General features: G+C 36.2%; 6 protein-coding genes and 1 non-coding gene across 20 annotated transcripts; 4 read left to right on the forward strand and 3 right to left on the reverse strand.

Annotated features, from left to right (window-relative positions):
• Window positions 1-3,430: 3,430 nt before the first annotated feature.
• On the forward strand, window positions 3,431-8,156 carry ASDURF (ASNSD1 upstream open reading frame). The gene is made up of 4 exons (XM_043577301.1): window positions 3,431-3,610; window positions 5,761-5,814; window positions 7,028-7,103; window positions 7,921-8,156. Exons 1-4 carry the CDS (start codon window positions 3,521-3,523, stop codon window positions 7,989-7,991), a joined length of 291 nt encoding a protein of 96 aa, XP_043433236.1. The 5' UTR covers window positions 3,431-3,520; the 3' UTR covers window positions 7,992-8,156.
• ASNSD1 (asparagine synthetase domain containing 1) lies at window positions 8,032-13,565 on the forward strand. The gene is made up of 3 exons (XM_043577292.1): window positions 8,032-9,510; window positions 10,340-10,521; window positions 13,208-13,565. The coding sequence occupies exons 1-3, from the start codon at window positions 8,032-8,034 to the stop codon at window positions 13,491-13,493; spliced, it is 1,947 nt and encodes a 648-aa protein (XP_043433227.1). The 3' UTR covers window positions 13,494-13,565.
• Window positions 13,566-15,236: 1,671 nt separating this feature from the next.
• On the forward strand, window positions 15,237-88,616 carry ANKAR (ankyrin and armadillo repeat containing). The gene is given in 26 exon segments (XM_043577302.1): window positions 15,237-17,086; window positions 18,918-19,054; window positions 19,057-19,560; window positions 28,278-28,715; window positions 30,115-30,278; window positions 31,185-31,288; window positions 35,281-35,423; window positions 35,426-35,460; window positions 36,629-36,848; window positions 38,328-38,363; window positions 45,067-45,268; window positions 47,965-48,173; window positions 50,318-50,422; window positions 52,560-52,801; window positions 57,370-57,538; window positions 63,634-63,875; window positions 64,045-64,198; window positions 64,283-64,444; window positions 69,972-70,078; window positions 72,203-72,325; window positions 79,073-79,231; window positions 79,914-80,031; window positions 82,656-82,765; window positions 84,271-84,467; window positions 87,024-87,070; window positions 88,351-88,616. Coding segments are annotated over 25 exon segments (4,332 nt in total). The 5' UTR covers window positions 15,237-17,086; window positions 18,918-18,960; the 3' UTR covers window positions 88,599-88,616.
• OSGEPL1 (O-sialoglycoprotein endopeptidase like 1) lies at window positions 69,543-99,731 on the reverse strand. 3 transcript variants are annotated; one of them, XM_043577294.1, is made up of 8 exons: window positions 99,511-99,731; window positions 94,914-95,301; window positions 93,919-94,123; window positions 93,694-93,842; window positions 92,754-92,884; window positions 92,559-92,630; window positions 91,030-91,135; window positions 69,543-69,793 (listed from the first exon to the last, which is right to left on the reverse strand). In XM_043577294.1, exons 1-7 carry the CDS (start codon window positions 99,729-99,731, stop codon window positions 91,057-91,059), a joined length of 1,245 nt encoding a protein of 414 aa, XP_043433229.1. In that variant the 3' UTR covers window positions 69,543-69,793; window positions 91,030-91,056. The 3 variants fall into 3 exon arrangements, with proteins under 3 accessions (XP_043433229.1, XP_043433228.1, XP_043433230.1); XM_043577293.1 differs by having other exon boundaries at window positions 69,543-69,796; XM_043577295.1 differs by having other exon boundaries at window positions 69,543-69,796; window positions 94,914-95,296; window positions 99,511-99,613.
• Window positions 99,648-121,772, reverse strand: ORMDL1 (ORMDL sphingolipid biosynthesis regulator 1). Of its 4 annotated transcripts, none has more exons than XM_043577300.1 (4): window positions 121,299-121,406; window positions 118,906-119,086; window positions 113,987-114,138; window positions 99,648-99,751 (listed from the first exon to the last, which is right to left on the reverse strand). In XM_043577300.1, exons 2-4 carry the CDS (start codon window positions 119,077-119,079, stop codon window positions 99,739-99,741), a joined length of 339 nt encoding a protein of 112 aa, XP_043433235.1. In that variant the 5' UTR covers window positions 119,080-119,086; window positions 121,299-121,406; the 3' UTR covers window positions 99,648-99,738. The 4 variants fall into 4 exon arrangements, with proteins under 4 accessions (XP_043433235.1, XP_043433233.1, XP_043433232.1 ...); XM_043577298.1 differs by lacking the exons at window positions 99,648-99,751; window positions 121,299-121,406 and adding exons at window positions 108,834-110,422; window positions 121,668-121,772; XM_043577297.1 differs by lacking the exon at window positions 99,648-99,751 and adding an exon at window positions 108,834-110,422 and having other exon boundaries at window positions 121,299-121,407.
• Window positions 121,523-221,598, forward strand: PMS1 (PMS1 homolog 1, mismatch repair system component). 9 transcript variants are annotated; one of them, XM_043577283.1, is made up of 15 exons: window positions 121,535-121,632; window positions 122,652-122,766; window positions 126,543-126,641; window positions 129,136-129,287; window positions 138,744-138,926; window positions 149,448-149,550; window positions 159,672-159,835; window positions 189,943-190,059; window positions 200,554-200,676; window positions 201,210-201,353; window positions 201,514-202,385; window positions 210,019-210,501; window positions 213,743-213,873; window positions 217,684-217,844; window positions 221,241-221,598. In XM_043577283.1, exons 4-15 carry the CDS (start codon window positions 129,156-129,158, stop codon window positions 221,403-221,405), a joined length of 2,778 nt encoding a protein of 925 aa, XP_043433218.1. In that variant the 5' UTR covers window positions 121,535-121,632; window positions 122,652-122,766; window positions 126,543-126,641; window positions 129,136-129,155; the 3' UTR covers window positions 221,406-221,598. The 9 variants fall into 9 exon arrangements, with proteins under 9 accessions (XP_043433217.1, XP_043433224.1, XP_043433222.1 ...); XM_043577282.1 differs by lacking the exon at window positions 122,652-122,766 and having other exon boundaries at window positions 121,523-121,632; XM_043577288.1 differs by lacking the exon at window positions 210,019-210,501.
• On the reverse strand, window positions 206,855-206,961 carry LOC122482221. Its single transcript, XR_006297028.1, has one exon. It is a non-coding gene; the product is annotated as a U6 spliceosomal RNA (small nuclear RNA).
• Window positions 221,599-288,358: the final 66,760 nt, after the last annotated feature.

The following is a 288,358-nucleotide window of genomic DNA, read 5'->3' on the forward strand; positions in this document are numbered from 1 at the left end:
CTCTGTGCTGACAGCTCAGAACCTGGAGCTTGCTTCTTATTCTGTGTCTCCCTCTCTCTCTGATCCTCCCCTGCTCATGCTCTGTCTCTTTCTCTCAAAAACAAGCAAACATTAAAAAATTTTAAAAACTATTATCTTGTGAATAACTTCCTCAAAACTTTTTTCCCCTTCCCCTATGTTAATCTGTTTCATTTCTTAAATTCCACATATGAGTGAAATCATATGGTATTTATATTTCTCTGACTGACTTATTTCACGTAGCATAATACACCCTACCTCCATCCATGTCATTGCAAATGGCAAGATTTCATTCTTTTTGATAGCTGAGTAATATTCCAGTGTGTGTGTGTGTGTGTGTGTGTGTGTGTGTGTGTACCATATCTCCTTTATGAATTCATTAGTCAATGGCCATTTAGGCTCTTTCCATAATGTGGCCATTGTTAATAATGCTGTTATAAATATCAGGGTGCATGTGCCTCTTCAAATCAAAATTTTTGTATCCTTTGGGTAAATACGTAGTAGTGAAATTGCTGAATCATAGGGTAGTTCTATTTTTCACTTTTTGAGGAACCTCCATACTGTTTTCCAGAGTGGCTGCACCAGTTTCTGTTCCCACCAACAATGCAAGAGGGTTCTCCTTTCTCCACATCCTCACCAACATCTGTTGTTTCCCATGTTGTTAATTTTAGCCGTTTTGACAGGTGTGAGGTGCTGTCTCCTCCTGGTTTTGATTTGTATTTCACTGATGATGAATTATGTTGACCATCTTTTCATGTGTCTGTTAGCCATTTGGATGTCTTCTTTGGAAAAGTGTTCATGCCTTCCACTCATTTCTTAACTGGATTATTTGTTTTTTGGGTGTTGAGTTTGATAAGTTCTTTATAGATTTTGGATACTAACCCTTTATCAGTTATATCATTTGCAAGTATCTTCTCCCATTCTGTAGGCTGCCTTTTAGTTTTGTTGACTGTTTCCTTTGCTGTGCAAAATTTTTTATCTTAATAAGGTCCTAATAGTTCATTTTTGCTTTGTTTTCCTTGCCTCCAGAAACATGTGTAATAAGAAGTCGCTACAGCCAAGGTCAAAGAGGTTGCTGCCTGTGTTCTCCTCTAGGATTTTGATGGTTTCCTGTCTCACATTTAGGTCTTTCACCTATTTTGAATTCACTTTTGTGTATGGTATATGAAAGTAATCCAGCTTCATTCTTTTGCATGTAGCTGTCTAGTTTTCCCAACACCATTTGTTGAAGAGACTGTATTTTTTCCACTGGATATTCTTTTCCTGCTTTGTCGAAGATTAGTTGACCATATAGTTGTGGGTCCATTTCTTGGTTTTCTAGCCTGTTCCATTGATCTATGTGTCTGTTTTTGTGCCAGTACCATACCATCTTGATAACTATAGCTTTATAATGTAGCTTGAAGTCTGAAATTTGATGTCTCCAGCTTTGCTTTGCTTTTTCAAGATTGCTTTGGCTATTGACTGAGATTCCACCAAAAAGTTGCTAAAACTGATACACAAATTCAGCAAAGTCACAGGATGCAAAATCAATTACAGAAATATATTGCATTTCTATATACACCAATAATGAAGGAGCAGAAAGAGAAATCACACCAAAATCCCTAAGATTTACAATTGTACCAAAAACTATAAAATACCTAGGAATAAACCTAACTTAAGAGGTAAACATTCTGTACCTTGTAAACTATAGAACACTTAGGAAAGAAATTGAAGAAGACACAAAAAAATGGAAAAACATTCCATGCCCATGGATTGGAAGAACAAATAGTGTTAAAATGTCTATACTACTCAAAGCAATCTACACATTTAATGCAATCTGTATCAAAATACCACCAGCATTTTTCATAGAGCTAGAACAAACAGTCCTAAAATTTGTATGGAACCAGAATTTCTTTAATATAAGAGACATTATAAAGGAATTTATTAATACTCTCCAGAAGTATGAAAACATTTTACACTCAGCAACATAGAAAGGCTATTCTGAAATATAGACACATGTACACATAGAAAGCTTATAGCTTCAGTTTTACATCTCAATCCCAGGTTGAAAGCAAAACAGAAATACAAACCTTCACCAGCCCAGATCTCAAAAAGCACACAAAGTTCTTAATTAATTTGAGCTCACAAAAGACAAAAAGACCATAAAACTGGATTCTCTTTCATCTCTCTTCTAATAGAGACTACATCTCCATCATGCAACAGGTACCTTCAAATGTTTATACCATAAAATCAAATTCCCAATCACTGCTGCTACCAATGTATAATAACTTATCAGACATGCATTAATTAGAAACAAAAACAAATTTTTAAAAATCAGTAAAAAGTAAAAGTAGACAGTTAACTTAGTTCTATAACCACTTTGAATTTACTCTAAGAGCCAATAAAAGATACGCCTGGGCCTAAATAACTCTGAGGTGCACTTCCTTAGCCATACAATTTCACTCCCTCAGTTGAGTACACATCAGTTGGCATCTCCATGGAAGCTTGAGAGTTCCTATGTTGAAGTATAATTTTCAAATATACAAAATCATGTCTCTCATGCAAGTATAATATGAACATATGTCATATTACTCAATTTTATTCATTTTATTCAATCCAATTAATGAAGGAACAGATGTCAAAACAACAGAGTTTATTAAAAATTAGGCATATATTAATAAATAAATCATTATTAACTGCAGAGTTAGATGTAAAACTGATTAATTTCTTACAGAACAATCAATCACAACCTGTGGCATTATCTGGTCCGCCAGATAGAAATTATTTGCATCTCTGCCACAAAATTGACAAGTTAACCTCTGCTCCTGCATAATTGTAAAATAGCCCAGTCAATAGAAAATAACGTTCAGAAAAGATATTAAAGAACACCTCTTAATCTCTTGCCTGTTTACAACGTTTGGATAATTTTTCTCATAGGAGATACTGTAAATATTGCATGCAACATACTTATACTAAAAATGTATTCATTTATCAGAAATTTATATTTAACTAGGCATCCTATATTTATCTTTTAACCCTAATAAGTAGTTAGCAAAAATTTTACCAAGTCTGTAGGGTTCCGTTGCCAAAAATGTTATCTATTAAATCTATGCCTAGTTTCATATCCTTCTTTGCCTAGATAATAAATAGGAAGTGGTATTTTTACCGCTCTTCTTTATATTTACCACTGGGGGGCGCATATAACTCACAATCCACTGGATTCCAGCTCGTGTGGCGACCACAGGAGCTTTTCCACGTCAGATCCGCTAGGGGACCGTTCAGATACCACTCACATTTCACGAACGTCCTAAGCAACTGTGCGCACGCGCACAACTGCTCCCAAGACAGAGCGGGTTTGCGCAGGCGCTCTAGCAAATGCGCAGCCGCTATCGGTAAGACTGATGGGAAAGTGAAAGGAAGGGGGTGGGGGGGCCGCTGGGAGCGCGCATGCGCTGAATTGGAGCCTGTTGGGTAGTGGGAGCTAGTGGGGTGCCGTATCCTGAGTTCACCGCGCTCTGTGGAGATGCCCAGCCGTGGGTCTCAACCCGAGGACGGCGCTGCGCTGTCCTCTGCAGATAACTCGACCCCGCACAAGGAGGATCTTAGCAGCAAGGTGAGTGTAGGACGAGTCGCGAAGCTTCGGACTGGGCTCTGCTTGACTCCAAAGAAGATCCACCGCGCCACATGGCCCGCCCTCGACTTTGCCCTGAGTCTTAGCACTTGGCAGCCACAGTTAAAGGGAGATCGTGAAATTTGCCCTAAGAGTAGACCCATTTGGCAGCGGGACAGAGGCTTGGTTGAGGTCTTTTCTCTCTACTCTTTGTAAACCATTAGAAATACGGCCCACCCCAGATCCGGATGCTACAGTATTTCCAATCTCAGAAAATGTCACCACTATCCATTCAGTTGTCCATGCCAATAACCTGGAAGCCATTCTTGACGCCCATCACCTACCAGTTCTACTTCTGAAGTTCATTTCAAATAGATCCCTTCATCACAGTGTACGCTCACCATCCTAAACGAGCCATCTTCATCCACCATCGGGAATCTTCCATAGGTTTCCTAACCACTCTCTCCGCATCCATCCTTACCTTCTTCCTATCTGTTCTCCACTGTAGCTAGAGCAATGATCCTGAAACGTGTATCTGATGGTCACTGTTCTACCCAAAAAGGTCGGGGCTGGGGGGGTGGGGGGAGGGCTAAGCAATATAAATTTTAACTGCCATAAACAAAAATATACTGGAGATGGGAATGGTTATAGCCATTCAGGTATTAGATGTCCTAGATTTTACTTTAGTTTTGTCCTAAACTAACAGTAACATCTCAGGCAAGTCACTCATCTCTCTATATCCGTTTCCTTGTTTGAAGTAAAATGAAATGTATAATGTACACCTGCCATTCCTAAAATGAATGGGGAAGCACTGTTCAAACGTAAGTCTGAAGGTTATACAAATTTGGTCTTGGAATTCAACTCAAATCTAGCCAGTTACTACACTGACTGGAGAAACAGAAGAGTACACACCCATAGGGAGTGAATTTTCTTTTCTTTTTTTTTAAATATATGAAATTTATTGTCAAATTGGTTTCCATACAACACCCAGTGCTCATCCCAAAAGATGCCCTCTTCAGTGCCTATCACCTACCCCCCCCCTCCCTCCCACCCCCCATCAACCCTCAGTTCTCAGTTTTTAAGAGTCTCTTATGCTTTGGCTCTCTCCCACTCTAACCTCTCTTTATTTTTTTTTTCTTCCCCTCCCCCATGGGTTCCTGTTAAGTTTCTCAGGATCCACATAAGAGTGAAAACATATGGTATCTGTCTTTCTCTGTATGGCTTATTTCACTTAGCATAACACTCTCCAGTTCCATCCATGTTGCTACAAAGGGCCATATTTCATTCTTTCTCATTGCCACATAGTAGGGAGTGAATTTTCAAACCACATACAACCTACTCCAATTACTACCATAGCAAGCCATTTATGCTGACGTGTGACAGATCTGTGAGGTGTGTGAGGCAGGACAGAGTTTATAAAACCTGCTTTTAGAGGCACTGATAACACAATGTAATCAGTCATGTTCACAGTATAACTGCCCTTGCTGAAAAGAGTTAGAAATTCACTTCCACTTAGTTGTGCCCTAGCCTACTAATAAAAAGTGAGGTCTAGTTCAGCAGTGCCAGCACTGTGCTAGTTTTTGAAATGTAAAGAGGAATAAAGCCAAGATGGAAAGTGATAACACCTTAACAGCCCCAGGTAGGTCATTTAGTACTACTTGTTTGTTCTGCATGTGTGGCTGCACTATTTATACATGAATCATGGAAACCATTGATATTTGAGAGGGAAGAAAAGTACCCTATTCCTTATGACATTTGCTATTTGTAAAAAATAATAATAATAAAAATAAAACATAACCTAAAAGAAGTCATTAAAAATACTCTTGGTGCTTATTGTCTATTTTAAATAAAAGGTGTAAACTTAGTTTAGTAACTCTGGTCCTTGCATGAATGCTGGTTACCAACACTAAACCCTCTGTCTGGGTTCAGTGGGCTTTCTGACACCTATCAAGTATAATCACTGTTTCCTTTTTCAACTTCCCCCCAGGCGCACCCTCACACACTGCTGTTGGAAAGAATCTATATGTTCACAGACTGCCCATCTGGATAGTCAGTAAATTATAATCCCATATCCCATCTCCAATTTTAAAAGGCCCTCAATTGAACATACTTGATAGCCTCTGATTTAAGAAGTTTTTCTTTTATTTCAATAGATTAAAGAACAAAAAATTGTTGTGGATGAACTTTCTAACCTGAAGAAGAACAGGGTGAGTTATTAGAGTAATTCTGAATTGTATGTGGGAGAGTCTGATTATATTAACTATATACTAAAGTTACAAGAATTATATCTAAGATTTATATTTACATTAAAATTTGCAAGATGTCAGCATTCTTTTTAGTTACATTGCAAAAGTGAAAAGTGTCCAAGATTTTATACACATACATACTTATGTTAATTATAGTTGATAATATTTTATTCCCATCATATACAATTCACATAACCTTTGAACTAAAAGGTACTAATTATACAATGTAATCACTAATGGTATTTATTTTATACTTGAATTTGGTGTTTTCTTTTGAAATAAATAACCTTAAAATATATTAAGGACACTATGTCTTTAAGTGAATGTGGATAGTTGTTGAAAAACAAAAAGGATAAATTGCTTCTCTCTTCCTCACATTTTTTACACAAATCTGCCAAATGTTTAACATGGTTATTTAATGACAATTCCATTAATGTATCTATAAACAAGCAAGCTACTGCTTTATGTGTAGTAACACTGTCAAAAATTACATTTTAAAGTTCAGGAAGAAATTATTTTGAGCCCTTTAAAATATTTGATACGACAGATTGGTTAGCCCTTTCTGATACTGTCACTTAAAGGAATTTTAGAACTTAAGTCACAACTGATACAAACTTTCTAGAGGGCAAGTTGGCAGAGTATATCAAAGCCTTAAAACTATGTAGCATTTTGACCCAGTAGTTCCCCTTATAGGAATTGATACTTATGAATCATGGGATTATACAAAGATTTAGTTACAAAGAAATTCATTACAACTTTGATTTCTAAAGTTGGTTATACCTTAAATGTTGAAAACATGAAGACTTAACCAAATAAACTGTAATGTTATACCCATACAATAATGTTGTAAAAGAATGTTTATTGATAACAGAAACTGTTCCCAATATGTTGTTCCTTGATAAAAGCAAGTAATAAATCTGTATTTATAATAAGAGACTTTTTTGTTCAAGAAAACTGATATGGTATATACAGAAAAAACATTTCACTTCAGTGTTAATGGTAGCAATTTCTAGATGGTAGAATAATGGGTGACTTTTGTTTACCTGTAATCTACTAAGGTATTGTTCTGAATATACGTTACTGAAGTTCAGGAATATATACTAAAAGGGTTCAGAGTTTCGACATAACACTTTTTAGATCAAATCATAATATTAGCCTAAATTATGTTTTGCAGAAAGTATATAGGCAGCAACAGAACAGCAACATATTCTTTCTTGCAGACCGAACAGAAATGCTTTCTGAAAGCAAAAGTAAGTTTATTTGGTATATTATATAGAAATGCATGGAAAGTCTTTTCTAGGCTTTCTGTAGAAAATAATAGTAGTGCCTAAATTATATTGTCTATCTGAATGTTTAAATCTATATCTGAAGATTGGATGGTGATAGAGATATAAGTAAGATTAATGCTGTGGTTTAGTTTTCTTCAAGTTAGCCTAAGAGTGTTAGAAAGCTATAATTATTAATGTGTGCTGTAGAATTTTAGATAGATCTAGGTATGAAAATTTTCTACAACTTTCTCCTTTTATGACTTTGAGTGAATTACTTTGGGACTCAAAAGTTTTGTGGGATTTAAACAAGAAAGGGAAAAGAGAACCCGGGTGACTCATTTTGATTAAGCATCCAACTGTGCCTCAGATCATGATCTCATGGCCCCTGAGTTCAAGCCTGCGTGGGGCTCTGTGCTGACATCTTGGAGCCTAGAGCCTGCTTTGGATTCTGTCTCCCTCTCTCTGTCTCTTTGTCCCTCTCCCTCACTCTCTTCCTGTCTCTCAAAAATAAATAATAAAAGTTAAAAAAAATTTTAATTAAAGAAATAAATAGGAAGGGATGTATAAAGTTCATAGTCCAGTGCCTAGGCAAAAGTAAGCATTTAATAAATGGAAATTATTTTCCTAAAAGTTAAACATTGTCATCAGAAGCCTGTTGTAAATGATTATTCACACCAACACAGTGCATATACTCAAGTGCTTTGATCTTGGTAAGTAGCCTGTGTTGCTCTATGAATTACTAGGTGAAGGTCCAAGAATTTTTATTTTACTTGACATATCTTCTCCCCTCCCCCCACAGATATATTGGATGAACTGAAAAAAGAATACCAAGAAATAGAAAACTCAGAGAAGACCAAAATCAAGAAATAATATTTTATTTTATCAAGAAATAACTTGATTTCACATAACAATGTGTGGCATTTGCTGTTCTGTAAGCTTTTCTGTTGAGCATTTCAGCAAAGATTTGAAAGGGGATTTACTGTATAATCTTAACCGACGGGGACCCAACAGTAGTAAACAGTTGTTAAAGTCTGATGTTAGCTACCAGTGTTTATTTTCTGGTCATGTCCTTCACTTAAGAGGTGTTTTGACTGCCCAGCCTGTGGAAGATGAAAGAGGCAATGTGTTCCTGTGGAATGGAGAAGTCTTTAGTGGCATAAAGGTTGAAGCTGAAGAAAATGATACCCAAGTAATGTTTAATTATCTTTCCTCTTGTAAGACTGAATCTGATATTTTGTCACTCTTCTCAGAAGTCCAGGGTCCTTGGTCTTTTATATATTACCAAGCATCTAGTCATCATTTATGGTTTGGTAGGGATTTTTTTGGTCGCCGTAGCTTGCTTTGGCATTTTAGTAATTTGGGCAGGAGTTTCTGCCTCTCTTCAGTTGGTGCCCAAACATCTGGAGTGGCCAACCAGTGGCAAGAAGTCCCAGCATCTGGAATTTTTAGAATTGATCTCAAGTCTCCTTCCATTTCCGAATCTGTGGTTTTAAAATTGTACCCTTGGAAATGTATTTCTAGGGAGAATGTTACCAAAGAATGTGTTAATAGCCTGACTCAAATTTCAGCAAACTTGCCAACATTTGTATCAGTGGTAGCAAATGAAGCCAAACTCTATCTTAAAGAACCTGTTGTTCCTTTAAATATGACGTTGCCACAAGCTCCATTTGAGATTTATTGCAGTAACATTGCTAGTGTCCCACCTACCAGGGAAACGCTTCAGGTCTTTCTTACTGATGGACACATGAAGGAAGTCGTTCAGCAGTTCATTGATGTCCTGAGTATCGCAGTGAAGAGACGTGTCTTATGTTTACCTAGGGGTGAAAACCTGACACAAAGTGAGGTTTTGAAAAGTTGTGATAGGAAAGCAAATGTTGCAATCCTGTTTTCTGGGGGTATTGATTCCATGGTTATTGCGGCCCTTGCTGACCATCATGTACCTTTAGATGAACCCATTGACCTTCTTAATGTGGCATTCATGACTAAAGAAAAGACCATACTAACTGGTTTTAACAAAAAGAGGAAAAAACAGAAAAATCATTGTGAAATGCCTTCTGAAGAACCCTCTAAAAATGCTGCTGCTGCTGCTGCTGCTGGTAACAATGATGATAGTTCTGATAAACAATTCAGTGTACCAGATCGTATCTCAGGAAGAGTGGGACTGAAGGAACTACAGGCTGCTAACCCTTCCCGGACTTGGAATTTTGTTGAAATTAATGTTTCTCTGGAAGAACTGCAAGAATTAAGAAGAACTCGAATATGCCACCTGGTTCAGCCCTTGGATACAGTGTTGGACGATAGCATTGGCTGTGCAGTCTGGTTTGCTTCTAGAGGAATTGGTTGGTTAGTGACCCAGGACGAAGCAAAATCATATCAGAGCAGCGCAAAGGTATGGCACAGAATGTCTACTCGAAGAATTTCTGAGACCTAATTTTTATCCTTTAAAGCTATTAGCATTTAGATTGCCAGAACATAGCGTATTTTAATTGCATTTATTTTTTTATTTTTTTTTTCAATATATGAAATTTATTGTCAAATTGGTTTCCATACAACACCCAGTGCTCATCCCAAAAGGTGCCCTCCTGTCACCCACCCTCCCCTCCCTCCCACCCCCCATCAACCCTCAGTTTGTCCTCAGTTTGTTCTCAGTTTTTAACAGTCTCTTATGCTTTGGCTGTCTCCCACTCTAACCTCTTTTTTTTTTTTTTCCTTCCCCTCCCCCATGGGTTCCTGTTAAGTTTCTAAGATCCACATAAGAGTGAAACCATATGGTATCTGTCTTTCTCTGTATGGCTTTAATTGCATTTAATCTACAATGCAACATAGAAGACTTTTTTATTTTTAAAAAAAAATTTTTTTTAACGTTTATTTATTTTTGAGACAGAGAGAGACAGAGCATGAACAGGGGAGGAGCAGAGAGAGAGGGAGACACAGAATCTGAAACAGGCTCCAGGCTCTGAGCTTTCAGCACAGAGCCCGACGCGGGGCTCGAACTCACGGACTGTGAGATCATGACCTGAGCCGAAGTCGGATGTTTAACCGACCAAGCCACCCAGGCGCCCCTAGAAGACTTTTTTAAATATTGGGCATATTTTTACTACTTTATGACTGCCGTGTGTTTTTTGTCTGAAGATGTTATTTTTGAGATTATAATTTTTTAAGCTTGGCTTTTGTCTTTATCATATATCATAAAAAGGGATTTCTGTAAACCGTTACAGGTGGTTCTTACTGGAATCGGTGCTGATGAGCAACTTGCAGGTTATTCTCGTCACCGTGTCCGCTTTCAGACCCATGGAATGGAAGGATTAAATAAGGAAATCGAGATGGAACTGGGTCGAATTTCCTCTAGAAATCTTGGTCGTGATGACAGAGTTATTGGTGATCATGGAAAAGAAGCAAGGTAATTCAGATTAAGTGTTGTGGCTAATTTTGTAAACAAACAAACAAACAAACAAAACATTAGCCTATGGAGAATTTTAGGTTCCTTTCTTTGGAGACCACTCAAATGAGTAACAGTAGCAACAATAATATGTTGGCTTTATATTACAAACACCGTCAGTCAGAGGGAGAGTGGGGTGGGCGGGGCAGCCAGAAGAGCACTTGTTGTCCAGAGCTCATTCTGTAAGGAATGTCTTGGCATGACTGTTATTAGTACCACAGCGAAAAAGACTATAAGACCGAGGTAGTGAAATGCTGAGAGAAAGTATTTAATGGGTTTGGTTTTGTTGTAAATGTTTACTTTCCTCCCAGCAAGAGCATAGGCCCTACCCCCACATTTTGCCCTCCAGTGTTAGAGAACCCAGCTTTGTCTCTAGGGACATATATGCATGCTCGATCCATGCTGATGTAAATGCTGGTTCCAGAACTGGATTCCCCTCTGCTATGTGTGTTTTGAACTCAGTTTGGTCATATGTTGCAGGTTATCTAAAACTTGCCAAGAGATCAAGGCATTTACATATGTATACTTTTTTTTTAAATTCAGGGGTTTATTTTTACCTAACAGTATATTTATGGTGGTAGTGAACAAGTGCTTGAGAATAACTTTTTAAATTATTAAGGATAAAGAAAAATGTATTATAGTTATAAAAAGCAGAAGTTTGGGGCGCCTGGGTGGCTCAGTCGGTTAAGCGTCCGACTTCGGCCCGGGTCACGATCTCTCGGTCTGTGAGTTCGAGCCCCGCTTCAGGCTCTGTGCTGACTGCTCAGAGCCTGGAGCCTGTTTCAGATTCTGTGTCTCCCTCTCTCTCTGCCCCTCCCCCGTTCATGCTCTGTCTCTCTCTGTCTCAAAAATAAATAAACGTTAAAAAAAAAATTAAAAAAAAAAAGCAGAAGTTTGTTCAAGTGGGTTAATTTATTAAGTGGTAGTTTATTAAAAGGGTACAGCATGCGAGAACAGGGAGTCCAAATCAGCTTTGTGAGAACATCATAATACACCTACTCTACCACTTCACCATTTCTTACCTCTATTTCAGTTTCTTATATATATTATATAATTTAAATATATACCACAGTATAAAAACTATAAAAATATTTTCCTTTTGAAGGGTGTGTATATTCGAGAGAGAGCGATATTCAGTCCTTTATTTCAGGTAGGTCAGAGAAAAGGGAATTTATTTTATTTAGTAGAACAGTTAATTCTAAAGGCCCCATATGATACCCTCAGGTAAAAGTGCATATGAGGAATGTTTAAACAGCTAATAGAGAATTGTGATTTAACAAATACCCTGATAGTGGGTGGATATAAATAATTTATTACTAAATTATTATACTTTTATTTATTATTTATTTATTTATTATTTATTATGCATTTGGCATGCTGTTAATTCAGCGATCAATTGATTAGATTATGCTATATACAGATTGCTTTTGCGATTAATTCATTTTTATAAAATATTTCATGTGATGAATGCCTTTTCCAGTCTCTCTACTGGAGCTAGGATAAGATTTAATAAAACAGAAACACTACTGTAACAGTATTGCATATTAAGGAATTGGCAGGAGAGTATTAAAGTATTTTAGGGATGCCTAGATGGCTCAGTAGGTTAACCATCTGACTTCAGCTCAGGTCATGATCTCAGTTCGTGAGTTCGAGCCCTGTGTCAGGCTCTGTGCTGACAGCTCAAAGTCTGGGGCCTGCTTCAGATTCTGTGTCTCCCTCTCTCTGTTCCCCTCTTCCACTCATGGTCTATCTTTCTCTGTCTTTCAAAAATGAATAAATGTTAAAAAAAATTTTTTTAGAAAAAAAAAGTAAACAAACAAAACAAAACAACACAGAATTTTCTAGGAAATCAGGGAAGCCAAAGGGCAGAAAGTTAGTTTTTTAAATCTAATACTTTATTCTGTTATACTGATTTGTCACCATTTAAATGGGTTGAATGTAATTAAATAATTTTGACACTGTAAGATTTTACCATAAGTAAACGTTTCACAATTTCAGGATTATAGAGTGCTTCTATATTGATCTCATATTCATTCTCTTTTTATATTATAAAGAACACAGATGGAATAATTGACCTAAGACCATACTTGTTTTCAAGGCACTGCTAAAGATTCCTTGTGAAACAACTTGAGATTATTTCTTACCATAGGCCTAATGTATTTATTTTTTCAGGCAAAATTTATTTTGTAGTATATGTATTAAAATTAGTCACATGAAACATTTGTCAGTGTGATTAAATTTTAGGTGTGAAATTGTGTAAATAACCAGAATATTTTTAATTGAGAAAAATAGTGCCATAAAAAATTAATTTGAGGGGCGCCTGGGTGGCGCAGTCGGTTAAGCGTCCGACTTTCAGCCAGGTCACGATCTCGCGGTCCATGAGTTCAAGCCCCACGTCAGGCTCTGGCTGATGCTCGGAGCCTGGAGCCTGTTTCCGATTCTGTGTCTCCCTCTCTCTCTGCCCCTCCCCCGTTCATGCTCTGTCTCTCTCTGTCCCAAAAATAAATAAACGTTGAAAAAAAAAAAAATGTTTAAAAAAAAATTAATTTGATGCTATAAATTTTAACATTGAATAAAATGCAAAAGAAATAATCATAACAAATTGGGTTTTTTTTATGTAGTGGTTATGTTTATCTATTTATTTTAGATTTCCTTTCCTGGATGAAAATGTCGTCTCCTTTCTAAATTCCCTGCCAGTTTGGGAGAAGGCAAACTTGACTTTGCCCCGTGGAATTGGTGAAAAACTAATTTTGCGTCTTGCAGCAGTGGAACTTGGCTTAACAACCTCTCCTCTTCTGCCGAAACGGGCCATGCAGTTTGGATCCAGAATTGCAAAAATGGAAAAGAATAACGAAAAGGCATCTGATAAATGTGAAAGGCTCCAGGTCATTTCCTTAGAAAACCTTTCTATTGAAAAGGAGATTAAAACATAATATTTCACAATGTAACAACATTTACTGAATGATGATTATGTAAAAATAAAACACTCAGCTGCTTTATTATTATATAATGTAATGGTTTTAAGGTTCATTACATGAATTTATATTTAACTATATAGCTTAATATAACCAAGTTAGTCAAATTGACGAGAAAAAGAGAATACTTTAAAGAATAGTTGGGATGTTTTAAACTGTGATATCAACATTGCTTTGAGCTCTTACATGGTAATGTCCCACCAGCAACAAAAGAAGGCAGCTTTTACTGACTCTTGTCATGGTAGCTACACCCAGAAATAACTCAATTTGTCATTGTCGTCAGGGGCCTGGCTTAAACAGGGCCTTCTTTGGCAGAAGAGAGAACTCAGGTTTACAGAAGCTAAGCAATTTGCTTGAGATTCACACTCCTGAGCAATACTTGGTACTTCTGTTACATCTCTTTAGGCAGCTCATTTTCTCAGTCAGAACTTGTGACTGTTTTAAGCATTCTCCTGTCCCGCACATCTGTGCCTTCCTCTCTTTGCCCCATTCTCAGCTCATGACCTGAGCTTTTCACAGATGAAAGTCATCAGGACAAGAAATGTGTCCATCCACCCATCAAAAAGCTGTGCCTCCACCTGCTTTCTGTATCCCAACCCTTGCCTGTCTCGTCAGCCCCTCTTTTATAGGATCCTTCCTATCAATGTTTAACCAACATTGATTGGTCTAACCAATGTAAAATGCACATACCTAGTTCTATATTTTCCTCTGCTTACCTCCTATCCATACTCCACCCTCTCCACCTTTTCAGCTCCACTCCAGCCTTACATCCGCCCACATTAGTTGTGACCACCATACCAGGGTCACTGGCATCTATCCCCAATTAGTGCTGACACCCTTTCTGGATCTGTTCAGAGTACTTCGATTCTTTTAATCTTAGTGGGAAGGCAGTTTCAGGATACTGACAAACAAGTCTGTCGGACACTTTCACATGCCCTGAATTTATCCCCTGGTAAATGCAATGTCTAAACCATATTTAAATACTACTTTAATGGCTTTCATCCCTTTACCTGAAGGCAGACAACTTCCAGTATCTATGTGGTCCTGAGCACCAAACTGACACTGCTCTTTATCAGAAGTAGATAAACTAAGAGGTTTGCCTAGCGGCCTAGATTTGAATATAATAACAATTTTTAATAGTAACAATATAGTTCAACACTAAAAACATCTATCTATATTGTGATGACTATGTAAGCAGGCACTACTTTATGACCTTTACATGTATTGATCCAGTTGAATCTGTAGGGAATTTCCAGGTCATCTCCAGCAGAATACTTGTGTGTAGGTGTTTTGTTTTGTTTATTCCTCAGAGGGCCTGATTTCTTTTTAGAACCTTCTTACTACTAAATTCCATAAACCTGGGATGAGGATCTGTGTTAGTCCTTAAACAATTTTTCCCAAGATTTGAAACAGTTGGAACAAACCATCTAGGTACCTGAGCAAAAAAACTTTTAAGTAGAAGAATTTACATACATTGTTCATAAGTGCAAACATGCAAATCTCTTAAAGAAGCAGTGATTTTTTTCACATCCCCTGCCCTGAACAGCAATCATAAATTTTTTTTCAACGTTTATTTATTTATTTTTTTTTTGGGGGGGGGGGGGGACAGAGAGAGACAGAGCATGAACGGGGGAGGGGCAGAGAGAGAGGGAGACACAGAATCGGACAGGCTCCAGGCTCAGAGCCATCAGCCCAGAGCCTGACACGGGGCTCGAACTCCCGGACCGCGAGATCGTGACCTGGCTGAAGTCGGATGCTTAACCGACTGCGCCACCCAGGTGCCCCAATCATAAATTTTTAATACTACCTCCATAGCAGCTGAAATAATGACATGGTTGGACTAAGAAATTCTGCCCCCAAATGTTATAAAACCACCTTGTTGGCAAACTCTGTGGAAAAGTTGAAGTTATCCCCCTCGAGGTAGCAGCAACAGCCAATGAAGTTGGGCATTCCCCTATTCACAAAACACTTCTCTTGGCTTCTGTGACTAATCTTGGTTTTCATGACAGCTGTCTCTGTGTTCTTTGGTAACTCCATCCTCTCCACCCAACCTTTAAATATTAAATTTCTCAGGTCTCCCATCCTAGGTTCTGAGCTTTTTTTCTCAGTTCTTTCCCTCAATGATTTCAGCCACCCCCTTGGCTTTTGTCACCGTAAGACTGCCCAAATGTATGCATCTACTGCAGGCTGCCATTCTAGCCCGAGTTGTATATCTACAGCACATATGGCATCTCTACTTGGGTTCTCTTACAAATATATCAAGGTCAGTATGTCCACAGCTGAACTCTTAATCTTGCCTTGATATCCCATTTCTCCTGACAAATTTGGGTGCCACCTGGACAACCACTCTCTTTTGAACACTCAACCCCCATTCAGTCTGTTGTCACTTCATTATTTCTCGAATCCATCCACAGCGCTGCATCTCCGCTGCCACCAAGCTAGTCTGTACCTAGCATCTACTGCCACCAACCCAGCCTAAACTTTTACAATGAAGCTCAGGATCATCAACTCAGCGACCCGGGTGATCTGGCCCTCATCTGCCTCTATGGCCAGTTTTGTGCCCATGTCTCTCTAGTTCTTTAACCAAGGTTTTGTTTGGTTTCTCAAAAAGTTCAACTTTCTTCTCAACTGGATTCTTCACCACCTGTTGTGCCCCGTATCTGGAAAGCTATTTCTCCAACTCCACTTGGATAGCTCTTTTTCATCTTCCAGGCTCAGCTTAAAATATCACTTCCTCTGGGCACCCCTTCTGAGCCGGTGGTTTTGGTTAGCCTTCCTTCATGTGCTATCATTACATCTCACATTATCACCCTGTTTCAAAACACTTGTATGATCATCTGTGTAACTGGAAGCACCTTGAGGTTTTGTGTCTGTCCTGCCCTCCAGCGGTCTCCAACTCCTGGCACAGTGCCTGGCTCATAATAAACGTTCCATAAATATTTGCTGACTGAAAGAATGGTGATGGAGGTAGGATTCCAACTCAGGACTCCTTCGGGGCCTGGAGCCTTCATCTCTGCCACTCTGGTTTTGTGTTTTCATAGAGACAAATTGTGAAAGGGAAAAGTAATGGGGAAGCACGGTGTCCAGAACACGCAGCGGGACTGAGTTTTAAAGGACGGAGGGGCCGGGACACCTGTACGGGAAATTTCAGGAGTGCCGTGTGACCGCCCAGCGGGGGAAGGCCCTACGCGCGGGCAGGCCCTACGCGTGGGCGGACACGGGCGCCCCCTTGCGGCGCGGCCGGGCTATCCTCGCGCCAGAACTACCGGCTTCCACACGCAGATCTCCCGCTAGAAGCAGACGACGCCCGGGAGGGTCGACAGAGTGCGCTGGGCAAGCAGCCCTCCGCAGGGAGTCTCTTCAGGGAGAGTGCCTTCAGATCCCACCCGCAGCGGTTCCCCCTGCTCTCGCCCACGCGGGGCTCCGGACGGTGGATTCTGGCCCAGGGAGAAGCCATTCGAGACGGCCACCGTCCCTGGCCTCCAGGAATATTCTAAGGACCAGTGTGGATGCAGTCTCCCTCTCCTGGACAAGAAAATAATCATTTCAAAGTAGGTTTCTTCCCTTCCCTTGTCCTTGCCTTTTTCTCGCGTCCATGTGGGCATAGGTCTTGGACAAACCTGGCTTGGCTCTAATTCCGAAGGTATGAAACCATAGGCACATTCTGTAAACTTCCTAGTCTCCATTTCTGCGTCTACCTAGTGGGGATACCAACGCCTATCTCAAAGAGCTGGGTTCTCCAAGTGTCCTGCCTGAATTAGCAGTATCGACATCATCTCTAATCTTTCAAAAATGCAGATTCGCTGGCTCACTCCAACCGACTGAATCAGAAATTCTACAGCAAGTTCCAACAACCTGTTTTAACAAGCCCTAGAGGTTTCAATACAGGCTAAATGTTGAGAATCACTATATAAGAAGGGCCAATTAAATGAAATAAATAAAATACTATGTAGAAAGAACTGGACAAATAGTAGATGCTCAAAAAATAGTGCTTATGATCATTATTTTTCCAGGAACAGAAAGGCATTTAGTTACATAGAAGCAGAAAGTTAAACAGGCTCTTCTTGTCTTTCCTTTTCTTTTAAGCAGGTCTTTATTTCTTGCTTTAAAAAAAAACTGAAAACAAAACAAATCTACAAAAAGCCTTCTCCAACAAAAAAGGAATAGATACGCAACAGTAGCTTCTCTATCAACATTTCTTTTTGACATACTTCTTAGTGTCTTTTGACTTCTTTTGAAAAGCACAATGTGATTAATGTTAATGGCATTTTCTTTTAATGTTTATTTGTTTTGAGAGAGAGAGAATGTGTGGGAAGGGGCAGAGAGATAATGGAGAGAAAATCCCAAGCAGGGTCTGCTCTGATAGCACAGAGCCCTACATGGGGCTCAATCTCCCAAACCATGAGATCATGACCTGAACAGAAATCAAAAGTAGGATGCTTAACTGAGCCACGCAGGTGCCTCAAGGTTAAAAGTTTTATTATTTTATTTTAACTCAAATTTCAACTTTCTTATGGTGCAATTAGCTTAAGATTGAAAATTGTAATAGAACTACCATATGACCCAGCAATTCCACCTCTGGGTATTTAACTGCAGAAAATTAAAACACTAACTCAAAATGATATATGCACCCCCATCTTCACTGTAGCATTATTTACAACAGTCCAGATATGGAGACAACGTAAGTGTCCATCAGTAGATGAATGGATAAAGAAAATGTGGGTAATGTGTACAACAGAATATTCAGCCATAAAAACGAATGAAATATTGCTATTTGCAACAACATGGGTGGACTTTTAGGGCATTATGCTAAATGAAATAAGACAGAAAGACAAATACTGTATGATCTCACTTATATGTAGAATTAAAACACACACACACACACACACACACACACACACACACAAGTTCGTAAATACAGGGAACAGATTGGTGGTTGCCAGAGGAGAGGGTTGGGGGGTAGGTGAAGTTTGAAGGGAGTCAAAAGTACAGACCTCCAGTTATAAAATAAATGAGTCATGGGGATGTAATGTACAGCATGACAACTACAGTTAATACTGCATTGCATATTTGAAAAGTTGAGATAGCAAATCTTAAAAGTAGGTATCACAAAAAACAATTTTGTTACTATGTATCGTGTTGACGTTAGCTAGACTTATTGTGATCATTTCAAAATATCTACAAATATTGAATCGTTGTGTTGTAGACCTCAAACTATTATAATATTGTATGACAACTGTACCTCAATTGTTAAAAATGTTATTAAAACAAGACTGAAAATGTAATGGTTGATCATGAAACAACCTAATAAAGGTGCAGATTTATTTCTTGAGAAATCTAGCTTCATTACCATGACAAATTTCATTGCCTTTTTCTTTTTAGTCATTGCAGAAACTTCAGAAAGGACACCTACAATTAATTAGAAATGTTAAGATTGCCCAAAAAAGGATTACCTAGATTTGATCAAATTCAAGATGAAGAAACCTACCTGGAAAACTTATCCGTACAGAGAAATGCTTCTGTTTTTTTGAAAAATATGATCGGAGTGAAGTACAAGAGTTGCTAACTACTGCCTTAGTCAGCTGGTTGTCTGCCAAAGATGATGTCCGCTCTCAGTTGGACATCCCATGTGGAATTATGAGTCAAATGAATAATGTCAGTTTCTCCACTGCAATCCTTCTGACTCCTGTGGACCCTGTTGCCCTCTTAGACTATAGAGAAGTTCATCAAATTATAAGGGAGTTGGCTGTTGGAATTTATTGCTTTAATCAAATTCCCTCAATCAGTTTAGAAGCTAATTATGATCAGAGTTCTTCTTGTCAATTACCACCAGCTTATTATGATACCAGAATTGGGCAAATTCTGATCAATATTGACTACATGCTGAAAGCACTGTGGCATGGAATATACATGCCCAAAGAAAAACGAGCCAGATTCTCTGAATTATGGCGTACTATCATGGACATTGATCCAGATGGGAAGCCTCAAACAAATAAAGATATTTTTGCAGAGTTTAGTGCAGCAGGTAAGAGAATTTAATATGTTTTATTAGAAGCCATCTTTTTAATTTAGTAATTTATCTTTGGCTCAGTTTTACGTATTTAGTCACATTTCTTAAAAGAGATATTTTGAACTCCAAAGAATCTTTTCAATAAACCTTTCATTTTTTTCAATGGCACCAAAATTATGTTTAAGTCTTGCGTCTTTCATCTTAACCTCCAACTTCTGCAGAACAGATCAGATTTCAAATACTTGATAAAGAGTTTTCAGTTTATACCTTTTCTTACACAGCCTAAGTAGGAAAATCAGTAATAGAGTCAAGAGTAGAATTGGAATGCAATGAGAAAAATCTCTGAACTTGAAAACAAAATGATTGCCAGTTTGGTTAGTCATCTATAATGCCATTTTTGTAAATCTCAAAAATGAATGATATGAAAGTTGAAGTTAAGGATCAATGTGCATCAATGATCTAAGCTTTGGTATTTTAGTAGCATTTGATTTAATAAGTATTTTTGGTTCGGCTAATTTTTAAATTCCTTCTTTTTTTTTTATTTTTTAAAATGTGTAGTTATTTTTGAGACCGAGAGAGGCGGGGGGAGGGGGAGAGAGACAGAACAAGAGGGAGACAGAGTCTGAAGTGGGATCCAGGTTCTGAGCTGTTAGCTCACGAACCTTGAGATCATGAGCTGAACGGAGGTAGGGTGCTTAATGGACTGAGCCACCCAGGCGCCCCTTAAATTCCTTCCTTCTTAGGGCCTGACTTCTCTAAAGCCTGTATATTCACAATAGGTACCACTAAATCCTGTGCATCTCCTCAGCATATGTAAATTTTTTATTCTTAAAAAAAAAAAAAATTCCTGTAAGTTCCTTTGTAGCAGGCCAAATGGAATGGAGAGTAAAATGGAAAATGTGTGCTCCAGACAGTATTCCCAACTACTTTCGCTGATTAAATATATCTAATCATTTTCTAAATAGATTTCCAGTTTGTGGGCACAGGCTTAAAGAGAAGTCTCAATTCAGTTAAAAATGTACTCGAATTTCACTTGACTGGAGGAGAGAGCACAGCAATAGATTTTATATAGATTTTAATCTCATTGGAAACTGGAAAAGGATGACAATTTGTCTTCAGGAATAAAATGTCACTCAGACGCTTCCTTTCTTGACTATTCTGAGAACAAATTTGTTGATTTGTGTATTGCATGTAATTGTTTGCACTTTATGGGGTTGATATTCAAAATATAAGATTTTCAATCTTTATTCAGTGTGTTTTTATACATAATCTTAATATGGCAATAAGTTTCTGCATAACCTTACTAAGGAAGAAAAGAATTAATATTCTCCCCTAATTAGCCAGATTTCCCTTGGCTAAATAGATCTAATAACAGAAGCTTTTAATGGTCAATTAGGTGGAAAAGAACCACTTTTTATCTGAATTGTACATGTAATTGAGGAGAAAATTACCTGAAAAAGACTTTAGTTTGTCAACATAAATCTGGTTACTAAAGCAAATGCCCTGAAAACAAAATTTATTGTTTCTTAGCGTATCAATAAAATGTGGAAGAATTGTGATCATTTGAATATTTAATACAGTTAATGGTAAGGTAGTTTCATGGAGTTTTCTTATTTTTCCTTCTGTCATTGATAGCTAAATAAAAAATTATACATACACATACAAAATATACATATATATGTTCATAAAGTACTCTAGTTTGATTTATTCGTTTTACAAATATTCACTCCGTTTTTATTTCTAGCTTAGACACAAAAGTAAGTCTGATGTCAAGAACAAGTAAACAGGAAGCTTACATACACATAAGCTCCATGAAAAAGAAGACCCTTACCTGTCTTACTTATCCCTACATGTTTTGTGCCTAAGATAGTTCCTGATACAAAGTAGGCATCAACAGGGGCGCCTGGGTGGCTCGGTCGGTTAAGCGTCCGACTTCGGCTCAGGTCATGATCTCAGTTCGTGAGTTCGAGCCCCGCATCAGGCTCTGTGCTGACAGCTCAGAGCCTGGAGCCTGTTTCAGATTCTGTGTCTCCTTCTCTCTCTGCCCCTCCCCTGTTCACGCTCTGTCTCTCTCTGTCTCAAAAATAAATAAATGTTACAAAAAATTTAAAAAAAAAAAAGTAGGCATCAACAGATATTTGTTAAATTGAATTAACTGAATTGAGTTGAATTGAATCAATGAAGAATTAAATGGGAACAGGGGTGTTACACAGCTTGAGGGGATTTCTACCATTACCAGTTGATCAGATTGGAAATTAAGTCTAGCATGGATGTCCCAGAGGGATTTAATAACTGAACTGAGGGAGCAAGTCCTCAGCAAGCATGTCACAGATAGATAGATCAGCTCAAAGTTTTGACTAAAGTGTCCAATCAGGATGATGTACAATGACTACAATTGGATGGTCATTCCCCAACCATCACATTCAGAACTATACACCACTGAATACTTCTGAATTTGGGCTAAGACTTAAACTACAGAAGTGTTTGTTTGCTACTTTTGCTATTAACTGTATCTACCACTGGACTGCTGTGAAGTTCAAGTGCCTGAGAATTAAGATTTGCTTGATGGCAGTGAGGCAGCCTGAGTCACCTGCTCTGGGTTGGGTTTTCAGAGATGTTTCAGGCTCTGTAGCCTTACTGTACTAGCAAGCAGTACAGTCTCTTGAAGATGGTATTTCTGTGTCTCAAAGGTAGTTTAGATAGCTAATAGCTCTCATTTCCATGCAGGGTAATCAACTTCTGTTGAGAGCAGTCTCCAAGAGTAGTGAGTATAAGGCAGAAATTCTCCTCCTGTGGGTGAGAATTATTCAATCTGTGGCGTTGGTGGAGTAAGGACTAATGGCCACCTGGCTTGGTGCAGAGTACCATAGGATTGGAGGGTCACTGGCTTCTAAAAGATTATAGCTATAACTGGAACTAACAAATCCCTTCTTGTTGTTCAAGTATTTGAAGTGAGAAGGCTGAAGCAATGAAAAATATTGCCAGTAATATCTAGTGAATTCCATTCATTTCTGCATTCCCTTGACAGTTCCCTCTTAAAGGACACTGACACTTTGGCATGACGTAGCTGCATTGTTGAAGAGAATATGACATGGTCAAAGTCTTAAAAACATATTTCAGTGTTTTCCTAGAAGTACTATCATTGCTGGTAGTTTACAATCTCCAAGGCTAGATCAGGTAATGTAAATAAAATGTAGCTAAATTAAGATGTCATTTTGGTAGTTGATGACACTTCTATCCTGGAAGTTGTCCACTAATCCATTTGCTAATCACTGGAAGACAGCAGGGAACATTGCACAAGCCAGATGATGTTTCTCTGTAATTGAATTGGCCAAGATGTGTCTGGGAAACTAAGTTGCATGGCTTGCCTTTCCTGATCAAGATGATGGCAAGAGCTTTATGAAGATTTGAGCTCTACAGATGTTAAGGATCAGCAGGAATTGATAGTGGTTTCCAATGATGTTTGAGACTTGACAATTCTGACAAAAAATTGGGTTTGCTTTTCTTCCCTTTTTACAAAGATTACTTGGAATCATCATTCCCACCTGGCATTTGTCAAGCAAGGCAAGGGCCAGAGCTGAGAGATTTGACTGGTAAAGAAACAACAAGCCCTTTTGAGAGTCACATATTTAGGTGGAAACTTTCATCATAGAAGTCAAATTCTGGAGAGTGATCTGGGTTAGAGGTACATACTAAGGAGTCATTCACATATGAAAGTCTGAAAAGCCTTTGGATCATTTGGTGAGAATATCGATAATAATAAGGGACAAGGCCATGATAGGAGGGAGCATACGTCCTACTGTGTAATTAAGAACAGAGGGCTTCTGGTTAGTGGATGACAAAATTGACTATATCATGTGACTTCATGGCCCACCATCTGGTCTCTTCAGCCCAACTATTATATCTGAGGCTACCCCAATAAGGATCCTCTCACAGTGATGCTCCTGGTTAACAGGATCAGAGACAGGTAGGAACGTTCTAATCAAGTTGTAGGGGGAGTGGGGGAGCACCCAGAGACTAACTGCCTACATTTTCAGGGATGATATTAAAAATACTTAACCACCAGTACAGCATGATCACTGAGCAGTAAGAACAGACATCAGCCATAATGTTGGAGTAGGATCTCAGAGACCTCTTGTTTGTCACAGGTAGCCTTTGCTGGATCATGAAGCTTTCCAGGAGATCCCAGGGGAGGGAGGTATTCAAACAGCTTGGGGCTATAGCAATTCAGTTTACCAAACAATAAGAAAGGGATCAATATTTTTACAACCGATGTGGCCATATTGATACATGTCAGCTAAATATCAGCTCCAGACAGTTCTACTTAATTCTCCTTTCCTGGCTGGGAACCCATGTCTAGACTAGTTGTGACTCTGATCCCTTTTTCACTGTATATGAGTGAAGCTGGAAATCTTTCCAAATTCAGTCACTCCACCACCATGTGCCCTTGGGGAAAGTGCTGTTACATTAAAGCACTTTGTAATATTGGCTGTCAGGCCATCAAAGATGAGCATCATACCAAGATGGAGATTTTTTTCTCCCTTACTATGCTTGGGAGTCTGCTGAAGCACCAGCAGCATCAGCATGCTTCAGGCACTGTAACAATGGTGTAGTGCAAACAATGGTATATGACCAAGCAGAATGCACACCAGACCTTTATGGGAACAGGAACAGGTACGGGCTCCCCATCATGCGCCACATTTGGAACATCGCTGTGAAATCTTGCACAGCCCAAGTGTCAGACGTGGGGAAAGGAACCCAGACTCTTAGATTGTGGGGCTTTTTATACTTCATGATCAGGGAAACAGCAGGTCAGAGGCCAGGTACAAAGGCAATGTGTATTCGCCTAGATTACCCCCAAATTAGAGCCTGAAATGGGGGCTTAAATCAGGGTAGATTATAGGAAATAACTCTAAGGAACAGAAGTGGGGGGCAGGAAAAGTGAATAGAAAAGGAGGAAACATCAATCCAAGGATGTGCTGCTGAGCTTTCATTAAGATCCATTTTGTAAGGACTCTGAGGAATCCCATAGAATACACTTCAGAATTGTGAGCCCAAGGGATGGAAGAGGGCAGTGTGTATCCCCTGACTCCCCCTCCTGGATTGGTCAAAGGTTGCTCCCTCACTCTCCAGAGTTGTTCTTGCATTGGAATGACTGGATGGGTTCCATCAGAAGTCTAACACAGCAGTGGTAGAGAAGTCCCAGGGTAAAAATAAGAGCCATGTGGTGCATCTGAAGCAAAGCACAGTTACATCTTTGTGAAGCTGGTTAGGGCAACAACAGCTAGAGTGAAAAATACAGTCTGGGAGGAAGTGAGGTAGAAGTGTCTGATAAACAGAGTGACTCATGGAACCTTGGCCCCAGCTCTATCCTCAGTGTTTGAGGTAGAGAGGGAATGCCACTCCTCCACTGACTTGACCAGGAAACTGGGGTCCAAGCCTTGTAGTTGTGGCTATACAAGGGCAAGCTAGCAGCAAGAATTTCTATATCATCATGCATATTTGGGGAAGTGGCACCTCCCCTCTTGGCATGACTGAGAGACTGGGCTCAAGTCTTGCAACTGCCCACGTCACTGCTCTCAGAAAACGATAGCAACAGCAATAGAGAAGGAGAATACCAAACTCCGGTCATATTATCTAGTTTTCTGTAGGGGATTTTAATTTCTTGATCTGAATAATTCTTGGATTCTTCAATGTATTACATAAGGTTTGTAGGATGAGAGGAAAGAAGGAAAAACGTATTTTTGTGATAGAAAAATGTGGGAGTGACTTTTAGTTAAGACACACACACACACACACACACACACACACACACACATACACACACAAAAGACCTTGTTTAATACAACTGGAAGTGAACTGGGTTTGTCTGGTTTTTGGTTTTGTTTGTTTTTTATGCCTCTGCTTATTCCCTGCCCTTTTATCTGTAATGCCCTCTTCCTGCCACTTTACCTCACCCTTCCCCATTCTTCCCCAGGTCATTGTTTCCCCCTTGTCAAGACTTGATTCAGACACAGCCTCCTCTGTCCTATGCACACTGTATCATTTTGCATTGAAATTACTGATTTCATCTCTGTCTCCTGTATTAGCCCTTAAGCTCCTCCTCAAGAGCACAGAAAAATGTCTTTTTTGTTTTTAAATTCTCAGCACCTTATAGCGTGCTTGCAGATAGTAAACTTTCAATACTTGTGGAAATTAAGTGGTTAATAACAATAGAATGTGAAAGAAAGAGGAGACTCTTGGGCTTCTAGTTTGAGGAACTGATAGATAAATAGAATCATTAACCGTGACAGAGAACGAAAAAAGCAGATTGGGGGGAGATGAAGGATGAATTTAGTTTGGGAGTGCTTCTGTGACGTTCAGATAAAGATAAGTACTAGGCATTGAAAAAGAATTGAGGTCAGGAGCAAAAAGCAGGGAAGGAGATAAGATTAAATTAGCATAGTATAGAGGTTAAAACAATGGAATCTTGTGTTTCCCCTCCGGTCCTCCAAATTCAGTTATATCCAATTTTTCTATTAAATCCTTTTTCATTTTCTACATTATTATGACTTTGTACATATCTGATTTGTAGAACATGCTGTGATCACACTTCCTCTAATAATTTTTTTTGTGTGTGACATGAACAACTGTGTCATTAAAACAAATTAGTTCAGTTTTCCGATTCAGCCCCAAACTTTTGAACCGCAATATCGAACTCCTCTCAGTACAGCGAAATATCAGGTAGCGCAGCAATTCCATTTTTTCCCTTAGCGATGTCTCAGTCCACACCTTCCTTCATTCTCCTATGTTCGCGTGAACTGACTGGTATCTTTTCCGGGCAATTTCTCTTCCGGTTCTCCAAAATCCTTTCTCCCATTCTCGACCCTCGCAGCCCTGCCGGCCCGCCCTCCCGCCTTTCCTCCTCCCCTCCCCCTTCCCGCTCCCAGTCCCGGTCTTTCACCTGAGAGGTTTTCCTCATCTGTGTGGAAACACTTGCAATTTGTTCTCATTTAGAAGTGGGGCAGGAACAGGGCTTGCTGACTGCTCCCACTGCACTGTAGTGATCGGGAAGAAACCCTGCCCCTTCACTGGGGAGCCTCTCCCCACAGGTTGTATTAGTAGGTCTTTTCTCTTTGATCCACCGGTTTCCCGCAGACTCCCGCCTGGAAGGAGGGCGAGACTGGGGCCAGAGGAGGGGGAGGGGCTGAAGATGTCCCCCTTTCAGCGCGCAGACTCACTTTGCTGGGTTTTCAGCTCAGCCTCTCCTCCCGGCCTTCAGCGGTGGGGCTCAAACCTTTTAGAGAGGAAGGGGAGGGGCTGTGCTGTCTGGGGAAGACGATCGGGGAGTTTAACTGCACCAATTCAGACTTCGAACCAATCTTTCTTTCTTTCTTTCTTTCTTTCTTTCTTTCTTTTTTTTTTTTCTGCTGCTGCTGTTGCTGTTGCTTCTGTTTCTGCTCCGGGGCCCCCCTCCCCCTCCCCGTAAATCTGACATGACGATCTGTTAGAGATTTCTACAGGCTTCCAATTTCTAAGCCTTCCTGACTTTCTGTGGGGAGAACTGACTTGCTGCCTGTTGGCCCCCAGCCACCTCAGGCTACAAAGTTTTAGGCGTGTCAACAATACTCTGGCTTATGTTTAGATTTTTTTTTAAGCTGTCAGAAATACTTTAATTTCTTTATAATTTCTTAAATTTTGCAAAAAGGAGGTGAATCATAGTGGTCATTTAAAAATCCAAGTGAGGGGTGCCTGGGTGGCTGAGTTGGTTAAGTGTCTGACTCTTGATTTTGGCTCCAGTCATGATCTCGCAGTTCGTGACTTCCAGCTCCGCATTGGGCTCCGCACTTTCGGATCTTCTGTCTCCCTCTGCCTCTCTCTCTGTCCCTCCCTGCGCTCTCTCGCTCTCGCTCTCTCGCTCTCTCGCGCTCTCTCTCTCTCTTTGAAAAATAAATAAATATTTTTAAAAAATAAAAATGTAAGTGTATTCTGCTTTTTTCTGGAGGGTTTTTTAAAATAGATTTGAGGAAGGAAAAAGAAAAAGGCAAATTGATGTCTCATTTACACGTCTAAAGCACGTATGTTAACAAACGCCACATTTTCTGTGAAGTCATTTTGTGATTCTAAGTTTTCTCAAGCTTCGATTAAGGGTAACATTCTAAGTGTAATTGTCTTTAAGAAGACAATCTGGCAGCAAGGAAGTCCTTAATTTCATCATAAATCGGAAGAAAATGTAACAGGAAATTTGTCATTGATAATAGAGAAAAATCGAGTTTTAATTCTTATTTATTTCATCACGATTAGTTAGCAGGAAAGTTCTTATTGTATATGTTTAGCTTCTGTTATCAGCAAAAACAAGAAATGTGTAATAATATAAGGCTTGGAAAAGAAAATTATACTTTTGGCCAAGTGAGAAACTGATGCCCTGTTTAAAGGGAAATCACATTTTCTTGTTCTTCCTTAGTTAACCCTGATTAAATATGGGACTTAGGTTGTTTCCATGGTATGGTGTTTCTTTCCTCCAAAGACAACGGAAATCTATTCTAATTCTACAAGCTTCCATCTTTCTTTACTCTGCTTAGTTAGCACCAATCAACCTGCTTTTCATCTTTAATAATTTTTTTGGCATCTCATCATCGCTTTGTCACTTTAGTAGGATTTCAAGATGAAACCCAGTGTTCAATACACTCTATTTATCCAGAAGCCACATATGATGTTTTCACTATCCAAAATTTTTCTTTTTTACTGTTAAGGTTTGGTTGATATTACAAAGGATCCGGACTTTAATGGAATCTATGATGAAGACATGAATGAAGATCCAACATATGATCCCAACAGCCCTGAAGAAAAAGCTGTTTTTATGAAATATGCTGAAAATATTATGCTAAAACTGACATTCAGTACCATACAAGTTCAACAGTGTGAAAATGTTTTTATATTTGAAACAGCCTATTGGCTTACTAATGCTATAAAATGTAATCAGGATTATCTTGATATTTGTACCTATCAGAGACTACAGCAAAGATTATATCTTCAGAAAAAGGTTATTCAAAAACACTTTGAGAAGAAAACAGACCTCAGAAAAGGGATAGGATACCTAAAGTTAATATGTTTTCTGACTCCATTTCTACTGAGTTTGAAAAAGAAGATGAAAGTTCCATATTTAGATAGTCTGCTTCCACTTTTTTCAGGTAAAAGTATCACCACAGATCAAATATAAAATAATTATATGTATATATATATATGTTAAATTTATATTTAAATTCAATTTTGTCTGTAGTATTTGAGTCCACTCATGTAACCTAGCTGTAGCCTGTTCGAAAGAAAAAACAAAATTTAATGTCTCCTAAGTAGTTAAAAATATTTGGTATATGTACATAGTACTTGGTATACATTTATACTAATTATAAGGGCTATTGGAAGACTTTAAACATGTTCTGAGAAAAATAGGGAAATAGGCCATGTTCATGATGGAACAATACTGTGAATGTATCATATCTGATTCAAATTACTCTATCAATTCAATGTACTTCTTTTCAAAATCCCTATTGTGTTTTTCACAAAAGTTTAGAAATTGATTCTGTAATTAATATGGAGCAGTACAGGATCATGAATGGTCTTACATTTCTGAAAAGGAGCTGAAAACATATTTTAAAACTTTACTAATGTGTCAGCACTATTATACACAAATAAACCAATGTAAGAGAAGAAAGCTGAAATAGGACCATACTTACATGGAATTTGACAGGACTGCAGGGCATACTGTTCCTCCCACCCAGATTAACATACAATTTATAGATTTTCATTGATGCCCAAACGTGTAGGTTTATTATGGCAGGAGAATTATGGGAGGATGTCAGCCATATCTGTAATGTTTTATTACTTAGATTATTGGAAGCAAATATGACTAAGTGTTAATAGTTAAATCTAGGAGGTGGTATTAGGGTGTTATATTATTCCTTGTACTTTTCTGTACTTTTTACCTTTCTCAAAATGCATTATATACTTTTCATTAATGAAACCATATTCTGCTAACAAGTCAAAATATTGAACAAATCTAATCCTTACTGGACTTTTAGAAAATTATTTTTTTAATAGATGTTATATGTGGATTTTATTACTTTCCAAAAAAGTGAGCTCGTTTGATTTTTTTTTTTTTTTTTTTTTTTTTTTTTTTTTTGTCAGTGAGAGATACCCACCTATTTCTCATTAGTGTCTCTTTTTGCCTAAACCAGCTCAGGTTAAGTTTTTATTTATTTAGCCAAAGATTCTCTGAGGCAGAGTTTCAAATCTTTTCTGACAATTGAAGGTAAGATACTAGTCTTAAGCTCACACATAGAATAATGTTTTAACTAGTCTCTTGAAATGTCTGTACAATGAAACTACAGAAAATGCCCAAAATGTATGATATATTTTCATGTTTAAAATATATACTAAGACTATGATTTTATAGACTGTAACTGCCAAGATTTTCAGTTAATATGGAGTTTTCTTCAGTTGGTTTATTTAAATGAGAATCCAGATCTCCAAAATATGATTGTTTATATGCTGTTTTCACTTTTTAAATAAAAGTTTCTTTTTATTTTGGAGATGACAAGGTCAAGACAGAGCGAGAACTGCCTCCATTTATTTACGGGCGAGATTTTAAATGCCAGCATTTTCACTACAAAGAGGATCAATATTTTCATGTTCATGGAGGAATTGAATTTGATATCAGCACACCTTCAGTTGAGAATGCTTTGGAAGACTTTAAGGTTTAAATTATTATTGTTCCTGAAATGGTTTGTCATTTCCCAGCGCTTTTATCTCATTCTCCATCCATAAAGAGTCTCTTGCTGGCACAGGCACTAGGCAGCTCTCCAAATGATTATCTTCCTAACTCACTAGTTTTTTCATACATTATGTAACACACATGAATTAAGTCCAACTACCCTAAGGTAGTATGTGAGGTGTCAGATAAGCTAGGTACAGCTATCTTCATAGAATTTATAGATCTCAAATGGACTATATTTGCCCTAAAATTGTTGATCAAAGAATACAGTAGAAATCCCTCAACATTCACTATACATTTTCCTTGAAGAAATCTTCCATTTTCCTTGAAGATTAGTATTAGAACAGAGATCCTCTAGAGTTTAAGAACAATAATTTCATCTAGAATTTAATATAAACATTATACATTTGAATTGTCATTGCTTTTCTACCTTATATTTATATTTATATAAATATATATATAATTATTTATATTTTCTTTTGTATTTTTTCCTCCCTCCTGAAGTAGGAACTGGATACATGCAAATATTATTAGGGTTTTATGGGATATTATATTAAAAATTTATCATTTACGTGTACAAAATTTCATCTTAAATAAGCCATAATTGATGGGGCACCTGGGTGGCTCAGTCAGTTGAGCACCTGACCCTTGATTTTTGGCTCAGGTCATAATCCCAGGGTCGTGGGATAGAGCTCATGTCAGGCCCCATGCTGGGTGTGGGGTCTGCTTAAGAGTCTCTCTCTCTCTCTCTCTCTCTCTCTCTCCCCCCCCCACCCCATCCCCAACTTGTGCATGCATGCATTCTCTCTATATCAAATTAAAAAGAAAAAGCTATAATTGTTTAGACTTATTTAAAGATATGTTTTTAATAATATAACTCATATTTTAGAATAATTTAGAAAAAATACGGGATTGTGCTGCTAATACATTTGTAGAAGATTTAGGATACAAAGAACATTACTCAATACCAGTCATGGAACTTAACGGAAAAAGGTAAGGAACTTTTCAGTAATTATTCACAGTAGTGACAACCTGTTGAAAGTTAGGAGAAAACAAGGAGAGTGTCAAAGTGCAAAGGCTAACTTAATACCTCAGCATGGAGATCCTAGCACAATAACGCCTGTGACTGAAATAGAGAGTCAACAAAATAAATAATATATCTATTACTTCATGCACTTTGGTACATTCTGTGTAATAATCTTTAGAGATAGTGATTAGTTCTTATAATTAACATCGTTATTAAATGGGAATGGAGGTGAGGATCAAATCCTATGAGCCTACTGAAAAGCAGCGGACTCAGCAAATACCCCTCTAGTTCCACAACAGATATGATTTAAAATCCTCTTCCTCTGCTGGGTCTTGTTACGCCTGCCAATTTTTGAAGCGGTGTGTTTTTCTTAGTATTGCTAGGATCTTTATGTCTTGTGTTCTTGGGTTTCCATGTCTTGGACAGTGAAGTTTATGGCAAGTAGAGTAGGGGCATTACTATTAGGAGGTAGAGACTTGAGATTTAAAAGCATATAGGAGAGGTTTTTTAGTTTTCTGTTTTTTTAACGCATGGAAGTGGTTTAGAGACCAGGACCAAGTCTGGAACTCTGGAGAATAGCAGCTTTTAAATAGGGAGATGCAAAAGAGAGAACAAAGGAGTTGAGAAGGAATGATATAAGGAGGAGGACCAAGAAAGTACGATAGCATGGAAGCCAAATGGGGAGGAATTTTTAAATATGGAAATAGATTAAAAGAATCAAATTCAACAGAGAAAAAGGCCAAGTCAACTTAAGACTGAAGACAGCACTCTAAATTCGGCAGTGACTTGGGAAGAGGATTAGTTCTGGCTTTAGGCTATGTTTAGTGAGCTGAAGGGTGAAGTTGGGGAGAGTTCATGTGATGTGAAGAAGACAAAGATTACACATTTCTCCAAGATGCATGGTCGTGAGGAAAATAAGAGAAAGGAGGCAAAGGGAGAATCAGGATAAACAATGAAAGGTGGGTCTTTTCATTGAATACTGTCTGGATGCACACATAGTACTCGAGGTGAAGTCAAAGACCATGTGGCTAATGACTTCCATGATTTTGGAGGGAATTAAGTAGTAGACCTCATGCCTCTAGAATGGACAGTTGGTGTGCAACTCCCTCGAGAAGGAATCCCTCATTCAGGGATCCAGCAACTGCTGACACATTCCATGTACAACACCTGCCAAAGTAAATAGTATTTCAGAAGCACCTCTGAATAACACTTTATCCCCCCAGGCTCCAGTGACTAGCTGGACACTAATGATCCTGAGGATGCAGGGAGGCAGCTGAGATAAAAGCTGTACTTGGTGAGAGGTTGTTATAGGTAAAGGAGTATGGTTGGCATAAGCCCACTGTCATTGAACAGTAAGAGATCCAGTCAAATTGTTTCAATGGGATACTATAGTAGAATGGTTCTCTAGTTTCTGACTAATGCACCACATTGGTCATCAATGTTGGTGAATTGCAGATAGATGGATTTGAATTTGCAGACTTGCAAAGGCAGCATGAGCTTGTTTCCCAGACCCAGGCAGCATGGAGTAAAAGTAAAAACCACAAGTGGAGTAATAATCAGTGTTTTCTTGGTTCCTGTAACAATTACTAGAGAATCTTCAGTTCCATAATATCCCCCCTACATAGTTATTTTAGGAATCTCATATGCCAATGGATCAGCTCTCAGGTACTGTGAGATATCTTCAGTTTTCCTCTTTCCTGTCTGAGGAATCTGTAATGATCCACTCCTGGGCCCCTGGAGCTCAACAGACCCTATGAAGGCAACTCAACATTAATGCCATTGTTGTCTCTGACATCATTTCTCCTGGTTGTGGATCTGGGGTCACTTCTGGAGCTGGCTTCTCCTGATGCCTGCTAAATAACTTGTATCAACTGTGAGGCATGTTGAAGCCAATCCAGTGAAGTAAGTATTTCTTTCCCAATTTTATTGGTTTCAAGGAAGTGCTACCTTGAACTCCTAATAATTTGATGCAAAAACAGCTCTTTTAGTCATTTTGCTAACAGTTCTTTTCTGTGATGTAGGGATCATTTGGTGAATGATTGAAAACATGCCATGTTAAAATCTCCCCTCTTTGATTTTAGGGGCATTGTTAGTGGACTGAGGTCTTGAGTCTTGATGTTCTCTTTCCTCAGAATGGTTTATCTCCTAGGAAACCCCTGGTCCATTATGAAAATAGGGTCAGTTCCACTGGCCCTCCAGGCATGCCTGAAAACATCTAAATCCTAGATTCATTTTGGTTCAGGTTCGGCCCTCCTACCATATCAGAATCAAAAAGTAGGGGCCACAGTCAGATACCCAGGATTTGGCCATTCCATTAAAGTACAAGAACTCATGAATTATTAAGGTGACAATGACTGGAGCAAAAAGATTAATTTATATCAGTACCAAAATGTCCTATTTTGGGGACAGTATACCAGCATCATGATGTTGCTGTGATTATTAGGAGGCAGGTCAGAAATCAACTTAATGTGACAATGGTGTATCAGGGAAATGTGGTCCTAGAAGCTCCTCAAAAACTGGGTGCAGATTCTCAGGTAGAAGAATCTGAAGGGAGCTGTTATAGTTCCTGCTATAACTAGAGCTAGGGAGCTAGCAGCTCCTCAAAATCTGCACTGGGTGCACATTCCCAGGTAGAAGAAGCTGAAGGGAACTGTTTTAAAAGTGAGGCCCCCTTATAGTTCCTGCTAATATCTACACATAGGTTTTGAGTAAGAGCAGTGATATGTCCCTATGCAGTACTTGAATGAATTCTCCCTCAAAGCACTGGCCATCTGGGCTTTCTATGCTTCCATAGAAAGGGGGCCAGTGCAGATAGTGTATCCAATCTTGGGGGGAAGGGGTCACAAAAGTCTGTGGCCAAAGACTTTCTCAGGGTATAGCCACCTTCACCACCTCTTGCTTCTCCAGTTTCTAGGGTAGGATAGCCCCCTGCTGGTTCTGGAAGCTTGATTTGTATTGGATAAGTAAATTGAATTTCTAGAAGAAATCAACCCACATTCCTTTGGTATTTGTTAAATTTATACATCTATTTCATTGCCTGAGCAGTGATCTAAGAGTACATCACTAAGTACCAGAGCCCCCAAAGGTAGTCAGCAGCTTCTGACCCCCTAGCAAGTTACCACAGCCAGAGGCAGCTCCCTGGAGAAGTACATGAAAAGATAGAGGTTGCTGGCACTGGGGCTCTATGATGTGGAGCTGGGCCACTGAGAGACCAAAGGACATCCTTAGTGTGATCTCCTGGGCCTGTATCCATGGAGGCAGTCTTATGAGACTTGGGGTATCTGTTTGTGGTGTCCACTCTTAGCAGCATGTGTGACACCAAGGGAAGGTGAGCTGTTTTCTTCTAGGTATTTAGTTTAGTCATCCAATGTGAATCAAGCATCCGGGTCTGATTCAGACAGCCCCTTAAGGTCCTAGAGCCTATCATTGCTGTGATGTGAAAGCCTTCAAATCTGAGTAAGATTCAGAATACCTGCTCCTCGATTTTAGAAGCAAGTCCCTAGTGATGAAGTTGGCACCTGTACAAGTTGAGGCCCATGGACAGTGACAAGTTCCACCACCTGGACTGGCGCTATCTCTCCAAGGTGTGGGTAAAGATGGCCTTTAGTTTATATTTTTATGGTCTAGTTTCTCTTGGGGCGAGAGGATGGTAGACAGGAAGAATGACAACCTCAGATAAATGCAAACAGGTCCTCAAACATGCCTTCATCCGTGCAGAAGTCTATATTATTCAGAAAACTGAAGTGGAAGTAAAGGTCAAGGAAGAGATGATATTAGCCTCTGACCAGTTCATAACATAGCATTTCCCTAAGACTTTCTTTTTCAATCAGTACAATTTAAACTACATTTTTGTACTTAATTATTATAGAAAAATAAAGTTTAGCTAGCATAGAAAAAAAGTAGCAAATTACTTCAAAGTCAGAAAGATTGATCTTTTTTCTTTATTTTTTTTTTATAGCTACTATGTGATCTGTTTTGAACTTGAAACTTTCTATCATCAACTATATAAGACAAAGTGGTGGGGAGCCATAAATGAAATCGTGAACAATCTGAAACCAAAAAGACTTCCACTAACAGATGCTCAATTACATGAGCAATTTAAGAAAAATTTGGCTTCAAAAAAGCTATGAAATGCAAGGTATTTCAGTAATCATTACATAATTTAGTATAGGAGGCTATTATAGATAATATGTTATTATAGGTAAGTATATGTCTCAAATTTTTATTTTAGGGATAACTATTGGGTTAAATGAAGTTTCCAATATGAAATAAAAATTCCACATTTTAGCAGCTTAGAAGCCATACAATTCTGGATAATAAATTTCTGGTAGGGTTGCAAAACAATCTGTTAATGAACCGGATTGTGACCAATCTTAATAAAGGTTAGTATTTATTAAGTGCTTATTTTATACTCCAGGCGCTTTATAAATCCTTTTAACAAACTTTTTCAAGGTACTAGTACTGCTGTTGTCATTCTGGTTTTACAAATGAGAAATTTGAGGTGCAGCCAGTTAAGGATCTTTCCCAAATTACACAGCTAGTAAATGGCAGAGTCTGGCTTCAGTCCTGGGAACCTAACCTGAGGAACAAAACCTGGCATTCTGAATCAAATCTCTGTATCTGTTTCAACAAACCTTGATGCACAGCTTCTGGAACTGATAAATGAAGTGGTGAGCTCACCAGTTTCAAAGGACACACTGGCATTTATTTACCATTTATTTGTTTCAATGTCCATACATTTAAGAATTGAATAAACTGTTCATTTAATTTTAAAATATTAAGTGGTCAGAATGTTTCAAAGAAGAGTGTAATATTTTTACCTCTCTATTCTGAGAACTAGAACAAAGAAGACAAATTGTATTTCTATAGCTATGTAATTTTAGCTTCTAGATTTCTAAATTAGATTGTTCTTAAATCAGAAAAGGAACCCAGGGATCTTCATTTGCTTAAGTATTTCAGGAAGCAAATTTTCCCGTTTTAAGCATCTACAAAGAAGGAGCTATAATTTCTCCCTAAAAAGTGGGGGGTGGGGAACTTCCCAAAAATATTTTTTAAACTTCTCAATGTTTCTTAATAGTTCTAACAACTTTAATCATTGCCCAGTGAGACACTTTCAAATGGAAAGTGAAAATTCTACTATGACTGAGCACCAATCATGTAATTATATCAATACATACTTATTAATTATATATTAGTATTATATTTATTATAAATATATTAATATATGTTTATCGTCCTTTTTTTCCTTAAACCAAAGTTTAGGTGTATTTTAAAGAAACTTATTCTGGTGCTCTTAATCCTTTTAGAGCATCCCATTTGGTATGAAGTCTGCTGTTGAAAGAGGATTATCTGCTGTTTTCCATACATTTAGCCGTAAAACCTCAAGCTTGACCATCAATATTTCAGATGAGGCAGGCTATGCCATTTTCCATCATGCTGCTTTACACAACAGAGTTTCTATTATATGTCAACTGTGCAATGCTAGCTTCAACGTCAACCAAAGACGCTTTGTCATGTCTAGCCAAGGTACCATAAAGTTTAAAACATCTAAACTGTTTTTCTTTTACCTGCTCCTACTCAGAGTTAAGAAGACATGTTGATTGTAGAGCAAGATAAAAATTTGGTATTGTATCTAGAGCATAGTTGAGGTTTGTGTTTCCCTTATTTCAGAGAGGCTCTTTTCTAAGTATCACTTATTGCTCTCTCATATAGTATTATTTATTTCTTTACTGTGTCTCCCTCACTTGAACATAAGCTCTGTAAAAGGCAATGGTTTGCTTTACTTTGTTTGCTATGGTATTTGAACGCCTAGAAGAAAGCCTGGCATTGTAGGTGCTCAGGAAGTAGTTGTTGGATGAATGCATGATTGGATGAACACAAGGCAGCATTTGATAATCACTGGCATAATTAAAACACAGTGGTGCACTATAGAAATTCACAGAAAAGGTAGATAAGTAGAGATCCCAGCAGAAGATCCTTTTTTATCCCAGAGTTCTCAAGCAGGGAATAACTTCTTCACAATATATAAACTTAAATAATATTTAATAACAAAAAATTCTTATAATAATAATTGTTTTTAATTAATGGCCCCTTTAAAGCTAACCCTAATTTTGACTTTTAAAAAGCCACTTTTTCCTGATTCTTAGGTAGGAATATATATATATATATATATATATATATATATATATAAATATAAATAAAATATATGTTTATATATATATTCCTATTCACTGGAATAAATTTAACCAGTATAAAAATAATAATGTTGAAAATGAAAGCAGAAGTTCTCTATAACTGAAAAGGGAAATACAGATTAAATATCAGGAATGGCCGATAAGAAAATTGTAATTTTATATTTTATCTTATATTTTATATCTTATATTGTATCTTACAATATTTTATATCTTAAAAACTGTGTTATATTTTCACACACCAAAACATGTTCTGCTTTAATCCTATTGGCTACTAATAAATTATGTACTCTTATCAGTATAATTAATATGTTTTCATATTAAGATGCTTCTATTACTTGATTAAAATAGCACAAATTCAGTTAAATTTAAATATAACAAGTAGCTTATTGTTTAAAGATACATAATATTTTAAGCCTTTCTTGGTGTGAAATAAATCTTTGGTAAATTAAAGTCTCTCATTCATCCTGTGACTGCTTGGATTTCCATTTGCTAAGAATTGGATAGATTTTGACATATGGAAAATGTATAACTCTACTGGCAACATCCACATATGATGACTTACCCAACACAAAACTGCACCAACTGTCAGTTTTGACCAGACTCTAGAGATGCAGCATTCCAGGTCTGCTCTGCCATGATGCCGGCTGTGTGCACCAAGCCCAGATGGCTTGACCAAAACCTCCACTTAATCCTGTCGTTGATATCTAAATATAGCAATTTTATTCTTATTCATATGAATCTATTTTGACTAATCTAGGGAACTCATATATGTTATTAATCGTACTTCTGTGTGTATTCCCCTTTAAAACAGAGTCATCAAAAATGGATGTGAAAAAAGAAAGAAATGGTAAGATATAAATAAAATATTTGGTGCATTTGAAAAGGATATTGCATGTATTAAAACTCTTCTATAGTATATAATCTCCAAAATGTTCTGTTACATGAAAATGTCACATAATGATATTTTCTATATATTTTGAAGTCTAAATTTTTTCTACCCATGGTTGTTTATTCATATTCCTCTTAAGTCTTGTTTTTTTTCTTTTTTCTGTTTTTTACTGTGGAATTTACAGTTACCTCTACTTATTTTTTAAAAATCAATCCCCAAAGTAGTTTTTATGCCAAAAAAAAAAAGCAGTTAATATTATTTAGATATGCTGCCACCTAGTGACAGTAACAATGTATGAGGACTGAGGAATGAGGCATTCTTGACTGAGGTGAGAGATTTTACCTAAGTAGTTTTTGTTAAATGTTAATTTATTTAGTGTGTGTGTGTGTGTGGGGGGGGGTCTGGTGCTGAGAGAGAGGGAGAGAGAAAGGATCCTAAGCAGGCTTCTCGCTTTCAGCACAGAGCTGGACACAGGGCTCCAACTCACAAACAGATCATGACTGGAGCAGAAATCAAGAGTCAGACACTTAACTGACAGAGTCACTCAGGTGCCCTTGACCTAAGTATTGAATATGGAAAATCAGAAAAAATTTTAAAGGCTGTGCCTTCCATATCTATATCTAAAAGACTATATACCTTCATACTCTATATAGGATAATTCAAGGAGGGTGTTTTTTTTTTTCTTTCAGGTTTTAGGCATGTTTAATAGATCAACGACAACCAACTTCAGCTTGATTTATCCCCAGAATATTCAGCTAGCAACACAATGAACCTGACATGAAAGTGGTGAATCCTATCATGATTTAGCCATTCTTCCATGTCAAGAGTTTAACATCTTTTTTAAAATTCCAGTATAATTAATGTACAGTGTTATATTAGTTTCAGGTGTACAATACAGTGATTCTACAGTTCTATACATTACTCAGTGCTCATCATGATAAGTGTACTCTTTAGTCTCCATCACCTATTTCACCCATTCTCCCCCCCCCCACATCCCCTCTGGTAACCACCAGTTTGTTCTGAATATATGAGTCTATCTTTTGTCTCTTTTTTCCTTTGTTTTGTTTCTTAAATTCCACGTATGAGTGAAGTCATATGGTATTTGTGTTTCTCTGATCTACTAATTTCACTTTGCATTATATCCTCTAAATCCGTCCATGTTGTTGCAAATGACAAGATTTCATTCCTTTTTCTGGCTGAATAGTATTCCATTGTGTATACAGTAAAACCTTGGTTTGCAAACATAATTTATTTTGGAACCATGCTTGTAATCCAAAGCAGTTGTATATAAAAGCAAATTTCCCCATAAGAAATAATGGAAACTCAGATGATTTTTCCACAACCCAAAAATATTCATACAAAAATGATTACAATACTGTACTATAATACAAAATAATAAAGAAAATATAAAATTAACCTGCACTTAGTTTGAAAACCATCGTGGCTGGTGTGAGCGAGATAAGAGAGAGGAAGGTTATTGTGTAGGACAAATTTTACCATCACTAATGGAATCACTGCTATCTATTGACTCAATGAAATCTTTTTCTTTCCATGCAACTTTAACAAGGAACCTATCCAATGACACTTGATTTTGCCTCCTTTGAGAATTTTGTGGAAATGTGACGTTACATTGTTGTTAAACAGATTCATCGCTGGTACTCTTACAGCCTTATTCAGGTGGTGCTTTTCTACATAATTTTGCACTGTTTCCAACACTTTACACATCTCCCTAATCTCATTTGAAGTGAGGGATTCCTCTGCCTTTTTCTCCTCCTCTTCACATGAGATGCAGGCATAGACTTCTTATAAAATCTTACAATTTTGGCCACTCACATACCTCATTCATACTTTTCGATGATTTCCTTCTTAACTTCCACCACAATCATCTCCTTCTTACCGCCTTTCTTTTCAACATTTTTCCGCACAGGGACCATTGTATATGCTTACACAGATGTTGAATATAGTACAGTATTAATAAACTTGTCATATACTGTATTTAATGTAACTGGCAATAAGGCAGCAGAGGAAAGTGTCTATATCTGCAGGCAGGCTGACCTAGAATGAAGCAAAGTATCCATAAGCTTACTATTGGATGGAAAAGCAAAGGACTGTCCATAGGTGCTTTGAAGTGACAAAAAAATACACCATTGGTGCCAGTTGTGGGCACCTTCCAACGTTCTGAAAAATCACTGATTTCTGCCAAACACTGCAGCCTGAGACTGAACATTCGAGCATGGGAGATGATCACCCACAGTCCCACAGAGGGAGAGAGAGAGAGAGAGAACCATTGGCTTAGTTGTGATCATGTGATATTTGACATCACATACTACTCGTATTGCAAGACATCACTTGTTTATCAAGTTAAAATTTACTAGAAACGTTTGCTTGTCTTGTGGAACACTCACGGAACAAGTTACTCCCAATCCAAGGTTTTACTGTATATGCATACCACATATTCTTTACCCATTCATCTATCAGTGGAGACTTGGGCTGCTTCCATATTTTGGCTATTGTATATAATGCTGCAATAAACATAGGGATGCATGCATATTTTTGAATTAGTGTTTTTGAATTCTTTGGGTAAATACCCTGTAGTGTGATAACTGTATTATATGGTAATTCTATTTTTAATTTTTTGAGGAATGTCCATTGTGGTTTTCATTTGCATTTCCCTCATAATTACTGATGTTGAGCATCTTTTCATGTGTCTTTTGGCCGTCTGTATGTCTTCTTTGGAGAAATATCTGTTCATGTCTTCTGCCCATTTTTAAATTGGATTATTTGTTTTTTTGGTATTGAGTTGTATATGTTCTTTATATATTCTATATATTAACCTCTAGATCAGAGTTTTCAACCAGACAATAGTTTCTTCAGACAACATAAGCCCCTCCAGAACTTCCCTAATTCTAGTATGTCTTAGGCCAGTGTTTCTCATCCTCAGCACTGTTGACATTGTGAGCTGGATAATTCTTTGTTGTTGGGGGCTTTCCTGTGTACTATCAAACGTTTTGTAGTATCCCTGACTTCTCTACCCACTAAATGCAGCAACCTCCACCCCAGGTCTTACAAACAAAAATGTCATCAGACATTGCAGATGTTGTGGGGAGGGCACTTCATCCTACTATTCTGGGATAAACTTTCAAGTACAAAGGAATCATCCAGGGATCTTGTTAAAATGAAGATTCTGTTTTAGCAGCCTGGGTGGATGCCAAGATTCAGAATTTCTATTAAACACAATTTCAAGTAGTAAGAGGGGGATATAGGATAGTACTCCTGCCCCTGGATTGTGCTGAAATATTTTTTGGAGGGAGGTGGAGAGGAGAAGGAGAGGGTGAGTGGGGAGACTTCTGTGTGTGTGTGTGTGTGTGTTTAAAAAAACAAAAAAAATGTTGAGGTCATTTTGATTTTTTTAATTTTATTTATTTATTTTGAGAGAGAGAGCGAGAGAACAGCAGGGGAGGGGCAGAGGGAAAGGGAGATAGAGAATCCAAGCAGGCTCTACACCTTCAGCACAGAGCCCTATGTGGGGCTCAAACCCACAAACCATGAGATCATGACCTGAGCTGAAACCAAGAGTCAGATATTTAACCAACTGCACCACCCAGGTGCCCCTTGGTGTTTCTCTTGCTGAGAGCAACCAACAGCCTTTCATTGACTGAAATAAACCAACATATTCTATAGTCCTATGATTAGGTCTCAGTCTTTTGTGAGAGCCTGTGCTCCTGGACTGTGAACTTCACATGTCTTTTTTAGTCCTCTCCCTGACCTTAGCTGTGTCAGGATGGATGAAGAGTGGCTAGAGTTGGGTATTTCCCTTCCCCTAGGTAGGTTAGGCTCTGATAAAACCCAGCAGGTTAGGCTCTGGTATAACAGTTTCTCCTGAGGCCAAGCCTTGTTAAGGAAAATGGAATGCTCTGCTATATCTCAAAATGGTTCCTTTTTCCCTCCCCCTGCTAGAAGCATGAGGGGATTTTTCTCCAATATCCATTGTGAGATCCTGGTCAAACTCCAGGAGTTAAAACTCACTAAAGCATGAGGGCCTCGTGGGACTGGGGCCCCCAGAGTTTTAAACTCTCAGACTTATCACAATGAGCTTCCAGCGATTCGTCAATTATAGTTCAGATTTCCCTACTGTTACTGAAACCCAAGTTCAGCTGCCTGCTGCTCGAAAAGCCAATACTTGAGGGGCACCTGGGTGGCTCAGTCGGTTAAGCATCTGACTCTTGGTTTTGGCTCTGTCATGATTTCAGGGCTTGTGAGTTCCAGCCACACATCGGGCTCCATGCTGACAGTATGGAGCCTGCTTGGAATTCTCTCTCTCTGTCTGTCTGTTTGTCTCTCTCTTTCTCTCTCTCTCTCTCTCAAAATAAGTAAATAAGCTTAAAGGGGAAAAAAAAAGCCAATACTCAGAGACACTTTTGATTGAAAAGGAATCTGAGCTTTATTCAGGAGGCCTGCCACTAAGAAAGCAGACTCTTGTCCCCCAAGGCCAACTCTGAGGTTTCTGCCTCACCCAGGGATTTTTTTTTAAGGAGTCTATGGCAGTTAATCAGTAAATCAACTACAATTGTCCATAAAAGTTCTTAATTACACACAGACACAATGGTGTCAGTGACAGATGTTATCTCAGTGCTTGAAGGTTGTGCAAGGTAGTTGTGCAAAGGGGTCTGGTTCCTTACTTCTCAGGGGTTGTACAGGAGGGTCTGATTTCTGTTTTGTGATGTGCAGAAGCCTCTGTTTTTTCTAAGAAAGAATGCATGATCTATAGATTACGAAGAAATGGCAATCACTCACATGGGCTAAGTAAGGGTGATTGCTAAAGCTTAAAGACTACTTGGTTGGCTGGAGGAGCCCAGGGGGCTTTACTACTCACTGGTTCTTGTGGAAGTTTCTTTTCAGTAAGTTTTGATTCTCTGTATCAGCCTGTCCATATCTTCATTTTTGGAGGCAGCGTTTTTGCCCTGAGACCTCACTTCTCTATCGGATCTAAGAAGCATTGTTGATTTTTCAGTTTGTTTAAACTTTTTACTTGCTCTTAGGACATAGTGATGATTTATGCACCTTCCATGCCTGACCAGAAACTGGAAGACTAAGCAGTGACTTTAGGTAGATAGATCAGAGCAAATACTGTAGATTACCAAAGGCTGTGATGTAAAGCTTAGATGAATAAGGCAGGCCAGAGGTCATTGGAAGTGTCTTGAGTTGGGAGAAAACCAGTGCTTCACTGAGGAATTACCATTTAGGCTGAGAAATAGGAGTTAGCTGGACCCTGGTCAGAAAAGCACGTGGGAGAAGGAAGCTCTCAGACAGTAGGAATAGCCCAAGGTGACTGGATCATTCATCATCCAAATAAGGGAGACTTGAAAATGGAAGAGGCACTGTTAATCATTATGCTCAGGCAACAGGCATAGATGAGTACTTTCCTGGGCAAGCTGGGTCGTGTGGCTGATTACCCCACATTTGAAGAGAAGAAGAAGGCCCAGATGAAGAGAACAAGTTGTGTATGTCATGGGTGTTTTGGGGTGAGGGAGGTAGCTGTTGGTTCAGGTGTATTGGAACCAGTGGATCCTTTTCCTGTATTCATGATCGATGATGTTTTGAAACCTCTGAAACGTTTTAAGCAAGGAGGTAAAAAGATCAGATTTATATTTTGAAATAATGGATTGGTGAAGGGCAAGAACAAGGTGGGGTACCAGTTGGGCGGCTTGGAGTGGGGAGGTGGTGGCAATAAAGATAAGTTCTAGAGATATTTAGTCTTGGCAATGGACTGGTTATGGAGATGAAATGAGAAGGAGACACTAAGGAGTCTTTCAGGTGTCTGATTTGTAGAACTGGCTGGATAGTGATATCCTTCACTGATTTAGGCAGCAGTGAAAGAGGACCAGGTTTGGAGGGGAGTTCAATTCAGAACATGTTAAGGTTGACGTGGTGTGTGGAGACACCTCATAAGAGGTTAGAGATAAAGATGTGGAGCTTGGAGAAGAAACAAATCTAGAGACATAATCCTGGGAGTCACCGACTTATAGGTGGTAAATGAAGTCACTGCGAAGATAAAAAGGCCAGAGACAGAGCCCTAAGGCTCATGTAGGCATCGGGATAATGAGAACGTCCCAAAGGAGACTCTAAAGGAGTAGCCAGAGAGGTAGGAGAAAAATAGGAGGTTATGGTATCACAAAAGCCAAGGGGGGGGGAAACATTTTAAAGAGGAAGAACCTTACTGTTGAGAGGTAAGATGGGAATTGAAAAACACCCACTGGATTTGGTGACATGGAGGGCTGTTGTGAACATATTTTTCTTTGAATTTCAAAGGATTTTACCTCTTACTACAAAACATTTAAGTAAAATGGAAAATAAACAAGAAATAGCTTATTTGATATCACAAAACTATTTTACACATTGACTGAATTTTTCAAATATTTAATATTTTCAATGTTATTTATTCTTCATTTATAAAGAAGTACTAATTTTTAATGGTCAGACATCCTGAATTAAAGAAATCTGGAATTGCCTAAAATTATACTTTTTAATGCTTATCTTATCTTTTATGATATAAAAGCTCCAGATAAGCACTAAAAAGCTCCACAGATGGATATCAAAAAGATATGTTTTTAGATGGACATTTTAGATCTTGACCGCCTAAATAATTGTCCATACATTTTAGGTCCAACACCTCTACACCTGGCTGCACAGGCTTGCTCACTGGAAACAACCATCTGTCTCCTCTGTTTCAAAGCTGATTACACACTTTCTGAAAAAAGAGGTTGGATGCCGATTCACTTTGCTGCTTTCTATGACAACATTGGCATCATCATTGCTCTCTGCAGGAAGGATCCTAGTTTGATAGAAGCAGAGGCGACAGCTGAGTAAGTTATTAAGCATTTGTAAAAACATAAATCTCTGCTCTCATGGCTTGCCCCAAACACTGACAGCAAAAGGAATGGTTGCTATGATCCATGTGAAAGGCTATGTAAGGCTTACCCTCTGGTCCCTATCTTCTTCATCCACCACTTACCTCTACAATGTATAAAGAGAGAACTGCCATTGACCTATCCATGCTATCTGAAAGAATAAGAAGTAAATCCTAGGAAGTTTTTGCTAAACTTTTCTTAGTGGTTTGGTTCCACAGACCAGTTTATCAGGTTAATTACTTAGTGCTCTGGAAGAAGCCTGAGACTAAGGAGGAGAAAAATTGCTCTAAATTGGAATCTACCCAACCAGGAAACAGCACAAGATTATCAAAGGCTGTAGATTACCAGATTATCCAGACCAATGTGGATAGGCCTCAGATAACAGGAGAAACATCTAATGGTATACAGAAGAGAAACACATTAAGAAGAAGAAAATAACTATGGGGGCACATGGCTGGCTCATTTGGTGGAGCATGTGACTCTTGATCTCGGGGTTGTGAGTTCTAGCTCCACATTGGGTGTAGAGATTACTTAAAAATAAAATCTTAAAAAACGTTTTTTTTAAGAAGAAAAAAATAACTTTGAAATAGAGAAACACCCCAAATACAATTTCACAATTTAGCTTCTATTTCACAATTCTCTTTCATAATTTAGCAGAGGACCAAACTTTAAGATGGAGGTGTAACTTCTCCTGAAGGGTACATTCTTGGTTATAATTGAAACACAAAGTTATCATTTTGAATCTGAACAGGATTTAGGCATAGTTTCATTCAGATATTTCTGGGTCTTCAGATAACCTGGCCATTATGATTAAGTGAAGAAATTAATCCTCCCTCTAGCTTGGGGCAAAGATGTATGTAAAGAAAGCTTTCAGGAAACAATGGTCTCTGGCTAATAGTTTCTCTAAAAGACTCTGGAAAGAGCCATGGACTATAGAGACCCGAATCAGCTCTGCTCAGTCATATTGTGACAATGTCTTTGAGTGGAGCGGCATAATGATTCGTGGGTTGTAAAAGCTCAAACAATTGGATATCAGAGGTGGAAGTAAGAAGCTATCTGTGAACATAAGGAAAAAGGAAAGGATTCATAGAGAGGACAATTACCAAGGTTGGGATCTGTGTGGAGCTAATGAAGAGTGCGACCACGCAGGTGTGTATGAATATGGAGCCCAAATGAAGGTATGACAAGGAACTGAGAGATCCAGATGGTAATTAGCATGGAGGTTAAAGTCACAATCTAAGGGGCATGTTGGTGAGGCAGTTCAGGAGCTAAGATGCTGGAAGAGCACCCAGCAGGGCAGGGGGAATGGCAATATGGAACTGAAAAGAGAAATACAATTTATTGGGTAGTATGCTTTTCATGAGGAAAATCAGAGTGATAGTGTTAAAGTAGAAGTAATCTTTATTCCTACCACTGAATAGGATAAATAAAGCCATAGAACAGTCTTATTAAAGAACAAAAGGGAGAAAGTAAAGAGATGTTTACTCATAAAAGACAAGAGTTTCTCTAGGACCCAGGGAAAATGAGATAGAGGAGAGAAAGAGTTTTGGGGCTAACTGGGCAAAGGTGAAAGAAAGTTCAAGGACAGGCAGCAAGAGAAAGAGGGCTTCACAAAGAGAGAGGCATGGGTATAAGGATAAAAAGTAGGCATGTGACAGTGAAAAGAGAATGAGAGGGAAACTATGTATCGAGACTGTGCTAAGCACCTTATTCATCCCTTACACTAACACTGTGAGCTGAGTGTTGTTATCCTCATTCCTCGACAGATGAAGACAATAACCCAATTTGCTTAAGGTCACACTGCTAGTGAGTAGATCTGTTAAGATACAATCAAAGCCACTGTGACAAACATATGCCAAAATATTGTAGTTTAAACAAGGTACACATGTAACCTTCCTCCTGTTGCTTCTTCACATGTGGCTTCCGTATCCTGATTCAAAATGCCTACCCTGCTTTCATCGTTATGCCTGTATTTTAGCCATGAAGAGAAACAGAAATGCAAAGTAGTGGCACATTCCTTTTCTCTTTAGGGAATTGCCCAGGTCACTTCTACTAACATCACATTGGCCAAACTTAGTCATTGGCCAATAGGTATCCATAAAGGAAGCTAGGATGTAATATTTGGCTGGACAGTCATGTGCCCAACCAAAGATCTTCAGTATCTAAGAAGTAGATAATGGGATTTTTGAGAAAATCTGTTAGTTTCTGCCACGATGAGGAAGCTGGGATTTGAGAACTGGACATGAAGAATAAAGAAGTGGCTTGGAACACTCCCTGGGCTCAGTTTCACTATGTGTACAATGGGCTGATGATACTTGCCTTGCTGTTTCCTTCGCTCATAGAGTTGTAAGGATTAGATGAGGTGGTGTATTCTAAGAACTTTGAACGTTATCAACTTCTAAACAAATTATAAGGTGTGATAATTAAGTTGGGAGGGAAAGTAGGGGCAGATACTAAGGACAGCCAAGGCAAGGGAGGCAAATCTATTTACATGTGGAATATATAGAATAATACCATGTACTGAAGAGAAGGTGATGATATAAATCAATATAAATCAGCCTTCCTCCAACAGCAATGTGAATGGCTTCGCAAGAAGTAAATTTGACACTATACGTGTGCTTAATTATCATAATATGTTCCTTGATTTTTAGGAATCAGTGTACTCCACTGTTGCTTGCTGCCACTTCAGGAGCACTGGACACTATTCAATACCTATTTTCTCTTGGTGCTAACTGGAGAAAAACAGATATTAAAGGAAACAATATAATTCATTTATCAGCGCTAACCTTTCATACAGAGGTTCTCAAGCATATAATAGAGTTAAATATTCCTGAACTTCCGGTTTGGAAAACTTTGGTAGGTGAGTGCACAACACATAATCTCTTTACAAATAAATGTTCTCATTATTATTCAGCTTAATCGTTGATACTCTGAAATAGAGCAAATAAAATAATACATGCATCATATTTTAAACAGTTAAAATCAAAAACTGTTTAGTTAAAAGCAGAAATACAAATAATACTGAACTATATTTTGTGTGTTCAAAAGTACTTTTATTTCTAAATTAAAATCAAAGAATAATAACTCACACTGTACTTTACACAATTATATTTATTTTTATTTTCCAACTTCCTCCAAAAGTCCATCTATCCTCCTTTCTGTCAAAAAAGAAAATTAAAAAAACAAAAAACAAGGAAAGAGGAAGAAAATTAATTAAAGTGAAGAAAACTCCCTCCGATTTATTCCTTCCTAATTTAAAAGACAGATTCAGGGGCGACTGGGTGGCTCAGTTGGTTAAGTGTCAGATCCTTGATTTTGGCTCAGGTCCTGATCTCAGGGTGATGAGATCAAGCCCTACATCAGGCTCCATGCTGAGTGTGGAGCCTGCTTAAGATTCTCTCTCTCCCTCTTTCTCTGCCCCACCCTGGCTTGCATACGTGTGTGTGCACGCTCTTAAATAAATAAATAAATAAATAAATAAATAAATAAATAAAACATAGATTCGGCAACATTTTCCCTCATATATTGATATATGTTTTATGAAAATTTTTGCTTGAGATGTTGCTCCAGATTTTTGTTTGGTCTAGCCTGAAATATTATAAGGATAAGGGTCTCTAAGCCAATTGAATGCACAAATCTGATTTTACTATCCCTCAAAACCCCACTAAAATTACACGGAGCTTAACTAATAACATTAGCAACAGTAGGAAATAAGCATTCAAGAGAAAACAGGAAAGGAAAAACTAGCAATAAAATGTTGGAAACAGGCAAGTCTTAGAATTTAGCAGACTGGACAAATCATCCCAAGCTGACAGTGGGAAATCTGAGGACCTCTCAGACTTACACCATAAATCCTCACTAGGCACTCTGAGAGCACCAGGCTAGGCCAGAAAGACCGAAAGATGCCAAGGCAGGAATTCTCCTCAACAAACAGGAAACTGGGAGTCTGCACCAAGAGAAAAGCAAAGGTGATTTCAAAGATGACAGCAAATGAAGTCCCCGAATGGAAACTGTGTACCCGGGCCAAAGGGATGTGGGAGGAATTACCGACAGGTACAAAGAAAACTAGGCAGATGGAATAAAATAATGTTCCCAAGAAAGACAAAAGTAAGAAAGGAGACAAAACTATAGTACGCTGCAATGCTTACCTGTGAATAATACCTGCATAGGCATTATATTATAAGTATGGAATATTCATTTAACTAAATACTATAAATGTGGGGAAGGGGAGGGAGAGGGATGGCAGCACAGTGGTGGAAGAGCTTACTTCTCATTTACCATAACATGAAGTCAGTCGATGATGTCCAAAATTGACAGAGCAAATGGTCATAGTGTATATAAGCATTTAGAAATATGGAGGTATATTGAAAGTCCAAAGTGGTTATATCTGGAGAGATGAACTCAGAAAAGCGGAGGGTAAAGAGAGACCAGTAAAGGATACTTCAGTGTGGTTTCTTCTTGTACGATAGACGTTGTTTAAAAGGATATATATTTATTTGCATTACCTCCACATGAATTTATAGTATAAATGCATTTAGGATTTTTTGAAGTTATCTTCTTCATACTCAGGAAATGTATAAAGCTGCCTATATGCTTTAATAGATATTACATTTTTATTGACAATAATGTAGTTTACTTTGCCATTCTTGAAAGCTTACGCTTAAATTTTATTGAACAACTGATTTCAGGCAAAAGAGAAGTGTACTGTTTCCCAAGTAAATTTGTACCATATGACCAGTCAATCCAAGTCATTCAGACCAAGTATTAAACATTTCAGAATTTTTCTACTAACTGTATAGATTATAAACCTCAGAGATTATGGGCATTTGCAACCTGTTCAGCACCCCTCAGAAGGCCGTGCACAGAGGGAATTTAATGAATGCATTTGGTGTAATAGTCGTTATCTCAACTCACAGCTTCACTTGGCCTGTACAGAAGCAGATCAATCATTCCATTCCCTCTTCTAAAATTACAATATGCATTTTTCTGTTGAATGCTTGCCAGAAATGTTGCAGTGTGAAAGCTATAAACGAAGGATGATGGCTGTGATGTCCTTGGAAGTAATTTGCTTAGCAAATGCTGGATACTGGAAATATATTTTGGATGCAGGTGACGTAAAATCCATCTACTGTCTTTTGCTTACACTATTTTATGTAGCTATAATTATATTCAATCGGTTTAAAATCTATTTTTAATTGTAGAGAAAACTTTTTAGTTGATTTTAAGTTTCTATTTTTCTTTTTTCTAAGGTTATTACCTTTACCTGACGATATATGTAAAATTTTTAATTCGAGTATAGTTGACACACAGTGTTACATTAGTTTCAGGTGTACAACATAGTGATTCAACAACTCTATACATTATGCTATACTTACCACAGGTGTAGCTACCGTCTGTCATTGTGCAATGCTATTACAATACCATTGACTATATTCCCTACGCTGTGGCTTTTATTCCTGTGACATATTCATTCCATAACCGGAAGTCTGTGTCACTCACTCACACCTTTACCCATTTTACCCATGTCTCCACCCCCTTCCCCTCTGGGAACCATCAGTTTGGCCTTGTATTTATAGGTCTGATTCTACTTTTTGTTTGTTTTGTTTTTTAGATTCTACATATAAGTGAGATCATATGGTATTTGTCTTTCTCTGACAACCTTATATTTTATTTCTCATGTGGAAACTGCACACAATCAAAAAACTATATAAATTCTACTTCTCTAAAACTTTGTAAACTTAAAAATGATACTAAATTACTGTACTACATTTTATATTTACTTTCAATTAGAAATTATCCTTATTCTGTATTTACACAATTTATTTTTTAAATTAAAATGGGGTAGCTGGGATGGCTCAGTCTGTTAAGCGTCCGACTTCAGCTCAGGTCATGATCCTGCGGTTTGTGAGTTCAAGCCCCGCGTCGGACTCTGTGCTGACAGCTCAGAGCCTGAATCCTGCTTTAGATTCTGTGTCTCCCCCTCTCTCTGTTCCTCCCCCAATGCAATCTGTCTCTGTCTCTGTCTCTCAAAGATAAATAAACATTTAAAAAAATAGCAGGGTTTTGTGTATGGGTGTGTGTGTGTGTGTGTGTGTGTGCGCTGAGCACCAGGTATTGTATGGAAGTGTTAAATCATTCACTATATTTACAACTGAAACTAACATTACACTGTATATTAACTAACTGGAATTCAGATAAAAACTTTAAAAAATAGCAGTTTTTGTGTCAACCCTGGGTTTGCCACTAGCTCTGCATTTAGAATTTAAGTTAATTGCTCGCCCTCTATAACCCTAATTTCCTTGTTAATCAAATGATTCCTACCTCATTTGGTTGTTTTGAGAATAGCACTTTCCAGTATAACTTTCTGAAATGATAGAAACGTTCTATCTTCATTGTCTAATATGGTATCCACTACTCTAATGTGGATATTGGGCATACATAAGATGCTCCATAAATATTTGTTGAATGAATAAATAAATGTATAAAAAAATTACAAGTAGTACCCTAAAACTAACCTTTAGTATTCCTAAAAACATGTACAAAAATCTGTGTCCAAAAGGGAAACCATAGATAAATAAGTCGTGAGGGAGGTATCATTTCAGGTAGATAAATAAATAAAGCCCTGATTATACGGTTATATTTTCCAACATTTCTTGTGTCTCCGGAGTGTGCTCTTTTCTTTCACAGTGAACTGATATAACAAACATCCGACTGAAGCCAATTTTCTTTTTTCACCATGCCCAGTGATTTCCATCCTTGAACCAATTATAATTAATGAAGCTAAGGTTGCTTTTTACTAGATTCAGCACTTTTTGTTTTTCAGTTGCTTGTAAAAACTATAGGTAAAATGTAATAAAATGCTCAAATAATTGTACAAATGCTGCCACACAAATTTAAAGAAATATCCAAAACTGAACTGTATCATATGGTGGCTCAAAGAATTTATTCATCTATCATTTGAAGCTGAAAATCCATGGTTCCAAGGTGGCTTAGCGTTACCAACATGAAATAATAGGCTTGTGTGCTGTGTGAAAATCAGACGTGTGAACATGAGAGCTGCTTGAATTATGGAAAAGAAAGACAGGTGAATTCATATGGTTTCAAATTATAATTTTATAAACATGTTATAGAATTATTTGCTAATTGTTCGTATGGCGATGACCACAGCCATTATTTAAATCTTATGATAAATTAACTATAAATGGTTACAAATAATTCATGCTTTTTCTTGATTTCTTTATTGCAGGTACCATTCCTGCCTTAATTAATCTATTAAAATGTTCCAAAATAAAATTACAGTGCAAAACAGTTGGGTTATTGAGTAATATCTCAACACATGCAAACATAGTGCATGCTATAGTAGAGGCGGGAGGCATTCCAGCTCTGATCAACCTACTGGTTTCTGATGAACCTGAACTACATTCTCGCTGTGCTGTCATTTTATATGACATTGCTCAACTTGAAAACAAGGATGTTATTGCCACATGTGTAAGTTCTTTTCATAGAATATAGTTTTGACTGACATTCCCTGGGTGTCTCAGTCGGTTAAGCATCTGACTTTGGCTCAGTTCATGATCTCATGGTTTGTGAGTTCCAGCCCTGTGTCGGGCTCTGTGCTGACAGCTCAGAGTCTGCAGCCTGCTTCTGTTCTGTGTCTCCTTCTCTCTCTGCTCCTTCCCTGCCTGTGCTCTGTCCCTCTGTCTCTCAAAAATAAACAAACATCAAAAAAATTAAAAAAAAAAAAAGAAGCTAGAAAGGTACATACCCATTTATTATGCAGTGGTGAAATTCCCAGGGAAGAAATCCAATCTCAAAGAAGATGGCAAAGAACAAACTTGCCACAATCCCATGAGTGCTAAAAGTAAACAAGAACAAGATAGTACCAGAGCAAGCCCAGCAAAGGACATGAGCTTCAGCAGAGGTATCCGGGTCCCCTCTCCCTTTCTCCCAAGCAACACAGTAGGCCCCAATGGATGCTATCCACACATTGGGTTTTTCATGTACCTGAACAACCTTGAGCCTGAGAAACCTATCACTTTGGTAGCAACCAGTAAGCAAACCTGTTGTTTGTCTAAAGGGAAATGTTATCACCACACCTTTCAAGGTTACCAGCTACATAAAAATCCTGAGGCTTGGCCTAGGTGAAAGAGCTGGCATAGTCTTGATACGCTCCAACATGGGTAGGAATGCAAGAGGCCCAGGGAGGACTGTTTCTCAACAGAAATGATCACCAGAGATAACACAGAAGGCAGGGCAAGGGCCTACTTAGCTCTAGGGTGTGGTTGCTTCTTTTTGTTTATGAGAGGGGATTACAAGAAATGCTACCACTTTGGCTATTTCTGTCCTGGCTGGAAAATGCAGTCCAACTGTACCAGAAAGTTATTTTTTGTGAACACCGAGCAATCTTTGCCATGCTGCATTTCCTCAAATGAAACCCACTATATTGTGTCTGCTTATGCTTGATTTAAGATCTTTTATGAGATATTTATAAGATTATTCTTATTGTTTTCTTTAGTAGATGCTTCTTTACCATGGATTGAATTATTTAGCATCATAGAATGTACCTTTTTTGTCGAGTGTAATACTTTTTCCCTGAACCCTATATTGTCCAGAATTATGTTTGTGATGTTTCCTTTGCACTCTCATGTTTAATTTGGCTCTGCCCATCCTTTTTAACTTTTCTGAGTCATTTCCTGTTGGTTGGTTTGTTATCTTTGGGAAATATATTGGAAATATAGACACCCAGACTCACCTCTAGAGTTAGTCTTTACTTATTTAGAATTTATAATCTCCGGTTAATCTAATAATTACCCAGAATTGAGATAAATGTGTCCCTTGAATCAGCATATTTAGGTTATGCTTTGCCACTCACTTTGTGTTGAGTGTATGTATTGAGCTCATTTATACTCATTGACATGACATGTTTAACCTTAGTTCTGTCATAGTTTGTTATTACTATCTTTTTAACTTTAATCTATTGTGTGGTCAGTGTTTTCCTTCTCTTTTTATCTTTAAAGTGCAGGATTTACATGTCAACATTCATTACCTGTATTTCCTGGGACTTGGTATAACTTTTCAACATGTATATTCATCTTCTTTTATTTTTAGAATGCTTTCCTGAATTCATATCTTTAAGTATTTTTTTTCTGTAATATTCTTTTAGTCCATTCACACGAGGACTTTTTGTAAGTTTATTAGATGGCAGATTCTATTCTAGATGTTGGGGTTATAACAGTGAACAAAACAAATAAAACCCCAGTTTCATGGAAATTGTATTCTACTTGGGAGTAGCAAGACCATGAGCAAAGCAAATAAAACAAACATATATGTTAGGTGAAAATAAGTGGTAAGGGGGGCAATAAAACAGAGAAAGGGGAGAGGGGAGCGTGGTGAAAAATACTTCAATAAGTATTTGCATTTGAGTGCAGACTTAAAGTAGATGAGAAAGTGTGTCATGTTTTTCTGCTGGAAAGAGTATTCTAGGCTGAGGAAACAAGTGCAAAGTTAATGGAAGTTGGAATGTGCCTGGTATGTTCAAGGAGCAACAAGAAACCAAAAGTAGCTGAGGGGAGAGATACAGGAGATGCTCAGCTGGGTTGGGTAATGGTGGGCCACATCACGGTTGTGGGGGCAACTGTCAGACACCTTGCTTTTGCTCTGAGTATGTTAAGCCATTGAATGATTTTGTTCTGGGAAGTTCCATGAAGAGATTTAGATCTACCCTCTATTGAAATAGGTGGGCAAGAGTGGATGTGTCAAGACTAATTCAAAGCTATTATTGTAATCCAGATGACAGATAAAGGTGTCTTGAACCAGGGTAATAATAGTGAAAATGGTGAGAAGTGATCACATTCTGTATTATATATTTTTTAATGTTTATTTATTTTTGAGAGAGAGAGAGAGACAGAGTGTGAGCAAGGGAGGGGCAGAGAGAGAGAGACACACACACAGAATCTGAAGCAGGCTCCAGGCTCTGGGCTGTCAGCACAGATCCCAATGCGGGGCTTGAACCCAAGAGCTGTGAAATCATGACTTGAGCCAAAGTCGGACGCCCAACCAACTGAGCCACCCAATTGCCCCTACATTCTGTATTATATTTTGAAAATTAAGTTCACCAGGATCTGTGGGAAAGTTGAAAGATATGGAGGGACCTCAAAGGAGACTAAGAAGGAATGGCCAACAAGGTAGGAGGAAACCTGAAGAATCTGTATCAGCCAAATGAAGAAAGTGTTTCAAAGAGGAAAGAATGATCAATAGTGTCAAAGCTACTGTAAGGTGAAAGTCAAATACTGACCATTGCATTTATTTGCCTGAATTAAACGACCAGCTCTCTTTGGGAACACTAATTATTTGCATATTACCTTTTCCTGCCTTACATAGCTATCATTTTTTCTCTCGTCCTTTTCCACTCATTGTTTCATTTTATTTCATTTTTTTCCTTAATCCTGTCCTTGTCCCTTGCTATGTTTTTAAGCATTGTTTAGTTTTGTGTGGATTACAATTTGGCTTTATATTTCTCCACATCTTTCCTGAGCTTTTCCAGCTCTCATTTCTTCTCCCCTATTTCAAAAATATCTTCCCTGAGCTCTGATGTATCTCCTGTGCACTCTTGTTTTATAGAAGTGATTGTTTCATTAATTTTTTTCATTGATAATAATGTACCACTTTAAGTTAAAATCTCATCTATTTTTGTGGAAATGTATTTTTGATGAACATTAACCATCTGTTGTAAAATTTTCTACTTTTGTTCTTAAATATATTTGGACAGATGCTGTTCTAGTTCTGTTTTGATCATTACTCATCTTTGAATTAGGTAAGTTCTTTCTCGTCCTGCTACTTGCAGGAAGTATATGTGGGAAAGGGTCCAGTTCTAGGCTAGCAAGCATATGACTTATGCCACAGAGTTGTACGCATGGGTTCTTTCAGTGTTACTTTTCCCTAAGCCAACAGAGACTGGTGCATAGTACCTCACAATGTAAGATTCTATTTCCTCCACAATGCGGAATCCATCTCTTCCTTTTTACCTCACCGAGAGTCTACTTCTTCCAAACATATCTTGTCAGTATGATTCCTTGTCAATCCTTGCCTTCCTTCATTTTTGAAACATTATGCCAAATTGACCCAGGAAAGAGCCTGCTTCCATCCTGTATATACCCATTCCTATTATTTCAGACAGGGAATTGTGTATTTCTTTTTCTGCCCCTCAAGGTAAAGGCACTCATTTTGGACAACTGTGGTCTGCCAGCATTTCCTATGGACAGTGGCCATGGGAGATCTCTCTAATTCTTGCTGGTAATTCACACAAACTTATTGTGGCTCAATATTACAGATGTCTCCTAACTTTATTGAAAATGAGGTTACATTTCTGTTTATCTTCCTTAGTATTCTTGCATTATTTCTGTTAGTAGAGAGAAATGCCACCTTTACTCCATTTAAAATTAGGAATTTATATTTAAAAATATTTTGTGTTGCACAAATATAATTACCAATTACCAGTACGGTGTTTGCAATGGCAAATATTTCCAAATTGGCCGTGTATTTAATTGATTTTACTCAATTGCTTTACTTTTTAGACATTTATTAAATGTTACAGTGAACTTGTAGCCTTAACTTATTTTGCTGTAAAGGAGACTATTTTATGCTCAGAGTTAACTGTCATTTAATGTGACATGCCAGTAGAGACATTTGTTTATGGGCAACCATTCTCTCCTATGTAAGCAGATATTTATAGCAAGAAAGATTATAGACTTACATTTAAAAAAAATTTTTTTTTCAACGTTTATTTATTTTTGGGACAGCGAGAGACAGAGCATGAACGGGGGAGGGGCAGAGAGAGAGGGAGACACAGAATCGGAAACAGGCTCCAGGCTCTGAGCCATCAGCCCAGAGCCTGACGCGGGGCTCCAACTCCCAGACCGCGAGATCGTGACCTGGCTGAAGTCGGACGCTTAACCGACTGCGCCACCCAGGCGCCCTTAGACTTACATTTTTAAATAAAGATTGCATAAATCTTAAATAATTCTATTGTAATTAATTTTTTATTTCCTTATCTTTAGAATGGAATCCCAGCTCTGATAAGTCTCTTGAAGTTAAACACAGAAAATGTGCTAGTAAATGTAATGAATTGTATACGGGTATTATGTATGGGAAATGAACAAAATCAAAGAGCAGTGAGAGACCATAAAGGCATCCAATATCTTATCACATTTCTGAGTTCAGATTCAGGTGAGCCTCGATTTCTATATTATTTTTAAGTGGCTGGATATACTGAGTGAAGCAAATACAGGTTGGACTTGCCTTATATGAAGACATGTCCTGTTATCTTAGAGTGCATCTAGACATATATAATATAAACTAAACATCTCAAACACTCAAATTCAAACACCAATTTATAAAAGGAATTGACTCTCAAAGGTATAGTTTTTATTAAAAAAAAAGTTTAACTGGATTTCTCTATAAATGGAAATACTGGCATAAATAATGAAAATCATGCAGTTAATATGCCCAGGGACTTGAGTAGATGACTCCTTGTATGAATAATACATATATTGATCATTGGAACGTTTTATAAGTTACAACAAAAACTTCAGGTTTTCTGTGAGATATTGGTATCAAAATTCAAAGTCATCACGTCTTTAAGCTAATTATCAGACTCTGAAGTACATATCAGTTCTAAGAACATCACAGGCTATGATGTACTGCAGGTACTCTTGCAGGTACTGCAAATGATCTCTTAGGTTCCATAAGTATTATCTCATCCCAGTGAGCATACACATAACAGGGTAAGCTTCAAATCCATGGTTTTCCCCAAATTTGAGGGGATAAAAATTGGGGAAAAGCTTGTCCTTTTTTTAAAAAAGGAAATAGAGCTTATTGGGGAGCCTGGGTGGCTTAGCTGGTTAAGCATCTGACTCTTGATCTCGGCTCAGGTCATAATCGCAGTGTGTGAGTTTGAGCCCCACATGGGGCTCTGTGCGGACAGTGCCGAGCCTGCTTGGGATTCTGTCTCTCCCTCTCTCTCTGCCACTTCCCCACTTGCTCTCTCTCTGTGTCTCTCTCTCTGTCTCTCTCAAAATAAATAAACTTTAAAAAGCTCTTTTAAAAAAAGTTTATTGAATACACCATAAAGGAGTGGCGGACAGGACAGCAAAGGAGAGACTGTCTGCCAAGCTTGCCCGTTTGTCTTCCTGCTTAGTTTATCATCTTTCTGGTCTAGTTCTCTAGGAGTAAATACAGAAAAAAAAATACATTGGTTGATATGTAATACAAGGTTATGGATAAAGGGGTTGTTGCAGAAGACTTTCTTTTACTTTAGAGCTTCAAAGTTAAGGAATTATCATCTTCTAAGAACCTCTCTCATATAGGGAAATCATTTGAAAGTCCTTTCCCTTCATCACAAATTCCTAAGGTCATCAGCTTGCCCTCCATCAGTAACTATGCTCTACTTTATCATTTTTAAGAATAGCATTAGAGATTATGCATAGAATCATCCAATCACTATGCACTATGTTGTACATCTGCAACTAATATAACATGGTATGTCAATTATACTTCAATTTAAAAAAGAATAGCATTAAAGAGAGCCAGCTTTTATGCATATTTTAGCCATAGAATTTCTACTTGTTTATAATTACTCTTTAGTTTATTCTTTGTTTTATCACCTAAAATTTAAATACAGGGACTACTTTTTCCCTATCCTTTTTCATCTTCCCAACCCCAGATGCTAGAACAAAGCACAAACTGTAGAGAGAATTTGAATGAATAATAAATACATTCATGAAAGAAACCTATAGAAATAAATTGTTGAAATTGTTTCTTTTGGTGCTCTTGCTTTATCTAAATGAAAGTAATTCATCCTACACTATAATCTATATTATCTCCTCATTCCAAGGAAGATAATTTTTGGGAAAAAAAAGGAAATTATTTTTTTCTCTTTGTTTATAAGTACTTCATTTATAATTTCAGTGTTTCAACAAGTAATTCTCCTGACTGTTAGCTGGTTTGGTAAGTTGTAGGAGATCACAGAGGAATTTTGTTAATTCCAATATCCTCTTAAACATTCTTAACCACTCTAAGATCTCATGCATTAAAGTAAAATGGCTGGGGCGCCTGGGTGGCGCAGTCGGTTAAGCGTCCGACTTCAGCCAGGTCACGATCTCGCGGTCCGGGAGTTCGAGCCCTGCATCAGGCTCTGGGCTGATGGCTCAGAGCCTGGAGCCTGTTTCAGTATCTGTGTCTCCCTCTCTCTCTGCCCCTCCCCCGTTCATGCTGTCTCTCTCTGTCCCCAAAATAAATAAATGTTGAAAAAAAAATTTATATAAAAAAAAAAAAGTAAAATGGCCCCAAAGCAGAGTCACATGCAGTTTCTTGAGACTATGGATTCATTAACATCTCCTTAGTCTTGACCCCTACCTCCAGGAGTTCCTCAACCTTTGCTGAGTTTGGTTTGTTTTAAGCCTTTGCTTCACCCATCTTTAGCTGCTTATTTCACACTCTTCCACATATGTGTGTGCCTGCATGCATATTCTCATTCCTACAATGTGTCAGATTTCATCTTTTCTGTGGCACACAGTTTTCCTGTTCTGTGTCATGAGGCCACCATGGCAATTGAAATATGTAACAGAAAGTATACAAAATACTTTTCAACTGCCAACTATCTGAGCAAAACTTAAAGAACACCTCATCCTTCTTAGAATGATTATTCACACATTTCACTGCAGAAATGTTTTCTCCAGACTCTCCCGGATGTTATGTAATACATAATATATGCACTCATTATCTTCTAAAATCTGAAAATTTCGGAATTCTGTTTGCAAGAGTTTTAGATAAAGATTGTCTCTACCATTAAGCTTCTTGCACCTCTTTTTTTTTTTAAACATTTTTAAAATGTTTACTTATTATTTTTGAGGGAGACAGAGCACGAGCGGGGGTGGGGGGGTGGGGCAGAGAGAGAGGGAGACAGAGAATCTGAAGCAGGCTCCAGGCTCCAAGCTGTCAGCACAGAGCCAGACGGGGGGCTTGAACCCACGAATTCATGAGATCATGACTTGAGCCAAAGTCGGACACTTAACGAGCCACCCAGGCACCTCTTCTTGCACCTAACTGTTAAAGTTGGGAGTTCCTTGGGCATCTGTTCTTGGTTTGCTGCTTTTCCTTTTCCTTTCCTTTTCTTTTTTCTTTTCTTTTTTCACACAGCACATTCTCTCAAGCAATTCTATTTACTCTTCAGAATTTTGTTATGGTTAGAATCTATTCTTTCTAGTCCTGTATCCAAATCCCTGACCTCTCTGAGCTTTAGAGCTAGTTTGGATTATTGAGGAGCTAAGACAGCCCTTCTTCCTTTAGAAGAATTGATAATAAACACAGGAATCAAATAGAGATCAAAACTTCAGCCTTATTGCTTGCTGAGAAAATAGCAAACAAATAAAAACAGTGCCCAAAAGAACCCAAGGTATGCATTTGCAATGACTCATTTTCCAAATTAAGAAATTATGTAACTCACTATTCCTTTTATGGGGGAAATGAGTAACATGCCTGAGTGGGATGTGAGAGAAGTAATTTCCACTTTTTGAACTGGCATAGCAGTAAGGGGTAAGAGAAAGAATGATCCCCCCACATTCTCTTAATTTTATTAACCTATTGGGCTTAACAACATTCCAAGTGTTACTAGAGTGATGTATGTAAAATGCAAATTGATCATATCTTTTCCCTCCTTTATTTTTTTAAAGTTTATTTATTTATTTTGAGAGACAGCATGAGTAGGGGAGGGGCAGAGAGAGAGAGGAACACAGAGAATCCTAAGCAGGCTCCACATCATCAGCACAGAGCCTGATATGGGGCTTGAACTCATGAAACTGTAAGATCATGAGCTGAGCTGAAACCAAGAGTCTGACACTTAACTGACTGACTGAGCCACCTGTCCCTCTTTACTTTCCTTTAAGTCATTCCCTAGCTCTTTGTCACCTAGGATAAAGTTCAACTTTCTATCATAGTCTATAAGTCCTTCTAACCTTCCAACTCCAAAGGGAAATGATCTTCCTATCACTCCCTTCCTGTCTTATTTTACTCTAAAGCAGTATGGAACCTATTGCTATTTCATACTTCTGGCTTTTGGCTTACTCCACAAGATCAAGAACTTTTGTCATGTTGGTTCATCACTGTTTCCCAGTGCCTGGCATATAGTAGCTCCTCAATAAAGTATTTGCTGAAAAAACAAATGACTGATGAATGAATGATGAAAATATTCATAGCAAAAAGTTAGTATATTTGATATAAGTGATATATATAAATTGATATGAACAATAAGGGCTTACTAGAGAGAGAAAACTAACCCAAATAGTCTATGAAAGAACAAATGCTGGATTGAGTCTGCCTGTTTGGATACAAAAATGACTTCTGTACATTTTTTGACTTTTTGAAACATATGTCTTACATATTAAAACACACACACACACACACACACACACACACACAGGATCTATAAGGCTACCAGGGGGAAACTAAAATTGAAACCAAACAGAATCAACTGTATTTCAAATGGATGACATAAAGATTTTAAAAGAAGAAAAAATGAATACAAGTGAATTTTGACATAGCACTTCACCATATAGCCTCAGTCTAGGGGAATAAAAAAAAAACTGCAAACATATCTTGAATTCTTCTTAGTGGATTTGTATTTCATAGTGATATGGATGAAACAGCTCTGAACTGTTAAAGTATTAAAAGTATTGTAGAAATGAACATGTGAATAAATATGTTGATAGTTTTGGGTTCTCACTGTGAAAAGAACTGTAAGAATGTAGGAAGGCAATAAAGAATCCTGTGAGGTTGGATTGGAATTGGAACGTTGGAAATACATACATTTTCCTAATCTTGTCTAGTAGGAGTCTAGAAGAAATGATACTTAAGTAGCAATGAACATATCTAGTACTCAAATCTTGATTTCTAAGTACCATTCCTAATTAAAAGGAACCAGAACTTCTTGGAAAAATGGTTTATTTCAGGGGTAGGGCAGAGCAGGAATCTGTGAGTCTGAAACATCATACTGTGACAGAAAGTAAAAAAAAAAGTTAAAAAAAATGATGGATGTCTATCAATTGTTGCTAAATCTTGAGAGAGTTCTCAGATTTATTCTTGAAACTTTCCTGTAAGTTTTAAAGAGAACAAGTACAACTGGTTAAAAAGCATATATGAAATTGTGTAGTCTCACCAGTAACCAAAAATATGAAATAGGAGATACACTTTTTTGCCTATCAAATTAGCTAAATTTATGTTATTTATTCTTAATGATAATATCTATATTTAAAAAGATACAGCAACATTGAAACACTCATACTCTGATTATGAAAGGCTAAGATGCAATGGTCAATTTTGGAAAGTAATTTAATGTGATATATTAAATTACTCCAGGAATTCCTGGGACACTATACTAAGGGAAGAAACAGGAAGGAAAAATACCTTATGTGCCAACATTTCTCCTAAACATTGTTTAAAACAGTGAAAAGTTGGAAACACCATGTATTTTTTTTTTTTTTTAATGTGAGGTTTTCCTACCACTCAGTGTGGCTCAGTCAGTTAGGTGTCCGGCTCTTGATTTTGGTTCATGGTTCATAAGACTGAGCCATGTGCTATCAGTCATGAGCCTGCTTGGGATTGTCTCTCTTCCTTTCCCTCTGCCCCTCTCCCATTCACACTTGTTCTCTCTCAAAATAAATAAATAAACTTAAAAAAATGTGAATGGCTAAGGAAATGTAATACATTCATTAATGAATATTTGGGAGACAATGATGTTCATAAAAAATGGGAAAATGTTTTACTTGTAAATTCAAATGCAGGGTATTGTGCTTATAGTACAACTATATAAAATACGTCCAGAAAATTATTTAAATATGTCTTTTCACTTAAAAAGTGAATGAGAATAGGGCACCTGGGTGGCTCAGTTGGTTAAGCGTCCAACTCTTGAACTCTGCTCAGGTCATGATCTCAGGGTTTGTGAGTTCGATCCCCATATCAGGCTCTGTGCTCTTAGCACAGAGCCTGCTTGGACTTTTCTCTCTCTCTGCCCCTCCCCTGCTCTCTCTCTCTCTCTCTCAGAACAAATAAGTAGGCTTTTTTAAAAAAAAATAAAAGTTAATGAGATAAACAAAATATTTGTGTTTGGGTGGTGAGAATCAGGGTGGTTTTATTTCTATTTTTCTTTATTTTCTAAATTTTTACACACTCTATAAGTTTGATTCTATAATATGAGAATCCAATGATAAGTTGCATTTTTAAAATATTTTTAAAAGATTTATTTAACTGTTCCTTGGATTGATTTGAAGATGTGTTGAAGGCTGTATCTTCTGCAACGATTGCTGAGGTGGCACGTGACAACAGGGAAGTTCAGAACGCTATGGCTTCAGAGGGAGCCATCCCTCCTCTGGTGGCCCTTTTTAAGCGGAAACACCTTAGTGTCCAAGTGAAGGGTGCAATGGCTGTGGAATCACTGGCGAGTTACAACCCATGTATACAGAGAGAATTTCTGGAAAAATCATTAAGTAAATATCTTTTAGAACTCCTCAAGGTAGGAATTTTTATGATTACTTGTCATTTTTCTTAGACAAAGTATTCAATATTGAATTTTGTGAAGTGAAAAGAAAACTAAAACCAATTCTAGAATAAACATTTTATAAAAAATTCCTACAGTGTTCAATCGATGCTCATTGAAAGAATGGAATATATTTTTTTAATAGGCATTTCAAATAGATGTTAAGGAACAAGGAGCTGTAGCCCTTTGGGCCTTGGCAGGACAAACCCTGAAACAACAGAAGTATATGGCAGAACAGATTGGATACAACTTTATAATAAATATGCTTTTGTCACCATCAGCTAAAATGCAGTATGTTGGTGAGTTCTTTTCTATGCATCCATTTGCACAATGTAAAGCAGCACACTGAAGTGTTGGACATGTTTCTTGCTTTTCTTTACCAGGAGGTGAAGCAGTCATAGCTCTAAGTAAGGACAGCAGGATGCATCAAAATCAAATATGTGAAGGAAATGGAATTGCACCATTGGTTCGCTTACTAAGGATCAATAAAATAGCTGAAGGCACACTTCTGAGTGTCATCAGAGCAGTGGGGTCCATTTGTATTGGTTTGTAATTATTTCCTCAATTTTTAAAATATCAATAAGATTCTTCCCTTCCTCTCTGTTCCCATTGATAGAGCCCTAAATCATATTTAATGTATTCAAGGATTACCATTTTTTTTATTTCTCCAAGACCTTAATGAGTAAAAGTGGTATAATTAATAATTTTATATCCATTTTTCCCTTTAACTCTGGTCATAAAGGGTAATGAGGACAATGATCCTTGGCTATTTTCAGTTAAAAGAATCTCATTTTTTTTTTTTTGAGTGTAAGAGAAAAATATTTCTTCTTTTGAATCTCAAGAACTGTATGTTTTATACGGATTTTTAACATTGGGGCACATTTTTCAATTCCAGTCTTTTTCCATAATGATTCTTTCTTTTTTTTTTTATTTTTTATTTTTTAAAAAAAAATTTTTTTTTTCAACATTTATTTATTTTTGGGACAGAGAGAGACAGAGCATGAACGGGGGAGGGGCAGAGAGAGAGGGAGACACAGAATCGGAAACAGGCTCCAGGCTCCGAGCCATCAGCCCAGAGCCTGACGCGGGGCTCGAACTCACCGACCGCGAGATCGTGACCTGGCTGAAGTCGGACGCTCAACCGACTGCGCCACCCACGCGCCCCTTATAATGATTCTTTCTTTATAAAGTGGCCAGTAGGTCTAGTTCCTTTCATTGCAAAGGAGTTAACCTTTTGGAATATTTGTAAAAGTGCTGTCAGTGGTTGATCAACCAAAAATAAAAAATTTGGGTTCTTTGCTGACCTTCATGAATGTGTGGGGCTGACTGTAGACTGTTTCTTATAGATAAGAAAAAAGCCCCCTTTTTTTTCTAGTTGATTATATTTCCTCAAAAAATAGTCTAGCTGAATGAAGAATGTAGGAATTGGTTCCAAAAAGATTTGTTTCTCCTCACTTGAAAAAACTACCTTGCAGAAATTCATTAAACTCCAAGGCAATCAGTCAGACAAAATAATGTGCCTTTTTTCAGTCCAAACCTCTGGTATACATTATAGATCTTTCTAAAATTTTAATAGATGATAACATATATACAAAGATACCTTGTGTGTGTGCGCGCATGTGCAATTGCTTCTCATTAGTTCACTTCAAAGCTGTCTACATTTGCCATAGACAAAGGATTCTCCAGTAGAACTACAGAAGAAAACTCATTTCAAATTTACTAGTTTAGACTGGTTATACACACACACACACCTTCTTTTTTCTTCCTTATCATGTTCATGTTTTCTTCTATGGTCTTGAACATATGTAATATATTTAAAATGGCTGTTTTAACTTCTCTGTAACTAGTTCTAGCATCTATATCATCTCTGGGTCTCTTTCTATTGGTTGATTTTTTTTCTTGATTATGGACCATATTTTCCTACTTCTAGAAAAATTTAAATGTGGGTGTTTAAATATTGACATAATTTACATACAATAAAATATTTAAATAAAATATATAATAGCATAAAATATAAAAATACATTCAACTGGGGGTGTCTGGGTGGCTCAGTTAGTTAAGCGTCTGACTCTTAATTTTGACTCAGGTCATGATCTCACAATTTGTGAGATTGAGTCCCACATCAGGCTCTGTGCTGTCAGCACAGAGACTGCTTAGGATTCTCTCTTTTTCCCTCTCTCTGCCCTTCCCCTGTGCATGCTCTCTGTCTCAAAATAAATAAATAAACTTTAAAAATACATTAAACTGTACAATTTGATGAATTTTGACATATGCTTTCAGCTGTATATCCATCACCACAATCAAATAAATGAACATAACCATCACCCCCAATGGTTTCATTGTGTGCCTTTGTAATCCCTCCCTCTTTATACTCCCATTCCCAGAGAACCACTGATCTGTTTTCTATCATTATAGATTAGTTTGTATTTTCTAGAATTTTATGTAGATGGATATACAGGTATACTTTTTTTCTTGCTTCTTTCACTCAACAGTTATTTTGATATTTATGCATATTATTTTGTATACCAATAGTTCACTTTTATAATGCTGAGTAGTATTCCATTGTATGGTATGATGGATAATTTTATGCCTTATGATATACATACTTATTACCTACCTACCTACCTACCTACATACATATCTTGTTGGTTCTATTTTTCTGGAAAATCCTGATTAATACAAATGGATATTCTGTGATTTGTTTATCCATGCAGCCTCTGATGGACATTTAGATTGTTTACAGTTTCTTGCTATTGTAAATAAAACTGCTATGAACATTTGTGTATAAGTTTTTGTACAGACACAAATATTTTCATTTTTGGGGGGTAAACACCTAAAAGTAGGATTGCTGGATCATATGGGAGGTGTTTGTTTAACTTTTAGAGAAACTGCCAGATGGTTTTTCAACATTGTGTTTTAACTTTGCATTCCTCCTAGCAGTGTGTGAGAATCCAGGAGCTTCACATACTCGCCATCACTTAGTATTAGAATTTTAGCCATTGTACTTAGTGGGTGTGCAGTAAATCTCATTGCGGTTTTAACTTGCATTTCCCTGATTAGTGATGCAGAACATCTTTTCATGTGCTCATTTGCCATTTGTATATCCTTTTTGGTAAAGTGTCTGTTCAGATATCTTGCCCATTTTAAAAATTGTGATGTCTTATTGAGTTGTAAGCATTCCTTATATATTCTAGATACAAATCCTCTGTTAGATGTAGGTTTAGCATATATTTTTCCCAGTCTGGGTGGGTCCTTCTATTTTTGGGACAGGGTCTTTTTATTTTTTTATTTTTTTTAATGTTTATTTTTGAGAGAGAGAGAGAAAGAGCATATGTGAGATGGGGGAAGGGCAGAGAGCAAGGGAGACAGAGGATCAGAAGCAGGCTCTGCACTGACAGCACTAACAGCAGAGAGCCTGAAGCAAGGGCTCAAACTCATGAACTGCGAGATCATTACCTGAGCTGAAATCAGACGCTTAACCAACTGAGTCACACAGGTGCCCCTGTAACAGGGTCCTTTGAAGAGCAAAAGTTTTTAATTTTGATTAAGTCCAGTTTATTGATATTTAAAATTTTTTAGTTCATAAGTTTTGTGTTCTAAGAAACCTCTGCCAAACTCAAGATCATAAAGGCTTTCTGTTTTCCTCTATGTTTAGATGTATGATCCGTATAAGTTAATTTTTGCATATGGCTGACATTTACTATTTTTTTTTTTGCATATGGCTATCCAATTGCTTTAGCCCATTTATTGAAAAGATTATCTTTTCCTCCACTGAATTTTTGTGGGTCTATTTCTGGACTTTTTATTCCATTCTATTTACATATTTGTCTATCTTTATGCTATACTCACTCACTGTCTTAATTATTGGAAGTTTACAGTAAATCTGGAAAGCAGGAAGTATAAGTCCTTCAACTTTGCTATTCTTTTTCAAAGTTGTTTCAAAGTCTCCCAATCCATAAACACAGCGTATCTCTCTACTTGCATAGGTCTTCTTTAATATATATCAGCAATGATTCCTAGTTTCCAATACACAGCTTTTGTACACATTTTATCTTAGGTATTATTTTTAAATCATGCATAATAAACTTTGATTGAATACTGGACATTGTGAGTTGTAAACTGATAGATGCTGGATTTTATGGTCTTCCTGTAAACAGTTAGGTTCTGTTCTGGCATGTGATTATCTTACTTGGGATCAGTTTGATCCTTTTTCAGCTAGCTTTCAAGCTTTGTTAGCACAAGTCTAGAGTAGCCTTTACTTTGGAACTAACTTAACTCCACCATTAGGATGATATAGTTCCAAGGACTCAATTCCTTGTATAATCCCTTGAGTTATGACGTATCTGAACTCTGGCCATAGAGCACAAACCATTCTTAGCCCTGTGTGAGCTGTGAGAATTGTTCAGCTTACTTCTTATAGTGGTTCTTTTCCCAACCTAATGGAGTTTCATCTCATTATTAACATGTGAAAATTCAAAGATTTGAGGGTATTCTTCTTTTCACACCACCATCATCTTATCATAATCATTATTATTAAAGCTATTCATTCTGAGGGGACCTACCTACAGCACCTTAACCCTGGGAAATCTCCCTGCTTACTCCTTTTCCACCTACTAGAAAGTGAGCAATCCCTTTCTTGATTCCAGTGTATTTTTCTATACCTCTGTTAAAGCACTTACCGCATATATATAGTTGCTTCCCCTATAAACTCCTTGGGGGCAGACATTCTAATTTCTCTTTTTAGTCCTAATTCCTACCTCAATTCCTGGTACATTAGGCATTCAATATCTGTCAGCTGAATCAAGAATATTCATGTGGGGCCCCTGGGTGGCTAAGTCAGTTAAGTGTCTGACTCTTGGTTTCGGCTCAGGTCATGATCTCAGGGTTATGTGATCAAGCCCTGCATCAGGCGCCATGCTGGGTGGGAAATCTGCTTAAGATTCTCTCTCTCTCTCACCCTCTTTCCCTCCCTCTACCTTCCCCCTACTCTGCTCACAAGTGGGCTCTGTCTCTCTAAAAGAAAGAAAGAAAGAGAGAGAGAGAGAGAGAGAGAGAGAGAGAGAGAGAAAGAAAGAAAGAAAGAAAGACAGACAGTGAGGGAGGGAGGGAGGGAGGGAGGGAGAGAGGGAGGAAGGAAGGAAGGAAGGAAGGAAGGAAGGAAGGAAGGAAGAATATTCATGTAATCAGTGTCTGTGTATATTCCTAGATGGTCAGTGGGGGACTAGGGACAAGGAAACAAACATGTTCTTTGCTCTTTCTATTACCTGCAGTTCCTTCAAACTTCCCCAGATGATATTAAGTAGGTGACTTCCTTCATTGTTCAGAGATAGGTCTGATCTTGTATTTATATTTAAGTATATAAACCCTCAGTGTATGTGTTGTGATTTTTGAAGGCAAAATAAAAGAATTACAATTATTTATACATGTTCACTAGACAGAGATGACTTTTAAATTGAAATTAGGCCTACAATTTAAAGTATTATGTTATAAAAGGAGACAGTAAGGTTATCTTTTTAGTATGTGTATTTAAGGAATCTAGAATTTTTAACCAGGTGATTTACTCCAGTCATTTTTATAAAAATAATTTTTTATGGAATACAATAGCACCTGTAAAGTACTTTGCAAATAAAAATCTTCAAAAAGTGATAGCTATTATACTCTTATTCCTTGATAGTCTAGCATTCTTATTTCTTTGTTTTGTGACTATTAGAAAAACATCCACACTTCTAATAGTAATTTTTCCATGTTTATTCATTCTGCCTTTTAAAAAATTAATTCAGGGGGCACCTGGGTGGCTCAGTCCATTAAGCATCCAACTCTTGATCTCAGCTCAGGTCTTGATCTCAGGGTTATAAGTCTGAGTCCCACATTGGGCTCCATGCAGGGTGTGGTGCCTACTTAAAAAAAAAAATTAATTCAGGTAAAATAGTGTTGACACAGCATTTCCTTTTGTAACTTATTAACCATATTATGCTAGAACACTTTATCAGCCAAATACACCAAGCTATTTTTGACTTTACCATTTCTAAGATAGAAAGAAATATTATCTTATTGACATGTATGTTCTTATAGGTGTTGCCCATACAAGTAATCCAATCAGTCAACAATTTGTTGTAGAGGAAAATGCCTTTCCAGTACTTATTCATTTACTGAGAAATCACCCTTCTCCTAACATTAAGGTATATAAATGTTTTTAATATTTTTTCTGATACAGTAAAAATTAACAGAAATATGACTTTCTGAGAATAAACTGTATCTTCATGCAAGTTCACAAGTATACCAGAAAAATGTAACCTATCCTAAAAGTTTAAAATAAAAGAGTTGCTTTATAAATATAGTAGTAAAGATAAATTTTATTAAAATATTAAATTTTCAAATAATTAAGTCTTGTGTCCTTACTCATCAAAATTTTATTCCTCAGATATTTGGTTATTCACAGAATTTCTTCCCTACTTCCTCAGATATTGATTGCTAAAACTGGGTGGGGATAATGAGGATATGTGATTTATGTAGCAAAAATTCTCAAATTTAAGTGATTCCTGTCAATGTCAACCATCAAAACAGCCCTACCTCTACCAACGTGGACATTACAAATATCTTACAAGTTTTTTAAGAGTCATTCACTCTTCGGGGCGCCTGGGTGGCGCAGTCGGTTAAGCGTCCGACTTCAGCCAGGTCACGATCTCGTGGTCCGTGAGTTCGAGCCCAGCGTCAGGCTCTGGGCTGATGGCTCAGAGCCTGGAGCCTGTTTCCGATTCTGTGTCTCCCTCTCTCTCTGCCCCTCCCCCGTTCATGCTCTGTCTCTCTCTGTCCCAAAAATAAATAAATGTTGAAAAAAAAAAATTAAAAAAAAAAAAAAAAGAGTCATTCACTCTTCTATTTACTTCTAGTGAACTGCCTTAAAAATTTTTTTTTTCAATGTTTATTTATTTTTGGGACAGAGAGAGACAGAGCATGAACGGGGGAGGGGCAGACAGAGAGGGAGACACAGAATTGGAAACAGGCTCCAGGCTCTGAGCCATCAGCCCAGAGCCTGAGGCAGGGCTCAAACTCACGGACCGCAAGATCGTGACCTGGCTGAAGTCTGACGCTTAACCGACTGCGCCACCCAGGTGCCCCTGAACTGCCTTTAATAAAATGACATTCGCATATATTCAAATCCTTTGGAGATTTATGACATCTAGAGTTGGCCAGGCAGGAAATTATAACAACAAAAAATACATTTTCTCTTCAAAATTAGGTATGAGTTCTGCTGGAAATGAGACAACAGAAATATGTAAGCAAATACAGAATTATTTCTTTTAAGGAATGTGTTATCAGAAAAGATGTTAGAAGTTATGCAGCTTTTCTGGTTATGAAAGAGATTATTCTATTATAGGAGTTGATTAGGGAAACAGAAGGAAGGAGCATATTCTTGCAATTTTTTGGCTTGAATTATATGAAAAACTACACTGACTTTCAAAGTACAAATAAATTTCATAAGACCATGGAATTTGCCACATAAAAATACATTTTTATTTTAAAACGTGCATTTTCATGTTTTAAACAGTTTACTTTTATTGTGTCCATCCATATTTCAGTATATGCTTTCAATGAGTTCTTCAACTTGTTAAAAACATAACATCAATACATTTCAATACTTTTCTTCAAATAAGATGCTATAGTAAACAAAATACTTTTGAAATAATAAGCATGCTGTTCAAATTCATAACATTTTTCATAGAAGTGCATACTGTAATCTTAAAAAACTTGAGTCCCGAAAATAAACAAAGTTCATTTACATCCTCCTAAAAGGCTTCAGAATGTGAATTAAATGACCCTGGAACTAAAGCAAAACTATTCTTCAGGACTACTTCCCAGTCTTGGGAATTTTTTCCTTAATTGATAGGCCTTCCATTGAAGCCTTAGAATTCAATGGTCAACAGCTAACAAGTAGTTCAAAACAGTTTTTTATTCCAGGCCAGGATTTAAAAAAAAAAAAAATTCTTTTTTAGATGTGGAAAGGATACAACTATGCACTTAAGATAATACCTCCTCACATTTCCTGCTGGCTCTGGTTGCTCCCCCCACCTCTCAAATGGAGTTTTGTGTTGGTGATGGCACACTTAGGAAGGATATTTTCCCAGCTGTTAAAAATTGCTAGGGACATTGCTTCGGACATTGTAAATGCCACTCTATTATTGGAGAATTGGAATCAATGAATTACACAGTTGAATTAGTATATCCCATATAAATGTTTGTATAATGAAATATGTCATTTGATAAACCATGAGTGAAAAATAAACTAATTTCTACATACTTAGGTTGAAGTGGCATTTTCCTTGGCATGCATTGTCCTAGGGAATGATCTGTTACAGAATGAATTACAAGAAAATGAAGGATTTAAGTATGCCGATGTCCTTCATCTTCTTCACTCACAAGATAAGGTAATGCCTTTACAAAATGTTAAAGCTCATGTAGAATGGTTTTTAGACCATATCCTCAAATTATGTCTTTTGCACAGCAATATTTAAATATATTACATAAGAAATGTAAAATCTCTTTGGTAGATCATTAGTTTGTAGTAATGAAATAATATCATTCCATATTTTTCATAGTTGACTTATTTCATCTTTGAAAGGTAGCAATTTTTTTCTATTTATTTATTTATTTATTTATTTATTTATATTTTATATTTTATTTTTAAAAATTTACATCCAAATTAGCATATAGTGCAACAATGATTTTCAGGAGTAGATTCCTTAGTGCCCCTTACCCATTTAGCCCATCTCCCCTCCCACAACCCCTCCTGTAACCCTCAGTTTGTTCTACATATTTATGAGTCTCTTATGTTTTGTACCCCTCCCTGTTTTTATGTTATTTTTGTTTCCCTTCCCTTATGTTCATCTGTTTTGTCTCTTAAAGACCTCATATGAGTGAAGTCATATGATTTTTGTCTTTCTCTGACTGACTAATTTCACTCAGCATAATACTCTCCAATTCCATCCAATTCCATTCCATTCAAATTTCTTCACCGGATTATTTGTTTTTTGGGTGTTGAGTTTGATACGTTCTTTATAGATTTTGGATACTAACCCTTTATCTGATATGTCATTTACAAATATCCTCTCCCATTCTGTCGGTTGCCTTTCAGTTTTGCTGATTGTTTCCTTGTTGTGCAGAAGCTTTTTATTTTGATGAGGTCATAGTAGTTCATTTTTGCTTTTGTTTCCCTTGCCTCTGGAGACATGTTGAGTAAGAAGTTGGTATGGCCAAGATCAAAAGGTTTTTGCCTGCTTTCTCCTCTAGGATTTTAATGGCTTCCTGTCTTATATTGAGGTTTTTCAATCACTTCGGGTTTATTTTTATGTATGGTGTAAGAAAGAGGTCCAGGTTCATTCTTCTGCATGTCGCTGTCCAGTTTTCCCAGTACCACTTGCTGAAGAGACTGTCTTTATTCCATTGGATATTATTTCCTGCTTTGTCAAAGATTAGTTGGCCATTCATTTGTTGGTCCATTTCTGGGTTCTCTATTCTGTTCCATTGATCTGAGTGTCTGTTCTTGTGCCAGTACCATACTGTCTTGATGATTGCAGCTTTGTAGTATAGCTTGAAGTCTGGGATTGTGATGCCTCCTGCTTTGGTTTTCTTTTTCAAGATTGCTTTGGCTATTCGGGGTCTTTTGTGGTTCCATACAAATTTTAGGATTATTTGTTCTAGCTCTGTGAAGAATGCTGGTGTTATTTTGATAGGCATTGCATTGAATATGTAGATTGCTTTGGGTAGTATTGACATTGTAACAATATTTGTTCTTCCTATCCAGGAGCATGGAATTTTTTTCCATTTTTTTTGTGTCTCCTTCAATTTCTTTCATAAGTTTTCTATAGTTTTCAGCATATAGATTTTGGTTAGATTTATTCCTAGGTATTTTATGGGTTTTTTTTGTGCAACTGTAAATGGGATTGATTCCTTGATTTCTCTGTCACTTCATTGTTAGTGTATAGGAATGCAACTGATTTCTGTGCGTTGATTTTATATCCTGCAACTTGGCTGAATTCATGAATCAGTTCTAGCAGTTTTTTGGTGTAATCTTTTGGGTTTTTCATATAGAGTATCATGTCATCTGCAAAGACTGAAAGTTTGACCTCCTCCTGGCCGATCTGGATGCCTTTTTATTTGTGTTGTCTGGTTGCAGAGGCTAAGACTTCCAATACTATGTTGAATAACAGTGATGAGAATGGACATCCCTTCCTGACCTTAGGGGGAAAGCTCTCAGTTTTTCCCCATTAAGGATATCAGCGTTGGGTCATTCATATATGGCATTTATGATCTCGAGGTATGTTCCTTCTATCCCTACTTTCTTGAGGGTTTTTATCAAGAAAGGCTGCTGTATTTTGTCAAATGCTTTTTCTGCATCTATTGAGAGGATCATATGGTTCTTGTCCTTTCTTTTATTGATGTGATGAATCACTTTAATTGTTTTGCAGATATTGAACGAGCCCTGCATCCCAGGTATAAATCCCACCTGGCTGTGGTGAATAATTTTGTTAATGTATTTTTGGAGTCGGTTGGCTAATATCTTGTTGAGGATTTTTCATCCATGTTCATCAGGGAAATGGGTCTATAGTTCTCCTTTTTAGTGGGGTCTCTGTCTGGTTTTGGAATCAAGGTAATGCTGGCTTCATAGAGTTTGGAAGTTTTCCTTCCATTTCTATTTTTTAGAACACCTTCAAGAGAATAGGTGTTAACTCTTCCTTAAATGTTTGGTAGAATTCCCCTGGAAAGCCATCTGGCCCTGGACTCTTGTTTTTTGTCAGATTTTTGATTACTAATTCGATTTGCTTACTGGTTATGGGTCTGTTCAAATTTTCTATTTCCTCCTGTTTCAGTTTTTGTAGTGTATATGTTTCTAGGAATTTGTCCATTTCTTCCAGATTACCCATTTTATTGGCATATAATTGCTTACAATATTCTTTTATTATTGTTTTTATTTCTGCTGTGTTGGTTGTGATCTCTCCTCTTTCATTCTTGATTTTATTCATTTGGGTCCTTTCTTTTTTCTTTTTGATCAAACTGGCTAATGGTTTATCAATTTTAATTCTTTTAAAGAACCAGCTTCTGATTTCATTGATCTGTTCTACTGGTTTTTTTGTTGTTGTTGTTTATTTGTTTCAATAGCATTAATTTCTGCTCTAATCTTTGTTATTTCCTGTCTTCTGCTGGTTTGGGGCTTTATTTGCTGTTCTTTTCCCAGCTCCTTAAGGTGTAAGGTTAGGTTGTGTATCAGAGATCTTTCTTCCTTCTTTAGTAGGGTCTGGATTGCTATATACTTTCCTCTTATGACCTTTGCTGCATCCCAGAGGTTTTAGGTTGTGGTGTTATCATTTTCATTGACTTCCATATACTTTCTAATTTCCTCTTTAACTGCTTGGTTAGCCCATTCATTCTTTAGTAGGATGCTCTTCAGTCTCCAAGTATTTGTTACCTTTCCAAATTTCTTCTTGTGGTTTATTTCGAGTTTCATAGGGGTGTGGTCTGAAAATATGCATGGTATGATCTCGATCTTTTTGTACTTACTTAGGGCTGATTTGTGTCCCAGTATATGGTCTATTCTGGAGAACGTTCCATGTGCACTGGAGAAGAATGTATATTCTGCTGCTTTAGGAGGAAATGTTCTGAATATATGTTAAGTCCTTCTGGTCCAGTGTGTCATTCAAAGCCATTGTTTCCTTGTTGATTTTTTGATTAGATATCTGTCCATTGCTGTGAGTGGGGTGTTGAAATCTCCTACTATTATGGTATTACTATTGATGAATTTCTTTGTGATTGTGATTAATTGATTTATATATTTGGGTGCTTCCACATTTGGTGGATAAATGTTTACAATTGTTAGGTCTTCTTAGTGGATAGACCCCTTGATTATGATATAATGCCCTGCTGCATCTCTTGATACAGGTGAAAGGTAGCAATTTTAACGCTTAGAGAGCCAATAAACAAATCTCTTCTGTCCTGGATACATCAAAATTTTTCTTTTTGAAATTTTATGAAATTTGAAATTTTATGACCTTTCAACTCTCAGTCACCCACTATTCTAGTGGTGCTTCTCAAACTTTGTGATAAAGGAAAGCCTTCCCCAGCAATCTCTAATGGGTAGGATAATTAAAACAACAAAAACTTTAAATTTTGCAATAACTTTAGGTTTTCCAAAATTTCGCAAAAATAGTAGAGTGTTCTAGCATATCCTTCATCCCGCTTTCCTGGATGTCAACCAGCAATTAACGTTGATACCATACTATTAAAGAATCTGCAAACTTTATTTAAATTTTGCCAATTTTCTCACCAGTGTCCTTTTTCTGTCCCAGAATGCAATCTAGGATCTCACATTACATCTATTTGTCATGTCCCTTTAGTTTCCTTCAATCTGTGAAACTCAGTCCTTTGTTTTTCATGATTTTACATGTCTTCCATGATTTTGACATTTTTGATGAGTCCACACCAGTTACTTTGTAGAATGCCCTTCAATTTGAGTTATCTGATGTTTTCTCATGATTAAATTGAGGTTATGCATTTTGGCAAGAGTACCATAGAAATGATGTGGTCTTCTTCATTCACCTGCCTAGTGCATCATTTCAGGAGGTACATGGTGCTGTTATGTCTTATAACTGGCAATGTTAACTTTGGGTACTTGGTTAAGGTAGTATCTGCCATATTTCTCCACTGTAAAGTCACTGTACTTCCCTTTTTTAATAAGTATCTTAAGGTGAGACATTTTGAGCCTATGAAAATATTCTGTTTTGCATGTACTTTTGCTCAACAATTTTAGCATCTACTGATGCAGCAATGATTACTATGGTATTTGGCTAACGACAATTTTTTTTAAAAGTTCTCCTTTTTTTTTTTTTTTTAATCAAATTTATACTTAAATTCCAGTTAGTTAACATGCAACTAATAGTGTACTATTAGTTTCAGGTGTACAATGTAGTGATTCATCACTTACATACAACACCGGTCCTCACTACAAGTGCCCTCCTTAATCCCCATCATCTACTCAACCCATCTCCCCACCCACTTCCCTTCTCGTCACGATCAGTTTGTTCTCTATAGTTGAGTCTGTTTCTTGGTTTCCCTCTCTCTTTTATTCCCCTCTATGTTTGTTTTACTTCTTAAATTCCACCTATGAGTGAAATCATATGGTATTTGCCTTTCTCTGACTGACTTATTTCGCTTAGCATACTACTTTCTAGCTCCATCCACATCCTTGCAAATGGCAAGATTCATTCTTTTTACAGCTGAGTAATATACCATTGTATATATACATATACACCACATCTTTATTCATTCATCAGGCAATGGACATTTGGGATCTTTACATAATTTGGCTATTGTTGATAATGCTGCCATAAACATCTTTCTAGATAAGTTGGTATTTAAGTATAAGGAAGAGCTGTTCCTTTTAAATTCGAATTCCCAGTTTTTGTAATCCTGATGTCAACCATTTTGTCGACTGTCATTGGTCCATGGGCCATACTTTGGATACCACTAACCCTAGAGAAATTTGAGAACTTTTGTTGTCTATAGTGCATTTAGCAATTAGGGAAGAAAACTGCCAACTGTCAGTTTTAGATTTGGGAGGAAGAAAAGAGGGTTATGGGGGAGAAATGAACTCAAAGCATTATTTATTAATATATAGATTTCCACTATACTGTGGTATATGAAAAAATGGAGATGTGCTGCTGTAATAATATGGGGAATATAGGGTGAGGAGACTGAATTTGTGTCTGACTGACTCTTTAAGCCACCTTTCTTCTTTCTCTGTTCATTCCACATTTTATTCTCATTGCTCATTCCTCAGGGACACCCTTCTCCTTTTTCTTCTACTACTCATTCTGCTCTTAATCATTCTCCTTTTCTTCTCAGCCTGTTCCCACCTGCTTCATTCACTGGACCCTGTTCTTTTGTGTATTCCTAATACTTTTCTTCTTGCTTATGGCCAGGTGACTACTTTGTGTGTACATAATTTTTATTATGGAAAATTTCAAACACATACAGAATAAAAGAGTAGCACAATGAACTTAAATATTCCTATGACCCAGTTTCAGCACTTATCAATTCATTCATGGCCAGTTTTATTTCATCTATATATCTACTTACTCTTCCTATATTATTTTTCAAGAAAATCTCAGGCATCATATAATTTTATTGGTAAATATTTTAGTATGCACATATAGCACTTTTATGTAATGATTAACACTGAAAGAAGAAAACTCGCTAAGATTAATGGTTCTCTCTGTACTATACTGTTCAAACAAAATATTAAAAATAAGATTTAGTGATAAAGTTCTATCTTTTGGGTCTTTCTGGAAGATCTACCATACTTGTTCATCTTTGGCAAGTGAACAGACTCTAAGAACTGGCTTTTGCTCTGTTTGCCAAGTCCCAGAAAATTAAAATGTGATTTTTAAATCATCTTTCTTTTGTTTCCCTCTTAGGATATAGTACAGAATTTTACAAATGAACTTATTTTGAGAGATGATAGAGACCATCCCACAATGCATAACATGTAATATATAGTATGCTATACAAGGAAGTTTTGACTTATCAAATTCTACTTTGAAATGTTGAAATGAAAATAAAAATATGTTAAAACAAAAAAGTTGAGGGTTAGTGAAATTATGGAATTTCCTATTTCTGTTTAGCTATTTATTTGCACAATTATTACCTAACATTCCCTCTGAATATGAATATTACTTCTCTCTTCTCCCTGAAGCCACAACTTACTTCTCTATTTAATCTGTTCAATGACATCCTGGGTTGACTCTATTACCTGTTTTCCCCAATGATGTCATGTTTCACTCCCAGAGATAAGAATTAATGTATTTAGATGGGCAGAATTACCTTGAGTAACATAATAAATGAACTAAGTTAAAGATAATGCATGTGGGGCACTTGGGTGGCTCAGTCAGTTAAGTGTCTGACTCTTGATTTCAGTTCAGGTCATTGTCTCACCGTTCGTGAATTTGAGCTCTGCATCAAGCTTTGTACTAACAGCACAGAGCTTACTTGGGATTCTCTCTCCCTCTCTTTCTGCTGGCTCTCTCTCTCTCTCTCTTAAAAATAAAAATAAATAAACCTAAAACCTGCCTTTCTGAGTTAAAAAAAGAAAAAAAGATAACGCATGTTTCTCCTATTTCTAGGATGTTTGTTTAAGAGCAGGCTATGCATTAACCCTTTTTGCTTTCAATAATCGCCTTCAACAATACTTAATATTGGAAAGTGGAATAATGACCATATCAATTTTTGAACCTTTTCTTGAATCAACAATTGAAACTGAGAAGGCAATGGCAGCATTTCAGGTACAAAACTGAAGTTAAAACTTCAAATCCATAAGTGTCTTTTTAGTCAAAAACTTGAAAATTAGAACAAATTTTAATCTGGAAAAGTGGTTACTGATTTGTAAAATTTGCAGTATTTTTCACACCAGCCCTTTCCACCTCATAAAATTCCTGTTATTTATGAGGATATCTTCATTTTACCAGCACTTTTTGCCTTTGTACCTTATCTGATGCTTATAAGAACCCTGTCAGGTTGATGGGCAGATAGTATTATTTTTATCATCCACATATTACAGGCAGAAAAACATGGTAGTATCCAAGACATGTTTTCTAACTGTAGATCTTTACCTGATCACACTGGTTCTTCAACCCATGACAACTAGATGTATATGGGTTCTTCTTATTCTCTCTCTTCTTTTTCTAGCCTATAACATTTAGGAGAAATATTTTCTATGAACCCATACTTCAAGAATGGAAAACCTGCAAATATTGTAGGAAGAATGCAATGGCCTACCATGTTCACTGCAGTAATCAGATAGGGACAAGCACTCTAACTCACACCCCTGCCACTTGCTTTTCTTCTACTGAATAATACCAAATTACCCCTCTAACCTTCCTGAGAAGTAGCCAAAAAACATTAAAGCTTAATTAGAGAAGCCAAATAGAAAACATTCAATGATTCTATGCTTCTTTTTGTTTTCAGATTATTATATTAGCTAAAGTCATTATAGACATGGACCATATTACTTTGTCTGCAAGAGGTGTCACTATTTTAGTTGACAGTCTGTATTCAGTTCATTCTACCACTATTGTCTTGACAGGTAAGAAATAACTGGAAGGTAGTTACATAAAACAACTACATAAAACTATTTTCAAAAATAATTTTTTGTAATCTGAGAAATAATAATAAGCCTGATACTATGTCACATGGTTTGAAGAATGAGCTGGTACAAATCTACATGAACTCCACAGTAAGCCTACATGGAACAATGGGAGTCTACTCTGCACCCCAAAAAGCAGCAGGGTAACTCTGAACATGGCCTTTTTGATTTCTTACTTTTTCAAACCTCTAATTATTTTTTCCAGAAAGAAAATGAGAATTAAACTATGAGCTACCAACAACAAAGTTTACACACTGATTTATGAAAGTAATGGCAGATTTATACTGCTATACTTCTGTCTGGTTTTCTTTTGGTCAATTGTTCACATTTTGCTAACATTTAGAGTTCCCTTTGTTGCTATGCAATATAGCAAAGCAAAATAGTCCAACAGAGTTCTTGGCACACTTAACGCTAGTTGTATAACTGTATCTCCTCCAGAGCTTTCAAAATTAATAATAAGCTAATTGACTTGATATATCACTTTTTTTTTTAAACGTTTATTTATTTTTGAGACAGAGAGAGACAGAGCATGAACAGGGGAGGGGCACAGAGAGAGGGAGACACAGAATCTGAAACAGGCTCCAGGCTCTGAGCTGTCAGCACAGAGCCCGACGCGGGGCTCGAACTTACGGACCGTGAGATCATGACCTGAGCCGAAGTCGGACGCTTAACCGACTGAGCCACCCAGGCGCCCTGATAGATCACTCTCAACACAACATGAAACAGTATCAGGATGACAACCATGTGGAGTGACTACTACCAAAAAATAAATTGTTTGTTTGTTTGTTTGTTTGTTTTAACTGAAATGGATCATAGAAGGTAGGAAAGGAAATCATACTTGCTGCCATGGAATTATATTTTTACTTGAGATGGAAGGAAAATTCATGCAAACAAAAACTTTCTGATGGAAACTAGGACAAAAACATGTTTAAAAGAAATTATTAAATACTTTTTATCTAAATAGCATTCTTAATTCAAGTCATAGTAATTCTATGGCTCTGAGAAACAACTGTAGTGGGTTTAGATTTTACTCCACAAACTCTTTTGTGCAAGAAATACCATATTATACTAGCTTTCACATATTGTCTCAGGCTGGTAGGAACTGAATCTCAAAAATTACTGGGCCTTTCTCTGCACTCCACCATCAGAGTCATATGCATCTCCAGAGTCTGGGGTATCTGAAGCAAAGCAGGATATTCAGGCTGCAGATATAATGTAAAATAAGTGTCGTGCTAACGGTCTAAGTCATGGTTCCCAGAAGAAGCTCCAAAGGCACAGAAGTTTTGCAAAGACTAGAATTTCTGTCGCCAACTGTCCAGTTTTCCTATGTGCACTACATAACCATTCTCCACTCAAAGCTCCTATTCCTATCATCTCCTTCTTAGTCTTAGAGTCTCTGACTGCCTCCATTTGTTCCCCATTTCTTACTCCTCATCTTCAGAGACACCTCTCTTCCTTTCTCCTTTTCACCTAAAATAATGCCTTCTATACACATAGATTTTAAAAATATATAAGCCTGAAAAAAAGGTTATCTTAAGACAATTTTTGCTCCAAGCCATACAACCCATCCCTCCCCATCCTGAAACAATAAATACAAAGGCCTTGGTTTATAAAGAAGGCCAGAAAAAAAAAAAAAATACAAGAACAAAAACCCAATGAATACCTCAATAAAGTATCCATTCATATTTATATGGGTGGATGCCTTTATATCTTAAAATTTGTGTTGCACTTTTTCCAACACAGTGACAATATTGTGAAAGAATATCACATGAATGCTTTAAAAATAAAACACATATTTGAATGAAACGGTTGTAAGCTGGTAGCTGCACATTTATTTTATTACTGAATTACCTTATTTTCAACCCCCAAACATTTGTTTTTATGGCAAAAACTTCAATGATTTTAAGTTTAAGTTAGTAATACATTGCTTGGTTTTAAAATACCATTAAGCTCTTAACTCAAAGCAATCTGGACTACAAAGAGGACATACTAACTTTTTATGGTAGTTCAATCATTATGTTCATAGTCATTAAAAAAGTGCTAAACCTCAGGGGTGCCTGGGTGGCTCAGTTGGTTAAGCTTTCAGCTCATGTCATGATCCCATGGTTCATGAGATTGAGCCCCACATCAGGCTCTGTGCTGACAGCAGAGAGCTCTGAACACAGAGCTACTTGGGATTCTCTCCCTCCCTCCCTCTCTGCCCCTCCCCTGCTCATATGTGCTCTCTCTGTCTCTTAAAATAAATAAACTTAAAAAAATGTAAAAATGCTAAAGCTCAAAACAAAATATATTCTGAAGCCATGGGGATAAAAACCTCTGATTTTCAAAATTCCCCACTCTTAGATAAAGCTAATTAATTTTTACTGTTTGTGACAGAAAACCAAATCACAATTTGGGGGGAAAATTTCCACATTTAATATATACATGCTTTTTCTCAGATCTTCTTCATTAACAGAGATGTCTTGTGACTCAATCCTTTTTAACAATATGTGCAAATGAACAAAAGTACAGTATATCAGTTTATATCATTTAAATAACACAAGCATTTTTTTTCTTATTTGTAGGAAATTTAATAGCTAGCCTGGCTCATTCTAGAGCTGGTATTCCAGAAGCATTTGCCACATTAGGGACAATCCAACGGCTCTGCTATCATTTGTATTCAGAAAAAGAAGAGGTAAAAACAAAAGTCTTTCTATAATTGAATATTCTAAAAATGTAAGCTGCCTCTCACTTTTGTGGGCTAATTTCTCCACGGGTTAAGTATGTTATATAATAGTCCATGTTACTAATACAAAATTAGAGGAGTTTTCTAGTACAGTATCTGCCATCCACAATTCTGTTCCTACAACATGTGCACATTTAACTTCAATAACTTAAGATTCAATCTACAGATAAGTACACTGATGATATAGAAGTTGGTAATTAAAATATTTATAAAATCTCTCACAAAAACTGGTTAGTTACTAACCAGTGATGTCACTAAGTCATTTCTATGATTATTTGGAATGCATGAAAATGGAATCCATTGGAGTTTTCCTTATCTGCCAAACAGGATTAGAGATGACAGTGTGAAGAAGGCTGGGCTGGCTGTAGTAGTGGTTTGCCTCTAAGTATTCCCCTGCACTTCCCCCCTCCAGGTCTAAGGTAGTGTTTCTCCAACTTCAGGGAATATAGGAATTACTTGGAAGACTTGTTACACCATAGATTGCTGGCCTCCATTCCCAGGGTTTCTGATTGAATATATCTGGTATAGGCCCTACAATGTGCATTTCTAACAAGTTCCTAGAAGCTGAAACTGATGGATAGGGACCATACACTGAGAACCACTGTTCAAGGTATGGAAGTTATATGGGCATATAAAGCAGTCAGATGCCAATGTAGAGACCAGTATATGAACCCTCTGTTACCCGGGATGTGTGTGGTTTTTGTTCATTCTATGACAGTTCTTAGGCCACCACTAACAGATTTTCTAAGAACTGTCCAGGAATATACTTTAATTAATCATATGAGTAACTTAATTACTTCAGGGTCACAGACTAAGGGTATTCCCTTTAAGAAAGGAAAGATCTACTTTTTCTGTTTTTGCCAGTGGAAAATTGAATTGCTTTCCTGAGTGTCTTATTTTAAACTTGTTTTTATCTTATCGTCTCTTATCTGGTTTCCTATTATAATCAACTGAGCTGTTTTGAAAAATTCCAGTGTCCAGACTGCACTCCAAAATAATTAAATCAGATCTTCTAGGGGTGGTAACTAGGCACGAGTAATTTTCATAACTATCAAGGGGATTCCAATGCACAATCAAGACTGAGACCCACTGTCCTACTTCAAACTCAATGGTTCTTACTCTGGCTGCATATTAGAATCACCTGTGGCACTTTTAAAAAACAATACAAATGCCCAGATTCTACCTCCAAGCAAGTCTGATTCAGTTGGTGGGTTTTTGTTGTTGTTTCTAACTTCTGGCGATTCTAAAATGCAGTCCGGACTGAGAACAACTACTAGTAATTAGTGGCAGTTGACATCTCTCTCTGAAAACATCGTTGTTATGCGTCCATGTATAGATTGCCATTGGTTGACACACGTTTGTTAAACATAGCTACAAAGACTTTCTTAGGAAATGTTTAATGAGAACATGTGTTAGATGTTTTAGCTCAATGGAGGAACTGTTTCTTCACTTAGGTTCGCACAGCTTGCTCCTGTGCTCTTGGCTACTTAACTTACAACGCAAGTGCTTTCCGCATCCTATTAAAGGAATGCAGAAATAAGCCTAATCAGTTCCTTCGATTAACAAATAATATCAGCAGAGATGCAAGCATTAACCCAGCATTTCTAAAGGAATTTCAGATGCAACAGCGAGTGGGACTTCCTGCATTAAGGTATTGTGTCTGTATTTGTGAAGTTGAAATTATCGATAAAGGAACTTGTAAGAAAGTTTAAGGAAGCTCAAACAAGGGGAACTATTTTTGTGCCTTGTATACCAAGAGATACACTTCATTCTAAATGTCCACTGCCAAAGCCTGTTTTAATTCTGATTTTGCAACAGAACTTCTTGTGCCGGCATGAACACAACCAGATCTTGGGGATCCTGTTTGGCCAAGATTATTCACATTTCAGAAAGCTTTTTGGGATTCTGGTTGCCTCCAAGTCTGATCCAAGAAGCCATTTTGGGGATATACTTGAGAGATTTGAGCTGACCAGGAATGCCACCATGACCTTTGCATCAGATGGGACTTTGGAACCTGATTCAAAGTTAGGCCAGACTCCCAGGATAGAAACAGCTAAATCAGACTCGGTGACTGGAGTTATGGCAAAGTCTGAAAGGCATTTATTTACTCGGAGGATTTTGCTTCAGTGTTATAGTTTCATTATAGCTTAAGCTTCTGCAAAAGGGAGAGGAGAATCTCCTTAGAATGGGCACATTTTCTTTTCTTTAGTAGATATAGCTGCATTACAAGTCTCTGCAACTAGCACTATTTATGTGTAGGAAACAGAACTATTCAAGATACAGTATTAACTCTATAATAATAGAAAAGAATAAGATCCAGTACATCATGGTTCTATAAACCAATTTTTAGTACATCTTCATTTTAAGTCTTTGAAAAACTGAAAACCCAAAACTGAGTACCTAATTTTATCTAATAAGCCAGGGAAATCTAAATTAAATTGCTATAATTGACATTTAAAAAAAAAATTAATGTTTATTTATTTTTGAGACAGAGAACATGAACGGGGGAGGTTTAGAGAAAGGGAGACACAGCATCCAAAGCAGGCTCCAGGCTCTGAGCTGTCAGCACAAAGCCCGATGCAGGGCTCGAACTCAGGGACTGTGAGATCATGACCTGAGCCGAAGTCGGATGCTTAACCGACTGAGCCACCCAGGCACCCCTATAATTGACATTGTTAAAAATAATATTTACTGGCTCAAAAATCAATTTAGGATAAATAATGAAAAGTATTATTTTACACAGTCACTCCCCCAAGTAGCCTACATAGCAACTTTTTGGGAATTACAAAAAGATGTCCCTTCCTTGGGTACTTTACTGTCATCTACTGGAAAATAGGTGTAAAAACTATACCAATCTACAGTGACCGAGGATGAATGGCAGCCCCTGGAGCTGTGAACACCCAACTTTTAGGATTCTACATGTGCTACTGAAGCGAGCACCCAACTTTTAGGATTGTAAGTAGTGACCAGTGGTCAGTAAACTTGTAAGAATGATTACCAGGTGAGGTGAAGCTAGTAAGCAAATAATAATTACTCCCATAACTAACAGTGTTAAGAACTCTCCTTAGAGTATTTATATGGACTATTCCCTTTAATTTTCATAACAACTCAGTGAATGAGTTTGGTTAAATGAAACTATAGGAAATGTGCTAAAAGATTATTAAAATCAGTTTGGAAACTTTGGGATAGACAACAATACCCTTCCACAAAATATTCCTTGATACCACTACTGGAAAGTACAATGATTGTGGTTGGGATCATGATAGCATTTTTTTGGTGCACATATCACTTCTCTATTCCCATGCCCCCATCCAGCCCCAAGAGTAGCAGATTAGAAAAGTCTTTGTATATGGAAATTTTGAAATATGGAGAGAGAGACATAATTTTACTGGTGTTAACTGAACCTGTATGGAAACACTCTGACCCTACATGCCAGCCTAAATGTTACCCTGTAGCCATCAAGTTGGCAGATGAACAGATTGAAGCCTATGCCTCATTAAAGTGGACGGCAGCAAATGTTCCTCATCAAATTAGCTAGTTATACATTTGTGATAACCACCTTTAATATATTAGCTTTAGGCAAGACTTAAATATTATTACCAGGGAAATTCTGTAACTATGTTACACACACAGGATGATGATTTAAAATAATTGCTTTTAAATCCCTACACACACACACACACACACACACACACCCCTATATTAACTAGGTACACCTTGTTTGGCTTGAAACACTTCATTGGTAAACCATTGCTTTGAAAATAAAGTTTAAATTTTGTTGTATTCTCAATACCTAAAATGACCTTTCTCCAACCTATCTTCCATCATATATCTCTAGATACCTTTAATTCCAACCATGCTAGACTACTTAGTATTCTCTGAACATGCCATGCTGTTTTATAGTACTATAATTTTTCATATCCTATTCCCTCTGTCTCATTTATTTGAAGACATATTTTCTTCAAAACCTAGCTGAAGTGTCTCTTTTACCATGAAGTTTTCACTGATCACTTCAAGCAGATTTAACGTTCCAAATGTTTGAGTGATAAGTGGGTAAATGAGTGACTGAATATAAAATACCTACAGGTAACATGCATAGTTAGTACAGGTAACATATAAATTAGGCCACTGGGTATGGAATTTATTGCCTGGGTGTACTAAAGTCTTTATATATTCCTAGTTTTTGTGATACATGTTTTCCTTTTAGTCTAGAGAAAAATGGAGGACCATCCATAACTCCTGTCTTTAAGAAAGGTAATTGATTTTTCTTTCATCTCTGAGGTACCTCCTAGACCTGACACTTTACAATTCTGTGTTCCATTTCTAAAAATTCAAACTGTAGAGGTTTACCCCCTAAAAAGTTTACCTGTAAACTCTGCTTTTGTCATTCTGTATACTTAAAATACCTTCCCATTTATAAGACCATGTTAATCATTTCTTTCAAGGCCTTTCCTACTATATCACTTCACATAAATCCTTCTCTGTTTGCTTTTTCTCATAAGCCATGCATAGAAATAGGTCATTATTGAAACAACATGTAAGTATGGCTTAAATTACAATATTTCTATTGTTTTGTTTCATGTACAACTTGTCTGTGGGTTCTTAGGGCAGAGATCACATTTTTTCCACTGATACTCTACAGTTTTATATATATTTGGCAGATGATGGCTGAGTGACTTAGGCCTGTAAAATCAGAGCCCAGATCTTATAAGGTTACTATTAGATATGAAAGAGGGAAAAGAAATTTACTTTTTTATTTCATTTATATACTTAGTGCTTGTTCATGTGTGTTTAGTGTAGGACCAATATCAGCCTTGGTATATTATCCTATAATCAAAAGCAAGGATAGAACCATTCAAAAGTCACAATCAGTTTGTAGGTGTCACAAATGGAAAGGGAGAGAAAAAAAGAGAATACAAGGACAAGAGAGAACTTCACTTATTCAGGGAGTTTCTGAGGAAAGCTAGATGTGTGGGGGAGGCTATATTTCTGAATATCATGGGTAGAAGAATATTTTTTGTATAGCTTCTTTAGTGTAAGAGTAATTTACATAAAGGAATAAGGTCAATCCCATTTTTTTCTTCACTTTAATATTGTTTTCTAAATAGCAATCTGTGTACCAATAATGGTCTGATAATGTTTTCACGGGTTTATGATAACATAAGAAAAAATAAGGACAATATAGCAAGTTTCTGATAAAGTTAATTTCATTCAATATAAAATGTGTCATTTTGAGATAACGCCTTTTATAGTTTCTTTTGGGTATTAAAATATTTCTTGTTTTATAAAATTGTGCTGCTATTTGTTCTTTTATTAGTCTCAACTTGGCATAATAACAAGCTGGGACCATATTTTGGCCCCCACAAATTTTTGCACTCTGACATCTACAAGTCTGGAAGCTACTGATCCATTCTCTTATTATGTTTTAGTGATTTGGACAGAATAGAACTATACAGAACCAAGAGCAATGAGAATGTATCTAGGGCTCTTGGGCTTAAGAAAGAGACATTTAATTGTGCCTCTCTCATTTTTAGGGAAAGAGCACCGAAGAAAATTAAAACCTAAAATTCAACCAAGAGATTCTTTGACTTTGATACCTCCTGTAACAAATTTCATGGGACTCTTCAACACAACAAAAAAGACCACTGTTTCTCACAATGTTTTTTCCTTTTCATCTGCAACTTCATCAGATATCACAGAAGTATCAAGACCAAGAATAGTGTTCTTGAGCCAACTAGGGAAACATGTGCAGAAAGCTAATCCAGAGCCTACCGAAGGCTAATAAAAGCATTAGAATGAACGTATAGAAGAATTCCTGAGCAATCTTTTTAATTTTTTTTTTTTTTTAAGATTTTAAGTAATCTCTATATCCAACACGGGGCTCAAACTCACCACCCTGAGACCAAGAGTCACATGCTCTGACTGAGCCATCCAGATGCCCCCCAATTTTTTTACCTTTAATTTTAATCTAATTGTGGTAAAATACATATAACTGAGTAAACAGAGTATTTCAGCGAATTGCCTTTTACCTGTACTATTAGCTAACTTTGGTAAATATGCTTGCCCATATAGAGTTCAACGTTTTTCCCTTCCTTTTCCTTTTCACCTTTTCCCTTCTTTCCCTTCCTTCCTTCCCTCTGGCCAAGTACTTATTGAGAGGCCTACAGATATGGAATGTTTCTAAAAATTGCTTTTTCTTTATCTGTAGTTTCTCTTATTTATATCATGAACTCAATGTTAACAAGTATGCTTGTATTGAAGCACCTGTAGCAGTTTTGATCCTTAAAAATTTTAAGAACTTAGATTATAGATATCCCCATTTTATAATATTTGTGACAGCGGGAAGAAATTTTGGTCAATTTCTTTCCATAGTTTATATGCACTCTGATTGTGTGAGCCACAGGAAATACTGATACTGCTTCTTTGTGAATTCAGGTTCATATGATACAGAATACAAATTTAAATGAAAACTGTGAATTCACAAACTAATAGTTTCTTCCAAATAATATTTACAAACCAATTCTATCATAGCTATACTTCAACAGCAAAGAATGCAAAGTTGTATAAATATTGGCTGTTTCTATATGTTCCCTCATATAAAGTATATTTTTTTATTCTCGAATGGATGATCCAAAAGCAGTATTCTATGATTACAATTCTTAAAAAAAAAAAAAAAAGGAATTACTTATGGAATTTCCCAAGAAAGAGGTCACCTTAAGGCAGGATTAAAGTAAGAAATCTTTTCATTTTCGATTTTTATCCTTACCCTCTAGTTTCTGAACAAAGCAAGTCATTGAGTAGAAAGCTAACAACCTGGTCCAGTATGGATGATGTGACATAACTCTTTACTGGTAAAATCTCTCAAAGGACATTAAAGTCAGCAGCATCATCTTTATATTCAAAGCACAGTACATTTAGTTACTTTAATCTAGGCAGAAAAAAAGTGATAAACTGGTATAAAGATTCAAAATCAGAGGAAATTATCTAAAAACAAAACCGAAAACCTTTACATTTCATTTACTTTCATTGATTAAATACAATTTCTAAAATAATGGATATAAATATATGTGGTCAACTAAAAAGTACAGTACATACTAGAAGGATTACTTAAAATCTAAATGGATTTTAAGAAATGTATAGATATCCCAATTGCTCCAGGGAATATACCTAATAACATATATTTTCATAATTAATAGCATGCATTCTGTTAGAGTCACCTTTTGTCTTCATTTAGAATTCTCTGATTTGACATGACTTTGACCTGGCTACATTTCTAAAATTTCTCTCTCATTAGTAAAGTTAGGCTAATGTTTCAGCAGGAGTCAAAAAAATAGCTTCTACTGGTAACCACCTTTTTGCCAGGGGTGAGGGTAGGGGCAGCATACACAGGAAATGGGTGAAATAAGTGAAGGTGATTAAGAGGTACAGACTTCCAATTATAAGATAAATTTGTCAGGGGATGAAAAGTACAGCCTAGAGAATATAGTCAATAATACTGTAATAACTTTGTATGGTACAGATGGTAAAACTATACTTATCATGGTGTCATAATGCATATCGATGTTGAATCACTATGTTGTACACCTCAAATTAACATAATATTGTATGTCAATTACAGTTCAATTAAAAATAAATAAATTTAGGGGCACCTGGGTGGCTCAGCTGGTTAAGCGTTCAACTCTTGATTTAGGCTCAGGTCATGATCCTAGGGTTGTGGGATCGAGACCCACGTTGAGGTCTGTGCTGGATATGGAGCCTGCTTAAGATTCTCTCTCTCCCTCTCCCTCTGCCCCTCCCCAACTCACACGTGTGCTCTTAAATAAATAAATACATTTAATAAAATAAAATAAATAGAATATAATGTAAAAAAATAGCTTTTAGTATCCTGATATGAGAAGATAGAAAGATCTAGGCCTGTATAATATGGGGCCAGGATTTAACAGAATCATTGTATATCATCCAAGATTTTCTTTCTACCTACCAATAGCAGTACATTCTTTTCCCCACAAGATGTTTTATTTTACTTTTGATAATAAAAAAACCTATACTACCTTATAAGACTATAACATATTATTTGTCTCTCAGAAGACCAGGTTAAACATCAAATATAAGAAAAGGAATAACATAAGAAAGTCTTGATGAACAATTAATGTTATGTATCTTCCACAATTTGATATACAAAAAAAAATCACAACTTAATGTTGAAATCCTACCTTAAGAGATTGTTTGAAAAGCAAAAATCAAATCTTCATTTTTAATCGTGGTACTTTTATGGCAGCTTCTCCAACTTCTTTTGATATATCCACTCCAAGAGGACATCTGCATCACAATCAGACAATCATATTATTTCAAATATTTGCATCCTGATCTGTCACTATTTGCTTTGAATTCTGACAAACAGTATACATATCTAATGTACAGTTAATCATATGTGATGATGGTTCTTGAATATAAATGCAGCAGAAATAATGGGTGAAGAAAAGGCCCGTTCCTTTAACAAGAACGCTAAATTTCATAATTTTTTAAACCACTTTGAGGTATAGTTGACATGTGAAAAGCTATACATCTTTAATGTATACAATTCAATGAGTTTGAGGATTGAGAAGTTTTTGAAAGAAATAGTTCTGCTCTCATACTGTAAATAAATAAAAACTTGAAATAAAAAAAAAAAACAACAACAAAAATACCTTATAATTCTCTACAAAGCTGAAAGGGTAAAAACAGTTCACCATACAGCTAAAGTCAAATCTACATCCATTCCTACTTTAGAAATTCTCCAGGTTTTTACTGATTCTTCTTTGAGGTTTCAAAAGCTGGGTTGTTTCTTTTTCCACCTTCCTCTGTCGCTACCGGCAGGAGAGGTCTTAGATCCAACCCTCTTTCTCTGTGCTTTCCCAGTAAATAATTTTGGCCTCAGATTTCTGCTTTTTAGCAACGTTGCCCAATGTAAGGCTTCAACTGGACCCTAATGTGAAAAAAGTCATCACCTCCAGCCTCAACACTGCCACAAGAAGGCAACACTGGATCAGACATTATATTCTACCTGAGGGTAGGCCATCATCATAGGAGATTCCTTCTGACACAACTAATTAAACTCTGTTCGTTTATAGTCTTAATACTCTGTGGTTCATGTAGCAATAGTTATGGACTAAAATACTGAAAAGTTTTAAAACATTAAATGAAATCATGTGGAAAATAGAATTATAGATTATGAAACATAATCATCCTTTACTATTTTTACTATTCCAGAAATAACTTAGACCAGAACTTGATAACAAATTGAAACACTGTGCTATTCTTTGGAACTCTGATTTGGTAGAGGAAATAAGGCTTTCAGAAAGTAGCTATCTCTTGGCCATTTTTCAGCTGCCTGTGGAGGAGCATACTCACAACCCAGTCTCAGACCTGACTGCTTTTTACACATTTTTCTGAAGTTTCCCAGCATACCAGCTGGTCCTGAGATTGCTTTGATATTGCAAAAGTCCAGGCCATGGACATGGTTTCCATTCTGCTAGTAAATGAGGGTATTCATCATCCCTACCCACCCACCTATTTTTAACCTATGATTTGTCAAAATGTTTATGATTTGATACTGTAGCAAAAATATTTATTAAGAAGAAATTTCATGAAATAATATAATCTTTATTCAGGTACCACCAGAATATTGATGAAAACCTCATATATAAAAGGCTTTGAATTTTATACTGCAACTTGCATAGAGATTATAAACGGTACTACATACTTTGGTTCATAGCGGATGCCTTCTGTGTTGTGTAAAATGCCCAAGCCAGCACGCAATCTTTCAATACCATTCCTAAATAAGAATCATTAAAATAAAATAAATAGACCAGGGTTTAAAGGAAGAAGACTTAACATGAAGAAATAGAAATTAATATTTACATAATTATGAGTGAAGCACATATATCCTGTGGCTTACCATGCAATCATAATGCCATTGTCAGTGCACAGTCTGGGAGGAGGACATAACAAAGTGCATTGTGTTGCATTTGTTACAATTTCCAGAGCTTTTCGGATATATAGGTTACTTGCAACACCTCCAGATACAACCTGAAGGAATTGAGAAGACCCAAATCAACAAATACTACATAAGGATATGAGCCAAACTGTTAGCTAAACCTGGGGAAAATACAAGCATTATACAATAAGAAAATATTACATTTTGATAGGTGGGGAACAGGCAAGTGATATAGCTATATGATAAAAATTTGGAAGAAAAGAAAATCAATAGTTTCAATACCAGCATCACTATTATTTTTATATATATTCTTCTAACATTTTTCTAATTATAATCATAGTACAACAATATGTTAGACCCTGTTGTTTTAACTTATAAGCATTTTTTTCATTTTATATTATTCTTAAAAAGCTATTACCTTTGATATTCACATAATATTCTATTTTGTGAATCTACCATCATTTAAATATTTTCTCATTTTATAAGTTTCAAAAGGATGAAGTTTAAGATACAGTTAAACAGGAAGTTTACCAAGGCTTACATGCAGATTTAAATGGATTTCATCAAAGGAACATAAATTTCAAGGAAACTAGCTTATTTTTCTAAAATAACAGTAACAGTTACTGTATTTCATTTCTTATTGCAAACCCACTTTTAAATTCAATAAGAGGCAGCCTTGGAGTTTTTTGCCACACAGTCTGTAAAGATGTCCCATAAAGCTGACATAGAAGCTGTACGAGAAATGGCTGTTAGTATTTATTCTGCATAATTTCATTCTGTCAGGGCTAGCACAGGACATAAAGATATCATATTCCATGCACGGGATCAATTAAGTTCCTAGAAGAAAAATAACATACTATAAAGTGTTACTATTATTGTTAGAGGCGATAACAAAACTTACCAGCACTGCATTACTTTGAGATAACATATCTCTCTGCTTGCAAAACAGAATGGCACGATGTGTTCTTTTTGCAATGTGGCACGCTGTTGTGTGCTGTACTGCAGCAGCAATGTGTGCAGCGGAAGACAGGATTTGCCCCTTCTGGATCCCTGCAGAAACGAATAGGTGTTTTTAGGCACAATCCAGGATTACTTATTTTTCCAACTCTACAAATTAGAAATATACCTTCCTCTTTTTCCTTTTGTGTTATTATCTTATCAATAACATGTTGAAGTCCAGTAAAAGAAAAATCACAATTTTTAGCTCGTTGCATGGGAGGTTTGAAATCAAAATGCAGTTTATTTCCTTGTTTGGCCAAATGTTCTATAGCTTTCCCACCACTCATGGTAGAGCACTCAGGATGTTTTATCAAAGAAAGTCTTCTTGCTACCTTTCAAAAACAAACAAAAATTTTGTAATGAGTCATAAAATGGCACATTTTGAAACCAAGGTACAAAGGAAATAAAATTTACTAAAACAAAACAAAACAAAACTGGATGAATAAGGCATGCTATACTTATACAAATATGGACTATAGCTAGCAAGCCAGTAAAGACAGACTTACTCCTGACAACCTTATCAATAGTGGCCAATCACTGCTTCCCTATCTACTCCTGCTCTTCTATTGGTGATGAAAAATAAGTTTGAAGTTCACAATGACTGCTTAATGATAAACTTCAAATATTAGAACCTGCCCATTTCTTCTAATCATTTCTACTGTTGGCAGCAGGATTTTTGCATATAGCAGTAGGCTCTGTACAATTCAGAAACAAAGAAAAAAGAAACCTGCTTGGTAGTGGTGTCAACAACTGTGATGTTTAATCACAAAACTTTGTGCATCTTTAATGTCTTTATGTTATCTTTATATATCTTATTTCACATTTTTATAGTACTTGGCAATTTCTTTCACGTCTTTTTTGATTAAAAACATAACTGCATCTGCAAACTATTTGAGCCTTTATGTACTAATCTAAACCTCTTACCATTTTATTAATAATGGGTAAGAATCTTTAAAAAACTATGTACTACTCTTTTTCTTTTTTTCTTATTGCATATAAATTTTTTTTAATCTAATATGTTTATCAGAAATATTTAGATAAATGGTAGTGTAGTGCATCTCTTAATATTTGATTGAAACAGACACCATAACAGAAAAGAGAAATTAATTCTTTAATGATTACCTTGTCAAGCATGTCACCTGGTGCTATGTCCAAAGATTTTCCCAGAAGCAGAAAATCTGAAACTCCTCTAACTAATGCCAATAGACAATGACCTCCAGAAATCAAAAGAACTAAAAAGGGAAATTCTACTTTATTTAATAACCTAATAGTAAGTGCATGAGCCTCCATATGATGAATGGGAATAAAGGGTTTCTTTAATTGGTCTACCAGTTGTAAGCTAAATGATAAGCCTACGCCCAAGCTTAAAGCAAGTCCTGGTTTGACGGTAGTTGCAATTGCTGAGAGTTCACTTGGAGAGACTTTACTGGTAGAGAGAGCTTCTTGCACTATTCGTTGAATATTTTCTCTGTGAAGCTGTTGAGCTACTGGAGGAACAATTCCACCTGTTCTGGGGAAAAAACAAACAAACAGCTTTTTGTAATTTTAAGATTGTGAAAATAGACTAAGAAAAGTTTTGTATTAGGGCTGAAGGCATGTTTTCAAATTAATCATTATACAGCTAAAAATGTTAGTCATACATTCAAATATGTGTGCCTTATAATGCAACACAATATAAGAATTCAATATGCAGGGATTAAGGGTGTAATGTCTCTGACTTCAAAATTGTACACAACAGGGGCGCCTGGGTGGCTCAGTCGGTTAAGCGGCCGACTTCGGCTCAGGTCATGATCTCGCGGTCCGTGAATTCGAGCCCCGTGTTGGGCTCTGTGCTGACAGCTCAGAGCCTGGAGCCTGTTTCAGATTCTGTGATTCCCTCTCTCTGACCCTCCCCCATTCATGCTCTGTCTCTCTCTGTCTCAAAAATAAATAAACGTTAAAAAAAATTAAAAAAAATTGTACACAACAAATTCCTATGGATTTGTTAATATACGGAATCACCAAAATTATCTTAAGAAGCATTCTAATGAAGATATCTTGAACAAGAAAAGGCCAGGATAAAATTGGATTTTAGAAAAATTATCTCTCTGAAGACAGGGAGATTTTTTTTAAGGTTATTATAAAAGTATTTGTGTAAGATGATTACATCTTATACTATGTGATCATGGGAAGTGAAAGAATGGGGAAGAGAGCCTTGAAAACTGTTAAGTTAGACTGGATATAAGGGGAAAGGGGACCAAGGCATCCAAGATGATTCAGATATTCAGCTGGAATGACTGGGAGAAAAGAAATACTAACAGAGAGAAACATGAAGACAGTTTTGTAAAGAAGGTGAGTTTATTTTTAAACATGTTGCACTTGATTAAGGTCATGGCAGGACAGTAGACAGCTTGCAACCTTGAAATACAGTGTGGGAATCTAGTGCTTAGAGCTGATCGTTTTGATTTTTGGTCTATGTAGGACAAACAGTGGATAACCACTCCAAATGTCAAGAGTAAATAAGTAGTTGCTAGAAAAATTTTGCCAGAATGAGACTGACTTACAATCATAAAGGCAGAGCAATAAAATATAGGGTCTACAAAATATACCTCTAACCTCAAAAAAAATCTTTGAATATTTGATGCTGCTAGTTCTAGACATAGAAGTGAAAATCCTAGGGTGCCTGGGTGGCTCAGTCAGGTAAGTGTCTGACTCTTGGTTTTGGCTCAGGTCATGATCTCATGGTTCATGGGTTCAAGCGCTGCATCGGGCTCTGTGCTGACAGTGTGGAGCTTGCTTGGGATTCTCTCTCTGCCCCTCCCCCACTCTCTCTTGCATGTGCACACTTTCTCTTAAAATAAATAAACTAAAAAAAAAGAAAGAAAATCATCAGTAAGAACATTCAATTAATATTTATTTAACTGAGATGCCTGGGTGGCTCAGTCAGTTAAGCATCTGACTTCAGCTCAGGTCATGATTTCATGGTCCATGAGTTCAAGCCCCACGTCTGGCTCTGTGCTGACAGCTCAGAGCCTGGAGCCTGCTTCAAATTCTGTGTCTTCCCCTCTCTCTGCCCCTCCCCCTCATGCTCTGTCTCTCTCTGTCTCCCAAAAATGAATAAACGTTAAAAAAATTTTTTTTTAATTTACTTAAACAGTTATAATATGTATTGTGTCAGGTAATGAGGGAAACAAAAGAAACCATCTTATTTCAACACATCCACATAGTGATACTATTTTCTTTAATTTTTTTTTTTTTTTTTTTTTTTTTTTGCTGGTTGTTTTTAGTTTGTTTGTTTTTAAGTTTATTTATTTTGTTAGAGGGAGATAGAGGCAGGGAGAGAGGGAGAGAGAGAATCCCAAGCAAACTCCACGCTGTCAGTGCAGAGCCGGACATGGGGCTCAAACTCATGAACTCTGAGATCATAACCTGAGCCAAAATCAAGAGTCAGACACTTAACCGACTGAGCCACTCAGGCGCCCCATATTTGTCTCAGTTCTTCAGAGCTACTTTTTCTCTTATATTCTTCAACTCTGTTAATGGCATCAAACCTCCTAATCACTTGGGTTTCAGGTTTCATCTTTATCTCCTTTATCTCACTGTCCACATTAAATATATCACCATTCCCAAGTTCAAAAACTCTCATTATCTCAGTCTATTCAAAGTCTACTAACTGCAGTTCCCCCAGACAGATTTTCTGATCCTTGGAGTCTATTCTATATTGTATTACCAGAAAATAAAGCACAATGCTGACCCCATAACTCTCCTACTCAAAAGTGTTTACTTTATTGAAATTTAGGTGACTTTAAGTGCAAATCCTCTCCCTCCCACTTCTTTCTTCCTTCTCCCACTTGCTTACCTCCCTTCCTTTCTGGGCATCTTCTATATATTTTACCTTCAAAGGATTATGCTAGCTAAGGACCAGAGACAAAAGAGATGAATAAAACCATGGCTTTATTCTCAAAAGAATTAATTTGTACACAGTATGGAGAGTAGGTAATTGAGTGACCAAAAAGCTAACAAAGAGGCAGGAAAAACATCTGGCCTCAAAGCTGGAGCCAAATGTTGCCAGGAAACTGTAGGATTTCAATAAATGCAGAGATGAGCTGTGCAGATGGTACCATAGTTTGCTTGCCTGTGTATTCCTCTCAAGTAACCTATGCACTAACTAAACTGAATGTCCGGTATTTTCTCACCTCTTTGCCTTCACTATGATGCTTACTCGTACAACAATATTTTTTTCATCTCCATTCATTGAAGGCCTATTTTTCAAGGCCACTAATACCTGCAACATATCAGATGCTACTCTGGGTTATCAAGGCATGGTATAGTGATTAATACAGACACAGCCCCTGTCACCATAGAGCTTAGAGTCTATTGGGGGAAAGAGTATACATAAGTAAACAAATGTAAAAATTATCAAAAGGACGATGAAGAAGATAAGCAGGGTGAGATAACATGCAATTAACATGGTAGGAGTACTTACTTTAGATAAAGTGGTTAGGAGAGGCCTTTCTGTGCAGTTAACATTTCCACGTTCAAATGTCCAGAACTCTCAGAAATACTGAAAGAACCATGGAACTGGGGCATGGTAGTAACACTTACTGTTTGCACTGGTTTCATACTTTATGCTGTCTTGTACTGTATGTTGTATGTTTCCTTTCAGGTCTATATATGATGAGATTAGGTGAGGCTCCTTGAAGGTAAGGACTTTCTAGTACTTCACCACGCCTTATTAATGCCTGCTGCAGTCCCTTTTACATAGTGTGTAACTCTTAGAGGCCTATTCTGTCTCTTCACATATATTATTTCTATTATGCTCCCCACAATCCTGTAAGGGAAGCATTATCTTTCCCATTTTACAGATATGAAAACATAATCAGAGAGGGTAAGGAACTTGCCTAAAATCAGAGCCAATACCAAGCACCTAATTCATAATTCAAATATAGGTCTGTGATCTCAAAATACCAACCTTTTTCACTACGCAGATGTTATAAGTTGATGGCCTGAAGGCATATTTTATCTGTTCAGTATTTTAATATAGTTCAAGCTAGCTACTAATTTAAAAAATCTGGAGATATTACAGTTACATTCTGGATTTCCATTTTCTTTAGAAAATTCTGATGATCATCAAATAACACAGGGCCTACATTTCTGCATGGCAACAATTGGCTGGAGCTGAGTGGTGACCCCCTCCAGATATCTTCCACTTTATATCCAGCCCACTTATCTATATAACCCGACTGGTGGTCCTCTGCAAACAGATGAGTTTATAAACCTTGCACCATTCTGTGGTTTAATACAGCAGTATATTATTTATTTGTCAACATGAGTTTTATGTATACATGTGAATAGGAATTTTTTTTTTTTCCAGTGATCAACACAGGTTAGAGGTAGGGTCATACTCTCCAAGGACTTCAGTCGAGACCAAGAAACATACAGGTGAGCAAAAGAAGAGAAATTACTGAGGAGAAATCATGGATAAATATCGGAGTTGGGAATGAGTTTAGGTTTTTTTGGCAACAGGATTAGCTAAAGTTGGACTTTATTGTGGAGAGCCTTAGAAACCAGGTTGAAGGGCTTCAGGTTTTCTACAGCAGTTATTAGAAGTTTTCACACAAAAGAAATGAGCTCTTAAAACTGAGCTTTTATATATACTGAGCTTTTAGAAAAGAATTATTTTATTTTACTTCCCCCCCCCCCCCCAAAATTGGGAACTACAAAGATAATGTCTACTTACTTTAAATGAACTTCAGTTTGGGAATGTATTGCTTCTCCCAAAACATTTCCAGTTTCATCCACCACAGCAGCTGCCGTATCATCACAACTGGTTTCAATCCCCAATACTAGTTTATGAAGAAATACTTTTCCAGGACAAAAATTAAAACTTCTTAAAAATTCATAAATTTCCCTTCTTGATGGTTTAGAAAAAACTCCTGCTGCCTTATTCAATATTAGCATACTTATTCTATAGATAATTCCTGGAAAAGAAATGAAGAAACAATTATTGGGAATGGACATTGACCACTAACCCATTTAGGTAAGCAAAATTCTAAAAAACTTGATTTATTTTTCAATATAATAATTTTGTAAAATTATAGGAAAGTTTTGGAAAAGTTAGCAAAAATTTTTAAAGGCTGTAGCAACCCATTAATATCAATGACAGTAGGAATGAATATAATGTTCTTTAAGGGGGAAAACAGGGAAGTCAGATATGAAATTTTTTAGTATTACTATCACGCTGTTCTTAGCAAACTATTCATTATTCTTTATAAAACAGCTAATAGTCGCATGGATAGTTATCTGAAAAGTGCTATTTATTGTTTGATAGCTATTAACTAAGATAGAATTGGTTTTAAAAAATAATAAAGGCAAGACAGAACAAATAAAAATAAATGCATTCTATTTCCTGAAAATATCTTTCAAAATAAAAATTGATAATTTAGTTTGAAAACAAGAATTCACATTAAAGACACACATTTTAGTCATCTACTTTGGAAACAAGTGTTCTTATGAAGCTCATCTTAAAAGAACCACTTCTTATCTAAAACAACTGCAACCTAATACCCATTTTATCCATTAATTTCAATTTCTCTAACTCAATCTCCATTTTACCACAAGTTTATCATAATAAGGATCTCCCCCAAATCCCTTTTCCCCCCTCACATAAAAGCAGTCCATCACTAAAGCACCCTGGTATCTTCACACTTCCAAGTATCTAGTTTCATGACTCTAAATCATCTGTCCTAGAACTTTCTGGATGCTTAAGGAGGTCCTTTCCCTACACACTAATGGACAAAATGGGTAAATGAGAGAATATTGGAATTTTTATTGTTCCACTGGGGCAAACGGCATCCAGGGATGAGAGTGATGAAAAACCTCGCAGAGGGGAGTGGTGGGGAATGTAGCACAGAAAGACACACCTGGAGAACTTTGCAGTCACAAAACCCACGCCAGGCTGCCTGTGCTGAGCATTTGTCTTTGGGCCAAGAAGACTCCCAAGTGAACCCAGGGAACTTGGCCAGTACCAATCTCTGTTGTAGGAAGGCGAAGGGCTTCTACTGGAATCGTTCTTCCAGGCACACGAAAGAACCAGTAAGAGAGGGGTGAGCAATTTCACCCACCTTCCTCGTGAATGACAGTAGCTAGTAGAGGCGTCCTTTCCCTAGCAAAGTCAGTCGCTGCTTTATTGCAGGAGGCAGAGACCGACCTTGTCGCCCCGGAAGTGATGTCATCAACACAGTCCCGCGTCTCGTCTCCAGGACTAGCTGCTATAAACCTAGAGGGCGTTACACTTAATTCAGTTAAAAAAAAAAAAGTATAAATGCTGTCTTTGTCCAAGATTCAGTGCGTGTACTCACGCGCTTCCCTTAGATTTGTAGTAACAAGACTTTTACAACATCACACGGCTAATAACCGATCTAGCGGAGGCCGAACGCAGATTTGTCTGACTACACAGCATTAAGTTCTAAACACTACGCTACACTAAAAGACAATTTTGTTTGTCTTTGGCTGGAATTTGGACTACACTGTGAGAAAAGGATGGAGATTATTCGTCATTCCATTTTAGAGGAACTATCATCAAATCTAAAAGTTGTGGCCTGAAACAGTACTTTCAGAAGCAGAGTGGAAAGTAGGGACGACACCAAGGACTTGATTGTACAAGGTTCCGAGGGAACGGAAGCGCTTCTGATCGGATAGTCTAAACCGTTACTCCCGCTTTTTGGAGTAAAAGGTGTGGGGCTAGTCCGTTTTTGTGATTAAAAAGAGGAGGAGGAGATGGTACATATTCACTTAACATTGAAAAATTATCCTATTTTCGCAATGCATTGGATGGTTTTTGCTTACTATGTATGCAGACTTCAGAGTAATATGTACTCATATTCTTGGACCTTTTTCAGTTTTTTTTTTTTAATTACTATTATTGGTATGTGAACTTGTTGTCATTCGTATGAATAGATTTATCCCAAAAGGCTCTCTTCTTCCCTGCTAGACCTTAAGTTTTACTAAGCAAGGACTTCATATATGCAAGGTTCGATAGGCTGTCACGTATATCTGCATCTTGAATGGCAAGAAGCTCTTGGTGTAAAAGAAGTGAATCATGGTTGGGAAGTCACAGTTAGAGTCTAGCAATAAGACACAAATATATATATTCATAATTACCAGAATGTTATTGAGGTTTTTTTTTTAGGTGGAACTGATGCTTTCAAAAATTTCACTTATGGTAATAGCAGCTAATTAACAATAAAGTGGCACTTTTGTTGTACCAGGCAGTGTTGCAGATTATTTAATCCTCACTACAATCCGGTGAGGTAGCTACTGTCCTTATTTTATAGATGAGAATTTGATGATTTGCAGGTCACACAGCTAGTAAATGCAAAGCTAAGAAGTTAGGCCATATGGTTCTGGAAACTTGTTTCCTTAATTTCTAGAAGAAAAAATAACCCATATTTTCTCTAGTATATGTGGCTGACCCACAAAAAGGAAAAAAGAAAAATTAAGACCAAAAGGTGAAGACAAATTAGTTATCCTAATTGCAAATGATTTGTTAGAGGTTATTTTATATGCTGAAATCTAGTCTGAACATAAAAACTTTCACATCTGGCATTTTTTTGCAATTTGAATTATGTTCAGCAAGTGTGTCTCAATGCCCTCCTGTGCAAGAATGTGTCAGGAGATATCCCTTTTGTGTGTGTTGGAATCACTGGTAGATTCTCATCCAGGAACTTTTGGCTAGTGTTGAGTCTTAATGCTGCATTATGTGAAACAGCAGAGCTCTAGGACACAGTAGGAAGGAATTTTATTCTTCCTTTGATTGATTTCATGTGAGTAGCAGAAAGAAAAGGCACTTATACTAATACCACATATTTGGCAAGTGAAGGTACACATTTTCCATCTTCTTTATTGTACTAGAGGAAAAATTATTGGTGGAAAGGTATTTATGCTGAGATCTGAGCTTCCATATAGATCATTTCATAGTTTGAATGCCACTGGTGGACATTCTCAACAAAATATGACCTAACTACTGTAACTTCCACTTGAATCCAGAGTTCCAACTGAATCGAAACATGCTATTTTGTCAATGCTATTGCCCAAGTTTTCACTTGTAAGCTTTTGAGGAAAATTACATACAGAAGAACCTTTACAATATTCATTTCCTAATTATGTATTACTAAATAGGATTTTATTTTCATTTACCATGTATTTATTGGGTTCTTCCCTTTCAGCTGGGAACTTTATTAGTTGTTGGGGATAAAAGATAAAATTCACTCCCTATCTTCAAGGAACTGAGTCTAATGACGTAATTACAATACAGCATTATTGTATGCATTGAGAGTGGGAAGTTGCTGGGAGAAGGTGGTGTAGCTTGCCACAGATGTATCCACAGCCTAGCAGGACCTGGGTGTGATTACTGGGTTTCAACATCTCATTGTCTTCTAGGCTTGAAATTGGTTTATCAGATCTGGAAGTGACTGGACTCTGGGGTGCTGAGTCCCATGCTCCATCTGCTAAGAAATTGTAAAAACCATAACACTAATGTGTTAATGTATGAGAAATGTAATGATGGAGCTAGGTTACCTAAGCTTGCTGGTCCTTACCTTCTCTGTATTGAGCAAATTACAATGAAAGCAGAATCAAATTACAATCAGATTGTTTGGTAAATATGGAATGAATGCAATATAAATGAGTTTGGTGCTTCTAATGGTTAATGTTTCAGGCCCGATGCATGTTTCCATTTGAATCACCTGTCTTACATGCTTCATGGGTTGGATTGTGCTAAAAATACGCTATCATTTGCTTTCTTCCTTTTTAAAGAGCTTTTTTTGTTGAAAAATCTTTGATGTGGAACATTCTTTCATTAATGGTAATACTGTCAATCAGGTCTCATCCTTGGAAGATATTTTGCTTTTTACCTTAGTTGCTTAGCCACTATGCTTATTTTACAAATTTACTCAGCTGATTTATTTTATTGTGGTGAAATACATGCAACAAAATTTATCATTTTAACCATTTTTAGGTGTACAGTTCAATGGCATTAAGTATAGTCACAATGTTGTGCAACCATCTTTACCATCCATCTACAAAACTTTTTCATCTTCCCCAACTGAAACTGTACCCATTAAACACTAATTCTCCATTTCCCCTTCTTGCCAGCCCCTGGAAACCACCGTTCTTTCTGACTACCAAGTACCTCATATAAGTGGGATCATACAATATTTGTCCTTTTGTGACTGGCTTATTTCACTTATTAGCATTAATGTCAAGGTTCAGCCAATGTGGTAGCATGTGTCACGATTTCTTTTAAAGTAGACTAATATTCTATTGTTTGTATATACCACATTTTGTTTATCCATTCATCTGTCAATGGTCACTTCGGTTCTTTTCACCTGCTAACTATAGTGAATAATGCTTCTACAGACATGGATTGTATAAATATCTTTTCAAATCCCTGCTTTCACTTCTCTTGGGTACATATCCAGAATTGGAACTACTGGATCATATGGTAAATCTGTTCAATGTTTTGAGAAATTGCCAGATCCAAACGGTCTCAGTTTTCAAGTGTGTGGGGTATGTATATTTTCGGCAGGGGAGGGAAAGGGTAAATTTTTTTGTTACTCCCATATGTTAAGTGCCGTAACAGAAACATAGGATTTGATAATTCATAGGAGGGACCTATGTTTCAAAGCAGAATCACTGTATAAGGTTTTTATGTAGTATGTGGTATACTGGTATTTTCTCAGAAATGCCAGTTAAATCATCTGGCTTTTCTGTTCCCATTTAAGAAATTGTAACATGAATAATGCATGCTTATCTTCTTTTTTTTTTTTTTTCAACGTTTATTTATTTTTGGGACAGAGAGAGACAGAGCATGAACGGGGGAGGGGCAGAGAGAGAGGGAGACACAGAATCGGAAACAGGCTCCAGGCTCCGAGCCATCAGCCCAGAGCCTGACGCGGGGCTCGAACTCACGGACCGCGAGATTGTGACCTGGCTGAAGTCGGACGCTTAACTGACTGTGCCACCCAGGCGCCCCTGCATGTTTATCTTCTTGATAATATGCTCAAGTTTTTCTTTTTGGTTTTTTTTTTTTTTCAGAATCTGAATGTTTTCCAAAAAGTGCTGTCAATAGAAATTTTTTTAATACATTATTTGGAAAATCAGAGATTTAAATACTATAAAATTCCTGTCATAAGAAGAGTTCATTGTACAGTGTTAATGCAGTTTACTATAGTTCTTATAATTGAGAACTTATTTTTATCAATATAATTATACAGTTAGAGTGAACATAGTGATAAACTTGGCCTATCTGCTAAACTTAGAATTATATAGAACTTCAGTGCTACAGGCTGAGCCACTTCCATAATGATTAGTTGATTACTAACGGCTTAAACGAGTTAAGAAATGGAACTAAACTACTATGCTTAACATAGAATCTGAATATATTTCTACTAAACTGTTTTAGTTATGAAATATTTCAGATTATGAAAGTGTCAAGAATACTATAATCAACTTCTGTGAACCCAACCCTCATTCAAGAGAAAAAACATCACCCAAAGCAGTTGAAGCCTTCTGTATGCTATTTACCTAAGATATTCAGTATTCTAAACTTGAGTTTATAATTCTCCTGTGTTCATTTGAAGTGAAATGAAAAATTTTAAACCCCAAATATGAAACTACCTGCTGAATCATTTTTAACTGGAACTGAAATTGTGGACTAAAATAAAAACCTGAGGCCTTCCATAGATCTTCTTTTTGACATTAGGCAAAATGAAGGTTTATCTTTGCTATTCTCTTACCACCTTCTTTCCCTGCCCAGTGCTACTCCAAACTACCTTCTAGATTGTTTTACTTAGACCTGTCTTCCCAGTACTGCACCTGTTTACATTTTCTACATCAACATGTAATATCCATGAAAGTAATTTTAAAATTACTTTTAGGAGCACCTGGGTGGCGCAGTCGGTTAAGCGTCCGACTTCAGCCAGGTCACAATTTCGCGGTCCGTGAGTTTGAGCCCCGCGTCAGGCTCTGGGCTGATGGCTCAGAGCCTGAAGCCTGTTTCCGATTCTGTGTCTCCCTCTCTCTCTGCCCCTCCCCCGTTCATGCTCCATCTCTCTCTGTCCCAAAAATAAATAAACGTGGAAAAAAAAATTACTTTTATATCTGTCCTATTAGAAGGATTACAAAACTGCCCTGGTCTATACTGGGTTGCTGTGTTTGTCTTCTTCAGGATTAGCACGAGTATTCTGGCGTCATATTTACTGGTAACATATTAATAAAGAAGATATAGGAGAAATATATTGCATGGCAGTCAAGATTCAACTTGAGCTAGACAAGATAAATTAACAGGTTAAAACTTAACAAGATGGGGTTCCACAGGAAAAAGAAATCTTAGACTTGGCTTAATAAATCCATTAAGTATGTGAAGGGAAAGCCATCATTTAATGATACTACATGTTGGAGAGTTGAGGTTTTCGTGACTGTAAGGTGAATCAGTGGCATGTGGCTGTCAAAATAGCTAAAGTATGAAGTTATATTAAAAAGGGCGGGAGGGGAGCGCCTGGGTGGCTCAGTCAGTTAAGCCTCCAACTTGGGCTCAGGTCATGATCTCGCGGTCCGTGGGTTTGAGCCCCGCGTCGGGCTCTGTGTTGACAGCTCAGAGCCTGGAGCCTGTTTCAGATTCTGTGTCTCCCTCTTTCCCTGACCCTCCTCTGTTCATGCTCTCTGTCTCAAAAATAAATAAATGTTAAAAAATTAAAAAAAAAGGGCAGGGGGGAGGAAGGGAATCCAGAATACGGAAAGCGGTACTGTTGTAGTGACACCACATCTTATCACCTCCTGTAGTTAGCTCTAGTGCCATATAATAATGAACTGCAACTCAGAACAGCATTACCAGGATAGCAGGAGAAATTTGAAACAGTATCAGTTGGAAAATGGTGAAGGCTCTGGTAATGTTTATTCAGTGCTGCTGATAACAGTTTAAAAGTTAAACAATTGAAGCCTTATGTAGAATAAGGATAGATTTTGGCTCAATTTAAAACAAGTTATAAATTCCATTACAAAAATGCAGCCTTGTAAGTTTAAATCCTCTTTTATTAGCATTAATGCAGAAATGAATGGTGGTGTGGCAGTTAATGAAAACTCAAGGTATGGTAAGGGGTTGAAATTACATAGCCTCCTAGGTCTTTTCCAACTCTTAGCATCATGTAACTCCACAAGAGTAATTCATGCAAACATTAGTTAAGGAGATATTATGCCCTTTAGGATCCTTATAGTTTAATAGACCATAGTGCCATAAACCTAAGAAATACAGTCCTATGCTTAAGAAAAAAAGAGGGGAGGGAAGGTGGGGCAGGTCAAAAAGACACAGAAGCCAACCTGGAAATTACCATTGCAAACTCTGACTTCCAAAGGCCAAATATGGAGGACAATTTAAACAACAAATTAATAATGATGATAATGGATTGTAAACCAAAGAATAAGATATCTGTAGGTCCAAAATTATATAAGTGATTGAATAAATAAATGGAGAAGAGAAAAATCTTCCTTACAGAATCCAATAAATAAGTGTAGGGGAAATGAGGCAAATAGAAAATCACCATGGAACTCCACAGTAATAGATGTTGCAGGAAACATTCATCAATGAACGCTGAAATTAGTGGTACTTCTGAGCTCATGCATATTTAGAAACTGCCACCGTTTCCTGACTTGAAATTAGGAGCAATTACAGCATTAGCAGTTAGTTTTGTTCCAAATAACAAGTCATTATGGAATTTTTTTTAAAGTTTGTTTTTTATATTAAACTGTTTAAACTTGTGAAATTGGGAAGTTTGCATATTTAACACAACCATTCACCTAGTGTTAAGACCAAAAAAGCATATCCCAAATTTGACCACTACTCACCACTTCATCAGCCATTCCCCTAGTCTGAGCTACCTGTTGTATGTAGTTTGCCAACTATTCCTCCTGCTTCCTATTCCTTTACACTCTATTCTCAACATTAGCCAGTAACCTTTAAAATAAAATCAGATCCCTTTAATCTCTAATATAAAACCATCCAATGGCCTTGTCAAGCTTAGAAAAAATTTGCTTATAACCTTGGTCAATACAGCTCTATATGATCTGACCCACACCTACTTCTCTGACCTCATTTGTTAGCATTCTCATCCTCCTTGTTTATTACTCCTTGCTAGTCCCAGTGGCTGTCTTGTTTTTCCTCAAAAACACACCCTTATTCCTGCCCCAGAGCTTTTAATATTATCATTACCTACACTGGGAAGCCTCTTTCCCCAGATGTTTGTACTGCTTGCTCCTTTAGGTCTAAATATCACCTTACGAACATTAGGGAAGACCTTTCTGAGGTAGACTCCCCTGCCTTTCACCTGCTTAATTTTTTTCCCATGGCATTTATCACTACATGAAATGATATGTATTTTTGACTCATTTATTATGTTCTCCAATTTGAATATAAGCTTATTAAGGGAAAAGATTTTAATAAGCTTATATTCAAATTGGAGAACATATAATAAATGAGTCAAAAATAATGTCTTGCTTGCAAACTGTATCCACAATACCTAAAACAATACCCACAACAGAGTGGGCCCTCTGAATAAATATTTTTAAAACATTATACGATGAAGAGTGGGGGAAGCAGAAGGCCTGCATTAACAGAAGATTTCTATCTCTGAAGTCTGTGCAAAAAGTAAGCCTTTTGAGGTAAACTTTAAAATGAAGAAAAAGAGGAGCACCTAGGTGGCTCAGTCGGTTAAACACCCAACTTTGGCTCAGGTCATGATCTCACGGTTCACGAGTTTGAGCCCCGTGTCGGGCTCTGTGCTGACAGCTCAGAGTCTGAAGCCTGCTTCAGCTTTTGTGTCTCCCTCTCTCTCTATCTCTCTCCTGCTCACACTCTGTCTCTTTTTCTCAAAAATAAATAAGCATGAAAAAAAATTAAAATGAAGAAAAACAAAGCAACATTTTTAACTACCTTAATGAAATTCAGTTGCTTAAACACAACTTGAAAAATGTGACATTGCTGACTGAATTTGGAGATTTACAATAATCTTACACCAAAGAAAAGTTTTATTCAAGTATAGATTACTAACTAAAAAATACATGGGTAAAAGACAAACATACAAAGGCATATCATACAATGGAGTTCTAAACTCAATACTTTTGAAATACAAAACAATGATCATTACCCCCATAAGTCAGTTTATTGAAACAAATTGATTTTTCAGTTGGTCTATAACTCTTGTCACTCAGTTTTGTTTACAAATGTTACTGGATATTTCAGTCTCATCCCATATCAGAACTTTGGTTTTGACATGTTTACTTCTCAAAGTAGTATGCAGTTATTTTTTGCAACTAATTAATATCAATTATAGGAAGCTTCTCTAAGTCACAAGAATTCAATATGGTTGCTGTTTTGGAAAGAGTTACCACTTTGGGTTATCTACACCAAGACCCATGAACTGAAAGGCCAAACATTAATGAGCAAAATATGGGGAGTGAGAGCAGGGGGACCAAGGAAAGATGTTTTCTTTTGCTGTAGACCTGCTAAAGAAGACTCCATTATTTACTACGGTACTACTGCTAGAGAAGCAGTTTCTGCCAGACCACAGGTTGGCTATATAGTTGTCCACTTTATGTTTCCTTTTCTAAATAACAGCAGACTTTAACAATTAGATTGATCAACCAAATAAGCAGAGACCTCTAAATTACCATATACTCTAACTGTGTGAAATAAATTATTTTCTTAATTGGTTTAGCAGCCTTGTGTCTGGAAAGGCAACAAAACCCATTCCGTTCCAAAATTAGAAGGTTGATTCAGAGGCTGTTTGTAAGATGCTGTCTTCTGTCACCAGTCATGAAGGTGGACCTTCATGAACTCATTAACTAATAAATGTAACTCATTAATTAATAAATGTAAAAATGACCTCAATCTATCAACACAATGTTGAGCCAGCAAAAGCAAAAAAAGTACAATCATAAGGTAAGGATTGGATTGTATAAAACAAGAGAGAAATATCCTCCTCTACAACACAAGAGGAACATGTATGGTAATAAAAACAATCTATAATAAACTTGTAAAGAGATGATTCTGGTTTACAGGTTAAGTCTGCTTAAACTGACCATGACTGAATGATCGGAAATTTTCTTCTCCTAACATAATGCCCATTCATTATAAGTTAAGCTGGTCTTGTTTTCTTATAAATCTCTCATTTCTTTGAATTCATCTACTAATCCTTCAGTGTACAGCCATTTAACTTATAAGCTGGGCCTGCCCAGCCTGCCTATAACACCTCTCTTCAGAAAGATACCAGATGCATTAAACAGAGGCATCTTCTAGTAAATACCTGCACTTCAAAACAGCATGTGAAGAACCAGCAACTGGCCCTTCAATGTAAATACTTCTCATTTCACAATATCACGGAAACAGTGCAGTTTACTAACCACTCCTTCCTTACAGAAAATTCAGTAGCTGTAAAAATTTTCTGTTCCATTTCAAAACATTTCAATACTTATTAATTCCAAAGATCCGAACACCATGTAGCTGTGGCATTTTGGGAATTAGTACACTCAGGAGAGAAGCTGTGTTTAGGATGAAGTGAGTTGGATCATACTTCGTATAGAAACTTGCCAGAAAATATCTGTAGAAATAAAAGTTAAAATATATATAACATCTAAAAATGAAATTAATTAGAATTTATTTAAAAATTTAAAGGTAAAAAAAGCCACTGAAACATAAATACCTAAAAACAGGATCACTTTTGAGCACTAAAACAGGAGGCACCAGATGGGGGTCTAAATTCATTCAGGATTTAAAATTTTATTTAATGGAGGCATATATGCACATTTTGCATTTCTGCAATCATGTGAAATGCATTTAAAAGAATGTGTTTGCTACTTAGCATCCTTTAAAGAAGTCTTTCAAACTAGGGTTCGTATACTCTGAAATTTCAGGTACAGTTTTGTATTTATGTGTATGTTTCTCAAGAGAAGATCCAGACCCAAAGCATCTATCATAGTCTCAAAGGGTTTGTGACCCACCAAAAGGTTAAAAACTACTGCTATAAAGTTGTGAAAATGGGGTGTTAGTACATTAATACAATTCAGTATCTTTGAAAGAAAACAAGTACTTGGTTGCCTTTTTTTTGTTTATTGTAGCCAAACAGGTTGATAACCAGTTTAACTGGAAATCTGGAAAACACTGTTGTAACATTCCAGCTGTTTTGCTGTAACTGACCATATGTACACATTCAAAGACATCCAATATCTAAGAATTTGTTTTAACAAGCCTAAGCTACCTTTAGGACCATAAAGCATCAAGTCAGAATGTCTAGTTTTACCCAAGTGCACATCAGAGTGCAGACACATCATTTGGACACTGAGAATATCCTAATATAGACAGGATTTAAGAATAAAACATTGGGGCATCTGGGTGGCTCAGTCGGTTAAGCGTCCGACTTCAGCTCAGGTCATGATCCCACGGTCCGTGAGTTCGAGCCCCACATCAGGCTCTGTGCTGACAGCTCAGAGCCTGAAGCCTGCTTCAGATTCTGTGTTTCCATCTCTCTCTGCCCCTCCCCTTTCATGCTCTTTCTCTCTCAAAAATAAACATTAAAATAATAATAATAATAAAAAATTAAAAAGAATAAAACATCATACTCTACTTGATCACGACTAAGAAGTTAGTCTATGTATGGGTGTTTGTCTAATTGGTACTTTTAGAGTACACTGTAAAGTATTCTAATAGCCTTTCCTCTAAGTATGGTCATTAATTTCTAGTAAGAGGAGATAAATTATCTTGTGTAATATGGTTAGAAGAGAATAGCTATTTTGAAGTATGACTAAAAACATCACACAGAGCTGTATACATCATTTTCAGAGCCATCTATATTGAGAAATTCTATAATCTTCCACCTATTTCACAAACTATAATCAGAAAATTCTTCAAGAATAAACCATATTCTTCAATCTTTAGTTTAAACCCTTTCTTCCAGCTTTCATATATTTGAAGACTGTGTTTATACTTCCCACCACTTGCATTTAGTAAGCTCATTTGATTTCCTATAATCAATATGGGTTAACCCATAACTTGACGTGTTGGAAATAAATATTTTTGGAATGGCTCCTCCTCATCATACTGTAGCATATATTGTATGCATCATACTGTCCCCTTTGTCGTTTAATAGAAACTAATTTTATGTGTAAATTACATGAAAATTACAGGTTCTTACAAAAACCTAGACAACCCTCTGAGGGGATGCTAAACCGAGGTGGGAGTCATGTAATAGCATTTATATGCTGAAGTATATACTGGAAAGAGACGTGTATTAGGCACTAGAAGTTTAGGATTTCATCTGGGCTCTTGACTCCAACCAGTTGCAAGATCTGGAACAAGGTAATGCATTTGAGTCTGTTCCTTTATCTAAAAATTTGGGATAACACTGCATATCCTACCTACCTGACAAATGATCAAATAAGAAAATGTGAAAGCACTCTGAAAAGTATCAATGCTATATAGATGGCTTTAGTGTTGTTTCTTCAGTTATATAAGGAATTTAATCACAGAATATTTGAAATCATGCCTGTGGGTCAAAAATATATTTTTAGAAATACGGATGTTGTACACAGGTACATCTTAGTTGACAATTTTGTGATAGCTGTTATTGAAAATTCAGTATACATGTCAGGCTTTTTACATCAATTATAATGCAATCCTCAACATTTTACAGATGAGGAAATGAGGCTTCAAAGAAATGGCCAAAAGTCACAAAGTTAGAAAGCAGTCCAAATTTAAGGCTGTTTGAATAACTATTATTCCTGTTACTGTGTTTATCTTTGTTAGATCATACAAATCATTTCTCTTTTGACATTAATTTTATATAGGGCTCAAACAAAAATTTAAAAAATTTCCTCAAAGTCCTAACAACATAAAAAAAAAAAAATCTACCACTTTATGATCAATTTATTCTTTTCATTTAAAAATGCCTTCCTTTTCCTGAAATCTACCTTCCCTAAGTCTCAGTTTAAGGAATCCTAATTTAGTCTCCAAGGAGTCTTTCCACTTACTCCAGACTGCACTGATTCTAAATCATGGATATGTTATTATATATGAGCTATATGGTATACAGTGTTTGCTTAAAGTAGATGTAAAACATCCATTATATGCATGCAACAATACTGAGTGTGGAATTCAAAGCAATCTACACATTTATAAATTCTTTGCAGAAATAAAACATTTATAATAACAGAAATAATGCAAAGTGGCATAAATAAGGGATGTGTAATAACTACTAAAGGAGTTCAAAACAGGCATTATTTCTTAAGGTTGGGTGCTAAGGAGAAGACCGCATGAGAAGGCAGAATTTAAATACTGAAAGAAGAGTAAGATAAATTAAGAACGGAGAAGGTATTTCAGGTAGGAGAAATGATTTGAACAAAGGCATAGAAATAGGACTATGCACGAAGCATTAAAAAAAATGCTGCTTAGAAGAGCTTGACCAGGTGGGAGTTGGGTGGGGGTAAAATATTCACATAAAGGAAAAATAAGGTAGGAACCATTTTGTGGAGGGCCCTGAATGTCAGGCAATAGGAGGAAATTTAAGGTTAAATGCTTTACAGACAGATATTATCTCATTTATTTCTTAAGGCATCCAATTGAATTATGTAGTATTGGCTAGAATTTTATCCATAAGCAAACCAAGTAGGTGGTGCGATAAACAGGATTCAACCCAGGTCTGTCCTACGATGAAAGCCTAACTTCTTTTATCTATAAACTATACAGCAATCTCTCCCAAGGAGCCTGAACATCCAAACTGGGGGAGGTGGGTGGTCAATGAAATTCATCTGAAATCACCCAAATCCTTGGTTAGGGTGATTAATCTAATAGTGGAATATAAAATAAGATTATGCATTTAGCTTTCTTGTAAGTAACTTAAGGATATGAACTACAACATATTTGATCTGTGTATCCTAGGTCTAAACATACTGATGAGCACATTATTGTTGTTGTCTCCATGTATTACTGACTGACGTAAAAACAGTTTATCACCAGCTTGTTAAATTTTGTCTGTATTTTATGCTCTGAGTTAGCTATTTATTGGTAGAGGTTTCAACAAATATTCTGTTTCTAACTGAAATTCAACCTAATAAAAGGACAGCTTCCTCTTATCCAATCTTCTTCATACCTAAAAATTTCCATCACTTACAGAATTATTGGAGAAATTGTGAAAAACTTCCGTGAAGATGTAAACTGTACTCCATAGTCCAGCTGTTCCCAATGAGTTAGGAGCCGTGCTTTACCCTGGTCAGGAGTTTCAAAAGGTGTTCCTTTTACTGCATGCAAAAATACATACATCCCCTGAAAAACAAGCAATATCAAATATAAAATTAGTATTTGTCAGTAAGCATTAAGATAGTTCCAGACTGCTTATGGCAGTATGGGTGATTTAACTTAACAGTTCAAGTTTTAAGCTTTCATTACTATTTGTGAAAGACCAGTTTCTTCATAGTAAAATAAAACTTTCAGGGGCATATAAAAAATCTTTGGGGAAAACCAGTAAAAGGTCAACCAAAAAAGTAACCTGTTTTCATCTCCTATTAAATTGAAATGCACACACACAAAAAATGAGGATAGCTTTACATAATTACATTTAGATTTTCTAATTCCCTTCTTATTAGGAAATAGGATTATCTTATCCTTGATGTATAGGAATGTTCAGTGTCACATTAGTAAATCTGATGATACTTCTAAAATGACAAAAACATACAAATTGGTAAATAATAATAAACAAAATTTCTGTATCAGGGGAAAATGGGTTTGATAATACTTAATATTAGGGCTGTGTTTGTCTCAATGGTTTTCTTCTAAAGCGAGAAAGATGGTTATGTAGTAAGAATAATTTTCAACTCAATTTGCTTTTAAAATCACCACTGTGCCCCAATGGAGTTTCTTTTGTAGTTGTGTTTTTTGTTTTTGTTTTGTTTTCTTTTTTAAAGTAAAAAGTCTTACTAAAAGCCATTCTGTTCAGGGATATGTTTGAACATCTAATTTTGTGATTAGGTAAAAACCAATATATACTAGATTTGGTTTCCTTGAGATTATGATATCCATTCAGATCACTGGTAGTACTACATTGCAGGATCACTGTCTGAGGCCCCAGTAACAGAATATTCCTGCCTAAATATTATCATGAAACAGTTTTTCCCACTAGAAGTCATAACGAGGTATCATTTTTTTCTATTTCAACTTTCAATAAATGTATGGGAAGAAAAGAAAAACTTGTGATTTGAAATTTTATATTATTAACTAGGTTAAGACAGCCCTCCTTCTCAAAGCTTAGCCTACTTACTAGTTATTCCACTAGGCAATTAAAAAGTTGTTTGGCTGCAATAACACCTAAACTATATAGAAACACTCATGTTCAAATGGATTAACTCAACAAATTTATCAAGTGGCTTATGTGTATAGGACACAGGACATGTATGCATTTATGAAATTGAGTAAAACATGTCCACAGTCTTGAAAAAAACTCAATCTTCTAAGAGACAATGAGAAAAAAAAAAGATATGCATAAGCAATTAGAATGTAGATCAGAAATTGCTATCATAGGTATAATCAGAGTATTCAGCAAATACAAAAGAGGGAAAGGTTCCTTGTTGCTGAGGCAAAAGCTGTGATGCTACCTTGTCAGCTACCTCATTCTTGAAGGTTCAGCTCAAATGACAATCCTTAATGAGGCCCTCCTCGTTACTAGTAGCCTATGTGCTTGTGTAGAATTTTATTGAAAATATTTTATTTATAGCACAACATATTGTTGGAATTGTTTACATGTTTATTTTTCCATTAGCCTCAATACCTCAGGAACAAGGGCTGGTATATAGCAAGTATTAGACATTAAGCCAAGATGAAGGTAAGCTAAGGGATATTTATTCTGTAAGCACAAAGAAACCATATTCACATGGGCTTTACGGGAGACAATAAAACAGAAATTACACGCTTTTAAATTCTGAAGAGTATGTGACCCAAAAGGCAAAGACTGTGTTTTTTCTAACCAGGGATAACAACCAGGTCTACTTTCCCATTTAAAAGCATTCAGAATATATTTCACATTTTTAATTGGTTTAAAGTGGGCTATCTTCAAAAGAAACTTAAATTTGGAGTCATGTAATTGCTTACATCTATGGCTGGTACGTAGGTCTTTAGTGTGGTGAACTAATAAGTCAGAAGTTTGCTTCCCTACATGTTGTCAATTACCATGTGGCCATATATTGTGTTTCGATATCAGTTAGCCAACTGAAAACATAGGGCGGGGGAGGGGGTGACTTCTAAAGTACATTTAATACATGTCTCATTGGAGAAGAGAAAATTACATGACAATACAGACTAATTAATTCAGCAAACATTTACATAAGTCTTTAGAGATATGGAAAATAAATTCCTAATTATAAATTCCTAATTATAAAACTATGATAAATAAAGGATAAAAGAATGTAGGATGGGAGTTTTGTAGTTTTCTGGAGGTGATATTTGAGTAGTTTTCCTGCACTAAGAATCAGCCTGGCAGAGGGGGATGGAGGAAGGGGTATTAAAATAGTGGAAAAAGAGCCTAAGCCAAAGCAAAAAAAGGTGAAAGCAAGATCATTTTCATTATTGTTAGAGAAAAATTCCTGTTTGGAGATGAGCTGATATAAGATTGAGTCCTTTTCTTGCCTCTATACTATTTAACTGGTCTTATATGCCACATAATAAACTTGTTATTTTATTATGAATGTAATGGGGAATCATAAAAGGACTTAGAGCATGACTTAAGCATATATGCATTTTATTTATTTATTTTTTTTTAATTTTTTTTTTTCAATGTTTGTTTATTTGTGGGACAGAGAGAGACAGAGCATGAACGGGGGAGGGGCAGAGAGAGAGGGAGACACAGAATCGGAAACAGGCTCCAGGCTCTGAGCACTCAGCACAGAGCCCGACGCGGGGCTCGAACTCACAGACCGTGAGATCGTAACCTGGCTGAAGTCGGACGCTTAACCGACTGCGCCACCCAGGTGCCCCTATGCATTTTAAAAATAACTGTGCCAACTTGGAATGGAGGAGTAGAATAGAAGAACATCAAGGAGACCATTTGATCTACTGGAGTAATCCACCTGAGAAAAAAATAAGGGTATATATTACAGTAATATCTGTGGGGATCAAGTTGAGAGACAGTAAAGCAGAACAGACAGGGCTTTGACTATACGGATATGGAAGATAAAGGAAAAGCAGTTAACTAGAGTGACCATATATCCTAGTTGGCATGGATGGTCCTGATTTATACCTATTTTCTTGGATTAGTTATTACTAGAGTTCCCTTTTACTCTCAAAACAGACTCAGTTTCGATAATACATTATATGAATCACTTTACCTTTGAAGCTATCTGGCTTGACTTATTGGGCATACAGTGGTGCCTTTAGATTAGATAAGGAATAAAGCCAGAGGAATGGGTCATAAGTGGTAAGAGATCAGGAATGAGTTCAATTTATATTTGTTTGTTCTAGGGTAGAAACCGAAAATATGGATAGATGAAGTACCCTAGGCACAATACATAGAATAAAAAGAGATGAAAAAACGAACCTTGGAGACAGCAATATTTAGGAGACGAGAATAGAAGACTGTACAAGAAACAAAAAGGAAAAATCAGAAATATCTAGGAAAAAGTGATCCCATGGAAGCCAAAGGAAAGGAATTCTAGTAAAAGATATAATTCTTGTCAAATATTTCAGAGAAGTTGCTACTTAAAACTAGTGTTTGCCCTATCAAAGTCCATTGCATAAAATGTACTAAATGGACATTCACTTATTTTTACCACATTATCCTGCCCTCCTCCAGTCAAATTCAAATACTCTTCAGAAGACAGGGAATAAAGAAATACATAGTTAATCTGGATTCAATTAAAAATTTGAATTAATTGTATTTCTCCCCTTTCATTCTGCTTTCATAGGCTGTTAAAGATAAGAAAAGTCACTATCAGTTGTTCTTTTTTTAAACAGATAATTTCCAGGGCTGCATCATATGGTCAATAAAGTCAACTGAATCTCTGATACTTTGTAGAGCTATCCTATAGTACAGAAGACCCACAGTCAACATGAAGACGCTAAGGCACTATAAGATCCTCAATAATGTATGATTAAGCTCAAAATTTCTATACTGAACCAGGAAAGTATATTTAAACAATTTAGAAAAGTTTCTAACAAGGATTGAAACCGAAGATGTTTATTAGACTCCAGTTAATCAAAAACCATAACTTCTTCTGAAGCATTCTCTTTAATACTATAGTAGCCTGAATTACAGTATCTTGGAAGTGTTGCTAAAATGGCCTATTTTCTAGATCCTATGAAACCAAAAGGAGAAAAAAAGGCTTAGAGAAAGGGCCGATGTTTAAATATAAAGAATTAATAGATAACCCTATCTATCCCATATTAGATATGGATATCGTCAAAGTTATCATATATACTAAAAATTACTGAACTGTACACTTTTAAGTCAGCAAATTTTATGTTACATACATTAAAAATTATACCTCAATAAAACTTTTAAACTAAGTGGTGTTTTTCTTTTTTTTAATTTTGTGGTAGAAAAACAAAATTTTTTTTAATGTTTATTTATTTTTGAGAAACAGAGAGACAGTGCGAGGAGAAGGGCAGAGAGAGAGAGAGGGAGACAAAGAATCTGAAGCAGGCTCCAGGTTCTGAGCTGTCAGCACAGGGCCCAATGTGGGGCTCAAACCCACAAACTGTGAGAGCATGACCTGAGCTGAAATCGGAAGCTCAACCGACTGGCCACCCAGGCGCCCCATGTTTTTCTTTTCTTTAACATAAAGATTTAAGCTTTTAGCAAATTGTTTTTAAATACACATAACATAAAATATATCTCAATCATTTTTTAAGTGTACAGTTCAGTGGCATTAAGTACATTCACACTGTTACGCAACTATCACCACCATCTATCTCCAGAACTCATTTCATCTTGCAAAACTGAAACTGTACTCATTAAACAGCAACTCCCCATTTCTTTCTCCCTCAGCCCCCGATAAGCACTAAAGCATAGGCTTTTAACCGCTTTATATAAGGTGAAATTCTTACCAGATTATGTATCACATTTGTCAAGGTCCAAGCAACAGGAACACTGAAGAAGGGAATACTAAGTAGAACAATATGAAGCAAGCCAACTCCCAAGGCATATGTCAGCCACATACCCCGGCTGTTCATTACACGGGTATTTGGATTCACCTCACTGTGGGCAACTCCAACATTCATGTTTGCTCTGTAGGAAAGCAATGAAATGAATAACACTGACAGAACTGGAAACTTAAATACTCTACTCTCACATGACAAAATAAGTATGTTACTAGGATCATTTTTCTCTGGTTGTTCTGAAATAAAATAAACACACTCACCAAAATATGCTATTTGCAGATCTGCTAATAAAAGCAGTAAATAATTTTTAAATCTGACTTCATGATAAGACTAACAACTTATTTTTACAGTTCTTATTGATAAAATAAGCAATTAAAATCCCTTTCCTAAAAGCTTGTGTTCTAGCATGCTGGTTTTACTAAATGAAATAACGGACAGGAAAACTCAACTGAAAGAAAACCTACATTTTCTTATGAGACCAAAGTGAAAGCTCAGGAGCTAAACATACCAACAGAAAAGACCAATATGAAAAAAAAGACCAAAGCTGCAGCATTATTTATAACAGCCAAAATATGGAACCAACCCAAGTGTCTATACACAGATGAATGTACAGAGAAGATGTGATGTATGTATATAATAGAATATTACTCAGCCATAAAAGAGAACGAAATCTTGTCATTTGCAACAACATTGATGAACCTAGACAATATACTGCTAAGTGAAATAAGTCAGAGAAAGACAAATACCATATGGTTTCACTTATATGTGGAATTTAAGAAACACACACACACACACACACACACACACACACACACCAAAAAAAAAGACAGAGAACAAACTGGTGGTGGTTGCCAGAGACAGGAGGTTTGTGGGGAGATGGATGAAATAAATAGAGGGGATTAAGAGTACACTTATCTTGATGATCACTGAGAAATGTACAGAATTGTTAAATCATTATATTGTACACCTGAAACTAAATAGAAAACTGTATGTTAATTACACACTTGAATTAAAGATGACACAAAAAAAAAAAAAGTAAAGTAGATGCAGCTAGTCTATTATGAGTAGCCAGACTCTTACATATAATGTAATGTTGTTTCCAAAAAGAGTGGTCAGGTTCAATTCACTTCTTTTTAAATACTGAACCTGGGAGGAACATAATGTGGTGAAAAATTTATATGGTCAAGGGATAAAGCTTGTTTCTGTCCCCTGGTACAGTAAGGTTACAACAATGATTCCTCCTTTTACTTGTCAACTCTCCTTAAATTTTAGTTTTTTTTTTCTTTCATTTTCTAAGTTTTTCCCTTTATTGCATTCAAGTGGAACACCAAAGGAGAAATGGATTACTGGTTCCCAGTTAATTTAATGCTGGCATTTACTTGGTTCTAAGAATCCCTTGAACAAAGTATAACTGTCTTGAAGAATACCTATCATCCCAGTAAAAACCAACCAGTGAGACTGAAAGGGGGACATGGTGAAAGTATATTTGGAACAGCTGATTTAGAAATAAATGAACCCTTTCCATAACAGAGTTGGCACTGAGAGAGGAATTTCCCATAACTGCATGCAACAAGTGTTTCCAGAGTAAAATGCCTCATTCTCTTTCCAAAAATCTATGGAAAACCCACGCATCAAGGTTTATGGTGATGAAAGTTGGTTGCACTAAAGAAGCAAAAGTCTCAAATTTACGTGTGTAAATACTTCTTCTAACCTAAACACATCTACTTTGCATCGTACATTATTTTCATGAGCCATAGGTTATATTTAAAAGATACCACAACTCAAGATACCTTTCCATTTTTCTACAGGATGGAGGGGGAAAAAATAAAGCTCGAAAAAGGCTTAAAATTTATATCTAGCCTGGAAGGCAAAGCTGGTGTGGTACGAACCCTACCCCGGTTCACAAAATCTTTGCAAGAAGGCGGCCGCGCCACTTCAGGACAAACAAAGACTTCCGACATTGTCTGCCTACGCGAGTGCCCCGAGGGCTGCGACCCGCTAGGACCCTCTTGGGGACTCCATCGCCAGCCAGACAACCACGGGCAGCTTTCCCCGAATGCTGGAGCGCCTGGCCAGTGAAAGCTCAGCAAAAGCCGCTGCTGCTACCCCCGCAGGGCCTCCTCCACCCTCCCCGTCCTTCTCAGAGCTACACATCCCGCCAGTACCACGGCAAGACGACGAGAATGTGGGGGCAAGCCTCGGTGGCCACTAGACCCGCACGGCCAGACTGGGAGCCCCGGACGCAACCGTAGTTCACTCTCTCCCCTCAAGCCTACCCTGGCCGGCTAGCAGCTCCCTACCTAGCAGCACATCCCCTACAGCCGTTCTTGACCACTCACCCGCCGCCCTACTCCTGGCGGCCAGCTGGGAGCAGAACTAGCTCCGCGGCGACGGCGTCTCTCCTAGGCCGAATGCCAATGATCAACCCCAGCGCAGCGCAGCGCAGCTTGCGGAAGCTTTCAGAGCCGAACGCGCCGTCAGGGGATTGGCCGCGGACAGCGCCAATCCCACGTTCCTCGGGAAGGGCGGGACTAAGTGCTGCGCGCCTGGGGCCCACCCCGCCGCGCGCGCTGGGGGCGAGTTCGAGGTCCGCGAGGCTGGGCCCGTGAACCTTGCGGGACGCTGTCAGGTCCGACGGTGGATGGTAATTGCCTGCCTCCCGCGAGCAAGAAGGTAGTGTTGTGTGCCTAACGGGCATTCATTCTTATCTTCTCGTAGTCTCGGGAGTCCCTTCTCCTCAACTTGTCCCGGTCGGCGTGCAAGCGCCACTGGCCGCCGTGTGCCCTCCTCCCCTCCACCAACAGAGGGGCGGGAAGCGGCCGAAGCCAGGCTCTTGGGCGCGCACGCGTGGAGGGCGGTCTTTGAGCAGGTCTGGGCTCGCTAATGTCTGGTGTGGCCATTCCTGACCAAACCGTGTTTAGGCCTTTGTTGCAGCCCATTTCCCAGATCCTTCTGAGTGCAGGACTTAAAGTTGCCTGCCAGGCAGACATTTTAGCCCCGGACAGCCGTAACTCGTGAGTGTGGTTTAGGTTGTATGTTGTGGCGTCCTACAGCTGAGGCAAGCAAACTCTCACTTAACCATGGTTTTTACTGGTGTCATTCTGGGTGTATCCACACGTTGAAGACAGGCACTTGTAATACCTGCTGAGGAAATGTGAATTTCAAAAAAATTTATCTTAATTGAGAACGGAGAGGAAAAGTTAAGATTATTTGAAATCATCTCTGACAGCGAATTTCATTACCTCGTCAGTTCACAAAGTTTGTGATTTGTATTCCTGAAGTAACTTTCAGTAATATTTCAAAATTAGTGTAAAAGAAGGTTGGTTATAGCTATGTATGTATCTTGCATTTCTGTTGGTTCTATGAAACTATTGGGTTATATTATGGTTCTTTTTCCACTTTAGTTTTTCCTTGTTTTTAAAAATGTGTATTTATTTTGAGAGAGCTGTAGTGGGGGGGGGGGGGGCAGGGGAAGGGAGCCGAGAGAGGAAGATGCCAAGCAGGCTCCATGCTCAGTGCAGAGCCCCACGCTGGCCAGATCCCAATCCAGTGAGATGATGATCAGAGCTGAAATCAAGAGTTGGAGGACAAACTGACTGAGACCCCAGGTGCCCTACATTTATCATGTTTTCAAAGTAAATTATTTCACTGTGTTTCCCTAAAGCCTATTAAGTTCTCTGCTTCTTTTTTAGGTACTTTGTTGTCCTTAAATGACTTTCCTGGAAGTACTTTCAGGAGTGTTTGATTTCCTTCCCATCAAATATGGAAGACTGATTCCTGATAATTTCACACATTCTGTGCTGTGATGTAAGCCTGACTGCAACTCTTTCACTTTTCAGAATGTGTCATTTAGCATATATATGGTGGAATGCTGGCTGTGTTCAACAGGTTATGCTAAGGATATGAGATTAATATAAAATCTCTGTCTTCAGAGAACTCTGAGCCAGGAGAAAGAGACAGAAAAACAATGGTTAGAATAGCCTATGCTGAGTTTCCGTTAACTCTAAGGAAAAGGTGCTATGGGAGTACAGACAAAGAAATGCCTAATCTGTTCAGTGGGAGAGGGTTGATGTTGGAGTGGTTAAGAAGGGCTTCCTTGAGGAGGTGATATTTGAACTAAATCTGGAAGGATGATTAGAAGTCATTCGTATAGAAAGGGAACCTTGTGAGCTAAGGAACCAGTGAGTGCCACCACATTAAGAGAGACAGGTTGTGCAGTATGACAGGCTTACTGTGCATTTGTAGAACAGTGGGATGAGGTTAGAAAGATAAAGGTCCAGTTAAGGATTTTGGACTTTACCTGATTAGCAGTTGAAACTTTTTTTTTTTAATTAAAAAAATTTTTTTTTAATATTTATTTATTTTTGAAAGACAGAGACAGAATGCGAGTGGGTTAGGGGCAGAGAGAGAGAGGGAGACAGAATCCGAAGCAGGCTCCAGGCTCCGAGGTGTCAGCATAGAGCCCAACTCAGGGCTCAAACTCATGAGCTGGGAGATCATGACCTAAGCCGAAGTTGGATGCTCAACCGACTGAGCCACCCAGGCACCCCAGCAGTTGGAACTCTTTATAAAATTTTAAGTAGGGTAGCAACATGATGAAATTTAAATATAGAAATAACCCTATCATTGGTTGAGATTGAGGCAGAATATCAATAAGGTGGCTATTGCAGTGCATTAGGAGAGAAATGTTTAAGGGCTAAACAGAGGTCATAGGTATAGAGAGGATTAGTATGAGAAATATTTAGGTAGTAGGATAGATAGGACTGAGTGGCAGAATATAGAAAAAGTAGAATTTTTAGGATGATTTCAGGATTTTTAATTTTTCCTTGTGAGACTGGATGAGCTGAGCATTGCCTTTGAATGAAACATGCCAAGATATGCAGGTGTGTATCCATCACAGACTAGTTTTGTGATCATGAATCTTCTGATCTTGTTCTTATAAAACTTTCAAATTTCATTTGTAATAGAGGAATGATAGGGTTGTTGTAAGGACTAATGGGAATTGTGTGTGTGTGTGTGTGTGTGTGTGTGTGTATGTATATAGATATATACATATATATACATATCTATATGAAATTGCTTATGGTAGCTGTTTTTATTACCAAATATGGGAAGATAGGTTTTTTTTTAATATATGAAATTTATTGTCAAATTTGTTTCCATACAACACCCAGTGCTCATCCCAAAAGATGCCCTCTTCAATGCCCATCACCTACCCTCCCCTTCCTCCCACCCCCCACCAACCCTCAGTTTGTTCTCAGTCTTTAAGAGTCTCATATGCTTTGGCTCTCTCCCACGCTAACCTCTTTTTTTTTTCCTCCTTCTCCTCCCCCATGGGTTTCTGTTAAGTTTCTCAGGATCCACATAAGAGTGAAAACATATGGTATCTGTCTTTCTCTGTATGGCTTATTTCACTTAGCATCACACTCTCCAGTTCATCCACGTTGCTACAAAGGGCCATATTTCATTCTTTCTCATTGCCACGTAGTACTCCATTGTGTATATAAACCACAATTTCTTTATCCATTCATCAGTTGATGGACACCTAGGCTTTTTCCACAATTTGGCTGTTGTTGAGAGTGCTGCTATAAACATTGGGGTACAAGTGCCCCTATGCATCAGTACTCCTGTATCCCTTGGGTAAATTCCTAGCAGTGCTATTGCTGGGTCATAGGGTAGGTCTATTTTTAATTTTCTGAGGAACCTCCACACTGTTTTCCAGAGTGGCTGCACCAGTTTGCATTCCCACCAACAGTGCAAGAGGGTTCCCGTTTCTCCACATCCTCGCCAGCATCTATAGTCTCCTGATTTGTTCATTTTAGCCACTCTGACTGGCGTGAGGTGATATCTGAGTGTGGTTTTGATTTGTATTTCCCTGATGAGGAGTGATGTTGAGCATCTTTTCATGTGCCTGTTGGCCATCTGGGTGTCTTCTTTAGAGAAGTGTCTATTCATGTTTTCTGCCCATTTCTTCACTGGATTATTTGTTTTTCAGGTGTGGAGTTTGGTGAGCTCTTTATAGATTTTGGATACTAGCCCTTTGTCTGATAGGTCATTTGCAAATATCTTTTCCCATTCCGTTGGTTGCCTTTTAGTTTTGTTGGTTGTTTCCTTTGCTGTGCAGAAGCTTTTTATCTTCATGAGGTCTATGGGAAGATAGTTAATTAGAGAAGGTCTGAGGTCAATTTGGGACATGTTATCTAAATGATGATATTTAGAAAGTTCTTGGAAATAAAGTCCTTCAGTCCAGAAAAAAGTCTGATTAGGAGATACAGGTGAGATAGGGGATGATATGGAAGCCAGTTAAAATAGAGTGTGACTTGCTAGGAAGGAGGACACTTTTCCTAATGTTTACATTGGCTTGCTGATAGAATTGTTCTTTGTGGCCCTTGATTAGTATTCTTCCAAGTGCTTGCTGTGAGTGAAGTACTATGATTGTTCTGTGCTGCATCCAGAAATACATAATATATGATTACCTGCATTCAGAAGTTGTACAGGTCAAGACAGGTGTGATAAACATCCCATGAGTGATGCAAGCCAAGTTCTTTAAGAATGTAGGGGGAGGAAAGGATCATTCTTGGTTGAGTGATCAGAAGGGACCATGTTACAAATGACTTTGGAACTGAGTCTAGATTGATAGATAGGATCGCACTAGGAAGTAGAGATGCAAATAATGGGATTGATGGCAAAAGAAGATTGAGGTTTTTGACTTGAGTCGCTAAGAACAGTGTGTTACTAAGAGAAACAGCAAAGTGAAGTAGAGGGCATGGGAAGGGGCGCAGGATGATAAATTCTGTTTTACAAGTACTTATCTTGAGGTCACTTTGACACTGATTATTAGAAAAGGCTGTTTTGGGGGTGCCTGGGTGTATAAGTCAGTTAAGCATCAGACTTTTTATTTTGGCTCAGGTCATGATCTCACTAGTCATGAGTTTGAGCCCCATGTTAGGCTCTGTGCTGACAGCGAGGTGCCTGCTTAGGATTCTCTCCCTCTTTGTCTCTCTCTGCTCCTCCCCTGCTCACTCTCGTTCTCTCTCTCCCCCTCAAAATAAATAAGCTTAAAGAAAAAAAAAATGCCTGTTTTAACGTGGGAAGAGAAGAGAGATCTCTGTTGTGGTTATAGATTTAGATGTTTGGCATCATAAAGAAACAAGATAATCATTGGGGTAATAGGGTTGAGGGAAGAATTTTTTTGCTTTTGCTTTGAAGGTCAAGATGCCTGTGGGAGGACTGGATAAAGAAAGTAGATGAAAGTTCTTAGGAAGAAGAGACATTGACTTGGGAGTTAGGGAAGTAGAGTATGGGCAAAGGTGTAAACATTTTTAAGAAACCAGAGGACATAGTGGGGTGGAGGAGGTAAGATGTGTGTGAAGATAGAAGAGTGCATGCTGTGGCCTGCCTTGACCTCAGTAAACTGGAAGATTGGGATGAAATTAGGGACTTGGGGAGAAAAATAGTAAATTTGGTAAGACAGATTGTAGAGAATGAGGCAAAGATGCTGAGGATTAATAAGATTGCCCAGAAAGAGTAAAAGGTGAGGTGATGCTAAAGTTATACCCCAAAGTTTGATTTGTTTTTCTTAGATCCTTGGGATTCTCAAACTAAAGTAGAAGACCTCTTGAACCCAAGCCTGACCTGATTCCAGGCCATGGATTAACCTCTGTGGAAGTAAGGATTCGAAGGTGAGGGTAGGGACGGTATTCATTTAGGTGTTTGGAGGAACTCAATGTAGTCCAAGTATCCTGGGATCTTTAAAATGTGTATGTGAAACGTTGTAATAAGTTGTATTCATTATCTTATTTACTTCTCACCAAAACCATATATTATTATCTTCTCCATTTCTATAGATTAGGTGATTGAGTTCTAGATTTTAATTTTATTAGCATACGAGCTAGGATATAATGAAACCTGCTCTGTTTCGTTATAACAGATATAACAGAGCCTGCTCTGTTAACCACTACTCTGTATGTCTCTGTCCAATAGAACTATAATGTATGCCATGTATAATTTTAGATGTTCTCATAATCATATTAAAACAAATTTTAAAAAGTTAATTTTAATACTGAGGTAAGGCAGTATATTCAGAACATCATTTTATCTTAAGGTCCATATAAGAACTTAATAAAAGTGTATATTGTATATGTTTTTTTATATTGAGTTTGAAACCCAGATTGTATTAGAATATCTTAATTTGGAGTAGCCACATTTCAAGTGCTCAGTAGTCACATTTGCCTAGTGGCTACCATGTTGGATAGTGCGGCTCTATATCCTCAGACCTGTGTCCAGTCAGAACTTTGGGTAGAGTGCAGAGGGTGCCTTTTGCTATGATAGCACTAATTTGTCTGAATGGTATGAGAGTGGAGTGGCCTGTCTACACTGTTTTCCAGACTAGAATAGCCTCCCAGCCCTTGAGAGCCACAAAAAAAATTGAGAGATGGTTGTTTACAAAGCCACTCTCCCTAAAACTATGTACCCCAAAACTAAATCAAATATGCAGCTTAATTAGAAGTTAATTGTTAGTATTAAAAATTCCCATCATTCCATTCCATAATGACCCCATATCACAATACTGTACATTTTCTGTAGCCTTGTCATTTACAGAAAACTTCATATAGCTTGCTTATTTGATCCTCACAACAAACCAGTGAGACACTATCCCCATTGATACAGGTAATGAATTGATTTTATACAGAAAGGTAAGTGATTTGTTTCAGTTAACATGTAATAAAGATGAACCTCCAAACACGTTTTTTAAAGACTCCAATCTGGTATGTTTTTCTGCTGTGCTAATCAGATTTGCCTTGTACAAAGCATAATATAGTTCTGTTTATTAACGGTGATCAGTTAATATTGCTCAGAACTCAGTATGTTGGCCTCTTCCCATAAATGCATCCCCTAAATTCCTATGTAATTGTTCTAGTGGCTACTCTCCATTTCTTGTTTACCTATTCGTTACATGACTGTGCTGTTTATGTTTTAATTTGCCTGAGAAAGGATCCTAAATGGATATCTTTTTAGTTTGTTTGGCATTGCTGGCATTGCTTTTGTTTGGATTTAGATTCCATAGGATCAAATCATGTGAGCATGTGAATCATGGTAAATTAAAGAAGTACCTAGGGTTCCCCTCTTTCCCATTTTTGGGTCTTGCAATAGAAGAATTGCACTCTTTCAAGTTAGTGTTTTTTCTTTTCCTGAAATCTCTTCTGAAATTAAGCATTAAGGCAGATGCAAACCTTACTCCCTGTATGCTTTACATATGGGATTTCCATATGAGGGTTTTTTTTGTTTCTTTGTTTGAAAGGGTTTTATTAGACAAAGCGTTTTTTAAATTTATTTAAAAATTTTTTTAGTGAGTAGGGGACGGCGGTAGAGTGGGGAGGAGAGAATCTCAAGCAGGTTCCATGCTCAGTGTGGACCTTGATAAGGGGCTCAATCTCACGAGCCTGTGATCATGACCTGAGCTGAAATTAAGAGTCAGGCACTCAACTAACTGAGCCACTCAGGTGCCCCTAGACAAAGGCTTTTTTAGCTAAAACATTTAGTGGCAAAGAGACTTTGGATATATAGGTTCGACTGTATGTAAAGGACCTTGAATGCCAGCATAGAGATTGGAGCTTTGTCTTGGGAAGCTCCATGATTGGAATGATGTTTTAGGCACGGTAGTATAGAAGATAGCTATCTGATATGTCTGAGATCTGAGTAGTTTATATTAATGGTAATGCTAGGGTCTAAGTACCCTAATTGCAATAGAGCTCAGTAACTGAAAAAGGCATTGGACTCATCATAATGTATAGATGATTAATGATGTTTGAGAATGCCATTAAGGCTTATGACTGACTGATGTCATCCACATCCCAAGGATCCACCTGGTCATTCCTAGCTTGGTAGATCATATACTACACGCATTATAGCACAATTCTTCTTATTGTTGTTTAATTAATACCATAGTGTGATATACTAGCTAACTTCTCTGTGCCTCAGTCTCGTAAGATGGAGGTGAGATTTCTATTTTAAAGAATATTGTAAGAAATAAATGATTTAATACTGTGTGCTTAAAATAGAACCTGGCATACTGGGAAGTTCAGTAAATGTGAGCTGCTATTAATTATTGTTACTATCAGATCTGTTAGGAATGTTTGATAATGTTTATTTTTATAACTTACATTTTATCTTTAGCTACTCTGCTAAAAGCTAGAATGAAACAGTTGCCTGCAGCAACAGTGCGCCTCCTTTCAAGTTCTCAGATAATCACTTCAGTGGTCAGTGTTGTGAAAGAGCTCATTGAAAACTCCTTGGATGCAGGTGCCACAAGCATAGATGTTAAACTGGTGAGTGTCCCTGAAAAGCCAAATACCTTTAAAGCAAAAAAGGGCTGGGCAGATGAGTTCTCCTTACAGCTGTTATCTTTCTCTTTCTACGTATTAGTGAATTATTCTTAGGATATTGCATGTTTTACTTTCTTAAGAGTAGATTCTTAAAAATAAATTTTAACTTAAGTCAATATTACAGTAACACTAAAGGAAATTTTAAAAGAAAAGTTATTCTTTAGGACTCCATCACCAAAAACATGAATCTAATTTGTCCGTATTTTCTACTATTATTCTTTGGTATTGCTTGGTTATTTACTTGTTTTATGCTCATTTGCATTTTATCTTTTCCACAAACCTAATTTCAAAACTATTTCCCTTGTTGTGTCATAGTTGTCACATTAAAAAATTTTAAGTGCTATATATTAAATCATGAGTTAATATGACTTATGATATTGATTTATTACAATTAGTTTGCATGTCTATCTCCCTTATTATAAACTACTAGCTCATAGAGGTAAGGTATATATTTTTTCATTTTTTGTGTGCTTCATACCTGGCCAGTGCCTGGTACATAATGGTGAATAAATTGTTTGAGTGAATGTAGGAATACATTTTTATAATCTTCTAATTATCAGGTATTTACAGTTAGTATGACAGCATAAATGATACTGATAAAAATCTTTATAGCAAAGACTTTCCTTTTTTCATATATACATGTATATATATATTTTATAGTTTGTATGTGAACTACATATACATGTAGTTGTAATTGCTCCTTATAAAAACTCTGAATTATCTACTACTATACCTGTTTTACAAGTAATTAAGGTTGTGAGAACTTTCCCAAAGTCCATAATTAGTAAGTAGTGAATCAGATTGCAGTTCAGATCTTTCTGTTTCTAAAACCCATTCAAGATCTTTGCTCTATGCTAGTGGTTTTAATAATGTTTGGGTGCATCAGAATACTTTAGTTACTGGGCCCTAGAATTACATTTGTAACACGTTTCTAGTTGATGCTGAGAACTGCTGTTATAAGCCATTTCAAACCTGTATTAAAAGTTTTTTTTTAATTTTTTTTTCTACATTTATTTATTTTTGAGAGACAAAGCACTAGTGGGGGAGGGGCAGAGAGAGAGAGAGACAGACAGACAGACAGACAGACAGAATCCAAAGCAGGCTCCAGGCTCTGAGTTGTCAGCACAGAGCCCAACGTGGGGCTCGAACTCACAAACTGTGAGATCGTGACCTGAGCCGAAGTTGGACGCTCAACCGACTGAGCCATCCAGGTGCCCCAAACCTGTATTTGTTTTCAACAATATACAGTTGGCCCTTGAACAACACAGGTTTGAACTGCATGAGTCCACTTTGATGTGGATTTTTTATTTGATAAATATAGTACAGTACTGCAAATATATTTTCTTTTCCTTACGATTTTAATAACATTGTCTTTTTCTGAATTTACTTTATTGTAAGAATATATAGCATATACTATATGTAACATACAAAATGTGTGTTAATTGACTTTTTGTGTTATTGGTGAAGCTGCTAGTCAATATGAGGCTATTAAGAGGAGGCTGGGAACATGGCGGAGTAAGAGGACCCTAAGCTCACCTGGTTCCACAGATACAACTAGGTAACACTCACATCAGTGTAAATAACCCGGAACAGACTTGAAGGCTGGCAAAACAAACTCCACAGCTAAAGAGAAGTGGTAGACAAGAAGCCACATCAAAGACGGTAGGAAGAGCAGAGACGTGGTGGGGAGTGCTCCATGGAGGGGAGAGAACTGCAGATATGAAGAGGGAGGAGAAATAGACTGTATTGCACTAGGCAACCTGCATGGGGAAGATGAAGCCCCAAACATGTGGCTTTGAAAGCCAGAGAGGCCGAATTCCATGAATTCTTAAAGCCAGCAGGACCTAAAGCATGGAATTTTAAAAAGCCACATTCTGGGAGAGCCTGGATAACAATAGGAAGTGGAGTCCCTGCCCTTAAAGAGAGCACAACCAACAGCCCTTGGAGTTACAGCATAGAAACAGCAGTTTGAAAATGGGGGGGAGAGTAGTTTACTCATTTCAGAGCATGTCCCGGACAGCAGGGATCACTGTGGGTCTCCTCCCGGAAAAAAGGAATGGGCAGATACCATTTCTCTCCCATATGCCCCAGTGCAAACACATGGCCACGTGTGAGAACCAGCGTGGCACTGACACTACCTAACTTGCTTACCCCATGGCCCCTGCCCCAACACTGCACTTCAGCAGATCCACACTTCCCAGTCACATATACCTCAGTTCTGACATTTTGAGTCCCCTCTCCCAGAAGACCAGTGCAAACCTTCCCAACACTGTATCTTCCAACCTGTGCACTATGTGGGGCTTCAGTCTAGCAGCGGCAGCAGGTCTCGTTTTGCAAGCAGACCAGCACTCATCTTGTTAAAACTGTGTGCCCCACGGCAGCCAGGGACCAAATAGTGCCCACAACAGTCAAGGAGAATCTCTGCAGGGTACTGCAGCAAAGAAAAAAGCAGCCAGGATACAACAGCAGGCCCAGCACACATAGGAGACGCTCCTGAAGTGACACGTTCTGGTGAATAGGGGACACTGCACTGTGGTTGACTTTCCTAACACACAGAAACAGACACAGAGAGCTAGACACAATGAAGAGACAGGATATATGTGCCAAATGAAAGAGCAAGGCCAAACCACAGCAAGAAACCTAGGAGAAACAGATACAAGTAATATGCCTGATAGAGAATTTAAAGTAATGATCATAAAGACACTGAACTTGAGAAAAGAGTGGAGGACATCAGTGAGGTCCTTAACAAAGAGAGAAAAAAAGAACAAGCTATAAATAACACAGTAAATGAAGTTTAAGAAACAATAGATCGAATAATAGCAGGCTAGAGGATGCAGAGGAGCAAATTAGCAACCTGGAGCACAGAATCTTAGAAAGTAATCAAGCCAAACGGTGAGAGAAAAAATTATTCAAAATGAGAATGGACTTAGAGAAGTCAGTGACTCCATCAAGCATAATATTTGTACTATAGGGATCCCAGAAGAAGAGAAAAGGGGGAAGAAAATATATTTGAAGAAATAATAGCTGAAAATGTCCTTAATCTGGGAAAGGAAACAGAGGTCCAGATGCAGGAGGCACAGAGATCCCTCAACAAAATCAACCCAAGGAGGCATACATAAAGACATAGAGTAATTAAAATGGCAAAAAGTAGTGATAGAGAATTTTAAAAGCAGTAAGAGAAGCCAGTTCCATATAAGGGAAACCCCATAAGGCTATCAGCAGGTTTGTCAGTAGAAACTTGGCAGGCCAGAAGGGAGTGGCATGATATAGTCAAAGTGCTGAAAGGAAAAAACCTACAGCCAAGAGTACTCTATTCATCAAGGCAATCATTCAGAACAGGAGAGAGAGTGTTTCCCCATTCAGAATAGGAGAGAGAAAAAGGAATTCATGACCACTAAACCAACCCTCCTAAAAGAAATGTTAAAGGGGATGGGGCACCTGGGTGGCTCAGTCGGTTGAGCAGCCGACTTCGGCTCAGGTCACGATCTCGAGGTCCATGAGTTCGAGCCCCGCATCGGGCCCCTGTGCTGACAGCTCAGAGCCTGGAGCCTGTTTCAGATTCTGTGTCTCCCTCTCTCTGACCCTCCCCTGTTCATGCTCTGTCTCTCTCTGTCTCAAAAATAAATAAACGTTAAAAAAAAATTTTTTTAATAAAAAAAAATGTTAAAGGGGAGTCTTTGAGTGGAAAGGGAAGAGCAAAAGTAGGAGTAAAAAAAGTGAGAAGCACTAAAGCAGTAAAAATAAGTATGTCTTTAAAAATTGGTCAAGAGTGGGGCGCCTGGGTGGCTCAGCCAGTTGGGCAGCTGACTTCAGCTTACGTCATGATCTCACAGCTTGTGAGCTCAAGCTCCACATGGGGCTCTGCGCTGACAGCTCAGAGCCTGGAGCCTGCTTTAGATTCTGTGTCTCTCTGCCTCTCTGCCCCACCCCCACTCCCATTCTGTCTGTCTTTCAAAAATAAATAAACATTTAAATAAAAATAAAATAAAAATCAGTCAAGAGATTCACAAAAGGATGTAAAATATGACACCATATACCTAAAACATTTGGAGAGAGAAGAAATGGTTCAGACTTAAGTGACCATCAATCAGCTTAATATAGACTGCTATATGCAAAAACCCAAAAAGCCAGTAATAAAAATGCAAAAAATAGGGGCGCCTGGGTGGTGCAGTCGGTTGAGTGTCCGACTTCAGCCAGGTCACGATCTCGCGGTCCGTGAGTTCGAGCCCCGCGTCAGGCTCTGGGCTGATGGCTCAGAGCCTGGAGCCTGTTTCCAATTGTGTGTCTCCCTCTCTCTCTGCCCCTCCCCCGTTCGTGCTCTGTCTCTCTCTGTCCCAAAAATAAATAAATAAAACGTGGAAAAAAAATTTAAAAAAAAATGCAAAAAATAAAGAGAAAGAATCCAGGTATATAATTTTAAAGAAAGCCAGAAAACCTTGAAAGAGAGCAAGAGAAGAAAGTGTCAGAGAACTACAAAAACAGCCACAAAACAAGTAACAAAATGGCAATAAATATCAATAATTCCTTTGAATGTAAATGGACTAAATGTTCAAATCAAAAGATGTAGGGTGATGGAATTGATAAAAACCCAAGACCAGTCTATTTTCTGCCAACAAGAGACTCATTTCAGACCTAAAAATATCTGCAGATTGGAAGTGGGGGATGGAGAAACATACTTCATGTATATGATGTCAAAAGAAAGCCGGGGTAGCAATGATTTATGTCGGACAAAATAGACTTTAAAACCAAGACAGTAACAAGAGACAAGGGCACTCTATAATTGTAAAGAGGACAATCCAGCAAGAAGATGTAACAACTGTAAATATTTACGCACCCAACGTAGCACTTAAATGAGTAAAATAGTTAAAAAGAAACAGGAACTAATTGATAGTAATAAAATAACATAGAGGACTTCAACACTTCACTTACATCAGTGGACAGATAATCTAGGAAAATCAACAGGGAAACAGTAGCTTTGAATGACACACTGGACCAAATGGATTTAACAGATATATTTAGGACAGTCCATTCTAAAACAGCAGAATAGACTTTCTTTTCATATTCCATCCTAAAACAGCAGAATACACTTTCTTTTCAAGTGCTCATCACACATTCTCCAGAATGGATCACATATTAGGCCACAAGACAAGTGTCAACATTCAGAAAGAACAAAGTCATACCATGCATCTTTTCTGACCATAATGAAACCAAATAACCACAAAGAATCTGGAAAGAGCACAAATACATAGAAGTTAAATAACATGCTACCAAACAATGAATAGGTCAGCCAAGAAATCAAAGAAAAAAAAAAACAACAACACATGGAGACAAATGAAAATGCAACAGTCTAAAATCTTTGGGATGCAGCAAAAGTGGATCTAAGATGGAAGTTTACAGCAATACAGGCTTATCTCAAGAAGCAAGAAAAATTTCAAACAACCTAACCGTATACCTAAAGGAGCTAGAAAAAGAACAAACAAAACCCAAAGTGAGTAGAAGAAAGGAGATGTAAAGATTAGAGCAGAAATAAATGACACAAACTAAAAAAGTAATAAAATGTCAGTTTAGGAGCTGGTTTTTAGAAAGGATCAAAAAGATTGGTAAGCCTCTAGTTAGACTCATCAAAAAAGAAAAAAAAAGAAATCACAAATGAAGAGAAATAACCAACACCACAGAAATACAATTAGAATATTATGAAAAAGTATATGCCAACAAATTGTAGAACCTAGAAGAAACATAAATTCCTAGAAATTTATGAACTACCAAAAACTGCAAAAAGGAAGATATAAAAAATTTGAATAGACTGATTACCAGCAGTGAAATTGAATCAGTAATCAAAAAACTCCCAACAGACAAAATTGCAAATGAACCGGCTTTACAGGGGAATTCTTCTAAACATTTTAGGAGTTAATACCTACTCTTAAACTATTCCACAAAAATAGAGGAAGGAAAACTTCCAAATTTATTGTATGAGGTCAGCATTACCCCGTCACCAAAGCCAGATAAAGACATCACAATTAAAGAGAACTGCAAGCCAAAATCTCTGATGAACATACATGCCAAAATCCTCAACAAAATATTAGCAAAGAGAATCCAACAGTACATTTAAAAACATCATTCACCATGGGAAATGCCTGGGTAGTTCAGTTGCTTAAGCATCTGACTTCAGCTCAGGTCATGATCTCCGCTTTGTGAGTTCAAGCACCACATCAGGCTGTCTGCTGTCAGCACAGAGCCCACTTTGGATCCTCTATCCCTCTCTGCCCCTTCCCTGACCTCAAGAATAAATAAAACATAAAAAAAAATTTTTTTAATGTTTTATTTATTTTTGAGACAGAGAGAGACAGAGCATGAGCAGGGGAGGGGCAGAGAGAGAGGAGACACAGAATCTGAAGCAGGCTCTAGGCTCTGAGCCGTCAGCACACAGTCCAGCACGGGGCTTGAACTCACAAACCGCGAGATCATAACCTGAGCCAAAGTTGGAAGCCCAACCGACTGAGCCACCCAGGCGCACCCCCCCCTTTTTTATTTTTATTTTTTTTAATGTTTTATTTATTTTTGAGACCGAGAGTATAAGCAGGGGAGGGGCAACATTTAAAAAATTTATTCGCCATGATCAAGTGGGATTTATTCTTGGGTTGCAAGGGTTTTTCAATATTTGAGAATCAGTCAATGTGATAAATCAATGAGAGGATAAAAACCGTATTATTTCAACAGGTGCAGGAAAAGTATTTGACAAAATACAATATCCATTCATGATAAAAGCCTTCAACAACAACAAACCATCACTAGAGTAGGTTTAGACAGAACATAACTCAATATAATACCACTGACATAGTAATGGAGAAGAACTGAGAGCTTTTCCCCTAAGGTTAGGAACAAGACAAGGATGTCCACTCTCACCACCTTTATTCACATGTTGCTGGAAGTCTTAGGTATCAGACAATAGGTAGTCAGACAACAGAAAATAATAAAAGGCATCCAAATTGGTAAAGAGGAAATAAAACTTTCACAATTTGCAGATGACATGATACTATATTTTAAAAACCCTAAAGACTCCTCCAAAAACTGCTAGAACTAGAACTACCATAAATGAATTCAGTAAAGTCACACAATACAAAATCAACATACAGAAATCTGTTTCACCTCTGTATACTAATAATGAAGTAGCAGAAAGAGAAATTTCAAAAAAATCCCATCTACAACTGCACCTAAAATAATAAGGTACCTAAGAATAAAGCTAACCAAGGAAGTGAAAGATCTATACTCTGAAAACTGTAAACTCTGTTGGAAGAAATTGAAGACATGAAGAAGTGGAGAGACATTCCATGTTTATGGGTTAGGAGAACAAATGTTAAAATGTTCATGCTACCCAAAGCAATCTACAAATTTAATACAATCCCCATCAAAATAACAACACCATTTTTCACAGAACGGGAATAAACAGTCCTAAAATTTGTATGGAATCACAAAGACCCTGAATAGCCAAAGCAGTCTTGAAAAAGAAATACAAAACTTGAAGGATCACAATCCCAAACTTCCAAGTTATATTACAAAGCTGTAGTAATCAAAACACTATGGTTCCAGTACAAAAATAGATACATAGATCAATAAAACAGAACAGAAAACCCAGAAGTAAACCCATAATTTTATGGTCAATTAATCTTCCACAAAGGAAGCAAGAAAAATGCAATGGGAAAAAGACAGTCTCTTCAATAAATAGTGCTGGGAAAACTGGACAGCTATATGCGAAAGAAACTGCACCACTTTCTTAAACCATACACACAAATAAATTCAAAATGGATTAAAGATCTAAATGTGAGACCTGAAACCATAAACTCTTGTAAGAGCACACAAAGCCAGACATAATTTGTCAGACTTTGGCAGTAACAAATTATATTTGACATATTTCACTCCTGAATCTTAGGCAGACATACTTTGTTCTTAAAGCTCTCTGGAAGAAAAGCACGTTTTTAAAAATAGTGTTAGGCAGCCCACAGAAGTCTTCTGATAAAAGTAAAGTACACATTTTTATCTGGCTGTATATTTTAGTATCTTGATATTTACCAGTTTCTGCTTTGTAGAGTTTGAAAATAAATGACTGTGTTGCTGTACATGATAAGACTTGTTTTATTATGATTTCATACAATAATAACTATCCTGACTAGGAATGTTTTCATAATTAGTTAAAGTTGATCTTATTTTAAAAATTTAAACAGATCTTTGTATTATTTTACTCACATGTCTGGAGTTGTATTTGTATTGCAAGATTAGTTTTCTGTAGTTAATGATTTTTCTATAAAATGAAGCAGCCAAACTGTTTCTAGGATGTTAATTGTGGATTGAGAGAGATGAGGAACTAATTCTTAAGGGTCTCCCTCCAACACCTTACATATCTAATTTACCTAAAAAGTACTTACACAGTATTACTTAAATTCAGGTTATTAAAAAACTGTATTATTTTAAAATACTAGAGTGATTGTAATTGCAGGAAGATCTCTATAGGGATTTAGATTTTGTTTTTGAACCTTTTTTTAAATGTTTATTTTAATTTATTTTGAGAGGGGGCGGGGGCAGAGAAAGGGAGAGAGACAGAATCCCGAGCTGCATCATGGGGCTCGAACTTGCAAACTGAGATCATGACCTGAGCTGAGATCAAGAGTCATACACTTAACCAGCTGAGCCACTCAGGTGTCCCTAGATTTTGTTCTTGTTATGTATGCATACTTTTAGTATTAGCCTACAAATACTAAGCTGTGAATTGAGTTGGGTTTTTTTTCCTCATTTTTCAAGTAAAGAACTCACAGAGATTGCCAAATTTAATGTATTTTCTCAGCATTTTTCTGTTCAGTGATTATTTGCAAAAAGAACTTTAGAAAGTTATACTAAATATTTAAAATTCTTATGAAAGCAGTAAATAGTTAAAGGGAGAAAGTATTGAAAAGTATTAAAAGGCTGAATAAGGATAATTGCTAGACTCTTGGTGGGTAGAATCAGCTGCTGTTTTTGAAGGTGATAGTATTCAGTTTTGTTTATTTGAGAGATTATATATGCAAAAGCATATATAATTTAGTAGAATTTTCTTAGTCAAGTTTAAATGTAAATTTAAACACAGACATCCAATGGTGCTGAAATACTTCAAGGGAACTGACTTCTTTATTTTACAATTAGACTGACTTCTTTATTTTACAATTGAATCTGAGTTCAGGGAAAACAAGGGGCTTCCCCATTGTACCATAGTTAGGAATTGATAGAGTTAACAATTTGAACTCTTACTTTCTTAATATTAAGATTCCACAAAAGGTAAATAAATGACACAACTGTTTCTCTTATGTTGCTTTCTGTTTCTGTGACAACAGTTTACTGTATGTACTAAAAGTATTCTTTAACTTTTTATAGGAGAACTATGGATTTGATAAAATTGAGGTGCGAGACAATGGTGAGGGTATCAAGGCCACTGATGCACCTGTAATGGCAATGAAATACTACACTTCAAAAATAAATAGTCATGAAGATCTTGAAAATTTGACAACTTACGGTTTTCGTGGAGAAGCATTGGGGTCAATTTGTTGTGTAGCTGAGGTAAGGTAATTTATATTGACTTTTTTAGTGATTTCACACTCAGAATGGTAGCATTAAGAGAAAACTAACCCAGGATTTGGCAGAGTGTAGTTTTTTTTTTTATTGTAGTAGAATATACATAACATAAAATTTACCATTTAAGCCATTTTTAAGTGTACAGTTCAGTGATTTTAAGCATGTGTAGCCATCATTGCCATCCATTTCCAGAACTTTGACATCACTCCAAACTAAAACTCTGTGCCCATTTAATATTTAGTCCCCATTATCCTTCTCCACCTCCAATCCTTTGTAACCACTATTCTACTTTCTGTCTCCATGAATTTGACTAATGGAGTCATATAATATTTAACCTTTTGTGTCTGGCTTATTTCATTTAGCAAAATGTCTTCTACATCTTATAACATGTATTGGAATTTTATTCCTTCTTAAGGCTGAATGATCCTCTGTGGTATGTTTAAATCATGTTTTTGTTTATCCTTTTACTTGTTGATGGACATTTGGGTTATTTCCACCTTTTGGCCATTGTGAATAATGCTACTGTGAATGTGGGTGTGCAAATGTCTGTTGAAGTCCCTGCTTTCACTTCTTTTGAGTAAAAATCTAGAAGTGGAATTGCTGTATCATGGTAATTCTGTCTGATCTTTTGAGGAAAGGCAAAGTATGTTTTGCAACGTTAATATTTTGTTTTAAGTTTATTTATTTTGAGAGAGAGCACATGTGCGAGTAGACGAGGGGCAGAGAGAGAATCCTAAGCAGGGCTCGAATTCACTAACTGTGAGATCGTGACCTGAGCTGAAATCCAGAGTCAGATGCTTACCGGACTGAGCCACCCAGGAAGTGCTACAATGTTAATGTTTATAAAAAGAAAAAGTACTTTAATGACCCATTGACTTTGAAAAAATGTATTAAAATTAAACCGCTATCTTAATTATAAGCTCTTCTTAGAGATTTTACTGTAGTAAAGTTCATTGTGAATCTCTAAGAGTGGTGGCTTTATAGTAGTTACATTTCCCTATGCGTACTTGATTATGAAATCCTTTTATTGGTAAGCATTTCACTGTTTTGTTGTTACTGTACTGTGGAACCCACTCTGGAAATACCTCTCTAGTAAATACAGATAGATTGATTCTAGAGATGTGAATTGACTTGTTCTAAACCCTAGCTAATCAGAGGCAGACTGGACCCCAGAACTTTGCTCTCCTGATCCTGGTTAGGTGCTTTCAATGTTGGTAACCCCTCATTTCAGTGCCTGAGCAATTTGTTTGCATAGTACCATTTATACTTCTCTGCCTCTGCACTAGATTTCATAACTAGTTTGTGGCAAAGCCTATCTAAAACTTTGATCTGTTCATTTCCATGTGTCTCACTTACATTTGATCACACTACTCTGTACTAGGTTCTTTGTGCTCTACTGTTACTCTGTATGTCAGGCTCTGTTTTATAGTGTGATGGTATGTTTCCCATGTGTGCTCATTGGCTGTGTATTCCTCCATTTGTGCTTTGGCTTGTAGACTCTATTTGGGTGAGAATGCTCAGGTACAATTAAATGATAGGACTTTGTACCTCTTGTCCCAGAAAAGTGTCATGTATATGAGATAATGTTGCCCTTTTGTCATCCATTCTTTGGGCATCTGTTAGGTAGCCAGCCTCATCTCCCTGGCAGTGATATAATCTCCATGCTTATTGTGGTCTTCCCTTTTTCCTTCTGCCCTTAGAGTGCTGGCATAGTGTAGATTTTCTCCATTTTTTTATGAAGAGTCCCAGCACAGTATCTACTTTTCTCTTTGACTTTGGGGCTCTGTAAAGTGATACCTAACTAACAAAGAAAAATTGTGGGTAGAGGACGAGGTAGAGTTTAAAGTGGGAGAGTTTACTCTTCCAGTACTAGGGGTAAGACTAGGGGCCCTTGTGTGTTAGAATCTAGATGTTCACACATTGGTAGAGGAGAAAAGGTCTTGTCCTTCCTTACGCGCATTCTGCTTAAAACCTTTATCCAAAACACTTTATTTAAGTTCACTGAGTCTCCAAATATATTTTAGGGAAGAGCAACTAGAGGGTACAACTAACTGGACATTGCCCTTCTTCCTCCCTAGAGACTGTATCTGGGAACCTATAGCCCTGGGATCTTGTAGAAAGTGTTTGTTTCTAGAATGGGGTCAGATTTGTATCGGGGAACCTCTCAAACTCCCAGTACTAGCACATACTATTGTTTGAGCTTTTGGTAGCTATTTTAGAAATCATACAATTTATTTGAAAACATAATTATTTGATTTTTTAGCTGTTGTCCAAACGAGGTAGTCTTTAAGGTATATTTTGGCAGAGTATTGTTGAATAATACACAGCTTTTCTGGGTTTTTAAAAATTAATTGATTTTTTTATTTGAGTATAGCTGATGACATTAGTTTCGGGTATGCAGCATAGTGATTTGACAAGTTTATAAATCATGTTGTCTTCACTACAACTATAGCTAACATGTCTTAATATATTGCTATTACAGTATCATTGACTATATTCCTTATGCTGTGCCTTTTATTCCCCATGACTTAATCATTCCATAATCGAAAGCCATTATCTCCTTTCACTCAGACGTGGAATCTAAGGGATAAAAAAACCCACAAATGAATAAACAGAAAAAAAAAGGCATTTCTGTATTTCCTATAAGATATATATAACTTTTTAGAACTGAAATTGGTTATTATCAGCTTTGTCTACTAGGTGGCAGCACTATACTTAGTCTTTTAAAATACATGGTAATAAGCCATATGATTTACTCAGATCTTTACTGTAGTTCTGATTTTAAATGACAGTTTTGCAAGTCTGTGTCCAGTGGTGTTCTCTATTTTGTTTCTTTTTTTGATGACTTAGGCCCACTTGATATCCAAGTTCGTCATTTTGTCTTTTGTTTCATTTTTGATGCATTTTAATGCCTTGAGTATAAATACTTGAAGTAATTTGTATACCAAAATTACAAGAGAAGTAAAGGAATTGTCCAACTATCAGCATAACCTAAAACTGTAAACTTTTTAAAAATTATATTCAGTTTACACATTGTAAGGTCAGGTGTTTATTTTATAGAATATTAACAGCATTTTATGTAAATCTTTTTTTTTTTTTTTTAATTTTTTTTTTCAACGTTTATTTATTTTTGGGACAGAGAGAGACAGAGCATGAACGGGGGAGGGTCAGAGAGAGAGGGAGACACAGAATCGGAAACAGGCTCCAGGCTCTGAGCCATCAGCCCAGAGCCCGACGCGGGGCTCGAACTCACGGACTGCGAGATCGTGACCTGGCTGAAGTCGGACGCTTAACCGACTGCGCCACCCAGGCGCCCCTAAATCTCTTTTCTTGTAAATCTTTGGGAAACCCTCACATAGGTATGTGTGTGTGTATTTTACATACTCCAGGGCAAGATATATACTATAATCAGCACCCCTGAAGGTTCTCTCATTCCCTGTCCCAGTTAGTATTTCTCAGAGGTAATAGTTGTTATGACCTCTGTCAACATAGATTAGTTCTACCTGTTCTTGAACTTGATCTAAATGAAATCTTACAGTATATATTATTTTGTCACAGATGTTTTGATGATGATTTGAGCTTGTTTCTGAAAGCCAAAGCATCACCAAAAAATCTAGAACTGGAAGGGATCTTGGTAGTAGTAGTGGCCCCTGGTTCACTGGGAGATCCCCCATGACAGGACTGAAAACTCACCCCTCTAGCTGCCAAGCATTGGTAACTGAATGCTCAAAGCTGTGTCTCTCTCTGGCGATTGCCCTTACCTCATCTGTACAGCAGTAACTTACCCATATTGTGCAGGGCAACCTGCATCCAGTGACTGACTAATGAGGGGTTATAAAGATTCTATTCCAATTTAGAACAACTCTGCCATGCTATCTCTGGTCCAGAGTGGCTCCCCCCCCCCCCCCCCCCAACTCCCATCAGGGTCAGCCAAGTCCTTGTTTGTGACTACAGAGCCCCACTTCTTTTTCTGTCCTGCCCTCACAGGTGATCATCTCTGGAGCACCCCCAGTGAACTTCCTGCTCACTAGTCTCCGTCTCAGTCTGCTTCATGAGTAGCCACCCTAAAATGTAGGTCTTCTATGGATCTGTCTTCTCATATTATTGATAAGGAAACTGAGGTCTTATGTAGCCAAATGCTAGGTCTTCTTACTCCAACTTCAAAATATAGTCTAATAATCAGTCAGTTACTGTTTCATTGTGTGTTGTTTGCAGGGTGCTTTGCTAAGTAGTTCACTTTACAAGAACTGTGCACAGTGCAGTAAATGGAATATGAAAATTGTGACCTATTTAGGGACATATAATGTGTCCATGGCAAAGCCAAGAATTCATTTCCAATATCATGTCTCCCAGTACTGGATTTTCCACAGTAGGTCATGCTTCCGTCTTACTAGCATGGTTAGAGAGGTATCTATTAGTTTAAAATTACTTCATATTAAAATAATAAATATTTCCAGGCCTGCAGTGGTAGGCTCAGTAGATGGTATCAAGGAGTAGTCAAGTTGAAACTTACGTGAAAGGATTCTGAACAGTATTTCAGAAATACAGAAAGTAATATATGCTTGTTAAGGTCAATTAGATTTAAAAAATTGTTATTCAGGATTTATTGTTATTAATTATTAATCAGTGCTTTTTGGAGAAAAAAGCTTACTTTTTAAATGTAATGAGTATTCTTTACCACTCAGAAAGAATTGAAGTTTTATGTATAGAAGTTGCATATTTATTTTTAAAGGCTCCAATTTATTTTGAAAATCTTTGGACAGAGATTATAGTTACATAATAAAAATTAGCGATTTGGTTATTTTATCTGCCAGATTAACTGATGCAGACAATTTTAAAGTCATAAAGATGTAAATTATCTCAGGCTCAGTAGATTGATAATTTGTATCTGGAATATAGTTTTGTCACACTATTAAATGGCCATCACCGAAAATTCTGATTGTTGAAAGTATTCTTATTAAAGATGTTAATAATTTTAGTTACAAAAAGAAAATTAAGTAGGTTTTTAGCAAAATTGGAGGAATTTAAAACATATCTTATTCTATATTCTTTATTGACACACTTTAAAAGAATGGGCAGTTTTCCTAATTTGTCAATTTTAAAATGACTTCCAGTCTTAGAATTAAACAGTCCAAAGGAGTAAACCATTGTTTTTATACCTTCAGAGTATCCTGTTGGCATTTAAAAATGTAATTACGCTTGATAAATCCATGATGAATGTATCAGTTACTGACACAAATTGATACGGTTTTCTTTAAAATCTTGAAATTTATTGTTGTTTGTAGAGCAATAATTTGGAGATACTTGTTTTCTTCAGTGTTAAATTCCTGGTACTGATTAAAAAGCATACTGACTAAAATGAGCTAGAGGTAGTGAAAATTCTGTTTTGAGCTGTTCATAAAATTTTTTGTGAAGACTTGGTATATATTCTTATCACATAATAAAACACATAATAAAAGATTTTATTTCTTTTTACGTAGATATTTTATATATTTATTAAAAAATGATCTTTTTCCTTTCCAGAGAAATGTTTAAGAAAGTTATACATTTTTTGAACCAGATTTTAAGTGGAGGCTAAGTTACACTTCAGTTTTAGGAGAAATACAGAACAGTTTTGTTTTCTTAAAATCAAAACAAACTCAATGAAAAGTCAGAACCCTAATTCTCAAGTGTTTGCATAAGAGACTTGGCCAAAGGCATAAAGCAGGTTAACTTTTCTGAGAGTCGTGTGAGGATAATGATTTGAGAGTCAATTGAAATAATACATATTAAAGTATCTTTAATACGTTCATGTGCCATACAAATGAAAGTTACTTTCAGTCTGGACTTGAATGTGAAAAGTAGTATGTACCTTTATCATAAAGTTGATAATATCATCATACTTGCTCATTTTCTTGTTGACAAGCAGTATTTCACCCTTTCAAAGTTTATGCAGACAACTCAGCATTTTGGGGAAATCCTTTCTAAAGTTTAACAGACATTCCTACATAAATTCCTTCTATTTCTCACAAAAGGTCTTTATTGTGTAGCCTAAGTTCATTATTTTCTCTTGTTTATCCCTCTGAAGAACTAACAGAGGTGCCAGCCATCCTTTGTATAACACTAATGTTTATGGATTCATTCCTCCATTTTTTAATTAGTTACAATGTGCTGGGTATTACTCTGATCTACCAAGTTTATTTTACACAATTTTGTGATGAGATGACATCATGTGTGGGTTTGTTTTTTAAAATTTCATTAAACCTCCATGGCTCAAAAGGGGCAGAATGAGAAGCTATGTCATTCTGTTTTAAAGATGAAGGTTGGGACTTCCTTAATTGTGGGCCCCCATAGCTGTAAAAAAGGTAGGAGGAAGCTGCTAGCATCATTTTGATGTTTTCTGCCTCCTGTTCCACAGTGTGGATAGAGTACCTTTCATGTTCTTTAGAGCCATGGTGACAGAGCTGTAATTAAAATAGGCACAGGAACTTTTGAAGAGTAGGGTAGGTATCCTGCTTTCTAAAGTGTAGCCTCCTCACAGGTAATAGAACTCTGTTCTAAGGAGAAAAGCCAGGGTCAAGATTTTCCTATTGCTAGTCTCCCTCAGTGAAGTATCTGGGAGAAGGTTATGAAGTCAGAGCTCTTATATTAGTGTACAACTATGCATAGGCAGGCACACTCACAGAAAGAAAGACATTTCAGTGATCCAGGCAAAATTGATATTTCAGCTGAATCATGAAGACCATTTACCTTAGTTTTCAGACTCCTGTGTCTGTGCCAAGGTGCTCATCCAAAAATTAGCAAAAAATAAAAATAAAAAATAAGAACAAACTTTAACATAATTGTCTTAAATGAATTTTTGTCAAGAAAGGTTTTTTTTGCATGAATTGACAGGATGTATCCTAAAGTTTTAATTGAGTTTTATCTAAAACATTGAGAAAACTTATGCTTATCTAAAGTTTAGATGCTTTTTATGAATTCTGTGAATTTTAACTTTGTATTAGTATTATATAATTTTTGAAACTCAGTAACTAGACCAAAAAGACAGTTTTTCATAACTGATAGCCAATATAATCTGTAAGGTTCTCTGAGAACTCTTAAAACTTTACCTTTTAAAATAAACTTCTCCTTTTAAAATTCTTTAAATAAATTTTAGTTCTTCCCTTGACACCACTAGATTCATTCTGCCATAGTTCATTAGTGTCTCTAGTAAGAAGCGCAAGTAAAAATTTGTAATATTAGAGATGCATCTGATGGTGGAGTTACTGCAGGTTCAAATATGTTAACTGCTGCAGAGCTAACACATTCTAAGCCTGTGCCTGGTCCAAAAAAAGGTTTGCTGTTCAGGACACAGGGTCATATGAAATGAACTCTTGAAATACAGTTCCTTCCTCTGAGGAGCACATTGTATTTAACAAATTTGTGAAACATGCTAACCTGCGTTGTCCTTCGCTGTCTTTAGCAGTGAATTTTGAAGCATTTCCTATCAAGATAAATTTTCACAGTACCCTTACACATTCTAATTCAAAAAAATTAATATTGGAAAACAATAGTGTATTTTTTTTTTACTTTAATACAAATGTTACATTTATGACCAGTAAGGTCCTATTTTACTTTTTAGCACATCAGTTTATTCATCTAAGTTGGGGTATTTTGCTATTAACTAATATGTTTAAAGGATGAACAAGTTAATATTTATAAAATGCTTTGAAAGTAGTTAAAACAAAAATCCATATAACCTTGTGGAGTATTAGTATCATTTTCATCTTATCATTGCACTTCCTTAAAGATGATAGAGTAATCATTTATTCAGTACCATCTAACAAGCCACTGGCTTAATTAGTACTAGAACTCAGAGTTCTAGGACTACTTTTGCTTAATAACACCAACTTTAGGTCAGGTGGCTAGCTCTTTGGAGAATAGAAATAGAATTCAGTTGACCTTGGCATTTTTGAAAAATGGTTGGTTAAATGTAGAATTGTTTTTACAGGGACAATCATAGAGTAAATTAAGAGACAGGAAAGAAATTTTCTGTACTCTTTGTTTTTAAACAGAGTTTATTAGAGAAAATCACTACTGGACAAAATAGAGTTGGGGATGTAGCAGGGAAGATTAAGATTGGTTATCAGGAAAACTTATAAAGTTATACAACTTTTGAACCACGGAATATAATTTTGGAAGAAGTAGAAGAATCACTTAAGGTTATACAGAGGCTCACAACTTTGATTTAGCTGTATGTTTTTGGAAAACAGCTTAAGGCAGTGCTTCTGGTAAGGAATTTTATAGACATTACCCTTAGAGTCTAACAGATTCTAATATTGTGAGCTAGAGAAGCTGTGTGTGTGTGTGTGTGTGTGTGTGTGTGTGTGTGTCTGTGTGTGTTTGTGTGTTTGTGCACGTAATGGTGACTCTGCTATTCCCTGCCTGGTATCTACATGTTTTATAGCCATATGGCCTGCTGTAAATTAGTGCATGTTTAGGGCAGGGTGTTAGAACCATCAAATCCAATGTAGATCCAACTGGACCTAGATGAGTTCCAGCAGTGGAGCTGGATCTTTGTGGCTTCTTTCTTAAATATAAGTTTCTGGGGCGCCTGGGTGGCGCAGTCGGTTGAGCGTCCGACTTCAGCCAGGTCACGATCTTGCGGTCCGTGAGTTCGAGCCCTGCGTCGGGCTCTGGGCTGATGGCTCAGAGCCTGGAGCCTGTTTCTGATTCTGTGTCTCCCTCTCTCTCTGCCCCTCCCCCGTTCATGCTCTGTCTCTCTCTGTAAAAAAAAAAAAAAAAAAAAAAAAAAAAAAAAAAAATATATATATATATATATATATATATATATATATATACGTTTCAGATAACTCTCCTGAGTTCACAGATGGCCAAGAAAGATTGCTCCCAATTTTGGATCATTATTGCTCACAAAAAGTGTAAGGAGGGCATCCTTTTCTGAATCCATTGTGCTTTCCTGAAGAAGTATGCCCACTCCCTGCCTGTTATTTTCTGACAGTGGAATGGTTTTCTATTGTCATGCTCTCCCACTAATCTCACAGAGTAGGTAAACAGAAAGCCAAGGGTGAGGGTAGCTCAGAAGAATGCAGACATTCTTAAATTTATATTTATGTGACTGTAACACCTTAGGAAATATTTTCATGCTCAGTGAAATCCTTTCTTACACATAAATGTCTTAGTGCTAATATCTTCTTCATTTAACAAAAAAATTACATTTAAATAGTTCAGGTTTTAAGCATTTAAACTACATTTAAATTACATTTAAATAGCTTGGTTTTAAGAAAAAATTGTCCACAAATATATGTGTGTATGATTTATATTTTTTTATTCTTTTGAACCATTACCTTGAAATACAGAAAATACATTACCTTTTTATACAGATTATAAAAAGAATGATTATTTTACAAAAGGCTTTTTCACATTACCAACAAATTTATGGAAATTGTCTTTTAAAAAGCAAGTTTCCCAGAGCGCCTGGGTAGCTCAGTCATTTGAGTGTTTGACTCCTCATTTTGGCTCAGGTCATGATCTCACGGTTTGTGAAATTGAACCCTGCATTGGGCTCTGCACTGACAGTGCAGAGCCTGCTTGGGATTCTTTCCCTCTCTCTCTTTCTGCCCCTCCCTTGCTCGTGTGCTCTCTCTCTCCCTCTCAAAGTAAATAAACAAAAAGAATTTTCCCTAATGCAGTTACAGTATTTGATTTTACAGATGTAAGTCATATAATACAAATAGCCATTTCAGTCATATATACAAATAACCAGTACATTTCAGATGTATAGATTTGTGTATGAGTATTTTAGTTAAAGTTAAATACTCAAAAATCAGTAATTTGCCACATAAAAAATATAAAGTAGCCTACTATTAGTGTACTACTATTAGGCTACTAATTAGCCTATAAGTTACTATTAGTGTAACTCTAAGGGAATATTATAGGAGAAGTGGTCGTAAGAGCTTAACAAGTAAGACTTTAAAAAAAAATTTTTTTTTAATGTTTATTTTTGAGAGAGAGAGAGAGACAGAATGGGAGCAGGAGAGGGGCAGAGAGAAAGGGAGACACAGAATCTGAAGCAGCCTCCAGGCTTTGAACTGTCAGCACAGAGCCTGACGCAGGGCTCGAACTCCCAAACCTTGAGATCATGACCTGAGCTGAAGTCGGATGCTTAATCGACTGAGCCACCCAGGCGCCCCTAACTTTAATTTTTCTTTTTTTTTTTTTTTAATTTTAAAGAGGGAGAGGGAGACTGCAAGCGCAAGCAGGGGAGAGGGGCAGAGGGAGAAAGAGAGCTGGAATCTTCAGCAGGCTCCACACTCAGTATGGAGCCCAACATGGGGCTCGATCTCACAAACTGAGATCATGACCTGAGCTGAAATCAAGAGTTAGATGCTTAACCAACTGAGCCACTCAGGTGCCCCAGACTTTTTTTCAATCTTAAGTAAATGTCTAATCATTTTAAATTTAATTTGATAATGAGTCCACTGCAAAATCTAAAATCATAATTTTATTAGTTTTTTTATATTCCAGGTTTTGATTACAACAAGGACAGCTTCTGATAATTTTAGCACCCAGTATGTTTTGGATGGCAGCGGCCACATAATTTCTCAAAAACCTTCACATCTTGGTCAAGGTAAGAGAGTAGCTTTGTAGTTTTGCCTTTTCTTTCTTGTTTATTTTATTTTTTTCTTGTTTATTTTTTTAAAAATTGTTACATCTCAAATTCAGATGCATTACTTCAGGTTTGCTTGTGATAAAGGGTAGTTAACTTCCAAGTGAATATTCAACCCCTACTTTAGTCACCAATCTCTTAAATACTTAGTTTTCTAAAGAGAGACTGTTAAATGACTATGGAGAGTATAGACATTTTAACAGTATTTATTCTTCCAATCTTTTTTTTTTTTTTTTAATTTTTTTTTCAACGTTTTTTATTTATTTTTGGGACAGAGAGAGACAGAGCATGAACGGGGGAGGGGCAGAGAGAGAGGGAGACACAGAATCGGAAACAGGCTCCAGGCTCCGAGCCGTCAGCCCAGAGCCTGACGCGGGGCTCGAACTCACGGACCGCGAGATTGTGACCTGGCTGATGTCGGACGCTTAACCGACTGCGCCACCCAGGCGCCCCTATTCTTCCAATCTTGAGCATGGAATGTTTTGCTATTTCTTTGTGTCTTCTTTAATTTCTTTCATAAGCTTTCTATAGTTTTCAGCATACAGATCTTTTATGTCTTTGGTTAGGTTTATTCCTGGGTATCTTATTGTTTTTGGTGCAGTTGTAAATGGGATCAATTCCTTGATTCCTTTTTCTGATGCTTCATTATTGGTATATAGAAATGTAATCGATTTCTGCACGTTGATCTTATATCCTATGACTTTACTGAATTCACGTATCAGTTCTAGCTATTTTTTGGTGGAGTCTTTTGGGTTATCCATGTAGAGTATCATGTCATCTGTTAAGAGTGAAAGTTTGACTTCTTCTTTTTCAGTTTGTATGCCTTTTATTTCTTTCTGTTGTCTGATTGCTGAGGCTAGGGCTCATAGTACTGTGTTGAACAACAGTGGTGAGAATGGACATCCCTGTTGTGTTCCTGACCTTAGGGGGAAAGCTCTCAGGTTTTTCCCCATTGAGGATGATATTAGCTGTGGAACAAACTGAGGATTGCTGGAGGGGAGGTGTATGATAAGATGGGCTAAATGGGTGATGGACTTTAAGAAGGGCATTTGTTGGGATGAGCACTGAGTATTATATGTAAAAGATGAATCACTGGGTTCTCCTGAAACCAATACTACACTGTATACTAACTAACTTGAATTTAAATAAATTAATTTTTAAAAACAGACTATGGACAAAAACATGGATTAGTTACTCTTCTGTAAAAACTGTAAGAGCAATTATTTTGCTATTGTTGGATCACTTAGTGTCCTCTTTATATGTGAAGGATATTTTATTGAAATGCCTAAAACATTATTGATTTGGTAATTGTAATAAACCATATAATTAAGATACTATGATTAAATAATTAAAACATATCTGTTTATGGAAAACTTGAAATGTATGTGCAAATAAATAGAATAATGTACCCATCACTCAATTGCAACAACTCTTAGCTCATTGCTAATGTTACTTCATCTAATAATATTGCTCTATTAATTATTATTACAGTTCTTTCGTGTTTTATACACTTATGTAATTTTATTACATTTTAGTTGACATCTTATGTTTTTATGTTTCTTTACTGTCCACTTACAACAAAAAAGAAAAGCTTTTCAGGCTTGAGTTTCATGTATCTCCTTTAATTGTTTCCATACTAACTTCCGGTAATGAGTGTTTAAAGTTGAGAGAATGTTGAAGGTATGACCTCTTTAGTCATGTTCAAAAGAATTATTTGATCTGAAAGGATTTGTTGCTGTTTGCCCTTCTTTTCCAATTGAATTATAAATTCATTTTTTAATTTTGTGGTCCCTCATTGTAATTTATTGAAGTACTATATTTTTTCTTTAGTTTCTTCCAATTTTAATATTAAATTATTAGATCTATCTTTTTAATAATTACCATCTTTTTTCATTAAAATATATTTATTATGTCTTAATACTGATACCAAATTCACTTTTTCTCTTATTTTTTAATCTTCAAATTGCTGATTAATTTGCATATTAAGAATTTATATTTTTATATCCACACAAAGGAAAGAGTCAGTTGGAACTTCTAAGAAAACACTTTTTTTTTTTTTTTTGGCGTTTACTCAGTTAATAAAAATGAGCTCATCTTGTAGCTGTTTAATTTGATGTATGATGATATTGTACATATTTTACTTAAAAATAATAGACTGTGATTCTTTGTCTTTTTTATGTACTGAAGGTTACAAAGGAGAAGGCTTTTTTTGTTTAGTATAGTCCCTTTCCAGAAATGTTCTGACCCCAATTCTGAGGAGTTCAAATTAGGAGGCCATTAGGAGATATTTGGGTGGCTCTCCAGTAGAGTACTTTGAAGTAATCTAGTCACCTTATAAAACTTAAATGTATTTATTTTTATCTTAGTAGTAGCCAGTCTAATCTGGATGGCCTGTTGCTCTGCATCACTCATACTTCTCATGCTTTTCTGTGTTCATCACCATGGGAACTATGAAATAGCAATACTTAAATATGGAATCCTTCTGATCTCTGCCCATTTGTTGATTGATTTTTCTTTTCTTGCTGACCCAAGTCTTCTACTTTGAGTGAGACTAGGTATGCATATTAAGGAACTTCTGTAGTCAGTAAATGAACCTTATTTTCTTTAGCATATTCCTTTTATCTTAAGAAACAACATACTTGGAAGGTCAGTAGTTGTGAAACTAGTAATTGCCTTTCATGATTCATTTTTATCTCCTGATTATAGTTGGTTGGCTAGGAAAACAACAAAGAATCAAGCTCTTACTTTTAAATTTCTGTAGATTGACATATTATAGAAATCTACAGCACTTTTAAAAGCTTTTTACATTTATATTGCCTTAGTGCTGATAGTTTTTGAGTGATTGGATCACAGACTCACATTTCACCACCAGCTGTCATTCAACTTCCATTTAAATATTTTCTGTGTAAGATAAAACTACAGTACAACCATCCTAATTAGTACCTGTGCATTTAGGGTTCTTGTAGATAAATTTCTGCAGTGGTGTGAACATCCTTTCTTCACAGTTACTCTTCATATCATCTGATCAGAAGATGACACCTAACTGTAGGTGCCGGGACAACTTAAAGCAAAATCTTTTTTAGACACTGGAAAATTTGTTACCCCTTTAATTTTTTTTTTTTTTTTTTAACATTTATTCATGTTTGAGAGAGAGACAGAGTGTGAGTAGGGGAGGGGCCCAGAGAAAGGGAGACAAAGAATCTGAAGTAGCTCCAGGCTCCGAGCTGTCAGCACAGAGCTGGACATGGGGCTGGAACTCAGTGAGATCATGACCTGAGCTGAAGTCAGACGCTTAACCAACTGAGCCACCCAGGCACCCCTGTTACCCCTCTAAAAACCATATTTAAGATGTTTAAAAATAGTTTACTAGAGATTTCAATTCTGGTTTTTCTGGGTGTAGGTATTCGTTTTGTGGATTAATTTAGCCCTTTAAAATGATGTATGTGCTTAATAGTGTGTCATTTTAAATTACCCTTCTGTTCACTTCTGTTTTAAGACACTTAAAAATTTATAAAAAATGTAAAAATAATTTTAAATTATCTTACAATAACTTACTAAATTATTTGTTGTAATCATATCTTTTTTCTGTTATTACTTCCATTTCCTTTACCCTAGATAATCAGTAGTAAGCTTTCTAAATTGATTTACCCTCCTGGCAAATTCTTTTAACATATCCTAGTACTTCTGCCGTAGGAATTTCTCAGGTATCAAAAATAGTATATTTAAAGTACTCTGATCAGGGTCATTCCTTTCCTTACCCTGTTACTAGAGTAGAGCATCATGTTCTTTGTAAATCCCTGTTAGGTATGATTGTGCATGCATTGGAAGATTTTTTTCATGTTGAGACTGAAACTTTATTCATTAAATAGTTTTTAAAAAGTTTGATATATTCAAGCAACCATACCTCTTTACATTAGGAATATAAATAGCTAGCTGCCTTTATAAGTGGCATAACATAGGGTCATGTAAAAATATAACAGGGAACATATTATAGGATTGCAGTTTAATTCTGGTGTTTGTAGAATGTGCTAAAGTTAGAGAGCTGAGCAGTTCTCTTATAAAATATGATAGTATACTAGGGCCTCCTCCCTATTGGCCAATATTACTTGGTACTTTTTTTAAGGATACACATTTCATTTGGAATGAACATAGTTTTCCATCATTAAGTTTTCAAACATATATAATTCTTGGCTTATTGTTAAATCTCAATTTGCTCTAAGAGAACATTTTTAACTGCTGAAGCAATAATTTATCAGTTAATATATGGATTAATTATAGTGTGGTCTTTCACGTATAACATATTTAAAAATCAACAAGTACCTTTTCGTACATTTGTATTTTGCTTATTGATTTCTGCCTGCCTTCTCACCATCTGTCCACAGATACACAGATATACACAGATATACTGTCACCACAGCTACAGTATATGCTATTATATTTGTCACAGGCTAGTGGAGAACACAGATGAGTTAAAGGAACTCACAGAGTAGTGGAGAACACAGATGACTAAGTAATGACAGTAAAAAGAAGCCACCAGCTGCCTAGAGGAAGGTTAGGGAGTTTTTCAGAAAAGTTATCATTTGAGTTTGAAGATGGTAGGTAAGAAGGGGTGGGGGTTTAACCTTGTAGCAAGAGAAGAAAGATGAAGAGGAAAAGCACCAATTGAAGAACTATGTCACAAAGAAGACAAATACCATATGATTTCACTCATATGTGGAACTTAAGAAACAAAACAGATGAACATGGGGAGAAAAAAGAGAGGCAAACCATAAAACAGACTCCTAATTATGAAGAACGAATGAGGGTTGCTGGAAGGGAGGTAGGCAGGGGGATGAAATGGGTGAAGGGTATTAAGGAAGGCACTTGTGATGAGCACTGGGTGTGGTATGTAAGGGATGAATTACCAAATCCTGTACCTGAAACTAATATTACACTGTATTTTAGCTAAATAAAATCTAATAAAAACTTGGAGGGCAAAAAAGGAAGTTAAATGAGTTAGGTTCAAGAAAAAGATGAGTAGACAGGAAAAGTACTTGCATCCCTGGGAGCATTAACTGAGTCTGGGGGCATAGGTGGGCAAAGGAACAAGTCTGCCATGAACAAGGCATCTTTTATGGCCCTAGGAGGAACCAGCTGAATTTCTTTAACAGCCATATGTAAGCTGACATGAGATATTGGAGGATGGGATCCTCAGACAGAGTTGGTTCACCTCAGATGCCAGATGTCATCAGGACTTACGCTTAGTAAGCAGTGATAAAGAGAATTAGGACTGAGCTAGAGAGACAAAGTTTTGCCGTGCTAGAGATCCCAAAACCTTGCTAGAAGAAAAGACCCCATTCCATCTTTAAGACATTTGAAACGAGAAGTGAACTAGAGCTAAATAAAGGGGCAGCTCAGCTCCAACCCAGATACATTCCTAATTATATTGAAGAGATTCTCTCTTTAGCTACTTGACAGAGGAAATAAAGTGCCTTCTCTGGGGGAAAATACCTACTTACGTATCTATTTTTCTTTCATTTACTTATGTATCTATGCAATGTCTGGCAAAAATAAAAATATTAAGAAACAAAGGAAAATGGGATCTATAAGAGAAAAAAATAGTTGATATAAGAAAACAAACATGACCTCATATTTGAATTAGCAGACAAGAACTTAAAACAACTATGATAAAGAATTTAGAGGAAAAGATGGTCAAAATTGCTAAAAAGGTAGACAATTTCAGCAGAGAAATGGAACTCTAAAAAAGAACCAAGTGAAATTTCTAAAACTGAAAGTAAAAGTTTATTTCTTATAACCAGCAGTGAGCCACTGAACCTTTTTAGGTAGAGGGTGAATGTCATGGTATTTATAAAATTAATTAGAACACTGTAACTCCTACCATAAACTATGTCTTATTATAAGAAGTGTTATCTTGAACTAAGTTTTGAAGGAGGGAAAGGGACTTGACATAGATTTGAAACAGATTTTTAGGATAGAACAGGCCTAAAAGACTTACACAATATTGGCAGTAAGAGGGAGAGGGAAGAATCAGTTAAATCTAGAGTATCTGCCTTTGGAAACTGTTGGATGTTAGTGTTATATGAGAAAGAGGATTAAGTGTAAGTATCAGACGTAAGAAGGAAAAGAATGAGTTCAGGTCTGGGTGTGGTTGATTTGAGGTGGCTTTGGGACATTCAGGTGATATTGAGTGAGCGTTTATTTATAACTTGAATGCTGTCAGTTTCATATGTATATCTTTAGTAAATTCTAAGATGTGTGTTTTCTCACATTTTGACGTCTCTAAAAACAGGTCATGGCTTGTAATTAATGGCCTCCCCAAATCCTTTTTGGATGGGAAGTTTTGTGCATTATTGATAATTCATGTGTTGATTGCAGGAATAAACAACAGTTTCATATATTTTTTTGCAAAACAACAAATGCTTTGTGAGACCTAAAAAGAGAATATAGCCACAAGTGAAAAAAACTGGGTTAAGTACAAAAGGTTTGCTATCACATGCCAGGCACTGAAATTGAAGACACAAGAGGAAATTGCCATATCAGTGAGGATAGATAAAAGAAATATCTAAGCAGTGAGAGGCTGGTGTGGACCAATTCATGTATTGCACAGGACTGTTGTTAAGGCATTGTATCATGAATTATTTGGCATATATTTTCTTTTTCAGAGATTCATAAAAGTATAGTGTTTCTTATAACTTTGATCAAGAATCATTGGCATACATGTAGTAGTTGAAACTTTGGGCGTGGAGGAAATATCTAGAAAGAACATAGAGTGAAATGAGAAAAAGGCATAAGAGGTCTCTGATGATAGGGTCTGATACTCTCTGCTATGAGTGTGTCCTTTGTTTAGCAGGAAGGCAGAGTGCATACCTGTTGTGATTGCTGGGCATGTGCACTCCTTGTTCTCTGTCAGCTTCACCTCAATGTGAATTTGGCAGTAGCCTGTTTACTTTCCTAAGGCAGAAAATGTAGCACCACAGTGTTACAAGTGAGAAATACCATGGTGTTCCAAGGACTAATTCTGTGTGTGAAGGTGACATGTTAAATTTAGGCCAAAAAAATACCTACCTAAAAATGGAGGAAAGCAAAAAAAAAATTTTAATTAAATTGTTAGTAACGTAATATGCTGATGAACTTACCTGATCAAGAGAAAAGAAGCAGGAAAACATCAAATGTGAACAAAATAGAAATACAGCTTTTCCCTTGTTTTTTTTCCCCTCAAAGATCTTTTTTTCCTAAGATAAAAAAAATTGTATATATTTATAAAATAAAGTTTCAAAAATTATAAAAACACCATGTGTCCCTTATAACTAAGAAAACAGTCCAAACAAATTTGGGGTTTATTCTTATTACCACATTTGTATTTTTTTCTTCTATGCATTCATTTCTGTGCATGCATTTCTATTTGTTATTCAAAACTTTTTTGTTAAATGCCTGTAGGTTATTAGTCATTGAGGTGCTGGGGCTGTAATGTCATACATGGTACATAATCATTTGCTCTCATGCTTCTTGTATTCTAAAAGGGGAGGCAGACACAAATTTTTTCAAATATTGATAATTTCTAGGAAGAAATAAAACATGGTTTCACTTTGGGAGAACCAGTCTTTGATAGGGCATTCAGGGATGGATTCTTTAAAGAGGTGATACTTAGGTTAGGATCTGAAAGTTGATAAAGGAGTTAGCCTTGCAAAAGGTAGTAGGGGAAGACCATATGCAAAAGTTCTGAGGTGCAAATAAGTGTGATGTGTTGGAGGACACACCAGAAGGAGAACATTGGTAGGAAAGGAAATTGCCATAGTCAAGAATATATAGGTCCATATAAGTTTTAGCCCTTTTTATTCCCAACCCCTTTACTCCAGTTATCCAGTGTTATTAATAATAGTGTAAAAACAGTTTCATGCTACTGTTAGGCCCTCCCCTACATCTCTTTCATTTCAATAATTCCTATTTCACAGTTACATTGCAAATGCCAGCCATGTTGCCATATTATGTTTACATTTGGCTAAAACTCTTTGCTTATCAGTTTTATTTTCTCATCTTCTTCTGTCATAAAATTTCTATTTTGATATAATTCTCATTTGGCTAGTGCTCATCCACCACTGTTTTAATAAAATGTACTTGGGGAATGAACTTCTGAATCCTTGCAGTGTCTTCATTTTATCCTTATACATAGCCCTACTGGGTGTAAGTTTCTTAATTACCCCTCAATCATTTGTAGATTGTCTTCTAGTGTTATAGTTAAGAAATTTGATGCTAGCATTTCCTCATAAGGAACTTACTGTCTCTGAAAGTTTCTAAAATTTTTTCCTTACCCTTAAATTAATCCTAAAATTTAGGATTTCCAGTGGAAGTGTGGTGTCTCTTTCTCCATATATACATACACACACACACACACACACACACACACACACACACACACACAAATACTCCTGCTTGTAGTAAGCTCTTGAAATTTGTACTAAAGACTTTAACTCAAGAAAATTTTCTTCTGTTTAGTTAAACCTGTATTTGTTTCTTTTTCTCTTCCTGGAACTCCTGATTTTATGCTAGGGTTTCTAAGTCTTATATTTTCCTCATGATTGCCATTCTGTTTTGTTCTTTTTTTTTTTTTTTTTTTAATTTTTTTCAACGTTTATTTATTTTGGGGACAGAGAGAGACAGAGCATGAACGGGGGAAGGGCAGAGAGAGAGGGAGACACAGAATCGGAAACAGGCTCCAGGCTCTGAGCCATCAGCCCAGAGCCCGACGCGGGGCTCGAACTCACGGACCGCAAGATCGTGACCTGGCTGAAGTCGGACGCTTAACCGACTGCGCCACCCAGGCGCCCCTGTTTTGTTCTTTTTTGTGAGCAGTAGGTCAAAGATTGACCTATTGCAGCAGCTTTTAGCCTTTCTGACTTTTGTTCACATAGTACATTTTAATCATACAAATCTAATCAAAGCAAAAAATTCTTGATGCAGTATATACTCTTACTATGTGTGATGCACTCTATTTTCTGCTCTTGTTTAGTATATTCTAGACTTTATTTAATTTTTACACTAAATTGATTTTTTGACTTCTCAGTGCTTTGTTTCTCAACCCTGGCAGTACAGCATTAGAATCACATGAGAGGATTGATTTACTAAGTTGAGATTAGCTCATTACTGGTAGTTTTAAAAGTTCCTCAATGTTTAAAAAACACAGATTTGGGGCGCCTGGGTGGCTCAGTCGGTTGAGCGTCCGACTTCAGCTCAGGTCACGATCTCGCGGTCCGTGAGTTCGAGCCCCGCGTCAGGCTCTGGGCTGATGGCTCAGAGCCTGGAGCCTGTTTCCGATTCTGTGTCTCCCTCTCTCTCTGCCCCTCCCCGGTTCATGCTCTGTCTCTCTCTGTCCCAAAAATAAATAAACGTTGAAAAAAAAAATTAAAAAAAAACAAAAACAAACAAAAAAAACCCACAGATTTATGGTATAGTAATGAGAAAATATCCAGGCCTAATTGTGTGTGTGTGTGTGTTTAACAAAAGCTGGTTATTAATCTGATATGTAAGCATTATAATATTTATACTTTTATTCAACTTTTTAGTTACTACACTAGTAAAAAGAAAATCTTTGTGTTAGATTATACTGTGTTTTGAATATTTGTTGTTCAGAAGATGAAATTAAACCAGACAGTTAGACATTATTTCAGATAAGAATTTTTAGTGTAGTAATTAAGGTTATCACATTTGCTATATTTTAGCCTTATATCACCTATATATTGTATTTTAAGGTGCAGACTAAGCATCATTCCAGGTGGTTTGAATATCAGCAAATTGTTAAGATACTACATTCTGGTGAGCCCATGTTTCTGTGTGGTGGTAGAAATCAGATTATTCTTGTTTAGATCACACAGAAGAGATAATACTTAGCCAAGTCAGTCCAGTTACAAATAGAGGAGTCTAGCAGAGGATCAGAATAAGTTGCAAAGTTGAGCCACCTTGGGTTCCCGGAGTTGGGAGAGGACTGGCCTTCAGTGATAGAAGGGGTTGAATATATTGTATATAGATTTGAAGATGTGTGAAGTTCTTTTCACATCTAAATGTGCTTTCCTCTTATCTGCCAACAGGTACAACTGTGACTGCTTTAAGATTGTTTAAGAATCTACCTGTAAGAAAGCAGTTTTACTCAACTGCTAAAAAATGTAAAGATGAAATAAAAAAGATCCAGGATCTCCTCATAAGCTATGGTATACTTAAACCTGACTTAAGGATTGTTTTTATACATAACAAGGTAAGTATTATGTTTCTATAAGAGTTTTCGGTATATGATATTATAAAGGCACAATTTTATCAAAATCAGATATGTAAAGTCTTCTTGCAAAAATTTGTCCACATTTGTTTAGTTTATTATATAAAGAACCTCTTTACTTTCTTATCTGACATCTAAATGAAATCTGATTGAACCTTTCATAATTTCTGAGATCAGGGATTTTGCCAGTAGACATCCAAGAAATATTTGAGTGCTGCCTAAATATGCAGATGTATAAGACTTGTTCTTTTCCTTTAAGGAGTTCACAATTTAGTGACATTTTTCACCTTCTATTACAAACTGTTTCTCCTTTGGAAGAGTTTTTTTTGTTTTTTTAAAAGAAACTACCTCATTTCTTCCCAGTTTTCAAGTGAGGCTGATTAAGAAATTCTTGTTGCTTGATGAATCTTGATAGAATGAAAGGTATTTTCTGATTATTCTGTTTTTCATAAAATTCCACATGTGCACTTGAAATATTTAAGAGAGGAAAGCAGAAGTATGGAAACCCAATGGGGAGTTGAGAGTTAACATTTATTGAGGCCCTACACAATGCTACATCATATCCTAGGTACATTAAACTCCTATGATCCACAGCAACAACTGAGTGAAGTAGACATATCAATTTACCATTGTCCTCTGGACTGAACTCAAGAGAGGTTTAATACTTTGCTCTGTGTTGCACAGCTAGTAAATTGTTGAGATGGGATTTGAAACTTAACATGCCTACAGAGTGCAGGCTATTTCCACTCTGCTGTCTTGTCTTTTCATTTTAATACCTTATGTATATATAGTTCTTTTCCAGGTTTCAGAACACTTACTAATAACTTTGTAAGTTAAGCAGCATTATTTCTTTTTTTTTTTTTATTAAAAATTTTTTTTTTCAACGTTTATTTATTTTTGGGACAGAGAGAGACAGAGCATGAACGGGGGAGGGGCAGAGAGAGAGGGAGACACAGAATCGGAAACAGGCTCCAGGCTCTGAGCCATCAGCCCAGAGCCCGACGCGGGGCTCGAACTCACGGACCGCAAGATCGTGACCTGGCTGAAGTCGGACGCCCAACCGACTGCGCCACCCAGGCGCCCCTAAGCAGCATTATTTCTATTTGTAGGAGGAACTTAAAGCTCAGAGTAATCAAAGAAATTGTTATATACTTTACAGTAATTAGTAGTACTGGGGTCAGAATCCTTTTTCATCCAGCATTCTTTCTATTCTGTGTCTATTTACTTGTTATTAAGATGATTCTGTCTTAAACCAAACCATGGTGGAATATTTATGATCAAAATCTTTGGTCATTTTAAAAAAAAAACAGAAAAGAAAGAAAAACATTAAGATTAGTCAGCCACCTATTCCTGCTACCATAGAACTCAACCACATGATACCTTGAGATCTCTTCCTGCTCTACCATGCTATGATTCCTCAGGATGTTGATAGATGGAGGCTCATCCCGGTAGTATAAATAACCCTATGACCCCTTTATCCAAAGGACATTTAGCAATTAAAAGCTGAATATACCCAAGTTAAGAAAAGATCAAGGGCAGAAGAAAGTGATTGGGAAGGGAAAACATATGAAAAAGGTAAAATATGAAGATAGGAACTTCTTGTTTTTAAAGAAAAGCAACAATAAGGAGAAAATAGAATAAAACAAGATTTCTGCCTCATGTAATAGAAATGAGTATTTAAAGTCAAATATATATATTTTCTAAGTTTTGGATAAGTTTATATTATTTTCCAACCACTGTACGATCACCAGTACAGGCATTATCTTTTGAGAATGGAAGGTAGTATTTTATAATATGCTGCATTTTATTATTTTTTGAGGACAGCACATCTGAACTTACATTGAATAAACACAAGTCCCTTAATAGCGTTCAGTAATTTCAGATTCAGTTCAAATCCTAAAGAGTATGCTGAGAGTATTTTACCATGAAAATAATGTGAGATTATCAAAAATCTTACAGTAAAATTAAGTATTAGTATTATTACACAAGATGAAGGACTGAATTAGAACAAGCACTCTGTCTTCAATCTTCCTTCTCTTAGTACAAATTATTGTGCCACTTTTTTCTTTCTTAGTAGTGCTGTTGTGCCTCAAATGCTGAAATATATTGTTAAACCTCCCAGAATGGCAGTGGCACATATCATAAATCTCTTTGAACATTGAGTCCTGCTCTTCTCTTAGCCTTTTTCTTTTAAACATGTTTATCATTCTTTATGTGCTTTTCAGAAGAATTTTTTGCCTTTGCTTGAAATTTAAACATGACTATATTGACATCTTTTCTTGAAATTTTTTTCTGCTTTATAAACAAACAATCATATTGCACATAATATGAGAAGTACTATTGCTATTTTGACATCTTGGATTAGATAGTGTTCCTTCTTTTTATGAAGGTTTAACCTGCCAAGACATTCTTTGAATACTGATAATGTTGATGTTCTTGCCAGTATGGTTATGTTAGAAAGAGGTATTTTTCTTCTTTCATCACCATGTTCCTTGAAAGCATATTGAATAATGAGACAGCCAAAGGGAAATAATTTACAAGTGGATTCAGTGACTTTATTTAAAGTAGATATTATTTGGAGAAATGTTAGAGCCATTCCTTAAACAAGCACTATAGTCTTCAGCTTTAGTTGTAATAACTGAATTCCTATGAAGTCCTGCTGTGTATATTTTCATTTATAATGTAGTTATTTCCTAGAACTAAAAAATTTTCTCAGTGTGATTATATGAAACCAATTTAGTATTCTAGCTCTTTCATATATGCATGAATAGTTCTGTAGACGACTAGTTTAGAATATAATGTTAAATTGTGATTTCAAATAAGGGGTACTTTCATATTTCATGGTTGTTGGTTTTTGTGAATGTTTTCTTCTGCCTAAAATACTATTTATGGTTGTAAAAATTGTTTTGAATTGAATTTTGTCTTGATAATTAGAGGCCCACAGGTATTGAAAAGCTGAATTGGATTATCATTGATACCAGAAGGTTTTAACTGTTACAAGAGAATAGTAATTAAGGAGTGACTTTCCATCTACCTACCCTACCTCCATGTCACATTAGTCTGAAGGCTTATTGGGATCAGTTTATTTTTAAGGTCTGGAAGAATGATGACACAGCTTTGAAGAGTTGAATATCTCTGGCATCAGTCAATCTGGGAAGAGGCAGGACCTTAGCTGGAAACAGAAACGCAGAAAACTGGCCATAGAGATTTGGTAGTGTGTGTAGTGGCTTCCTCTCTTGACATAGTTTTCTGGGTCGCTAGGAGGGTACTCTTTTGTGGTGGTGGCTGAAGATGTAGGAGGAACGGGGTGACCAAGAATGAGAAAGAAGGGACATGTTTATTAGATTATAAACTGAAGATTAAAAAGTAGTAGTTTATAATATGTATCCCCAACATTCATGATATTCTCTTTGTTCATTGTATTATTATTATTTTTTTTTGTAACTCTTAGCCTTTTACACAAATATTGTTAAATGTCTCAGTTTTGTTTCAGCTGTACTAGATGAGGAATCAAGAAAAAGTCCACAGTTGGCCCAGTATTACCCACATCCCAAGCAAGGTTATGGAGGCAGTATAGTCAACAGGAAATTCCAGTTCAAGACTGTAGTTCAAATGCCCTTTCCTTAAATTCCCTTTCTTTCTTCTAGTTCCAACTTTGAAAGTTTGAGTGGGTTTTGTTTTTTGTTTTGTTTTGTTTTTAATTAATGAAGGTGGAGGTCCATTCAGATATAGTTTTCAGGTTAGCTTGAGGTTGATTATCAGTCTTGATTGGTTGGTTGGGATTTTTTGGTGATGTTGTGTTTTGTTTTGTTTTTTTGCTGCCTGCAAATTAATGATAACTAAATTCTTTAAATGGTTCTGTTTTTTTCTTTATTATATTCTTTTACTTTTCACCTAGTTTCTGTTAACTATTATATAGAAAAGATGAAAGACATACATAAGTCACATTTTATAGTAGTTTTTTTAAGCTTATTTATTGTTTTTATTTTTAATTTATTTATTTTGAGAGAGAGAGAGAGAGAGAGCACACACACACACACACACATGAGTGGAAAGGGGCAGAGAGAGAAGGAAACAGGGAATCCCAAGCAGACTCCGTGCTGTCAGCACAGAGCCCAACACAGGGCTTGATCTCACAAACCGTTAAGATCAGGACCAGAGCCGAAATCAATAGTCAGATATTCAGTGGAATGAGTCACCCAGGCACCCCTACTGTAGTTTATTTTTTATCTTGATGTTTATCCATACTATCCATATTGAAGGAATCTCTGAATTCTTCCCCTATCCCCAGCAAGACATAGTTATTCTTCGTCATCTTCTGTAACATTATTTCATATTTCTGTTATGTCATTTTTGCTTTGTTGGCAATGATTTGTGTAATGTCTTTCCTTCTCAGCAGACTCTTGTGGGAGGGAGAACTGCATCTAATTCATATTCCCCTTAATACTCAGTGCATAACACACAGTAAAATACTAAATGAAATACATGGTGCTAAAATCAAAATCACAAAAATTTATAAAGCTCCAGTTTTGAACACTCTGGCCTCTTTCAGAACAGGCATCACTGGAGAATCCAATAGGATGAATCCTCAAAAAAGGATTCATTTTATATAATATGAGGATTCATCCTTTTAGATTCTTCAGTGACCTCTTAGATATTTACAGAGTATATTCTCACTTGTATTCATATATACTGTTCTAGTCTCTTTTCTTGGCATGTAAGTCGTTGATATGTCTTCATTAGAACTAGTTAGGAAATACATAAAGATTGCATGGAGGGACAGTGAGTGGGAAACACTTGACAGGGACATAGTCTTTAAGTTATCAATTTAACATATTTTGTTTCTATTAACTTAGTTAAATGGAACTATATGATTATTCCTTTACAAATTCTCTAACCAAATACATCTTACAGTTACTATTTATCCTAATACATTTCTCTACTTCAAAACAGTAGATTTCTCTTCTGATCAGTAATTTCCAGAGAATTCTGCACAAATCTAGCTTTTTGAGCTTAAGCCAGTAAAAGTTGATCACATGATCTCTAAGGCCCTTTTCAACTCTAAACCTCTTTGATTTTTAAGGATGTCTACATAAATCTTAAGCACTTCATTTCTTAAAAAATTGGAGCTTCACATTTCCATCACTTAGTAGTTCTAAGAAGGTGATTTATATATCAAATCACAAAATATAAGCATTTATGCCTCCTAGATTTTTAGGTCTTTACATCTAGAAAAGACCACTGAAAATCTTTTTTGTCCTGTCTTAAACCTTTTAGCAAATAGAGTATTTTTATCTCTATCCCTTCCCATTTTATCTTCACGTGACCATGTGAGTGGATTGCCTAATAACTTAAATGTTTAATGTAGCATAAGATGAGCTAAAGTTCAATTCTCTTAGCTCTTAATGCAATATTTATTCTCCTTTGCTATAGCTTTTCCACAGCTACTAGATACAGAGCTTTGAGTATGTGCTATGGAATAATTATGTGATAGCCTATGGAATAATTACATGATAGGAGTTTACAAAATAAGTGAGGAAGATGTGAAAGTGTATGAACGTTTAAATAGATGAAAAGAATAATGAAAAGTTACTGATTATCAAATGATATTGGTATATACTATGAAAAGGGAAAGGTTACTTCAGGCTAGAATAGTCAAGGAAGACTTCATGGTGGATGTATTTTGATCTGTATCTTTCTGTGGATGTTTAACAAATGTCTTGGCTGGACTAGAGCTGATGCTGGTGTAGATCAGTGTGTGTGGAGATAGGTCTGACCCCCATGAACAAGAGTTCTTTCTTGCTCTGAATAGATAAAATGTCACTTTACCTGTAACAAAATGTTTAGAGAACTTGCCTAAAGCCTAAGAGCTTCATGAAAATAAACTTAAAAACCTATTTATAGCTGGAATTCAGTTCCATACTAAATGTAGATGGTGAGGCAGGAGAGGGTCAGCAGAATTTCTGAAAAAAAACCCTATGAGTAAGTGAAGGTATCTGATCTGGACAGAAAGCAACACTTCTCCTTACGTTTTTTTATTGATAGGAGCCAGATGAGAGCCCAGAGCAGTGAGGTGTAGATGTCCATTGGTAGTTATCAACAGGGAATCTTTAAGACCATCTCTCTCTCCTCCATGCTTTTATCTGTATGTGTCAGATGGTATTTCCAGAACTCTCAATCCTGGCAAGACATCTCTAGTCTTTCCCTTAAGAGTCAAAGTCTTGGAACTGTGAAGTGCTTTGGGACTGCCAGCCCTAATCTCATCATGTTTCTATTCCCTTTTATGTCAATCAACTCAAGAAGGCTGAGTCTCTCAACTCATTCTTTATCACCCTGGACTCTTTTTCTCATCCAAATCATTTGTCTCTTACACATCCCCATGTCCTGAAATGTCCCATTTCATGATTAGTCACAAGTAAAATCCTCTGTGTCCTTAGCCTTTTCTTGCTCTGGAATCTGACTTTCCCTGAGAATACTATATCCTCTGCAGCCCTTTCAAATGGTGACTGATTTCTCTCATCTGTTTCTCACTTCCTTGTTCCTCATTGCAACTTCCAGACCATTCCTTTTTCTCTCCAACCCAAAATCTCATTCAGATTTTAATTTCATGTCTTTAGATCCCTAGATCACTATCACTCTGTGATTTCAGTATCCACATAGTCCTTTCTAGCTTCTCAAATCTTTTACCTTTTCTCCAGTGATTGTTCTTTCCACCCTACTGTAGCTATTAATTCCAGTGGCTATACCGTAGACTTTGTTATTGCCAAAAACCACTTCCTCCATAATTTCATTGTTAAGTATTTCACTCTCTGACCATGACCTCCTGTGTCCCCAGCTTATTCCATCCAGCAACCTTCAGACTCTACTGGATCCATTGATCCTACCATCTTTTAATTGTTTTTTATCCATTTTTTCCTCATTTCTCTGCTTAAATTATAAGGTCCATAATTACCATGCTGTCCTTGGGTACTCCCTTAGTTTCTTGCTTCTCTCTCACTGAACTGTGCTTGTTTGACTAACCAAATCCTGGTGAAAGCCATCTTTTTGTCCTCTTGGTGCCTGAACCAAGCTGAATGTTGTAGAAGAAAATACACACCCATCATGACTTTAAATTCATGATCACTAATTTTAGTGCTGCCTGGCAGTCATACTGTGTTTCTCTAGTGCATTTTTCTCTCCTGATCTCCTACATCAGTGCTTTAAACAGACTGTAATGTGTATGTAGATCACCTGGGATTTCAGGATGCAGATTCTGATTTAGTAAGTTAGAAAGGGCCTGAGATTGTACATTCTCAACAAGCCTCCAAATGATGTGGTTGCTGCTGTCCATGAACTACACATTGATTGGCAAGGTCCCAAATGGCCATTTCATCTGTCCTGTCCTCAGACAGCCAACACCTTCTTTTCCGTCTTCATTGTCATCTGACCTTACACCCTATTTTAGTGAGAAAATTGAGGCAATCAGGAAAGGACTTCCACAAATCTATCCACCTATCTGCAGCTGTGTCCATACATCAGCCTTCCCTTCCATCACTATGGATGTACTCCCCACGTTCCTAGGAAAAGCTGACTTGGGCACCTCTTCTAGAAATAGTTGTCTTTATTCATTGTCTCCAATTACTGTCCTCCCATTCTCTCTTGAACCTATTTTCTCTCAGTTTTTCTCTACCACTCTCCCAAAACTGCTCTTGTCAGGGACACCATTTACCTCCACATTGCTAAATCCAGTAGTCACTCCTCAGTCCTTATCTTAGTTAGCATTTGCCACAGTTGATCTCATCCTTGAAACACTTTTTAACTTGGCTTCTAAGTCTGCACAACTTGTTTTTTTCCTCTCTCTCTTTCTACATCAGTCCTCTGGTTGCATTTCATATCCTAACTTCTAAACTTTTAGTGTCCTACAGTTTACTCTCTTGTATATATGTGTGTGTGTGTATATACACATTTTCATAGTGTGCTTATTCAAATGACTTTACATATCATTTATCCATTGATGACTCCTAAATTTTTATCTCCATTCTGTAACTCTCCCCTGAACTCCAAACTCCGATTACCACCCAGAAATCCTCTGCGTATTTGGTAATGATAATTTGACACATTTAACTTGTCAAAAACTGAGCTTTGTATCTCCTCTTCTGGAACTTTTTCCACAGCCTTTCCCATCAATATATGAGAATTCTGTATTTCTAGGTGGCAAACCAAATGCCTTAAGATTATCCTTGACTATTGATTCTCTTTCACTTTGATTCAAGAGTAAATTCTATAGGCCTACCTTCAAAATATATGTAAAACCTAACCAGATTTCACCATGTCAGTGACTACCACTGTGGTTCAAGCCACCATCATCTCTCACCTGGGTTTTTTTAATAGTATCATAATTGGATCTCTCCACTTCCTTCTTTGCTGTTTTAAGTCTGTTTACTGCCCAATAACTAGAGTGATTCTGTAAAAATGTAAGTCAGATCATGCAACTCCTCTTTAATGAGTTTCCATATCAGAGTAAAATCAAAGCCTTTGTAAATGGCCTATCAATTTTACATCCAGGTCAGTAAACTTTGTTTAAAAAAAAGAATCATATAGTAAATATTTTGAGGTTTGGGGGCTATACAGTCTCTTAGAACTCTTCAGCTTTGCCTTTGTAGCATGAAAGCAGCCACTGGAAAACTTCAAAAAGAAAATTTAAAGGCAGTCAGCCCCTTGGCCTATAGTTTGCTTCCCTTTTGTGGATGATCTGATTCACCATTTCATCTGATGTCATTTCTTTCTTTCCTTTTACTCACTTTGTTTCAGTTGAACTAGCCTCCTTGTTGTTCCTTGAACTTGTTAGTCATACTTCCAATTCAGGACCTTTGTGTTTGTAGTTCCTTTGCCTAGAAGATTTTTGTATACATTTGGCTCAATCTCATCTTTTAAAACTTCTCAGGCTTTCTTTAGCCACCCTAAAATTGCAGTCATTTCCCCTGTCCCACACACATTTTCCTGCTCTGTTTTTCTTCTTAAAACTCATAACCATCTAATATGCTATATATTGTACTTATCTTGATTTATTGTCTTTCTCTTCTCTAGAATATAATTTCCATGAGAGGAAAGGTGTTTTCCTACTGTCTCACTGCTGTACTCCTAGAGCCTACAGTAGTATTTCATGTAGGTGCTCAAAAAAAATAGGTGGTAAATGAATGTAATCAAGGGTTCAGAGCATGGAGGACAGGAGTGCTCCATCACATGAGTGGCACTAGTGCATACTAAATTGTGAGTGTAGGTAGTTAAGCACTTATGATACAGGCTGATGAGGTCACTAAAGATTAAAGACAGCAACTGGAACAGAGAGGTAGCAAAATAGCAAGTATCGGCTCTTAGACCTGAAACACTTCCTTTTCCTTCTGGGGAACTCATAGAAAGTCTGAGAAAAGGGAGGGCTGACTTTGGTCTCTAGGCAGATGTGGATATTATTGAAGTAGACACAACCTGTAGTGAAGTAGACACAACTTGTAATTTCATCTAGGACCCCCCCCACCCCGCCCCAGCTGGGTGAGTCTATATTATAGAATTTGCTAATATGGATAAATGGATCAAATCATTCTAGGTAGAGAAATAGTGTGAAGATAAAAGGTATAGGTAGGTAAGTACAGAGTACATTTAGAGGCAGTTAAATCAGTTTAGGTGAGTCAGGTATTTTATATAGAGAAGTAGAGGAAGATAGATAAGTGAAAGATAATTTGAGGTTATATTATAAAAGAATATAAAAAGAATATAAAAGAATGCTAGGCTGAATCTTTTTTGTTTCTTTTTAATAGAAAATTGGGAATAGGGAAATGATCAAGGTGTTAACTCTGACATTAGTTTGGCAGTAGTGTGCAGGAAAGAATTGTAGGAGGCTTTGAGCAGTAAGTGTTACAGCTTTAAGCTGTAACAAAAGTCCAGGCACCTTGGGCCTGAATAAGGATAAATACATTGACAAAGAAAGCAAAGGGTGTGTGTGATAGCAATTATAAGGAAGAATCAATGAGACTGGTTGACTGACTGCATCTGGAAAATGAACACAAAAGATCTGAGGGTATCTGATTTATTTAATTTACATGCCTAGGAAAATGATAATGCTACATCCCTTTTATATCCCTGGATGGGTGTATCTGACTTTCACTTTTAATATGTAGTTACCTTCATGTATTACTCTGACATAATTTTGATTTCACTTTAAAAAGAATCTAATACAAACAAAAAATGAGGTTTTGAAGTGAAGTTATTGTTACCTCATCAATAAAGGTTTTGGTAACTAGTCAATTAAGAAAGGAAAGTTAATCATCTCCAAGTTGGATGTTAGTTGTTAGCTTTAAACCTTACTGCTTTTTTTTTTTTTTTAAGTGTTTTTTTATTTTTGAGACAGAGACAGAGCATGAGCAGGGGAGGGGCAGAGAGAGAGTGAGACACAGAATCTGAAGCAGGCTCCAGGCTTTGAGCTGTCGGCACAGAGCCCGATGCAGGGCTCGAGCTCACAAACCGCGAGATCATGACCTGAGCCAAAGTCAGACGCTCAACCGACTGAGCCACCCAGGCGCCCCAAAACTTACTGCTTGTTTCTTGATTTTGGCTCAGGTCATGACCTCATGGTTGTGAGATCAAGCCCCGTGTTGCACTGTGTTATGGGCATGGATCCTGCTTAAGATTCTCTCTCTCTGTCTCTCTGTCTCATTCTCTCTCTCTCTCTGTCTCTCTCCCTCCTACCTGTCCCACCCCTATGCGGGCATACACTTTCTCTCTCCCTCTCTCTCTCAAAACAAAGGCATAAAATTAGAAAATAAGGTTATCAGGACAGTTGCCTGAATAAAACAGGATGCTTGGGAAGAGAAGTACCATCAGGGAAACACCAGGAGCCAGCTGATGGGAGTATTAGAAGCTCAGAATCTCTGGATTTGGTGTTTATCTCTTTCTTTCTAAACATTATTTTGTCAAGAACACTTAACATGAGAGCTACTTCTTTTTTTTTAAATTTTTTTTTCAACGTTTATTTATTTTTGGGACAGAGAGAGACAGAGCATGAACGGGGGAGGGGCAGAGAGAGAGGGAGACACAGAATCGGAAACAGGCTCCAGGCTCTGAGCCATCAGCCCAGAGCCCGACGCGGGGCTCGAACTCACGGACCGCGAGATCGTGACCTGGCTGAAGTCGGACGCCCAACCGACTGCGCCACCCAGGCGCCCCGAGAGCTACTTCTTAATCTTTTTAGTATACGGTGCAATATTGTTGACTAGAGGTACAATGTTACACAGCAGATCTTTAGAACTTAATTGTGTTTAACTGAAATTTGATGCCCATTCATTAGTAACTCCCTATTTTCCCCTCCCCCCCATCCCCTGGATAACTACCATTCCATTCTTTGATTTAATGAACTTAACTATTTTAAATGCCTCATATAAGCAGAATCATGTATTGTCTTTCTGTGACTGGCTTATTTCACTTGGCATAATATCCCCAAGAATTCTCCATGTTGTCACATATTACAGAATTTCCTTTTTTAAGGCTGAATAATATTCTATCAAATGGATATACTACATTTTCTTTAACCATTGATCTGTCAGTGGACATTTAAGTTGTTTCCACATCCTGGCTGTTGTATGTAATACTGCAGTGAATGTGAGTGCTAATACCACTTTCAGAGCCTGCTTTCAATTCCTTTGAATAAATACTCTGTCATGAGATTGGATTCCTAGATCATATAGTAGTTCTGTTTTTAGTATTTTGAGGTACCTCCATACTATTTCCATAGTATTTGCATCCTCATGAATAGTATACAAGGGTTCCAGTTTTTCCACATCTTCCTCAATATTTATCTTTTCAGTTTTTGATAACAGCCATCCTGACAGGTGTGAGGTGATACCTCATTGTGGTTTTAATTTGCATTTACCTGATGATTAGTGAGATTGAGCATTTTTTCACATATCTGATGGCCTTTTATATTTTCTTCTTTGGAGAAATGTCTGTTCAAGGTCTTCACCCATTTTTTCGTTGGTATTAGTGTTTTTGTTGGGGAGTTGTAGGAGTGCCTTACATACTTTGGAGATTAATCATTAGATGTATAGTTTGTACATGTTTTCTACCATTCCATGGGTTGCCTTTTCATTCTGTTGATAGCTTCCTTAGCTGTGCAGAAGCATTTTAGTTTGATTAGTCCCTCTTGTCTTTTTCTTTGTTGCTTGTGCTTTTGGTGTAATATCAAAGAAATCATTGCCAAGATCAGCATCATGAAGATTTTCTCCTGTCTTCTCTTTTAGGAGTTTTACAATTTTTGGTCTTATATTTAAGTCTTTAATTCATTTTAAATTGATTTCTATGTATAATGTAAGATAAGGGTCCAACTTCGTTCTTTTGTATATGGATATTTTTCCAGCCCTGTTGGTTGAAGAGACTGTCCTTTCTGCATTGTGTGTTCTTGACACCCTCATCAGATATCAGTTGACCATATATGCATGGATTTATTTCTGGGCTTTCTACTCTTTTCCATCTGCCTTTATGATTGTCTTTATGCCAGTACCATACTGTTGTGTTTACTGTAGTAATATATTTTGAAAGTAGGTAGTGTGATGTCTCCAGTTTTGTTCTTTACCTCTGGATTGATTTGGCTGTTTGTGGTCTTTTGTGGTTCCATGAGTTTTAGAATTGTGTTTTTCTATTTCTATAAAGAATGTCATTAGGATTTTTGGTAGGAATTGCATTGAATTTGTAGAGTGCTTTGGGTAATATGGACATTTTAATAATACTAAATCTTCTGATCCATGAACACAGGATGCCTTCCCATTTGTCATCTTTAATTTCTTTTGTCAGTGTTTTGTAGTTCTCAGCCTACAAGTCTTTCACCTTTTAAATTTATTCCTAAGTATTTTTTTCCTTTTTGGTGCTCTTGTAAATGGGATTGTTTTTCTAATTCTTTTTCAGATAGCTCATCGTTAGTGGATAGGAACGTAGCTGGTTTTGTATGTTGATTTTGTATCTCACAACTTTACTGAATTTATTAGTTCTAAGTTTTTTTTTAATATGATATTTTTGTTATTTTGAGAGAGAGAAAGAGCAGAGGAGAGGCAAAGAGAAAGGGAGAGAGAATTCCAAGTAGGCTCTGTGCTGTCAGTGCAGAGCCCAACATGGGTCTCAAACCCATGAACCATGAGATCATGACCTGGGCTGAAATTAAGAGTCAGATGCTAACCCAACTGAGCCACTTATGTACCCCCTAACAGGTTTTTGATGGAGTCTTCAGGGTTTTCTATGTATAGGATCATGTCATCTGCAAACATGGACAATTTTACTTCTTCCTTTCTGGTTTGGATGCCTTTTATTTCTTTTTCTTGCCTAATTGCTTTAGCCAGGACTTTAAGTTGTATGATGAATAGAAGTGGCAGAAACAGGCATCCTTGTCTTGTTCCTGATCTCAAAAAAAAAAAAAAACTTTTAGTTTTTTACCGTGGAGTGTAATGACTGCTATGGGATTTTCATAGATGGCTTTTATTATGTTGAGGTACTTTCCTCCTATTCCTAGTTTATTGAGTTTTAATCATGAAATGGTGTTGAGTTCTATCAAATGCTTTTTCTGCACCTTTTGAGACAATCATGCAATTTTTATCCTTTATTTTGTTAATATACTGTATCAAAAAAAACAACTCTTAGGTTTTTTTTCTGCTGTTTTTCTATTTTCTCTTTAATTTATTTCTGCTCTGTTCTAATCTTTATTTCCTTCCTTCTGCTAACTTTGCTCTTATTTTATTGTTTTTCTAGCTCCTTCAGGTGCTAGAAAAGTTGGTTGGTTGGGCTAGTTAGGTTGTTTATTTGACATCTTTTTTTTTAATGTGTTATTGCCCTGGATAAACTGTACTGCTTTTACTGCATCCCATAAGTTTTGGTACATTGTCTTTCATTTACCTTAAAGTATTTTCTGATATTCTTGTGTCTTTGACTCAGTGGTTGTTTAAGAGTGTGTTATTTAATTTCCACATACTGTGACTTTTCTACTTTTCTTCCTGTTGGTTTCTAGTTTCATTCCATTGTGGTCAGAAAAAATTCCTTGATATGTTTCAATCTGCCTAAATTTGTTAAGACTTGTTTTGTCTTAACACTTGATCTGTCCTGGAGAAAGATCCATGTGACCTTGAGAAGATGATGTATTCTGCTGTTGAGTGGATTGTTCTGTATAGGTCTGTTAGGTCTGTTTGGTCTGTCATGTTCAGGTCTTCCATTTCCTTATTGATCTTCTGTCTGGATTTTCTATTCATTATTGGTCTTTATCTGCGAAGAGAACTAGAGAACCATGTGGAGGATGGAGTTGCATTGCAGACGAGATGGTTGGGATAGCTTCACTTAGAAGTATCAGCAGGTTTGGAGAAGAAATATCTCATGAAAAATAAATTGTAATAGAAAAGGTATTCTATTCAGTGAGAATAAAGAGGAAAAGCTGAAATCAAATAGTTACAAAGCAAAAGCAGCTTGATTTGCACATAACCTTTTCTGTAAAGTTAAATATGGATGAAAGTGATTGGTTCAGGGTTCCAAGATGAAAGCACTTTCAGAAAGGCTAATCTGAAAGATTGTTAGAAAAACATTTCTAATAAGATTAGTCAAATCTTGGAAATAATCTTTCATGTTTTAAAGACCACAAAGAGTGTCTACAATCTTCCTTTGAAAGTTATGTAAAGATTAATTTCATGTTTTTAAATTTTTATTTAACTTTTTGAAAAATCCTATCTTTACAGGGTTCAAAAACCAAAAAAAAATAAGAAAAGGTACAGTGAAAAAATTACTCTTAATTAGCTCCTATAAGCCTCCCCTCCCATAGGTGAAGTTACTGGTACTAATTTCTTTGTAATCTTCAGGAAAAATTATTATGTATACTCTATTTTAAAAAATGAATATAAAATAAGAGACATTGAAGCTGAGTAAAAGTAAGGATAAGAGATACTAAATTCAGACTTGTGTTGAATAAATTTTACTCTTCCTTTTTTAGTCTGTGGGTACATAGCAAGAATCAAGTCATGAATGTTTATGATGTTAATACAATGTGATATTCTTTTAGCAGTAGTGATAATTATATTGGAAGTAGTTAAAGCTTTTTTAAAGAAATTCAGGTGGGAACTTATTAGTATATCTGTGCATATTATCTATTTCAAAGGTTTGATTGCAGTCTAGGCCAATATGTATACTTTTTATTTCATATTCTAGAATGAGTCACCTTTGGTCAGGCAGTGTTAGTAGCAGTGCATTTTTTAGTTAATTGTACATCACCTGTGTGCAGCCTCCTTTTTCCTGCTATTGCAAATTGACTTCACAGTTGAGGCTTACTACTTTAATACTGAGTATCTCATCTAATCACTTCCTTCAAATAGTATATGTCAATGAAATAGGAAGAGTGACAAGATATATTTGGCTAATGTCAATCAATTACTTAATGTGCATGTAATAATATATTTTTTATTGAGGTGTTTTTGCACTGTCATCGTACTGACTAGAGTCAGATTCTTACTTGGCACATCCAGATGCTCCAACTTTGTGTGACCTAGATAGAAAACATATGGGGGTATGTGTGTGTATTTTTAGCACATGTTAAGCTTTCAGCCTTAGGGCAAAATATATGCAAAACTTCAAGAAGTGAAAAGAAAATCTCTTTTAGAAAAGAATACAGGATTGATGAAATGGTGGAGAAAACAAAGTAAACTAAAAACTATTTGCTGTAGAAAATACAGTATTTAAAAATTGAGTTTCTTTAAAAACAAAGATCCTTAATTTTTAATTACCACATTTAAAAAATTTTTCATCCATTGTTTTCACAATGGGTTCTTTTTTTTGAAAATGAATTTTACTTTGCCTAAGTTGAAGTGAAGATTTAATTTGTTGGCAGACCTCTTTATCATTTATTGCTATCCCAACTGTAACTCATTTAGAAAATGCTCCTAAATTAGCCCCATTGATCTGATGCAATAATCGCCTACTGTGAAATGTTGTTCCAGAACTACTAGCCATGTTCACTTTAAGAAAAGAAATTCTACATTTAATGATTCTTATGTTTGATAGCTTTTTTAGAACCCATTTCTTCAAGTGATCTTTTTGCAATCCTGTGCACTAGCTATTTATCAGGTCAGGCAGTGAAATAACATGTTTGGATTAATCAGCAGCTAAGATTTATATCTTTAGGCATCACCTGAGGCAGCACTCTAATACAAACTAAAATAATAAATTTACATTAGAAGTATTACAAGTTTTATGTGTATTCAGTGCAGGAAATTTAGAAATCTTAAAACATTAATTTTCTTGAAATATTTTCTTGACTACTTTTTAAAACATCTTTACATGTATATATCAGAGATGTAGCTTTAAAGAGAGAAACTTTTTGTGAATAAATTGTTATTGCTCAACTGTTCCTTGTTTAGAGTAACTTGTGATATGGAAAGTTTGAAGCAGGGGCACTTCATTCCCGTACATTATTCAGAACTTTACCTACTTTCTGTTATTTTGAATATTGTTCCTTAAAACACCAGCTAATAGCTGGCTTAAAATAACAGCTATAATTCAGAAGCCAGCAGGGGCACTGGGGTGGCTCAGTTGTTTAAGCGGCCCACTCTTAATGTCGGCTCAGGTCATGATCTCCCAGTTTGTGAGTTGGAGCCCCGCAACAGGCTCTGCACAGACAGCCTGCTTGGATTCTCTCTCTCCCTCTCTCTCTCTGCCCCTCCTCTGCTCTCTCAATCAAAAATGAATAAAGAACATTAAAAAAAAAAAAGAAAGAATCCAGCAGTTCTTTGTCTTTTTACGTGCAAACATACAGGAAATGTAAAGATTGCAGTCTGGCATTTCCTCAAAAAATAGTTACCATATTACCCAGCAATTTCACTTCTAGGAACATACCCAAGAGAAATGGAAACGTATTTCACACAAAAACTTGCACATGAATGTTCATACCCACATCATTCATAATAGCCAAAAGGTAGAAAAAATCCAAACATATATCATCCAGTGAAAGGATAGTTCAAAAATATAGCCATACAATGGAATATTACTTAATCATTAAAAAAGGAAGGAGAGTGCCACCTGGATGGCTCAGTTGATTAAGTGTCTGACTCTTGATTTCAACTCAGGTCATCGTTTCATGGTTTGTGAGATTGAGCCCCATGCTGGGCTCTGCTCTGCAGTGGGTATGGAACCTGCTTAAAATTCTCTCTCCCTCTCCCCCTAATCCTCCCCCCATTCCCTATTGACACATCTCATGTGATCTAGGGAAAAATCTCACAGACATCTAAAGCCAAACATTGTGAAATCTCCTTCAAAACAACAACAACAACAACAACAAGGGGGCACTGGTACAACATGGATAAGCCTTGAAAATGTTACATTAAGTGAAAGAAACCACTCACAAAAAACTATGTATTGTATGATTCCATTTATATGAAAAACCCCAAGTAGGCAAATTTATAGAGAGGGAAGGTAAATTAGTGATCACCTTGGGTAAAGGTGGCAGAGAATGGAGGGTGTTAATGGGTACAGGGTTTCTCTTTGGAATGATAAAATTGTTCTAAAATTAGTTGTGATAGTTGCATAACCTTGTAAATATACTGAAAACCATTGTCTTATACACTTAAAATGGGAGAATTTGTATGGTTTATGAATTGTATCTCAATAAAAGTGTAATATTTAAAAAATGAAAGAAAAATAGAGGTTCCTTTGGATTTCCTAAAGTAAATTAGTAGACAATGACTATAATTTCTTTCCTTTTTTTTTTTCTTTTTTAAGCCCCCACACCCAGCATGGAGCTTAACTTGGGGCTTGAACCCACTACCCTGAGTTCAAGACCTGAGCTGAGATCATGAGTCAGATGCTTAACCTAGTGAACCATCCAGGTGCCCCAAAGACTATAATTTCTAACCCATGTAGTGAGATGACAACCCACAGTCTTAATTTTTAAAAATAAAGAAGTCGTTTTCAATTCCACTCAGGTTACTTTTCTCTAGAAAAATGTATTCTACAAATGTTCATTCCTTCAACAAATTGTTTGTTGTGCCCTATTGGGTATATGACAGTGTTCTTGATACCAGGGACACTGTTACATTCCTGATTCTTCTTTTCTTCCTCTCCACATGCAGTCAGTCACCAAGTCACATTAAGTCTATTTCATGTCCTTTAGTTTATCCGTGTTCTCTTCCCCTCTTAGCAATATGTGTGGTTCTATTACCTAGACCAGTCTCAACCACAGTATTAATATTAGTAAAATACCAGAGATTGTAAATGTTTTACCTTAAAAAAAAAACTAGAGGAATAATCCTGTAAATGTCATTTTCACTAACTTGTATTCCACTTTGTTTTTTGGTAAGTGGAAGAAAAATTGTTAGCTTTACAGCTAGTGTGCCAGGAATTACACACAGTCCTCAGGGCTTAATGGGAATATTTTATGAATGTGGACTTCATCAATTTTGCATGTCCTCAGTATAAGTTGAGACACTTTGAGTTGGATTAATACAATCACATTTTTAAAAATCCATATTACTTTAGTTTCAGTTCTCAATAAATCATTGTTATAAAAGATCATTTTGATTTAAATACAGTTTACCTATTACATAAATTTAAGATACATACAGCATGTTATGGGGCACCTAGGTGGCTCAGTTGGTTGAGCATCTGACTTCGCCTCAGGTCATGATCTCACGGTCTGTGGGTTCAAGCCCCGCATCAGGCTCTGTGCTGACAGCTCAGAGCCTGGAGCCTGCTTTGATTCTGTGTCTCCCTCTCTCTCTCTCTCTCTCTCTCTGCCCCTCCCCCACTTGTGCTCTGTCTCTCTCTCAAAAACAAAATGTAAAAAAAAATTTTTTTAATTAAAAAGAAAGATGTACAGCATGTTAAATGATACATTTATATATTGTAATATAGTTACCATTGTAGCAATAATAAGTATTTCTGTCATATTACATAATTTTCTTTAGTGGTTGGGATAATTAGGTTCTGCTCTCATAACAAGTTTAATGATTATTATGCAATACTGTTGTCAGTATTTGCTATATTATGCATTAGATCTCTAGGACTTATTTACTACTTGTTGCAAGTTTGTACCTTTAAACATCTGTCCTATTTCCCCATCCCCTAGTAACTACCATTTTATTCTGTGATTTCTACAAGTTTGTCTTTACATTCCATATATGAATGATAACATACAGTATTTATCTTTCTTTGTCTGACTTCTCTCACTTAACATAATGTCCTTAAAATCCAAAGATCTTTTTCTGATATCTATGTGTGATCAGGCATTTTCCCAACTAGATGTGTTTCTCCAGTGACTCTGCATTGCATGTAAGATAAACTATAAACTTGCTTCCATGGTATGATAGTTCATTCAGGATCTTGCTCCTTTCTGTCCAGCTTCCATCCCCAGCAAAGGCATATTCTCTATGCTTCCATGTGTTGCATGTGCCCTTCTATCTGTCAGCATTGCCCTTCCCATGATTTGTGGATGGCCAGCTCCTTTCAGGTCTCACTGCACATGCATTTGGCTCTGTGAAGTAGACCTAGGTTTCTTCTACACTGCCTCCTCTGTGTTTTGTAATAGCGGTTTTTATAATGCATTATAATTTTTATTTATTTTTATTTAATTTACATCAAAGTTAGTTAGCGTATGGTGCAATAATGATTTCAGGAGTGGAATGCAGTGATTCACCCCCTACGTATAACACCCATTGCTCATCCCAACAAGTGTCTTCTTCTTCTATGCCTCTTGCCCACAACCCCTCCAGCAACCCTCAGTTCTCTGTATTTAAGAGTCTCTTATGTTTTGTCCCCCTCCCTGTTTTTATATCATTTTTGCTTCCCTTCTCCTGTGTTCATCTGTTTTGTATTTAAATTCCACATATGAATGAAGTCATATGATACTTGTCTTTGACTAATTTCGCTTAGCATAATACCCTCTAGTTCCATCCACATAGTTGCAAATGGCAAGATTTCATTCTTTTTGATTGCCGAGTAATACTCCATTTAAAAAAAATTTTTTTTTAACGTTTATTTATTTTTGAGACAGAGAGAGACAGAGCATGAATGGGGGAGGATCAGAGAGAGAGGGAGACACAGAATCCGAAACAAGCTCCAGGCTCTGAGCGGTCAGCACAGAGCCCGACGCGGGGCTTGAACTCATGGACCGCGAGATCGTGACCTGAGCCGAAGTCGGCCGCTTAACCGACTGAGCCACCCAGGCGCCCCTACTCCATTTTATACACATATACCACATCTTCTTTATCCAGTCATCTGTTGATGGACATTTGGGCTCATTCCATACTTTGGCTATTGTTGAGAGCACTGCTACAAACATTGGGGTGCATGTGTCCCTTTGAAACAGCACACCTTTATCCTTTGGATAAATACCTAGTAGTGTAATTGCTGGGTCGTTGGGTAGTTCTAGTTCTAATTTTTTGAGGAACGTCCATACTGTTTTCCAGAATGGCTGCATCACTTTGGATTCCCACCAGCAGTGCAAAAGAGATCTTCTTTCTCTGCATCCTCACCAACATCTGTTGTTGCCAGAGTTGTTAACGTTAGCCATTCTGACAGATGTGAGGTGGTATCTCATTGTGGTTTTGATTTGTATTTCCCAGATGATGAGTGATGTTGAGCATTTTTTTCATGTGTCTGTTAGCCGTATGGATGTCTTATTTTGAACAGTGTCTGTTCATGTCTTTTGCCCATTTCTTCACTGAATTCTTTGTTTTTCAGGTGTTGAGTTTGGTAAGTTCTTTATAGATTTTGGATACTAACCTTTTATCTGATATGTCATTTGCAAATATCTTCTCCCATTCCGTTGGTTGCCTTTTAGTTTTGCTGATTGTTTCTTTCGCTGTGCAGAAGCTTTTTATTTTGATGAGGTCCCAATAGTTCATTTTTGGTTTTGTTTCCCTTTCCTCCAGAGATGTGTTGAGTAAGAAGTTGCTGTGGCCGAAGTCAAAGAGGTTTTTGCCTGCTTTCTCCTCGAGGATTTTGATGACTTCCTGTTTTATTTTTAGGTCTTTCATCCATTTTGAGTTTATTTTTGTGTGTGGTGTAAGAAAATGGTCCAGGTTCATTCTGCATTTGGCTGTCCAGTTTTCCCAACACCATTTGCTGAAGAGACTGTCTTTATTCCATTGGGTATTCTTTCTGGCTTTGTCAAAGATTAGTTGGCCATATGTTTGTGGGTCCATTTCTGGGTCCTCTATTCTGTTCCATCGATCTGAGTGTCTGTTTCTGTGCCACTATATACTGTCTTGATGATTATAGCTTTGTAATACAGCTTGAAATCCAGAATTGTGATGCTTCCAGCTTTGGTTTTCTTTTTCAGGATTGCTTTGGCTATTCAGGGTCTTTTCTGGTCCCATACAAATTTTACGATTGTTTGTTCTAGCTCTGTGAAGAATGCTGGTGTTGTTTTCGTAGGGATGGCATTAAATATGTAGATTGCTTTGGGTGGTATTGGCATTTTAACAATATTTGTTCTTCCAATCCATGAGCATGGAATATTTTTCCTTTGTGTGTGTGTGTGTCTTCTTAAGTTTCTTTTATAAGCTTTCTATAGTTTTCAGTGTATAGATTTTTCACCTCTTTGGTTAGGTTTATTTGTAGGTATTTTATGAGTTTTGGTGCAATTGTAAATGGGATCAATTCTTTGAATTCTCTTTCTGTTGCTTCATTATTGGTGTATAGAAATGCAACTGATTTCTGTGCATTGATTTTATATCCTACAACTTTGCTGAATTCATGAATCAATTCTAGCTGGGTTTTTTGGTAGAATCTTTTGGGTTTTCTGTATAGAATATCATGTCATCTGCGAAGAGTGCAAGTTTGACTTCGTCCTTGCCAGTTTGGGTATCTTTTATTCCTTTGTGTTGTCTGATTGCTGAGGCTAAGACTTCCAATACTGTGTTGAATAACAGTGGTATGAGTGGACATCCCTGTCATGTTCCTGACCTAAGGGGGAAGCTGTCAGTTTTTCCCCATTGAGGATGATATTAGCAGTGGGTCTCTCATATATGGCTTCTGTGATCTTGAGGTATGATTCTTCTATCCCTACTTTCTTGAGGCGTTTTTATCAAGAAAGGATGCTGTATTTTGTTGAATGCTTTCTCTGCATCTATTGAGAGGATCATGTGGTTCTTACTCTTTATTTTATTAACACAATATATCACATTGATTTGCGGACATTAAACCAACCTTGCATCCCAGGTATAAGTCCCACTTGATTGTGGTGAATAATTTTTTTAATGTACTGTTGGATCTGGTTAGCTAGTATCTTGTTGAGAATTTTTGCATCCATGTTCATCAGGGAAATTGGTCTATAGTTCTCCTTTTTAGTGGGGTCCTTGTCTGGTTTTGGAATCAAGGTAATGCTGGCCTCATAGAATGAGTTTGGAGTTTTCCTTCCATTTCTATTTTCTGGAACAGCTTCAAAAGAATAGGTGTTAACTCTTCTTTAAATGTTTGGTAGAATTCCCCTGGAAAACCATCCAGCCCTGGATTTTTGTTTTTTGGGAGGTATTCATTATAATTATTTTAATATTTTGTTTTCCTTTTATATTTTTAGCTTGTTGAGAGCCAGTTCCTTGTCCTTTCATCTTTGTATTCCCAGCTTTTAGCATGGAATCTGGTATGAAGTTAATGCTCAGTAAATATTTGCTGAAAAAATTCAAAATCAGTTTCTCTAATTAATTGGGATAAGTATATATTATATGTAATGAAATTAAAGATTAGAAATGTTCTTGTGATTCTTCATCCCATGTTTCCTGGAGCAGTGACAGTTTTAAATAGTCCAGTGTATTGTCCTTTAAGTATAAATGTAGTTATCAAGACATAATTTTTTGTTTAGAAATATACACATTAAACCTATACCTCAGTTTTTAATTGTTTACTATTTTTTAATACTTAGATTTCATGTAGTTTGTATATTTTTTTCTAATTCAGATCACTTCCAAAGCAATACATAATAGTGAGATGTTGAAATTTAGGATGGAACAATACCTAAATTGTCTTCCTCATTCTGTCATTTTGCTGTGCACTTTGGGCCTAATTACTGCACATCTATATTTATATGTATATTAATGAATGAAAATTATTGGAAATTTAGAAATCCTTAGGTATAAGGCTCTGTTATAATAAGATTAAGGTTGGTACTGACAGCTGTAGTCTGAAAAATACTGTGATATTAGGATTATAGGATAGTAGTTCCCTATCTTTTTGGATTTCATTATTCTGGTATGTGTCCTTTTTTGGGGGGACCCCAATTATTTACCTTTAAGTGAATAGATTAAAAATAATTTTGGTTTGAGAATACATTAATACCCTCAAGTTAATTAGACTGTAGATAGTTATCACATAGCCATGGAGGGTAATTATACATGAAAATGCATTTCTCTTTAAGAATTCCCAATTAGGGTCTGGCATTGGCTCTAGCTTATTACTGTTTTTAACTAGAGAGGGGAGGGATGTTAGCAAAGTAAAAACAGTGAGTTTGTAGCCATAAAAGTTGGGTATAAATGATGGTTCCATGACCTGCTATCTAAGTTTCTTTGGGTAAATCAGTCAGTATCAGCTTCAGTTTCGTCATTTACATAATGAGATAATAATACCTACATGAAATAGTTGTGAAAATTAACAGTAGTTTCTATGGTAGTAGTGCCAAGTAAGTTTTTCCTAAATCATAACTCCTGTTGAATTAGTATTAATAAAACCCTAGGAATAAGTTTTTCCTGTTAAATATCAGGTAGTTTGTCTTATTAAGTACTACCTGTGTTTTCCCAAGCAGGTTTGTCTTTAAGATTCTAAAAACAGTGCTTTACAGATGATAAACATCAACATGCAGAGTCAGTGCTAATTGTTAGGTCCAGAAGAGCACTTTCCTTCATTACTATCCCCTAACCTGCCAGTTAGAGGACAACATGAATCTATTTACTTCACCTTTCATTTTAGTATATATAATATTGTTAGTACTTAAAACTGCTTGTGTAAATTCCTGGTCATGTTAAGGAGCTTGTTTGGCCAGTCAGAAGGTCTCTCTTTTGGTCAAGTCAAAACCTCTCTTTCTCTCTCTCTCTCTCTCTCTCTCAAGCCTTCTCTGCAATCATATATTTAAATCGGTATGTTTTCACTCACAACCAGTAACTTTTCTACATTACAGGGGAAAAAAAAAATAGAACAAAGAGGAACTTATCAACCTCCAGTCATTGAGTCTATAAACCGACCTGTGTGTGTACCCATTCTTCTTCATTGCTTCTGATTCAAGTGTGTCATATTAAGACCCACCCTTGATCCACACTTGCCTCGATTATTCCTCTGCTTTCAGTTTATAGCCAAACTATCTAAGTGTTTATTTATTTTGATAGAGAATGAGAGAGAGTGTATGCACGAGTCGGGGGGGGGGCAGAGAGAGAGAGAGACAGAGACAGAGAATCCCAACAGGCTCCACGCTGTCAGTGCAGAGCCTGACATGGGACTCAGTCTCTGGAGCTGTAAGATCGTGACCTGAGCTGAAATCAAGAGGTGGACACTTAACCAGCTGAGCCACCCAGAAACCCCTACAGCCAAACTTTCTGAAATACTATCTAGGTTCATCTCTTTTTTTTTAATGTCCTCACTTTAATCACTATCCAGCCATTGACATTTGGCTTTATTTACTCTCCTTTCCTAGAACTGATTGCTAAATCCTGTGGCCACATCTTTGCATACTCTTGACATTGGACTCTTGACATTGGTCAAATATGACTACTTCTTAAAAATTTTTCTTGTTCTGTGTACCATACTGTTTGGTACCTCTTCCTGCCTTTGTGGCCACTCCTTTTCAGTCTGTTTTTCCTCTGCAGGTCCCTTGAATGTTAACGTTTTCTCCTAGCCCCTTTACACATTTTTCTGAGGATTTAGGAAGTGCCATGTAAATATTTGTTGAGTGAACAACTTATGACTGTATGGATGGTCTCCAGAGATTTGACTATAATTGGATCTTGTTAACTGAAGAAATTGCAGTATATCATACCTGATGGTGCACTTCACAGTCAAACTTTGGTCAGTCTCTCGGGACCATGATTCTTTTAAACTACCCTACTACATATTTGCAGTGGAAAAAATCTGGGCTCATTATTCACCTTTTATGTCTGTGAGGTTCACTTAGCTTTTTGTAAGTGTTCTGTATATAAAAGGTAATTACAAAGATAATTTTATTTTATTTCATTTTTTTAATATGAAATTTATTGTCAGATTGGTTTCCATACAACACCCAGTGCTCATTCCAACAGGTGCCTTCCTCAGTGCCCATCACCCACTTTCCCCTCCCTCCCATCAAACCTCAGTTTATTCTCAGTTTTTAAGAGTCTCTTATGGTTTGCCTCCATCCCTCGCTAACTTTTTTTTTCCCCTTCCCCTCCCCCATGGTCTTCTGTTAAGTTTCTCAGGATCCACATAAGAGTGAAAACATGGTATCTATCTTCCTCTGTATGACTTATTTCACTTAGCATAATACTCTCCAGTTCCATCCACGTTGCTACAAAAGGCCATATTTCATTCTTTCTCATTGCCAAATAGTATTCCATTGTATATATAAACCACAACTTCTTTATCCATTCATCAGTTGACATTTAGGCTCTTCCCATAATTTGCCTATTGTTGAAAGTGCTTCTATAAACATTGGGGTACAAGTGCCCCTATGCATCAGCACTCCTGTATGCCTTGGGTAAATTTCTAGCAGTATTATTTCTGGGTCATAGAGTAGATCTATTTTTAATTTTTTGAGGAAACTCCACACTGTTTTCCAGAGTGGCTGCACCAATTTGCATTCCCACCAACAGTGCAAGAAGGTTCCCATTTCTCCACATCCTCGCCAACATCTATAGTCTCCTGATTTGTTCATTTTAGCCACTTTAACTGACATGAGGGGGTATCTCAATGTGGTTTTGATTTGTATTTCCCTGATGAGGAGTGACATTGAGCATCTGTTCTTGTGCCTGTTGGCCATCTGGATGTCTTCTTTAGAGAAGTGTCTATTCATGTTTTCTGCCCATTTCTTCACTGGATTATTTGGTTTTGGGGTGTGGAGTTTGGTGAGTTCCTTATAGATTTTAGATACTAGCCCTTTGTCCGATAGGTCATTTGCAAATATCTTTTCCCATTCCATTGGTTGCCTTTTAGTTTTGTTGGTTGTTTCCTTTGCTGTGAAGAAGCTTTTTATTTTCATGAGGTCCCAATAGTTCATTTTTGGTATTAAGTCCCTTGCCTTTGGAGATGTGTCAAGTAAGAAATTGCCACGGCTGAGGTCAGAGAGGTTTTTTCCTGCTTTTGATGGTTTTTGATGGTTTCCTCTAGGGTTTTGATGGTTTCCTGTCTCACATTCAGGTCCTTTATCCATTTTGAGTTTATTTTGTGAATGGTGTAAGAAAGTGATCTAGTTTCATCCTTCTGCATGTTGCTGTCCAGTTCTCCCAGCACCATTTGTTAAAGAGATTGTCTTTTTTTCCATTGGATATTCTTTCCTGCTTTGTCAAAGAATAGTTGTCCATACTTTTGTGGGCTCATTTCTGGAGTCTCTGTTCTATTCCATTGGTCTATGTGTCTATTTTTGTGCCAGTACCATGCTGTCTTGATGATTACAGCTTTGTGGTAGAGGCTAAAGCCTGGGATTGTGATACCTCCCGCTTTGGTGCTCTTCTTCAATATTACTTTGGCTATTCGGGGTCTTTTGTGGTTCCATACAAATTTTAGGACTGCTTGGGGCGCCTGGGTGGCTCAGTCGGTTAAGCGTCCGACTTCAGCTCAGGTCACGATCTCACGGTCCGTGAGTTCGAGCCCCGCGTCAGGCTCTGGGCTGATGGCTCAGAGCCTGGAGCCTGCTTCTGATTCTGTGTCTCCCTCTCTCTCTCACCCTTCCCCGTTCATGCTCTGTCTCGCTCTGTCTCTCTCTGTCTCAAAAATAAATAAACGTTAAAAAAAAAAATTAGGATTGCTTGTTCTAGCCTCGAGAAGAATGCTGGTGCAATTTTGAAGGGATTGCATTGAACGTGTAGATTGCTTTGGGTAGTATTGACATTTTAACAATATTATTCTTCCAATCCACGAGCACAGACTGTTTTTCCATTTCTTTGTATCTTCTTCAGTTTTCTTCATAAGCTTTCTATAGTTTTCAGCATACAGATCTTTTACCTCTTTGGTTAGGTTTATTCCCGGGTAGTTTATGCTTCTTGGTGCAGTTGTGAATGGGATCAGTTTCTTTATTTGTCTTTCTGTTGCTTCATTATTAGTGTATAAGAATGCACCTGATTTCTGTACATTAATTTTGTATCCGGCGACTTTGCTGAATTCATGTATCAGTTCTAGCAGACTTTTGGTGGAGCCTGTCAGGTTTTCCATGTATAATATCATGTCATCTGCAAAAAGTGAAAGCTTGACTTCATCTTTGCCAGATTTGATACCTTTGATTTCATTTTGTTGTCTGATTGCTGATGCTGGAATTTCCAACACTACATTCAACAACAGCGGTGAGGGTGGACATCCCTGTCATGTTCCTGATCTCAGGGGAGAAGTTCTCAGTTTTTCCCCATTGAGGATGATATTAGCTGTGGGCTTTATATTAGAAAGGGAAGGAAAACTTCCAGGCTTATTTATGAAGCCAGCATTAGTTTGATTCCCAAACCAGACAGAGACCCAGCAAAAAAAGAGAACTATAGGCCAATATCCCTGATGAATATGGATGCAAAAATTCTCAACAAGATGCTAGCAAATCGAATTCAACAGCATATAAAAAAATTATTCATGGCACAAAAACAGACACATAGACCAATGGAATAGAATAGAAACCCCAGAACTAGACCCACAAACGTATGGCCAACTCATCTTTGACAAAACAGGAAAGAACATCCAATGGAAAAAAGACAGCCTCTTTAACAAATGGTGCTGGGAGAACTGGACAGCAACATGCAGAAGATTGAAACTAGACCACTTTCTCACACCATTCACAAAAATAAACTCAAAATGGATAAAGGACCTAAATGTGAGACAGGAAACCATCAAAACCTTAGAGGAGAAAGCAGGAAAAGACCTCTCTGACCTCAGCCGTAGCAATCTCTTACTCGACACATCCCCAAAGGCAAGGGAATTAAAAGCAAAAGTGAATTACTGGGACCTTATGAAGATAAAAAGCTTCTGCACAGCAAAGGAAACAACCAACAAAACTAAAAGGCAACCAATGGAATGGGAAAAGATATTTGCAAATGACATATCAGACAAAGGGCTAGTATCCAAAATCTATAAAGAGCTCACCAAACTCCACACCCCAAAACCAAATAACCCAGTGAAGAAATGGGCAGAAAACATGAATAGACACTTCTCTAAAGAAGACATCTGGATGGCCAACAGGCACATGAAAAGATGTTCAGCGTCGCTCCTTATCAGGGAAATACAAATCAAAACCACATTCAGGTATCACCTCACGCCAGTCAGAGTGGCCAAAATGAACAAATCAGGAGACTATAGATGCTGGCGAGGATGTGGAGAAACGGGAACCCTCTTGCACTGTTGGTGGGAATGCAAATTGGTGCAGCCGCTCTGGAAAGCAGTGTGGAGGTTCCTCAGAAAATTAAAAATAGACCTACCCTATGACCCAGCAATAGCACTGCTAGGAATTTACCCAAGGGATACAGGAGTACTGATGCATAGGGGCACTTGTACCCCAATGTTTATAGCAGCACTCTCAACAATAGCCAAATTATGGAAAGAGCCTAAATGTCCATCAACTGATGAATGGATAAAGAAATTGTGGTTTATATACACAATGGAATATTACGTGGCAATGAGAAAAAATGAAATATGGCCTTTTGTAGCAACGTGGATGGAACTGGAGAGTGTGATGCTAAGTGAAATAAGCCATCCAGAGAAAGACAGATACCATATGGTTTCACTCTTATGTGGATCCTGAGAAACTTAACAGGAACCCATGGGGGAGGGGAACGAAAAAAAAAAAAAAAGAGATTAGAATGGGAGAGAGCCAAAGCACTAGACTGTTAAAAACTGAGAACAAACTGAGGGTTGATGGGGGGTGGGAGGGAGGAGAGGGTGGGTGATGGGTATTGAGGAGGGCACCTTTTGGGATGAGCACTGGGTGTTGTATGGAAACCAATTTGTCAACAAATTTCATAAAAATAAATAAATAAATAAATAAATAAATAAATAAGTAAAGTCTAAAAAAAAAAAAAATTATTCACCGTGATCAAGTGGGATTCATTCCTGGGCTGCAGGGCTAGTTCAGTATTTGCAAATCAACCAATGTGATACATCACATTAATAAAAGAAAAGATAAGAACCATATGATCCTGTCAATCGATGCAGAAAAAGCATTTGACAAAATTCAGCATCCTTTCTTAATAAAAACCCTGGAGAAAGTCGGGATAGAAGTAACATAGAAAGATAATTTTATTTTATTTTATTTTTTACTTAAAAACATTTTTTTTTAAACATTTATTCTTGAGACAGAGACAGAGCATGAACAGGGGAGGGGCAGAGAGAGAGGGAGACCCAGAATCTGAAACAGCCACCCGGCTCTGAGCTGTCTGCACAGAGCCTGACGTGGGGCTCAAACCCACAAACTGTGAGATCACGACCTGAGCTGAAGTTGGACGCTTAACCGACTGAGCCACCCAGGTGCCCCAAAGATAATTTTAAAGAGCATGCATTATCTCAAATTTTTATATAAGTTTATTTACAGAAATCATTTAGCTTAACAATTTAAATGTACTTTGAATTATATATTCTAAAGTTTAGGATTAGGTACTGGCCTTTGTGTTTGCCTACATTGTATATTTTCATCTTTCAACAATTCTGGGAGATAAATATTGTTAGTCATCTTGTAGAGAGAACACTGAGGTTAGGGGAAGTTAAATAGATTTTATGCTGTAACATATACAGTTACTAAAATTCAGAACCAGAGTTCTGACTGACTGTATAGCCCATGCTTCTCTTCTAAATGATATTGAAAATACAAGCTGGGGATGAATGCTAAATACAGAAATAAATGGTGTAGTACTTGAGTTTAGTAAATCTAAATTGTATTCAAAGTTATCTGTGTCTTTTGTCCTTAGGCGGTTATTTGGCAGAAAACTAGAGTGTCTGATCATAAGATGGCTCTCATGTCTGTTCTGGGGACTGCTGTCATGGGCAACATGGAATCCTTTCAGTACCACTGTGAAGAATCTCAGGTATACAACAAAGTGTTCTTTAATAATTCTGGTTTAACAATGAAACTCAATTATTTTTCTTCTGGGGAGTTGAGGTGGCAATAAGTTCTTGTAACATTTTACTTAAATATATGTATAGGTAAAAAGAGAACATAACATTTACAGCTTATATTTAACCCTCCCTATCCCTACTTCCTGTTTTTATCTTTGTATTTGTTTTTAATTTTAAGCATTGTGGTTACATTATTTTTTTATAATGATTTTCAATTGAGTATCTTATCTGTTTACATTTCAGTATTAAAGAAGAGTTGAGTTCTCTTACCTTTGTTTTCCCTTTCCTATTCTAAATAGATTCTGCATCTTTCTTTTCTTGATCTCTAGCTTCAGACAGTGCTTCTTGAGTTCCTATAATGTTAGATGAGGTTACGAACACTCCAACTCTTACTTGATCTTCCCTCTCTCAGTTGTGTCCACTCTACTTTTATGTTGTCAAGCAATTTGTTTTCTTTTATAACCATTTTTAAGTTTTCCATCTTTTGTTTGAAAATTGATTCTAAAAGTTGAAAACTTATATGGAGTATATTACTATGGCTACAAATAATTTACAGTGTAAAGCCTAGTATTGTTCTAGGATCACATTTCTTAAGAATCCACATTATGTATCCATGCCATACAAATGAGACTATTTCTATTGTCCCAATTAAATAGAATATCCTTTCTTGTCCTATTTATTGCTCAAAATGTCCTGTTTTTCTTTGCTTTATCTGTGAACTCTTATATAGTTTCTTGATTTTTCTGGAGTTTCTAAGATCTGGGTTTTTTCCCTTTTTTAAGTGAAGAAACTTTTCTTCGTCTTGTCAGCAATAAAAGCCAGCACTTTTACTTACTCCAACTATAGCTAGAGTTCCATTTTTTTTTTTTTAATAATTACATTTAGAACCCAATTTCTTATTTGGACTGATCGCATATCAGGCATTCTGCACAGATCTTATCCTGGAATGGAATTTTTTTTCATAGGAGTACTAGTTGTTTCCACTATTTCTTATATCCCATGCCTTTTTCTTTCTTAGTCTTTGTTATCATTTTTCTCATATACATCTTTAGTTAACTTCCACAGAAAGGGGATATGAGAGGTAGACTTTTATATACAAGAATGACTTTATTTTGTACTTCTCTTGATAGTCTGGTAGAGGTAGAATTCTAGGTTGAAAATAAGGTTTTTTTATGTTTTTTTTTTTCAATATATGAAGTTTATTGTCAAATTGGTTTCCATAACACCCAGTGTTCATCCCAAAAGGTGCCCTCCTCAATACCCATCACCCACCCTCCCCTCCCTCCCACCCCCCATCAACCCTCAGTTTGTTCTCAGTTTTTAAGAGTCTCTTATGCTTTGGCTCTCTTCCACTCTAACCTCTTTTTTTTTTTTTTCCTTCTCCTCCCCCATGGGTTCCTGTTAAGTTTCTCAGGATCCACATAAGAGTGAAACCATATGGTATCTGTCTTTCTCTGTATGGCTTATTTCACTTAGCACAACACTCTCCAGTTCCATCCATGTTGCTACAAAGGGCCATATTTCATTCTTTCTCATTGCCACGTAGTACTCCATTGTGTATATAAACCACAATTTCTTTATCCATTCATCAGTTGATGGACATTTAGGCTCTTTCCATAATTTGGCTACTGTTGAGAGTGCTGCTATAAACATTGGGGTACAAGTGGCCCTATGCATCAGCACTCCTGTATCCCTTGGGTAAATTCCTAGCAGTGCTATTGCTGGGTCATAGGGTAGGTCTATTTTTAATTTTTTGAGGAACCTCCACACTGTTTTCCAGAGTGGCTGCCCCAGTTTGCATTCCCACCAACAGTGCAAGAGGGTTCCCGTTTCTCCACATCCTCGCCAGCATCTATAGTCCCCTGATATGTTCATTTTGGCCACTCTGACTGGCGTGAGGTGATACCTGAGTGTGGTTTTGATTTGTATTTCCCTGATGAGGAGCGACGTTGAGCATCTTTTCATGTGCCTGTTGGCCATCCGGATGTCTTCTTTAGAGAAGTGTTTATTCATGTTTTCTGCCCATTTCTTCACTGGGTTATTTGTTTTTCGGGTGTGGAGTTTGGTGAGCTCTTTATAGATTTTGGATACTAGCCCTTTTTCCTATAGGTCATTTGCGAATATCTTTTCCCATTCCATGGCTGCCTTTTAGTTTTGTTGGTTGTTTCCTTTGTTGTGCAGAAGCTTTTTATTTTCACAAGGTCCCAGTAGTTCATTTTTGCTTTTAATTCCCTTGCCTTTGGGGATGTGTCAAGTAAGAGATTGCTACGGCTGAGGTCAGAGAGGTCTTTTCCTGCTTTCTCCTCTAGGGTTTTGATGGTTTCCTGTCTCACATTCAGGTCCTTTTCCATTTTGAGTTTATTTTTGTGAATGGTGTGAGAAAGTGGTCTAGTTTCAATCTTCTGCATGTTGCTGTCCAGTTCTCCCAGCCCCATTTGTTAAAGAGACTGTCTTTTTTCCATTGGATATTCTTTCCTGCTTTGTCAAAGATTAGTTGGCCATACGTTTGTGGGTCTAGTTCTGGGGTTTCTGTTCTATTCCATTGGTCTATGTGTCTGTTTTTGTGCCAATACCATGCTGTCTTGATGATTACAGCTTTGTAGTAGAGGCTAAAGTCTGGGATTGTGATGCCTCCTGCTTTGGTCTTCTTCAAAATTACTTTGGCTATTCGGGGCCTTTTGTGGTTCCATATGAATTTTAGGATTGCTTGTTCTAGTTTCGAGAAGAATGCTGGTGCAATTTTGATTGGGATTGCATTGAATGTGTAGATAGCTTTGGGTGGTATTATTTTGACAATATTTATTCTTCCAATCCATGAGCAGGGAATGTCTTTCCATTTCTTTATATCTTCTTCAATTTCCTTCATAAGCTTTCTATAGTTTTCAGCATACAGATCTTTTACATCTTTGGTTACATTTATTCCTAGGTATTTTATGCTTCTTGGTGCAATTGTGAATGGATCAGTTTCTTTTTTTTTTTTTTTAATTTTTTTTTTTAACTTTTTTAAAATTTATTTTTGATACAGAGAGAGACAGAGCATGAACAGGGGAGGGGCAGAGAGAGAGGGAGACACACAGTCTGAAGCAGGCTCCAGGCTCTGAGCCATCAGCCCAGAGCCCAACGCGGGGCTCGAACTCACGGACCGTGAGATCGTGACCTGAGCTGAAGTCGGACGCTTAACCGACTGAGCCACTCAGGCGCCCTGGGATCAATTTCTTTATTTGTCTTTCTGTTGCTTCATTATTAGTGTATAAGAATGCAACTGATTTCTGTACATTGATTTTGTATCCTGCAACTTTGCTAAATTCATGTATCAGTTCTAGCAGAGAAAATAAGTTTAAAGGCATTTAATGTCTTTGACCATTCACTGTGGCTGATGGGAAGATGTATGCATTCCAATTCTTTCTTTCTAGCTGATCTGTATTTTTTTTTTCTGAACGTTTTTTAGGATCTTCGTGTTCAGTTTTTTAAGCATGTCTATAGATGTGTCTTTTATTACTCATTTGCTTTTTATGCTGAACACTTGGTTTGAGACTTCTTGAGTCTGAATAGTCATATATCTTTTTCAGCTCTGGGTTATATACTTCTAGCTGTCATAACTTTGATAATTTTTCTCTTTTTTTTGAGAGACAGAGCATGAGTGGGGGAGGGGCAGAGAGAGAGAGGGAGACACAGAATCCGAAGCAGGCTCCAGGCTCTGAGCTCTCAGCACAGAGCCTGACACGGGGCTCAAACCACAAACTGTGAGATTGTGACCTGACCCAAAGTCAGACGCTGAACTGACTGAGACACCCAGGCACCTCGATAATTTTTCTCTTTTAATTAAACTCCTTATTATTGATTTAGGACTTCCTCTTATTTTTCTCTTACTATTTTTCTCAGGTTTTCGTCTTTTTTCTGTAAGTTTTTGGAGATGTCTGACCCTCTTTTGCCCCTTCTGAATATTTTGAAACCTTTATGTTTAATTTCCAAGAGCATTTTTAAATTTACCGCTTTTTCACAACTTCTTACTGTTTTGTGGATACAAAATCTTGAATCTTTAGAGATGCTAAGTTTTGTTTCTATTTTAAAGTTGTTTCTTAAACTATCTATGGCTTAGGAGGTCAATTTTGCTTTGCTTTTCAGGTCTTTTACCTCCAAGCCATCTTTTTGTGTGAATAAGAAATCTAATTGGGAACTCAGTGTTTGTGGCTAGACTTATTGACTCTTAGGCTTTACTTGACTATTAATTAATCAAGATCCTGTTCCTGTTCCTAGACTCTGGGGGAGTCACAAATACCATCATGGGGTGGGGGCTTAGCACACTGCACTCATACTCACTGTTCTAGTTCTCAGGAAATTCAAGTCATTTCTTTCCCTTCCCTGCCCCCTCCATTCCCTTTCTTCTTCTTTTTCTTTTTTTTTTTTCCTTTCTAGCACAAAATTAGATCAATTGTCCTTATTCAGTCTCTTTATAGAAGAGTCTATAATTATTCTTATTCAGTTTATTTACAGAAGAGTCTATAAAATAGAATCTGTTTGTTTTTGCTGCTCTGTTGACCTTAAACCTGAAGGCTGGCTGTTGTGCTGGGCAGTTGGTTTCTCTGTTCTATTCTTTCTTTTTTCATAATTTGTTGAAATCTCTTTTCTACTACTAGTTCTTCTCTTTTTCTTGCAGTATTGAGTTCTTAATTATTATCATTTTATTAGCCTTAGGTGGGAGTTTATACTCAGTTAATGTTCTCTGCCTGAAGAACAATTCAGGCCATCCTTACTGGCCAGCTATAGTACCTGGAGCATGGCCATGATCTGACATGTGTCCTGTTTTTCAGAGCTCCCTTAATAGTTGTTCAGTGGTTTCAATATAACCTAGCGCCACCTTAGTCTGGTTATGGTGGCTGACTTGGGATAGTAAAGGTACTGTCTTGGGCTAGTAAATTCCCCTGTGTTCCTCGTGGCTTCGTGGGACTTTGTTGTTGACACTGGTAACCCAGGAAGCTTATGACAGGAGATCCAGACTCCAGGTCTTTGGTATTGTGCTCTAGAGATTCTAGCTGCCATAGTTTGGTCTGAAGACCAGCAGCATTGGCGTTACTTGTATGCTTGTTAGAAGTGAAGGATCTCTGGCCTCGTCCCAGAATACTGAATCAGGATATGCATTTTAACAAGGCTCCCAGGTGCACATTCAAGTATGAAAAACAGATTTAGACCTTGGTCAGTTATGATTTCATGTGTGATTGGAACTATCCCATTAGTTTTGCAATTGAGAATTTTTTCCCCTGATCTGTATTGAGATGTGTTGCCGTATCTGTGCTTGCCCATTGTTTTTTTTAATTTTCTCTTTTTTTTAATTCTCTCTCTTTTTTTTTTTTAAAGTTTATTTATTCTTGAGATATATAGAGAGACAGAGCATGAGCAGGGGAGGGGCAGAGTGAGAGGAGGAGACACAGAATCTGAAGTAAGCCCCAGGCTCTGAGCTGTCAGCAGAGTCCGACACCGGGCTCGAACCCACGAACCGTGAGATCATGACCTGAGCCAAAGTCAGACACTTAACTGACTGAGCCACCCAGGAGCCCCTTAATTTTCTTTTGAGATAGAATTGTGTGAGGACTGCTGGTAATCCATCTTGGATATCAAAACTTTTGCTACACCTTCATGTGATTATTCTTGCATGGAGGAATAGGGTAATTTAGAAAGCATGTGTTGCTGAATCGTTCCAGTTCCATGAGTTGTCAGAATAATAACCTTTTAAGTGTGTCTCTAGTGAGTGATCATCTAACCAAATCCCTGTTCTATTTGTGTACTGCGTATTTAAATAGGTGCTATATTTATGTTGCCAGTAGCCACCCATCACCACTCCATGCTTCCTGGGCTTGTAAGGAGGGTTGTCCTATATCAGAGTTTCTTTGACCTCTTCTCATTCCTGCCCAAAAGCAATCTTAAGTTGCTTGTCAACTGCTAATAGTTGTCCCCCCTCACCTCACTTCTATCCCATTACATACCTTCAAGTTGTGACACTTGCCACCAAGGCCCCTTCACTGTACTGGGATGGCAAACACATTGGTCACTGGGAACCTTGGGTATAGAGAATCTTTATATATCTCTTCCTACAATGTTGAAGGTCCGTTTCTTAACTACAGCCACTCCATGTTGTACAGTCTCTTAATTATGGGTGGTGATCCCAGCTATACTGCTGCTGTGGTAGCATTTATTAGGAGTTTCCCAGTGTGGCTTTGTTGGCTTAAGGGAGCTCCTAAAGCTTTATTTTGTTTCATGTTTGTTTTTTGGCATCTGTCTTCTCTGGATATTTTTTATCTCTGCATTATTCCATGCCAAGTTCGTGGTGAATTCCTCAGTGCTGTCTGATTTTTATTCCCAAATCTGTGTATTTCCAGGATTTAGAATTTATTCATTTTCCTCTTCTCTTTTAAACTTAATTATAACTGTGGGGTTCCTGGGTGGCTCAGTCGGTTGAGCATCCGACTTCGGCTCAGGTCATGATCTCGAGTCTGTGAGTTCGAGCCCCACATTGGGATCTGTGCTGACAGCTCAGAGCCTGGACCCTGCTTCGGATTCTGTGTCTCCCTTTCTCTTTGACACTCACGCTGCTTGCGCTCTATCTCTCTCTGTCTTTCAAAAATGAATAAGTATTTTTAAATATAAAAAAAAAAAAGACTTGAGCTGAGATCAAAAGTTGGATGCTTTTGATACCTGGGTGGTACCCCTGCTTTTTCTTCACTCTTAAAAGTATGGTACACATACTAACTTCAAAGTTCTTTTCATATTGCTGTACTGTTTCTGCTTTCGTGGGAGAATGTTCTTTCATTCTCTGCTGTTTTATATGCTTTGAAATTTTAATTTGCACAGTCATCATGAATGTAAGTTTATTGTTTTTGTTATTTTGTTTTTACCCACTTGACCTTCTCCCTCCCTGTGGTTTGGCAGATACCACCAACCTCCAGGCCCCATTTTAAAACCAGGTAGTTCATGTCTTTCATCCTGCCAAGATTTTACAGACCTCTTTTCCTAGCTGACTTGGCTTAGCTTTATTTTTGATTTTGGAGTTATCCATGCTCTTTCCTATAATCCTTGCAAGCAGCTCCACAAACCGTGGTCACAGTATTTTTAAGCATTTTTGAAGGGGTGAAAGGGAGGTGTCTCAGCAGTCCATTTCATATGGAAAGACTGATTTTGATCTCTTGCTTTGTATGTATTTCCTGTCCCTGTTTCCACATCAGAATTTAAATTCTAACTGGCATAAATGGTTTCTTTTTTAAATTGAGATATAGTTGACATATAACATTATATTAGTTTCAAGTGTACAACAAAATATGTATGTATTACAAAATGATCACCACAGTAAGTCTAGTTACATCCATTACTACACATAGTTACAAAAATTTTTTTTTCTGACAGCTGGTTTGTGATCCTAGAGCACATAGGGCTTTTGATTTCAGCCATCACTTTCTGTTATGGTTTGCATCCATAACATCTTTGTATTTGTCTTACTTTTAAATGGTTCAGTCTTTTGAAATTTTTGTATAAGTTGATTTTATCTATCACTACTATATATTTGCAGTTGTGATGGGGTGGGGAGAAGGGAGTTCCTTCATGAACTTATTCCAGTGTTCTGAGCAGAAGTACTTAAATTATTACTTTAGAAATAGAACTCCCTGGTGTTCTTGAGGCTTACTGAAAGAGGAGACTACTGTTAGGACACCAGTCAGGGTTACTTGAACAGAATCAGAGTAGAGGAAAGGAGATAGGTTTGACAGATTGGATAGGTGGCAGGGCTCATTATCATGCTAAGGGAATATAGGAGAAACCAGTTGTGCAGCAGGACAGCAATGGGGTGAAGTATTTTATCAAGTTTTGAATGTGGTGAGATTGAGAAGATTTTTGTGACAGCTAGTTAAAAATAGAAAGCATTTGGGGGTGAAAGAAATACAGGCTGCACATCTTTATCTTAGTATCGCTGGTGTATCTATATAGATGTGAATGATATTACTTGGAGAGTAGAGACCAAGAAAAAAGGCTCTGATGATAGAACTCAGGACCATCATCATTTATAGGCGGTAAGCAAAGGGAGAGAAATCAGCAAACCAGACTAAGAGGAAGTGTTGGGGGAAGCAGAAAGATGAAAAGAGAAGGCTGAAGCAGAGTGATGCTTCCCAAATTAAAGAATTATGGTGTCAAGATCTGCAGAGAGTCAAAAAGTTGACTGAGTGTCCATTGGAGATGTAGTAGTAGCCAGATTATAGGAGGTTGGAGATGAGGGTAAAGAGGGAGAGGTCTACAGTTGAAGAGTAATCAGGGGAGAAGTATTTATGTTTTGGTTTTCTTTTTCTTTTTTTTTTTTTGCTTTCTAGGTTGAGGAATATTTAGGCAGAGAGTCCTGTATAGTCAAATTTTTTATTTGGTTGCACTGATTTGGTCTAACAGTCATTCTTTTTCCATAAACTACCATGATTTTTATTTTTAGAGCACTTTAAGACCTCTTTGATTTTACTTTTTTGTGTAACTTAAATAATACTTCGTTAGTTCTTTTTTTTTTTTTCAACTTTTTTTTTTTTTTTTAATTTTGGGACAGAGAGAGACAGAGCATGAACGGGGGAGGGGCAGAGAGAGAGGGAGACACAGAATCGGAAACAGGCTCCAGGCTCCGAGCCATCAGCCCAGAGCCTGACACGGGGCTCGAACTCACGGACTGCGAGATCGCAACCTGGCTGAAGTCGGACGCTTAACCGACTGTGCCACCCAGGCGCCCCATACTTCATTAGTTCTTAAGGTTATCCTAAGCCATTTTTAAAGCTCAGTATTTGGTAATAATAATAATTATTCAGTGGACAACTAAGATGGTATAAAAAGAAAACATTAGTAATATCACCAGTTTTTTCTTCATTTTATTTTTTATTCTTACCTATTTGGGGAAGGTTTTTTTGTTTTAAGTCCACAAACCCAGTAAGTCTTTCAGAGACTAAACAGGTGCTTTCTGATGCTCAGCAGGTACTTAAAGAAGGGTCTCAAGTTACCTGCTATATGATACAACCATTTATAAATGCTGTGAAGTTTTACAGTTAATTAAGTAGTATTTTGTAATGGATTATCCAGCTTTATTAATTTATTTTTTAAATTGGCACAGTTTGGCACTGTGACAGTAATGCACTTAGTGTTCTAAAATTGGTAATGCAGCTCCTTAAACACTTACTTCCAAGGGTAGGGATAGCCATAGACTTAGATGGCAGCCTACTCACTATGTTAGTGAAGAGCCTCGTGGTTTCTGCTTACCTAAAAATAGCATCTCCACTGACAGTCTCACTTTCCTAAACCTAAGCTGAAATTTTACTATTAGTGGGTTTTTTTTAAACAGGTTAATATAAATACATCTGTTTCTAGTTCCATATAAGAGACTGTAGGGCTTGTATTTTAAATAACTTGACCAAGGTCCCGTAGTTAGTAGTGGAACTGGGATTTAAATCATGTCAGTCTGGCTCTATCCTGTATTCTTAACAATTCTCTATATTATCTTTAAAGGTAAAAAGTAGGAGCATTTTCCTTGCCTTCTATCTCCTCAATCTCTCCCTTTTCTCTGGTATTTTTTTTCTAGGATCCTTCATCATTTTCTGTCTCCTCTTCATACATTTGTAAAATAGAGAAAGCATAAAAATAATTGGTTTGATTGTAGATAGGTTCTCTAAACAAGAATGGAAATAAAGTATTGCAATCAGTGTCAAAGAGTAAAAGACGGTTTTTAATTGAGAAATGAAAACTCAGATTGACTTCACAGCCCACTCAGAATAAAGATATAAACCAGTCACTTCTCTACATGAAGAGCTGGCTAAAAAGGACAAACAGCTAAAAGAAAGTCACAATATGAAGAATTTTTTTTTTTTTTAAATTTTTTTTTCAACGTTTATTTATTTTTGGGACAGAGAGAGACAGAGCATGAACGGGGGAGGGGCAGAGAGAGAGGGAGACACAGAATCAGAAACAGTCTCCAGTCTCTGAGCCATCAGCCCAGAGCCCGACGCGGGGCTCGAACTCACGGATCGCGAGATAGTGACCTGGCTGAAGTCGGACGCTTAACCGACTGCGCCACCCAGGCGCCCCTATGAAGAATTTTTAAATGTTAAAAGGAATTTTTAAAAGTCTAAAGAAGATAGGGTTGAACAGAGATCAGTATTTATGCTGTATGTCTGTGACAGTAAGGCATATGCTCATTCATGAAGCTTTTATGAATGCTAATTTTTCCTTAAAATAGAGTTGTAGAAAGAAAGACTGAGAACATCAATGTAATATATGTTTCAGTATTTCATTTAAGGTTAATGTTCAAGGCATGGTTATCAGCAAGTATATAACTCTTGAGACCATAAGATGAAAATCCATTTTGTTTTTTTATAACTCTTGTATATAGCCAGACTCCTGGAACCACAGTCATTGTTGACAATGCACATTAATTCTGTAATTATTTATTATAATTGCAGATTTATCTAAGTGGATTTCTTCCAAAGCAAGATGCAGACCACTCTTTTACAAGTCTTTCAACCCCAGAAAGGAGTTTTATCTTTATAAACAGTCGACCAATACATCAAAAAGACATATTAAAGGTAATCTATTTTGGGAAAAAAATATTGCTTGGATCAGAAATGAAAACTAGCTCTGTCATTTGTCAGCTTATTATGAGGACTACTTCTAAGGATTTGCTCTAAAATATAAGGAAAAGAAAAAGAGATACACTAATATTTTTTAAGCATTGAGCTAGGTGTCTTACATAGGACTTCACAACAATTCTGTGATGAACTGTTATCCTCATTTATAGTGAAGAAACTGAAATGTTAGTGACTTTCTTAGCCCACTGTAGCCAGGAAGTAACAGAGTTTGGATTTGAAGCCTGGATTTTGATAACATCCATGACACTATGATCTTTTAACCATGAGGCCAGTTACATTGAATATTTGTACTTCCTAATGAATATACTTGTATTTCATGCAAGTTCAAGGGCTCTAAATGAGTATTACCATTTAGATACTGCTTTTCCTAACAAGAAGTTACATCCACTCAGTTTCTCAGCTAACTATACTTTTGGTTGTATTTAAGGATGGCAATACTATCCTTATATACATGGTATTTTTATTTCTAGCTAATCCGACATTATTACAATCTGAAGTGCCTAAAGGAATCCACTCGTTTGTATCCCATTTTCTTTCTGAAAATTGATGTTCCTACAGCTGATGTGGATGTAAATTTAACACCAGATAAAAGTCAAGTATTATTACAGAATAAGGTAATTTTGGATAATTTTTTAAAATTTATGTTATTTATAATCTTATGCAGCTCTAACCATTTTCATGTGTGAGAGTTTTTATGTATTTTTAAATATTTTAAATCTAGCTTATTTATTATTTTCATAATTTTCTGTAACATTTGTTAATTTATATTTTTAGGAATCTGTTTTAATTGCTCTTGAAAATCTGATGACGACTTGTTACGGATCACTACCTGGTACAAATGAAAATAATAAAACAGATGTTTCCTCAGCTGACATGGTTGTTAGTAATACAACAGAAACAGATGTGCTTTTTAATAAGATGGAATCATCTGGAAATAATTATCCAAATGTTGATACTTCAACCATTCCTTTCCAAAATGATGTGCATAATGATAAATCTGGGAAAAACACTAATTATTGTTTAAGTCATCAGCTACATGTTGATGACCATTATGATGATCATTTTAATAGTGAAAATTCTAACATTGATAAGAACACTAGAAATACATTTCAGGAGATCCCAGTGAATAATTTATCATGTGAGGATGCTCAGAAGGAATGTAGTGAAACTTGTTTTGTAGATTCTGTTAAGCACACCCAATCAGAAAATGGCAATAAAAGCAATAGAGATGAGAGTGGGAAAAATAAGGAAGCAGCAGGTCCTGAGAAGTCTTTGGAAATCTGTGCAGATGACTGGAGCAAGGGAAATACACTTAAAAATTCAATGGGAGAAAATATTGAACCCGTGAAAATTTTAGTGCCTCAAGAAAGTTCACCGTGTAAATTAAGTAATAATACTTCTCCAAGCCCTGAACAAAAGAATCTCAGTGAAGGTTCCTGTAACAAAAAATCAAATGTGGTAGACAACAAATCTGGACAGCTTACAGCTTATGACTTAATTAGCAATCGAGTAATCAAGAAACCCATGTCAGCAAGTGCCCTTTTTGTTCAAGATCATCGTGCTCAGTTTCTCACAGAAAAGCTGGAGGATGCAACAGTACAAATTGAAGAACTGTGGAAGACATTGAGTGAAGAGGAAAAACTGAAGTAAGTTTCCAGAGCTTGCATGTGACCTGATGCTGAGATATTTCCATTCTATATGACTCACTGGGTTAAAAAAAAAAATTAAACTTCTTATTTATGGAAAAGCAGAATGGAAAATACCTTTTGGTTTGGCTAGAGTACCAATTTTGGCATCACTTTTTTAAATTTAGAGGTTTTTAGTTTTTTGTTTTGTTTTTTGTTTTTGGTACAAGCCTTAACTACTGTCTTATTGAAATTTGAAGTTCAAGGTTTTCCATTCTTCTTAATTTAAAACTACTATTTTCTTCTGTTTCTTATTTTATGTTAAACAATCTTTCTATGACAGGATTTTTTCTTTTTAAAGCTTATGCATTAAAACAGCTATAGCAGTGGCGGTTTTAAGAAATATCTTGACCATTCCCCTTTTTAAATTGGTCTTCAAAATATGTAACACAGTATAAAAATTACAGTATTTTTGCAGATTCGGTTTAGTGGAGTTAATGCTATCCCTCTTCAGTATAACTCAAGGATTCCTTCTAAAATCTTTTATTTATTTGTTGGCAACTAATAAACTGGTGAGGTTTTTTGGTAGGTAAATAGGTGGTTTGAACTGTCTTTGATTAAAATAACTACATATTACGTGCCATCTTTAGATCAGATGATCTAAATAAATATCATAAAATAATATGATGAGTGTTTATAGTTGACTGAGGGCACTTACTATAAATACAAAGTACTGTGTCTTAAGTGATCTAGCCCACCAGAAAATGAAAGAGTGGAATTATACTTCCAATTATGTATTCTTATTTGGGGCATATCAATATTACATGAAACATCTGGAAAAAAATTTAAGTGCAACTTACCATTTAGATTGACAAATTACGTGGATACTAGATCAGGTTTTTGTTTTGTTTTTTTACTTTTTCATTAACTTATTCAATCTTACACACCCTCAATTTAAAAGAATAATGATTAACACCAGTAGGCAAAGCCTCCATAAATTAGCTTCTCTCTTTACTTTTTATTTATTTTTTCTTTCTTTTTTGGTGGGGTGGTTGTATTTTTTCTTTTCCCAGACATACACAAAAATAGACTAAGCAGACAATGAACTCATACCTTGTTTCACGAACCATCATCTCGTGGTCAGTTTCGTTTCATCTGTACCTCTATGCACTTCACTTTTCCTTTTTACCATTATTATTCTGAAGCACATCCTAGGATAGTATCATATATTTCATAAACATTTTAGCATGTATAATAAGATACTCTTATTTTAAATATAGCCCTACTACACTCATAATAATTTTTAAAACAAGAATTGCTTAATATCCCCAAATACTCAGTGTTTGGATTTCTGATTACTTCATAAATATCAAATTTTTAAGTTTGTTTATTTAAATCAGGCTGCAAATAAGGTTCACACATTGTGATTGTCTTTAGTTTTATCTAAGTGATACAGGCATTTTAAAGATCAGTGCATTTAACTTTAGTACAGCAGGCCCACAAAAGTTGAATTGCATTGACCAGCAGAGAGATGATGAATTGAGTATTATCTGAGAATAGGGAAAAAAGGCATAGATGCTTCCCTTTCCTGGAAGGTAGTGACAGTATAACAGCTTAGAATAGCCATTCCCTTACAACCCAACAGCAGGTATTGTTCCTGTTGACTTTTGGGGAGTGTGTGTCAGCATTGTTTCTTTTTGTAGGCCTCAAGGTAGAAGATTATGGTTAATAGAACTCATCTAAAAATATGTTTATCATCAGACAGTATTCTGGAATCCAGAATCTTCTCTGTCTTACTGCCATCAGGTAGACAAAAGAGGTAGTGTTGGTCAAGAGCAGACCTCTGGAACTACACCAGGTTTTAATTTGAGTTTCTTTCTCTGCTGACTTTTTCTAAAAATGTGTGGGCAGTATCTCTTGGGTTGTTGGAAGGATTAAATAAGATTTTGTGTGTTATAAGAAAAATGGCACATAGTAAATAATTGTTCATGATCTTACTCAGTTTTTAACCTGTGAACAGAAAACTTGTTACTGACATTATTTTTCACTTGCTTAATCAAGATTAATTTGGAGGCCAGAAATAGAAGAAAATACAGGTATTTTGGAATCAGAGAGCTACAGTGTGTCACAAAATGTTGTGTTAGAATCTTCCAGGGCCAGGGGTTTTGGGACCATGAGGGCTGTGTCCAAAATTATGATTAGTGAGAAAGTAGAGCAAAAATGAGATCACACTCAGCAATCACAGTAACTACCACTTTTTTGTAGTATTTACTTTGGAATTCTTTCCGTGACCCTAAATTCTGTAAGAAGTGCTAAGGGATATCAGAGTAGACTCCTCTTCTATGGATAAGAGACTTCTATGGACTTTCCATCTATCCTCCCTTCATTTTTTGTCCTATTCCTTCTGTTTCTTTCCCTTCTTCTTCTCTTCCTCCTTTCCCTTCCCTTCTTTTTCTTATTGTTTCTTTCCCTTACTTCTTCCTTCTCTTCTTCCTTTCCCTTCCTTTTCCCTTCTCCTTTTCTTCTTCCTCCTTCCCTCCTTTCCTTCCTGTCTTCAGTTAGAGTATTTATTAAAGACATTGTGCATACAAGGACCTATGTACTCTAGCTAATCATTTCAGATACAGTGATAAATAAAATATACATGATGCAGTATAGTGAGGAAGACACAAACAGTAATCATAGAAGACAATGAGTTTTAAAATAAACACAAGGAGTTATGAAAATACTTAGCAGTTGGGCTTAATGTCATCTATGAGACAGGAAATGAATGATTCCCTGAATAGAAATTAATCAGAAAGGTGTAGGGAATTTTCTAGATAAAATGGTACATAAGGCTCAGAAGCTAGAAGGAAAATAGTGTTATTGAGGAAATAAAAGATGCCACTTTGACAAGAACAGAATATGAGAGAGTATAGTAAAGTAAGTGGAGGGAAGGCAGGCCAGATTATGGAAGGTTCTGTAAGCCATAACACAGAGTTTGAATAAGGTCTAGGATCAGGGTTTTTCTGCTGAGAGTGTAGGACAGACTTTGGAGTAGGGGTACTTCATTTTTTAGTTCTTCCTTTCTGGATATATTTTCCTTTGCTTTCTTTTCCTTTCCTTTCTTCTCCTTTCATTTCTAAATATGGATTAGAAACCATATTTAGACCATGTGCCCTGTCACTGGGGTTTCAGTCAATTGATGTTAATTTGAACTTTTCATTTGTAGTAGCTATGAACATATTTTTACCTAAAATAAAAAATAATATTTAGTTGGAGTATTGAAAATGATATACATAATTACAGGTAACCTGTAGTTACAAAAACATTTGAATTGATTACTGGTCAAATCAGAATTAATATTTTCCATTCAGGTTACTGAATCCCTTAATGACATTAAGTCAAAGGTAGCAGCTGTTTTTACTTAACATTTACTTAATATTCCTTTGGACATCGCTTTTTATATTTCCCAAGGAACTAATTAAATTGACTTCTTGAGTAAATCACAAGATTAGTACCATATGTGAAAATTTGCACATTATAATTAATTACAAATGGTGACCTTCATCTTGAACTCATTTTTCACTGTAAAGGAAAAATCTTGAATTCAAATATCCAAGAGCTAAAAATACTTATTTTTATAGTACCTATTGAAAATAAACTGTCAAAAATTGTGTGTATTGTATAGCTAATCCAGAACTTCAGATTCTAAGTAGAAGTAGGAAAAAATTAGGTACAAAATTTTATGAGTATAGCCTGGTAAGTAACTAGAGATAATTTTTTTTTAATCTATTTTACAGCGAAACAAGGTCTTTCTTAACTTCCTATCCAGCTAACATTCCTGCATTTAACAAACATGTACTGAGTACAAACTACACAATATGTTGTAGTCTCTTATCTCTTAGTCTCACCTTTAACATTTAATATAGTTCTCCCAAGAATATCATTACTTGCTAACACATATCTAAATTTCTCCTTTAAAATGTTTCATGTATATTACCTACAATAGAACTTAGCCAGTTTCTTAAGAGTTACTTAAGATTAGAAATAATGTTAATTCTCCAGTCTCAAATTTAAAACTGCATTTAAAATTTTTTTAGTAAAGTTGCTTAAATAATTACCAACCTGTAGTCAGTCATGTTCCCCCATTCATTATAAGATGTATTTCTTGATAGAAAATGATAGCAAACATTTGTAATCCTTTACTGTGGTGCCAAGCATTACTCTGTAAGTACTCGACACATTGTAACTCATTTTATTGCTCACATCAAAACTGTAAAGTAGATGTAGGTTAATTATATATTACAGGCAATTATCCTGAGGCACAGAAAAATTAAATAATTTGCGTAGGTTTACAGAGCTACCAAGTGGCAGAACCAGACCAGAGAGTCTGTCTCCAGGGTCTGTGCTCTTGACTATTACACTTTGCTGGACACCAAAGTTCAGTTCCGGTCTGGGTGTGCATTAGAATCACCCATGGAGCCTTTTTTTTTTTTTTTTTTTTTTTTTTAAATATGGAACGCTTCACGAATTTGCGTGTCATCCTTGCGCAGGGGCCATGCTAATCTTCTGTGTATCGTTCCAATTTTAGTATATGTGCTGCTGAAGCGAGCACCCATGGAGCCTTTTAAAAACAGTGCTGTTCAACCTCAACCTAGGCCTGGACAATTAGAAAATCTGAGAGTAGGACTCCGGCATCTCATTTTTTTAGGAAAGGGTTATATAATCACAATGTTAGACTACCTTTGATTTGCTCTAGAAGTTTCATTTTATTCCTGCTATCATTACCCACCCCCCCCCCACCAAAAAAAAGATCTCTAGACATTTTACCCAGTATAATTTAAAAATATTCATTATCTTGTACCTTGGAAATGAACTAAATTAAATGGTTTGGATGTGTTGAGTTTATTTGAATTTATTTTTTCACTGATGACTCTAAAATGAGAAACAAATAGCAACTGAAAAAATTAATATTTAAGTATGAATCATTATAAATTTAATCATAAAATTTTTATTTTGCATGCTATCATAGTGAATTTTAATTTTACTAGTATCTATTTAGTACATGGAGTATTAAAGTGTATGCATTTTCTTACATAGTGCTCAGGGAATTGTTTATTCCATGTTGATATTACAGTAAATGTGTAAGGAACTCTTCAGATGTAGAATTGACTATTTTATTTAGTTACATCTTTAAAAAAATTGTTTTAATGTTTATTTTATATTTTGAGAGACAGCATGAGCAGGGGAGGAGGGACACAGAGAGCAGGAGACACAGAATCCGAAACAGGCTCCAGGCTCTGAGCTGTCAGCCCAGAGCACAACATGGGGCTTGAACCCACAAACCATGAAATCATGACCTGAGCCAAAGGTGGATGCTTAACCAACTGAGCCACCCAGGCACCCCCTAAAAAAACCTTTTTTTAGGGAGTAAGAGAGAGAGAGAGGGAGAACAACGAAGAGAGGGGCAGAGGGAGAGACAGACAGAATCTTAAGTAGGCTCCGTGGTCAGCGCAGAGCCTGATGGAAGACTTGTACCGGCGACCCTGCGATCATGACCTGAGCCAAGATCAAATGTCAGACGCTCAATTGACTGAGCCACCCAGAAGCCCTGAGAATTATATTAAAAGATCCTTTTTCTTTTTTACCTACATAGTTACCATTTTTTGGGGCTCATCATTTTTTCCTATAGATCAGAATTTCTATCTGGTATCAGCCCTTAACAGTGCAATTATTGTTGGCAAAAGATTCTAAGCTTTTATCTGAAAATGTTTGTATCATCTTCATTTTCGAAAGACCTGTTGGCTTTGTAGCATTGAAGTCTATATTCTGTTGGCACTTAAAAGATGTTATTCACTGTCATTTGGCTTTACATTGCTTCTGATGAGAATTTATATCCATCTTTTGTGGTATTCTTTTTTGTATTGTCTTTTTTTCCCCTCTCAGTGCTTTCAGAATTTCGTGTTTATCTTTGGTTCTGAGCAATTTCATTTTCATATGCCTAGCCGTGGACTTTGTATTTATCCTGCTTGGGGTTCACTGACCTTCTTGGATCTGTAAAAGGTTTCATTTATACAAATTACAACATCCATGCTATAATTTCTTCATTTTTTTTTCCTCACTATTAGTTTTTATCCGGGACTCCCAATTACATATATGTGAGGTTGTTGTGCCATAGGCCACTGAGATTTTTTTTTTTAATCTTCATTATTTCTTTCCATTGTTTAGATTGGATCACTTCTACTGATCTGTCTTCAAGTTTGCTAACCCTTCTTTTGCCATCCCTGATCTGCTAAGCCTACCCAGGGAATTTTTCATTTCAAATACTGTATTTTTTAGTTCTAGAATTTCCATTTCCATTTGGTTCTTTGTAACGTCCCTTCTCTGTTTAGATTCCCCTTCTTTTCTCTCATTATGATCTTCTTTTGCCTTAAGTCCTTAAATATTTATTAAAACCTATTTTTAAAAAAATTTTTTTCTTTTTTGCAAATTCCAACATCTGAGTGAATGATCTTGAGGTTGCTTTTACTGACCACTTTTTCTCTTGACTGTGACTCTCATTTTCTTGTTTTATTGCTTGAATGGTAACTTTTGATTATATAATGGACGTTGTGGGTGATCTGTTGAAGAAACTGTAGTTTGTTATCTTCTTCTGAAGTGTATTCATGTTTTTTTTCTACCAAGCATTTAAATTACTGACAGATCATGTGGAGCTTGTGAAGGCTGTTTTATATATCCTTAGAGAGAGAGTTTCAATTTCACCCTTAATCCTAGGGCAAATCCTAGCTTCCTTAGTTCTAAGACATAAATTTTTCCTTACCCTGGCCCTACTCCAGTTTTAATTTAAAATCCAAAGTGTTTACTAAGCTATCTAATTATGTAGAATTCAAACTTGAAACTCCATTTACCCTGGAGTGGTAGTCACTAAAATCTCTTTTTAGCTCATTTAACATTCTAGCAGTTGTTTTCCTCTGGGTTGCCACAAACGGGATTTTCTCCTTCAATTTCCATTTGTTTTGGAAGCAAGGAACTCTGTTCTGGTGATTCAAGCTAATAAGAGTGCAACTTATAATATTATGTTATAATAATATAACATAATTATTTATTAAAATAATTAATAAAAATCATAAAATTTTTTTTTAAAGTGCAGCTTATTTCTTGAGTTTTTGCCACTTCCCCTTAATGCTGGGGGCTGTCTTCTGTGTAACATCTGTATAAATATGGATATCTTTTTTTTTTTTTTTAACTTTATTTTGGGAAAGAGAGAAAGCGTAAGCTGGGGAGGGGCAGAGAGAGAATCCCAAGCAGGCTCCCCACTTGCAGAGCCCAACATGAGGCTCAAACCCCAAACCATGAGATCATGATCTGAGTCAAAGTTGGACACTTGACCAACTGAACCACCCAGGCACCCCTGGATCTCTTTTTTCAAATGTCGAATTTATTCCAATATCTGCCTGTTTTTGGTTGCTCTTCATGCCTATTTTAAATGGTTGTTTTCTGTATTTTGTGCAGAGTTTATCATAGTTATGTATGGGAGGGTTAGTCCAATAGAAGTTCTTTCATCATTATCAGATTTAGAATACCAGATCTTTACTTTTTATAAAATTTACTTCAGATGATTAATATATTTCTGATTATGGCCTCATTAGTTATATTTTATGTTTATTCATAGATATGAAGAGAAGGCTACTAAAGATTTGGAACGATACAATAAGCAAATCAAGAGAGCCATTGAACAAGAGTCACAAATGCCATTAAAAGATGGCAGAAAAAAGATAAAGCCCACCAGTGCATGGCATTTGGCACAGAAGCACAAATTGAAAACTTCATTATCGAATCAGCCAAAACTTGAAGACCTTTTTCAGTGCCAAATTGAAAAAAGAAAGAACCAAAATGTTAAAATAGTTCAGATCCCCTTTTCTATGGAAAACTTAAAAAAAAATTTTGAGAAACATAAATTTGACTTAGAAGAGAAGGACGAATTTTGCTTGATCCACAATCTCAAGTTTCCTGATGGGTGGCTAATTACATCCAAAACAGAGGTAATGTTATTAAATCCTTACAGAGTAGAAGAAGCCCTCCTATTTAAAAGACTTATTGAGAATCATAAACTTCCTGCAGAGCCACTGGAAAAGCCAATTACATTAACAGAGAGGTATGGTGAAATAATATAATTCTTTTCTTTAACTCTCAAAACATTTATCAATCCATACTAGATTAGAAATTGAAAGTAACAAGTTGGAAGTGTTTCTAGTAGGGAAAAGTTTCCTAGTAGGGAAAAGATTTATTTAAAGAAATCTTTTTAAAATTTGATTTTCTAATCTTTAATGGAATTGTTTTTAAATTACTAATTTTAGAGTATGCTAGATAGTTTACTTCTGCAATTAATAAATAACCTCAATTCTTCTGTATACAGTGACTTTCCTAAGGGTAATTTTGAAGTTAGGTTGCCATGACTCTCTTTCATTGTACACTCTTTTAACATTTTAAACATATACCAAAATTGAATTATACAATGAATGCCTTGATCAACAATTATCAAGATTTTCCCACATTTGTCTACTTATTCTTTAAAATGTATATGTATGCTGTGTGTATATGTATGTGTGTTGTGTGTATGTGTACATACATATTTTCTTTCCTAAGTATTTTTTAGACAGTTCCCACCCAAACATCTTTCAGTATCTTTCTCTTAAAAATGACTTACCTAAAGGGCTTTGGAAAGAGACAAGGGATGATCAGCTGCTTTCTTTGGCCTCTGCAAAGACATGATAACTGGCTGGAATGGTCATGCTTTGTATGTACTGCTCAAAACAGTACATAACAGGTATCCAGCATCGAGAGGAGACCAATACCCCTGTTCAGGATCCAGTCTCCCTTCTCTACTTACACTTTCTCCTTCCCCTTCTTAGCTGTATGCATGGCTGCCCAGTCAGAGAATATGTTTCCAAACTCTGTCTCTTTGAGCCCAGGTAATTGAACTGGACCATTGAGATGTGAATAGACATGTTTACAAGTTCCGTGTTATTGTCTTACAGACAAAGCCAAAAAAATATAAAAATGACTTACCTAACTACAGTTCCTATCTTTCACAATATTAATTCCTTGAAAGCGTTCTTCATGGTCTCAAAATGTCTTTTTTTTATAGTTTGTTTTTTTAAATTTTTTTTAATGTTTATTTATTTTGAGAGAGAAAGACAGTGTGAGTGGGGGAGGGGCAGAGAGAGAAGGAAACAGAATCTGAAGCAGGCTCCAGGCTCCAAGCATAGAGTCCAACACAGGGCTCCAACTCACTAACTGCAAGATCGTGCCCTGAGCCGAAGTCAGACACCCAACTGACTGAGCCACCCAAACACCCCTCTTTTTTATAGTTTTTAATGTATCAAGTTTAATTTTTATCTAAACAAGGTCCAGCCATCACATTTTGTTAAGTGTCTTAAATCTCTTCTAAATATCACACCATTAACTTATTGTTGATAACAGTCATTTGTTCATTAGAATATCCTGTTATCTCAGTTTGACCCTTTGCTTCCTTAAGGTGGTGTTTAACTTGTTTCTCCTTCTCCCATATTTAAACAGAAGACAGCCCGAGAGGATTGAATAGATTTAAATTATCCTTTTTAGTATCACAGTTCAATAGGTTGTGCTATGTGCTTTGTATTTCATCACATCAAAAGGCACTTATCACTGGGTTCAGCCATTGACAGCCTACTCTTATACCTTAAAATTCCCTATCAACCTTTCCATTTAATGGATTCATCCATTGATGATTGTTTCCTGAACTGATTTTATTATACTTTGCAAAATGGGGTATTTCCCTTTTATCCTACATGAGCAAAGTATTTTCTGTAAAAGAGACTAATAACTATTAACATTTGCCTTTTTTATATTTAATACTTCTTTTTTAGTCTGACACAGGAGAGAATCTTATGTATGATAAAGGAGATTAAAAACCTGAAATTAGAAAGATATTGAGGATTTGTTCTCTAGGACACATCACTAGGTAATTGTTTCAGAACTCCCAAGAATAAATTACAACAAAATCTTTTATACAATATATTAAAACGCTTGTGTTAAAAACCCTGCCACCAGAAGAAAAAATAGGGCCAGGACACAGGAAAACATTTGTCCCAAGGCTACCTTTTTTAATTAAGGCAATGGTAATCACATTCACTAAAATCCAGCATAGTATTCTTTCATAGTAGAATCCTTTCGTAGTATTCTTTTAAGATTGGCTTAGGAAACTGTTGAAGAATTAGAAAAAGAATTAATACAGATTTGGGGTATATTAAACAGTTCAGAAATCTGATCATACTTTCTCTTTTCTCCCCTTACAAAGAGCTAGAGTGTATCTGAAATTTTAAACTTGATTGCTTTTCTAAATGGTATTTGTGAACTTTCATTTAAAGTTCAAAATTCATTTTGTGTGCTTGTACAAATTATATGTTTTAAAAAATATTTTCCTGTTACATTCTGTTTTTCAAAACCAAATACATTAAAAATTATTTTTGGAGGCCCATACTAGCCTGAAAAAAAGCTTTCTTATTTGAACATGAACTGCAACAAAGCTGAATTCAAAATTGTTTTCACCCTTCTTATCAAATGTGACATCCCCACCACAATGAATGTAAGTTTTTCATAACTGTGTCAAAGACAGGGTAGTTATGGGCTGGGCTTAGTTTTCTCACTATGGTTCTTTTTTTTTTTTTTTTTATGTTTATTTTTTGAGAGAGAGAGAGAGCCAGAGCTCGAGCAGGGGAGGGGCAGAGAGAGAGGGAGACACAGAATCCAAAGCAGGCTCCAGGCTCTGAGCTGTCAGCACAGAGCCTAACACGGGGCTCAGACCCAGGAGCTGTGAGATCATGACCTGAGCCGAAGTCGGCTACTCAACCGACTGAGCCACCCAGGCACCCCTCTCACTATGGTTGTAATGCAGGAATGGAGTAATTTAGATTTCTATAAAATAAAAAATAAGAGCTCAATAATAGCAATAACAATGGCTAATGTTTGTTGAGGACTTACAAGAGCTTTACTAAACCCTTTGATTTTCACAACAACCTTATGATACAATAATATAGCTATGGCATTATTTATAAAGTTTTCAATTGTATGATTTGAGAGAGCACAGTTTTTGATTTCACATTTAATTTGTCATGTTCTGAAAAATAGAAACTGTCTTTTATGACTAGTCTTCCTCCTTTCTGTTCACGGTATACAGTAGGTCTTCTAAAGACACAGAAATGTAAAAAAATAAAGTTTCTTACAGGGTTAGTTATATCTTTGTATTTTGGTTACTGATGATTTTTAGAGGGCCCTTGGGTTAACTTTTTCCCATAAATCCTCTTATTTAATTTTACATATTTAATAAGTTAAAAGACCATTAATTTCTTTTTCAGTCTTTTTAATGGATCTCATTACTTAGAGATTTTATGTAAAATGACCACAGATGATCAGAGACACAGTGGATCAACTTACCTGTCTGATCCTCGTCTTACAGCAAATGGTTTCAAGATAAAATTAATACCAGGTATGATAATGTGATTTAATATTTCCTGACTTGGAAATAAGTCTTGTTCCAGAAGTTACATTTGAGTTTCATAATGTACATATCATGGTATATTTTTATTTCATGAAAAGTACAGCGTCAGCTATGTATGTGAAAAGTCATATTTCAAAAAGGTCACTTCTGTTGGAAACAAGCAACCTTGGCATCTCTTTCAGTATATTACCTGGCATTTGTGTTTTCATAACTCATCGAGTAGTTTCATTGTAATGTTTGACCTCTTTTGTCACAAAATGCAAACTGCCTACTTTGTTTAAATTATTTAATACTCCTTTAGATGGGAAAGATATACATAGTATATTGGAAAGGTCTAACAAAAGTGGACCTCTCTTACCTTTTTAAAAGGATTTTTACTTGTTTTGCCAGTTGGGTTTGTAACATCAGCAATCTTACTATTTGGAGAGTGAGTGATTTGATTCCATTGCTTTGCTAAAAACACTGTGATAAAACTATTTACTTTGTATGGCAATTCACTGGGTGGAGAGAAAAGTAAATCCTTCTGGCTAGGAGACTTCAGTTTTCCTGGTTGGCCCTTTCTCTCTTCTTTCATAGCTTCCATATTTAACTTTTTTCTGCCCTAACTTCCTATGTTGGTCTTGACCTACTACTTTCCCTTCATCTGGTATCAAAGGTGCTGCGCAGAGTCATCCCACTGTCCCCTCTCCTGTTTGTCCCTAAAGCTGTCATGACCAAGGTGTAGAAAAATAAACTTCAACCAAAACAGTGTTGAAAATTTTTACAGGAATGTTTTACTGAGACATAAAAAGAATATAAGTAAAAACAATGTACAAAACTATGAAATTAGATATATGCAGAAGATGTTTTTGGTGCAACAAACTTTAACTTCATTGACTTTTGCAGTTTTAGGAACACCTACCATGAAATTTCTTACCTTCTACCTCAGTCTGGATATTTAGATTTGGAGTGAAAAGCTAGTCCAAATCTCAACTCTGCCATTTAAAGGGTTTTCTTGGGAAAGTCATTTGGCCTCAATATTTTCTCATTATAACAACTAATAATTATTGAATAATTATAATGTACAGGGCACGATTCTAAATATTAAATGTATTAATTTAATCTTCCTAATAGCCCTGTGAAGTATGTTCTATTGCTGTCTCCATTTTATAGATGGAAAAATCAAGGCACAATGAAGTTTGCTTAAGGATACACGGTTAGTGGTAGAACAAGGGTTTAAACCCAAGCATCTTTATAGGCTACCTTTTAACTGATTTATTATATTGCTTCTTTTAAAGTGGAGATATTTACTTTATAAAGTAGTTAGCACTTAACTAGGTACTTACAGAAATCAATACGCGTAGTATTTGACAGTGGTAGGTGTTTGAATATTCTCTTTTCTTCCCATCTTCCAGTACCCCTTTCTGAAAGGACTTGTCCTCATTTCTTTTAGTCATAGAAATCTTTCTTCCTTGGGACCCCTAACATCTTTTTAAATTATTTGAAGTGTGAAGCTAGGGGTGTGTGTATGTATATATGTAGTTAAATATTTTTTTCTTAATCTATTTTTCTGATTAACTATGTGGTATTGCTGGCAGGTGCCATTTTTTTTTTTCATGAAAGATGTTATCACAGCAATTTTTTTTTTTTTTTTTGCATTTCTCATCCCTGAAATGCAGCCAAATCAACACCAAACACCAAGCCATCTTGCATACCTATAAAACTGATTTGAGGATTAACACAGCAATCTGCACAACTTGAACCACAGAACTCCGCAGGTTCACAGCAATTTTTTTTTTTAAGTTCGGATAGCCAACTTTTAATTTTTTTTATTTTTGAGTTACCCAGTACGTTTCTATCTGACAGATGCTTTCAGCTCTTAGCTTTGTGGAAGTGTTTTTTAAGGCCTTTGGAATACCAGGTACCTTGCATGGCACCAGAGATAAAAATGAATAAGACTTATCTGCAAACTGACTTGATTTGATTGGAATTAACTTTACTTAGATTGTCATCAGCATTATTTATCTTACCAATAACAAACACATCAGATTAAAAACTCTCATGTTCTTTTTTAAGCCCTTTTTTTCCCTTCATTAATTTTTATGTCATGTTTTCCTAAAGACCACTTCTTTTTTTAGAGTTTGTTGTCTTAGACTAACTTTGGATAAACAGTTTGCCAGTTGTCAGAAAACATCGTTGAATAAAGATAAAGACATTTAAAAAAGAGGAAGAATAATACATCTGGCTTTGAGGGAAGGTTCTGAATGTGATCCTAAGAATTTTGCTTGTTAATGGGAATAGCATTTTGTTTTACATCAACAAGAATTCCATATTTTAGGAGGTGAAAACTTGTTGGGGCACCTGGGTGGCTCAGTCGGTTAAGCATCCATCTGACTCTTGATTTTGGCTCAGGTTATGATCTCACAGCTCGTGGGTTTGAGTCCCGAGATGGGCTAAGTTTCCTATACTTAGTTTCCTATACTAAGTTTCCTCCTACTTTTCAGTCTGATCATAGCATAAAAGGTACAGAACCAGCATAGTGGAAAGTCTCTTAGCTGATGTTTTTGTAATTTACTTATCTGTATATATGTGTAAAAATATGTGAACCAGAATATTCTGCTTCTTCCTCTTTGCCTACCTAAACCCTGTATCAAGTCCCATTTAAATTCCCCTTTTATTTCCCTTCATTCAACTCTTGTGTTTTATCCCTTAATGTTTAATTATAGATCATCTTCTGTTACTCTATAGTTGTTTCCAAGGAGGAACATAGGATGCCTCCTCTATTATACCACCACTGTATCTTATCCAGGTCAAGGAAATGATCTGTAACTGGAAGCAGATTAGGTATAGGATCACAGACATCTCAGGATCTGAAACTCTTCAAGCTACATCACTCCTTTTTTTCTTTATCTATTGGTAGCTACTACTTATCCAACATTGGACTGTCTCATTTTCTTTACTTCTAGGTAACCATGGTATGAAATTCAATATTAACAGTGTTACACAGAGCCAAAGAAGACAATCTCTGCTATTTTGCAGCATTTTAAAATGCATTCTAAAGCCAAATTTGATCCTTTGGAATTTATATTGTTATGGGTATTTTACCCCATTATATATCCAATCTAGTTTTTAGTTTTATTTTAATCACTAAATTAAAGTAGTTTAATAAATAATGTCAGCTTTAAATATTGTTTTACTAAAATATTTTAAAACATTTAAAACATTAGTATTTCATTTTCTCAAGTTAGTGATATATTAATAAGTTAGTATAGTGGTAATCATTTGTAATATATAAGTGTATCAAGTCAATACTTTGTAAACCATAAATTTGTATAGTGTTTATCAATTATATCTCAATAAAGTTGGAAAAAATAAATTACTATGAATATTTTTATAATTAAGTTAAAATAGTCACAGAGATAATTCAGGCCTTTAAGCTAGATATTAACGTAGTAGAATAGAATTTGAACAGCAACAGTTGTTAAAACACTTAAATCAATTTTATTTTAATAAATATCATGGGACTCCATTTTCTCTCCAAAGTAGGAAGTGTTCTACACAAATGGAGAGAACAGAAGTGCAATAACAGAGATACAAAGCACATGTGGTGTCTATGAGCACTTATGACTTAATGTGAAATCCTATGGGAAATTATCATTTGTTCTCCAACTAAGGAACAAAACTTTGTTCTGACTATATTAAATTCTAAGGAAGGTTCACTAAATGTTTTCACAGTGATTTTGTTTTTAATAGGCATTTTCTGGAATATAATTCAAAACTAACTATATCTACATGTGGTTTTATTTATTTTTCTTTTAGGTGTTTCCATTGCTGAAGACTACTTGGAAATAGAAGAAATGGCTAATTGTCTCCCATTCTATGGAGTGATGGACTTAAAAGAAATTCTTAATGCCATATTAAACAAAAATGCAAAGGAAGTTTATGAATGTAGACCTCGTAAAGTGATAAGTTATTTGGAGGTATGCATTATTAGATTATGTAGGTTGTTTAGGTTTTAAGATACTTAACTGTTTATCAATAAAATAGTAAACATTCAAAATAGTAAAGTTTCTATTAGGTTTATTATATGTTTGCAAGAAGAAATACTACCAAAAAAAGAAAACTTCATTAAAAGTTTCACATCATAAACTGGTTGTAGTAAACTCTATCATGGATCCTTACCATAACATTATTTCCTGAGTACATATTGAGGAAGAGCCCTATGAATGACACCCTTTATAGTGATGGTCTTTCTGAGGTTTTTTGTTTGTTTGTTTTTGTTTTTTGTTTGGAGTAGTTTTTCTGATTTTTAAGAAAGGATTCAAAATTTCTCCACTTTTACACCAAATACCTGTCTATAAAGGATTTTAAGCCCTGATCTCTTCAAGAGCAAAAAGGGAGAGTAAGTGAAAGATGTAGATTATTGAATAAATGGAAATTTTAGTTTTCTAGGAATATTTACCACAAATAAGAAATAAAACAGTGGGTTAAAAAATGAATTCTAAAGTAATAGAGGATGGAAGAAGCTTATAAGGTTTTAAATGTTCAAGTATATGATAGTAGTGGGAAAACAATAGTGATTGTGTTTGAAGTTCTATCCCTTAGGTTTGGTATTTTAAAAACAAACCTGAATGTAAATAAAATCTGTTTTCTCCCTTTTAAAAAAAAATGGGCCATTTTTGGTCAGACTCTTACCATGGTGTGTGCCCATTGCATTCTGAGGGTCAGACTTTTGGAAAGTCCACTTTTTACTCTTTCTGAAGATTGTATTCAATAGTATTCAGTGAGTCCTTCAAGAGCTTTGCCTTGTGGAACTTCCTAGCCTATTGTGGGAGCAATTTAACACAGATAGTTTCTAATGGCTTCAAAGGAATCTTTTCTTACGAAAGAGGTAGTATAAACTTAAACGAAGGTTGAAGGAGTTGAGGGGCATGTTTTGGGTATTGACGAACCATGCGGAAAGAAATACGATTTCAAAGATAACAAAAATGGTTGGATATTTAGATATAAATATTTTTACTAATATTATACTTCTCATTACATTAAGGCAATTGTGGATTGATTGTTAAGGAAGAGAGCCTGGGAAAAAAAGAACTTCCATAAGATCTACAGGCATATTTCCATTTAAGGTCAAGCTGAATAAGATGAATCAGAAATAAAAGATAGGAGAATAAAAGAAAAACCAAACAGAGGTACATATAAAAGTGAAGGAACGAAAGAAATTTAAAAATGAGTAATTAGTATCATATTCTCTATAGGGTAATAGTTGCTAGAAGACCATCAGGTATGGCTGCTAGATAGCAGTAATAATAGAAAAATAGTCAGGAGAAGACTTGCCAATGGCCGAACAGCGGAGCAGTGGTGAAAAAGTGTAGGCTGCAAGTCACATGGTGTTAAAAAAAAAAGAGAGATTAGCTTGTCTGTGTTTCTGTGTTGTTGATGGGAAAGACTGACATAAAAGATTGGAGAGCGGATGTTCCAAAAGAGGCAGGAAGGAAGATGGGATAAAAGATATAAGCTTTAGAAAGGAGAAACTGTTCTCTTAAGAGCAGAAGAGAGGGAAAATGAAAGTAAAAATATTTTGAGGTAAACTTGAGAGAAGTGAGGTATGTGATCCATGTGGGAAAGGAGTAGGAAAAGTTATCTGCTGAGAGTGAAGAGGCTGGGGAGGCATTGGGGATTTGAGTGTAGTAGAGAATATCTGAAGATAAGAGTTGTAGGTATTATAAGAGAAGGTTGATTAGAGAAGAATAAGATGTCCAAATGGCATTGAGGACTCACAAGAGCTAACACTGGTATTGGATCCAGCCAGGACAGTTTGGAAATTTTCTAACAGTGCTTGGTACAATTTATCCAGCTGTAGCAATTAGCAAGATGAATATGTAGAACAAGGGGGTGAGTGAGCAAATTTGAACCCATAGTGTATATACAAGAAACTGTGTTATGTCCTAGAGGAATAAATATGGTTCCTAGAGGAACCTAAAGATGAATTAGGTTCTAGTAGGAATCAAAAATGAATGCAGGAAGCTGGAGATAATATCTTAATGTCTCACTAACTATTCAGGACCTTAAGTAGGGAAAGATAATAAAGGTGCTGGTGAGGCAGAAAATTAAGGAGGGATTAAGGAGATTACAGGTCAAATTAAAGAAAAGAATGGGTTTAGTTAGAGAGGAGTAGGATGGTTGGAAAGATAAAGGGAAGAGGGTGTGTGGTTGCAGAGAATAATATTAGGCTCACCTTCTTTGAAAAAAATTTTTAATGTTTATTTTTGAGAGAGAGAGAAAGAGTGTGAGATGAGGAGGGGCAGAGAGAAGAGGGAGACACAGAATCCAAAGCAGGCTCCACGCTCCAAACTGCCAGCCAGACTCAGGGCTCAAACCCATGAACCTTGAGATCATGACCTGAGCTGAAGTTGGACGCTTAACCAGCTGAGCTACCCAGGCATCCTTAGGCTCAAGTTCTTTGAAGTGCAAGAATTTTTTAAAAATAAATCTTAAAAGAAGCTAGCTTTGCTAATACTATTTACCCCTAAACGCTCAGTTTTTCCTATCTCAGAAAACAGCATCACCATACTGAAAATGCAGACATTATCCTTGGGTCTATATCCATCATAACTAGTCCACCAGCAAGTCTTGACTCTACCTCCTGCTCGTGTCAGGAGTCTTTAAACCTCCTTCCATCTCCACTGCTATCACCCTTGTCAAAGACTCACCAAGACTGTAGTAATTGCCTGCAAGACTGCTTCTCTTCTTGACCTGCCTCAAACCATACTTCACACAACAGCAAAACTGATTGTTTTAAAATGTGAAGCAAATATTAGGCTCTTGCTTTAAAACCCCCTGGTTATTTCCCTGTGCATTCATCCTGTCCTAAAGGGTGATCTGGCCCCTACTTAACTCCCTTTCTTGTTTCCCTTTTCTACTTAGTAACTATGCTACACCCACAGTGACCATTCAGTTCTTTCTGTTACTTCTGCCTGAAATGCTTTTCTTACCCCATGATCTTTGCATTATTTCTTATTTAAATTGAAACTTAAATGTCACCTTGAAGAAGCTTTCCCTAACTACACAATCACTCTCTATCTTGTTGCCTAGTTTAATTTTGCACACTATTACTGAAATTTTCTTTGTCTTTTTATGTTTTGTTTCTCTGCACTAGAATAGAATATAAATTTCACAAGAACAAGGATGTTGTTTGTCTTATTCTTCTCTGTGTGTAGAACCTACAATAATGACTAACATAATTTGTGCTTCATATGTGAGTAAATGAGTAATAAAAAGAATATAATCAATTTTCTGCCTTCTCTCTTGCCAGAAATAACAGGTTTTCTGCTTCAGGGTGTATTGTGGTAAAATGTATGGCTTTCTCTTCACAGGGAGAAGCAGTGCGTCTATCTAGACAATTGCCGATGTACTTGTCAAAAGAGGACATCCAAGACATTATGTACAGAATGAAGCACGAATTTGGAAATGAAATTAAAGGGTGTGTTCATGGTCGCCCATTTTTTCATCATTTAATCCATATTCCAGAAGCTACCTAATTAAATATGTTTAAGAAATTTGTTCCTATTAAAATTGATAATAAAACGAGTCAGTTTTAAACCATCTTTGTATTATCATGTATTAAATGGTTATTTTATAAGTGAGGATTTACTGACTTGCATATTGAAAAAGGATTCAAAAACTGGAAAACTTAAATAAACTAACATTGACTGTTCATTTTATTCTGAAGAACCAGCTGTCATAATAATTATTGGTTGTAAACCCCAAACTCCAAATACCTAGTATTCTTGGGTGGTTGATTTACTAAGGGCTGTGGACTAAATCATGTCCCTAAAATTTATATGTTGAAGTCCTAACCCCTAGTGTGATGGTATTTGGAAATAGGGTCTTTTAGGAGGTAATTAGGTTTAGATGAAGTCATAAGAGTAAGGGCCCTCATGGTAGGATTAGTGCCCTTATAAGAAGAGACACCAGAGCTTTTGCTCACCCTCTCCTTTTCTCCTACCAACCCCCATGTGAAGATACAGTGAGAAGGTGGCCCTTCATGATCCAGTAATAGAGATCTCACCACAAACCATGCTGACACCTTGATCTTGGACTTCTAGCCTCTAGAACTGTGAGGAAATAAATGTTGTGCTTTTAAGCCACCAGTCTATGGTATTTTGTTATGGCAGCCTGAGTGGACTTTTACACTGGGTCGGTCCCATGCAGAGAGAAATCACACAGACTGAGCTGGCATATCTGATAGAAGTTATCAATGTTGTTTAAAGTATGATGGGGAGACAGGGAGTGGGAGAAAGTGAGAAAATGAAGTTTAGAGGAAAAGAAGTTTAGCTTTCAAAATCCTGCCATTTACCTCTATTTTGGGGTAACAGTTTAGAAATTGCTGTCTCTTAAATGGAAATTATTGGGTTTTGGGGTCAACATTTGTCAGAGAACATGGGAAGATCCAGAGATTTAACAAAATTTAGGTTAACATTATTCATTGTGTTTGTGTCCTTTCGAAAACTAGATCCCCCAGTGCACCAAAACACTTAATTTGCAAAAAATTCGTTTTATAAAGTAAAATGTTCTATACTGGATACATGATCTCCGTATTCCATATCATCTCAAGTTTAAATTTTTTTTTAATTTTTTTTTAACGTTTATTTTTTTGAGACAGAGACAGAGCATGAATGGGGTGGGTCAGCGAGAGAGGGAGACACAGAATCCGAAACAGGCTCCAGGCTCCAGGCTCCCAGCTGTCTGCACAGAGCCCGACATGGGCCTTGAACTCACAGACCATGAGATAATGACCTGAGCCGAAGTTGGATGCTCAACCGACTGAGCCACCCAGGTGCCCCTAAAAAACTTTTTTTTAATTTTTATTTTTTTTGAGAGAGAGTGTGAGCATGGAGGGGCAGAGCGAGAGGAGACACAACTCAAAGCAGGCTCCAGGCTCTGAGTGTCAGCACAGAGCCAGGTGCGGGGCTCCAACTCACAAACCGTAAGATCATGACCTGAGCTGAAGTCAAGACGCTTAACCAATGGAGCCACCCAGGCGCCCCAAAAAGTTTTAAATTTTTTTTTTAATTATTTTTCTAAGCAAAGATCACAAAGACCTTGCCTCATGTTTTATTCTAAATTTTTTTTAACCTTTTATTTGTTTTTGAGACAGGGAGAGACAGACCATGAACAGGGGAGGGTCAGAGAGAGGGAGATACAGAATCCGAAACAGGCTCCAGGCTCTGAGCTGTCAGCACAGAGCCCGACGCCGAGCTCCAACTCACAAGCCGTAAGATCATGACCTGAGCCGAAGTCGGCTGCTCAGCCGACTGAGCCACCCAGGTGCCCCAAGAAGTTTTAAATTCTTAAGACCCTTGTGTTAAGAGGTGTACAAATTGTGATACCCTAGAAATCTACCTGGGTACAAATTGTGATACCCTAGAAATCTACCTGTAGACAGTCCTTTTTTCCTGCCAGCACAGTCCTCTTACCCATAACCTAAATAGTATATATTTTTTCCATTACCTCCTTTCAAAGTTTGGGGCCCCTCTCTAGGAGACATTTCTGGTAGTAATCCTTTTTTTTTTTTTTTTTTAATTTTTTAACCTTTATTGACCTTTGAGACAGAGAGAGAGCATGAACGGGGGAAGGTTCAGAGAGAGAGGGAGACACAGAATCTGAAATAGGCTCTAGGCTCTGAGCTGTCAGCACAGAGCCTGACGCAGGGCTCGAACTCACGGACTGTGAGATCATGACCTGAGCAGAAGTCGGACGCTCAACCGACTGACCCACCCAGGTGCCCCGGTAGTAATCCTTTTTAAAACACTGGGTAAATTGAAGAAAGAGAGAAGCCTACAGAGACATAAAAGATGAAATTTGCATCATACATTTGTACCAGCAAATGTATGTAAGCAAAATTTAGTACTCATTTTGTAGCTGATAACAGTCAGTTGTTGCAAAAGGTCCTACAATGGCCTCTAAAACAAAGCTTTTTCTTTGCAGTTATGTATGGGTCATGCCCGATGAGACTAGTAGTAATGACGGCAGGTATTTATTACCTATTTGCTAGATACACTATGCACTTACCTTGTATGATCACATTTAATCTTCACAACAAATTTAAGATTGTAAGTACTATTGGGACTCTAATCCTACCACTATTACACATCCTGACATGAGAAATGGCCCTCAAGAGTCATTAGGGACAACAAAAACATAAGGGGTAAAATGAAAACTATAAAACATTTCCTGGCACCGCTGTAAGGAATGCTACATCACCTTTGTGCTGCAACGCTTTCTCAGCCAGTCTGGTGGGTGGGATCGCGGTTGGTCCAGAAGAGGCCCCTTCTCTGGGCATCTTAGGAGTCTGCGGAAGCCCCGCCCCAACGCACTGCCGGGCTTCCTTTCCCATCCCCCACAAGCCCTTGCGGCTGCCGTGGCACCACCGGACAAAATGGCGGGAACGGGTGGCAGCGACGGCCAAGCCCCGGCTCCCAGGATGGAGGTAACGGCTGATGCATTTTGGTCAGCTGGCGCTAGGCATTACGGGCAAGGGGAGGAGATCTAGAGAGAAAGAAAAGCCCACCCCAAATTGCCCATTTTTCTCACTAGCTTGCGGTTTGGCCGCGGAGAGGGACGACCCTCAGGGAGTGAATTCTTAAAGTGCTCTTGAGACCCAAGGGCTTAGTTTAAGATCCCACCCATAGCTGGAGCGCAGAAGTGACGCCAAAACCATGCAGAGGTGAGGCTTGCAGGCCTCTCTTGCGTGGCCCTTTTGCTTTGAGGGTAGCCACGCGTGGTCCGGCAGTGCCTACGACGTTTAGTTTAAGCTGAAAAATGTTAGGCCCTAATTCAGATGGACAGGTTTTTGTTGTTATTTTCACTGGCTATTTGATTCTCTGTGATCTTATGCACATTTTCTGGCTAGAAATTGCCAACTATCTCACCAGCAGCCTGCATTTCTTAAGTAAAAATGTAAATATGACCTATTTATTGGGCCCCCAAATTTTGACCCGCTAACTTAAAAACCAAAGTTGCCGGGCAAATTAAAATACCAATAATATTAAGGTATTTAAATGAATTAGACTTATTCTTGGAATTGGAGCATTCTAGATTGACTATGGCAAACCAGTGTTGGTGGATTCATAGTTAATAAAAAGAATCTTTGAGGTGGCCTAATCCAACCCAATTTTGCAGACAAATAATTAAATGATTTGCCTGAGTGTCCATAGATGATCTAGTACTGTACTAGTTCTACCTCAAATGTCATTACCATAAACAAAACAAAGAAAGGTAAGTAGTGAAAGAAAAAATAAATTTGTACTGCAAAGCCAAATAAAAACTGATTTGATATTGTCAATTACTTCCTATCATAAGCATCAATAATTAAGAATTAACTGTTACCTTGGTCTAGATCTGTTGGTTGATCTCAACCTAAAGTTAAAAATTTTTTAATATTCTAAACCTTTACTGTTTCCAGTAATACTAACAACACACCACTTAACTCTCACCACTATTGCCTTGAGATTGTTTTCTCTGCTTATTTTTTATTACACTTTTTATTACTCCTTAAACCACTACAGATTCATGTAAGGATACTTTTTCTAGTTTTTAAACTCCTGTCCCAGTGGTTATCAAATTTGAGCCACACAAATTGGAACCACTACCCTATCCTATATCAGAGCTCTCCCAACAATCTCAAGTTCATTCCTTTTAGCTCCTTATTTTTTCATCTCTGTAGTAAAGATGTTGAACTTGACCCCCAAGTACACAATCATTTCTAACATTCTATGATTTTGTTTCTTTCTATGTTGTCTTGAATGTTCATTAGCAGGACCTGGAATAACCTTGTTGCAGTTATTTAATTGAGCTAATCCCTGTGTTACTATCGACCATATTTAAAATTTTTTTTTTTTTTTTTCAGCGTTTATTTATTTTTGGGACAGAGAGAGACAGAGCATGAACGGGGGAGGGGCAGAGAGAGAGGGAGACACAGAATCAGAAACAGGCTCCAGGCTCTGAGCCATCAGCCCAGAGCCTGACGCGGGGCTCAAACTCACGGACTGCGAGATCGTGACCTGGCTGAAGTCGGACGCTTAACTGACTGCGCCACCCAGGCGCCCCCTATCGACCATATTTAAGTACCTCTGAACTAACCCACTTTTTCCATAAAATATTTTAAATTAATCAGTGGCAGGGGTGAGTGGAATAGATTTCTTCCACCCTACTCAAAGTGGACTAGAAATCACTCAACAAATTCCTCCGTCTCTAATTGTATATTCATTTCCTTGTTTTTTCAATAACATTTACCAAGTGTCATGCTCAGTGCTGAAAAGAGAAGACATTCTTTGCCCTCTAGAGGAGAAAAACTATTGCAATCTAATATGATGAATGTTAGGAGGATATGTAGTATATACTACAGGAGTTTAAAGGGGCACCCACTTCAACTTGGAGAAACTAGTAAGCTGAGCCTTGATAAAGAATTAGCTGGGAGAAGAAAGAAAAGAAGGGTATTTCAGGCAGACGGTACAGCATGTGCCAGTGCATTGATGAATGCAAGGAATTCTACATCATTGGATCTTGAGGAGTAAATGGAGATTTGATTAGAATAATAGGCAGTACCTTGATCATAAAGGGTCTGAGGCCTCTAAGGATTTGGGAAATTTTATCATAAGTGTTGTGAAAATCCATTAAATTTCAAAGCAGGTAAGTACACAGTAAGGTTCAGAAGACTTTAGCCAAGTTAAAACCAGATAGAGCAAGTTAGCGGGCTACTTCAGAATTCAGACAATGTGAGTGATCCAAATGAAAAGAGATAAAGGTTCTGTGGAGGCTAACAGAGTCTATTTGACAGGTATTGAGGCCCTCATAGTCTTGTGGGGGTTTTCAGTTTGCCCGCACATGGGATGATGCCATAATAGAATTAAAGTGGAAAAGAAGTCTCTCCTCATTTGGCTAATTTATGGTGATAACATTACTAGAAGAATGGGGTCTCCTTTGGCTTTCCTTCCTACACTAAGAAGTCAGAGTAATTTCAGCTAATCGTTCTGAGTTTCTCATGGACTAGGAAAATCATTCAGTATCTTTTTAAAAATGAAAAAAAAATTGTTTTAATGTTTTATTTATTTTTGAGAGCAAAAGAAAGAATGGGAGCAGGGGAGGGAAAGAGAGAGGGGGAGACACAGAATCCGAAGCAGGCTCCAGGCTCTAAGCTGTCAGCACAGAGCCTGATGCAGGGACTAAAACTCACGAGCTGTGAGATCATGACCTGAGCCAAAGTCGGATGCTTAACCAAATGAGCCATCCAGGCACCCCCCCCCCCCTTTTTTTTTTTTAATTTTTTTTTTTCAATGTTTATTTATTTTTGGGACAGAGAGAGACAGAGCATGAATGGGGGAGGGGCAGAGAGAGAGGGAGACACAGAATCGGAAGCAGGCTCCAGGCCCTGAGCCATCAGCCCAGAGCCTGACGCGGGGCTCGAACTCATGGACCGTGAGATCGTGACCTGGATGAAGTCGGACGCCTAACCGACTGCGCCACCCAGGCGCCCCCAGGCACCCCCCTTTTTAAAAAAATTATTAGATCAGGTGTTTAAGTTGTAATCTAGGTTTGTATCTGGGGCCTTTTGGAAATCAACCTAAAGTTTCTAGTTGTTCCTTAAATGAAATAGTTTTACTTATAAAGGACTTCAATAATTCAAATATAATTTCCTAGAAAATTTACGTTCAGATGATTAGCAAAACAAAATAATAGTTGTCAAATTTAAAATTATATTTAATGCTGAACTGATTTGATTTTGAACTCTCTCATAGGCATTTTATGTTTTATAATTTAGATCATAGAAATGAGTGATGAGTTAAGAAGCCAGCAAGAAATTGTGAATGGATTGAATATATTTTTGGAAGAAAATGGTATGTTTTCAAAAGTTTATTCCTTTAAAAGACATTTTTGGTTTTAAATTTGCTTTCATTTTATCTAAAGACGTTGATAAATAACAGCAAGTTAACTTGCAGGACAATGATCCTATTCTGCCCCAAAATATATTTTAAGTAATTCACTAATAATAATATCAAAAAACATTTCTGTGTGTCTTTATATATAAATAGCTAAATGTACATAAGTTCCTTATTACCTATTTTTAAGTTCCTTGCACTTTTTTGGATCTGTCTCCTTAGCTTCCCTAATTACATAAAAAGAACTATCATAGATCAAACATTTTCCCACATGCATAGTGACGATCCTTGATGTCCCACATAAAAAGTAAGATTCCCCTCCATACATGTAGTTTCTAATTTGTCAAAGATTTTTTATAGGCACCAGATTGTAGCTATTTTTTCCACTTAAAACCAAAATTGAATGTACAATACTTCTCTGCTTCCAAAGTTGGAAGAAGGATACTTCATATTTTCTAGATTTCTTCAGATGAGAAGTTTGAGGATGCCCTGTATATACTAGTGTAAGAGTATGGCCCCAAGTCAATACTTCTCAAAACTTTACTGTGCATTTGAATCTTTTGGACATCTTCCTAAAATTCATGTCTGATTCAGTAGTTCTGGAGTAGGATCTGATATTCTGAAATTTCTACTGGCTCAGATAGTCTGGAGTAGGATCTGATATTCTGCATTTCTCACATTTCTGTTTGTTAACACAATTTCTGTGCACTGGGTTAATAAGAGTGCATATAATCCTTTGGCTAAATGCTAGATTCTTGAAATAGAATACAGATACATTTTTTAATACAAACATATACTGAAAATCAAATAATCAGAATTATGACTCTGTTTATGGTTCTCTATTCTCAATTTCCATTGGGAAGTTAGATTTAGATTTTCTTATGGGACATCATTCTTTATTTAAGAAGTTGGACTTCTATATTCTCAGAAATGTTACTGAGGTAGCTGGCTCCAAAATGGCCCCCATCAATTCTTACCTTCTTGTACCCCATTCCCCCATTAAGAGGTGAAGAATGTTCCTCCACTTCTTTGAATCTGAGCTAGTTTATGATTACTTTGACCATTAGATTATAAGTGACACTATATGCCTTCTAAGCCGAAGTCATAGAAGCTTCGTAGCTTTCCTGCAGGCTCGCTTGAAACAGCTTCCCTGGGGAACTCAGAAGAAGTCATTCTTTCTATGTTGAGTCTGTTTTAGAAAACACAAGCTAGCCAGGTGGAGAAAAGATGCTTGACTACTTTTTTCCCAGTTGTTGAACCATCCTAAGCTCAGGTGTCAGACATTGAGGGAAGATGCCTTCAGATGTCTCTAGCCTCAGCTATCATTTGTTTACAACTATATGAAACACCCCCAGTGAGAACTGCCCAGCTGAGCTCTTCAGCCCTCAGAACCACAAAAGATAAATTGTTAAACCATTAAGTTTTGAGGTGGTTTTTAAATTTTTTTTAATGTTTATTTATTTTGAGGGAGAGAGAGACAGAGTGCGAGCAGGGGAGGGGCAGAGAGACAGGGAGACACAAAATCTGAAGCAGGCTCCAGACTGAGCTGTCAGCACAGAGCCCGCGCGGGACTGGAACTCATGAAATGTGAGATCCTGACCTGAGCCTAAGTCAGACACTTAGCCGACTGAGCCACCCAAGCGCCCCTGAAGTGGTTTATTATACAGAGACAGAACACTTATATTATGCCAGTTTGAGGAGACTTATTAAAATGTTCTGTTGATCTTTCAGAAAATGATCAATATAGGAGTTGCAAATTCATCTGAAATTTTCATACAAAATATTGTAGTCTTTTTTAATATAAATTTATTTATGAAATATCTGGCATTTTAATTTCTTCTCATAAAAATGTTCTAGCATTAAAGAATTTATATTTATGTTTTGTGATCATGCTTTTGAGATTGGAGATAATACTAGTTTTGAGGATTATTTAAATATCTGATTTTCAGCTCTTCCACATATCATGAGAATTTTCCATTTTCACCTGTCCATGTTGTCACCTATCCATGGGATCAAACTATGAGTGAGAAAAAGATTAATATTGTTTACTGAATATTAACTTTTCTTTTTTCTTTGATTCATGCTATGATTTGTCTATATATTGCTCTCCACAATAGTTTCTTAAAGGAATCTCCTTTGGGCACTTTACCACTTTCATAAAGAATGATTTTAGTGACATTTTAAAATTTATTCACTCACTCCATTTTCATCAGACATCTGTCATAAACCACCTTAGGGAATTCAAGACCCAGAGGGATTCAAAATTAAATAAAACATAATCTCTGCCTTTAGGGAGATTTAGTCTATTAAAAGAGAATAGTCCACAAATAACTCTATTAGAATCAATATTTTTGAATGAGAGGAATAAAAATGCAGGGAAGTTCAGAATAAATGAAAATCACATCAGTAAGGGTGATCAGCTTCACAAAGAAAATTGCACAGCTGGGCTGTGGGCCTGGGAATTTATCTTGTTGGCATGGTTTTTTGTTTGCTTTATTTTTTCCCACTTCTCACTTTTAATGAAATATTTTCACATTCTTTCATCATGGGTTATATTATGTTGAGTATACTTTTAACATAATTTTTATTCCATTTATTTAAATTTTAAAAAAGCAGTTCACCCATTTTTCCAACTCCCCACCCCTAGCCTCTACAACCACCAATTTGCGATCTGTACCTATTAGTTTTTTAGATTCCACATATAAGAGATCATATGGTATTTATCATTCTCTGACTTATTTCACTTAGCATAATACCTTCTAGGTCCGTCCATGTTATTACAACTGACAAATGTTACAAATGTTTTTTATGGCTAAATAATATTCCATTATATATATAAACCACAATTTTTTTATCCATTCATTCATTAGTAGACACTTAGGTTGCTTACATATTTTGGCTTGGTAAATAATGCTACAGTGAACATGGGGGTGCATATATCTTTTCAAATAAGAGTTTTATTTTTGAGGGGATATATATCCAGAATAGGGATTGTTGGACCATATGGTAATTACATTTTTAATTTTTTGAGGAATCTCTATACTGTTTGCATGTGGTTGTACCAATTTACATTCCCATCAGCAGTGCACAAGGGTCCCCTTCTCTCCACATCCTTGCCTACACTTGTTATTTCTTATCTTTTTGACAACAGCTATTCTAATAGGTGTGAGGTGATATCTCATTGTGGTTTTTATTTGCATTTCCCTGATGATTAATGGTGTTGAGCATCTTTTCATGTACACGTGAGCATCTGTATGTCTTCTTTGGAAAAATGTCTGTTCAGATACCCTGCCCATTTTTTAATTGGTTTGTTTGCTTTTTAAAAGAAAAAAAATTGGAACAGGAAAGAAAAGGTGACTTGAACACTGTTTATTTCCAAAAAGGACTTGCAATGATTACCATTAAAGAACAAATAAATGAGATCAAAACCATTAACATAGATGAATACATTCAAATTAAATAGTAAAGGAAAAAGAAAGTGAAAGAATACAGAAAAGACAAGATGAAAATGCTCTCTGGGTGGAGAGCACAGCCAGAGTCAATAGGAAGAAAGGAAGAGGCCCTCGGGTTGGAGGGAACCTGTATTGTTTGATCACTGCCAAAGTTCTTCCCTTTCTCCTCCTCACCCATACCTCATAGGACTCTGCACTAATAATTAATCCCAGTGCCTGGACATCCTTCAGCTGGCCAAAATCTCCTGTGTGTGTGTGTGTGTGTGTGTGTGTGTGTGTGTGTGTGTGTTTTCCAAAACAGTGAGGTAAACTCTAAACCCTAGCACTTACTTTGTTTGTCATTTATTTAATGCTTAGTATACTTAGTATTAAAGTCACTTAGTATTGTAATTTTTCTGGGGTATAATTTTATCTCTGCTTATCTTTATCACCTAGCATGGTGCCTAACCCACAAAGCAATCTATAATTATCTGTATATTTGAATGATGACATTTTATTTAGCACACTCTCCCTTTAATTTCAAGTCTGGAGGTATTGACAAACCAATACTATTCTTAATCCCCATCCAAAGGAGAGTCCTAGGAAATAAGATTAGAGGTTCATTTGGAAGCAAATTTTGAAGGGCCTTGAATATCAGGCTAAATATTTTCAACTTTAGTAAGAGCAGCTAAAAATTTTTAAGCAGGGAAGTAACATAATCAGAACTGTGTGTTAAGAATATTAATTTAAAACATGTTGAAAATGAATTGGAATGGATAAGAATAGAGATGAGGAGGTTAGTTGAAAAAAATCACACTGCAAAATTCCATTTACATTATATCTTAAGTGTCTTAGTAATCTCATCTTTGTATTTAAGGCATTATTTTGTATTTTTCAGTTCTAAATGATTCTTTTTTTTTTTCAAAACTTTATTTTATTTTTTAGTAATCTCTATACCCCATGTGGAGCTTGAGCTCAGGACCCGAGGTCAAGAGTTGCATGCTCTTCTGACTGAGCCAGCCAGGGACCCCTTCATTTTTCAGTTCTAATATTTGCCAGTAAAATGTGTTCATTAGTGACTCTGGATGATGATCAAACCATACTTAACAAGAATGTCGAGTTCATGGTGCACATGGACAAAAAGATGCTTTAAATTCATTTAATTTACCTTGATTTTCATAATAGCAAATTTCTGATGTTTTGCCTGGGAGAAATGTATATTTTATTATCCTTCTCTATAGCCTTTCTGGGCTCCATATTCTTATTGTAGTCTCTATACTTTCTCCTGCGTTCTACAGAGGCCTGAATATTTCCAGATCACCTCTTGTTTGTTCTTTTCTTTCCCAACTACCAATTATACTTACTCTCTTAATTTGGTTGATCTTGGCCAATTGTTAAAAAGAATTAGATTGAAAGGGACTTGTATCAATGTGAATGATATAAAGATACATTCTGTCATAACGGGAGAAAAACTATGGTGTGGATGACTAGGATATTTGGATCTTAAAATGAATCAGTTGCCCTGAAATTAATCTCTATAAATAATTGAATTTCAGGCAATTTAGGGATATACATTTTGGGAGAGAATTGCATACTCTCATATACATGTTAAGCCTGATCCTAATATGCATTTTTCTTTTCCCCAAAGGAGGAAGAAACAGAAACTATAAGTGAAGATGGTAGTTCAAAAGAAGCACATGATATGTCAGTGAAATACACAAATTTCTTTAAAATCTATAACTTTTATTCAAATATAAGACATATATGTCCTATATTTGTGAATCACCAGTAGTGTAGAATGTGGGCCTTTGAGTTGGAAAGCTTCAGGTTTAAATTCCAGCTTTATCTTTTATTAGCTCTGTTACTGTAGACTATTCAACTTCTATGTGCATCCTCTGTGTTGTATAGGGAAAATAATTTACTTTGCCAAGTTTTGTAAAGACAAAATAAGGGAAATGTAAAGCAACTAGTACAATACCTAGGACATGGTAGATACTCAGTGAATATGAGTTCACATCCCTTATTCTTTTGTCCTAGTTCTTAAGGGAATATAACAGTTAAAAACCAAAGCATTTTATTTATTTTTTGCCTGTTTGCCTTGCCCCTGCCTCCTTCCTTCCTTCCTTCCTTCCTTCCTTCCTTCCTTCCTTCCTTCCTTCCTTCCTTTTTTTAAAAAGTATTTTAAAAATGCTTAATCTTTCACTGTGCACCGAAGTATAACAAATGTATATCATTTTTCGTAAGTAACTCATCATGACAGTATCTTAGAGTCAGAAACCATTAATGATTAGATGCTGACAATAATTTGATAGTATGAATTTACAGTTAATTTTCTACTAAGCTAATGAAAGAGAGCTCCTGTGTAGTTAAAAATAATTTATATTTTCATTGAAGTTTGCTGTACTATATGGATATTTTTGGTCTGATTATTCCTAACTCTTCAAAGAAAAGAAGAGAACATTTTAAAGGTCCATTTCAAGCATCTCTGGAAATGTATTGAATTTATCTTTTTCTTCTCAAATTCTTCTCTTACTGATAACTCCATTTTAGAAACAGATTGCATCAACTCTCAATGACATAATGTATCTTTCTAAGCCAGATCTGAAACCACTGTCACTGTAATAACCTACTTGGGGTGCATAAGTTTTATATATTTCCGGGAGCAAATCGACAATTCATGAAAGCTCTTCTTCCAGCTTCTCCTTGTTTTGAATAAGCAGATCATCTTTATTTCAACAAAATGCTTTAATTGGGTGACAGTATTGAAGAAGTTAAAAGTTACATGTAACCTAGAGATTGTACCAAATCTTTTGAACTCAGAATGGAATGAAGTAGAAAAGTGAGAGTAGGGACTAAAGCTCTCCAAGGGTTCAGGGTAATAATAAAATAGTTAAAATTAATTCAAAACTTACATTTACTAGATACTATTCTAAGCCCTTTGTATACATTTTTTTTAAAGATTTATTTATTTTAGAGCACAAGCAGGGAAGGGGCACAGAGAGAGGGGGACAGAAGATCCAAAGCGGACTCTGCACTGACAGCAGTGAGCCTCATGTGGGGCTCAAACTCACAAACCATGAGATCATGACCTGCGCTGAAGTTAGATGCTCAACCGACTGATCCTCCCAGGCACTCCAAGCCCTTTATATATGTTAACTCATTTAGAGAACTAGACATTGCCTGAATTGTAAGTACAGCTTTTAGGTGACTTGAAGTGAAAATGAGGACTGCTTAAAAAGAAAAAAAAAGAGGCATCCCCACAAACATATTTTTCCATCTGTTTCCATCTTTTCTCTCACATACACATTATATATACTTCATTTTATATGTTGTCTTCTCCATCTTTCTTGTGTGCCCACACGCTTCTCTGTTCACATGTTTTGTCTTATGTATATATATGCTTTTAGCACACATGCATCTGTATACATATAATCACTATTGCACACTGCGCTCAATCTCCTAAGTCAGGAATATGGCAGCTGTTTTAACATCTCCATGATCATCTTGTCCGTTCTACCTCCAAAAAGGTCTTGAATTGCTTCACTCATCAAAACTACTGTCCTAGTCCAAACTCTAATCACTTTTGGCCTCAACCATATTGAAAGACCTCTTTTTTTCTTTAGTCCTACCTACTTATTCATATTTCCTGTTGCTACCAAAGACTCTCAAATACAAATCTAATCAAACCATTCTTCTTGCTTATAATCATTGTTATAAATCAAAATTCTTAGTATGATGTATCAAGCACGTTATAGCCTGGCTTCTATATTTTCAGTTCATTTCCAATCATTTTTTTGTCTTCTACCCCAAGTTTTGACATGCTAAATTGCTTGACATTTTCTAAAATACTCCTTGGTTTTCCTGCTTTTCTACACATTCCTCTCTTTAGAATATCTGTCTCCCAACTTTCTGCTACCTGCTACCTCCTGCTCTACTCTATCCCAGGTCAGTTCAGAGTCACCCATCAAACTTTGATTTATCCTACAACACTCAAAATTAATGTTAATTCTTGAGAATTAATTCTTGATCTTCTTGAGCAAATTGAGCATTCTCTCCTTATTATGTTTTCATAGCATCTTGTACCTATTTTACCATCCTTGCCACCTCACCTATTTTCACATTATACACTTCTTTATATATAGTTCCTCTCTCTGAATATATATTTCCTCCTTTTTTACATGACCTTCCTTTTTTTTCTACTGTATAAAAATATATAGGTTTCTAAATACATCAATATTGTTTACATGTATGATTTTATAATATATAAGATAAAAATTATGTGTCCATCATCCCCACCAAATTTTGACACCTGAAGGACAAGCCATATTTTGTTTTTATCTTTAGAGGCTTTAAAACATCCTGGTACACTGGAATCACTAAATGAAATTTATTTATTTATTTTACAGTTATTTGTTAAGGGCTTTTATATACCACGAGTGTTTTAGATGCTAAGAAATAGCAGAGAACAAACCACACCAAAGCTCTGGCCTTCAGAGACTTTATACCCTATGCTTAATGATTGTCTTAATCAATTGATGTAAACTTCCTAAACCCACATCTTCAAGTACAGAAAATATACAATTATTAAGCAGAGATTTTAGTGAAGTGATTTACTTATGTCACTTTACAAATTAATCTGAATTATTATATTCTAAATGTTAATCTGAATTAATGCTATTCCATTTTTTTAATAGTGTAAGGACACCTCAAAAAGTGTCCCTCAGGAGTATCTCATCAATGACAGATGAAGAGGTTAGGATTAAATTAACTAAGAAATTTGTCAACTTTAGTAACTAAATGAAAAAAAAGTAAAATTTTACCACTAATTAATTATTAATAACATATTAATGATTTTATTAATAATTAGTGTTATAAGAATTTAAGCTACTCTCCTGACATTTTTTTAGAATCTCAGGTAATTTCCTTTTTTTATGTGTTTGTGTATTTGTAAACATATTGTCTGTGTCACAAAATGAGAACAGCTTTAAATGTATGTATATACAGTTGAGACAAGGATTATTTACTACTGCGTTGTGGTGCCTCAAGGAGGCTGCCAGAAGTTCTCTTCAACTTCATATTTATTTATGAGTTAATTCAAACATACCAGAATATAATAGACTTTTATGCTCACCATTTAGGTTTAATCAAGTTAGCCGTATTTTCTTTAAATTCAAGGATCTAAAGTGTGGTCCTTGGCCTAGCAGCATTAACATATCACCTGGGAGTTTATTAGAAATGCAGAATCTCAGCCTACCCCCCGTTCCCAACCTATTGAATCACAGTTCTGTGTTTTAACAAAATTCTTTAGCTATTTGAAACTTTGCTGTAAATCCTTTTTTTTTTTTAACTTTTTAAATTATTTTTCAACGTTTATTTATTATTGAGAGACAGAGAGACACAGAGCATGAGCAGGGGAGGGGCCGAGAGATGGAGAGACACAGAATCTGAAGTAGGCTCCAGGTTCTGAGCTGTCAGCACAGAGCCCAACGCGGGGCTCGAACTCACAAACCACGAGATCATGACCTGAGCTGAAGTCGGACGCTTAACCAAGTCGGACGCTTACCCGACTGAGCCACCCAGACTCCCTGTAAACCCTTTTTTAAAAAAGGTTTATTTAATTTTGAGAGAGAGAGAGCGGGAGGTGCAGAGAGGTCAGGGGCAGAGGATACAAAGCGGGCTCCATGCTGTCAGCGCAGAGCCTAATGCAGGGGTCAGACTCAGAACTGTGACATCATGACTTGAGCCAAAGTGAGCCGCTCAGCTGACTGAGCCACCCAGGTGTCTCTTCTGTAAATCCTTTTTAAAAGGAAGATATAGTTTTGTTGATGGTTTCCTTTGCAGTGCAGAAGCTTTTTATCTTCATGAGGTCCCAATAGTTCATTTTTGGTTTTAATTCCCTTGCCTTTGGAGATGTGTCAAGTTAAGAAATTGCTGCGGCTGAGGTCAGAGAGGCTTTTTCCTGCTTTCTCCTCTAGGGTTTCAATGGTTTCCTGTCTCACATTCAGGTCCTTCATCCATTTTGAGTTTATTTTTGTGAATGGTGTAAGAAAGTGGTCTGGTTTCATTCTTCTGCATGTTGCTGTCCAGTTCTCCCAGCACCATTTGTTAAAGAGATTGTCTTTTTTCCATTGGATATTCTCTCCTGCTTTGTCAAAGATTAGTTGCCCATACTTTTGTGGGTTCAGTTCTGGAGGCTCTGTTCTATTCCATTGGTCTATGTGTCTGTTTTTGTGCCGACACCATGCTGTCTTGATGATTACAGCTTTGTAGTAGAGGCTAAAGCCTGGGATTGTGATGCCTCCCGCTTTGGTCTTCTTCTTCAATATTACTTTGGCTATTCGGGGTCTTCTGTGGTTTCATACAAATTTTAGGACTGCTTGTTCTAGCCTCGAGAAGAATGCTTGATAGGGATTGCATTGAACGTGTAGATTGCTTTGGGTAGTATTGACATTTTAACAGTATTTATTCTTGCAATCCATGAGCACAGAATGTTTTTCCATTTCTTTATATCTTCTTCAATTTCCTTCATAAGCTTTCTATAGTTTTCAGCATACAGATCTTTTACCTCTTTGGTTAGGTTTATTCCCAGGTAGTTGATGATTCTTGGTGCAATTGTGAATGGGATCAGTTTCTTTATTTGTCTTTCTATTGCTTCATTATTAGTGTATAAGAATGCAACTGATTTCTGTACATTAATTTTATATCCGGCGACTTTGCTGAATTCATGTATCAGTTCTAGCAGACTTTTGGTGGAGCCTGTCAGGTTTTCTATGTATAATATCATGTCATCTGCAAAAAGTGAAAGCTTGACTTCATCTTTGCCAAATTTGATGCCTTTGATTTCATTTTGTTGTCTGATTGCTGATGCTAGAACTTCCAACACTACATTAAACAACAGCAGTGAGAGTGGACATCCCTGTCGTGTTCCTGATCTCAGGGGGAAAGTTCTCAGTTTTCCCAATTGAGGATGATACTAGCTTTGGGCTTTTCATAAATGGCTTTTATGATGTTTCAGTATGTTCCTTCTATCCCGACTTCCTCGAGGGTTTTTATTAAGAAAGGATGCTGAATTTTGTCAAATGCTTTTTCTGCATCAATGACAAGATCATATGGTTCTTATCTTTTCTTTTATTAATGTGATGTATCACATTGATTGATTTGTGAATATTGAACCAGCCCTGCGGCCCAGGAATGAATCCCACTTGATCATGGTGAATAATTCTTTTTATATGCTACTGAATTTGATTTGCTAGTATCTTTTTGAGAATTTTTGCATCCATATTCATCAGGGATATTGGCCTGTAGTTCTCTTTTTTTTGCTTGGTCTCTGTCTGGTTTGGGAATCAAAAAAAGATATTTGCAAATGATATATCAGACGGAGGGCTAGTATCCAAACTCTATAAAGAGCTCACCAAACTCCACACCCAAAAACCAAATAATCCAGTGAAGAAACGGGCAGAAGACATGAATAGACACTTCTCTAAAGTAGACATCCAGATGGCCAACAGCACAGGAACAGATGCTCAACGTCACTCCTCGTCAGGGAAATACAAATCAAAACCACACTCAGATACCACCTCACGCCAGTCAGAGTGGCTAAAATGAACAAATCAGGAGACTGTAGATGCTGGCAAGGATGTGGAGAAACAGGAACCGTCTTGCAGTGTTGGTGGGACTGCAGACTGCTACAGCTACTCTGGAAAACAGTGTGGAGGTTCCTCAAAAAATTAAAAATAGACCTACCCTATGACCCAGCAATAGCACTGCTAGGAATTTACCCAAGGGATACAGGAGTACTGATGCATAGGGCCACTTGTACCCCAATGTTTACAGCAGCACTCTCAACAATAGCCAAATTATGGAAAGAGCCTAAATGTCCATCCACTGATGAATGGATAAAGAAGTTATGGTTTGTATATACAGTGGAATACTATTTGGCAATGAGAAAGAATGAAATATGGCCTTTTGTAGCAATGTGGATGGGACTGGAGAGTGTTATGCTAAGTGAAATAAGTCATACAGAGAAAGACAGATACCATATGTTTTCACTCTTATGAGGATCCTGAGAAACTTTAAGCCATGGGGGAGGGGAAGGAAAAAAAAAGAGAGGGAGGGAGGGAGGGAGGCAAACCATAAGAGACTCTTAAAAACAGAATAAACTGAGAGTTGATGGGGGTGAGAGGGAGGGGAAAGTGGGTGATGGGCATTGAGGAGGGAACCTGTTGGGACGAGCACTGGGTGTTGTATGGAAACCAATTTGACAATAAGTTTCATATTTAAAAAAAGAGGAAGATATATATCCAGCAAAACTTGCTCCCCTCCCATGCTATTCACTTCCCTCTCTCACAACAGGTAATAACTATTCTAAAGTTGATATGTATCCTTTTTGTCCATAGTTTAAATTTTTATCACATAGTTTTGTGTCACTAATTACACACATGCACACAGACTTTTTAAACTTTATATAATATATAAATGCAGAGTTTTTTCTGCAACTTTTTTCACTTGAACGGTATTTTTGAAGTTTATCCACGTCAGTCAGGAAATTCTTACTTGCCCCAGTGTTAACAAGATTTTCTCTCATGTTTTCTTTCAACAGTTCTTCTACTTTGTTTTTCATACTTATTAGAGTCACCAGAAATTAAAAAGATGATTTTATTGAGGGTATTGCAGGAGTGACAACATTCATTAGGAACATCTCAAAAGAAGGGGACCTGAATTTTATAAAGGCAGGTAAACAAGGAAGTTATAGTCACTGAGGAAGGGTAGAAGTGGGTCATATCTAGCAATAAGTTAGAACAGAGTGATCTTTTGTAGTTAATTGGTTCTGGAAACAAAAAAAGTGGAGGGATTTTTCAACTACCACTTCTTTCAGAGAACACAGGGTTCAGCTAAAGTTCAACATTGCCACACTTAAGAATTGAGTTCATCTAGAATTTATTTTGTATGTATTCAAATATTTTTTATCATACAGATTATCAGTTTTCAGTTATCCTAATGATATTTATTACTGAGGCATATCCTACCTCCACTGATTTTTGAATTCCCTATTCTATTTCATTGGTTTTGTTTGTCTTAGAGTTAATACACAGTTTTTAATTATTATAGCTTTAGAAAATAAATCTGTTACAAATGTTCTTGAAAAGAACATCCATTTGTTGAGTACGGATTTATACACACACACACACACACACACATACACACACACTACATACACCCTTTCATTAGATCAGCTGAGGCTTGTTAATTGTGTTAACACAAACATGCATGAACTTTTGTTTTTTTGTTAGATATTGAGTACTGAAAGAGGATGTTAAAATGTTTTACTGTGATTGTGGATGTTTTTACTTTTGGTTCCAGTGGAAGGTTTTTGTTTGTTTGTTTTGTACTAATTTGAAAGTTACACTCTGGTTTTGTTTTGGTTTTATCCCCATTAAGTGCCTAGGGACCATGCACATTTAGATATTTTGTAAACCATGTATATGACTTGGAGCAGAGGATGTAGCTGAAAATGCAGACTTGAAATAATTGTCGTGTAAGTGAAGCCTCTGGTGTAGATAAGTTATTCAAAGAGCATACTGAGAGGAAGAAAATTTAGAACTACATTTATTTATACACTTATTTAGAAAATAAGAATGGAATCCTGAACAACACTAATGTTTTAAGGAACAGGATGAGCCCATCTATATTGTTGAGATGAGGCAACCAAAAAAAAAAAAAAATGTTGCAGAGGCAGGGGAGATCAAGCAACAGTCATCCCAAAAGCCAAGGGAAATGATAACTTCAGGAAGAAGGGTAAAGTCAGTATTAAATGCTTAGGAGAGGTCAAATAAGACAAGGATTGCAGAATATCCTTTAGTTTTAATAGGTTAGAGACCATTGGTGAACTTAGCAGGAGTACTTTCAGTAGACCAGAAAGAATGTATATCTTATTTTAGAGGGTTGACAAGTTTATGAGAAAAGAAGAGTGTACACCTGAAGCATAATATAATGAGGATAGAGTGTGTTAGCCAAAGTAGGACACGAAGCCAAGTGAGAATTTTTGTTTTAAATATACTAAAAAAAAAAAAAAACACCCTTTGAACATGTTTATATATTAGGAAAGAGGCATAGAGAAGAATGTGTAAAAGTACAGAAGAGAGGGAATCATTAATAGAATAAGATAGACATAGGATCCAGCAGGATAGGAGGAAATAAAGATAGGAACTGATGGAGGAAATGGAGCATTAGGACCACTTTCTAGTGGAGGTCAGGCACACACCTTAGCTCTGTTTAATTGCAGAGTGATACATCTAGTACCTTAAATTTTAGGAAACATTTTAACTGCTGGTAGAAGAAGAACAGATTTCATCTTTTCTTCATTTTCTTCATGTCTGTCTAGCTTCTTGCGAGTACTTGAAACTATTTCTCACTGCAAGGAATGGAGACTTCCCTTTAGACCTCAGTCATTTAGTGTTCCAAGAAATTTGGATATTCTTCTCATAGACCATGATTCAGTGTGCCCATGTACATGAAAGTTACATTAGTTCTAGAGGATACCATTTACTGATTTTTCTTTGTCGAGAACTGGGGCATGGATATATATATCCCTGCTTCTGAAGGGTTGAAGATCTTCTGAGCTGCCAGTGTATTATCATCACCTATTTTTCATGTCAGGATGATCTGGGATTTCCTTGGAGACTTTTTTCTTTTTCCTTTGTCTTTTTTTTTTTTTTTTTTTTAAGTAGGCTCCATGCCCACTGTGGGCCCCAGTTCAGGGCTTGAATCACAACGCTGAGATCAAGACCTGAGCTGAGACCAAGAGTCAGACACTTAACCGACTGAGCCACCCAGGTACTCCACTTGGAGACTTTTAATTCAAAGAATTTATAGGATTCTGTAATGTATCTACATTGTATCTACAGTGTCAGTTTTGCATAATTGTTCCACCTTTTCTAATTTGAATTTTTTTTTAATATGGCAAGGAAAAGGAAGCAGAGCAGAAGCTTATCTATGTTGTTTTATCTAGGTCAACTTCCTCAGAGTTACATATCATTTGAAATAAACAGGTCTTTTTTGTTCACTTCCTGCTCTAAGCATATCTAAAAAGTTTCTTACATTGCCTCGATAGTTTTCATAAATCAGTTCTCATTCTGGGCTGACTTCAAAGACTCAGTTTTTACAGATTAGTAGTATCACTGCTGTAAATCTGAGCAGTTTACAAAGTACTTTCATATGAATGAGCTTAATCATTCTGTTTTATGTTCATTTCTGTCCTTCATATAGATTCTTGGAAAATATTAAGTCATATGTTTCCTGAGCCATGACATTATTATTTTTATTGAGATCATTGGTAACTATATTGTCAGAAATAGGGTAATAAGTGGATTTTTTGCATCCACTCTTCCTTTTATCTATAATTGTTCAAGGGTCTTTGACCATGGATTCAAACCTATTTGTATAATAATTTTGAAATATTTTTTTTCTATGGTCCAAGCTGTGTGTTTTCCTTTGTTTGGCTATTGCCCTTTCTCAACCCTGGTATCTGTGAATCTACTGTCTCTCTTTTTTATTCATCTATTACCCCATTGTCTATCACCTTCATTCTCTCTCTCCTTTATAACCTGTTATTATAAAAGCATTATCTGTATTTGCTTCTCTCCTTTTTACCTCCTGTTTGTTTTTTAGATTAATTTGTGTAAGTGTTGCTATTCATTTTAGAAAAGGTGAAAAATTCAAAACCAAAAGGGAAAAGGTTACCTAAATTCCTACCCAGGCCCAATTTCTGTTCTTTTAAAAGGTCTTTTTTTTTTTTTATGCACATAGACAGCATTCATGAAATTAAAATAATATTAAACATGGGGGTCTATGTCTTGCTTCCCTGATCAGTAATCATGAACACATTGTCGTATCAGTAAATATGTGTTGCCATTTCAGTTACCAGTTTAGTAAATATGTGTTTACCATATCAGTAAAGATTTGTGTTACCATTTAAATCATACCATAGTATATCATATAGATTTGTGTGAACTTATTTATTTATTTATTTATTTTTAATTTATTTTTTTTTTCAACGTTTATTTATTTTTGGGGGGACAGAGAGAGACAGAGCATGAACGGGGGAGGGGCAGAGAGAGAGGGAGACACAGAATCGGAAACAGGCTCCAGGCTCCGAGCCATCAGCCCAGAGCCCGACGCGGGGCTCGAACTCACTGACCGCAAGATCGTGACCTGGCTGAAGTCGGACGCTCAACCGACTGCGCCACCCAGGCGCCCCTGTGTGAACTTATTTAAACAATATCGAATTGTTGCATTTTTGTTTGCTTCCAGTTATTTCTCTCCATTATAAACAATGCAGCCCACAAACTTTTTTATAAAAATATGTGCCTATTTATTTGCTTAGGATAAATTTGTAAGATGTGCAATTTTTACACCTAAGAATATGACTATTTTAAAAAGATGTTTTATACATTACCACATTTACTCCCAGAAAAGATGGTAGTAGTTAACTCTCACATCAGCAGTAATTGTCAGTGGAGATTTTACCACACCTTTGCCAATGCCAGTTGTCTTTGCTCATCAGGCAAGTAAAATATCTTGCTGTTATTTTAGTATGCATTTTATTGATTACTAGTGAATATGAAATATTTTTGTATGTTAATTGAGCATTCTGTGTCTTCTTTTGTGAATGCCCTGCTCTGTTTTTTACCAATTTCTTTTTCTGTTTAGAGTACCAGTAGTTTTATTATTTATAAAACTACTCTGCTGGAGAGAGTAAAACTTTGTTCTATTTTGTTGAAAATAATATTACCAGTTTATTATTTGTATTTAACTTGATGGTAGTATATTTTGCCACAGAGATGTTTTAGGGTTTTATGTAATCAAATATTGTAGAGGCTTTTTAAAATTTTTTTCCCTTGGTATTCTAACAAAAATAATCACAATTAAAAATTATATAAATGTAATTATTATTTTTTTCTGCTACTTTTACATTATTAATGAAAATCTTTATGAAAATTCATTTGGTATGAGAAATGACATGGATATCTACTTTTCTTTTCTAAAATGTTAGCCATTTGTCTCAATAATTCATGTTTACCTGAAATGCCTAGATCATATGCTAAATTATTATGCATTCGAGCATATTAGCTCTATGCCCTTGATTAAGTTACTTAACCTCTGCGCTTTTTTTATCCATAAAATGGAGATAATAAATTTTTTTCAAGAGCTAAATATGTCATTAAATCAAATGTAAATATGAATAAGACATATATACCATTTAACACATTGATTAACTCATACTATATGCCCAATAAATGAGTTATTATTATTTTTGGTTAACGTTGTTGAGTCTATTTTGTTATCAGATCTAAACTTTTTATAATTATTGCAATATGAGAAATTTTAATATATGGTAGGCCAAATTTTCCATCTTTATGATTCTTTGAAGTCTAAGAGATTATACTCATCTTAATCTATGAAAATTGTATATTTCTTTACTATTCTCTACATATTATATAGATATCTGACTATTCTAAATACTGTTCTTAATTATTTTATCTGTTGTTTTTCCTGAGAATTATTACTAGGAATATTGTCTTTAGTTATCTTTTGTTTCCAATGTAACTACAGTTTCTTAAACTTATAAAATATTTTATTCATTTTCAGAGACTTAATATGAGAAGTAAGAAGTTTGGTATAATTACAAATGAAGAATTCAGAAAACCACCAGAAAATTCTTGGTAATTCCTGCCTTTCTAATCTAAAAAGTCTTTTTTTTTAATGCAAAATCTGAAATACTTGCTACATGATAGTTGCATAGTTAGAAATTTCTCAAAAAGCTTTTCTTTATTTTTTCCTTAAAGCTTTGGATTCAATATGTCAGCTGGTATGTACTGTCACTATTAAAAGTGAGTGCTTTCAGGGGTGCCTGGGTGGCGCAGTCGGTTAAGCGTCCGACTTCAGCCAGGTCACGATCTCGCGGTCCATGAGTTCGAGCCCCGCGTCGGGCTCTGGGCTGATGGCTCAGAGCCTGGAGCCTGTTTCCGATTCTCTGTCTCCCTCTCTCTCTGCCCCTCCCCCGTTCATGTTCTGTCTCTCTCTGTCCCAAAAATAAATAAACGTTGAAAAAAAAAAATTTAAAAAAAAAAGTGAGTGCTTTCAAAATGTTAAAGTAGACATGTGTAGGACATAAACACAATTTATAAGTTTTAGGTATCAGAATTATCTTTTTCTTCGGTCAGCCATGGAAAGTCCATACTTTGGTGTTCAACTTTTGCTATCTCTTTTTTTCATGACCCAAAATTTTTGTTTGAATTTAGTCAGTAGGGAAGACCAACAATAGGAAGGATATCAGTTTTCCTGCACATCTTAGCAGCACGTATTCTCTTCCCTTTTCCTTGTTCAAGTGCATTAAATAAAAATGATTCTTTGTTAATTATTTCTTAAGGAGATGATAAGATAAACTGAAGAAAAAGAACCTAATAATTGGGGAATGAGGAAGGAAGGAAATAGCATGGTTTAATAGAATTATATTACAAGGTACTGTAAAATAGGTTTTTTTAAGGATCTTGAGTATAAGAAAAACTGGAAGTGTAAACTATAGAGGAAACATTTATAAATGGAAGATCAGCAAATAAAAGTTGAGCAAGATAGCTGCATATGTTACATAACTATATATTGTGTTGCATAATTTTCTTTGAAAGATATAAAAACTTTACATACAGAATATATTACTGGGTTTAATTTTAATTATTGTGGGAGGTTATATAGGATAAGTTTAATACAAAATAATAGAAGAGGGATGCCTGGGTCGCTTAGATGGTTAAGCATCCGACTCTTGATCTTGGCTCAGGTCGTGATCTCACAGTTCCTGAGATTGCATCCAGTTCTGTGCTGACAGCACAAAGCCTGCTTGGGATTCTCTCCCCCTCTCCCTTACCTTCCCCTGCTTGTACTCATCTCTCTCTCTCAAAATAAAAAAATAAACTTAATAATATTAACAATATGGAAAATAATATGATTGCATTTATTAACTTATATTAAACACACTTATAAATTAAATTTCTAACCACAAGTCATAGATAGCTGAATTATTATTAAAATACTGCACAATAATTTGTATACATAACAATAATTCTTAGAGCAAGGGAAGATCTTGAAGAGAAGTTTCTATCATTTAAGGAAAATTAAGTTTTTTTATTGTAATTTGTATTAAGTATATCTCATTCATTATATTTTAATTCTTTGAGAATTGATAGTTAACATCACCATTAGAGTCAGTAAATATTTGAATGCCTTTTATGTGTAAACATTAGATTAATTCAAATTTTTAGATCATTCTATATTGGAAAAAGAGATGATACATTGCCTGTTAGGACACACTTCAGATAATAAGTGATGAGACTGATAATGTATATGATTTATAGAAAGTAAACTTAGCATTTTAGAGTCATTATTAATATGTAAAAATTTTAATTTACAAGTAATATATGTAAGTGAAAAGATTATTCAAGATTTGCTTTCTTTGATTTCTGTACACTTTTTAGTAACTCTTGTATAGCTTAAAATAGGTTCAACTATATATTTCGATTAAATAGTGGTTAGTATCTGCATTAGGCAATACATGAAAAAATCATGAATTCTGTTTTCTTACATTTATACAGTGCTAGATGCCTTACAAATTGCCATCATATACATTTTTGTGCAATTCTCACAGATATACTATAGGTCATTACTCTGTTTTGCAGACGAAGCACAGCATGTTGAAGTGACTAACCCAAGGTTTGTTCCCAGCAGATCTCTTTTCTCTTGATTCACCTCCCTTCCCACCATGCTAACATTCTGCAGAGTTGTTTACAAAATTATGGTTACATTTATACTTTGTTATAAGGACAAGTTATTTGTTTCTTTTAGTCATCTCTGAATATATGAAAGTTGTTAACACAGAATGGGAAAAGATTACCTAACTGGATTCCTTAATGAGAAATGCAAAAACAATTTCCTAGTGAGTCATCTTGGCCATGTTGAGGCTAGAACCTGTTTTTTAGAGTCACTTTTGGGAAAAGATATTTGAAAATAAGGAATGGTTTTCTAAATGATGGTGCAGTTATTAACATTAGTAGACTTTGGCATTTAATCCTTGCATTTACACAAACTACCCTGAGAGAAAATATGGCACAGAAGAAATGATTTTGTATACTACAAAGAACACTGTTTAGAGTGAAAAGACCTGTGTTCAAATCATGGCTCTGGTGCTTTCTAGTTCATTGACCTAAAGAAAGTCATTTATCCTCTTTGAACCTTAGTTTCTTACTTAAAAAAACAAATACTGCTATCATCTGACAGGATTGTCCAGGTGAAACAAGATCATATATGTCAAAACACTATATAGGGTTTTGTTTTTTTTTTTTCATTTATTGCTTCTAAAAACTATACTTCTGTGACTCTGTCATTTTTCTCTCCAAAAGGATGAGATTAAAACTCCTCTCTGATTTTAAAACTCTATCACCAATAAGTAAGATTTACAAATAAAGAAATTCAGGAATAAAATTTTCACCTAAAAGAAAGTTTGGTAAAGTGTTTGATAAGAGTAAGATACAATTATGTCATAATTTATTTGTCTTCTAAATCTGGATTTTTAGTCTTGTGAAGCTAAGGACTGCTGCAGTTGTATTTCCTAAGAAGTTGATGGTTTGTTGTAAGTACATGGTGACTCAGGTTTCCATTTGTCTCCGTGCTTAGAGAAATATTTTGAACTGTATTATTTATTTTAGAAGTGTGAAAATGAAGACATTTACCTAGCTCAGGGGCTGAATGAATAAAGGATATAGCAAGAATCATGCATTTGTCATAAGACTGATATTCACAATTCCCATACCTGCCACACAATAAAATCTGAAACTCGACATAATGGGAAAAAAATCCTGTAGCACATAAGGTAATTTTAGATTCTTCTAGTGAAAGAAAATTCTTATCTTTTGTCTTTAATATCTAGAGTCTACAATTAAAAAACCTTGAATCCTTGACCACTATTAAAATTTTAGGTATTTATTATGTTAAAAGTGCTTCCATCCCAGTCTATGGTCAGTTGATAATTACCTGTTTAATTAAATCAGTACTGTGTATGAATTTCCAAGCTCTCATCAGCTGTGGGAAATTGTGCTTCAGTGACTTTCATTCAGCATCTGCTTGAACAAATGTGGATTTGAATAAGTCCTCTCTAGCATTTACATTCAACTTTAGGAAGAGAGAATTTTAGAGCAAAATTTGAAAATTTCTTTCCAGTATAAGGGAGGACTTTACACAGACAGATGCCCCAAGGAAGGAAGGTAGCAATTTGGTTTGCCTTTTATATTGAATTTAGAGTGGTATGTTTTTGTCCAATTTGAACTGGATTGCAGGTAAGAGTGAACGGAGTGAAAGAATGAATAACATTTTTCACTTGTTCTGATTCAGGTCTTCATGGGAGAGTTTGCATTTTACTTGAAATATGAGTTCTCAGACCATTAGATTTTTGTATTTCTTTCAACATATTTATCAAGCATTGAATATGTTAGGAATTATGTGAGTGCACTCATGCATATACTCTTCAGAGTCATTCTTTGAAAGTGAAATTATTCTCATTTTTAAAGGGAGGAAATGAATATTTAAGAGAAACTAGTCTAAGAAACAACTGGTTAGTATCATATAAGTCATTTGAATTTATCTTTCAATTCTGTGTGTTTCTTAATTTTTGCAAACATGAAACTTTTTAAATTATAAAATTAATTCCAGTTCACTGTAGAAAATTTGAAGAATGCAGAATACAACAGAAAAATACACATAAAAAGAAATAGAAAATTTGAACAGATGGATAACCAGCAAAGAAAATGAATCATTTATTAAAAATAAAAAATCCCAACACACAAACATCCAGGACCAGATGACTTCACAGGCAAATTCTACCAAAAAGAGTTAATACTCTTTTTAAGTTTGTCTAACAAATAGAAAAGGAAGGAAAACTTTCAAATCAATTGTATGAGGTCAAACTTACCTTGATATCAAAACCAGATAAAGACACCACAAAAGAGAACTACGGACCAGTATCCCTGATGAATATAGATGGAAAAATCCTCAACAAAATACTGGCAAACCATGTTCAACAATACACTTAAAAAAGTCATTCACCACTATCAAATGGGACTCATTCCTGGGTTGTAAGGATGGTTTAGTATTCTCAAATCAATCGACGTGATACATCAATTGCATCAATATGAGAAAGGAGGGGCACCTGGGTGGCTAGGTCAGTTGGGCGTCTGACACCTGCTTTCTGCTTGGGTCGTGATCTCATGGTTCGTGAGATCAAGGCCTGCACCAGGCTTCTGCTGACAATGTGGAGCCTCCTTGGGATTCTCTCCCTCTCTCTCTGCCCTTCCCCCATGTGTGTGCTCTCTCACTCTCTTTCTTTCTCTCTCTCTCACATAATAAAGTTTTAAAAAAAAGAAAGAAAGGGTAAGAACCATGTGATCATTTCAGCAGATGCAGAAAAAGCTTTTGACAAAGTACAACATCCATTCATGATAAAAAAAAAAAAACACTCAGCAAAGTAGGTTTAGAGGAAACATACCTCAACATAAGGCCATACATAAAAAACCTACAGCTAACATCATCCTTAATGAGAAAAAACAGAGCTTTTCCCCTAAGGTCAGCAATAAGACACAGTTGTCCACTCTCACCATTTTTATTCAACATAGTTCTAGTAGACCTAGCCACAGTAATCAGATAACAAAAAGAAATAAAAGGCATACAAATTGGTAAGGAAGAAGTAAAACTTGCCCTATTTGCACATGACATAATATACACAGAAAACCTAAAGACCACAAGAAAACTAGAGCTGATGGCACAAAAACAGACACATAGACCAATGGAATAGAATAGAAACTCCAGAACTAGACCCACAAATGTATGGCCAACTCATCTTTGACAAAGCAGGAAAGAACATCCAATGGAAAAAAGACAGCCTCTTTAACAAATGGTGCTGGGAGAACTGGACAGCAACATGCAGAAGGTTGAAACTAGACCACTTTCTCACACCATTCACAAAAATAAACTCAAAATGGAAAAGGACCTAAATGTGAGACAGGAAACCATCAAAACCTTAGAGGAGAAAGCAGGAAAAGACCTCTCTGACCTCAGCCGTAGCAATCTCTTACTCGACACATCCCCAAAGGCAAGGGAATTAAAAGCAAAAGTGAATTCCTGGGACCTTATGAAGATAAAAAGCTTCTGCACAGCAAAGGAAACAACCAACAAAACTAAAAGGCAACCAACGGAATGGGAAAAGATATTCGCAAATGACATATCGGACAAAGGGCTAGTATCCAAAATCTATAAAGAGCTCACCAAACTCCACACCCAAAAAACAAATAACCCAGTGAAGAAATGGGCAGAAAACATGAATAGACACTTCTCTAAAGAAGACATCCGGATGGCCAACAGGCACATGAAAAGATGCTCAGCGTCGCTCCTCATCAGGGAAATACAAATCAAAACCACACTCAGGTATCACCTCACGCCAGTCAGAGTGGCCAAAATGAACAAATCAGGAGACTATAGATGCTGGCGAGGATGTGGAGAAACGGGAACCCTCTTGCACTGTTGGTGGGAATGCAAATTGGTGCAGCCGCTCTGGAAAGCAGTGTGGAGGTTCCTCAGAAAATTAAAAATAGACCTACCCTATGACCCAGCAATAGCACTGCTAGGAATTTACCCAAGGGATACAGGAGTACTGATGCATAGGGGCACTTGTACCCCAATGTTCATAGCAGCACTCTCAACAATAGCCAAATTATGGAAAGAGCCTAAATGTCCATCAACTGATGAATGGATAAAGAAATTGTGGTTTATATACACAATGGAGTACTACGTGGCAATGAGAAAAAATGAAATATGGCCTTTTGTAGCAACGTGGATGGAACTGGAGAGTGTGATGCTAAGTGAAATAAGCCATACAGAGAAAGACAGATACCATATGGTTTCACTCTTATGTGGATCCTGAGAAACTTAAGAGGAACCCATGGGGGAGGGGAAGGAAAAAAAAAAAAAAAGAGGTTAGAGTGGGAGAGAGCCAAAGCATAAGAGACTGTTAAAAACTGAGAACAGGGGCGCCTGGGTGGCGCAGTCGGTTAGGCGTCCGACTTCAGCCAGGTCACGATCTCGCGGTCCGTGAGTTCGAGCCCCGCGTTGGGCTCTGGGCTGATGGCTCAGAGCCTGGAGCCTGTTTCCGATTCTGTGTCTCCCTCTCTCTCTGCCCCTCCCCCGTTCATGCTCTGTCTCTCTCTGTCCCAAAAATAAATAAACGTTGAAAAAAAAAAAATGTTTTAAAAAAACTGAGAACAAACTGAGGGTCGATGGGGGGTGGGAGGGAGGGGAGGGTGGGTGATGGGTATTGAGGAGGGTACCGTTTGGGATGAGCACTGGGTGTTGTATGGAAACCAACTGGTCAATAAATTTCATATATATATATATATATATATATATATATATATATATAAAAGAAAAAAAAAAGAAAACTAGAGCTGATAAATGAACTCAGTAAAGTTGCTCAATACAAAATCAGTGTATAGAAATCTATTGCCAATAGATTTATTACCAATAATGAAAAAGAAAAAAGAGAAATTAAGAAAATAATCCCCTTTATAATTGCACCAAAAATAATAAACCTAGCCAAAGGAATAAACCTAACTAAAGAAGTCAAAACCCTGTATTCTGAAAATAATAAAACATTGATGAAAGAAATTGAAGATGACACAAAGAAATGGAAAGATATTCCATGCTCATGGATTAGAAAAACAAATATTATTAAAATGTCTATACTATACCCAAAGCAATCTTCTGGTTTAATGCAATCACTATCAGAAATCCAACAGGAGCTATAGCTGAGAAGATGGCAGTGTAGGAGGACACTGGGCTCACCTCGTCCTGCTGATTGCTTAGATTCCACCCACATCTGCCTGAATAACCCAGAAAATCGCCAGAAGTCTAGCAGAATGGACTCTCCGGAGCCAAGCGTAGACAAGAGGCCCACAGAAGAGGATAGGAAGGGCAGAGAGGCAGTGCGTGCTACAAGGACTGGTAGGAGGTTGCGGGGGGAAGTGGAGGGGCAGCCCGCCAGGCAAGCCAGAGACCCGAAAGTCTGGCTTGCGAAAGTGGAGGGGCCAGACTCTGTGAGTTCTGACAGCCAGCGGCACTAACATCTGGAATGTTAAAAGTCAACAGCTCTGCTCTCAGAGAGCGGGGAGGGCAATAGGACACCAGAAGGGAGGGTTGTTGAGTCCCAAAAGGACAGAGATTGATGGGGGAACAAAGGCGCTGGCAAGTGCCATTTCCCTCTCCCATCCCCCAGCCAAAATTCCAAAGGGAACCAGTTCCTGTCACCAAATTTGCTTGCACCGTGCAAACGCCCAACGCTGTGCTTCTGTGGATACATCCCTCCAATGGGCCTGCTTCCCTCCTGGTGCTGCAGGGCCCCTCCCACAGGGGACCACCAGTGGCAAAGCTAGCTCTAAGCCTGCCTTTCCGGCTCCTGTGCACCTTGCGGATCCACCCCATCTAATACACCCTTAGCCAGATCCCATCAAAGCAGCACCATAAGCCTGGCAGTGTGCAAGCAGCCCCGACAGGGACCACACCACTCCACAGTGAGTCCTGCCCCTGGAAGAGGGGGAGATAAGGTACACACGAGTCTGGCTGTGCCCCAGAGGTGGGCTGGGGGCAGACATTGGGTCTGACTGCGGCCCCGCCCACCAGCACACGTTTCTCCAGACAGCACAGGGGAAGTGCCCTGCAGTTTGGAGCTACTGCAGGGACCACCCAAAATGACAAAATGGAAGAATTCTCCTCAAAAGAAACTCCAGGAAGTAGCGACAGCTAACAAATTGATCAAAACCGATTTAAGCAATATAATGGAACAGGAATTTAAAATAATAGTCATAAAATTAATCGCTGGGCTTGAAAAAAGCATAGAGGACAGCAGAGAATCTATTGCTACAGAGATCAAGGGACTAAAAAATAGTCATGAGGAACTAAAATATGCTATAAATGAAGTTCAAAATAAAATGGAGGCATCCATAGCACGGATTGAAGAGGCAGAGTAGAGACTAGGTGAATTAGAAGATAAAATTATGGAAAAAGAGGAAGCTGAGAAAAAGATTAAAAAAATTGAAGAGTATGAGGGGAGAATTAGAGAACTAAATGATGCAATCAAATGGAACAATATCTGTATCATAGGAATTCCATAAGAAAGGGGCTGAAGGTGTACTTGAACAAATCATAGCTGAGAACTTCCCTGATCTGGGGGAAGGACACAGGCATTGAAATACAAGAGGCACAGAGAACTTCCTTCAGATGTAATTTGAATCGATCTTCAGCATGACATATCATAGTGAAACTGGCAAAATACAAGGATAAAGAGAGAATTCTGAAAGCAGCTAGGGATAAATAGGTCCTAACATACAAAGGTAGACACATAAGGGTAGTTGCAGACCTATCTACTGAAACTTGGCAGGCCAGAAAAGAATGGCAGGAAATCTTCAATGTGATGAACAGAAAAAAATATGCAGCCAAGAATCCTTTATCCAGCAAGTCTGTCATTCAGAATAGAAGGAGAGATAAAGGTTTTCCCAAACAAACAAAAACTGAAGGAATTCATCACCACTAAACCAGCCCTACAAGAGATCCTAAGGGGGACTCTGTGAGTAAAATGTTGCAAGGACCACAAAGTACCAGAGACATCACTACAAGCCCGAAACCTACAGACATCACAATGACTCTAAACCCATATCTTTCAATAATAACACTGTAAATGGACTAAATGCTCCAACCAAAAGACAGGACCCATCTATTTTCTGTCTACAAGAGACTCATTTTAGACCTGAGGAGACCTTCAGATTGAAAGTGAGGGGATGGAGAACTATCTATCATGCTACTGGAAGTCAAAAGAAAGCTGGAGTAGCCATACTCATATCAGACAAACTAGACTTAAAGGCTGTAACAAGAGATGAAGAAGGACATTGTATCATAATCAAGGGGTCTATAGACCAAGAAGAAATTAAATAATAGGTTCTTTTTCCAAAGAACTTTTTCCTATTTCAAGATCAAATATAAAAATATTTTCTTTGTGTGTTTTTTTTTCTTTTGGGGTTTTTACGTCTGTCATTCACTTATTCCCCAAGTCTTCCCAAGTGTCTAAATTGCTTTTCAGTACATTTACACATATTATGTAATCTATCATTTTTATTTTCTTAAAGTTACCTCACTGGAGGCTTCTGACCTGCTGTACTTTGAATTGGTCATTCTCTATGCCTCATACCCAGCTGTTTCCCAGGGATCTAACATCATCTGGGGCTTCATTTTACATCTCTCTGGAGTTCAATATAGTTTCATGAATTCCAATGTCTTTCTCTTTCCTGTTTTCTACCTTTTTTAGTGAGGCATGTCGTCCAGTCATTTCTTGAGAAATGGTACATAAGAAAGTTTTTCAGACCTCCCATGCCTGAAATCACTTACATCTGATTGCTTTTACTCAGCAGGATATAGAATTCTAGTATGGAAAAAAAAATTATCACAGAAATTTAAAGGCATTACTTTTTTTTTGTCTTAGCTTTTAGTGGTGCTGTCTGAAGCCATTTTAAGTCTTAATCATTTTTGTATCTGACTTGTTTATTCTCTCTTGAAACTCGTAGGACCTTTTCTTTATTCTAACCATTCTGGAATTTCCTGATAATGTGTCTTGGTGAGGATTTGATTTTATCATTGTGCTGAGCACTCCATGTGCCTTTTCAGTTTTAAATTTATGTTCTTTAGTGTGAGATATTTCCTTATTTTTTAGTTGGTTTCTTTCTGTGTGTATTCTCTTAAATTTGTTTTATGAAAATTTTCTTCAATTGATGTATAGATTGATAAATAATGCATGCACACATATACACATGTGCATATATATGGATAATTTTCTGTCTCTTTGCCTTTATGCTGTATTTTCTAAATTTTCTCAACTTTATTTTCCAACTTTAAAAATATTTGTGCTAATCTATTATTAATATCAACTGTTCATATCCAAATTTTTCAAATAATTTATGAACATTTTTAAACATATAGAAAAACTGAAAGAACAGTACTATGATTACCCATATTCTCACCTTCTTGACTTATAGTTGTTAACATTTGCCATATTTATCCACATTTGTATTTTTTTTCTAAACTATTTGAAAGATGTAATCCTCATGACACTTGATCTTGAAGTACTTCAAGATGTGTCTCCTAATGGAATGCATTTCCTAGAAATAAGAACATTATTCAAAAATAAAATTGGTGTCACATGTAAGAAAATTAATATAAATGTCTTAAATCACCTATTATCCATCCATATTCAGATTTTCCCAATCCAAAAATGTCTTGTGGAACTGATTTTTTAGGATTCATATCCAGTCAGATTCATTCATTGCATTGGCTATTTTATCTCTTAGTTTCATTTCATATTGAACAGTTCTCTCATTTTTTTATATGGCTTTGCCCTTTTAAGGAGACCAAGAAAGTTGTCTTGAGGAAAGAATTATATCCTGGATTTGTTTGTTTTCTCTTGGTTTTCTTCTACTTGTTCTATGCTTTGTATTTCTAAGCTCAAATAATTTGATTAGATTCAGGTTAAATCTTTTTGGCAAGAATACTTCATAGGTGATACTGGGTATTTCATCTTACATATAGCAAAAGGGTGTAATACCAGGTTGTTCCACTTGATGCTAAGTTCGATCGTTTGGTGAAGGTGGTGACTACTTGACCTCATCATTGTAAAGATAGCCTTTCCCTTTGCAATTAGTGAGTAATCTGTGGGAAGATACTTTGGTATTGTGCAAATATTCCTAAATGGGTTATTACACTGGAGGTTCCAGACTGGCAATTTCTTTTTTTTTCTTTGAGACAGAGCACGCATGAGCAAGGAGGAGTGGCAGGAGGATGAGAGAGAGAGAGACAGAGAGAGAGAGAGAGAGAGAGAGAGAATCTTAAGTAGACTCCATGCTCAGTGTGTAGCCTGACATGGGGCTCAATCCCATAACCGTGGGATCATGATCTGAGCCAATAGCAAGAGTCAGATGCTCAACCGGCTGAGCCACCCAGGTGCCCCAGAATAGCAATTTCTAATTGGATTGTTCTTTTTATATTTATTAGCTGATTTCTTTTTTTTTCTGTAAGGTAGAGCTCTCCCTCATCAGCTAGGGTAAAAACAAAAAACAGGATGAATGTCTAATTCTGGAACATTTACCAATTTTCACTATAAAAGTCATATGATATTTCTCTTCTATGGTGGCAGATGAGGGGTTTTTTCTTCCTTTCCCTTTAACTGGTACTATGGATTCTTGAATGTTTATTAATTTAGTATCTTAGTGCCAACCACAAATACTCTTTTAAACTAAAATGGTCCCAAACCTAGCCATTAAAAGTCCTTTCAAGCTGGTTTTATGTCCCTCTGACATGTCCTGTTATATAGTCTTTGAGCACATCACTGTTTTTTCACATATATGATGCCCAGGCTCATCTTGTACTTCCCTTGCCCCTGTAAATCAGCCATGTTTCCTGGTTCTTTTTGTTCAGAATGGCATATGGAACCTCATGGCAGGTGTTTTAGATGTACTCCTTCACTGGGATGATCTTAATAATTTTCGGCTTCCTGAGTGGCAAGGATGGATAGAGATACATACCACCCATGTCTTTTTTTAAAAAAAACTCTTGAGTTCAAATAAATAATTTCTAACTCAACTAAAATATTTCAGGGTTTTATTTTACTGCTTTGTTTTCATATTTAATTTTTTTCTTACCCTAAAAATATGACTTCTTGTAACATAACATGTTATTTTGTTATTTTACAATGTATGTAAAATTACTTTTAGAAGTCAATACCAAGGTTATTGCCAACCGTGAAAATGCTGATGGAAATTTAAGACTTTTTCACATGTTTTGTTTATATCTAAAAGAAAGTCAGTATTGTAAGAATATTTGATATGACTTTTGTGTGGTTTTACGGGTGGTTTTGTAACAGAGTTTGGGATTTTTTGTTTTTGTTTTTTTGCTTCAATTTGCTTTCAGTTTCACAGTTTAATTTTATTGTAAGCTATATAAAACATTTTTTTAATATTCAAAGTCAAAACCTAAATTAAAAATATATTTAAAGAAGTCTTACTTCCATTCCCTCCCCTCCACCATCCCATTCTTATAGACATTGTTATAGAGAATCATTTTTATTATTTTGTATATTTCCATTGTTTCTCTTTGCAAAAATATCCAAATACATATATACATATGTGTAATTTATTCCTACTTGCTGAGTAAAAGGCAGCATATTTTATTCATTGTTCTGCACCTTGATTTTTTTAATTGAAGTATAATATACATACAATATTAGTTTCAAGTGTACAACTTATTGACTCAGTAATTCTGTACATTGCTCACCATGATAAGTGTAGTCACCATTTGTCACCATACGTTATTATAATAATTTTGACTGTATTTTCTATGCTGTATTTTTCATCTCCATGACTTCTTTATTTTATAACTGCAAGTTTGTACCTCTTACTCCCCTTTACTTATTTCACCCATCCCTCCATCCAGCTCCCCTCTGGCAACCACTAGTTTCTTCTCTGTATTTGAAAGAAAGTTTTGGGGGCACCTGGGTGGCTCAGTCAGTTAGGCATCCAACTCTTGGTTTTGGCTCAGGTCATGATCTTATAGTTCATGGGTTCGAGCCCCACATCAGGCTCCATGTTGACAGTGCGGGGCTTGCTTGGGATTCTCTTTCCTCCTGTCTCTACCCCTCCCCTGCTCGCATTCTCTCTCTTTCTCTCAAAATAAATAAAAATAGCTTTTAAAAAAAGAGTGTTTTTGTTGTTGTTTCTTTGTTCATTTATTTTGTTTTTAGATTCCTCATATAAGTGAAATTAAATAGTATTTGTCTGTCTTTATTTGACTTATTTCCCTTATTATAATATCCTTAATCCATGTTGTCTTAAAGGATAAGATCTCATGTTTTTAATGGCTAAGGAATGTGTGTGTGTATGTCTGTTTGTTTACCACATCTTCATTATCCATTCATTGACACTTGGGTTGCTTGCATCCTTGGCTATTGTAGCTAATGCTACAATAAACATAGGAGTATATATATGTCTTTTTGAATTGGTGTTTTTTCCCCCTTTGGGTAAATACCTCATAGTGGAATTACTGGATTATATGATATTTCTATTTTTAATTTTTTGAGAAACCTCCATAGTGTTTTCCACAGTGGCTCTACCAATTTACATTCCCACCCATGGTGAACAAGTGTTTCTCTTTCTCCACATCCTTACCAACACTAGTTATTCTTTGTCTTTTTGATTCTAGTCATTCTGACAGGTATAAGGTAATATCTCATTGTAGTCCTGATTTACATTTCCCTGATGAGTAGTGATAGTGAGCATCTTTTAATGTGCCTGTGAGGAATGCCTGGGTGGCTCAGTCACTTGAGCATCTGACTTCGGCTCAGGTCATGATCTCACAGTTTTGAGTTTGAGCCCCGCATGGAGTTCTGTGCTGACAGCTCGGAGCCTAGAGCCTGCTTCAGATTCTGTGTCTCCCTCTATCTGCCCCTCCCCCACTCATGCTCTGTCTCTATCTCTCCCTCTGTCAAAAATAAATAAACATTAAAAAAATTTTTAATGTGCCTGTTGGGTCATCTGTATATGTTCTTTGGAAAAATGTCTATTCAGGTCCTATGCCCATTTTTTTAATTGGGTCATTTGTATTTTTGATGTTGAGTTGTAGAAGTTCTTTGTGTTTTGGGATATTAGTCATTTATTGGATATATCTTTTGCGAGTATTTTCTCCCATTTTGTAGATTGTCTTTCATTTGTTGATGGTCTCCTTTGCTGTGCAAAAGCTTTTCATTTTGGTTTAGTCCCAGTAGTTTATTCTTGCTTTTGTTTCCCTTGCCTGAGGAGACACCTAGAAAAATGTTGCAAAGGACTACATCAAAGAAATTACTGCCTATATTTTTTCTAAAAGTTTTGTGGCTTTAGGTCTCACATTTAGGTCTTTAATCCATTTTGAATTTATTTTCATGTATGGTATAAGAAAATGGTCCAATTTCATTCTTTTGCATGTAGCTATCCAGTTTTCCCAACACCATTTATTGAAGACATTGTCTTTTCCCCACTGTATATTCTTGCCTTCTTTGTCATATATAGTTGACCATATAATCATAGGCTTATTTCTGGGCTCTCTATGTGTTCCATTGATCTATGTGTGTGTTTTTGTTACAGTATCATATTCTTTTGATTATTATAGCTTTCTAGTATATCTTGAAATCTGGGATTGTGATGCCTCCAGTTTTGTTCCTTCTTCTCAAGATTGCTTTGAGTATTCAGGGTATTTTATGGTTCTATACAAATGTTAGTTTTTATTTGTTCTAGTTCTGTAAAGAATGTTGTTGGTATTTTGATGCGCATTGCTTTGAATATAGCTTGCTTTGTGTAGTATATTTTAACAGTATTCTTCCACTCTATTAGTGTGGATTATTATTCAATTTGTGTCATCTTTCATTGATATTTTACAATTTTCAAAGTACAAGTCTTTCATCTCCTTGGTTAAGTTATTCCTAGGTATTTTATTCTTTTGGGGGCAGTTGCAAATGGGATTGTTTTCTTAATTTCTCTTTCTGCTGCGTCATTATTAGTGTATAGAAAGGCAATAAAATTCTATTAATTTTGTATCCTGTGACTTTACTGAATTCATTTATTAGTTCTAATAGTTTTTTGGTGGTCTTTAGGATTTTCTATGCATAATATCATGTCATCTGCAAATAGTGACTGTTTTACTTACTTTTTACCAGTAAGGATTATTTTCTTTTTACATTTATTTATTTATTTTGAGAGAGAGTGTGTACAAGTGGAGGAGGGGCAGAGAGAAAACCCCCACAGGCAGCACAGAGCCTAATGCAGGGCTTGAACTCATAAACTACACAATCATGACCTGAGCCAAAACCAAGAGTTGGATGTTTAACCGACTGAGCCACCCAGGTGCCCCAGTATGGATTCTTTTTATTTCTTTTTCTTGTTTGATTGCTGAAAGTAGGACTTCCCATATTAAGTTGAATAAAAGTGGTGAGGGTAGACATCCATGTCTTATTTTTGATCTTAAAGGAAAAGGTTTAAGTTTTTTACCATTGAGGATGATGTTAGCTGTGAGGTTTTCATATATGACCTCTATGTTGAGGTATGTTCCATCTAGACCCACGTTATTGAGATGAATGGATGTTATATTTGGCAAATGCTTTCTTTTAATGTGACATATCACATCAATTGATTTGTGAATATTAAACCACCTTTGCATCCCTAGAATAAATCCAGTTTGATTATGGTGAATTTTTTTTTTGTAATGTTTTGTTGACTTTGGTTTGCTAGTATTTTGTTGAGGATTTTTGCATCTTTGTTCATTAGAGATATCAGCCCATAGTTTTCTTTTTTCATAGCATCTTTGGTTTTGGTATCAGGGTAATGCTGGCTTTGTAGAATGAGTTTGGAAGTTTTCCTTCCTCTTCTATTTGTGGAATAGTTAGAGAAGAGTAGGTATTAACTCTTTTAAATGTTTGGTAGAATTCACCTGTGAAACCATGTGGTCCTGGATTTTTTTATTATTGGTAGGTTTTCAATTGCCAATTCAATTTCATTTCTTACAATCACTTCAAAATTATTTCTTATAATCTGTTAAATTTTTCTATTTCTTCCTGTTTCACTTTTGGAAGATCTGTTTTTAGGAATTTATTCATTTCCTTTAGATTGTCCAATTTGTTGGCATTTATCTATAGCAATCTCTTAAAATTCTTTGTATTTCTGTGGTGTCAGTTGTTCTTTTTCCATTTCTGATTTTATTTATTTGAGTTTTCTCTCTTTTTTTTCTTGATGAGTTATGCTAAAGGTTTGTCAATTTTGCTTATCTTTTCAAAGAACCAGCTTCTTGTTTCATTGATCTTTTTTTTTTTAGTCTTTTATTTATTTCTGTTGTAGTATTTATTATTCCCTCCTTCTAGTAGCTTTGGGCTTTGTTCTTTTTTTCTAGCTCTTTTAAGTATAAGACTAGGTTTATTTGAGCTTTTTTTTGTTTCTTGAGACAAGCTTGTATTGCATCTTGCTTTTTTTCATTTAACAATATATTATGGAAATGGCTCCAAATTAGCACATAGTTTCCTCACTCTATTCTTATGGCTGCATATTATTACATCAAGATTTTACAGTTTATTCAACTAGTACCCTAATATGTTTATTTGTATTGCTCTGGTCTTTGTTATTACAAATAATGCCTTAATGAATAACTTTGTGCCTATGTCATTTTTTACTGGTGGAGATGTATATTCAGGATGGATCCTTGAAATAGGAACACTGGGTCAAAGGGTAAATACATTTAAAATTTTGTTAGATCTAGCCAAACCCTATCAATAGGGGTTCTACCATTTTGCACTTCCATCAATAATAAATGAATGAGCGTCTTTCTTCATAGACAATTTGAGTTCTTTTGAAGGTTTCATATCCCTTTGTTCCTTCTGAGTTCCTCTTTTAGTTTGCAGTTCAGTTTTTTATGATAGTGTCTTTTCTCAGATGTCTTCTTATCCTTGGCTGCCTGTTTATACTAAGAATAAGAGACATTAAATAGCTGGTTGGGTGGGACTTGTTTATTGAAGCCTTCGTTAAATGGTTATTTGACAACTGTTCCTTTGTGGACCAGGCCAGAATTCAGGTCTTTTCTTTGGGCTGGTCATATTCCCAAGGAAGAATAGTTTAATTTCCTTCTTAAAGGGTAAACCTGGCTACCAGCATTTTGGAAACCCAGTTTCCAATATAAGAGATCTTTATATTCAGTTTGGGAGATAGTGTTTTGGTGAGGATAAGAGGGGATAATAATATCTTAGAAGAGCATCTGTACCATCTTATACTTAAATTATTTTGTATAAAAGATTGAAACCAGGTGGCAGCATGGTTTCTCTCTATCTCCAGTCTTTTAGCAATATTGGGGATATAACTTGTGAATCTCCTTGACAATATGATATTGCTAATGGGTGAATTTAAATAATTACATTTATGGGGCACTTGGGTGGCTCAGTAGACTAAGTGTCTGACTTTGGCTCAGGTCACAGTCTCGCGGTTTGTTGAGTTTGAGCCCCGCACTGGGCCCTGTGCTGACAACTCAGAACCTGGAGCCTGCTTCAGATTCTGTGTCTCCCTCTCTCTCTGCCCCTCCCCTGTTTATGCGGTCTCTTTCTCTTTTTCAAAACTAGATAAACATTTAAAAATTTTTAAAACAAATAAAAAATAAATAATTACAAAAAATAATAAATAATTATGGGGATTACTGATGTATTTGGACATATTGCCATTATCTTATTTTATGCTTTTTGTTTGGCGTGTGTGTGTGTGTGTGTGTTCTTTCTCTCAATTAATGCTTTCTGCTTAAAAGAATTAAATTTACTTTCCCTTTTTCAGTTTCCCTTAGTTTGGAAGCTATGGACTTTATTTCTGTTTTTTGTTTGGTTGTTGTTCTTGGTGTTTGTTGTTTTTTTATTTTTAATGGTTACTTTTAAATGTTTAAAATATATCCTGGACTATAAATTTTTTTAACAAAATTAGTCAACATCTCTCCTCCCCCTGAATTACATAAATTTAACTTTACCCATAGAGCCCCCAAGGCTGTTTCTTGTTAAAATATTTTATCTAGCATTTGTTTTAGTATTTTAACACAAAACTTAGTAATGTTATATCATTTGTTAAATTAACCAACATTTTATCAGCTTCTGTGTTTACCATTCATACTTACGACTGTCTTTTTGTCTCATTTTTTTTTCAATTTTTGTTTTTTCTTCAAATTTGATTATCTTGATTGAAACTTTAATCTACAAAAATAAATAGACAAAAATAGCAAGTATAGAAGGAGTAGTAGGGCCAAGTAATAATAACATAGTTTCAGTAGATAAGATAATATATTAATAACATGGGATTAAGCAGATATCAATGGAATGAAATTGGTGACTCAGATTTAACCTACGAGAATGAAAAAGCAAGTGCTATATAAATCATTGGTGAAGTAATGATTTATTCAGAACCATATTCAGGCATTACATTATTAATTTGGACAAAACTTAGAATCCTATCTCATACTGTGTTTCAAAGTTCTGGGTGTATTAAATTATATATATATATATATATATATATATATATATATATACACACACACACACACACACACATATATATAATGTCAAACTAGAGCAAAACTAGTAGAAAATAAAAATGTATATCAGACTTCTAAGAGGACTTTTTAAGTATAAGAGTTATTGGTTGAAGTGAACAGGTAATATATAAGTATACCTTTAAAATCAAAGGGTATATGAATGTGAAAATGTTTGGAAAAACATAAAGCCTTAGAGATACAAATTATTTATGAGTTGTAGGTAGTATATATAGTGATTAGAGGTGAGGCTTCGAAAGCAAATATGACAGTTACCTGCTCTGCAAAGTCAGAGTGCCCTTCCCATTAACACACTGTGCAAAATTTGTTCAATAAATGTCCATTGAATGTATTTTGAATGAGTCTGTCTGAGGCAGTTTCTTCATTGGTATGGTGACCATGTATTGTAGTTTTCCTAGAACACCTGTACTCCAAGCATAACTATGCCTTTTGCCTTTATTCTGAGAAATGTACTAATTTTTTTCAGTTAATCTCATGGTTACCTTATTTATACATTTTGGAAAATGCCAGTCTTGCAGAGATGACCTAAAGGTTACAAATAATCCAGGTAAAGACTTATATACACAGCACTTGGCACACATAGATAGTGCTCAATAATGATAGCTACTGTAAGGAACAGCTTAGATTGCTTACGTAAATATTGATGAATTTCTTCCAGTTTTTATTTTTATTTATTTATTCTTTTTTTAATTGAAATCCAAGTTAGTTAACATATAGTGTAATAATGATTTCAGGAATAGAATTTAGCAATTCATCACACAACATTCAGTACTCATCCCAACAGGTGCCTTCCTTAATGCCCATCGTCCATTTAACCCATCCCCCCATCTTCCAGTTTTTAAAATTGGATCCACTATCTGACAATATTTAATATCATTTGATATCTGAATTATCTTTTATTTTTAGGCCAAGAAGTCAATATCGACATGGTAAGCAATGATATTTATATACAAAAAATTATTGATATTAATGGTTATTAATATGTTTTGTATGTACCTCAAACCCTTTATGAAAGCTACTGATTTCAATAGTGATAGTTATAAAACTTTTAGAGTTGTGTTAAAGGTGTTTTTTCATGTATAAAAATGTTTTCTGTAACACGGGTCCAATGTCTACCTAGAACAAATATGTTTTGCTTTAGCTCTATGTTTGAATTAGCCCCCTATGAATAAATTATTCTGAAATTGGGCATATTTTGAGTTTAGCTTTCTGATACAAATTTTATTCATTTAAGAACTTATCATTTGAAATGGATAGGGCATTTACCTTTGAATTGTGAAATTTTGCTACATAAATATTACAGGGGCACCTGGGTGACTCAGTGGGTTTAACATCTGACTTCAGCTCAGGTCATGATCCCACAGCTTTTGTTTCGAGCCCTGCATCTGGCTCTGGAGCCTGCTCAGAGCCTGGAGCCTGCTTTGGATTCTGTGTCTCCATCTCTCTGCACCTCCCTGCACTTGCTGTCTCTCTCAAAAATAAGCATTCAAAAAATAAATTAATCAATATACAAATGAAAGCTATTTTAATGACTTAAAATTTTTTTAAAGGTTTATTTACTTTTGAGACAGAGAGAGAGACAGAGACAGAGCATGAACGGGGCGGGGGGGGGGGGGGCAGGGCAGAGAGAGAGGGAGACACAGAATCTGAAGCAGGCTCCAGGCTCTGAGCTGTTAGCACAGAGCCTGATGCGTGGCTCACACTCAGGAACCATGAGATCATGACCTGGACTGAAGTGGGAGGCTTAACCAACTTAGCCACCCAGGTGCCCCTATTTTAATGACTTTAGAACATTAGAGACACTGTTTACATAAAAGCCATGGTAATTTATAACCTCTACTTTTTATGTAAGGAATGTTTGAGAATAAGAGAATGTTTTTGGTAACTAATTTTAACAAGGTTAAAGTTAACAGTTGCAGCCTTATCCCAGCATTGGTTACAGTGTATTTCTTTATTGTTATTTGTTTGTTTGTTTGTTTTGGCTTCGTAGTATCACAAAAGTCTTGATTCACAGTGTCGTTACACTCACCTGAATACTCTCTTAAAAGTGGACCTAGGCAGGCCAATTTGAATTTAAGCCAATAGCTCCATAGTGAACTATACTTTCCCAAATTGTACTATCATAAGAATTTGAAATGTATTCAGAAATCACCAAACAAAAAAAAGTTTACTCCAAGGTCTGTATCTGTTCCCTCCATCTGTCTGTTGATCTCTCTCTTAATCCATCTCTATTCCCTTCCTTTGACACCCAGACTAATGCATTGATGATCTTTCAGTTTGTGCAATAAATATGTCATATACGACATCTGAGTTTATATTTTTAATTGCTTTTTTAAAAGTTTTTTTCAGTTTTATTTATTTATTTTGAAAGAGAGAGACAGCATGAGTGGAGGAGGGGTAGAGAGAGAGGGAGAGAGAAAATCCCAAGCCGGTTCCATGCTGTCAGCGCAGAGCCTGATGTGGGGGCTCAAACTCACAAAACCATGAGATCATGGCCTGAGCTGAAACTGAGAGCTGGGTGCTTAACCGACTGAGCCACCTAAGCACCCCTAAAGTTTTTATTGAAATTTCACTTAGTTAAGACATAGTGTAATATTAATTTCAAGTGTACAATATAGTGATTCAACAATTCCGTACAACACCTGGTGCTCATTACAAGTGCCCTCCTATATCCTCATAACCTCTTTCACCCAGCCCCTCACCCACCTCCCCTCTGGTAACCATCAGTGTGTTCTCTTTAATTAAGAGTCTGTCTCTTGGTTTATCTCTCTCTATCTGTCCCTTTGCTGATTTGTTTTGTTTCTTAAATTCCACATATGAGTGAAATCATATGGTATTTGTCTTTCTCTGACTTATTTCGCTTAGCATAACTCTGTAGTTCCATCCATGTCATTACAACCATCTTACTAATTTGAAAAATTAAGGATATACTTTATGAAGAATCACAGGTATTAATATAGAAAAATTTTAGTGGAGGCTGATCTGTTTTGAATTGTAAAAGGCATTATATATTGGAGCGCTTAGGTGGCTCATTGGTTAAGTGTCCGACTTTGGTGCAGGTCATGATCTCACGGTTTATGAGTTCGAGCCCCGCATCAGGCTCTGTGCTGACAGTTCAGAGCCTGGAGCCTGCTTCGGATTCTGTGTCTCCCTCTCTCTCTGTTCCTCCTCCGCTCATGCTCTGTCCCTCTCTCTCAAAAATAAACATTTAAAAAAATTTTAAGGCATTATATATTAACAAGTATGTAAGAACATAAACACATTTTCAGTTAATTTTGGCCATGTATCACCATCAGGGCAAGATATTTTACATCAACCAAACTTTTAGCCACACTAGCATATTATGTTCATGACTTTATTCATTGTTCTGTCTACAGAAGTAATAAAGGCTCAGTATTTATCCACAATATATGCTTTGGTCAGAAGAATCGTTATGACTGTATTTGAAGCAGCACTGGCACAAAACAGGCCCTTAGAAAGGCCCTTAGGAAGCTAATAAATACCTGTCAGGACACCTCAGCTTATTTTGGTACTACAGGTTGGTAATGGGGAGGCATTACTCTGTGATCAGCAGACCACTCCACGTCAAGAAGTTGATGATTATAAAAATATTTACATAAGTGCATCATAATAGCAACCCTATAGTTTTGTTGTTATGTCATGCCTTCTCTTATTTAATGTCATGCCTTATTTTTTTTTCTTTTATTTAAATCCTAGTTAGTTAACATATAGTGTAATAATGGTTTCAGGAGTAGAATTTAGTGATTCATCACTTACATATAATACCCAGTGCTCATCCCAACAAGTGCCCTCCTTAATGCCCGCCACCCATTTAGCTCATCCCCTCTCCCAATACCGCTCCAACAATCCTCAGTTTGTTCTATCTAAGAGTCTTTTATGGTTTGTCTTCCTCTCTGTTTTTATTTTATATGATTTTTTAACCTGGAAAAATTCAAATGACACAGTCATAGAACAATTTGAAAATCCCTTTTGATTTTTAGTAGGTAATATTTTCACCTATTCTGATACTGTATACTTAACAGTGAAATTTTAGTTCTTTAAAATTCACTTATTTACTACTAAAAATAGTTCTCTTTGGATTAATACGTATCAGTAGTCTGTTATATTTATGAGTGTCTTATTTTATTTAATTATAACAATTAAAGCATAATTAAATTTCCTTTACTGTTAATCAGTATTTAATCAATATTGAAATCAGAAACTAAATTGCTAATATGGTAGCAAATAAAGCTGTTTATTTAAATTTTCAGTGAAAACAAAGACATGGCTTTTGTTTTGGGATATAAAACAAGGTGATATGTAACATATGTAACGTTTTGAATGGTACTTATAAGCAGTATTTTGTAATTTACCCTTTTCACTAAAGATTGGAGGTAATCTGACATAAACTATATGTACCACAATCTCTGTTTCCTTTTTAAGCACTGTTCACATCTCAAGTAAAGGCAGAATTAATTCCATGGTTTAAGTTAAGGTTCTAATATACCCTTCCAAAATGAAGTCCTCTATGTATTACTCTACATGGATTTATATAGTGATGCAAACTTTTGAGTCTTTGAAAAACAGAGAATGAATGGGAGGAAGAATTTACTTCATCTGAAGAAATAATGGCATAGTAAGTAGACAGAAAGCACACTAGTTAGACTTAATAATGCTCTCAGAATTTACTATGGATAACCACATCATAGTTTTAGAAATAACAATCAATACTTAGGGATATTTTAAAAGAAATTGTATAGAACAAAGAAGTTGAGCTTTGCTAGTCTTAACATACCATTTTATTAGAACCTAGTTGAACATCTGATTCTAATTATGTATTTGTTACTAATTTGGGAGCAAATATATTAGTTTTTAAGACTGAAGTAGGAGATACATGCAGTAAGATTATTAAATTATGAAAGAGATTTGGAGAATTTATTGATTTCTTACCATCCTGAAAATTTTCAAGCCACAGCTGTAACTCGCTACTTGATTGTTAGGTGAAGTGCAGTGGCTACTCAAGTGCTATGTAATGTAACCCCCATGCTGGGATCTCATGATTCTCTCCATACCTATACCTAATGTAGAAATTTGACTAAATTTATACAATATGGCTTTTTAAAATTCAGTAGTTTTTCATTGTTAGAAACACTCATTCTGTAATTTCTTTTTTTTTTTTAATTTTTTTTTCAACGTTTATTTATTTTTGGGACAGAGAGAGACAGAGCATGAACGGGGGAGGGGCAGAGAGAGAGGGAGACACAGAATCGGAAACAGGCTCCAGGCTCTGAGCCATCAGCCCAGAGCCTGACGCGGGGCTCGAACTCCCGGACCGCGAGATCGTGACCTGGCTGAAGTCGGACGCCTAACCGACTGCGCCACCCAGGCGCCCCTGTAATTTCTTTAAAGGCTAATTCTTTTTAAGGCATTGAACTGTCATTCCTACTGTCTTTAATGAATTGACAAGTGATTTTGTTAGAGACAAAATGGTGTTAGGTCACCTAACTGCTTTAGCAAGTACTTTAAAATCTCAGTTTTCTAAGAGAGGCTCTATTTGATTCTTTCCTCTCATAGTTTTTCTTTTATATCTATATCAGCTGCTTCTTTTATTAACACAAATTGGTCGGTCCACAATTCCTTATGAACATAATAAGACTGCAAAATAAATATGTAATTATTAGAATATAATAATTAAAATTATTAAAATTAAACAATTTAACATAATCTTGTATGAGAAAGAAATTTTAAAATTCTTTAAGGTATACATTGTGCTTTTGTATTTAGTATACCACAGCATATACTTCTATGAAATTCCAAATAATAAAACCCTTTCTTGATAATTAAATATGATAAAGATTAAGATATCTTGGATAAATCATTATATACAGTAACTAAATTTATGAAGACTGAGAGCCTTATGAAATGTATATAAACAACTCCCAAATATCATTATCATATGATTTGGATTATTGATTATATACTTTGACTTATTTTACAAATCAGAAAATCCCGTGGTATGTTTCTACGGTAACATGATTTTACCACATTATAGACAGAGTTAAGCTTTGTTAGATTCTGCAGTAAAATTGATGTTTTTCTGTATTCTTTTGATGTAAAACTTTGCTTCCTGTGTTTCTTTTCAAAACTTAAGCAGCAAACTAATAGAATTTTCACTGAGCATAACTTGTTTCCAGAAGGACCATAAAGCAGTTGTAACTAAATGACCTGACTGAGGACACTTTATGGCAAAGCTGTAGAGTATTTTGTTTAAATTTGTAACTTAGCTAACAAGGAAACAGAACTATTGGGGAAAGATCTGAAGTCTTTATATAATCTTAAATAATTAAAATGTATATATCTTATATGTTTTTCCCTAGGTGTATATCTCAAAATATAGACATAGTCTCAAGGACTCTCTTAAGTATTTGTAAATGTTAGTGAACCTCTTTTTCTGAAGCTAATTTGACAAATGTCTTTATTTTAGGAAAAGAAAAGAAAGAGATTGGAATGCTTTGGACTTCTTTGATATCCTACCTTAACATTTCCTCTCCAAGTTTTATATATTAAAGTAAATATAATAACCAAATTAAAATATTTCAGTGTTCTTTCTTATCACCAATACGTTAGTATTTTCATTGACCTTGATTTTGTAATTGTCCCATAATGTCACCATTATAATTTATAAAATCTAAAAATTAATTATCCATGTTTTTTTTTTTTAATTTTTTTTTCAACGTTTATTTATTTTTGGGACAGAGAGAGACAGAGCATGAACAGGGGAGGGGCAGAGAGAGAGGGAGACACAGAATCGGAAACAGGCTCCAGGCTCTGAGCCATCAGCCCAGAGCCCGACGCGGGGCTCGAACTCACGGACCGCGAGATCGTGACCTGGCTGAAGTCGGACGCTTAACCGACTGCGCCACCCAGGCGCCCCTATCCATGTTTATTAAATTCCTAGAATAAAGTTAGTTCTTTTACTTGAGATATTTTAAGTTGATTGTGGCATATGATGTTTTAAAAACGAGCAAACAAAAAAATAAAAAAACTATTTGGTTAATGTTATGTGGTATTCACAAACTTTGGTTACTCTGACTTGCTTTAGGTGAGTGATTATTGAGAATTTATTATAAAAATACTCAATTTCCTTATGTGGCCTTGGATTAAATATATATGGCTACAGATTAGCTGAATACTTGTCAAAATAAATTATAAGCTGAAGCTTCATTATCATTTGTAGTTTAAACATAACAAATCTGATACAGTGTTACTTCATAATTTTGATGCTCTTTGCAGTAAATTTGATATAGAACAGTTGCTAAAGAAACCCTGTTCAGATGTGTGACCATTTTTATGGAAAACATCTGGGGTAATTATAATTAGTTCAGGATGTGTATTGTTTAAAAATAATCTTGAATTCATGAAGAAAGAAGTGTATCTTTTCCACAATGACTAGAATAATCCAAGTTAGTATAAAAAATTCTCTAAGTTATTGGTAGCTGTTCTTACAGTATAATTTTAGAGTATTCCAAAAGGAAATGAGGAGTAACTTTTATGTAAAATGCCAAATTGGCACTTTACACCTGTTAGTGTGTTTCGTTTAGAACAGCTGTGTCTTTTATTATCAGTAAACAGATGCAGAAAGTAATGGAATGTTTTAAAGCAATATGTTAATCCTGTCTTCCACTACTGAACTGTCTCACAATATAGTGATTAAATATTGACTGTGCAGCTGTTACTTACAATTATAGAATTTCTTAGTTAATTTCTCCTTCCCAGGCCCAAATGAGATCTAATTTCTAATCTTCAAGTATTCATAATGTAGTTTGTTTATCACAATTTGATTTCTAAAGATCAGTTCAGTTTGACTGTTAAGGAGACTGATTCATAGATTCATATGTTTATAAAATTCTTTCTCTCTGAATTGACTAATATTCTAGGTAGCATAAATAATTTTTAAAAATTTTTTAAAATAAATTGTTGAATATGAAGATGATTATTAAATAAGTAGCATTTTTTTTAAATTTTATGCTTGAAAATTGCCATCAATAAGCTAAAAAGGAAATTATGGTTCTTTTATCAGATATAAATGGAGCAGAGTACATAATACTTTCTTAGAATAATGACCATATTCATGCAAAATCACCCTGAAAATTATTTCAGGTCTAGTGACCCTTTTGTAGTTTGTGTTTTAATCCTTACATCTTACCTTGTCAGAAAAGATATTTTAGATGCCACAATAGTAATTATCACTTTTACACTTAAGCAGTTGTATTAGGTAAGATTGTTTTATTATTATTAATAACATTAATTTTACTCTTAATATCTGAAAGTATTTATTTATGCAAAGAACTTTATATATATTATGTATTCTTGCCACTTTTTGTAGATGAGGAAATTCTACTGTAGAGATATGATGTAAATTGATCAAATCTTACAGCTGGGAAGTGGTGGAGACTGGATTTAAACCCAGGCATTTTCACCCTCAGGCCTCTTGTTCTTAACAACTTTGCATTTTGCCTGCCTTTAGCATCTAACACTAGCATTATATAGAAGGGAAATTATGTGCAAAGTAAACTTTGGTTCCTTTCTTTGAAGCCACTCTGTGTGTACTCCAAAGTGATAGTTATCTCATTTAGTCCTCTTGCCTAAAAAGAAGACATAACTAAAACATGCATGGAAAGAGGAAGAGTTCCAGTTTTTGGTTTCTTACCACACGATGACTGTGTCAGTGCTAGTGAACATCATGAGGAGTGTCACAGGTATTGTAACATAGTCTACACTAGAAAAGATTTACAAATACCTCCTTATGATTTTACTCTAATTGGACTAGTTTGTGAAGACAACTCCAACAATCTGATCCCCTTCCCAAAAAGGAAACTTTATTTGGTTCAAGAGATTTTAAAAAGCAGCATGATATAATTTATACCTATGTTATATTATTTATGCCTTACCCCAGAAGTATCAGCTATTATTAAACTTTATTAAATGACTGTTCCCTGTGAGATATTATTACTAACCACTTCTATACTTGTAGTTTATTTTTGTCATTTGTCGTAAGAAGTACCCCATATTATAGTATGAAGAAACTGACACTCACTCAGTGGACTTAAATTAATTGGTCAAGATCAAGGCTAGCAAATGGTGTTTGTATGCAGTTGATTAAAAAAAAAAAAACTCTAGAAATCTAAAAGTGTCCCGCTAATTACTTTTGTAGAGAGTTTTAAGATTTCCATTTCTAACAGATGATTACTTCAATGTAGTTTCCCTTGACACTGATGAGAATGCTTATAAGATTAACTAGGATCAGCAATGTCATGAGGTATTGCTGGAAGAAACTTAATATAATAGAGGCCCATTATAAGGTGGTTTTTAAGGAGAAAAATGTTCTTGCATAAAAGTCTGAAATATGAGAAGAAGCATAGACATATCTTTTTGCCTACAGGACTATGAAATATCATTTTTTATGTTGTCAGTTTTAAATGAATATTTTACATATTTTGCTAAATTTAATCAGTTATGCTATATTCAACATTGGTATTTTATTCACATTATTTTTTATTTGTCTCCATCAAAATTAATTATCCAACACAGAGAATAAAAGATAATAAAATTATCATTTTATATAGTACAAAGATTTCTTAGGCAGAAGTATTTTGTCGTTTGTTTTTTTTATTTCTTGAAGTGAACATTTATTTTGAGATAATTGTAGATTTACATGTAGTTTTAAGTAATAATACTACCAGAGAGTGTAACTTTTACCCAGTTCCCATCAATTATAGCATGTTGCGAAACTATATAGTACAATATCCTACCTAGAACAATTGATGTTAAAACAGTCAAGATACAGAACATTTCCATCACTATAAGGATCCCTCATGTTAACCTGACACAGCCACAGCTACTTCGTTTCCCACTGCCTTCCTGTAACCCTACAACAAACAGCTAATCTGTTCTCCATTTCTGCAGTTTTGTCATTTAAAGAATGTTATATAAATGGAATCATACAGTATGTAACCTTTTGGGAATGTCCCCCCCCCCCCACACACACACACAGCATAACCCAGCATCCGGATTCATCCAGAGAGTTGTTGCATGTATCAGTAGTTTGTTACTTTTTATTGCTGACTAGTATTCCGTAATATGGATGTGCCACTGTGATTGTTTAACCTTTCACCCATTGAAGGACGTCTGGGTTGTTTCCAAAACAATGTAAAATCTGGTTTATTCAATGGCACTGAAGTTTTATAGCTTTATATTTTACACTTAAACCCATGATTGATTTTGATTTAATTTTTGTATGAGGTGTGAAACTTAGATAAATTCTTTTCTGGTGGGAGTCAGGGGGTGTTAATGGACACCAAATTGGTCCAGCATCATTTGTTGAAACAGCTATCTTTGCTTCATGGAATTGTTTTTACATTTTAGTCAAAAATCAGTTGTGCACATTTGTATGGTGTGTTTCTTGGTTCTTATTTGTATTCCATTGATCTATCTGTGTATCCCTCATCTAATATCATAACGTCCTGATTACTGTGTCTATATAATGCCTTGAAAATGGGCATTTTATTCCTCTCACTTTATTTTTACAAAGTTGTTTTAGTTTTTCTAGTTTCTTTACTCTTCATAAAAATTTTAGAATAATCTCACCTATATCTATAAAAATTCCTGCTGGGATTTTTGATAGGAACTGAATTAAGTTTGAATATTAGTGTGGAGACTATTGAAATCGCTGCTATATCGTGTCTTCTAATACATGAATACAGTGTGTTTCTGCATTTTTAGGATTTTTATCTCTTATCACCATTTTGTATTTTCAGCATGCAAGTACTGTATGTCTTGTTAGATTTATAACTTGTTAGGTTTATACATTTTTCTTGAATGGTTATAAAAGGTACTGTACTTTTTACATTTTGTGTCTATGTGGTTACAGTTGGTTTTTGTGTGTTTATCTTATATCCTGCAACCTTGCTGAAATTATTCTGGAAGTTTTTTGTGGATTCCTTGGGCTTTTCTATGTAGACAATCATATCATCTGGAAATAGAGACAGTTTTCTTTCTTTTTAGTTTCTGTGCATTTTGTTTTTTCTACCATTCCACCGGCTATGTTAAATAGAAGTAGTGTAGAGAAGACATTCCTTTACTTGTTACCTGTCTTAGGGATTTCTCACTAAGTTTCTCCCTTCTGTTTTATCATTGACTGTAATGTGGGCTGTAGGTTTTTGTATATATTCTGTCAAGTTGAAGAAGCTCCTTCTATTCTCATTTTTCTGAGTTTTTTTAAATTATAAAACGAGTATTGAATTTTGCCAAATGTTTTTTATGCATTGACCATTATGATCTAGTGATTTTTCTTTATCTTGTTAATAATGAAGGAATAAATTGATTTTCAAATATTGAACCAGACTTGTATCCCTGGAGTAAACCTCATTGGTCATAGAGAAAAAAACCTTTTTATATATTGCTGAATTCTATTTACTAATACTTTAAGGATGTTTGCATCTATACTCATGAGGGATAGTGGTCTGTAGTTTTCTTTCAGTATACTGTTTTTTATTTTGGTGTCAGGCTATTATTAACTTCATTACATAAATTGTAAAGTGTTCCATCCTCTTCTCTTTTCTGGAAAAGGTTGTGAAGAGTTTGTGTCAATTCTTATTTAAACATTTGGTAGACTCCTGCGCCAGGAGATTTATTACATTTGGAGTTTTTTAAATGATGGGTTATTCAGTCTAAGGTAATTATGATTATGTTGATATTATCTATTTCATATTATGGGTTATGGTAGTTTGTGTTTTTTGAGATATTGCACCATTTTATCCAAATTGTCAGATTTGTGTGGGCAGGGTTCTTTGTAATATTTTCTTATTATCCTTTTGATGCTTGCAAGTCTGTTATGACATCACTATTTCATTTTGGATATTGGTAATTTTTGTCTTTGTCTATTTTGTCTATTTTTGCTTTGTCAGTTTTGTAAGAGGTTAGTCAGTTCTATTGTTCTTTTTGAAGAACCAGCTCACAATTTCTTTCATTTTTCTCTATAGGTTTTCAACTTTTTATATCATTGATTTCTTATCTTTATTATATCCTTCCTTCTGCTTGCTTTGGATTTATTTTGATTTTTTTTCTGGGATCTTGAAGTGAGAACAGATTATTGATAAGAGACTTTTCATATAAATATATTTAATGGGTAAAATTTTTGCTTTCAGTACCTTTTTATCTGAGTCATGCATATTTTGATGTGTTTTATTCCCACTTTATTCAGTTCAATGTATTTTTTTAAATTATGTTCAGACTTGTCTTTGACTTATGGATTATTTAGGAGTATGTTTTGTTGTTTGTAGGTGTTTGAAGATATTCCCATTATCCTTCTGATATTTGATTTCTAGTTAGATTCCATGGTGATCAGAGAACATACTCTATTATATTTCAATTATTTTAAATTTGTTGAGGTTTGTTTTACAGCCCAAGGTATAGTCTATGTTGGTATATGTTCTATGAGCATTTGAATAGAGTGTGTATTCTACTTTTAGGAGTGGAGTATTCTGTAAATGTTTGTTAGATCTTGTTTATTGATTGTGTTGTTCAGATCTTATATCATTCCTAATTTTCTGTCTAGTTCTATCAATTGTTGAGAGAGGGGTATTGGAATCTCCAACTGTAATTGTGGGTTGTCTATTTCCTCTATTCTATCAGTTTTTACCTCAAATATTGCAGCTTTGCTGTTTGGTGTGTACACATTTCAGATTGCTATATTGTCTTAATGGATTGACTCTTTTTCATCATATAATGTCACTGTTTGTATCTAGTAATTTTCTGCAGTCTACTAGAGCCACACTTGCTTTCTATTGATTTATGTTTGCATTATACATATTTTCTATCCTTTTATTTTCATCCTGATTATATTACTATATTTGAAGTCGTATTTCTTTATATATATATATATATATATATATATATATACACACACATATACACATATATATACACTTTTTTTTGAGAGAGAGAGATCACATGCATGTGTGCAAGTAGGGGAGGGGAAGAGAGAGAGGGAGGGAGAGAATCTTAAGCAGGCTTCATTCTCAGTGCAGAGCCTGATGTGGAGCTCAGTCTTACAAACCTGAGTTCATGACCTGAGCTGAAATCAAGAGTTGGACGCTTAACCAACTAAGCCATCCTGGCACCCCTGAAGTTGAATTTGTTTTAGACAGCCACTGTCTAATTATGAATATATTGGACCTAAGTCTGCCTCTTTTTTATGTTTAGTGTGTTTTTTCATTTTTATTTTATTTTCTCTGATTTTCTCTAGGTCACCTGAACATTTTTTAGAATTTTTATTTATCTTTAGTGTTTTTGAGTTTCTCTTTGTGTAGTTTTTTAGAGGTTGCTCTAGCTGTTGCTGTACACACACACACACACACACACACACCCAACTGCTCTTGTCATTTTACCAGTTCAAGTATAGAAGCTTTATTTCTCTTCTGTTATTTTATCTTTTCCCATTTATAATATAATTGTTTGAAGTATTGCTCTACATACATTTAGAGACATAGTAGTTAATATGATAATTTTTACTTCAGCTGTCAACTATAATTTAGAAACTCAAGAAAAGAAGTAAAGCATAGTGTATTTACCCATATTTTTTGCTTACTGTATTCTTTCTTCCTTCTTGATATTCCAAGATTTCTTCTTTTATTATTCCCTTTTTGTTAAGAGGATTTCCTGTAGCTTTTTTATACAGTGGGTCTGTTGATGACAAATTCTGCTAGTTTTTCTTCATCTAGGAATGTTTTAACTAATCTGTCATTTCTGAAGGAATTTTAATGGATATAGAATTTTGGGTTAACAACTCTTTACTTGTAGCTCTTGAAAAATGTTATCCCACTTCCCTCTAGCCTCCATGGTTTCTAATGAAAAATCTACTGTCATCTGAATTGTTTCTTGCTACTTTCAAGATTTTTTTCTTTGTCATTAGTTTCAGAAGTCTGACAATGATATGTATTGGTACAGATTTATTTGAGTTTATGTTTGGGGGCTTACCTTGAATATGTAAGTATATGTCTTTTGCATTTCCTAACTAGGGTGCTTGGGTGGCTCAGTCAGTTGCAACTTTTAATTTGAAGTAATGTTACACTTACAAAAATTTGCAAAAGTAGTACAAAGAATTCTATACCCTTTACTCAGATGCTCCAAATATTAACATTTTACCACATTTGATTTAGCATTCTCTGTTACCTTTCTCTGAAACGCTATGAACCATTTAAGCTGCACACATAATGCCCCTTAACCTCTAAAAATTTTACTATATATTTCTGAAAATTAAGGACAGTCTTGAAAACTTAATACAATTATCAAAATCAGTAAATTAACATTGATACAGTATCATTGTCTAATCTATATACTTGTGCTTTCCAATATGATAACCACTAGCCATGTGTGGCTACTTAAATTAATTAGACATTGGTTCCTCAGTCACACTACTTAACATTTCAAGCACTTGGCAGTTCAGTGGCTATTGTATTGGAAAGCATAGATTTAGACCATTTTCATCATTGCATAAAGTTCTACTAGACAGTTACGGTCTAGAGATTCTAATTGTGCTGCTTGTTCCACTAATGCCCTTTACAGCAAAAGAAAAAGAGTTCCAAATTTCGCTACACATCCTACTGCTCTTACTTTTGTTCAGGATCCCTTATTATATTCAGTTTTGAGAAGAGGTTTCATATAATTAGCATTATTTCCTTTTTTTTAAATCAGTTTTTTTTCTTTCAGTTTTATTGAGATATAATTGACATACAGCACTAAGGTATGCAGCATAATGACTTTTATATATTATGAAATTATTGCCACAATAAGTTTAGTTAATATCCATCATCTCATATAGATATTAAAAAAATAAAAGGAAAAATATTTTTTCCTTGTGATGAGAACTCTTGGGGTCTACCGTCTTAGCAACTTTCATATATACCATGCAGCAGTGTTAACTACTGTAATGTGCATCCCTTATCTATCTTATAATTTGAAGTTTGTCCCTTTTAACCCCCACTTGCATTCAATTCCCCTACTTCTACCCCTGCTAACCACAAATCTGATCTCTTTTTCTGAGTTTGGGTTTTGTTTGTTTTTTAGATTCTACATATAAGTGAAATCATGCAGTATTTGTCTTTCTTTGACTTGTTTCACTTAACATAATGCCCTCAAATTCCATTCATGTTGTCAAAAATGGCAGGATTTCCGTCTTTTTTATGGCTGATTAGTATTCCATCACACACACACACACACACACACACACACAGACACACACACACACTATATTTTCTTTGCCTATTCATCTGTTGATAGATGTTTAGGTTGTTTTCATGTCTTCACTATTATAAATAATGCTGCAGTGAACATGGAGATGCAGATATCCTTTCGAATCATCAATTCCAAACACACCTTTTTTTTTTTTTTAATATTTTAACATTCTGGAAATCAGGAGTATCTTACAATGAATAGTGAATTACAATCCCTGTATGTCAAGCATCTGTTCTCATGTATTTATGCTTGTGGAAACATGCAGGAATTTACCCAAACTAACTCATATCAACATCACTTTGGTTGGGTTATATGTACTGTTGATATTACATTTGTTAAGTTCAGTTGTCATTAAAAAAGATTTCAAAAATATTATACCATTATTTGCCATTGAAATGAAAAAAAATTATTTTATTTGCAAAAAGCCCAGAGCAGCAAGGCATAAATTAAAAAAAAATTTTAATGTTTATTTATTTTCGAGAGAGAAAGACAGAGTGTAAGCAAGGGAGGGGCAGAGAGAGGGAGACAGAAAATCCGAAGCAGGCTCCAGGCTCTGAACTGTCAGCATAGAGCCCAATGGCAGGGATTGAAGTCACAAATGGTGAGATCATGACCTGAGGTGAAGTCGGACACTTAACCAACTGAGCCACCCAGGCGCCCCAAGGCATAAATGTTTTATATTAATGAAGGTTTATATTCTTCTTGTAGGATAAAGAAGTGCCAGCATCAGAACTTGCATAATGGGTGCCAATGGTTTGGGAAATCCCAGAGACAATAGTTGAGCATTAACCAGTGCAGCATTAGAAACTCTCTAAGTGGGACGCCTGGGTGGCTTAGTTAGTTGAGCAAACATCTCTTGATTTCAGCTCAGGTCATGACCCCATGGTTCATGGGATTGACCCCAACTTGGGTTCTATGCTGATAGTGTGCAACCTGTTTGGGATTCTCTCTCTCTTCCTCTCACTTTGCCCCTCACCTGCTTGTGTGCTCTCTTTCTCAAAATAAATAAACATTTAAAAAAAAACCCTCTAGGTGACACAAAGGATGATAATGTTTAGAAAAACCTGCAGCAGCAAGAACCAGTATATGAAATTGGTATAGCTACCAAGAAGAATATTTCCCCAACTTACTCTTTGTATGTTATCATGGGGAATCATAGACAAAAAAGAAATTCCCAAAGAGCAAAGATAGGCCCCTAGAGGATGGTGGTGATAGTAATTCTCCCCATCAGCAAAATCAGGGCAGTCAGTCTTTTCAAGGAATTTAATCTACTGTCAGGGGTAGGAGTCTTTGCAATATCTACTAAATGGGTTTAACAGCTGATACAGATCAATGACTGTTAGTGTTTCTAATTCTTACTTTTTCCAAATAAGAGTTTCATTATGGTTATCCTTTCCCACATCACCATTGGATATTGGCCGAGAGGGAACAGATAATTTGTCTTTTTTTTTTTACAGATATATATAGACTATTAGGGGGCACAGTTAACTAAATTTTATTCCTCTTTCTTCCATAATAACAGAGCCATAACTAAGATATGGTTGCCTGGCCTGGACTAGATTTCCCAGTCTTCCTTGCAGCAAAGCCATGGTCATGTGACAAAGATTTCACCAATGGAATGTGAGCAGAAGAGATGTAACTTCAGATTCTTTTGCTTAAAAGAATTTCCCTGGCCCTGAGATTTTATTTAAAAAAATTTTTTTAATTTTTTTTAATGGTTACTTATTTTTGAGAGAAAGAGACAGAGCATGTGCAGGGGAGGGGCAGACAGAGAGGGAGACACAGAATCGGAAGCAGGCTCCAGGCTCCAAGCTGTCAGCCCATAGCCTGATGCAGGGCTCGAACTCATGAACCGTGAGATCATGACCTGAGGTGAAGTTGGACGCTTAACTGACTGAGCCACCCAGGCACCCCTATTTTTTTAAAATTTTAATGTTCATTTATTTTTGAGAGATCAAGTGCAAGTGGGGGAGGGGCAGAGAGAGAGTGGGACAGAGAATCTGAAGTGGGCTCTGCTGCTTGAACTCACAAACTGTGTGATCCTGACCTGAGCCAAAGTTGGATGCTTAACCGACTGAGCCACCCAGGCACTCCTGAGATTTTATTATTATTATTGGGTTTATTTAAAATCAATCAATAACGACAGTTCACCCATTTCTCCCAGTCCCCACCCCCTGACGCTGTCAACCACCAATCTGTTCTTTGTATGTATTATATTAGATTCCATATAAAGGAGAGATCATACAGTATTTGTCTTTGACTTATTTCACTTAGCATAATGGCCTTGAGGTCCATCCATGTTGTTGCAAATGGCAAGATTTCATTCTCTTTTATGGATGAATAATATTGTGGGTTTTTTTTTTCTAATTCTATCAAATCTACCATCGTCATTAATTGCAATTCTGTTTTAAGAAAGAACACACACACACAAACATACACACACACACACACAGGCACACACACACACACACACACACACACCACAATCTCCTTATCCATTTATCCATGAATAGACAATGAGGTTGTTTACATATCTTGGCTATTGTAAATAATGCTGCGGTGAACATATCTTTTCAAGTTAGTATTTTCATTTTATTTGGATAAATACCCAGAAGTAGAGTTGTTGGATCACACGGTAATTATATTTTAAATTTTTTTAAGAACTTCCATACAATTTTACATAGTGGTTGTACCAATTTACATTCCCACCAATAGTGCACAAGGGTCCCCTTTTCTCCACATCCTTCCAGCACTTGTTATTTCTTGTCTTTTTGGTAACAGCCAAAAGATGTGAGGTGATATCTCATTGTGGTTTTGATTTGCATTTCCCTGATGATTAATGATGTTGAGCATCTTTTCATGTACACGTGAGCATCTGTATGTCTTCTTTGGAAAAATGTCTGTTCAGATACTTTGTCAATTTTTTCATTGGATTGTTTTCTGCTATTGGGTTGTATAAGTTCTTTATATATTTTGGATATTAGCCCCTTGTCAGATAAATGATTTGAAAATACTTTCATTCAGTATGTTACTTTTTCATTTTGATGGTTTACTTTGCTCTGCAGAAGCTTTTTTAGTCTATTGTAGTCCCACTTGTTTTTCTTGCATTTGTTGCTAGAATTTGGTTATTTTCTTGCTTGTTATATACCTTTAATAATGTCAGTGCTTATGCAACAAGGTTATCATTAGAGAGAGAGAGAGATTACATTAGGGTTGCAACTAGCAGTTTATTCAAGTATCTCTCAAAAAAGATTCCTAGTCTTTTGGGGGGAAATATAAAGATGAAGTACGAGTAACTTCTTAGAAAGTCAAAACTGTACCTCCTAGCATTATGTTTGGCACTTAAGTTAATGCTCAGTAAATATTTGTTGAATGAATGAATAATAGCTAAAGGAAGGACTCAATTTGCTGTTATTTTTTTTAATGTTTATTAGTTTTGAGAGAGAGACACAGACAGAGCACAAGTCGGGGAGGGGCAGAGGGAGAAGGAGACACAGAATCTGAAACAGGCTCTGTAACTCTGAGCAGTCACAGAGCCCGACTCAGGGTTTCGAACCCACAAACTGCGAGATCATGACCTGAGCTGGAGTCAGACGCTCAACTGACTGAGCTGCGCAGGTGCCCCATGTTATTATTTTTTATTTTAAATTCCTCAGATCATTTTTTAACTTAATAGTTTTTCATTTGTGAGCCATTTTTTACTTTTAACACTTTGCTGCCTATATAACTATAATTATCTATTAAAACATTCCTAAATTGTCTTCTGTAGAAAAGTATGAGTGTTCAAATTTTTCAAAAAGGGGTGGGAATTTCATGTACAAAAATCAGTTTGATATTTTTTCCAGCACTTTTCTCACAGAGTCTTTCATACTCTATTATTCTGCATTGTAAATCTCTTACAGGAAGGAGAATACGCAGTATCTTTGAAGCTTATTTAATGATAAAACCCATTTTCTCAGTTTGTTAGAGACCATGGTATCATAGAACACACTTCAGGAAATGCTTATCTGATCTCTAAAATTCTTCCTAACTTTCTTTAGACTTATTTCTTTGTTATTTTTTTGTATCACATTGTCATTTTTAGTCTACTTGATATGCCCAAAATGAATTTTCTTTCTCACTAATCCAGACAGCCTCTTTTCAACTAAATGACATGTCTTATGAAATTCATTGGTTTTCCAAAAAGCTGAGCCCATGTATTACAGATGGCTTTAGGAAGATTATTCATCTAAACATTTGTCACATGCTCATCAGACAAATTTAGTGCAATTTTTCAAAATTATTTAGATTCTTTGTAAACCATTCTATACACCTTTGTAGGAGATGTTTTGTATCCTAATAGAAAAAGTAGTAGAAATTTTAAACATTCATGGAATGTTGAGTCAGTCTCTTAATGGCAAAATTATGCAGAGTAAGAAAAGTCCATAGAAATAGAACCAAGAGGAGTCTATATAAATAGTAATGCGAAGACGAGTGAATTCCTTTTTAGCTGTAACATCGCATTTTTTGTGTGTTGCACAAATTGTTTAGCCGTTTCTAAACACATTTCCATTTACGTCATTTGTAAAAACTGCCTAGCCTCATATTCTGGAAAACTGACAAAGTTGTAATGAACAGATGCAGATTCCATAATTGTAATTGGCTTTTACTCTAAACCAATGTTCTGACTCATGCATCATTAATGATTTCTATTTTTCTCCATATATTACCTTACAAATACGAAAGGGTATCTTTCATAGTGAAAAACTTGACTTTTTAAAATCAGGGCTTATTACATTATGACCTATGTGCTCTCCAAACACCTATATTTAAACCTAGAATTCTGTTTAACATTTTGCTTGTATTTCTTTTTCCGTAATATTTTTTATTTTATTTTTGCATTTCCCAGAGAAGCACACAATTTTAAATGTAACCCTTCTTTTTATTGTATTTTTCTTATCATTAATAAGTTCTTGTTTTTTAAACTAGATATTATAACATATGGTATATCTATTTTATGTTTTTTTCACAAATTCAACTTAATCTGAAGAATGAGACATAAATATGAGTAGATAAGATTTTAATCATAACATAGAAACAACTTTCACTTTCCAAAGTGGGACTAATTTAGGTAAATATCTGAAAGACTTAAAGGGACCAAATAATCTTGTTTTAAGCATAATACATACACGTTTTTAAATAAGATGAAATAAACCCCCCCAAAATCCTGATCTTTGAATAATTCTTTGGTAGTTTCTGACTATTGCTGAATTTTGTTTTATGAATGGAGAGCATAATATATATTAATGAAGGAATGATTGTTTTATACTTATTTTTGTGGTAGTTTATAGGTTCTTTTCATGAAAGTGCTAAACTACAGAGCAAGTGTTTTGGCATATTGTTGCTTGTTGTAAGGAAGATTTAATAGCTTGTTATGGACTATTAATATGAACAGAAGTCATTTAGAGTTCAGATATATATTTAGAACTAACATGTGTGCAAAAAGATACAAAGTGAATCAAGAAATTCTGGAAAAGATAGTTTGAAAAGGAGAAATTGCTATTTTCTAGCTAGCATTAATGAAATAAATATGGAAAAGAGATTTAAATGTTTTCTTTATTTTGAAGAATTTGAGTCTCAAATAGTAACTTAGAATTGATAGAATTAAATCAGTAAAAATGTGAAACTCTTTAAAATAGTAGTTACATAAATTTAATTTTAAATGTTCAACTAGGAAACCCAAAAAGTTACAGCTGCTGGTTGGATGATTACAAACTGAACATCTGAGTTTAGTAATAAAATGCCATTTGTTATTGCTATAGCAAATTTAAAATAATTACATATAAATTAGTTTTCTCTGGCTTTGAAAATCGCTTTATCATACTATTTTGCATAAAGAAGAGAAGAATCATCATATTCCAGTACTTATTGAACAAATGTTAGTAGGAATGTAAGTGAATGATTTATTATTTAACTTCTAATTTGTTGATTAAAAGGTATGTATAATGTAAGCAAATGCCAAGTAGGTTTGCTGCATGAATTTTGCAGCATATGGTAAACTAAAACCCTGTTGACCTTTTGGTCTTGTTGATCACATGCATGAAGATGATCATCTGTTAATCTCTACTAATCACTGGTACATCCTTGTACAGAAGACAGAACGGTTTTTATTTGTGCTACATTTGCTCTTTTGGAAACTGCTTTAACAAGGAATTTTTAAGAATTATTTTATAACCTTAAGATTGTAAAATAATAAACATTTTATCTAAAGAATTTTAAAATAAGACTTAGAATTTTCAACCTATATATATCTCCATATTTTGTTTTTTATGAGTTTATTTTAGATACCAGTAAAATTTTTCTGAAAGTCATAGATATGAATGATTCTATTAGGCTTACCAATGCACACATGCACAGACTCATGCACTTTTACATATACGGTAGATATGTGTTGTTTCTTGTTAGAATTGTAAGAAAAAGAAAACAATAGGGCTTCTCAACCTTTGATATGCATATGAATTATCTGAGATCTTGTTAAAATCTAGTTTCTGATTCAGTAGTTCTACAATGTTGTTTGAGACTCTGCATTTCTAGCAAGCTCCCAGTTCATGACTATGCAGCTGGTGTGAGGTCTGCAAACATTTTCTTTAAGGGTCTAGGTAGCAAATATTTTAGACTTTGCACAATAAGGATATTGGGTAGGCATTTACATAACAAGACAAAAAAATGAATGTTTTATTGGTAAAATTCAAAGTATAATAATTTGTTGTGGGTGCTTCCATATAATGAGACACCATTCAGCAATAAAAAGGAATGATCTAGCGATACACACAACAGGAATGAATCTCAAAAAGAAGGAGAAAGATGCCCTTACTGTAAATTACAAGAAGGAAGAAAAGTTCCTCACTAATGGTCTTTCCAGAAAATTGATGCTTTTGCAGCAGGAGAAAGCCAAACTAGAAGGGCATCTTGAACAGGAGCAGGAATTCCAGGTCAACAAAGTGATGAAGAGAAATGTTAAAACTGGAGAATGTTATACCATTTCTAAGTACCATACACTGGAGCAAGTTTGTTGGGGAGACTAATCTTCCATCCTGCCTCTCCTCACATGCATATTGAAGGTCTTTTGTCCCTTGATGCAGAGTGTTCAATAGGAACTGCACTGCAAGAAATAAGTATATGGTAACCCAGTATACTGATATTTCTGTAGCTGTGTCTATGACTGCAACAGATTTCATGAATAATGCAAAAGCAGCCAACCAACCAAAAACACCACTTCTGGAGTTAGAAGTGAGGTGAAGTTCCTGAGGGAACTGTTTGGATGATAGAAATGTTTTGTATCTTGATTGTGATAGTGGTTATGCAGGTGTATGTGTTTTTCAAAACTCATTGAACTTGGGGAATCTAGCTGACAATTTGTGAGGACATTCAAGCAGCTCAGTGGAGAGGCCTATGTAGTTAGAGGAACTAGGATCTGTTTCCTAGCCATCCTGGAAGCCTATCTCTCAGCCTCACTCAAACCTTCAGGTTACTCTACACCATGGCTGAAAGCCTAATTGCTACTTTATTAGAGAGTTGGAGCCAGAAGCACCCAACTAAGCCACTCCTATAGTACACCACACAGACTGATAGTAAATCTTTGTTGTCTTAAACCAAAACTACAACTAAAAAACCTCAAACCATATTGCTTTGGTTTATTGTATTTAAGTTATATACTTCAGTAATAAAGATTTTCAAAGACAATCTTAGTTGACAGTCTTCAGCTAAGATAATATGTGAAATACATTGTGAATCATAAATCAGTATCCAGGGGCACCTGGGTGGCTCAGTGGTTTAAGCTTCCGACTTTGACTCAGGTCATGATCTCACCATTTGTGGGTTCGAGCCCTGTGTCAGGGTCTGTGCTGACAGCTCAGAGCCTGGAGCCTGCTTCAGATTCTGTGTCTCCCTCTCTCTCTGCCCCTCCCCTGCTTGTGTGCACTCTCTCTCTCTCAAAAGTAAACATTAAAAAATATTTAAAAAAATAAAATCATAAGTCAATATCCAAATATGTTATTACTGTTTTCAGTACTCCCTAAGAATACTTTACATTGCAGGTGGGACTGCATAAATCTGTATCCCTTTCATCAGGAGATTGTTTATTCTGAAGTTATTTATACCTGACCATTATACATTTAGGGTAAATATTAAGTAGTCATCTACTCTAAGAATATGTCTAATTTCTTCAGTAGAAGAGTGGGGACTTCTGAAATATTTGCTTGGGGACCCAGGATTTAAATATGCTATGTTTACCACTTGACATTATCCAAAATAGAAATGAAGGTAGTATGGTGATATAGTGTCATAAGTTTTGGACACTATATCAAGAAAACTAGATTTCATTCCCCACTCAGGCACTAATTCACAAAACAGTCATGGAAAAATTCATCAAATTTCTCTGGATCTCAATTTCCTACTTTATAAAAATGAAGTTATTGGATTAGATTGTCTTAAATAACTTTAAAATCTATGATTCTATGAAGTAGTAACCTTAAAGGATGATGAGAATATAATATATAGAATAAAATAGCATAAATGTAGCATTAAAAATGCTTCTATTGCTGATTTTACATGAAACAATTTTACATGAAACAATTTTACATGAAACAAGACAGTTCACTCTGATGCTTTTCTATATTCCTACTTTTTTAACAAGAAGTCTTTGAAAGAAAGGATTTTGATTTAACAACCTGAAAGTGTTGGCTATGTTGTAGTATTGTACATTGTGGTGCAAAAAAGTAGAAACTAAAATGTCTATTTTCAGATATTTATCTTAAACATCCTGTTTTTCCTTTTAGCTTATAAAATCTTTTCAATCCAAAATTCTGAAAAATTCTGAATTTATGTTACTAGATTTTTAGTCATGAAAAATAGGTGCATGTATTATGATAAAAAGTTATTTTTCTTAAATCTTCAAATAGAGAATTTAAAGCAAAAGATTTTACACTTTGCAAATGTTTTCATTCCTCTAAGTCTTGAATTTCATACCAGAAAGCTAGCTTGTTCTGCAATATGTAAGTATAGTAATCCATGATCAACACACACAAACATTATTTTAAAAGTATAGCTTATTCATCTCCTAATTGTGCTATCTTACGTTAACTATGCCTGGTGCAACTTTGGGGTCATGTAGACCTAGAAACAAATAACTGTCATTTATCAGCTCTATATGAGTTGTTCAGACTTTCTGAACCCTAGTTTATTTACTTTCTTTTTTTTTTAAAGGGAGCAAAAATACCTATCTTATGAAATTGCTGAGGATTAAGTGATCAAGCATAACAAAAGTACTTAAGATTGAGAAATTATTTTCTTTTGTTCCCCAAAGTTAACAAATTTAGCAATGAATGCATCAATTATGAGATCTAATAAATGAACTTTTGTTTTGCCATATATGAAAAACTAGTAACAGAAAAAAGATTAATTTGATCCCTTAAGTTTCATCTTGTCCCATCTGCATATGTTTTGGCTTGATGTGTGACTATTTCCTGTATTTTTTGTATTTCATCAGTTCTGAATAGTTTCAAGCATGGATTA

The sequence above is a fragment of the Prionailurus bengalensis genome, chromosome C1, assembly GCF_016509475.1.
Source record: "Prionailurus bengalensis isolate Pbe53 chromosome C1, Fcat_Pben_1.1_paternal_pri, whole genome shotgun sequence".
Taxonomy (NCBI): domain Eukaryota; kingdom Metazoa; phylum Chordata; class Mammalia; order Carnivora; family Felidae; genus Prionailurus; species Prionailurus bengalensis.

What these genes read in the sequence shown, in the direction of transcription:
- PMS1 (XM_043577282.1), top strand. Translation starts at nt 129,156, where the DNA reads ATGAAACAGTTGCCTGCAGCAACAGTGCGCCTCCTTTCAAGTTCTCAG. An exon ending in TTGTTTTTATACATAACAAG is followed by an intron (nt 159,836 to 189,942) that starts GTAAGTATTATG and finishes TTTTGTCCTTAG; the next exon opens with GCGGTTATTTGGCAGAAAAC. An exon ending in CCAATTACATTAACAGAGAG is followed by an intron (nt 210,502 to 213,742) that starts GTATGGTGAAAT and finishes TTTCTTTTTCAG; the next exon opens with TCTTTTTAATGGATCTCATT.
- ORMDL1 (XM_043577298.1), bottom strand. Translation starts at nt 119,079, where the DNA reads ATGAATGTTGGAGTTGCCCACAGTGAGGTGAATCCAAATACCCGTGTA. An exon ending in CAAATGTGATACATAATCTG is followed by an intron (nt 114,139 to 118,905) that starts GTAAGAATTTCA and finishes CTTGTTTTTCAG; the next exon opens with GGGATGTATGTATTTTTGCA. An exon ending in ACAATTTCTCCAATAATTCT is followed by an intron (nt 110,423 to 113,986) that starts GTAAGTGATGGA and finishes TTATTTCTACAG; the next exon opens with ATATTTTCTGGCAAGTTTCT.
- OSGEPL1 (XM_043577294.1), bottom strand. Translation starts at nt 99,731, where the DNA reads ATGCTAATATTGAATAAGGCAGCAGGAGTTTTTTCTAAACCATCAAGA. An exon ending in CAAACTGAAGTTCATTTAAA is followed by an intron (nt 95,302 to 99,510) that starts GTAAGTAGACAT and finishes TTTTTTCCCCAG; the next exon opens with AACAGGTGGAATTGTTCCTC. An exon ending in AATGGCATTATGATTGCATG is followed by an intron (nt 92,631 to 92,753) that starts GTAAGCCACAGG and finishes ATTCTTATTTAG; the next exon opens with GAATGGTATTGAAAGATTGC.
- ASNSD1 (XM_043577292.1), top strand. Translation starts at nt 8,032, where the DNA reads ATGTGTGGCATTTGCTGTTCTGTAAGCTTTTCTGTTGAGCATTTCAGC. An exon ending in CATATCAGAGCAGCGCAAAG is followed by an intron (nt 9,511 to 10,339) that starts GTATGGCACAGA and finishes AAACCGTTACAG; the next exon opens with GTGGTTCTTACTGGAATCGG. An exon ending in GATCATGGAAAAGAAGCAAG is followed by an intron (nt 10,522 to 13,207) that starts GTAATTCAGATT and finishes TATTTATTTTAG; the next exon opens with ATTTCCTTTCCTGGATGAAA.
- ASDURF (XM_043577301.1), top strand. Translation starts at nt 3,521, where the DNA reads ATGCCCAGCCGTGGGTCTCAACCCGAGGACGGCGCTGCGCTGTCCTCT. An exon ending in CTAACCTGAAGAAGAACAGG is followed by an intron (nt 5,815 to 7,027) that starts GTGAGTTATTAG and finishes TATGTTTTGCAG; the next exon opens with AAAGTATATAGGCAGCAACA. An exon ending in AATGCTTTCTGAAAGCAAAA is followed by an intron (nt 7,104 to 7,920) that starts GTAAGTTTATTT and finishes CTCCCCCCACAG; the next exon opens with ATATATTGGATGAACTGAAA.